Source organism: Staurois parvus, unplaced genomic scaffold, assembly GCF_062004578.1.
Source record: "Staurois parvus isolate SC_StPar_1 unplaced genomic scaffold, SC_StPar_1.0 ptg000014l, whole genome shotgun sequence".
NCBI lineage: Eukaryota > Metazoa > Chordata > Amphibia > Anura > Ranidae > Staurois > Staurois parvus.
In genome coordinates, this window is record NW_028317810.1 from 390,555 (window position 1) to 678,912 (window position 288,358).

The following is a 288,358-nucleotide window of genomic DNA, read 5'->3' on the forward strand; positions in this document are numbered from 1 at the left end:
TATAAATACTGTATAATAATAATGTATAATAATAAAGCTTCTGACAGCCTTCCTCTCTATCTGAGCCAAGACATACAGTCAAGGCTGGATTGTATATATTTTAATTGAAGAAAGTGAGGAGGGGGGAGTTCACAATAAGGAAGTGACTGCTCTGGGCTTCAACAAAATAGAGGCCTCTAGGAAGAAGAAACGGGAGCAATGCTGGAGCCAATTTACAGCACACACTAATTTTTGTTTTCTTATTGAGGAATGTATTTTTTTTTTTTTTTTGCTGAAGAATATTAGTTGTTATCAAACAGTTATAATTAATGTTCTGCTTTAAAGATTTCTCTACTAAATACAATAAGCACAAGCACCAATTTCATTGTTGATTGGCTTTTAAAACGTAACCAATATTTGCATCATTGTACAGCTTTTCCTCCCATGCTTTTACAAAGTTGTATGCTTCTTTTTAGAAGCACAACCTCCCAGCACTAAAAAGGAAACCTTTAAAGTGGTTATGGTAGCTGAAGAACATGTGTTGTGGAAGCTATAGGAAGCTGAACCTATAGTATAATGTACAGTTTCTCAATCTGGGTTCTGCCACTTAAGGGGGCTGATCAGGGTAAGGAGAGAAATCAGGAGAAGGGTAGTGAATGGCTTGACCAAAACAACTGCAGGTGACTGGCTCTGCTTGGGCACAGTGAGAACAGGTGCTGGCCCTAACTCCACCAAAGGAGGTGAACCTAGCAGAGAGAGTTTCCGGCCTGGAGGCAGGAAACCAGTGTGTGAAGTGTACAGCAAGGATGCAGCTGCCCTCACCACACACTAGAATACTCAGCCTGAAAGAGTGGAGCTGTTTTAGCTGTGGGATGGGTCAGTACTCGTTTGAAGTGAGTAACTGGGGTTTGTGCTTACTATATAATGAAAATGAGGACTTTTCATCTGTTTATACAGTGAAGGAAATAAGTATTTGATCCCCTGCTGAGTTTGAAAGTTTGCCCACTCACAAAGAAATGATCAGTCTAAAAATTGAATGGTAGGTGTACTGTAACACAGAGACAGATTAGCAACAAAAAATTCAAAAGAAATGCATGTCTAACAAATGATGCACTGATTTGCATGTTCATGAGGGAAATAAGTATTTGATCCCCTTCACAAAACATGACTTAGTACTTGGTGGCAAATCCCTTGTTGGCAATCACAGAGGTCAGACGTTTCCTGTAGTTGGCCACCAGGTTTGCACACATCTCAGGAGAGATTTTGGCCCACTCCTCTTGGCAGATCCTCTCCAAGTCATTAAGGTTTGGTGGCTGATGTTTGGCAACTCGAACTTTCAGATCTCTCCACAGATTTTCAATTGGATTAAGGTCTGGAGACTGGCTAGGCCACTCCAGAACCTTAATGTGCTTCTTCTTGAATATAAAACATAAAAATGCTGCGCTACATTCAAAACAATTATGTGAATGTGGGATCCAACATCTCAAATCAAAAATGGGTTTATACATTTATTTTGGTTTAATAATTTTAAACACATACTTGGAGCGCAGGAGGGTTACACCACTATTGCTTCTTCTTGAGCCACTCCTTTGTTTCCTTGGCCATGTGTTTTGGGTCATTGTCATGCTGGAACACCCATCCACGACCCATTTTCAATGCCCTGGCTGAGGGAATAAGGTTCTCACCCAAGATTTGATGGTACATTTCCCCGTCCATCATCCCTTTGATGTGGTGCAGTTGTCCTGTCCCCGTAGCAGAAAAACCCCCCCAAAGCAGAATGTTTCCACCACCATGTTTGACAGTTGGGATGGTGTTCTCGGGGTCATAGGCAGCATTCCTCCTCCTCCAAACATGGTGAGTTGAGTTGATGCCAAAGAGCTCGATTTTGGTCACATCTGACCACAACACTTTCAACCAGTCCTCCTCTGCATCATTCAGATGTTCAGTGGCAGACTTCAGATGGACCTGGACATGTGCTTTCTTGAGCAGAGGGACCTTGCGGGCACTGCAGGATTTTAGTCCTTGCCGGCGTACTGTGTTGCCAATTGTTTTCTTGGTGACTGTGGTCCCAGCTGCCTGGAGATCATTGACAAGATCCTCACGTGTAGTTCTGGGATGATTCCTCACTGTTCTCATGATCATTGACATGCCACGAGATGAGATCTTGCATGGTGCACCAGACCTAGGAAGACTGACAGTTGTTTTGTGTTTCTTCCATTTGCGAATGATTGCACCAACTGTTGTCACCTTCTCACCAAGCTGCTTGGCGATAGTTTGGTAGCCCAGTCCAGCCTTGTGTAGGTCTACAATCTTGTCCCAGACATCCTTGGACAGCTCTTTGGTCTTTGCCATGGTGGAGAGTTTGGAATATGACTGTTTGATTGTTCCTGTGGACCGGTAACAAAGACACCTGGTAGTGTCAACAATACATTGCCGCCTGCAGTGGATCAAAAAGTGCTGTGTTTTGAGCGCAATATGGGAAACAGGCACAGAATGCGCCTTTCCTGCACTACATTCTGTTGTGAACTGGCCCTTAATGTTTCTGCAGCAAAAAAAGTCCAAATTTCTCATTAAAAATATGTATATATTTATTCTTTAATGTATTAAAAACCTCACTCATTGTGCTAATGTACCATGACTTGTATATGTGAAAATTATTTCAAATGTTCCCTGCGACCTGAAATATTTATTTCTAGGGTTTCTTTGGTGGTAAAAAGGTTGAAAAAAAAAAAAGATGGTATCTAACAACCTTGAACAAAAATGTAATATATTGCAGTCTACCAGTCCTTAGCTATGGTGGCTGCATTTGTTTTCTTTTTTGCAGGCTCAAAACATTTTAGGATGTATAGAAAATACATGTTGATCTTGCCATAAATGGGTCCTCATCACTTCCTGTAAGATGAACTGGCAAAAACAAATCCCCCGTTAACTTGCCTCTTCATGTAGTGGACATGCAGAATGGAAGACATGTCCAACCAGTGTGTCAACACCATGGTTTCCCCCATAGATACTGTGGGGAAGTGAGTGCAGCCCCCCAGGGACAGAATGTGTGTTCTTCACCTTACTACTAGGTGATATTCAAGGAAAACATCCTGGGAAAAAAGAAAAATAAAACCCGAACTAATGAAGCTACCAAATCTCGAGACTGGTAATTTTTTTGGGGGGGGTCTGTACAGCTTTTATTTAAAATCTGATGTAATGTATTTGGAAAATGTGCGCTCCATTTCTTCATACAAATGCAGTTTGCATTAACAGTACAAACTCTGATGTCATCTGAAGCCATTTTGTTTTTGTTTTAAATGTAATGCTGAAAACCTGGAAAGAACTGCAGAATATGTAATGCAATAAATAAAGTTTAAATGGATTTTCAAAAAGCATATTAGAATACTTTAGCTATGACAAATGTGAATCAACACTTTATATTTTGTATTCTAAATTATTTGATATTTTTTTAATTTATGCTTCGCGTTAAGTCATTTACATAAATTGGACCTGATGTTTTCTGGTGATCAAGTAATTCCAGACTGGCACAAATGGCATTACAATTAATCAACTAAACACAACATCTGGCAATCCTGGGGATTAGCACAGAGTAATGTGATTTATCATTTAATAACACTGAATGCTTGGTTCTCTTCTCAGATTGGGTTGTGCTTGTTTGATGCTTTACAGTTTTTTAAGGTTTTATGTTTTTGGGGGCAGGGCGCTTCATAATAAAGCCAGTAAAGCCGAGCGCTAACCCTTCACAGCTTAGTAAGAAAAAAAATACCTATGCAAACTCACTAAATATGGAATATTGTAATGTAACACATTTCTTTTTAAAATACTGATCTAAAAAATTAGACATTGCATAACATTAATTTTGATTTAATGGGTTATACTTAATAATTTAAGCCCAACTCCAGTAAAACAAAAACTCCTTCCTCGTACTGTGGGCTGTGTTCACACCGAGTGTTGATTCATGATATCAGCTCTTCTGTAGAGTTTTTAGTGATCCTTGAGCTCCATTCAACGTCAAAAGTGAACATGAAAAAGGCCAGTTGGTGTCTTTTTATGCAACCATTGCTTTGATAATACCACTGATCAAACTAAAAACCTCAATCCTATAAGGTTATCATATGTCCCTGTTGTAAAGTGGGGTCTGTCCCTGGAAGCTGGGCACAGTAGACTTTGCAGTACAGAGGCTCCAACTCTTCCCAATGCACAAACTGTGGCCATTCATGCTGATGCACATGCAGACCACTTCAGCTGTGCTGTTTTGGACTGCCGCTTGCACAATGTGATGAGTAATATGCTGTTAACCCAACCCCTGAAATTGTATTCCTTTTTTAATGGATTTCTTTTCATTTGTGTAAAGTAGATATTACGTAAATAAAAACAACAATGCGCCAGTTGGAACAGAGTCAATTTTCCGTCAACACACAGTCCCACTACCAACACAAACATTTTAGTTTGTACTTTTGTGATAGTTCAGTGGTCTCCAAACTGCAGCCCCCTACCTTCCTCTATCTGGCCCTCGGGGTACTATTCTTCCCATTGACGCCAACAAAGAGGCACCATTTCTTTCACTGGCACCAACTATGGGGTATTTTTCCTTCCACTGACACCAATGATGGGACACAATTCCTCCCAGTGATATAAACAATTAGATACTATTCCTCCAAAAAATACTGAGAATGGGGCACTATTCCTTCCTCTGGTATCAATGATGGGGCACTATTCATCCCCCTGACACCATTGATGGGGCACTATTCCTTCCTCTGGTATCAATGATGGGGCACTATTCTTCCCCCTGACACCATTGATGGGGCACTATTCCTCCCCCTGACACCATTGATGGGGTACCATTCCTCCCACTAATACCAATGATGGGGCAGTATTCAGCCCACTAATACCAATGCTGGGGCACTGTTCCTCCAACTAATACCAATGACTGGACACTATTCCTCCTATTCCCCACCTTCCACTGACTACAAGCACTATGTAATTTTTTTTTTACTCCTACTGACGCTGGGACATTTTCTACTCCCACTGGACACTCCGGCCCTCCTAAAGTCTGAAGGACAGTAAACTGGCCCTTTGTTTAGAATGTGCTAGTTTACAACAACAGGATGTATAAGTAGTCTATCTCTTTACCTAAACCTTAATACTTCCTTATTAATGTCTCATTTTACCATGTTTGAAGCTGGGAGGGCAAAGGGTACTTAAATATGTAGGCATATAAAATGTGTGTATCATAGATATAACTATATATATAAAATATGAATAAATGTACTGTATATAGATTCATGTATGTGAAGTGGTGAAGTTGACATTCATGTGGACCTCATAATTGATAAGACAACAATATACCACCCTTTGCGCTAAGGTGGGGATAGTACCTTGTCATCGTAGTTTCTGTATGCAGTAAATTGTACATAAGGTAAAGGGTAAGAGGTTGATGAAGACAGAAGCGGTGGATGTAGTAATGTGGATGATGATGTGGGTGATGATGGAGTTTTGATAGGAGATTATTGTAGTTATGGGCCTATTGGAGGAAAATGTGTACAGTTTGGATAGGTATAATAGGAGGGATAGGATTAGTTATGACAGAAGAAAATAGGGCATAGTGAAGGTAAAGAAAAAAGAGAGAGGAATACCTGAATCTTCAACATCCCACAAGATGAAATGTCCTCACACTCAAAGGGTCAGCTAAAATTAAAGAGGTTGGACTGACTTATTTGAGGTCTCCAGATAATTTGAAGTGAATATATACAGTTGTGTTAAAAAAATTTGCAGTGTGTTGAAAAAAGTGAATAAAGCTCAAAATCCTTCTAAGAGCTTTTATTTCCATACCCACAAATGCATTGGGAACACTACACATTCTATTCCAAATCAAAACATGAAGAAAAATATATCAAATTTGTCTTGTTCCTCTAAACAAAATTGAAGAAAAGTGAATATTAGACTGTTCAAAAAAATAGCAGTGTTTGTATTCTTTACAAAAAAAGACATTCACTATATAAACTGAAAAATGTTTGAAGATTTTGCTTTCCTTAGAATCACTTAATATTTAGTTGTATAAGCACTGTTTCTGAGAACTGCTGTACATCTGTGTTGCATGGAGTCAACCAACTTCTGGCACCTGTGAACAGGTATTCCAGCCCAGGATGATTGGACTACATTCCACAGTTCTTCTCTATTTCTTGGTTTTGCCTCAGAAACTGCATTTTTGATGTCACCCCACAAGTTTTCTATTGGATTAAGATCCGGGGATTGGGCTGGCCACTCCATAACGTCAATCTTGTTGGTCTGGAACCAAGATGTTGCACGTTTACTGGTGTGTTTGGGGTAGTTGTCTTGTTGGAACACCCATTTCAAGAGCATTTCCTCTTCAGCATAAGGCAGCATGACCTCTTCAAGTATTCTGATGTATTCAAACTGATCCATGATCCCTGGTATGCGATAAATAGGCCCAACACCGTAGTATGAGAAACATCCCCATATCATGATGCTTGCGCAACCATGCTTCACTGTCTTCACAGTGTACTGTGGCTTGAATTCAGTGTTTGGGGGTCGTCTGACAAACTGTCTCCGGCCACTAGACCCAAAAAGAACAATCTTACTTTCATCAGTCCACAAAATGTTGCGCCATTTCTCTTTAGGCCAGTCAATGTGCTCTTTGGCAAATTGTAACCTCTTCAGCACGTCTTTTTTTCAACAGTGGGAGTTTGCGGGGGCTTCTTGCAGATAGCTTGGCTTCACATAGGCGTCTTCTAATTGTAACAGTACTCACAGGTAACTTTACACCTTCTTTGATCTTCCTGGAGCTGATTGTTGGCTGAGTCCTTGACATTTTGGCTATTCATCTATCCATTCGAATGGTAGTTTTTCGCTTTCTTCCACGTCTTTCAGGTTTTGGTTGCCATTTTAAAGCATTTGCGATCATTTTAGTTGAGCAGCCTATCATTTTCTGCACTTTGTTTTCCCTTCTCCAATCAACTTTTTAATCAAGGTACGCTGTTCTTCTGAACAATGTCTGGAACAACCCATTTTCCTCAGAATTTCAGAGAGAAATGCACTGTAACCAGCATGTACAACATTTGCTGCCTTCCTTCCTTAAGCGCAATAATTGCCACCTGTTTTTCAAAGAATGAATGACCTCACTAATAGAACTCCACATTGCTATTATTTTGAACATGCCCCTTTCAATTAGTGATTCAATTACACAGAATCAGCAGCGTGCATGTCATGACTGTTGGGTCTGTTGGATTTCTATTACTCTACTACACCTGCTAGTAAATTATTTGCCATGTAGGAATATCATTTCTACCAAAAACAGTGATTGATCAGGTTACTGATGTCTGACTGCTATTATTTTGAACACAACTGTATGTATTCCAGTAGACCCACTTCTTTCTATAAGCTTCTTCTTTTCCCTTAATAGTGGAGGATATTGTAACGAAGTATTATCAGGCGAGCCAGATTACCTCGCTGTCTGTTACACGCTTCTTCAGACGTTCCTCTCTGGGTCCTGCTGCAACTACCTAATTGTGCCTCTATTGCAATATCGACGCTTCTATGGCTTCCCCCTGCCCTACGCCCCATGGCACTGAGTCAGATTTTACTCCATGGCTTACAAGTGTGGGACTCGGTGCGTTACTCCAGTGGCCTCATGTCACCTTTCCTACCTTTGCTCCCAATTATTAACAACCCTCTCTTCCCACCAGGTTTAGATCAACCAAGGGCGTTTTCTTGGTGGGTGACCAATGGTTTTTCACAGGTGCAACACATTTTGACTTCTCGGTCCTTCCCCACTTGGAATGCTTTTTCGGGAGTCAGGGGATGTCCCTCTGGCGAAATTTTTTCGTTACCTTCAATTGCGGCATTGGCTGACCTCACTGTGGGGCACTTCTGCTTTCCTGTACCAGAAATTTGCCTTTGAACTGCTTTGCCAACAGCATCCAGGCGCCCCGGGCCTTATTTTCCTTCTTTATGCAGCTTTGAACAGACGCTCAACGTATACTTGTCTTTCATATGTTGCTCAGTGGGAGTGCGACATGGGGGCAGTTGTGGATCTAGAGGACTGGAATAGGGCCTGGTCGCTTATAGCTAATTGTTCATTTAATACGATCACGCTGGAGGCAGCATACAAGGTATTGTTTTGTTGGTATTGGGTTCCGGCTCATTTGGCCCAGGCGAACCCTGCCTGCAGGGATCGATGCTTTCGGGGTTGTGGCCATCGTGGTGATGTATTGCATATCTGGTGGTCATGCCCAAGACTGTTTTTGTTTTTGGTCTTGTGTGTTTGGCCTCCTTTTCACCTTGTTCCATCTCTCCATACGTCAGGATGCTCGGTATGATATGCTTCATTGTCCCATACCAGGCCTCTTGGCTCACCAGTAGAAGTTGGCTTCCTATTTGTTTTTGTCGGCCACTAGAACAATTGCTCAGGCCTGGAAGAGCCCGTTTGTCCCTCTTCAGGAGGTGCGGGACCGTATGACAACTATGATGCTCAATGAACAGATGTCAAGTATCTGTAACAACTCCCACCAGAAATTCTTGAAAATATGGGAGTCGTGGTTGCAATATGCCTTTCCCACGCTCCCCCCGGCTAGTCTGGGGTTGTGATGTTGCTCAGTATTGGCATTCTCAGGCCCCTGCTCTTGGTCTTGTTATCTTTTTCCTTTTGTACTCTTTCCTTTTTCTTTTTCTTTTTCTGCTTGTTTTTGGTGTGGCAGTGGATAGCTGCCTTTAGTTCGAGTTACTGTCGGTGTTATACTAATGTTTTTGTAATTTATGTGCCATTGATAGCCCCTGCGTGGGTGCAACTTTTGCTCTGTTGGTGTTAGAGCACTGTTTTTTTTATTATTCTTTTTTATGTGCAATTGATAGCCCCTGCGTGGGTGTGTTTTGTTGCTCCTGTCTTCTTAAACTGTTTATAAATTAATAAAAACATTGAAATACAATAGTAGAGGATATGTATTCCATATACTGTTTTAGTATCTGTTATTTGTGTAAACCTTTTTTGCAATGATTTTGGGGCTCTTGCTAACACCAAAATGCAGGATTGTAAGCTCTGAAGTATTTTGAATAATTACATTTTATCCTTCTTTTTGTATGGCATTGTGAAGCAGAAAGAAGCCAAGGTTGTGTGGTACATGATAATCTGTAAAAATCTGTGCTATTTTCGACACCGTATGCCAGAATCCTGCTCATTTGGGAAAAGCCCAAAAAATAGTGCCCTCCTCTTCCCCATAATGTCAACAGGTGGAGGGGTTGGGATGGGGAGTAAGTGTGCAGGATACTTGGGACCCTATACTTTCTTGGTTGCTGTTTTATGGGCAAAATATAATATCCTCTCTTCTTGTTCTCATGTAAAGGAAAGTTTTATATCCTGCACCTGTTTCTGTATAAATTGTAGAGGCTGTGAATCAACTCTTTTAGTAAGTCGAGTGTAAAGGTAGAGAGTGTATGCGTGAATGAGCTTTGGCCATCACACAAGGCTTTAAAAGGTGTTTGTGTAGTTGTGTGGGAGATTGGGAAATGGTTGAGTTGAAGAGTCCTCCAAAAACCAAGGAAGAAATAAAGAGGGTCTTTAGACATTGCTGACAATGATGGACAAGATGGTGCATTGCCAAAATGTCAAACTCTAGTATGGACAATTTGCATTAGGTATTGCCTACCAAGTCCGCCATTCCAGGTCACCTATAATTGGGTACAGTGGTGATGGGGCCTGAGAAATAGTTAGCAAAACTAAATGTTTCCAGATAGTTGGGACTAGGGTAGGGTAGGGTGAGTGTTTGATTTTTGTTTTTTTATGTCTGCCGGTGTAACTTGGTAACACCAGGATAGATTATGTAGTTAAGTAGGTTAGCTGTTTATTCACTTTCTATCAATTGTTTCATATTTTTGTGTCTGCACAAATTATTCTTCTCAAATGGGTGGCTATGGAATACAATTCCACATGAACTCTTAGTCCTGACCTCTGAACTCTCTGTTACTTATTCCTGACCCCATGGTTCAGGATTAAGATGCTTGCAGTGTATGAGTAGTTCAGACTTTCTTAACATAGATGAACCCTTGAAATACCTTTCTAGTCTCGGGGAAAACCCTGCTAACAATTACTATATCTACAGCTAATTGTACATTAGTATAATAGATGATGGGAGGAACTCTGCTTACAATGGTGGTCAATAAAATGAATGTTCATTACATTTGTGGCCAATAAAAATGCTTCTTTGGTGGTCAATAAGAAGAATGTTTCTTACATTTGTGGTCAGTGGGAAGAAACCCCCTCTTACAGAAAGCTGAAAAGATCATTGGTGTTGGTGAAAACTTGCTTGTTAGGCAGACATTGCTCCTTACTCAAGGAACCCCAAGCAAACGTTTGTAGAACCCTAGATGAGAAGAGCTAGCCTAGTTGGTAAGCTCATTCTGAGATTTTAGAAGTTGAGACTTTTTCTTTCTGGTAAGTTTTTTTTTTTTTTTTTTTTCTGGTTTGTGTTACAGTATCACCTAATGCCTAAAGATACATAATTGGTTACTGTTTCCTTCACAAAGACATTATTTATTGTAATGATCACTAAGAAAATCTGCTCAGGCTCATGGACAAATTCCAGAGATGTTTCAAAAGAATACCGCAAATAAAGCATGTCAAAGTTTAATCGCTTTCTTTATTGTCCATGGAAAATTTGCTCGAGGGTCAAGCTATGGAAAGCTGATTAATCTGGCAATGGAGATAGAAGTACTGCAATTCCTATTAGAGTGCTTATAACATCTGCATATCTTTCTAGAGATTTTTATTGCAAATTACTAAAGTGTTACTAAACCCAGGACCGTACATGCACTATATCTGGTCTTCCACAGTACACTGAACATGGAAATGCAATAATTTTAATAAATATAAACTGATAAATACCTTTTCTCATCAGCAGTTAGAGCAGTCTTTGGACTTCTATCAGTGTCCAGCTGAGCACTGGTTAAAGCTTGTAAGAGGAGTTTTCATTCTCCTCTCACTTCGCTATGATATTGCATAACCCCTTACCCTCTGCCTGGACATGTCATCTGCCTGGATTGGCCCTGTGCTGATCACATGCTCCCAAGAAAAAGAAAAAACTCTCTTGCAATACACAATGAACTGAGCATGTGCAGAGTGTCCCTAAGGCTGTGTTCTATCAGGAGATGAAATGGGGAATGTGGAAGAAGGGGAGGATCAGAAAAGAGAGGATCAACATCCTTTTTACACAATGCAGAGGATTAGCCCCTTAAGTTCCACAGTGAGTTTAGCAAGCACTTTACTGCATATACAGACTGACCTTACTGTTGTGGGTTTAGTAACACTTTAAGTTGAGATATTTTTGAATGGCAAGAATGCAGAAAATATGGAAACGCTAAGTTGTTAACAGCTCCAGAAATTTTCATTATAGCAAATGTGTTCTGTAAGTGGGAGACGATCACGCCATGAAATGCAGTGTTCTGATTAACATCTGCATATAATTTTGTGCTACAAGTGGGCTTGCTATAATTTACTCTGTAACTATGTGGTCACGTCATGTTTTCTGTTTAAAGCTGGCGATTTGCAGTTACTTTTTATTCCTTCACCCAGAGGGCTGGAAATAAAAAATGATCCACACAAGCGAGTATTTTGAAGGCATATGGTCCAGTATATCATTTAAACAATATTACTAAACATGACTGTTGGCACCACCGGTCTTGACAAATTTGGAATAAAAACTCTAACTAGGTGGAAAATGTTCAACCAAACAGTGACTAAATCCAGTCAGATGCAGCCACTATTCAGGCAGCTGTGGGAGCTGGCTATCTGAATGCAATAGCTGTCAGGGAAGACTCCTCCATCCACGCTGTGTATCTTGAATGGAGGAATCTATTCCATTTTTCGTTCAGCCCATGTGTATGGCTAGCTTGCCCTTTATAGAGACAGCGAGGACAGTACAGTATACTTCTTTGCACGTCAACTCTTGACAAAAACCTAATCATACAATGTCATATAAGCGTCATACAATGTTCAGACTGAGTAACATCTTACGAAGTATATAATACGTTGCTAAAGGGTAGCTTCTGAGCATCAACTAGACCAGTAGAGTCATATCTGTCATTTTTGACAGAGAGTTGTTTATTTTTGATTATTAAAGTGAAACTAAATGTACATTTTTTTTCCCCCTGCTTCAACTGTCCAACACCCTCAAGGTCCCTCACTGGCATCTTTTTGAAACAAAATGAACCTCGTGATTCTGTAAACAAGGAAATAATGTAACAAAAGCATTACAAATATGATACAATTTGTCAAGCATAAGAAAATAGTATTCTCCTCTGCTCATGACTTTACCAATACACAGTAGCTCCCAGCACGAGTGTAAATCTCAGGCTTCCAACCAGAGAGTCACATTTCACAAGCTGAAGGTACATCTGTTTATAAAAGTAAATTGATCGTAACAGTAGAGTTTAAAGTGATGCACCCCAGGATCCTGCATTCACTAGATCTGGTCTCCCACAGAACATGGAAATGCAATCATTTTGGTACATATGAATTGCCAAATACCTTTTCTCATCAGCAGTATATCCTAGATTGTAAGCTCGTAAGAGTAGGGCCCTCTTACCCCTCGTACATTGTTTGTTGTTGTTGTACTGTGCCATGTTTTGTCCCCCCTATTGTACAGCGCTGAGCAAACCCTTTGGCGCTATATAAACTCGTAGTAATAATAATAATGTGACTTCTATCAGTGTCCAGCAGAGCACTGGTTAAAGCTTGTATGAGGAGTTTTTATTCTATCCTGCTTGTCCTATGAGGCTGCATAACCTCTGACCCTCTGCCTGGACAGTGCTGATTGGCCCTGTGCTGATCACATGCACACTCCCAAGAAATAAAAAAAAGCTCTCCAGCAATACACATAGAATTGAGCATGTGCAGCTTGCCCCCAAGGTTCTGTTCTATCAGCAGATGGATGGGGGACAGTAGAAGAGAAGGATCAGAGAAGACAGGATCAAACATCCTTTTTACACAATGTGGAGGATTAATCCCTTAGGTTCCACAGTGAGTATAACAAGCATGCTTTACTGCAGATACAGACTGATTTGACTGTTGTGGGTTTAGTAACACTTTAAGGAAATAATAATGTGTATGTAACGGATCTACAAAGTATTTTACTTGCAATAAAAAGGAATTGTTTGGAAAATATACACATATAAAATCATATATAATCATCTAATACACAAACAGACAAAAACAATTGCGTACTGTCTATAAATCTCTTTCTATTCGTACTACCATTCAAATTTTCTGGCCACGTTTCAGGGTGCATCCCATAGTACTGCTTGCACCTTAGAAGAAGGGGCTACACCCCAGAAGCATGTTCTGAAAATTTGAATGTTAGAGCAAATTCATAAAAAAATCAGGAACACCACTCAATTGTTTTTTTGTTGAAAGTGCAGTACTATCACCTTATATACAATCTAAACATGAAAAGTGACAAGCTGTTCCCAGAAAAAGAATGAGACCAGTTGTGTGACTTGGGAATGCAGGAAAGAGCTGGACACAAGCATTGTCGTGCAGAAAGTTACATTTGCAGGAAAATGAACATTGTCCAATAGAAAAACAAAACAAAAAAACTCATAGCGGACTGAAACGAAACTGTGTGTATATGCTTTACCTCTTCTCTGTACAATATATGAACCCACTAAATGTGCATTTTCTCAGCGTCTTTACAGCTCCAAATAATTATTTTGTTCCACTAGGTGGTGCTTACTAATAAAATTTAAAGTACAAGTCCCCGGTCACACTGGATGTGAATTGGCATGCGATTTGCATGCCATGCGGCTTGCAAATTGCATGCCAAGTCGCACCCTATTGTCCGCAATTAGAGCGGTCATATCTGTGCGTTTCTAACTTGGTCGGAGCCGCACCGATTTTTAAAGTAGTACACGTACTACTTTAGGTGCGATTTGCATAGGCATCTGTGCCAGATTTCTTCCAAATCGCACCTGAAATCGGCAGGTCACCTGACTTTGTAATTGTGCGACTTCACTGTAAGTTGTAAAGTTGAGTTTGAAGTGCCCAGGGTGTAACTAAAGGCAACACGTTTTAGTTATGGATAGAGTGGAGCGGGATTAAAACCCCTGACAGCTTCTATTGCAGTCTGTGCCCCCATTAAGGAGATTCCCTCTCTTATCTCATTATTCAAGAAAATCTAAAGTTTTGGGTTGTCCTCAGAAAAGTAATAGAGGGGAAATCTTCCAAGGGGGACACTAGTTCTGGTGACCTGAGGGACCCAATGGACTCCCCTGTTTTGCAGGGATTTCCTCTCACTTCCTGTTTTGACTATGGGACAGGAAGTGAAGGGGAATCTCCCCAATGGGATACAGATGGCGAAAAAAAAAAAGCCTCAGGGGGGTTAAATTCCTCCCTTAAAGTAGAGTTCCACCCAAAAGGGGAATTTCCGCTTTAAAGATTGGTCCCCTGCTCCCCATTAAGGATTGGCACCTTTGGGGAGCGGGGGGGGCGAGCACCTGGATTTGATAGGTTCCTGCTCCCACTTCCGCTGCGATCACCTAGGCGATCGGAAACAGAAGTTGTCCTCCTACCCTCCCTCCCCGAAGTCTTGTGGGACACGTGACAGGTCCCAGAAGATGACGATGCCATTCATGAAGTGCAGCGCTTCTCGCGCATGTGCATTAGGCACCCGGCTGTGAAGCCGCAAGCTGTCACAGCCGAGTGCGCGCACTGAAGATGCTGGCACCTGGAATACAGGACGGCTGGTGAAATGGGCTGCGGCGGGGCAACGCGGGATTGTGGGACAGGTGTCTGTTTTTTTAAAAGTCAGCAGCTACAGTTTTTGTAGCTGCTGACTTTTATTTTTTAACAGAGTGAGTGGAACTCCACTTTAAGGGCCAGTTCACACCACAAAAATGCACATAAGTTTTTTGCTTACAGTTCACACCACACTATGTTCCGCTGCAGTTTTGATGCAGAAAACACCTTGCATGCATTTGTGATGCAGAAAAAACACACACTGCACTGCATCTAATGTGAACTAGCCCTAAGGCCCGTTCACACTACATGCAGTGCATCAAAAAAAAGCTTGGAAAGTATGTTACATGGGTTCATGTGGCATAGTTCACACCAGTGCATTTCAGTTCCAGAAAAAAAAGTACACCATGCACATAACTGTACTGGAACACATACAAAATGCACAGGACCCTAGTACAGTATCAGGAAAAGGAAAAAAAAATGTATTTGAACTCCTCTCATGATCCTTTTCTGGTCACATGCACATCTGGACAAGATGGAGTATAGAAGGCTGTATCTGGACATTGATAGGCTCCATCAACAGTGGATGTACGCAGTAACACCTTCTCTTGCAGGCATGGCGTCTCAGCAGTGCAGTGGTCATAACCAGGGGCAGACTGACCATTCGGAAAGTCGGCACTGCCCGAGGGCCCGGGGTCAGTAAGGGGCCCCATGAGATTCCCCTGGTACCTTTCATAGGCTTTTTTGGGTGTGGTTTGAGTGTGGGCGAGGACACAGGGGCCCCATGATCCCCTATTGCCCGGGGGCCCCATGAGTTGTCAGTCCGCCCCTGGTCATACCCATGAGTAAGCCTGCCGATGCAGACATCTTCTCTACAAAGCAGGCAAAGGACAATTCCAAGGGATAAACAGGAAGTGATCTGACAGGAAAAGTGACACAGAAGCATTGACTTGAAGAAAATAAAGATTTTGCTATTGAAATGACCCAAAAATGAGGAAAAAAAGCATCTGGAATACAGCAAAAACATTAAAAAAAAAATGCATGCGGAAACGCATCCGGAATGAATCTGGATGGTTTTGTGGTATAAACATGTCCTAAGTGTAAATTTGCACATGTGCGTTGCAAATTGAAGCTCCGTTTTCACAGCTAATTCACACATGAGTTGTTCAGTGGTTCAGGACAGGTTTACATCAGGATCAGGTCAGGTTTACATCACGCTCAGGACAGGTCTACATCAGGATCAGGTCAGGTTTACATCACGTTCAGGACAGGTTTACATCAGGATCAGGTCAGATTTACATCACGTTCAGGACAGGTTTACATCAGGATCAGGACAGCTTTACATCACGCTCAGGACAGGTTTACATCAGGATCAGGTCAGGTTTACATCACATACAGGACAGATTTACATCACGTACAGGACAGATTTACCTCAGGATCATGATATGAACCAGCACTCACTCTACCAAAAATGAAAAACATAAAAAATTGACCTATTACCAAAAAAAAAAACATTGACATTCAGGACGGGTTTACATCTTATTCAGGACAGGTTTATATCATCTTTAGGACAGGTTTACATCAGGATCAGGACCAGGACAGATTTACATCAGGATCAGGACAGGTTTACATCACGTTCAGGACAGGTTTACATCAGGATCAGGACAGGTTTACATCAGGATCAGGTCAGGTTTACAACATGTTCAGGACAGGTTTACATCAGGATCAGGTCAGGTTTACATCAGGATCAGGTCAGGTTTACATCACCTTCAGGACAGGTTTACACCAGGATCAAGTCAGGTTTACATCAGGATCAGGTCAGGTTTACATCACGTACAGGACAGGTTTACATCAGGATCAGGTCAGTTTTACATTACGTTCAGGACAGGTTTACATCAGGATCAGGTCAGGTTTACATCAGGATCAGGTCAGGATTTTATCCTGTTCACAACTGATAACGTGCAGACTGACAAGTCATGGGGCCCCCAGGCAATAAGGGATCATAGGGCTCCTGTGTCCTTGCCCAAATTCAAAAAAGCCTATGAAAAAGGTACCAGGGGCATCTCATGGGGCCCCCTACTGACCCCGGGCCCTCGGGCAGTGCCCGAGTTTCCAAATGGTCAGTCCGCCCCTGTTTACATCACGTTTAGGACAGGTTTACATCAGAATCAGGACAGGTTTACATCACATTCAGGACAGGTTTACATCAGGATCAGGTCAGGATTTTATCCTGTTCACAACTGATAACGTGCGATTCAGATTCCCATAGCAGTCAATGAACCTGAATTCACACCTGAGCCAGACCGCACTGCTCAGAAAACGGACAGGACTCTTTTTCAATTTGCACTTAAACCGCACTCCAGTTGCGCCGCATATTTGTTAACAGACACAATAGGAATCAATGTTATTTCACGTCATGCGAATTGGATGCGGTTCAGAACGCAATATTCGCATATATATGAACCGGCTCTCACTACCAAAAATGAAAAACATAACAAATTGGCCTACTACCAAAAAAAATAAAAGATTTTCCCCTGCAAGACAAAGGCATAATGTGTTAGTATGCATCGCATGCGACTTGCAAGTTGTATGCCAAGTCGCACCCTATTGTCTGCTATTACAGCGGTCATATCGGTGCAGTTCTGACTTGGTTGGATCCGCACCGATTTCTAAAGTAGTGCATGCACTACTTTTGTTGCGATTTGCATAGACATCTGTGTCAGAAGTCTTGCAAATTGCAAGGAAATCAGCCGATTTTGAAAACGTGCGACTTACAGTAAATATCGGCTTGATTGTGACCGGGGGGGGGGGGTTAAAATACTTCTGGAAACACTCCTGAAAACGCTCAGGTGTGAATGGGGGCTAAGATTTCATATGTGAACAGCTTTGCCGGCTTTGAAGGTTTCCATTCTCGTTTTGTAACTTAACTTGGGGTTTTCTGCTGAAAACAGAAATATTTTTTCCAGCGAGCACTGCCACACCTATGACGGCTTTATCTTTGTTGTTATTTTCAGATAACTGATATTCAAGTCATTCTCCATGTTTTTCCATGGAAGGCAGCAGCCATGTTTTTACAAGATAAAACTTTTTCCAGGCGCCAACATGGCAGCATCCAGTACATGAGGTAAGGGTTTACATGAGGTAAGGGTTTCCCTGTTCTCTCTTCAGTATGTTGTCATGGATTGGTGTCAGGAAAGGCACATTATGAGGGAAGTACTGTATAATACAATCCTGTTTTCGACACCAACATGGCAGCATACTGAGGGGAAAAGAGGGAACCCCTACCTCATGTATGCTGCCATGTTGGCGTCAATTATGAGGCATTTTCTGGTCTATAACATATTGAGGGCAGACTTGCTATAATCTTCTCATATTTGCTGACTGTTATATGAATATATGTGTGTGCAACTGTCTGCTTTAATAAAGTGTGTACTTTGCAGACATAGGCCGTGTATTGGGGTGACTGGTTGAACCTCTTTCTTTGTACTTGTTCCTTGTAAGGGTTTATTCTCTGTCATGTCTCTGAGTACCGTGCCATGCCCCCAGCACATGAGGACCGCTAATGTTCCAGGACATCATCGCATCACTCAGCAAGTGGAGAGTTAACCCGCCCACCTCGCCTCAAAACAGAGTGATTGGGCCAATCAGAGAGGTTCTTATATGCGCGCACATCTGGGCCATTCACAGGCACGCTATGAGCGGGGAGAGGATGGCTGGACGGCACAATGGGGGGAGTGTGGGCCGGCCAATCCCGCGGCGACTTTCATGAACTGCTGGAACCGCTGTCCTGGCGCTGTCTGCTCTTCTCTCCGACCCGCTGCCAGTCATCCGGGAGGCAGGTAAGAACCCGGACTAGTCCATCACACGGCATGGGCTGGGGACCCTGCCCATCATCACCTCCTCCTAGGCTGCTAGATGACATGTATACATGGGCACATGTCTCCCTGAAGACATACATGAGCTGCTCCAACATCTGGCTGCCTCCACTCTTGTCTTTCCTTTGATTTCTGAGGGATTTCCTGCCACTTCTTCATTGGTCACATAGGAAATCTCCTTCTGCCATGGTGACAGGTGCTTACAACGACTGTCATGATGTGTATTGGCACCTATACCATGTTCCTGAGACGTTCTTGTCGTGTGTTTTTATTGGTGGCCATTCTCATCCAGGGCTCTGTAGAGTTCCAGGGCTCCTCCACAGGTAGTAGGCTTCCATGAGCTCTCATCATGTGTCTTCATAGTTCCAGGGCCAGCACCACTTGGCCCGGGCAGCGGTAGGATACCAGTGAACTTTGAGGGCCAGTTCACACCACAAAAACACCCTCCGGACCTGTTCTAGGGGTGTTTTTACTTACAGTTCACACCATACTCTGTTCTGGTGTGTTTTTGATACGTTTTGCTATGTTCCAGTACAGTTCTGTGTAGAAATGTTTTACTTTTTTTTTGCACCAGAAATGCACTGGAACTGACTGCACTGGTGTGAACGAGGGCCATTGGAATACACGGAAAACACGGTGCATGCATTTTTGATGCAGAAAAAAACACACTGGACTGCATCTGGTGTGAACTAGCCCTAAGGGTGTATTCTGACCACCAATGTAAGGGGCATTCTGACCACCAACATAACAAACATTCTTCCCACTGAGATGACCAATGTAAGAGGATGTTCTTCACACTGACCACCAATGTAAGAGGGCCATTCTTCCTTACACCTTCCTTACATTCTTCCTTGTACCAGTGTAAGGGACATTCTTCCTACTGACCACTAATGTTAGGGGGGCATTCTTCACACTGACCACCAATGTTAGGAGGCATTCTTCCCACTGACCACCAATGTTAGAGGGGCATTCTTCCCACTGACCACCAATGTTGGGGGGCATTCTTCACACTGACCACCAATGTTAGAGGGGCATTCTTCCCACTGACCACCAATGTTAGGGGGATATTCTTCCCACTGACCACCAATGTTAGAGGGGCATTCTTCCCACTGACCACCAATGTTAGGAGGCATTCTTCACACTGGCCACCAATGTTAGAGGGGCATTCTTCCCACTGACCACCAATGTTAGGGGGGCATTCTTTACACTGACCACCAATGTTAGGGGGGCATTCTTTACACTGACCACCAATGTTAGGGGGGCATTCTTCACACTGGCCACCAATGTTAGGGGGGCATTCTTCACACTGACCACCAATGTTAGGGGGCATTCTTCACACTGACCACCAATGTTAGGAGGCATTCTTCCCACTGACCACCAATGTTAGGGGGCATTGTTTACACTGATCATCAATGTTAGGGGGCATTCTTCACACTGATCACTAATGTTAGGGGGGGGTATTCTTCCTACTGACCACTAATGTTAGAGGGGCATTCTTCACACTGACCACTAATGTTAGAGGGACATTCTTCATACTGACCACTAATGTTAGAGGGACATTCTTCACACTGACCACTAATGTTAGAGGGGCATTCTTCACACTGACCACCAATGTTAGGGGGCATTCTTCACACTGACCACCAATGTTAGGGGGGCATTCTTCACACTGACCACTAATGTTAGGGGGCATTCTTCCCAATGACCACCAATGTTAGGGGGCATTCTTCCCAATGACCACCAATGTTAGGGGGCATTCTTCCCACTTATCACCATTGTAAGGGGGACATTGTTCACACTGACCATCTTCCTTACACCTTCCTTACATTCTTCTTTCCACCAGTGTAAGGAGGCATTCTTCCCACTGACCACCAGTGTAAGGGGGCATTCTTCCCACTGACCACCAGTGTAAGGGGGCATTCTTCCCACTGACCACCAGTGTAAGGGGGCATTCTTCCCTCTGACCACCAGTGTAAGGAGGCATTCTTCACACTGACCATCAATGTAAGGAGGCATTCTTCCCACTAACCTCCAATGTAAGGATGCATTCTTTCTAGTGACCACCAGTGTAAGGGGGCATTCTTTCTAGTGACCACCAATGTAAGAGGTTCATTCTTCACTCTGACCATCAATGTAAGGGGGGCATTCTTTCTAGTGACCACCAGTGTAAGGAGGCTTTTCTTCCCACTGACCACCAATGTAACAGGTGCATTTTTCCTAATGACCACCAACATTAGGGGGACACTCTTCCCACTCATCACCAATGTAAAGAGCATTCTTTCCACTCACCATCAATGTAAATGGGCGTTCTCCCCCCGGTCACTGATGTAAGGAGGCATTCTTCCAACTTATTGCCAGTGTGAGGGGGCAGTCTTCCTACTGACCACCAGTGTAAACATAGGAGAATGTGTCTGAGAGGTATAACCCCTGGTTATGTCTGTGCATTGGGGGAATGCATGTAAAATCACTCAAAAGCACATGTCCTTTTTGCAGATGCTCTGCGATGCTATTCATTCATAATGACACCCCGATGCACCTTGCTAATGTGTGTGCTGTAATTAAAAAAAAAGTCAGCAGCCACAAATACTGTAGCCAGTGACTTAAAAATGAGTTTCTTACAAGTCCATGGAGTCCAGCGCTGTCTTCCCACAGTAGATTCTTCTCTCCGCTAAGTTTCCCCTGCGCTGCCATCTTGGATTTGGGAGCTGACTGTGACTTCCTGGTGAATCACAACCAGCTCCCCTCTGTGCATGCTCAAAAACATGGCTCAATGAGACTGCTGCATCCTCCTGGGATGTGTAATGTGTCCCAGGAGGTTGGGGTAGGACAAGCGACGTCTTTCTCACCTAGGTGAGAATCGAGGAAGTGGGAACAAGTACCTTTCAAAAAAGGTAGGGGCTCACTGTAAATAAATAAAAATTCAAATACGTTAAGGTTGGGGGACCAGGGAGAAGGATGAGTGACACTTTCACTTTTTCAGTGAAGGTTCTCTTTATAGTTGAGTTATATTTACCTTCTCTCTAGTGCGATGTCCTGGACCTCTCTGCTGACCGCTGACATCTTCAGCACCGCAGCTTCCGGGTATCGATCCCCACCCGCACTGTACACTGAGGTGCATGCACATCAGTGTACAGTGTGGACAGGCAGGTAAGCAACTTTAAGGTGTTACTAAAGGCACATTTTTTTAAATGTAAAATAAACATGTAATACTAAATTGCACAGAGCGTTCCAGAACTTCCTCTTCTCTCCTCTGCTGGCGATCTTGGCTCCTCCTCTTCTCTGTGTGCCCCCATAGCAAGCTGCGTGCGATGGGGGCACACAGTGCATGTTCACTCCTGAGCTGTTTGTGTCTATGGAGCCGTACTCCATAGACACACAGAGTGCAGCTTAGCCCCGCCTACCACGTTATCCTCATAGCATTTGATTGACAGGGGGGGCTCCTGCTGCTGCCCGAGTCCCTGTGTGAAGAGAAAGAGAGGAGAGAAGAGATCCAGCCAGGCACAGCATTGGATCGATGGAGGACTCAGGTAAGTATTATGTGAGGTGGGGAGGACAGCAAGATGTAAAATGTTGTTGACCTTAGTGCAGGAAATGCATTAAAAATTAAAAAATGTTTTGGCTTTAGAACCACTTTAATGCAGAAGAAACATGGTATGTCTCTTCTGCATTAAAGTGATTCTAAAGCTAAAATATTTGCTTACCTTAGTGCATTTCCTATATTAAAGTGGTAGTAAAGTCACTTTGTATACATTTTTTATAATAAAGCTTACCTGTAGGTAAAATGAATATCTCCTAAACGTCCACCACTTTGGAGATATTCTACGGAGCAGCAGCCTGTGACAATACTGGCACATGCACTCTGAAGGAACGGCATTCCTGTGCCGTTCCTTCAGAGCTGTGTGCCGTGGCTAAAACTCCCGTGTGCATGCGCTGGAGTTTCGTCATCAGCCTTTCAAGCAGACACAGCCTGTGAACCCGGAAGAAAGACCGGGTGAAGATGGAAGCCTCTGCAGCAGTGACAACGCGCCGGTGGAGGGCTTCGTTTTAACCACTTTCCTGCCGCCCTATAGTAGAACTGCTACAGGGCGGCATGGCTGTGCAAAATCACGTATAGATGTGATTTGCATTTCCGGTAGGGGGCACGTGCACGCCACCCTACTCGCGCCACCCTTGGTGGCTAGGGATATCAATCACTGGGTCCCCGATGGAGATTCCCCACCGGCACCCGGCGATCATTGGGGAAAGGTAAGTAAACAACACAGGTCTTTGTCCTGCCAGCAAGAACATGCTGTTTTGTATTTCTCTGCACAGCAGAGAAATACAAAGTAGTATAGCTCCCTAATAAAACACAAACAGCACATAATGTAAAACAGCACACAGTTAACTCCTTGATCACCCCTTATGTTAACCTCTTCCTGCCCAGTGTCATTAGTACAGTGTCAGTGCTTTTTATTAGTACTGATCACTGTATTAGTATCATTGGGATGTCAGTGGCAGTTAGTCAGTCCCCCCCCCCCCGCAGTGTCAGAATGCCTGCCGCAGTCCCGGTATAAGTCACTGATCGCCTCCATTACTAGTATAAAAAGAATTTTAAATTCCAGTATATATACCGCTATTTGTAGACGCTAGAACTTTCACGTAAACCAATTAATTTACACGTATTGGGATTTTTGTTTATAGCAAAGACAGCAGAATACATTTTGGCCTAAATTTATAAAGAAATTTTATTTTTAAAATTTTTTTAATGGACATGTTTTATAGCAAAAAGTCAAAAATATTGTTTTATTTTTTTTCAAAATTGTTTGAAATTTTTTGTTTATAGCGCAAAAAAAATAAAAACCGCAGAGTTGATCAAATACCACCGAATGGAAGCTCTGTTTGTGGAAAAAGGACACAAATTTAATTTATGTATAGCGTTGCATGACCGCACAATTGTCAGTTAAAGTAATGAAGTGCTGTATCGCAAAAAACGGCCTGGTCAGGAAGGGGGTTAAATCCTCTGGAGGGCAAGTGGTTAAGGTAAGCCTTTCATAATGTGCTAGTATGCGATGCATACTAGCACATTATGATATTACCTTGCAGGGAGAACTTTTTTCATGTTTTTATTTTTTTTTTAAGTCAAGTTTGCTACCACTTTAAGTTAAAAAAAAAAAAATGTTTTGCCACTTGCTGAGTCTCCACCCTCCCACAAGCACTTACCTGAGTCCAGTATTGATCCAGCGCTGTGCCCACTTGCTGTTCTTCTCCCCTATCTTTCTCTTTTCACAAAAGGATTGGACAGCAGCGGGAGCCATTGGCTTCAGCTGCTGTCAGTCAAATCTTGTGCGCAGAGAGCAAGGGATGGGGCCGAGCCAGGGGTGGACTGACCAATTAGGCACTCGTGCACTGCCCGAGGGCCCGGGGTCAGTAGGGAGCCCCATGAGATGCCCCTGGTACCTTTCATAGGCTTTTTTGGGTGTACTTTGAGTGTGGGCGAGGACACAGGGGACCCATGATTTCCTATTGCCAGGGGGCCCCATGAGTTGTCAGTCCGCCCATGGGCCGAGCTGTGCTGTGTGTGCCTATGGACACACACAGCCCGGCTTCGGAGCAAGCCCGCACGTCTAACCCCGTAGCAAGGAGCTTGCTTTGAGGGCAGACACAGAAGAGGAGACAAGATCGCAGGCGGGGAATCCCAGAAGAGGAGGTTCGGGGTTGTTCTGTGCAAAACCAATGGTGAGTATGACATGTTTATTATTTTAATAAAAAAATTGGCTTTTTGAAAAGTTCCACTTTAAGCTTGTGAAAATGAAAGATACAGAATTGATAACTTCCCTCCATGTATTTTGGTGTGGCGTGTTATAAAAAAAAAAAGCGTGCACACACTTTGGTGCATTTGTTGCACAATGGGGAGCCCATTGAAATAAATGGGCTTCCCAAAGGCACTGCACTTCAACAGACGTAGGTGTCAACCCAGGCTTAACAAACTTTATGCTTCTCAGACCACATTCCCTGTGTTTAAATGTACTGACGTTTACATGCATTTACATATGTTCACACGCGATCACAGTACCTAATCTGCCCCTGAACACACAGAATTCTGTTTTCTTTAAACACAGCTTTACTGAATGCACAGTGAGAATCCTACCATTTATAATCATTACATGAATCTATACGTCCAGTAAACCCAAGCATGTCATTGCCTGTGTGAATGAGGCCTTATGGAAAAGCTCATGTTTTTAAAACCCAGAAAGATGCACGGTACGCAAGAAACATACACTAGGATTGTGGAATACGTGGAGATCTCTCGCACTTCCGAGCCTGCTCCTCGCAGTATTATTGCCGTGAACTTCGTTGGCCAGGTTATCGGTTGCTAGGAGCCGGCAGCGTGCTAGAGGTGGGTGATACTGATGGGGTTGGGTGTCCTGTGTGAGGGCTAATAAGGAAGATCTAGGCAGATGCTGCAACATTGGTGAAATCAGTGCCGTCTGGGTGGGGGGAGAGAGCTCACAGGAAGAGCTATAATAGGAATGTGAACTGCAGAAATAGATCCAGAACAAACAGGAGAGGAAAAATGAGCTAGAAAGCGCTGGGAACCTCCTTCTGACAAGGTCTGTACATTTTCCATTAGTGATAAGGTTGGCACGGGAGTGAACACAAGGCTGGGAACTGATGGCTTCTAAAGATATTTCTAGCTAACCTGTTGAACTGTCAGGGTGCTCATGGATGTGATCTCAGAGGATAGAACCGTAGAGGGATATTTAGCTCTTCAATGGGGAATTTTTTGAAAACTGCAATAGGAAGTGTCTGTACTGCCAGCAGTAATCTGATTCTTTGTTTTCAATTTGCAGTAGGAAATCTGTAGCTAAAACCGGATTTATTATAAGCAACAGAGACAGGAATTCATTTTTTTTTAAGCCACAAATTGTAAACATTCTTTAATTTATGTCTACATGGGGAAACATTGTCTATTCTGTATAGCTGATTTTTTTTAACGTGATTTTGAAGGATATTAGATTATTATAAGTGTGAAAATCTGCTGTCAGATGGCGGTCACCAAATGTTTCTTTGTACATAACATCTAGACACGGAGAGATCTTATCCAGCAGTGTTCTAATTAGTGCGTAAGCTTCAACAAGCTAAATATGAGGTGGAGCAATTAGGAAAATTCTAGGGTGGCTTTGACATGTAGCTAGATACTTTTTACAAATGATTGTCATAAAAATATAGAACAATTCTTCCTGAATTAAACTGGAATTTGGTAGTTTTTTATTAGACTGACTGTGGATTTATTGTGCGTGTGAATGTGTGGCTTCGGAGCATATGAAGCTGTGAGTTTCGGTCCAGCAGTGGGTACAGTCCCTGTGAAATCTCTTCTAATCTGTAATTATTAGTGGTTATCCCACATATCTTCTTATAAGAAATGAATGGACTTGTTGATCTTTGTATTGTACCACACTGAATTTCAACCATGATAGGAGACTGGTGGACTACTTCTAATACTATATAGTGATTCTAAGGCTTGTTACCATATCCGTTAGCCCTCTGAAGAGTGATCTGTGGTGTAGCCCCATTCAGGTGAATGTAAAAGGGGAGATTATTTTTTCTGCAAAGCATTGCAGCCACAGCATCTGTACACCTCCGTCCGCTGCATTTTCAACTTAAGGGGGAGTAGTTGGGGGGGGCATAAAACTACTGCTCAACCACATTTTTTTTTCTGCTCCCCGACCCCAAGTATAAATAAGGACTTACGGAGTATAGCACAAGAAGGATAAACTGATCATCAAGAAAAAAGCATAGTGATGAGTATAATTCTTTTTTTTTTTCATGCTAGTCATATCGAAAATTAATAGGTTACTTAAGTTCTGAAAATATTCATAAGACAGAATACAACGTCGGAAGTGATGTGATGTATTGTTTTGTATTGTATTTTAATGTATGCTTTCATTTCTGAGCATGTGCAGTCTTGGGCATTCAGTTTGTTTACAGACAAATACTGAACTGATTAAACAAAAATCGTTTGTTCTGTTATCGTACGAGAAAACTTTTCATGCTTGTCCCTTTGGATATTTTTGCATGAACTGTGGTGTACTTACTGTCTTGTAGTCATTGAAAAAATCACAAGGTGATCTATGAATGGCAGCAATGCTGGGCGAGCAACCCCCTGTTGTCAGTGTAAAGAGGGGGAAGCACACAGGCTCTCAAATAATGGGGCTATCACTGTAGTAGCAACAACTGGACCAATGAAAGTATAAAATAAAGACCATACCTGGAGTTCAGCTTTAAAAAAAGTTTACTTATCGTTTTTCTTGCTTAAAAATCCTGCCTAGCTTTCCTCTTTTATTTAAAGTGATTGTAGGATTCAAGGAGCAGGGCCCTCCTAACCCTCTTGTATTGAACTCTATCATTGCGGTATTGTCTCTCTTTATATTACAAAATGCTGAGCAAACTGTTGGCGCTGTTGTATAATAATAATAATTGGAAAGGGAAAAATATTTTGTTTTAAATAACAAACATGGCATACTTACCTTCTCTGTGTAATGGTTTTGCAGGGCAGCCCCAATCCTCCTCTTCTCTGGTCCCCTGCCAGTGCTCCTGGCTCCCCTCCCTGCTAAGTGCCCCCAAAGCAAGCAACTTGCTATGGGGGAACTCATGTGGGCTTGATCATAAGCTGAGACACAGACAGAGCGATTTGGCCCGCCCCCATTCCCTCTTTGCTGGCTGTGATTGAGAGCAGCAGCAGCCAATGGTTCTCGCTGCTGCCTGTGAGACAGTGAGAAGAGAGAGTACAGATGCTTCTGTTGTGCACAGCGCTGTATTGACATCGGGCTCAGGTAAGTATAAGGGAAGCTGAGGGAATGCTGCACACAGAAGGTTTTGTACCTAAATACATAGAATGCATTAAGGTACAAAACCTTCTGCCTTTAGGACCAATTTAATGTTAAGGAGGGGGCTATGGAATTGTGTTTAGCATAATTACCCTGCCTGTAGTGTGCTGGCAGATCTTCATTATCAATTGTAAATTAGATGTGTACACTGTCTGCCCTGACAAAGGGTTAAGGATCTCAAGGCTTGGGTGTTACATTGTATGTTATATTTAAAAACAAAACCCTAATTAATAGTAATTGTGGGTAGATTGTGGAAATAATGCCTGGGGTGTTAGGTTTTGCGGGATGTGGCACAGCAGCCCATTTATTTGATTGGGCTGTCGTGCCCCACAAAATGCATGAAAAAGGTCCCTGAACCTTTCCAGAAATCGCAGCCCTCACCAGGAACCAAAGTAACCCTGCGGTTCCCAGTGTGGGTGTGATTTCCAGTGTGGACAGAGTGCCATTAAGATTAATAGCACCCACTTATGAATAAAATATGGGTTTATGAGATTTTTAAATCATTGCATTCTGTTTTATGTAGATTTTAGACAGTGTCCCAATGTTTTTGGAATTGGGGTTGTACTTATGAAGCATGTTGGCAAAACTGCAAAAGCAAGAGAATCTCAGCCTGGAACAAACAGGCAGGTCCTTGGAATGGTAGAAAGGGGTAAGTGCAGGGATATCAATTTGCTAGAATATTTTACACTGTCCCACACTTCAGAGCTAGGTGGATGTTTTTTATGTGGATGGGGTCCATAAAATAGCATGGGTAGAGATAGGGGAGACTGTATATGGCTGAAGACTTACTCATAGGGCAGAGGGTTTATATAAGTGGGTCAGCTGAAAGATTTGTACCCATTTTATGATTAGAAAAACAAATAAACTCTTAGAACATTCTTTTTCTAAGAATTTTAGTTTTAAACTATCCATCATTGGCCAGCTTAATTATCCTAACCACGATACAGGGTTTTTTCCCTCTTCTCATTGGAGGTCTTGAAGTAATGTGTACCGGTAATTTCTAGGGTAATTGGCTTGGAACAATGGGGTTGATTTGGAAAGTGCAAAATCTGGCGCAGCTCTGCATAGAAACCAATCAGCTTCCAGGTTTTATTGTTAAAGCTTAATTGAGCAAGCTAAAGTTAGAAGCTGATTGGCTACCACACAGCTGCACTAATTTCTGCACACTCCAGGTTTAGCAAATCAACTACAATGTGTCGTAGGCATTGGTCAAATTAATGCCAAGATAAGAAAGTTTGTTAGAGGTTCAGTAGAAGTCGAAATTGCTCTGACAATTCTGCGGGGCATTCGGGGAAGAGGTTAATATCCAGTACCTTGGTTTTTTGACTGTTTACATAAATCCCTGACATTAAGACAAAGTGTTGCAAGAGATGGAGTAAGTTAGGTAAGGCAATAGTTGGTTACTAGCTGGATATCATCTACAAATACATACAGTTTGAGTTATAACCTGAAACGTCTAATCCTGTGAGGTCTGGAACTTGTCCTATTCATTTCTCCAAAGATTCGATAAATGTATTGGAAGGAAGCCCTGACTGGTCCCTCTTAAAATTATAAAGCCAAGTATTTAAAGAAGAATTTCAGGTATGGATGTTTTACACATAGGTACATTGGTCTAGCTTGGACCAGTGCAACTTTGTATATACCATACCTAGCTGATGTCCCTGGAAGTTAAAAATCACTGAAGTAGACACCGCTACTCCAGTGATCGCCAACTGTTTCCTGGTCATGTGCCAAACTGCTGCCCTGCTGCATTGTGAACACAGTTTGGCCGCTCAGCATGGGCATCATTGAGAGAATGCTTTGCATTTTCTGAATGCATGCAAAGTGTTCTTTGGTTGGATAAGGTGGCGAAGCCGGGTGGTGATGTAACACTGTGTATGTGTTTTTATTGTTTGAAGTATATCAATGCAAATACCGGATAATGGCTGCTAGATTCAGGGATGCCCAGGACATATAGTTCTGGGCTCCATGCAGGTAGTTTTTTTCCTACATTTAGCCCTGCTGTGGGCAAGAAGCATGGCTTACTTTTCAGGTGGAGGAAATCAGGTGGCCCCCTGGGCCTGCCTGATTGCTTCCACAGGTGCCCCCCACATTATGTATCCAGGGCTCCACTTGCCCACTTGTGGGCCCAGGACAGCGGGTGCTGGTGGGTGGAGAAGAGGAAGGAAAGCGGACACGCATCTCCTCCCCAACAGGTTCCTGACTCAGAAGCAACGCGTATGATGTCATTTTCTGGTCCCCGTTGTCAGTGCGCCCAGCCATTGAAGCAGGGACAGAATGTAATGCAGTGCAATCTGCATCTTCAGTGGAGCACAGAGGAGACATCTGGATATCTCATTAAAGAGAACCTGCTATCAGAAAATCATCAGATAGGGGACTTTTTGTCTGCTATGTACTGGAAAAAAAAGTTGCGTAAAAAAAATAAAAATGTTAAATTGTAAAAAGTTAGTTATACTCAAGCACATAAACGAACCCCTCAGAACTTTTGAGGCCCCCTACCCCCACATATATGCACATACAAACTTAAACCCACGCTTTGGGGTGCCTACGCATGAAAACATCAATTGCGATACATGTTACATATTGCCTTACACATCGAAATAAGAGCAATTATTCTAGCACCAGACCTCCTCTGTATCACTAATCTGATGACCTATAAGGGGCTTTTAAGTAGAAAATATAGGGTACTGAAGTTTTCCACCATTTCATGGGTGCACGGAAATGTAAGGTTTTACATGTTGAATATCTATTTACTCGGTGCAGCTTCATCTTTTATGTTTTACCAACAAATTGGGTAATCTAGTGCCCTAAAATTAACTTTAGTGTGTTTTTTACTTAAATCTTGCATATCCTAGAACTTTGCGGCAACATCGTGTGCCATAAAAAATTGGAACTATCACTTTTTTATTTTCTAGGGTGTCTATTTTCAGAAAATATATAATGTTTTGGGGGTTTTATGTCATCTTCAGGTCTAAAATAATTTTTTAATCATGTGTGCAAAAACGGCTCTGGCAGCGAAATAATTAAAGGATAAGCTCACCTTTGGGAACATGTTACATGTTCCACCCCTTTTTAGGATGGAACATGTGGCATGTTTCCGCTCCTGCAACAGCTTGGTGATTCGAGCCCCCTCTGTGTGACAACTGTACGGGGAGAAGTTCACATGGCTGTGTCATTCATGAATCAACTGTATCCTTTGTGGATGTCGGCTTGTAGTTCTCAATGAACTACCACAGCGCTGTTGAGTGTTCTGATAGTTCACTGATTCTTTCTGTCAGTGTTAAACTGCCTGCCTGTATGATGTACAGGCAGACAGACTGCACTCATAGTCTGCAGGAGCCCCTCATGGCACCTGTGGTCTCCTGATCGCTGGTGCAATGCAAAAAAAAAAAAGAAAACCGTAAATTTAGATTTTTTTACCTGTAAAAAGTGTTAATTTATTTATTTTAAAACACAATCTTATCCTTTTTAACAGAGCTGACACCAGAGCTTGATTTGGCTGCTCAGCATGCGCTTGTACTGAGCACCCAAGTGCTTCCGCATACAAAGGTAACCTGAAGTAATAAAGTTTTTTTTCTTTTTTTTTTCTCCTTGGGACCGGCACCTCATTTACTCGCTCAACAGATGCGTTTCTGCTGAGCGTTAAGAGAGCCAGACACTCCCTTTCCTGAGGAGCACCCATTCGGTGCTCGTCACACTGCAAGGTCTCTCCTGCCTGCTAATCCCTGGTTGCGGTGTTGAAGACAGGCTGGGAGGGGAGGAGGTAAACAGTGCAGTGTTAAAAGTATAAGTCACCATAAAGTCCCTTTTGTTTTTAAAAGCCCCAGACATTTCTAAAAGCACCTCAGATTTAAATATGGTTTTGGTTAAAATATTTGGACCCTGATTTATTCCCTTGGACAAGTAATTTTTCAAAATATTTCCACACCCCTGAGATTGCACTTGCGATCATAGGAGATAAATATATTACACAGAATGCAGCAGGCTTCATTGAGGCTGTGCGGATGTGAAATGATTACACACAGGCCCCTTAACCATTTGCCGCCCGCCCTATGGCTGAATGGCGGGCGGCAAATGTCATCAGCGTTCCGGGTGGACGCCATATGGCGTCCTCCCGTACATGCGCAGATTGCACTCCTGCAGATTGGCGCAGCGGCGCGATCTGTCACCGGCCGTGTACCTCGGACATGGCCGATGACAGATCTGAGTATCGGCCCCGTTGCCGGTACCATGTGACCTGCTGTGACCAATCACAGCAGGTCACATGACAGTTGTATACAATGGATGGCTTCATTCATGCCATCCATTGTATACTAGTGTCTAGCTCTGAATGGTCACAGCTAATCACATGCACATGTCATGTGATTAGCTGTGGCCAAAAAAAAAAACCCTGAATTTATCGATGTCATTCAGGTAAATGCTTGCTTATAGCAAAGTAATTCTTTGCTATAAGCAAATTGTGTAAAAAAAAAAAAAACAAAAAACACTGATCACTTCCCCAAAGTAGTACAATGTTACTATGGTAACATTGTACTACTTTGGTCATAGTGAAATATGAAAAGAAAATCTTAAAAAAAAGAAAAAAATTTAAGAAAAATAATAAAAAAAAGAAAAAAAATATATATTTTTTTTTTCCATACTGTCACCAGTCAGTGTCCCTGATCACTGCCATGCCAGTTATATGATGACGCTGTACTGCACTGGTGACAATATGTAAAAAAAAAATACTGAAACTCATTTTTTTAATTTTCCGGAAAATTATGACAAAAAAAAATACAACTTCAAAAAACTCGCCATGCCTCTTATGAAGTACGTCGGACGGTCTACTTTGCAAAAAGGGGTCATTTGGGGGATATCTGTACTGTTCTGACATTCTTGGACCTCAAGAAATTAGATTGGCTGTCAGTACTTCAGGATTGATCAATATTCAGATCTATACCATAGTTTGTGAACTCTATAACTTTCCTACAAACTAAAAAATACATCCCAATTTGGGTTATTTTCACCAAAGATATGTAGCAGAATACATCTCGGCCTAAATTTATGAAGAACAATTATTTATTTGCAAACTTTTATAACAGAAACAAAGAAAAACTTTTTTTTTTCAAAATTGTTGGTCTTTTTTTGTTAATTTAGCAAAAAATAAAAAAACCCAGCGGTGATTAAATACCACCAAAAGAAAGCTCTACTTGTGTGAAGAAAATTATAAAATGTTAGTTTGGGTACAATGTTGTATGACCGCGCAATTTTCATTCAAAGTGTGAGAGCGCTGAAACCTGAAAACTGGCCTGGGCAGGAAGGTGTAAAATTGCCCGGTATTGAAATGGTTAAAGTAGAGCCAGTCCCTCTTGTATTTTGCCATTATGTACTAAATATTGCACAAATCTGGTAAACTTGACTTTGTTTCAGCAATGTCTGGTCTTCACTTTTAAATGGTTATAACCAACATATAACACTAATAATGACAATAATTGATCCAGAGGTGAAGGTGCGCGCAGATAGCAAATTAAAATAGTTTTTGCTAAATTTTTTAACAAACCCCCAAAATATACACAAATAACATTTGATATTGATAAAATAGATTTTATCCCACTGTAGAATCTCTTACTTTATATGGAACGCCCCTATGTTACAGATATTGTATCACACTGTGTCCATTTCTATATGACAGCACCAATGTACACGTGGTCCCCATCAGCCTAGACGTGTTTCACAGAGCAAGCCTGCTTCCAGAGGAGGGTTTCAGGGGATGTACAGTCTAATAATCATAAAAAAGATAAATAATTTTCCAATATATATGATATACAGCATTTATATATCATGATTAAACAATGGGTACTATAGAATATATAATGATTTTACTCACTGAATTCAAGCCTTTCCTCACTAAGAAATCACTTTTGGGTAAAGTGGAAAGCACAGGGAAACCCAACAGAAGCAGCGAAAAAGTAATAGGAAACAAACATCCTCGAAAATGACCAGCTAAGGTCATGCATAAATAAATAGATATTAGGGAAACTTATATGGCAAATGAGTTGTTGGTAAGTAGAAGCAAAGACCACAATTAATATGGTGTCAAAAGAGAGGGATATTTCCTCTAAGCTAACATTACAAGAAAGAGGAAGGATGCACAATGCTATCTCAAGTAGATTGGCAGAAGTAACATATTACCAAATTATGTTACCAAGTTATGTTATTAGTATGAATAAATCGAAGAAAAAAACAATATGGTTCACTAAACAGATAAGTATGATAGTAAAGGGAAAAAATCAGCATATAGGAGATTCTAGGAAACAGGAGGTATAGCTGACAGAGAAGAGTATAAGATGAGACAAAAGGAGACCAAATGCATTATCAGTGCTGCCCAAGCATAGAAAGAGGAGGAAATTGCTAAATCTATTAAGAAAGCAGATAAAACCTTTTTAGGTACATTAGTGATAGAAAGAAAAAATACGATGGGATCAGTAAATGAAAACTGGGCACAACACTTTGAGGGAGACCTGGATGTAGCAAACCACTTAATTACTTTTGTTCAGTAATCTCAGAAATAAATTATACTAACAATAATAAGTTGGGAAATCATATTGGTTCTAGTGATGATGGATCATTTTTAGGATTTGCGGAGACAGAGGTAGCAGAGGAACTGGCTCGGTTAAAGATTAATAAAGCAGTGGGCCCTGATGGTATTCATCCTAGAGTTCTAAAAGAACTTTTAGGTATAGCTGTTGGGTCATTAACTGATCTTTTTAATCAATCTTTTCTAACTGGAGAAGTTCCCCATGACTGGCGGACAGCTAATATTGTACAAGAAGGGCGGGATGGCTACATTAAGGGGGGTGTTTGGCCCCACCCCCCATAATGTAGCCATCCCGCCTATAGGGGTAGGCCCACTGATTGAGCTGCACTATATTTAGGGGTGGTTTATCTCTTTCTGATCAGCTCTGAGGAAGAAGGGACCCCCCCTTCGAAACGCGTCAGCTTGACCAAGAGATTATTTCCCTTCTGGATGGAATTTGCATGTGTCTCCTAACCCAGTGGTTAGTTTTGGATGTTATATGCCTTTTTTACTGCTACTCTTGTGAGTATAATTTATCAATAACTTTACTAATTGCCTACTGAGGTAATGTGCAAGGTTGGTGCGCTTTGTTTTTTGTTCTCTACTACAGACTTGATTTTATACACATGTGGCCATGGAGGTGATTGGAACACCTGAATCCAAGGATCTGGAGGGGTGTCCCAATACTTTGGGCAATATAGTGCATATGTAAGTGATATAACTAAAGGTTTGTTGGGTAAGGTATGTCTTTTTGCTGATGACACAAAGGTATGCAATATAGTTGATATCCATGGAGGTGTTTGTAACATGGAATGTGATTTGGCATTGCTGGAATATTGGTCAAAACAGTGGAAACTGCAATTCAATGTTTGTAAATGTAAAATAATGCATCTAGGGAAAAAGAATCCCTTGACAGAGTACAATATTGGGGATACAGTGTTGGCCAGCACTACAGAGGAAAAGGACTTGAGAGTACTTATTTCAGATGATTGCAAAATGAGCAGTGTGGCCAGGCAGTGGGGAAAGCAAAGAGAATTCTAGGATGCATCACTAGAGGGGTCACCAGCAGGAGGAAGGGAGGTCCTAATTCCCCTTTATAGATCTTTATTTAGACCTTCTGGAGACCTAATTTCCAAAAAGAAATTGATAAGATAAAACGAGTCCAGAGACGGGTAACAAAAGTGGTGAAAAGTCTGAGGGATAAAACATATCAAGAGTGACTTCAGGAACTTAACATGTGTAGTCCGGAGGAAAGAAGGGAAAGGGGAGACAGGATTGAAATCTTTAAATACATCAAGGGGGTGAAAAAGGTTCAGGAGGGCAGTATTTTCAGCATGAAACCAAACTCAAGAACACGGGGACATGACCTTCAACTAACTGGAGGAAAGTTCAAGACTAATCTCAGAAAGTGCTATTTTACTGAAAGAGTAGTTGATGCTTGGAATAAACTTTCAGCAGAGGTAGTGAGTCAGTCAACAGCAAATAGCTTCAGATATGCTTGGGACAAGCATAGACCTATACTTAGACAAAAGACAAAAAAAGTTAATGAAAAAAACAAAATACCCCCCCCACAAAAAAAAAAAAAACGGGCAGACTCGATGGACCACTCAGTCTTTTTCCGTCATCAGTTTTCTGTTTCTACCTTAGAACAAGAAGAGGAGGGGAGGAAAAAAGAGGAGATTGGAAAATTATAATAAAAATGCAAGTTCCCCTAAGAGAGAAGTGTGGTATTTCAAGATAACAAACATACTCACCTAGGTGGATGCAGCATCAGTCTGATGCGTCTATCTTGGGTTTGCTCTAAGCACAAATCGGTGACTGTCAATCACCGGCTTTGTGCTCTACCTCTCCAGTGCTAACTAGAGTGTTGGACTTGGGTGGGGGCCAAAGTTGCTGGCTTAGGCTATCAGTAACGCACTGACTCAGTAGCCGGTCATGCATCTGAGTCGATCTGGACATTAAAGTTGTGATCCTTCCAGAGTCTGGATCGATTGTGTGATGTCAGCTGACAGTGGACTTTAGCCCGCTTTCGGCTAAATGTGGGTCACAGAACTATAAGCATTCCTGTGACCCACAGGAGAAGTAGGACCAAAAGAACTTCTAGTTTAAGATTAAGTTTTCATTTTCTACCTTTTATAGGGGATTCAAATCTTATGACACTTGGGAATCTCCCACAATGGAATTCTATTAGTGTAAGAGTGGTAGTAATCTATCCAACCATATAACCATGTAAAGTATCTAAAAAAAACCCCAACTGGGTCAAGCTATAAACCACACGAATCCTATGTGGATTTGAACAGAGCAGACATTCCAACTCAACCTATGTTCTAACGATCCACTATAAAATAAACTCGATGACACCACACTCAAAACCAACCAAATACCACTACAGCTATATATACAGTATGTGGTTACGTCTTTCCCTCCTAATAATAATCACGAACCTCACCCCCTGAACACTGATCACTATGAACACACCAAAATTGCCAAACACTCAATTGCCACACATACGCACAAAAAAATACACAACCTCACACACCCTCGTCCCCAAATAAAACCACATACAGTGCAGCTCATGATGCCACCCGAAGCTACCATCCTGAGTGCCAACATCAAAACAATCACTCCAGACCATATCTTTGTATCTGCATACACTTCCAGAACTACCCCCACTGTCACTCAGAGGACACAAAGCACATGCTCATCCCCACCTCCACACCCATATACCATCAACCCCAATCCTTACATATACAACCACCCCTGAAAATACCCCCACTGCCCCACAGCAACGCGCTTGACTGCCCTTCCACACTCACACATCTTCATCTAACACCCAGAGATGTTTATTTCCTACTACATTTTCTCCCTAGCTGCTTCTGTGGGTGTCCCTGCACTTGCACCCCATAGGGGCCTTGTTGGTAAGTGTCCTCCTGTAAGTGGATTCTTAGTGCAGAAAGGCTTGAATTCAGTAAAATGATATACAGTACTTTCTGATACCCTTTGTTTAATTATGACATACAAGGCCGGCCATAGATGGAGCGATTTTCCTGGAACGCATGCCGGCTCGGGGACTGCATGTAGTGACGTTGACAGTATTATATGCCTATACGCTGTAACATCTAGTGCCGGTATACAGGCACATTATCATGTGAGCATTTTATCTTTGTTTTAACTTGTTCATTTTAATAAAGATACTACACTATATATGATCTTTATCCTTCGGTTCTGATGTGGTTTTGTGGAGTATGTGAGAAGACTGGAGAAATCATCACAGACTAAGCCTTTCACTTTATTTCAACAAGATACCAACAAGTGCAGCAGACCTTCTTTTTAATTAAAGAGGTCATATCTGTTTGGTGAGTTGTTATATATTACTGTAATCACTGAGTGAAACATGGACATGGTGAAGGAGATACAGCACCAAGCACTTTTGTGATATAGAGACTTTTGTATCTAAAGTCAATTCACAGTGACCTATGGACCTTATTATTCTTAATTCTGTTTATTCACATGCACTTTGAAATTTGACACATTGATTTATGGCATTTTTTATTTATGATTGATCATAATATGCACACAGCACTTTAGCACTTTGCACTTAGAGCACTGAGTGTATGTATGCATTGTGATTGGTCCAGTTATGCACCTAGCACTTTAGCACTATTTACTTTCATATTTTTAGGTTGTGTTCTATAGTGCCCCCTATAGAATTTATAGATCTATTGGAAATGTATTTATCTTTTTGTGATTATTAGATTGCACATCCCCTGAAAACCTTCTGAGGAAGCAGGCTGGCCCTGCAAAACACATTGAGGCTGATGAAGGCACATTGAGGCTGATACATTGAAGCTGTGATGTATAATTGGACACAGTCTGATATGATACATGTACTATAGGAGTGTCCCATATAAAGAAGTCAGGTATTCTATAGAGGGATACATTTATATTTTAATCAAATGTTATTTATGTATAATTGTAATTGGTTTGGTAATACATTTTGCAAAAACAATTTTATTTTGTTTTCTGTGAGCACCTAAGAAAGTCCACAGTTTCTCTGGATTAATTTTTTGTCTGTATATACAGTATGCGGTGCTTTAACATTGGCCCTGTTATTACTGTATAATTGTCTTCTCTTTAGTTACTTCCAAATCTTAAGATAATTGTGTTCTATAACGTTAGTACAATCAGAGCCACCTTCTACTACTTCACCAAAATGAAATAGAAACATGTTGAGGCAACATTTATCATAATTCCATTGCTTGCCATGTCCTTTCCAATTACACATATTACTTTTATTTCATCTCTGGTGACAAGAGGATATCTGGCACAAAAATCTGTTGGAGGTTTAAGCCCTCTCCTATTCTGTGAAAAACAAAAAAAAATATTTAAAAAAATTGGGTTGGAATTGGACCTATGAACACACAGTTTGGTCATTAGTTCTTCATAGCTTCTTTGAAAGCTAAACTAGAGCCTGGAAGTAGTGAGGGATTGTGTAGAGCCATGTTTCTTAAGTAATGGGTCGCAACCCAAAAGTCACTACCAGGGGCGGACTGGGCCGTGGAGCAAATACCCCCGGGCCTCTCTAGTGCCCCAAATAAAATGTCCAGTGCCCTGACAACATAGCTTAATAAGAACTGCCAGCCGCACTAATATAAATGTTAAGACGGCTGGGACTGGGACTTTCATTTTCACTAACGCTGTGATTACTGCACTATCCAATTTGGAAGGAAGCTGTTTGTTAACTGTTTAAAAAATGCATATACATTGTAGAATACAGCACAAGTTGTATTGTGGAATAAATTATAATGTTTCGGAAATTAAATTATTTCTGGTTTGTTACTTAATGACCAAGGACAAATGTGGGTCCTGAGGTTCCACAGGTTGAGGACCACTGGTGAAGAGCTCAGGTTCATTTTTAGTGATCAGATTATCTAAACATTAATCTGAAATATATAGAGGTTCTTTTAAAACTTGAAGTAAAAGCATTAGTGGTGTCTTACTGCAGCAAATCAAAATCCATATATCATCCATCCAGTGCAGGTTTGAAATTACAAGCAGGGATTTGTTTAGCTTTTAAGGGTAGCTGTCATTTTTACCTTTTTCTTAGTCAACTTCTTATTACCTTCTTTTATTATTGTGGGAAGCTATCTGCATCCAAGTTGGATATGATCCAGGGATGTCTTGCTTACCTGGAACCAGGAGGATTGAACGCAATGGTGTGGGAAGCTGTTTGCACTGCGTGGGCTGATAACTGCATTTGTTCCTCTGCCAACTAATGTAGCATATGTCAGATTAATCCTGTTTGTTAAAACTGCAAATGTGTTTATCAGTCTATCAACAAAAGAGCTGAGTGTTTTGGTTTTTTATAAAGCATCTTTTGCCACAAATAATTTCAGATGAGCTTTGCACAGACAGCTTTTTCCAGTTCATTTGGATCGCGATTAAAATTTTTTTGAATAGGATATTCAGGTTATTGACAGTCTGGGATCTCATTGTATGGCCAGTATTGCTCACCATCAGAAAAAAAAACTATGCAGATCTTCCTTTCACTGTCAATATGATCTTCTGTTAGGTCAACAAACAGCCAGCCTCATTATTTTGCTTTTTGCTGAGGAAGTTGCTTATGCCAGATATTCAGCATGTTGACTCTTTGGAGACGTCAGTGCTTCAGAAGTATGACAGTTGTCAGATCATGAGCTTAGTGTACAATGAAAATGCTTTGTGGTTCTGAAAAGGCAGGTTGATGTCTGGGAGAAGATTCTAGCCCTGTTTGGGCAGTGACTGAAGCTCAAAGCAGTACTGGGCTTGGGGGCATCATATTCTTTTGCAGAGAAAACTGATATTTCTGTTTTATGTAACTACCCAAAGGTTAGATCCCCTACTTGATTGCACAGTGGCTAAATGGTTAGCACTTCCACCTAGCAGTACTAGGGTTGTTGGTTCAAATCCCAGCCATGGCACCACCTGCCTGGAGTTTGTATGTTCTCCCTGTGCCTGCATGGGTTTCCCCCAATACTCCAAAGACATGCTGGTAGGCTAATTGGCTCCTGTCTAAATTGGCCCTAGTATGTGTATGTATGAATGTGAATTAGGGACCTTAGATTGTACACCCCTTGAGGGTTAGGGACTGATGTGAATGTACAATATATATATGTAAAGTGCTGTGTAAATTGACAGTGCTATATAAGTACCTGAAATTAGTAAATAATAATATCTCTTAGGGAATTTGCCAGAAAGTTGTCGACAGCTGAGTTTCCAGCGCTGTTTACCTGCTTTTGGCCATTATGAAGGGTTCTCGCTCTCTACTGTGTTTGCCTTTATTTTGCATTTCAGAGATTTCAGTAGGAGGAGAGAAACTTGACTTCATAAAAGCTGTGGATGGGAGAGGGACATAGCTAAGATGTACCAATGCTTGGGCCCCAGAAATATAGTCAATGGATGATAGCAGTGAGATCACTGAAAAAAAATCTATTTACTGTGCAGTTTAGTTGTGCAAATGAAACCAGATGAGGAATTCATCAATCTTGAAGATAAAGCGACAAAAGCTTTGTGATTTAACATTACCACATACAGTGGATATAAAAAGTCTACACACCCCTGTTAAAATGTCAGGCTTCTGTGATGTCAAAAAATTAGACAAAGATAAATCATTTCAGAACTTTTTCCACCTTTAGTGTGACCTATAAACTGTACAACTCAATTGAAAAACAAACTGAAATCTTTTTTTTGGGGGGGGAGTAAACATAAAAAACTAAAATAATGCGGTTGCATAGGTGTGCACACCCTCTTATAACTGGGGATGTAGCTGTGTTCAGAAGTAAGTATACACATTCAAAATCACGTTAAATAGGAGTCCGTACACACCTGCCATCATTTAAAGTGCCTCTGATCAACCCCAAATGAAGTTCAGCTGTTCTAGTAGGTCTTTGACATTTTCTTAGTCGCATCCTACAGCAAAAATCATGTTCCGCAGAGAGCTTTCAAAACATCAGAGGGATCACATTGTTACAAGGTATTAGTCAGGAGAAGGGTACAAAAGAATTTCCAAGGCATTAGATATACCGTGGAACACAGTGAAGGCATCATCAAGTGGAGAAAATGTGACACAACTTTGACATTGCCAAGAACTGGACGTCCCTCCAAAATTGATGAAAAGACGAGAAGAAAACTGGTCTGGGAGGCTGCCAAGAGGCATACAGCAACATTATAGGAGCTGCAGGAATATCTGGCAACTACTGGCTGTGTGGTATATGTGACAACAATCTCCCGTATTCTTCATATGTCTGGGCTATGGGGTAGAGTGGCAAGACGGAAGCCTTTTCTTACGAAGAAAAACATCCAAGCCCGACTAAATTTTGCAAAAACACATCTGAAGTCTCCCAAAAGCATGTGGGAAAATGTGCTATGGTCTGACAAGACTAAGGTTGAACTTTTTGGCTATAATTCCAAAAGATTTTTTGGTGTAAAAACAACACTGCACATCACCAAAGAACACCATACCCACAGTGAAGCATGGTGGTGGCAGCATCATGCTTTGGGGCTGTTTTTCTTCAGGTGTAACTGGGGCCTTAGTCAAGGTAGAGGGAATTATGAACAGTTCCAAATACCAGTTAATATTGGCACAAAACCTTCAGGCTTCTGCTAGAAAGCTGAACATGAAGAGGAACTTCATTTTTCAGCATGACGACCCAAAGCATACATCCAAATCAACAAAGGAATGGCTTCACCAGAAGAAGATTAAAGTTTTGGAATGGCCCAGCCAGAGCCCAGACTGAATCCGATGGAAAATCTGTGGGGTGATCTGAAGAGGGCTGTGCACAGGAGATGCTCTGGCAATCTGACAGATTTGGAGTGTTTTTGCAAGGAAGAGTGGGCAAATATTGCCATGTCAAGATGTGCCATGCTGATAGACTCATACCCAAAAAGACTGAGTGCTGGAATAAAATTAAAAGGTGATTCAACAAAGTATTAGTTTAAGGGTGTGCTCACTTGTGCAACCATATTATTTTAGTTTTTTACTTCCCTCCACCTAAAAGATTTCAGTTTGGAGTTCAACTGAGTTGTACAGTTTATAGGTTAAAATAATGGTGGAAAAAGTTCTGGAATGCTTTATCTTTGTCTCATTTTTTTACATCACAGAAACCTGACATTTTAACAGGGGTGTGTAGACTTTTTATATACACTGTATGTGTTGAGGTGTTTGTATTGTTCCTGGTAATTTAAACCTGCATGTTTTAGGTATATCCATAGATTGTTTATGGTCAGGGGTTCATGGTGCAAAATACAAAGCAAAAGTCAACGCTTGGATATAACCTCGAACTAGGCTGCTAGCACAACAAGGTCAATATACAAACGGTAATATAAAATATACGGCACCCCAAAATCTGATGTCAATAGTGTCATTAACCTCCCTGGCGGTATTCCCGAGTGTAGCTCGGGGTAAAATTTCAGTACCACAAGCGGTATCCCCGAGCTACACTCGGGCTTACCATGCGGTGTTACTCAGGGAGTCCCTGCAGCGCTTATCTTGTACTTTGCTCCCGCGATGTGGCCCCTGCAGCTTCCCCGGCCATCTCCTCCGGCCGATGCCGGCATCCGGCTTCCGTGTTCCGGTCCCTGCAAGCGTCGGGACGTACGGGGGCCGGAACCGGTGACAAATTTTAAAATTTTAGAAACTGTCATTTTCTAATAAACGAATATTACATAGTAAAACATTACTGTATCAAACCATTTCACATACATTTTGTCCCGAGTGCTTTGTCCTGCGCCCTGCCTGCATTTTGACTGTTCTTTCTGCCTGGAAACTTAGAAAAGTCCATGGCGTCCAAAAAGCGTCCCTTTAGGTCAAAAGCGGTTTCAGACCAGCTAGAGAACAGCGATAGTAAATTAGAACTACTTGCAGAATTGAGTGATAATGATTCGTGGGGAAATTCATCATCAGACACTGAAAACGATTCTGCGACTTTGCTCAGTGATGTGCGAACTTGGCGCTATATTTCAAATTTCAGTGTTTTTGGTTTGATTATATTATTGAATTAAATTTATTATTATATTATTTTTTATGAATATTTATTAAATTATAATTTATGATTTCATGTTTCAAGTTTTATCCTTCCTGGGATGTTTACTAGACTCTTGTTCGGACAGATTTCAGTGAGTTATTCCTAAAAATTACAGGCTACAATATAAAACGTCAAATTTCCATGCAAAATAATGGTACCGCTTTCAGCACCAAAAATCTGAAATAATAATACCGCCAGGGAGGTTAATACAGTGATCGGTTGCTAATACTGTACACTGTCTCTGTACTAATGATGGTGGATGGGAAGGGGTTACCATTAAGGGGCAATCAAAGGGCTAACTGTGTGCCTGACAAGTGTAATGTGTGTGATATGTGCTGCTTTTACTAGGAGATTTGGCTGTTTTTTTCTCTCTGCTTTGCAGTGAGAAGAAACAGCCAGGTTGCTGCACTGTGTACAGAGCCCTGTGTTGTTTGTAAACACAGGGCTCTGTGCTGTGATTGGAAACAGCTGATCAGCAGGTCTTACCATAAATCATTGGCCAGGACTTGCTGACAAAATCCTGTTGTGTCCAACTGCAGTGCGGGTCAGCAGTGGGCGCGTGCGTGTGCGCCCCAGACCGGGAAGCAGGCTTGCAACGTTTATTTATGTTACTGAGCCTGCAGCTGCCACCCTGTCACATTAAATCTACTGTGAAGGGGCTACAAGTGGTTCAGTAAATCTTAGTTATTAGTACCTGGCATGTCTCATTTACAAAGTGTCCGTGGTTTTAAAGCTGAACTCCAGGATAAGCAAATATTGTCTAAATACAAGAAGCAAGTGTATTCTTATGTGAATCTTAGCATGCTTTGTATATTTCTTCCAGATCTGTGCAGTAATCCAGTGCAAAATTCTGCCTCTGCAGGAGCTTCCTGAAATAAAGACCAGTCACTGCTGCTCTCCCACCTCGTACAGGGTGATTGGTCTTGTCTCCACCCCCACCACACCCCCATTCTGTAGTTCTCTGCAGGCAGCCTGTAGTGGGAGGAGCTTCTTGGCTCCCCCCCCCCCCACAGCTCTGATGTTTGCATAGGCTATGTGCAGCAAAATTATTATGTCACTATTACTTTTACAAGGTAATAACTGGTTTGGTGAATGCATTTGGTACACACAAAGTGGATTTAAATCTTTTGTGGCTGTTGAGAAATATATTTTAATTAATTGTATCTGGAGTTCAGATTAAATATGAAAAATGTGGTGGTATATACTAATGTTAAATATATCAACTCTGGAATACTACTGGGTATCGGAGAATAATGGTTTCTAACAAAAATACCAATGTGGAGAAATAGGCGTTAGCAATATAATGTGGACAGCGAAATCTGTCAAAATAAGAGTACAGTCTACTTCAGGAATTGTCTCATTATAGGGCCTGTTTTTCTCACCAAAGTTAACATAAATATCTTGTAAATACTGTGTGTGTGTGTGTGTGTGTGGTGTGTGTGTGTGTATGGTGTGTGTGTGGTGTGGTGTGTGTGTGTGTGTGTATGGTGTGTGTGTGTGTATGGTGTGTGTGTGTGTGTATGGTGTGTGTGTGTGTGTGTGGTGTGTGTGTGTGTGTGTGTATGGTGTGTGTGTGTGTGTGTGGTGTGTGTATGGTGTGTGTGTGTGTATGGTGTGTGTGTGTGTGTATGGTGTGTGTGTGTGTGTGGTGTGTGTATGGTGTGTGTGTGTGTGTGTGTGTGTGGTGTTTGTGTGATGTGTGTATGGTGTGTGTGTGTGGTGTTTGTGTGATGTGTGTGTGGTGTGTGTGTGGTGTGTGTGTGTGTGTGTGTGTGTGTGTGTGTGTGTGTATGGTGTGTGTGTGTGTATGGTGTGTGTGTGTGTGTGGTGTGTGTATGGTGTGTGTGTGTGTGTGTATGGTGTGTGTGTGTGTGTGGTGTGTGTATGGTGTGTGTGTGTGTGTGTGTGTGTATGGTGTGTGTGTGTGTATGGTGTGTGTGTGTGTGTATGGTGTGTGTGTGTGTGTGGTGTGTGTATGTATGGTGTGTGTGTGTGTGTGTGTGTGGTGTTTGTGTGATGTGTGTATGGTGTGTGTGTGTGGTGTTTGTGTGATGTGTGTGTGGTGTGTGTGTGGTGTGGTTTTTGTGCGGTGTTTGTGTGTGTGTGTGTGTGTGTGTGGTGTTTGTGTGTGGTGTGTGGTGTCTGTGTGTGTTGTGATGTGTGTGTGGTGTCTGTGTGTGTGTTGTGGTGTGTGTGTGTGGTGTTTGTGTGATGTGTGTGTGTGGTGTTTGTATGTGTGTGGTGTTTGTTTGTGTGCGTGTGGTGTGTGTGTGTGTGTGTGGTGTGTGTGTGGTGTGTGTGTGTGGTGTGTGTGTGTGGTGTGTGTGTGGTGTGTGTGTGTGGTGTGTGTGTGTGGTGTGTGTGTGTGTGTGTGGTGTGTGTGATGTGGTGTTTGTGTGCGTGTGGTGTGTGTGTGTGTGGTGTGTGATGTGGTGTGTGTGTGTGGTGTGTGTGTGTGGTGTGTGTGTGGTGTGTGTGTGTGTGTGTGTGGTGTGTGTGGTGTGTGTGTGTGGTGTGTGTGTGATGTGGTGTGAGTGTGGTGTGTGTGTGTGTGGTGTGTGTGTGGTGTGTGTGTGTGGTGTGTGTGTGTGGTGTGTGTGGTGTGTGTGTGTGGTGTGTGTGTGGTGTGGTGTGTGTGTGGTGTGTGTGTGGTGTGTGTGTGTGGTGAGTGTGGTGTGTGTGTGGTGAGTGTGGTGTGTGTGTGTGGTGTGTGTGTGTGGTGTGTGTGTGTGGTGTGTGTGTGTGGTGTGTGTGTGTGTGTGTGTGTGTGTGGTGTGTGTGTGTGTGGTGTGTGTGTGTGGTGTGTGTGTGATGTGGTGTGTGTGTGGTGTGGTGTGTGTGTGGTGTGTGTGTGGTGTGTGTGTGTGGTGTGTGTGTGTGGTGTGTGTGTGTGTGGTGAGTGTGGTGTGTGTGTGTGGTGTGTGTGTGTGTGTGTGTGGTGTGTCTGTGATGTGGTGTGTGTGTGTGGGGGGGGGGCATAAAGCTGCTACATCATGTTTCTGGTGTTAATTCCGCTTGGTAATGTATTGTGCCAAATTCATGAAGCACTTGCAACACTTTTGCTTCTGCCAGACTTGTGCCCCAAATTCAGGTAGATGCGCAACTTTTACACTGCGGCACAATGAATGCACCACATTCAAAATAAAATGCAGACAGTTTGTATCTTACAAAGGATAGCGCAGACAGATTTTGCAAGTGTCTCATGAGTGGCGCAGCATGTGCCCAATTCAGGCACAAGTTCTAAACAGGTACATGGATTTGGCTCATTCTGCAGCACTCTTAGAATGCATGAGACACTTTGGCAAAACCTGTCTGTATCAGTCTTTCTGAATCCCAGGGTGTATAGGTAAATTATCTTATGTCAGCATTGAAAAGAAAGCAGACCTTTTTTTAATATGAGGAATACAGAAGTTGCCCAGCACACTTTCATGCTATGAAAATAAAGAAATGCAGTGAGTGCCCAGGGAGGGAAGAAACAACAGCCACTAGCACAAAAGAACAACCCATTATATCCTCATAAACAAATGGTAAAAAGAAAGTGCAGCACTAAAATGAATGACAGGTCAGCCTTATCCACCGCCAGGTATAAGCAAAGGAAATGCACAGCTCTCATGCACCAGAGACAGGAGATTCTTCCAACAGATCGCTCAATCCTTAGCAATAAAACTTGTCCCACCTTGAAGGGAACAGCTCACAATCAGAGCCCAGGCAAATTATTTTTACTAAGTATATGAAAGCATCCACATGGAGCAATGAAACAGGGTAATCCACTTACAAAGATTGCCGCCGGACCATCGTATGGACGCAGCGGTGTGATGTAAGCACGTAGGCTCCCTCTGACGTGTTTCGTGCACACGGATGTTATCAAAGGGAGTAGGAGGCGGAGGAGCCTACGTGCTGACGTCATGGTGCTGTATCCATACAATGGTCCGGCGGCCATCTTTGAAGGTGGATTACCCTGTTTTATTGCTCCACGTGGATGCTTTCATATACTTAATAAAAATACTGCACTATAAGTGCTTTCATTCTCTGGGCTCTGTGAGCTGTTCCCTTCAAGATGGGGCAAGTATTATTGCTGAGGATTGAGCGATCTGTTGGGAGAATTTCCGGTTTCTGGTGCATGAGACCTGTGCATTTCCTTTGCTTATACCTGGCAGTGGATAAGGCTGACCTGCTGGAGGAGTTTTTATTGCAGTTCTTAATGTGCATTAAATATGTGCTTCTGGTGAGTGCATTAGAAGGGAGAATTTGTCACGGATTCACCTATCACCTGATGTCACGATCAATTTTTGGACACTATAGAAGAATTTGATTATTGGTTATTCAATCATTTCATTTATCTGTATTATTTATCCATTTTCTCACTTAAGGCACTATTCATATGTTGTCACCATAACGCTGCACTTTATTCATTTATAATACCTATCTATATATTGTCACCATACAGCTGCAATATAGCTCTGCACTTCATTCATATATAATATATATTATTTGCTCACCTAAGTCACCATTTATATGTTTATATTTTAGCGCTGCACCATAGCGCTGCAATTTCTTGTATATGTCATTCATTATAGCGCTGCACTTTTATGTGTCATTCATTATAGCGCTGCACTTTCTTTTATGTGTCATTCATTATAGCGCTGCACTCTTTTATATGTCATTCATTATAGAGCTGCACTTTTATATGTCATTCATTATAGCGCTGCACTTTCTTTTATGTGTCATTCATTATAGCGCTGCACTTTTTTTTATGTGTCATTCATTATAGCGCTGCACTTTCTTTTATGTGTCATTCATTATAGCGTTGCACTTTCTTTTATGTGTCATTCATTATAGCGCTGCACTTTCTTTTATGTGTTATTCATTATAGCGCTGCACTTTTATATGTCATTCATTATAGCGCTGCACTTTTATATGTCATTCATTATAGCGCTGCACTTTCTTTTATGTGTCATTCATTATAGCGCTGCACTTTCTTTTATGTGTCATTCATTACAGTGCTGCACTTTCTTTTATGTGTCATTCATTATAGCGTTGCACTTTCTTTTATGTGTCATTCATTATAGTGCTGCACTTTCTTTTATGTGTCATTCATTATAGTGCTGCACTTTCTTTTATATGTCATTCATTATAGCGCTGCACTTTCTTTTATGTGTCATTCATTATAGCGCTGCACTTTTATGTGTCATTCATTATAGCTCTGCACTTTCTTTTATGTGTCATTCATTATAGTGCTGCACTTTCTTTTATGTGTCATTCATTATAGCGCTGCACTTTCTTTTATGTGTCATTTATTATAGTGCTGCACTTTCTTTTATGTGTCATTCATTATAGTGCTGCACTTTCTTTTATATGTCATTCATTATAGCGCTGCACTTTCTTTTATGTGTCATTCATTATAGCGCTGCACTTTTATGTGTCATTCATTATAGCGCTGCACTTTCTTTTATGTGTCATTCATTATAGTGCTGCACTTTCTTTTATGTGTCATTCATTATAGCGCTGCACTTTTATGTGTCATTCATTATAGCTCTGCACTTTCTTTTATGTGTCATTCATTATAGTGCTGCACTTTCTTTTATGTGTCATTCATTATAGCGCTGCACTTTTATGTGTCATTCATTATAGCGCTGCACTTTCTTTTTACCACTTTCATGCTAGTCGGCAAAAAAGCTAACTAGGTTGTTTCAGCTACTCCAGTTAAAACCAGAGGGTTTTGTTGCAGATGTTTGCAGGTACATGTGAAGTCTTTAATTGAGGGTGATAATAAACAACAATTTCTGCATTTGTATGCTTTGTATTCGATCACACACTGTAATTATTGTTATTTGATTTCAATATCCTAATTGTATTGGAGTTAAATAAAGCATTCTTCATCTATTCCCATTTTCCTCCAGTTCTCTCAGGCAGTGAACAGGTTAAGATGTGGGCTCTAACAGTGCACATTTCTCTTTTTGATGTGAACCTTTTTCCTTCACGCCAGAGACGAGTTTCTTGTAAGTGCGAGAAGCTGTGAATTCTTATGTGTTCATCTCTGAAATCTGAATTCATGTCACGCTGTAAGTTTTGCGTTTAATGAGCCAGAGGATAAAAGAGGACAATGGATACAGTAACGAGAGAAGCCAAGGGTCAGCTGTACCATGGATGTCACAATTTCTTCACTTTCCCTTACCTCAAAGAAAGTACACAGTTTCAGTGTTTAATGAGGGATAGGCTATGTCATTTGTTAAGAGTTCAGTCATTTTTAGGCTATGAGAATGATATATGTGCCATGCAGCTTTTAAATAGGACCAAATACATTTTTGCTGCATTTCACAGAGAACTATTTACATCATTGACTCCCAAAATGATTATCTTCTAAAATCTGTACAACTTTTATTCAAACTCACAGGATTAATTAGGTCAGAAGCCAATTAAGCAGTTGTAAGTAGGGGCAAGGTCAGCTACAGAGAATCAGGAAAGTGGGATTCTCCTAGTACTTGGAAGTAAGGGAATAGCACAGCATATTCAGTCACTGGTAGCAATGTCAAGGGGAAGTGGGAGAGTTTACAGGCATAGGTGGTTGCTTGCAAGAACATAAATCAAAGCCAGGGAATTAGTCAGGAGCACAGCAAAAATAAACGGGCAGAGACAAAGGTAGATAACACTTGAAAATCTTTCACCATCAGGTGGTGAAAAGCTTTCATTATGGTACAGGACCTTCGGTCTTCTTCATCAGAGCCTGCAAGCTTCTTCCATAAAGGGTGGACTCTGCTAGTTGTCCACTTGCTCAGCTGGGGGATCTGTCCGCTGAGCGAATGGCTGGTCAATGTCCGTTCTGCTTATGCAGACACAGCCCTCTCTCCTCTATGGGCAGTGGGATGTGAACAGACCACCTCTCCGTTTATACCCAACTGCCATCCGATCCGCTAGACGAAAGGGGTACAGCTCCCCATTGGTCTGTTTTTAGTGGATTGGATGTGGGCGGTTGTAAACGGAGTGACAATAACTAAAAATTTGAGCCGCTGACAAAACAATGAGATACATTGTGTGCAAAATATACCTAAATAAATTGCCACGCTAAAACAGCACTAAATACAAATGTGCACATATAAACAAAAGTGAAAACAATAAATGTTTAGAAAATACCATCAAAGCAGAATCCCAAATTAAATCCTAATTAGAAAGAATATATAAATACAATCCCAGAGTCCTTGTGTGTTTGAAATTGTAGGCACTGTGTATCTCCAATAAAGCAGGTGTACCACCACCATATATTAATAGGACTCTTCCCACATGGAAGAAAAATATTTTTTGAAATATATTTTAAAAATAGTCTTCCCAAATATATTGCCATATAATTGAAATACTACAATTTTGGCTATATTTAATATATTTAAATATCATATATATATATATATATATATATATATATATATATATATATATATATATATATATACATACACACATACATATTTACATACACACACACTGCATGTTGAAATTCGTTTATTTTAACAAAATATATGAAAAATATTTTTAAAAATACATTTCAAATATACTGTATGTCTTTAAAAATACAAATCTACATTTCTGGAATGCATTTACAAATATATGTAAAAAATAAAAAAGTAATTTTAACATATATTTTTACATATATTTGTAAATGCATTCCAGAAATGTAGATTTGTATTTTTAAAGACATACAGTATATTTGAAATGTATTTTTAAAAATATTTTTCATATATTTTTTAATAATAACGCATATCAACATGCAGTGTGTGTATGTGTATATCTCCTAGATTGTAAGCTCGAAAGAGCAGGGCCCTTGACCCCCTCGTGTTTTGTTTTGTTACTGTATTGTCTCATGTTCTGTCCCCCACTATAATGTACAGCGCTGAGCAAACCTTTTATATAAATACTGTATAATAATATATATATAAATATATTTTGAAATATATTGAAAATGGCCAAAGTTGTAGTATTTCAAATACATTGGGGCAAAAAAGTATTTAGTCAGTCTCCAATTGTGCAAGTTCTCCCACTTAAAAAGATGAGAGAGGCCTGTAATTGGCATCATAGGTAGACCTCAACTATGAGAGACAAAATGAGAAAACAAATCCAGACAATCACATTGGCTGATTTGGAAAAAATTTATTTGCAAATTATGGTGGAAAATAAGTATTTGGTCACCTACAAACAAGCAAGATTTCTGGCTCTCACAGACCTGTACCTTCTACTTTAAGAGGCTCCTCTGTCCTGCACTCATTACCTGTATCAACGGCACCTGTTTGAACTTGTTATCAGTAGAAAAGACACCTGTCCTCAACCTCAAACAGTCACACTCCAAACTCCCCTATGGTGAAGACCAAAGAGCTGTCGAAGGACACCAGAAACAAAATTGTAGACCTGCACCAGGCTGGGAAGACAGAATCTGCAATAGGCAAGCAGCTTGGTGTGAACAAATCAACTGTGGGAGCAATAATTAGAAAATGGAAGACATACAAGACCACTGATAATCTCCCTCGATCTGGGGCTCCACGCAAGATCTCACCCCGTGGGGTCAAAATGATCACAAGAACGGTGAGCAAAAATCCCAGGACCACACGGGGGGACCTAGTGAATGACCTGCAGAGAGCTGGGACCAACGTAACAAAGGCTACCATCAGTAACACACTACGCCGCCAGGGACTCAGATCCTGCAGTGCCAGACGTGTCCCCCTGCTTAAGCCAGGACATGTCCGGGCCCGTCTGATGTTTGCTAGAGAGCATTTGGATGATCCAGAAGAGGATTGGGAGAATGTCATATGGTCAGATGAAACCAAAATAGAACTGTTTGGTAGAAACACAACTCGTCTTGTTTGGAGGAGAGAGAATGGTGAGTTGCATCCAAAGAACACCATACCTACTGTGAAGCATGGGGGTGGCAACATCATGCTTTGGGGCTGTTTCTCCACAAAGGGACCAGGACGACTGATCCATGTACAGGACAGAATGAATGGGGCCATGTTTCGTGAGATTTTGAGTGCAAACCTCCTTCCATCTGCAAAGGCATTGAAGATGAAACGTGGCTGGGTCTTCCAACATGACAATGATCCCAAACATACCGCCCGGGCAACTCTGCACATGCTCAGTTCATTGTGTATTGCAAGAGAGTTTTTTCTTTTTCTTGGGAGCATGTGATCAGCACAGGGCCAATCCAGGCAGATGACATGTCCAGGCAGAGGGTCAGGGGTTATGCAATATCATAGCGAAGTGAGAGGAGAATGAAAACTCCTCTTACAAGCTTTAACCAGTGCTCAGCTGGACACTGATAGAAGTCCAAAGACTGCTTTAACTGCTGATGTGAAAAAGGTATTTAGCAATTTATATTTACTAAAATAATTGCATTTCCATGTTCTGTGTGCTGTGGGAGACCAGATATAATGAATGCAGGGTCCGGGGTTTAGTAACACTTAAAGCAGGGAAAAGTGCTGGACAACCAGTATTTTCAGGAAGACCACTTGAGACTTTCACCCTCCTATGTGTCTCTCCGGTATGTATAAATATTCGGTAAACTGTGCCCTTACACCTTTGTGACTTCAAACACCACTGTATACTCCTCTGTGCCATAGCTGCTTCTCCTCACTGCAAAGATTTGCACATATTAAAGTGATACCCCCGCAGGAGCCCCTTGGTGATTTGGATTCTCTGCTCTGCGCCTCGACTCCAAGAACAGCCTCAGCCCCGCTGACACACCTGGAAGTCCCTGTACAGTGCTGATACTTGAGAAACACCCGCACAGTGAAATTGTTTAGTCCAGGCACTAATATGAGCACAATGGGAGGGTATTAACTGTGTGCTTCCCACTACCTGCTGCCAGAGGTGACATAATGACTTCATTAGGGAGAGGCAGGAACCATATGACATGAATTCAAATGCAGCTCTGTGAACAAAATTCATATAATAAAGTGCAATACAATAACAAATAACACAAACACCCAGTATCTAGTCTATGCAAAAATATATATGTATGTCAAGTCCAATCCTGCTGTAAAGCTGCATAAACGACAAATAATCTCCAATCCACAATGCTCGTATGGATACTTTCTTCAATAGTACCACGTTAGTGTCCATGTGCTTTACCACTGCCCAGCAGAAAGACACTCACCAGAGCTCCATGCCTCTCTTGTGACAGATCGGCATACAGCGTTTTTGGTTTTTTTTTTCTTTTTTTTAAGAATAAGAATGTATTCATTTTTAAACATACAAGTACATACATTACAGATGAAAGAGCCTCAATTAGGTTTTTCCAAGAAGGGTTTGAGCACAATAATTAATATACAACTCCAGACAATCGTGGCCTGAGGACTTACATAAAAAAGAGAAGCAGGAGAGAAACAACAAAAGGCTAGGGGTGCATTTGACAATATAAATGAAGAAAAATAATACAGTAAAAGGAGCATATTATATCCATCCATTACAATCCAAAAAAGGAGGACTTGAACAGGATAGGTTAGCAGATTTTGTTGGTGTGTCGCAGAGGTCACAGCGAAGGTCTTGAATTGTGGACATCAGCCAACGTGGATCATATATGAAAAAGACAGTTCTCACAGAAAAAGAAAATAACTAGCATTTACATTCAACTGGTCCACTCCATTTTCCTCCTCCAATCTCTTCCAGACATGTGTTCCAAGATGATAAATAGAAAAAAAATATTCCCATTGCCCACCCTGGAAACAGGGCTCATCAGTAGTGGGTGCTGCAACAACTATCAGCTAGATACTGGAAACATCAATGCACATATTCGCCAGCACACCAAGGATCTTCAAATGCTATCTAAAGCTTTTATTTCACAAAGATCACATTACAACAAATGCAACGTTTTGGAGCTGCGCTGGACCCCATGTGATCATCACATGCCTGATGAAGGGGTCCTGCGTGGCACCAAAATGTAGCACTTGTTCTTTTGTGATGTGATCTTTCTGAAATAAAAGCTTTAGACAGCATTTGAAGATCCTTGGTGTGCTGACGATTATGTGCATTGATATAGAAAACAAAAAGGAGCTCCAATAGCACGATATCATAATAAGAAGCAATTTTATTAAATAAAAAGAAATACTGACAAAGGTTGATAAATAGCAATGCTGTATAATACTCTGCATTCAGGCATTAGGCACTTGGAGAAAGCCATATCTCACAAATACAGTCTCCATATCTTACCACACCAGCCCTATCCCGAAGGTCACTTCTGCTTGCCACTAAGCAGGGGAAGACTGACAACTCATTAGGCCCCTGTGTCCTTGCCCACTCTCAAAACACACCCAAAAAAGCCTATAAAAAAGGTACCAGGGGCATTTTATGGGGCCCCCTACTGACCCCGTGCCCTCGGGCAGTGCCCGAGTGCTCAAACAGTCAGTCCACCCCGGCCACTAAGATACACCCCGACTGGTGTACACCTGTCTGGTGAGTGTCTGTTGGGGAGTGGTGAAGCACAGGAACACTAGTGTGGCACTAGTGAATATTATTGTATCCATACGACCACTGTGTCTCGGAAATGTATCCTTTGTCATCTATGCAGCTTTACACCAGGTTTGGACTTTATTACATATGTTTTGCACAGACTGGATACTGGCTGTCTGTGTTATTGTATTGCACTTAGATGAATTTTGTTCAAACTTGCACTTGAATTTACATTTATACTATAGGAATATAGAATGAATTTATGAATAAATATTAGAGTACAAACAAAACATAGATGTGAGCAGGTATCTGACTGGTGTGTAGAGGGTTTTTTCGAAGTCGCCATTCACATTAGGGCGTTTCAAATCGTGAGCGGAATCCAGGGTGGATAAAAATCAATGATTTTTAAAAACAAAGTTTAGTTTATTCAGCATGAAATGGATCTTAGTTATGTAGCATGAGGCTGTATATTCTGCAATATTTACATTTTTGGTAAACTCACTGCATTGATGCATTCACACAATTTCACAGTAACCATGAGAAAAAAAAACATGAAATAAAAGAATTTGAGTATTTCTCCAACTACGTGTTATTAACCTAAAATCTGTTCTGATATCGCTGTTTTACTAACCTGACTGCTTATTATTCTAAAAAGGAAACTTTCATTTGGTTTGCAAATATTAAAGATTCTAACTGCCAGCAAGAATGAGTCAGATTCCTTACATTTAAAGAGCACCTGTCATTTTAGATCCATCATGGCAGCGCCTGTTGGCGGGCATCCACTCACTTGCTGCCACCACGTCCCTCGCCTTTTTGTGTCACTGCCACATCACCAACCGTCCCATTAAAGTGAATGGGACAGTCGCTGAGTCAATAGCAGGTCAGAGGAGCTGCTGCGGGACAGAAAAGACAGTTGTTCTTTAAAAATTATGAATTAAATTGAGCCTTTTCACTAGTGATTTAAATCGTGATTTAAATCAAATCCACCCTGGTGGAATCGTTGCGATTCTACCTGCGATTTGAAAACATGCTGTGAAAGTGGGAAAACGCATGATCGCATGTTCAAGTGCCATTCATTTCAATGGCACCTGAAAACGCAGAGTGTCATTGCCACAATCACGGCACGTTTTTTCCACAGCAAATGTGCCGCGATCACACAAACAAAATCGTTCAACTCCCAAAAAAGGTTCCTTTTCACACTTACAAATCGCAGGCAGAATTCCACCCACGATTTGAAATGTCCTAGTGTAAATGGATCCTAAGTGTGCCACCTTAGAAAAAGGGCCGTTTAAACTATTGTGTATTATGTCTGCAAATCTCCCTAAATTACTAGCCTATGTAAAGTGGATTGCTATATGCTCAGTTTCTTGTTGACCCAATCAAAACCAAGATAAGCATTAGTCTGATTTGTTGTCTCTGGAATAGGAAGTATTACTGAATAACCATTTGCAATGAGATGATCATGTGTATGACAATGATTTTCCTGACTACTATGAAGGCAATGCTGCACTCTGAACTTGGCACCTAGGCTTGGAGTAAGGCACATCAGTTTGTATTAACTAAGCTCTCCTGAAATCAGAATATCAGTATCTTGAATCAGTAGCTTAAATAGTTTTAATGTATTTCATTTTTTTGACCTGTAGTTTAATTGATGGTGAGCATATCTTGTAACCTTTGGAATGGAAAGGTCGGAGTTCATAATGGCACTTTCAGCAGATCTGACCAAATTTCTAGATTTTTCGTTATGTGACTTCCTAAAAGGTATTTCAGCCTTTCTATCAATGTTTACTCCCTACTCCCTACCCCATTCTATCAGACTATCACCTACTCTACTTACCTTTAGGCGATCATTGAAAACATATCTCTTCAGGGAAGCCTATCCCGCTCTCTGCTAATACTGGTATCGTCTACTCTTCCAACCACTCCATCGCCCACAGTTTTACCTATTGTACCACTCACCCCTCCCTCCTAGATTGTAAGCTCCAAGGAGCAGGGCCCTCAACTCCCTCTTGTATTGAACTGTATTGTTACTGTATTGTCTCCCACTATAATGTAAAGCGCTGAGCAAACCGTTGGCGCTATATAAATCCTGTATAATAATAATAATGTTTGTTTATCAATCACAGTAGGATTTTTAATTTCTAATGTAAAGCTTTTGGCCATTTATTAATAATAAGGACTTCCCTTCCTTAAAGTGGTTCTAAAGGCTGAAGGATTCTTAATTTAATGCATTCTCTGCAGCCCCCCATTATAATCACCTGAGCCTGATCTCGATCTAGTGCTGTGCAAGAGCAGAGTCTTTCTCGGCTCTCTCCCTCCTCATAGGTTCAGAGACAGCAACTGGAGCCCCAGCCAGTGAGGAGGGAGCAGGGGCGGGCTGAGTTCTGACGTTCTGTGTGAAAGCCCCCTTAGCAAAAAGCTTGCTTTGGTAAGCACTCTGCAGGGGGAAGGGGGCCAGTGCCAAAACCATTGCATAGAGCAGGTAAGTATGAAATGTTTGTATTTTAAAAATAATAAAATATGGGTTTACAATCACTGTAGCTTTTGGCATGAGTCCAGGCCAGCTTAGTCCAGTCTTCTGGACAAGGAGCTTTGTTATTTTTTGTGATGTTGTTTAGCGATTCTAATTGTTGAAGGTTTAACTTTTGTGGATTATGTAATTAGAATTTCTAGGTTATATAGTGTTTATCAGCTTATAGTGCATAAAGGGTCACCCATACTTTATTAACAAAGATTTCTGGCAACGTTTGTTCAGTTTTGGTTGCCCTATAAATAGAACGTTTGTATGGTCCAAGAAATGGCATTTTCAGTTTCTGAAAAGTAGGTTTAATCCAAAAGCTGTCAAGTTTCTGCTGTCCCAGCAGTGTGTGCAGAAGGAACTTGTGAGTTGAGTCAGATATAGTCTGTTTCTTACATTTATCTTTATCAGAAAAGATGTTCATAATTTTCTACCTAAGGCTAGGTTCACACCTGAGCGGCCGTGCGGGCTGCGACTTGCGCATGCACGAGAGCCAATTCATTTGAAAGGGCTGCTGTGCCCCGAGACACGCAGGAAAGAAGTCCCTGCATTATATTTTAAACCGCAGCCCGTATGGGAACCGAGGTTCCTAGTAAGGTTGTGATTTACAGTGCGGGTGGCTTGCCATTAGGATTAATGGCACCCGCCCACGGGTCCCGCATTTCTCTGTGTGGTTGCAGCTGCCGGTATTTGTACAGGTCTCGCAGCGGCACCACCAGCACAGATGTGAACTGAGCCTTCTAGTAGGTTTAGGTTGGATTCTATTGCATTGAAATCATGAGTGGCAACACATTATGCACTGCAGTACCATTCACTCAGATGTGTTGCTTGACCAGTAGTATGATCTATGATTAAAGGTATAATTCTCTGCCCTTTTATTATTCACCATTTAAAAGGCATATCAACTAATTGTAACTAGAATAAAGAATGAAATGAGCAAGACTAATATTCAGAAGAAATTAAAGTGTTTCTAATCCCAAAAGCAATAATTTAATATATGGCCGCTTACCAATCCTTAAAGCGGAAATAAACCCATTGATTTAATGGTTTCCCATGACATGCTGTGAATGATAACTGTCGCAGTGGCTTATTTTCTCAAGTGAACTGTCAAGCCATCAAATAGCTGCTGTCATTGTAACTGATCACACATGTAGCGCCATTGCAACTGCAGATCAAACAAAGGCTAGTATGATAGCTTCATTGGGTTTAAAGGAAAGTAGGGTTCAGTTCCAATTTAAATGTTGTAGTTGCATTAGTTTTCTTTTTTAGACTTTTTTTCTCCCCAGTAGTTTTACCTAGTGATCTGTGCAATAAGTTCAACTTACTTTAACAGACCAAGCTGTCTAGCTAAAGAGCCTGGTACAAATGATAAGAAAATTGGATAAAAAAAACCACCTCTTTTTGAGCAATAATCTGATCGTTAGTACACCGCTTTTGAGAGCCAATCACGACAGTTCATGTGAAATTATCTGAAGGGACAAGCATGAAAATCTTTCTGGTAAGATAACAGAACAAACTATTTTCATGTTATCAGTATAGAATATGTATGAAAAAATAAGCAAAACCAAGAGTGACCAAGACCACGCATGCAAAGAAACAAAAAAATATATTATAATACAATATATTACCTCAGTTCTGAAATTGTATTTTGTCTATCGAGAATTTTCGTAATCTATTAATTTTTTATATGAGACTAGGATACAAAAAAAAGGACGATCATTCGTCTGATATTCTCATCATGTGTGCTGAGCCTAAGGGGGCTGAGACAAACTAAACTGTAACTGCCTAAAAAGTGTATGTTGAGGTTCAGCTTTAATTTGTTAATCAAAAATCAAATTTCTTCATAAATTTATGCCAAAATGTATTCTGCTACATGTCTGGTTTAAAAAAAAAGTGTATATTGGTTTGCGTGGAAGTTATAGCATCTGCAAACTATCGTATATATACTGGAATCTACGCAGCTACTGTATTATGCTATATAAGTAATGGCGGTGATCAGCGACTTATAGTGGGACTGTGATAGTGTGGCATGCAGTCTGGCGCTCGCAGACACTGGCTGGGAGGTACACTAACTCACTGATATCAGTAGTGACGCTAATACAGTGATCAGTGCTAATATTGTACACTGTCACTGTGCTAATGACACTGGCTGGGAAGGGGTTAACATCTAAGGGCAATCAGAGGGTTAACTAAGGTATGTCAAACACATAATAGCAATGCTTATCCATTGTATGCTGTATAGATAAAATTGTGGGAAAAAATGTATAAATACCTATATTTTTGAGCAATTATGTTACTGCTCTGTCTGCTGCTCTTCCCCTAGTCCTGAGCTCTTCAGTCTTAAAATGATGCCAGGACACAGAAGTCGCATGTCTCTGGAGCTCTTTAGCTCCATCAAGGCAGAAAGAAACATCTACAGGCTTTAGGCAGAATTAAGTGAATGACTGACATCCCTTGACACTCCCTCCCGACTGTAGTGCGCAGACTCTCCCTACAGGAGCTGATCTGGTGATCTGACCAGTGAGTCTGCTGTTTTTCAAAAGATCAAACTTTCTTCCAGATGTATACGTTTATAGGGAGGAGACAAACCATTTAATATGGGCAGCTTATATTTATTTATGTAAAGCCTTTAATCTAAAAGGAAAAAAGCTGTTTGCTATCACTGATTATAAAGTGTGAGCTGGCGTTTGACTTCAGTTTGTTAGTGTGTCTAAATCTGCTAGTATATTTAACACTAGCCCCCAAGACTGAAAATGCTGCTGTCTGCTGTGTCCCTGTGCTCCTACATCCAGAGTGGAGGCACTCTTAGACAAGAGATGTTTTACTCGCCAGATCAGCCAGTGAAAACAGAGGGTAAAAAGCCTAAGAAAGAAAAGTAATTCAGCCACCACATCTAATGATTGGTAAGCTGTAATATATTACAGTTGATTTTTGGGTTTATTACTGCATTGACAGGCTGACTGATCAAACATGGGATATTATGTGGTTAAAGATGCCATACACAAGTCAGTTTTTTTTTTTTTTTGTTCAATCAGCGGATTTAACAAAAAATAAATAAAAAAGACTATTCCCTCTTCCGCACACTCAATGTGGATGGGGATTCCTCCCAGCTGAGCCATTGTATTCTGACAATTAGGATTACAAAGTAAAACGTACATTGTGTTTTTGAGATAAACTAGGCTAGCCTTTTTTAACCAGGATGCTTTCAGGTTTCTTCAGGGGTACATTAGCAAAATGCCTAAAAATTGCCCAAAAATTGTATATAAGTCAGCGGGTGGATCAAGCCTGCCTTTTAAGTACACAAAGCTCCAGGTTTTCATTGTGTACTGATACAACCATCTAGCCGCCCGTGTCCTCACAACCAAAGATGTAATCGATTGATAAGGAGGATGGCAGTTGCCTGCAAAGCATTCTTGTTTGCCCTTCCCCTACCCCACTTCATCAGCACTGGGATCACAATAACTGGGAGGAGAGAAACTGAGGGAAAAGAGAAACAATGGTATACTAGTCAGTACCACTGTGCAAAGGTGTGTTCCCTTTGGAAGAATAAATCACCTCTAATGTTGAATGTCCTACGTGTGTGAATGGTCTTGTGATGTAAAAAACTAAACTAATAGTTTGCCTAAAGATTGTACAGGGTGCCTTAACTTAAAAAAGGTTGAGAAGCACCAAACTAGGCTTTTTTTGCCAATATTGTCCTGTAAAATGGTTTTACTTTCTATTTAATCTATACACAAAAATATATGCCAACAAAATGGCATAGGAGCAAAATAGAAAAATTTTCTCAAATGAACAAATTCCTAACAGTGAATTAGGTTTTCATTTGAGAAAATCCGTTTACTGTAGTATCGAATATTAAAGCAAACGGTTTGTGAAGAACTTTTGATAGACATTTGTGATGTCATCCAATGTACTGATGAAAATGTTTATGTGAATGTCCGTATGAACATTTGTTTGAAAATGTACTAGTTTTTATTGTGGCGTTAGAAGATTAATTACACTGTAGTTGGTAATTTCTTTGCATGAGATCTGAATTTCTGACGTAAGTTGCACTGGTTGTTGAAGACTACTTTATATCAGGGCTCAACAAATCCCAGGTACCAGGAACTAGAAATTGTTTCCTGGCACCTGGGTTCACACTCTGCCTCCCATTGACTTCAATGCAAAATTGCATCCTTTTGACTTCAATGCAAAATCATGTCCTATTGACCTTAGTACAAAATTGTGTCCCATTGGCTTCAATGCAGATGTCACATACCTTACTTGTGAGCCTGATGGCAGGAGGAAGGCCTCTCGTACAGCTCCGGTTCAAGGGCCACTGAAGGTGGAACAGCAACCACAAGAGCACGGCGGGGTATGAGTGCCTGTTCAGTCCTGTAGTCTGTGCAGGGATTGCTGGCACTTTGCTTGGAGATGGGATGGTTGGACCGGCTGGCGGCAGAGCAGGCAGGCAATGAAGCAGGCTAGTAGCAGACTGTATGCAGGGTCAGACAAGCCGGGTCGGTAGCAGATAAGCAGATCAGACATGAATGGTAAACAGGAGAATAGTCACGTCACAAGCCAGGGTCAGTGTTGGTGGGAGCAGATCAGGCAGAATCAGAATGCAGAGGCAGAGTCCAAGAAGCAAGCTGGGGTCAATCACAGGTAATCACTCACAGGAACAGGAACAGGCACAGGAATACAGGAGGGGGAGCTGCAGATCAGACAGCACAGGCTAATAGTGCTGCTGGGTTTAAATAGTCTGATTGGCGCCAACATTAGCTACGGGCTGTCGCGTGTGTCACGACTATGTGCAGCAGAACGGGCCCTCGCACATCTGCGCCTGCGCCGCTGTGCACTATGTCTTCCTGACAGCAGAATCGTGTCCTATTGACTTCAATGCAGAATCACGTCCCATTGACTTTAATGCAAAATTGTGTCCCATAGTGCTGGTCAGTGTCAGGCTTTCTCCGTGGGGAAGGGGGGGGATGTAGGTGGAAGGCGGACGATTTTTGTGTTGCCTAGGGCAGCACAGAACCTAAATACACCACTGCACCAGCCACATGGGAGCGAATAGGATTTCTACTTGAAAAAGTGAGGATGCCTATAAAGTTAACCTTTTCCAGAAAATAGCCTATGCTAACAAGGGGCTCCAGTAGGTATTACATTGTTACTAAACCCACAACAGTAAAATCAGTCTGTATATCAGTAAAGCATGCTTGTTATACTCACCTAAGGGGTTAACCTACTGCTTTGTGTAAAAAGGCTGTTTGATCCTGTCTTTTCTGTTCCTCCCCTTCTTTTTGCTGTCCCCAATCCATCTGCCATAATTAGAGCAATAGTGGAAATAGTGGAAATTCTGCACATGCTCTGTTTGGTGTGTATTGCTAGAGAGTTGTTTTTTTTTCCGGGGGGGGGGGAGATGTGATCAGCACAGGACAAATCAGCCCTGTGCTGATCAGTCTGTACAGATGGTCACGGATTATGCAGCCTCATAGGACAGTCAGAAGAGAATGAAAACGCCTGCTACAAGATTAACCAGTGCTCTGGTGGACACTGATCAAAGTCAGAAGACTGCTGATGTGAAAAGGTATTTAGAGGGTTTATATTTACTAAAATAACTGCATTTCTATGTTTTGTGTACTGTGGGAGACCAGATATGAATGTAAGGTTATGGGTTTAGTAACACTGTAAATCTGTGCTGCTTTGTAAAATGTTCATTAACTATATTGTCATACCTGTACACCATTTGGATCCCCCCAGACGCCTGGCCAAAAAACTCCCAGCAGCCATCTGCACATCCTGCCTTGTTGCTAGGAAGCAAAAACTGTAGTTTTCCACCCCATTATGCTGGGAATAAGCATCTCACAGTTTTCATGTCCTAGCAACAAGGCAGGATGTGAACATTTCTGCCTTTCAGTTTTCCAGCCATGATTTTTGGGGGCCCAAATGGCCTACAGGTATGTCAGTGAAGTAAATTACCCTTTACAAAGCTGCAAATGTTTTATTATCTACAGAGGTCCCTTGACTACATACGGTAGGTTCTTTTCTTGAAAAGGTGAACTTTGCCTTTTTAGCCTAGTAGCCTAGCTCTCTGCCATACTGGATTTGATTACAGACATAAGGTCACTAACCTTTTATTATGTTTATGAAATTTAGCTCCATAGGTATCACGGCAGGTCCTAACATCTTAGATACAGGCTTAAAGTGGCAATAAATCCAAAAGCAAACATCCTTTAGATTGTAAGCTCCACGCGCAGGGCCCTCACATTCCTTCTGTACTGAACTGTATTGTTGCTTTATTGTCTCCCTTATATTGTAAAGCGCTGCGCAAACTGTTGGCGCTATATAAATCCTGTATAATAATAATAATTATATTGCAGCTTACCAATTCTTAGATGCAATACCTGCATTCATTTCTTTCTTTTATCTTCACCTGGTGATCCAGTCAGTAAGTCTATTGTTTTCACCTACGCCGTCCCTTCTCTCCTCCTGTCCTCCATGGTGCCGGCATCTCTACTGTGGGAACCAGGCTGTGACAGCTTCACAGCCTGGTGCCCACTGCGCATGCGCGAGTCACGCCGCACCTCCTGATTGGTCCGGCAGTTTCCTGGGACCTGTGAAAGTTACCAGGAGACTGCGTGAGCAAGGAGGGGGTCAAACTTCTGGGTCACTTCTCCGTAGTGAACTGAGCCGTAAGTGGGAGTAGGTACCTGTCAAAACCAGGTACCATCTCTAGGTGCCAACTATGGCAGTGGAGGGGGGAGCAGGCAAAAAAGCAGAGCTTCTGCTTTTGAGTGGAGCTCCACTTTAATAAAAAAAACTGGACAACAGTCATCTTTCTATATTGTTTTTGTTTTAGCAATCAATATTTTATTGTTTTTCTGACCGCATCTGGTCTTCACAAGTGTATTTTAATTTAATAGTGCCTTACTTATATTAATCTCTTCCTGCCGAGTGTATGCAAATATGCGGCCTTTCAGTGGTTGAACCTTGACGTCTAGAGCAGGGCTTAAAATTTCAAATCCTGAGCTACTAGCCAGGCCTTAAGAGTTACTCGCCACTAACAAAAACACATAAACAGAGACACCTGTACACACACACACAGACATGCACATACACACACAGACACAGACACACACAGAAACATGTACACACACAGACACGTATACACACACAGGCACGTACAGACACACACAGATACATGTACATACACAGAAATACACACGCACAGACACATGTACATACACAGACACATGTACATACATGCACAGACACATGTACATACATGCACACACACATGTACAAACAGACACATGTACGTACATACACACACAGACACATGTACACACACATACATGTACATACACACGGACACATGTACAGTTACACACAGACACATGTACATGCATACACACACACACGCTGTTAAGTGCTCTCTCCTCTCCCCTGAAGCCACCACTGGCTGACATAGAGGATCATGTGACCAGAGTGAGCTGAAATTAGGTAGACACACACAGCCCTATAAAAAGTTGCAGTACTGCGTTGTTCACTCACAGAGCTGGGTACTGCACTCTAGGGGGAGGCAGAGAGCACATCACACACTCCTTCCTTTGCTTTCACTGCGCTCAGCTATTGAGCAGTCTGACAGCTCCCAGTGCCAATGACAGATCCGGTCTGAGCTCCGTGCCTGCTCAGCAAGACGGCCCTGGGGACACACTCGCCCCCACCATAATTTCCACTCGCCATTGGCGAGCAGACGAGTGGAAATTTCAAGGCCTGGTCTAGAGGATGCATATTTGCATACTAAAATGTAATCAAAGCTGTCCTGAGAGTGTGCGCACCTGACCGAAAGCTCCTGATCGCTTCTTGCAATCAGGAGCTTTCCAATCTTGTGACTGCTATGACAGCCAATCATGGCGGTCACACGATCATAAACTCCGCCCTACCTCCCGCCATCAGAAACCCCTTAAAGGGGGGTGCCGGCATTAAGCGGTTAAACCATTATACTGTACCTAAAATAAGTAATTACCTGATTCCCCTTTGTCCAACATTGCATTTTTATTATCCAAATTGATAAAAGTCAGTGGTTAGTAAAAAATGTAGAACTGAAAATGGAAAGATACAAATGATACTTGGCTAGTGAGTCTATTTGGCAAATACAACAGAAAACATAATGTAGTGAGAATGGTTGGATGTTATTTGGGGTCTGTTCACCAGTATACGTGATTTTAAGAATGACAGGAGATTAGGTAGAGAGAGCTGTTTGCACTTGCATTACAGAACGCATTCAAAAAAGAATTTAGCGTTTCACCTTTGACAGCTATCTGACAAGCTATCGGTTACAGTTGAGTCTGAAGTAAGTGAAGGTGAAACTAATGGGATTAAATTAAACTGTTACTTATGTGGTAATGGCTTTGTGTATTTGTGCCTGATAAAGAGCTCTGTGCCATGGGAAATGTTACATTATACTGTTCGCCATCCCATTCATCAATTCATGGGATAAGAACCTTCAAATGTTTCTTATCAGATAAAGCAGGTTCTATGTTCTTTTAATGAGTATTGAACCCAGTAGTGTCAACAGTGTGATAGAAGACTATAGGGAATACGCCATTTGGAGTGGTTTATTTGTGCCATTTCAGTAAAGCTGGCCGTACCCTAACAGATTTTTGTAATACAGCCTGCAGGCTGAATGAAAAAAAAATGTAACAGGTTCCTTCAGGCACGCTACACAGCATGGATAGAAGAATTTCCCACGACAGCTGTTGTATTTTGAAAGCTGGTTGTCAAAATGGCCAAACAGTGTCTACATCTGATTGCATGCAGCCACTGTTTGGCCAACAGTTATCAGACCAACTCCATTGGCTTCATCCAGAATTCATGTATGGCCATGTTTAGGCAGGAATCCGTGTGTAGAAACAAATGAAAGCTGTGGTCAATGAAAATGCATTTCAAAGTATTTGTAATTATTTTTAAGCCAGTGCTGTAAATCACACCTCTTTATTAGATTGCTTAACCACTTGCCCCCTCCAGAGGATTTACCCTCCCTTCTTGACCAGGCCATTTTTCGAGATATGGTGCTGCGTTACTTTAACTGACAATTGCACGGTCATGCAACGCTGCACCCAAATTAAATTTATGTCCTTTTTTTACCACAAATGGAGCTTTTGTTCTATGGTATTTGATCACCTGTGCGTTTTTTAAACAAAAAAAGACTAACAATTTTGAGAAAAAAACATTATTTTTGACTTTTTGCTATTAAACATGTCCAGTTAAAAAAAAATTTAAAAAATCAAATTTTATCATAAATTTAGATCAAAGTGTATTCTGCTACATGTCTTTGCTAAAAAAAAAACCCAATACGTGTAAATGAATTGGTTTTCGTGAAATTTATAGCATCTACAAATGGCAGTATATATAGTGGATTTTGTTTTTCTTCTTATACTAGTAATGGCGGCGATCAGCGGGACTGCAGCGGACATTCTGACACTGGGGGGGGGGGGGGGGGGACTTACTAATTGTAACTGACATTCCCGGTGACACTAATACTGTGATCAGTGCTAATAAAAAGCACTGACACTGTACTAATGGCACTGGGCAGGAAGGAGAAGTTAACATCTGGGGCGATCAAAGGGTAAACTGTATGCTGTGTGCTGGGTGTGTCTTTCATTGTGTCAGCACACTGCTTTGTATTACAGGGGAGAGATATCTGTATATCCGGGTATTTCCTACCCGGAAATGCGAAATCATGTATATATACGTGATTTTGCACAGCCCTGCCACCCTGTAGCAGTATTTCTGATATAGGGTGGCGGGAAAGCGTTTAAAGAACTTCAGTTGAAATAAAAAAAAAGTGCAGCATCCAAATACACTGCTCAAAAAAATTAAAGCAATACTTTGAAAACATGTCAGATCTCAATGGGGAAAAATATCATCATGCTGGATATACTGATATGGACTGGGTAATGTGTTAGGAATGTAAGGAAGCCCCATAGTTTGATGGAAATGAAAATTATCAACCTACAGAGGACTGAATTCAAAGACACCCCGAAAATCAAAGTGAAAAAATGATGCAGCAGGCTAGTCCATTTTGCTGAAATTTCATTGCAGCAACTCAAAATGGTACTCAGTAGTTTGTATTTATATGCATGCCTGACAATGTCGGAGCATGCTCCTAATGAGACGATGGATGGTGTCCTGGGGTATTTCCTCCCAGATCTGGACCAGGGCATCACTGAGCTCCTGGACAGTCTGAGGTACAATCTGGCAGTGTCAGATGGACCGAAACATGTTATTCCAGAGGTGTTCTATTGGATTTAGGTCAGGCGAGCATTAGGGCCATTCAATGGTATCAATTCTTCATCCTCCAGGAACTGCCTGCATACTCTCGCAACATGACGCCGGGCATTGTGGTGCACCAGGAGGAACCCAGGACCCACTGCACCAGCGTAGGGTCTGACAGTGGGTCCAAGGATTTCATCCCGATACCTAATGGCAGTCAGGGTGCCATTGTCTAGGCTGTAGAGGTCTGTGTGCCCATCCATGGATATGCCTTCCGAGATCATCACTGATCCACCACCAATACGGTCATGCTGAACGATGGTACAGGCAGCATACTGTTCTCCACGGCTTTCCCAGACCCTTTCACATCTGTCACATGTGCTCAGGGTGAACCTGCTCTCATCTGTGAAAAGCACAGGGTGCCAGTGGTGAACCTGCAAATTCTGGTGTTCAATGGCAAATGCCAATCCAGCTCTATGGTGCCGGGCAGTGAGCTTAGGGCCAACTAGAGGACATCGGGCCCTCAGGCCACCCTCATGAAGTCTGTTTGTGATTGTTTGGTCAGATACATTCACACCAGTGGCCTGCTGGAGGTAACTTTGTAGGGTTCTGGCAGTGCTCATCCTGTTCCTTCTTGCACAAAGGAGAAGATACCAGTCCTGCTGATGGATTAAGGACCTTCTACGGCCCTGTCCAGCTCTCCTAGAGTAACTGCCTGTCTCCTGGAATCTCCTCCATGCTCTTGAGAATGTGCTGGGAAAAACCGCAAACCTCCTGGAAATGGCACATATTGATGTGCCGTCCCGGAGGAGTTGGACTGCCTGTGCAACCTCTGTAGGGTCCAGGTATCGCCTCATGCTACCAGTAGTGACACTGACCCTAGCCAAATGCTAAACTAGTGAAAAACAGTCAGAAAAGATGAGTAGGGGAAAAAATGTAAGTGGCCTCCACCTGTAAAACCATTCCTGTTTCGGGGGTTGTCTCATTGTTGCCCATTTAGTGCACCTGTTGTTAATTTAATTAACATTAAAGCAGCTGAAAATGATTACCAACCCCCTCTGCGACTTAACTGACCCGATCAATATCCCAGGAGTTTAAGTGACTTGATGCTATACTATGATTAAAAAGTGTTCCTTTAATTTGTTTTGAGCAGTGTATATCATTACATTTGGGACTTTTCACAATAATCTGTACTTAAAGTGTTACGAACCCACAACAGTAAAATCAGTCTGTATATGCAGTAAAGCATGCTTGTTATACTCACTGTAGAACTTAAGGGGTTAATCTTCTGCATTGTGAAAAAAGGATGTTTGAGCCTGACTTCTCTATTCCTCCCCTTCCACTGTCAACTCCTAATAGAACAGAGCCATGGGGGCAAGGTGCACATGCTCATTTTGGTGTGTATTGCTAGAAAGGTTTTTTTTTTTCTTGGGAGAGTACATGTGATCAGCACAGGGACAATCAGCACTGTCCAGACAGAGGGTCAGGGGTTCTGCAGTCTCATAGGACAGGAGGAGAATGAAAACTGCTCCTACAAGCTTTAATCAGTGCTCTGCTGGACTCTGATAAAAGTCACAAGACCGCTCTAACTGCTGATGAGAAAAGGTATTTAGCAGGTTATATTAACTAAAATAATTGCATTTCCATGTTCTTTGTACAGTGGGAGACCAGAATGCAGGGTCCTGGGTTTAGTAACACTTTAACCAATGAATCTGTTATTTTTACAGTGCCTACCTGTTTTGTTGGCAGCCATTTGCAGTAAGGACAGCTAAAGCCAGCATCTGTTCACTTTCTGGATCTCCCTCAGCTCAGAACCCATCATGCCCTGCAAATTTGCACATTTGTGCATGAAGCACATATCATACAGCTATTACAGCTATAGTGGACATGCATGCGCAGAGCACAGAATGGGTGGGGGAGAAGCTGTCTGTTACTCAAGTCATGTGAAAAGGCTACCGCAGGAATGCTCGTATCAGAACGGGGAGTGGGGGCCAGGAGGAGCGCCTCTGATGCTTGTGCCCGAAGACTCATGAGATTTATGACAATGATATCCCAGTTAACAGGACTTGAGATTATGTCATTCGCCTAGGCAAAAAAGCAGGAAGTAGAGGGGGGCAAGCAAGATTTAAGGTATTTATTATTATTATTATACAATATTTATATAGCGCCAAAGGGTTTGCTCAGCACTGTACAGTAGCAAGGGGGACAGAACATGAGACAAGACAGTAACAATACAATACACGAGGGTTCAAGGGCCCTGCTCTTTTGAGCTTACAATCTAGGAGGGAGGGCAAGGTGGTACAGGAGGAAATGGCTGTGGGGGATGGAGTGGTGGGAGGAGTGGAGGAGGTTAGTTGTTACGTGGGGTCAGGTGTTAGGTGAGGTTGGGGTAGGCTTCCCTGAAGAGGAGGATTTTCAGGGTGCGCCTAAAGGTGAGGAGGGTAGGTGACAGTCTGATGGATTGGGGTAGGGAGTTCCAGAGGATGGGGGAAGTCCTAGAGAAGTCCTGCAATCGGGCGTGGGAGGAGGAGACCAGGGAGCTCCTGTGAGGAGCGGAGGGCACGGGTAGGGTAGTATTTGTGTATCAGGTCAGTTATGTAGTTTGGGGCGGCGTTGTGAATGACTTTGTAGGTCAGAGTTAGCAGTTTGAATTTGATGCGTTGGGCAATCGGGAGCCAATAAAGGGATTGGCAGAGGGGGGAGGCAGATGTGGAGCGGTTGGTGAGGTGGATGAGTCCAGCTGCTGAGTTTAGGATCGACTGGAGTGGGGATAGCGTTCGTTTGGGTAGGCCGCTGAGGAGGGAATTGCAATAGTCCAGGCGTGAGATGATGAGGGAGTGTACGAGTTGTTTGGTGGTGTCTGGGGTGAAGAATGTGCGTATCTTGGAGATGTTGCGGAGGTGGAGCCTGCAAGATCTAGATCTAGCAGTATTTAGAGCTCACACAAAATGTATTTTATCCAATTATGTTATAGAAAGTAGAGCTACAGTTGTGTTCAAAATAATAACAGTGTGTTGAAAAAAGTGAATAAAGCTCAAAATCCTTATAATAGCTTTTATTTCCATACACACAAATGCATTGGAAACACTACACATTCTATTCCAAATCAAAACATGAAGAAAAATATATCAAATTTGTGTTGTTCCTCTAAAAAAATTGAAGAAAAGTGAATATTAGACTGTTCAAAAAAATAGCAGTGTTTGTATTCTTCTTTACAAACTCAAACATTCACTATATAAACTGAAAAATGTTTGAAGATTTTGCTTTCCTTTGAATCACTTAATGAATATTTCGTTGTATAAGCACTGTTTCTGAGAACTGCTGTACATCTGTGTTGCATGGAGTCAACCAACTTCTGGCACCTGTGAACAGGTATTCCAGCCCAGGATGATTGGACTACATTCCACAGTTCTTCTCTATTTCTTGGTTTTGCCTCAGAAACTGCATTTTTGATGTCACCCCACAAGTTTTCTATTGGATTAAGTTTCGGGGATTGGGCTGGCCACTCCATAACGTCAATCTTGTTGGTCTGGAACCAAGATGTTGCACGTTTACTGGTGTGTTTGGGGTCGTTGTCTTGTTGGAACACCCATTTCAAGGGCATTTCCTCTTCAGTATAAGGCAGCATGACCTCTTCAAGTATTCTGATGTATTCAAACTGATCCATGATCCCTGGTATGCGATAAATAGGCCCAACACCGTAGTATGAGAAACATCCCCATATCATGATGCTTGCGCAACCATGCTTCACTGTCTTCACAGTGTACTGTGGCTTGAATTCAGTGTTTGGGGGTCGTCTGACAAACTGTCTCCGGCCACTAGACCCAAAAAATGTCCACAAAATGTTGCGCCATTTCTCTTTAGGCCAGTCAATGTGCTCTTTGGCAAATTGTAACCTCTTCAGCGCGTAATTTTTTCAACAGTGGGACTTTGCGGGGGCTTCTTGCAGATAGCTTGGCTTCACATAGGCATCTTCCAATTGTAATAGTACTCACAGGTAACTTTACACCTTCTTTGATCTTCCTGGAGCTGATTGTTGGCTGAGTCCTTGCCATTTTGGCTATTCTTCTATCCGTTCGAATGGTAGTTTTTCGCTTTCTTCCACGCCTTTCAGGTTTTGGTTGCCATTTCAAAGCATTTGCGATCATTTTAGCTGAGCAGCCGATCATTTTCTGCACTTCTTTATATGTTTTCCCCTCTCCAATCAACTTTTTAATCAAGGCACGCTGTTCTTCTGAACAATGTCTGGAACGACCCATTTTCCTCAGAATTTCAGAGAGAAATGCACTGTAACCAGCATGTACAACATTTGCTGCCTTCCTTCCTTAAATAAGGGCAATAATTGCCACCTGTTTTTCAAAGAATGAATGACCTCACTAACAGAACTCCACACTGCTATTATTTTGAACATGCCCCTTTCAATTAGTGATTCAATTACACAGAATCAGCAGCATGCATGTCCTGACTGTTGGATCTGTTGGATTTCTATTACTCTACTACACCTGCTAGTAAATTATTTGCCATGTAGAAATATCATTTCTACCAAAAACAGTGATTGATCAGGTTAGTGATGTCTGACTGCTATTATTTTGAACACAACTGTAATTACTATTAGTGGAACTTAAGCTCTTGGTGAAGGTCCATTTTAACTTTATAGATGAAGCCTGTTTCAGTTTTGCTGCGTCCTTAGTCACTTGTCTGCTCATTGGCAGTATGCTGAGAGCAGACAGATCAGACAGGCTGCTATATGAAATATGGCATAGGCGTTTGGTTCACAAGAGACTGGATTGGACAGAATTTCAAATCATTTGCCAGATATAAAAAGCTTACATATTCGTGTTTCATCTGTGTATTTAGCAGTTTGCCTTGGGCTTCGCTTTAATCTCGTATTGATCTGATTCCAGGAAAATCTGGTTGCTCTGGTTTACTGAGCTGTCATTGCTCCGTGCACCTTTTCATTGGATAAGATCAATGTTGTATCTGTGTACTGCATTGTATTTTGCTCACATTAAGTGCATGAAATTTCATTAACCATACTAGCAATTTATACACAATTTTTTTTAGCATGGGGCTATTTCTGAAATAACATTTAAAATCACTTTTGTACTTTGTTAGAAAAAATAGGCAAATCTGCTCTAAAATTCCTCTCATTTGCCCTGTTTAGTTTACAGCTCTTGCACTTTTTTTATAAGCAGTCTTAGCCAGAAGTGCTTTTGGGTCCTTGATGGATTCAAGGGAACAAACACTGCAGTTAATGGAAACATGTTTATTTTTCTGTTTGGCAGCAATCCTAAAACAGCCAGCGAAGGAGCTATGAAGTGATGCACTTTTCAGGGGAAACAAAATGTACATTGCCATGGAATAATAGATTAGCAGTGACAAGAAACTGCAACAACTGTGCCGGCACTAATTTCATCTGTCCCATTTCAGTAAGAAGCTGTTGTTCACTGTTTTTTTTCCTCCTACTTCTTCTTTTAACAATTATGTGAGATATTTCTATGTAGCTGCAGCCGCTCCATATCAGATAGTCCTGCGTTGGCTATAGAATTGGTTGTGTAGCTATGAGGAGTGAAATAGGGCGGAAGTTCTATCTGTAAGCCAGTCTTGTAGATCTTGTGACCCCCATCTTTTTGTGTTTTGTTGCTTGTTCTTTTTCATTTCTACATCTTTTCACATTTGAGGATGCTACACAGGGCTGCCCAGGGAACAACGAAAATGTGCTAAAGTCATAAAATCCTCTCCTCTTTACCTCTAGCCTCTAATTTATATAGTCAATTGCTACAATATTACACAGGCTTCTTATACTGCTTCTGAGTAGGAATGAGGCTGCTTAACATGTGCCTCTTCTGCCTGTGCATCAAGGAATGTGTATGCACTGTTGTAGAGGGCTTCAGAGAGAATGTAGTGCTGGAACCAGGGAACACATTGACCCGCACTCTTGCAGGCCCAGATGCAGGGACATTGCAGTGATACTGAAAAAATAGCAATACAGGTGGCAGGGCAACTAGGTGCAGAAGATGGACACCAGGATGAATAGTACAGCCATTCATGTCAGCAGAGGGCCTAAATGCGAACATTTAAAGTCTGAGTGGGGTATACTTGTACATTGCTATTGCACTACAGCTTAATTGCCTTGGTACCAGTGACGAGTAACTGGTAGTCTACCAAATGTACCAATTAGCGTGTGGCCATCTCTGCTCATTAGAAGAACCAATGACCTATATCCTCACCTCATTTTTGTGGATGGAGGAATCATTTCTTTTTTTTTTGGTCTGAATGAAAAAACTAGCAGTGTATGGTCAGCTTAAGCAACTGGAATTTCTGCGGCTATGTTATACAGTCAGGTCCATAAATATTGGGACATCGACACAATTGTAACATTTTTGGCTCTATACACCACAACAATGGATTTGAAATGAAACGAACAAGATGTGCTTTAACTGTAGACTGTTAACTGTAATTTGAGGGTATTTACATCCAAATCAGGTGAACGGTGTAGGAATTAGAACAGTTTGCATATGTGCCTCCCACTTGTTAAGGGACCAAAAGTAATGGGACAATTGGCTTCTCAGCTGTTCAGTGGCCAGGTGTGTGTTATTCCCTCATTATCCCAATTACAATGAGCAGATAAAAGGTCCAGAGTTAATTTCAAGTGTGCTATTTGCATTTGGAATCTGTTGCTGTCAACTCTCAAGATGAGATCCAAAGAGCTGTCACTATCAGTGAAGCAAGCCATCATTAGGCTGAAAAAACAAAACAAACCCATCAGAGAGATAGCAAAAACATTAGGCGTGGCTAAAACAACTGGAACATTCTTAAAAAGAAGGAACGCACCGGTGAGCTCAGCAACGCCAAAAGACCCGGAAGACCACGGAAAACAACTGTGGTGGATGACCAAAGAATTCTTTCCCTGGTGAAGAAAACACCCTTCACAACAGTTGGCCAGATCAAGAACACTCTCCAGGAGGTAGGTGTATGCGTGTCAAAGTCAACAATCAAGAGAAGACTTCACCAGAGTGAATACAGAGGGTTCACCACAAGATGTAAACCATTGGTGAGCCTCAAAAACGGGAAGGCCAGATTAGAGTTTGCCAAACGACATCTAAAAAAGCCTTCACAGTTCTGGAACAACATCCTATGGACAGATGAGACCAAGATCTACTTGTACCAGAGTGATGGGAAGAGAAGAGTATGGAGAAGGAAAGGAACTGCTCATGATCCTAAGCATACCACCTCATCAGTGAAGCATGGTGGTGGTAGTGTCATGGCGTGGGCATGTATGGCTGCCAATGGAACTGGTTCTCTTGTATTTATTGATGATGTGACTGCTGACAAAAGCAGCAGGATGAATTCTGAAGTGTTTCGGGCAATATTATCTGCTCATATTCAGCCAAATGCTTCACAACTCATTGGACGCCGCTTCACAGTGCAGATGGACAATGAACCAAAGCATACTGCAAAAGCAACCAAAGAGTTTTTTAAGGGGAAGAAGTGGAATGTTATGCAATGGCCAAGTCAATCACCTGACCTAAATCCGATTGAGCATGCATTTCACTTGCTGAAGACAAAACTGAAGGGAAAATGCCCCAAGAACAAGCAGCAACTGAAGACAGTTGCAGTAGAGGCCTGGCAGAGCATCACCAGGGATGAAACCCAGTGTCTGCTGATGTCTATGCGATCCAGACTTCAGGCTGTAATTGACTGCAAAGGATTTGCAACCAAGTATTAAAAAGTGAAAGTTTGATTTATGATTATTATTATGTCCCATTACTTTTGGTCCCTTAACAAGTGGGAGACACATATGCAAACTGTTGTAATTCCTACACCGTTCATCTGATTTGGATGTAAATACCCTCAAATTAAAGCTGACAGTCTGCAATTAAAGTACATCTTGTTCGTTTCATTTCAAATCCATTGTGGTGGTGTATAGAGCCAAAAATGTTAGAATTGTGTCGATGTCCCAATATTTATGGACCTGACTGTATATGACCTGTATTTTCCCATATACAGTTAGGTCCATATATATTTGGACACAGGCACAATTTTAGTTTTTTCAGGTATTTACCAAAACATATTCAAGCTATAGTTATATAATGGATATGGGCTGAAAGTGCACACTCTCAGGTTTAATTTGAGGGTATATACATCCAAATTGGAGGAAGGGTTTAGAAATTACAGCTCTTAACCACTTCCTGACCGGCCGTTGCATATAAACGGCTGGACGGTGGCACTGCAGGGTCGGGTGGCCGTTTCTAAACGGCCTCCCCGCACCCTGCTTGTGCGCGCTCCCTGGGAGCAAGCAGCACCACAATCCGGTGTCCGCTGTGTCCTCCGGACACAGTGAAACACCGATCGTCGGACAGGACCTCTGTACGAGGTCCCGATCATGTGATCACTGATTGGCCAATCAGTGGTCACATGCAAAGTAGTAAGCAAGATGTCACTTGTGACATCATTGCTAACTACGTGTGAAATCTGTGAATGATCACAGAGGTCACATGGTACAAGGCTATTCACAACAGCCTTGTACCATGTGACAAGCTGTGACCAATCACAGCTCACTCAGTATTTCTCAATGGCTGCAAGAATGCAGACAGAGAGAAGGAGAAATGATTGCTTTTACATCCTATATGGGTGTAAAAGCAATCAGTGTAAAAAAAAAAAAAATCTTCATCACCCCCCACAAGTAATACAGTGTCACCATGGGGACACTGTACTGCTAGTGTGACAGTACGTAAAAAAAAAAATAAAATAAAAAATAATAATATTAAAAAAAAAAAATGTAAAAAAAAAGTTTAAAAATTATAATTTTTGGTTATAAACTAATTTGGATTTTTTTTTTACTAAAAAGATAATGGAATAAATTTTGGCCAATATTTATGATGAAATATTATTTATTTGCAAAATGTTATAAAAAAACACTTTTTTTCAAAATTTTTGGATTTTTTCATTTACATAGGAGTGAATTTACCAGTGGTGAATAAATACCACCAAAATAAAGCTTTATCTGTCTCAAAAAAATGGTAAAAAATTCATTTGGGTACAGTGTTCCATGACCACGCAATTGTCATTCAGAGTGTGATAGCACTGAAAGCTGAAAATTGCCCTGGACAGGAAGGGGGTAAAAGTGTCTGATCTGGAAGTGGTTAAGAGTAGCCACCCCCCCTTTTTCAAGGGACCAAATGTAATTGGACAATTGAATCAAAAGCTGTTTCATGGCCAGGTGTGGGCTACTCATTCATTATTTCTTCATCAATTAAGCAGGTAAAGGGTCTGGAGTTGATTCTAAGTGTGGTATCTGCATTTGGAATCTATTTCTGTGGACTTACATCATGCGTTCAAAGGAGCTGTCCATGCAAGTGAAGCAGGCTATTGTAAGGATTCAAAAATGAAACAAATCCATCAGAGAGATAGCAGCAACATTAGGAGTGGCCAAATCAGCAGTTTGATACATTCTGAGGAAATAAGAACGCACTGGTAAGCTCAGCAACATAAAAAGTTTCAACATGAAAAAAATGGAGAATAAACTGATCATGTAATCGCCCCTATTGTGGAAAGTTTAACTGTGGCCAAGAGTTCAGGATAAACCAGGAACTGCAGACAAATATCATCTCAGGATCTCAACTACTGGCCCTACATATATGTACTGCCTTATCCTTGTATCTTTACAGTTCAGCACAGTTTCCACCATCTGATTGGTGTGGCAAGGAGAAAATGACTGATTCTGTCCTGGTTCCTTGGTCACCCTTCCTCTACTAGCACTCTGCTGGCTGGTCAAGGAACTGCAGCACATTGATGAGGCCATACCTCTGCTCCTCCCAACTTTAAGCATGTTGGTATTATGGTCTGTGTACACGGGCTTTTGTTTCCCCATATAATGCAGTGGGCTTTCCAAACTTGGTTTGGCTAACTGTCTTATTTCTAGGAGTAAAGTCCAAGGAACAGACCCAACAGTATATTATTGTTCTTTTACCAAACAAAAATGATGTGTATAAAGGCCCTTACAGTTACAGGAAAACAATACATACATAAGGAAACAAATAAGCATACATGCACAACTGCACACAGTATCTATCTTTCCTAGTGAATGAACATTTGCAGAAGTCTGAATGTAATAGGGAGTCACTTAGGGGTTTATTTACTAAAGCTGGAGAGTGCAAAATCAGGCTTACTTCTGCGTAGAAACCAATCAGCTTCCAGGTTTTATTGCCAAACCTTAATTGAACAAGCTGAGGTTAGAAGCTGGTTGGATTCTATGCAGAAGTGAGCCTGATTTTGCACTCTCCAGCTTTAGTAAATAAACCCCTTAGCGTCTGTTTTAGCTGGTCTGCGATTTCCTTAGCAAACCTAACTCTTGCTAAGAAAATGTTACTAAACCCACAACAGTAAAATCAGTCTGTATCTGCAGTAAAGCATGCTTGTTATACTCACTGTAGAACCTAAGGGGTAATTCTCCACTGTGTAAAAAGACTGTTTGATTCTGTCTCCCCTTCTACTGTCCCCAATCCATCTGCTGATAGTACAGAGCTCTAGGAGTCACTCTGAACATGTTCAGTTTAGTGTGTATTGCTGTAGAGGTTTTATTTTCTTTGGAAGGGTGCCTGTGACTGGCACAGGGCCAATCAGCACTGTCCAGACAGAGGATCAGGCGTTATGCAGCTTATAGTACAGTCGGAGCAGAATTAAAACTCCTCCTACAAACGTTAACCAGTGCTCAGCTGGACACTGACAGAAGTCACAAGACTTTTATATACTTCTGATGAGAAAAGGTATGTAGCAGTTTATATTTACTAAAATAATTGCATTTCCATGTTCTGTGTACTGTGGGAGACCAGATATAGTGAGTGCAGGGTCCTGGGTTTAGTAACAATTTGATCACATTAAAACAGGTTCTTGATCTTTGCAGTCTAAGGGCTTGTTCACACTTGACTAAATTTCTAACTCTTCAAAAATGCCCTTGTAGCGTTCGTATGGGCGTTAGACAGGCGTTAATGAGCTTTAGTATGGGCGTTAGAAAGGCGTTTGTGAGCTTTAGTATGGGCCTTTTGCAAGCATTAAAAACACTCCCAAAACACCTCATGTGCAGTTTTGAGGCGTTTTATAAGCGTTTTACAAGCGTTAAAACTGCACCACAAACGCCTGTAATAAACTCTATGGTATTAGCACAACTGCACTGCAAACACCCTGCAAAAGCCTGCCAGGGCATTTGAGGAGCATCACCATAGAATTGAATGGGAGGCGTTGAAAGGCTTCAAACTCCTCCTGACTCAACATAAGGCTTCAATTTTGAAGGAACACGACGCTAACACTTCATGTTTTGATAATGTGAACAGCACTGTGTGCTGCCCATAGTATCATTTCCATAGGTGTAAAAATGCTGCTCAAAAGCCTGCTTTCAAAGCCAGTGTGAACTAGGCCTAATTCTCTTTTGTATTATAGTTGGTCTAACAAACAGTCATTTGATCAGTGCTTTCAGCCAAAGGCTTCAGCACTGATTTGTGTATTCTGATGGGGAAGGGGGAGTCCTCACTGTCACATACAATTGCTCAATGGGAGAGATCCCCACAGCATACATCTTGTGTCGATGTGGGATCTGTCAGTGGGTTGAACAAAAAAAAATTAACTTCTATACCCTGTTTTTTTATCTTTTAGTACTTGAGATGAAAGAGGTGAAAAGCACTTAATCATAAGCATTAATAGTGACCACTTCATCCAGCTGTAAATGCACAGCTGTTCTTAGCTATTTTATATTTACTAAACAATGCTGGCTGTGTTTTATTAGTCTGTATTGGTGCCTAGTGGCTGCAAAATATAGTAAAATACAGGGGCTGACTGACCATTTGGAAACTCGGGCACTGCCCGAGGGCCCGGGGTCAGCAGGGGGCCCCATGAGATGCCCCTGGTACCTTTTTCATAGGCTTTTTTGAGTTTGGGCAAGGACACAGGGGCCCCATGATCCCCTTTTGCTCGGGGGCCCCATGAGTTGTCAGTCCGCCCCTGGTAAAATAACACCCCCTTTGTCTCAATGAACCTTTAATACCGATCTTTGACTTTTCACTTTCTTCCTTTTGTATGTGTATTTGTGTTTAAATGTTTTATAAATCTTATTACTAAAAATGACATTATGTTTTATATTAATATTTTTACAAAGTTTCCCCTTAATGTCTATAGAATAGGGCATAAAGAAAGACAGTGAAGTTGTTTATGAAGAGCTAGTAAATGACTACTTGCACAGCTTTGATGTAGACCACTTTTATCATATGTAAGCTCAGATACACAGTTACAATAGCAGAAGGTGAATGCTTTGCCGAAGGAGAGTGAGGTAAATGTGCCACTTTTCATCTTCCACCGAATCCTGTTTCTGCGGTGCTAATTAACACTTTGAAGCTGCTAGGTGAACTGTAGTTGTGTTTGTGCTTTGGAATGATTTTTCCATTCATTGTTATTCAGGCATAATTAATTTGAATTAAGTATTATCATAAAGGGAGGGGTAAGAAAAGAATAGGACATGTACAAATTTGCTTCTCTGTCAATGCTTATCTGGTTCACCATTAAAGTGGACCTGTCACCTGAAAACAGAGAATAACTGTTTTCACCCTGGGCCAGCATACAGTGCTTTTAAAATCCCTATCTGCTTGGGATATCACTACTAAATAGCAGAGAAGAGCTTTGTTGTCCTGCTCCAGAATGCTATTGTTATATCCATAAAATAAAATGGTGCTCTTATAAAACATTGTACCTCTTGCATATCTGGTGGTCATGCCCGAGACTGTTTTGCTTTTGGTCTCGTGTGTTTGGCCTCCTTTTCACCTTGTTCCATCTCTCCATATGCCGGGATGCTCGGTATGCCTTGCTTCATTGCCCCATACCGGGCCTCTTGGCTCACCAGCAGAAGTTGGCTTCTTATTTGTTTCTATCGGCCACTAGAACAATTGCTCAGGTCTGGAAGAGTCCGTTTGTTCCTCTTCAGGGGGTGCGGGATCGTATGACTACTATGATGCTCAATGAACAGATGTCGAGTACTCGCAACGACTCCCAACGTAAATTTTTGAAAATATGGGAGCCGTGGCTGCAATATGCCTTTCCCACACTCCCCCCGGCTAGCCTGGGGATGTAATGGCGTTCGATACTGGTGCTCTTGGACCCCTGCTTTTTGCCCCCCCCCCCCTTTTTTTTCCCCTTTCTCTCTCTCTCTGTTTTTGGTGTGACTGGACAGCTGCCTTTAGTTGTTAGAGTCAGTTGCATTAATGTTTCGTACCTTATGTGCCATTGATAGCCCCTGCGTGGGCGTACCTTTTGCCTTGTTGGCATTAGAGCACTGTTTTTCTTTTCTTATTCTGCATTTTTTTTTTCTGTGCAATTGATAGCCCCTGTGTGGGCGTGTTTTATTGCCTCTGTTTTATAATGTTTAAAAATTTATAAAAACCATTGTAATAAAACATTGTACCATTACACAGAGCAGGTGAATATAACATGTTTATTATTTTAATTAAAAATATTGCCTTTACAAACGCTTTAATATCAGAAGTATACCAAATACCAAGTAAGCTGGAAATCACCTTTAACTTGTTACTTACTCCTACTCTGATATCGTTACTTCCTCAAGATAAATTGTATTTTTTAAGATACTGAACAGGCCAACGAAATGACTTTCTAAGCTTTTAAATTCAGTAAGTTAAAACTATGCTAAATGGGTGATGCTCGTCTTACTGTCACTCAAAGTAAATCTGATCTGACTGTAAAATCCAGAAGTCACTATGAAGCGTCTTCCTTTTGATAACCAATGTTATGATATCCTGATCATAGATACAAAAACAGAAATTTATGTAAAGCATGCTACTAAGAGATTATACTTACAAATGTTAAAAAAAAGCCATAAAAAAGGTTGTTATATAGCAGGGGTGGCGAACACTCGGTTCTCGAGCTGCGTGCGGCTCCCGGCCAAAATGAATGCGGCTCTTTGCCTCTTATCATATTTTGTATACTGTGGCTCTTTGCCAAGTTTTGCAAGAAGCGGTGCTTTTTGTGAATGGTAAGGCGGTACCTGGGACACATGACAGATCCCAGAAGCCGCTGGACCAATCACAAAGCGCAAGTGCTTCTCGCTCATGCGCACTGGGCACCCGGCTGTCATACCGAGCGCCATTACAGAAGCCGGGAAGACAGCGCGCGGCTGGATCGAGGAACAGGTAAGATCAAACAAAAACTCTGCGGAAGTAAGAGCGGGTACCTGTCAAATTCAGGTACCCGCTCCCCACCTCCCCAAAGGTCAGCAGTCATCTGTACTGTCCGCAGTCTCTGGTCATCCCTGTGCTGTCCGCAGTCTCTGGTCATCCCTGTGCTGTCCGCAGTCTCTGGTCATCCCTGTGCTGTCCGCAGTCTCTGGTCATCCCTGTGCTGTCCGCAGTCTCTGGTCATCCCTGTGCTGTCCGCAGTCTCTGGTCATCTCTGTGCTGTCCGCAGTCTCATTTGATGTGTGTGTTGAGGGTGGACACTTACCTTGAAATGAACACATTGTTGTTTTGTAAGGGGAAGAAAGTGTTATGGTGAATAATATGGTTTTAATTATGTGTTTTTGTGTGAGTGTTTGTCTGTTTTGGCAGGTCACTGCGTGGTGTGGCTCTCTGACTTTCACAGTTTAAAATTTTGGCTCTTTGTGTCTAACTTGTTCGCCACCCCTGTTATATAGCTTTAGCATTATTAGCAACATTACATAGTGTTTTTTCAATGTTTTTAAAACTGAGCTTCAAGCAGTAATTAAATGTAAATAGTACCTTGTGCATCAATTACCTTAGGCTGGCCATACATGGTGCAATTTTCTTTCCTTCAACCACTGACTGTGTTGATGGAGGAATCCCTCCTGCTGTGCTATTGTATTCTGTCATTTAGGAGGTTTCCCTGCCATCAGAATACAGTGATCACTGCTGCCGACTATAGCTGGCGGCAGTGATCGTACAAAAAAACCCCGAAAAACTACAGGCTGGTTGTACTGAAAGCGATCAATGGATCAACTTCAGTACAAGCAGACTGCCTATAGATGGATTGAAATTTGTCTGGCTAAATTTTGAAGTCTATGGTAGGCTTTACTCCTCATTCTTGATTCCATACACCTCTTCGTATACCATCCTCAGTGTAATGGATCAAAGTCACAGTTTCTGGTATGAGCAAAGCTAATATTCTGCCCTTCGGACATTTTTGAATAGCTGTGTGTAGCAGCCATTTTGTTCATGTCACAAGTCTCCCATGCAATTTTGTCATAAGAAAGCATAGCCACAGTGATCTTTCCTCCCTCCTTCCTTCAGTTTATACAATACACAACTGTTACTAAACCCCGGAATCTGCATTCACCATATCTGGTCTCCCACAGTACACAGAACATGGAAGTGCAATTATTTTAGTAAATATAAACTGCCTTTTCTCATCAGAAGTTAGAGCAGTCTTGTGATGTCTATCAGTGTTCAGCAGAGCACTGGTAAGGCTTGAAGGAGGAGTTTTCTTTCTGCTCTAGGAGGATGCAAAACCCCTGACCTCTGTCTGGACAGTGCTGGTTGGTTCTGTGCTGATTACATGAACTCTCCCAAAAAACAAAAGCCCAGGTTGGGCGAAACATGTTGGGAAGCATCATCTGTGCACCGCTGGAAACAGTCAAGCGTGGTGTGATTGTCAAGTCCGTTGTAACTATTTGTATACCTTTTTTCTGTAATAATTTTATTTGCCCTATTTTGACCTTTTCATTATTAAATCCTATTTTGAAAAATGTTGAAGTTGTCTCTAAGGCTGGAACGGAACCGACCCAGACTGTGCTTGAGTACTTCCGTTAGAATACCGCTTCCCCATCCGAACACTGACAACAGACACCACAGCCGACCATACAAGACTAGACAACACCAGTCTTGAAGTAAACCAGGAGGTAGACTAGTTTATTTTAACACAGATACAAGATATATACACTTAGGGGACAATCCCCCCTCCCTGCATAATGACACAGGGTGGGGCAATCTACATTTAGTAACAGGAGACACACAGGTATTCAGACTTCACACCAGCAGACAGTCCCATCAGGAGAAAGGGCTGCTGGAGCCCCCCCCCCCTTACTAAGCTAATACACATAAACACATACATGCCATAATAGTTTGCTCCCAAACAATAGAACAATGGGATGCAGCCACATAACTTCAAACAATCAACAACCCCCATCCCATTATTAGAACAGATCACCCCTTACCCCTAACAGGCACAGGGTGATTTACACATAAGAGGGATATGGGGAGCTGAGACAGGGGTCTCCCCACCTCTCCAAAGTGAGCTGGATTCCATGGGCCCCCCACCCACAGTGACTCCCGTCACAAAGGCTTTTAATGCAAACTAAAAGAATCCCTGTCTCTTGATGATTGCTACAGTTGTAGTATAAATCCCTGAACATACTTGTTTGTGGTGACAGTGCGAGTTACAGATGTTTATTCTAAAATCATAGTTGTTATTGCTAAGATTGTGCGTTTCCTCCTTCTCAGTAAAATGGTGTTCGCAGTTATAAGTTTAATTGCTTAATTAACTGCTTCCCATCCGCCTATAGCAGAAATACTGCTACAGGGCGGCACGGGTGCGCGAAATCACGTATATATACATGATTTTGCAGTTCCGGGTAGGGGGTGTGTGCCTCTGCTGTCAATCACTGGGTCCTGGCCAGTGATTCCCCGCCGACACCTGGCGATCGCCGAGTATCACTGACAGGGGAGAAAACTTTGTATAAACAACACAGTTCTCTCCCTTGTCAGCTCCAGCATACTGCTTTGTATGGCTCTGCATAGCAGAGCCATACAAAGCAGTGTGCTTACAGTTGAAAGCACACACAGCACATAATGTGAAATAGTACACAGTTAACCCTTTGATCGCCCCACATGTTAACACCTTCCTGCCCAGTGCCATTAGTACAGTGTCAGTGCTTTTTATTAGCATTGATGACTGTTTTGTTGTCGCTGGGGATGTCAGTGACACCAAGTCAGCTCCCCCCAGTGTCAGAATGCCTGCTGTAGTCCTGCAGTCCTGCTATAAGTCACTGATTGCTGCCATTACTAGTAAATGGTCCCTGCGGGCGTCGGGATGTACAGGGGCCGGAACAGGCGGCAAATGAAAAATTTTAAAAATTGTAATTTTCTAATAAATGAATATTACATATTAAAACATTCCTGTATCAAACCATTTCACATACATTTTGTCCCTACTGCTTTGTCCTGTGCCCTGCCTGCATTTTTACTGTTCTTTCTGCCTGGAAACTTAGAAAAGTCCACGGCGTCCAAAAACCGTCCCTTTAGGTCAAAAGCAGTTTTAGACCAGCTAGAGAACAGCGATAGTAAATTAGAACCACTTGCAGAATTGAGTGATAATGATTTGTGGAGAAATTCGTCATCAGACACTGAAAACGATTCTGCAACTGAGCTCAGCGATGTGCAAACTTGGCGCTATATTTCAAATTTCAGTGTTTTTGGTTTGATTATATTATTGAATTAAATTTATTATTATTATATTATTATTTTTTACGATTACTTATTATATTATAATTTATGATTTCGTGTTTCAAGTTTTATCCTACCCGGAATGTTCACTAGACCCTTGTTCGGACAGATTTCAGTGAGTTATTCCTAAAAATTACAGGCCTACAATAAAAAAACGACATATTTCCATGCAAAAAAATGTACCGCTTTCAGCACAGAAATATGGACATAATCATACCGCTAGGGAGGTTAACCTCCCTGGCGGTATTCCCGAGTGTAGCTCGGGGTAGAGTTTTAGTACCAAAAGCGGTAACCCCGAGCTACACTCGGGCTTACCATGCGGCGCTGCATAGGGAGTCCCTGCAGCACTTACCTTGTCCTTCGCTCCCACGATGTGTCCCCTGAAGCGTCCCCGGCCATGTCCTCCGGCTGATGCCGGCATCCGGCTTCTGTGTTCCGGTCCCCGTGACGTCGGGACGTACGGGCGGCGGCGGGAAATTTGAAAATTTTAAAAAATGTCATTTTTTTCAAAACACATTTTTCACAGTAAAACATTGCTGTTTCAACCCATTTCACATACATATTGTCCCTAGTGCTTTGTCCTGTGCCCTGCCTGCATTTTGATTGTTCTTTCTGCCTGGAAACTTAGAAAAATCCATGGCGTCCAAAAAATGTCCCTTTAGGTCAAAAGCGGTTTTAGACCAGCTAGAGAACAGCGATAGTAAATCAGAACCACTTGCAGAATTGAGTGATGATTCGTGGGGGAAATTCGTCATCAGACACTGAAAACGATTTTGGGACTTTGCTCAGCAATGTACGAACTTGGCGCTCTATTTCAAATTTCAGTGTTTTCGGTTTGATTATATTATTGAATTAAATGTATTATTATTATATTATTATTTTTTATGATTATTTATTAAATTATAATTTATGATTTCGTGGTTCAAATTTTATCATACCCGGAATGTTTAATAGACTCTTGTTCGGACAGATTTCAGTGAGTTATTCCTAAAAATTACAGCCTACAATAAAAAAACTACATATTTCCATGCAAAATAATGGTACCGCTTTCAGCACCAAAAATCTGAAATAATCATACCGCTAGGGAGGTTAATAGCAAAAAGTCAAAAATATTGGGGTTTTTTTCTCAAAATTGTCGGCCTTTTTTTGTTTATAGCTCAAAAAATAAAAACCGCAGAGGCGATCAAATACCACCGAAAGAAAGCTCTATTTGTGGGGAAAAAAGGATGGAAATTTAATTTGGGTGCAGTGTTGCATGACTGCGCAATTGTCAGTTAAAGTAACGCAGCACTGTAATGCAAAAAATGGCCTGGTCAGGAAGGGGGGTAATTCCTCTGGAGGGCAAGTAGCTAAAACCACTTTAAGGAGTCTGTAATGCTAGGTTTAACCTAGAAGATGACTGCACTTTTCTGTTCAACCCTCTCCGTATCTGAGCTGCCTCTGCATTTCCTATGTTGTGCATTAGAGGTCAACACTTCAAGCTAAGGATCTGCAACAATTTAAAGTATTATCTGGAGGGCAATGGTTAACTAACAATTACTCTCAGTTTGTTGGCATCTAAATTGTGGTCCCGCAAACTGGAAAATCTTTGTGCAGTGTGGGGTTAACAGTGCCACTGTTGCGTGAGTGACAACGCGGTTTGAGATTGACCAGTCTTTTGTCACTAGCCGGTGAAGAGGGCGGTTGTCGGACACCCACGTTCGTCACACCAGCCACTGGAAGTGTTGCCTCCATACCTTAAGAAGGACGGTAGAAAGTTAATGGAAAAGGAGAGCAGGATCACATTGTGACTGTGGCATCGGGTAGGTAAAATATAAGTTTTAAATGGGATAGTTTTTTTTTTCATACCAGCAGTTAGTTCTACAGATCCTTTTAGAGCTAATTACTCCGTTAGCCAGGGATGAGCGATTCATAGCTAACTCTGAACAAACACGTCCCAAACACCTACCTAAAATTCTTGCTGAGCATTCAGCACTCTCTTTGACTTGCTGACACAGCCAGGAGCCCGAAGAATATTACAGCAGGTGTTTTCATCAATGCAAGGGGTTGTGGGTGCTCTTGTAACACATGGATACTTGCACCATAAGTATTGATACAAGTCATTGATGAGGGTATGGGAGGGGGGAAACACTGTAAAATGACAGCTGCAAAAGCTCTACATGTAGTAGACCTGTTACAGGAAAGGTGAATCTAGCATAGTTTATGACTGCCTGTATTAAAATATAGAAATATTCTCACACTTGTGTTCTTCCTCCTTTCTAGAAATACTAAATTCTTGAACCTGTTATTTGATAGGAAGACCTCCAAAGTGGTTGGACCTGGAACAGTTCATTAGCAGGAATTAGGCCTGGTTCACACCTATGCAGTTTGTGTTTGATCCGTTTCTGCAGTGCTCTTTTGCATTTGTTTTTTTCTTTTTTCAACTTGTTGCTGGGCAGAATAAAATGTAAAATGCATAAAAAACGCTCTACATGCTTTTCTGAAGCAGTCCATTTAACATGATTTCCTATGGGACAGAGGCACATCTTTTCAGGGACTTTTTTAAATGCAAAATGTTGAGTTTTTGGTTCTTGGCTGGGCAATGAATATAGAGGTAAAATAGCAGGAGTAGTGAAAAATAATATTGAAGACCAGTGTTAGCCATGGTGAAGGATTAAAACCTTAGCAGGGGTGTGAAAATTAAAAAAAAAAAAAATACTTGTCCAAGGAACTAAATCGGAGTCCCAATCTACTTGTCCTGATAAAAAATAATTTTGAACAAAACTGTATTCAAATAAGGTCTTTACTAATGGCAAGGAGTGGTGATGTTTTTTATTTGGCAGAGTTGCTTTTAGGAATGTATGAGGCTTTAAAAACTAAATGGGCTTTATGGTGGCTTTTAACGTTTTTAACATTGTGCTGTTTATCTCCTCCTCACCTCCCTGCTGGTCTCCAGCACCACACCCCGTGGCTAGCAGGGAGGGGAGAGACTTTGCAGTGTGACAAGCACCAATTCAGTGCTAATCAGGAAAGTAGAGTATCCTAATCTCTTAACACTCAGCAGAAGCACATCTGCTGAGAGAGTAAATGATGTGCTGGCCCTAATGAGGAGAAAAAAAATTCCCTTCAGGTTACCCTCGCACATGGAAGCACTTGGACAATAGCTGATACACCACAGTGTTAGGTGGAGAAGGATGGCTGGGCACTAAGCCTGCACAATGGTAGGTGGAGGAGGACGGCTGGACACACATCATACCCCACATATTTACCCCCCCCCACCTACAGCAATAGCTGGCTCTCTGGTTACTTGACAGCCAAGCTTGCTGCCACTTCCTTGGCTGCTGCCTGGGCAATTATAGAGGAGAGGACACAGGAGAGAAGGAGGAGTGCGCTATGCAGAGCAGTCCTTGCGGCTACCCTGTACACACTTATCATAAACGCTGCTCTGTCAGTGAACTACATCCACATAGACCAGCACACTACAGCCCAGCCTACCGCCGTCGGCACACACTGCTCCTAAAGCATCCAGCCACTTTTGGGAACCCTGGCACAGCTAGGCAAGACCCTTGCCTCATGATGTGAGACTGTTAAAGCCACTTTCCTCTGTTCTGCCACCAATCACAGCTGTTGGATTCCAGAGTCCGCTAGTGGTGGAGGATTGGGACAAATGGATCCCGAATGGACAGTCCACCTCTGGACAGCCTGATAAAGATGTGGATGGTGGTGGAAGGGGGGGACGTCCACTCCCTCTGCTTGGAAAAGCAATCCAGTGGCTGGTTAGCCGCTCGGATTGCTTTTACAAGAGCCAACTGCTGGCTCTAAACTCTGCTGCTTGCCCGCAGCAGGGCTAAATAAAAAAAAACCTCTTGCCCGGAACCCGGAACTGCATGTCCTGGGTGTTGGGCAATAGGTATCGAACATCCCTGCTTAGGATAGTGCCCACCGTAGAGATTCCTCTTGCTTGCTGCCCAGTCATTGGGGCAGTTAAAAAGAGACAGCATATCCAGTAGGGATAGGGAGCAAGAAAAACCTTTCAATGTTCAGTCCTCTCCCACCAACTGAGTATTGTTTGCATAGATTCAAGAACTAGAAAGCCGGATCTTTATAATGTAATTTTTTGTACGATTTACAATGTGGCTTTTTAACAGGTAGATATCTAGTATTCTTTTAATTATCAAATTAAACTTTTGGGATCCTTTCTGTAGTCTCTTTGGATCAGATCCCAGCATCTAGATTCTGCTGATTTGGTAGGGAACTAGAATCAGAACATCAGTGCTCTTAATCTGATAAATTGACAGGCTTTCCTGTCCAATCTTTATTTCCCTGAGAGAGGTTAAAATGGGCCTGTCTGAAAGACACAAGATTATTGGTCAGATAACATAGTCTATACACAATTTATGAGCAGTTGGTTTGAAAAGAGCTTGTGCATGTCATGTGAAGACAGGATGTTTCAGAATCTGATTGTCCAGGAATCCTTGTGCATAGTTGTTTACCAGTGACAGCAAATGGTTATCATAATGGATCATTGGCTATGTGCAGAGGTTATTGAATGTTTTTTTTTTTGGTCTTAGATTTTTTTGGGGGGGCATTCCAAAATACATGCTGATTTAGTCAAGCCAGATTTAGTCAAGCCAGCCATATATGAATAAGCTTGATAAATGAAAGTAATCACAGTGGCCTTGTAGTGGTTGTGAATTTTCATTCCAATCTCTTCTTGACCGGTTTTCATCCTCTTGAATTATCCAATTTTGCTACCAACATATTCTGTACTTTTTGATTGCAGACTTTATTTTTGTATTTACTTCTTTTGCAGGTTCCAATGGGAGCACATTAAGCAAGTGCATGCAGCTGGGTCATACACCATGTCATCATGCGTGTCCAAGAGGACTTCTTCTGAGAGGTCCATACTGCAAGATGACCATGAAGCAACAAATCAGCCTCACATTGTTTGTAGCTTTTCAGCACTGAGTTTAGAGCTAGGAATGGAATCTGTTATCGTGGTTACAGAATATGATTCCAGCATATCTGAGAGGGAGCATGGTCAGAATGGACAAACAGACCACCAGGATGGTGAAAACAAAGAGAGCTGTAAAGAAGAACCAGATATTCATAGACTTACTGAAAGTGGATGTATGAAAGGTGACATTGAAGGGCTTCCAAAGGACAGTAAAGATCAGAAAGCAAAACTCAACATGACCAATAGAAAACTTTCACTTCAAGAACGTTCCCCATCTGCTCAGTCTCCAACCGATAACTTAGGCATGAATGGACGATATATTTACCCATCTCTTCCATATTCTCCTGTGACGTCACCGCAATCATCTCCACGTTTGCCACGGAGACCAACAATAGAGTCTCACCGTGTTAACATTACGGGTTTTCAGGTAGGGAATATTTAAGCCCTTTTTTTTTTAAATTCTTCCAAATAAAGCATCAAACGAATCTAAAACTACCCATGTTAGAACTGATGTATACAGATAGATATACACACACACACACGTACCACAATTGTTTAAGTGGGCTACGTTCCTATTATATCTGTGTAGCACCAAAGCTGAAGAATACAAAAGACAATGTGCTCAAGGTGGCTATTTATAATAAGCAAAACATTGGAATAACAGATGAGTTATTGTCCACTGTGACTAGTCATATTTCTTAATTAGACATGTCCCCACTCCACACCAATAATATAACTAAATCCTTACCCCTGCAGCTGTAGTATAACCCCCAAACCTATATACACAAAATCAATACAAATCCATAAAAAGTAATAAAAAAACGAATGTCAATCCCCACTGTGTAGCTGTGTAAAAATCTATAACGTGCAATAAAAACTTGGTGTTATGAAAATCAATTCTTTTAAAACCATTGTAAATCAATTCCATACACCTATATGAAACAAACATGCTCAAATAAGGAAATATATATGTATATAAATATCAAATTCAATTAGTAAAGTGTTCATATAATGAAGTTCAGCTTTCAAAAAAGTGCTCCAAGGGGTGTTTCTTCATTCCACAAAATTGAATCAATGTTCACTCTCTGCTGTGTGACCCACTCCCATCAAAGAGCAACTCATATCTCCTTGCCTCTCTAATAACAGATCGGCATTACACGCTTATAAGATTTCTCCTTCAATACACCACAGCTCTCATCCAGACAAAGCTATAAATTCAAAAGAGAAAGAGCAGCCCAATATTGTAATTCCATATAAAATAGATTAATTCATTTCATTTTAAAAATACTCATAAAACAAGTGATATAGGAGCACATCTCATTGAGCTGCCGAGTCTCTGCTGTTAACACTACAATCAGAAGCCAGCCAGGCCGCCGCTCTGTATAACTCTCCAGCCGCAGCTCCCTTTTGTCTCTGACAGCATGCACATCTCCACCATTGGCCATGTCTGACGTGTTTCGTCCACCCAGAACTTTTTCAAGAGGATCCATTGCCCATAAGAGGCATAGTCATGTAAAAATACTGACTGACAATGTAGATTTATGTTTTGGTTTTTTTTTTACTGATCTATACGCAATGCATGTTAACATGCCTGTGTATATAGGCACATTGAAAACAATGGTCTTCATTTACATAAATGTAAACTCCTGTATGCCTAAAAATGCTGTGTTTTTAGGCAGCATTGTGCAAGCCTTAGTGTTTGAGAAATACTTTTGCTTTAATAAATGCATGATAGTTGTATTTGTGAGTGGTTTGAATCAGGAATTGTTCTTTTAATATACAGAAGAATAATATCCAACAACTAAAGAATGCATTCTTGCATCCCTGTGGTTACTTGGTATTTGTCTTCCTTTCTTTCAAGGACTGTGTGCAGCTCAACCAGTACAAGCTAAAAGATGAAATTGGAAAGGTGAGTGCATTTGCTTCTAACTAGTGATTTGTACATTTATGATAATCCAAGTCACACTCTGTGTATGTAGTCTTTTATATAGAAAGATGATGCCAACAAGGATTTTTGTGACCCTATGAAAACATGAGACCGGCTGAGATCTTGAAACTTTAAACTCTCCATTGACTTCTTTGTGTTTCATTTGCAAAGATCATGTGGTTGCTCTGTGTTCCTGAGCAATCCTTACCTTATCATTTTACTAAAAACAAACAAAGGAGAGGAGCCATAAAAAAGTCTTCAATTTCCTCTGTAGATTATATTTCAAATTCGCTAAAGCTGGGTATACAATAGTATAATTTTGTTCAACATTTGTCATGATAAGAACATTGCAAGTCCTCATGCACACCAGATGTTTTTATAGCTTTTTTTTTTTGGCTTTTGGTGTTTTTTTCTATATCCAGTAAACTCCCCAGCATGTTATCCTATGTCTCCATGCACACATGGACTGTAATTAATGTTTTTTGGCAGGGTAGTTTTTTGGCTGAAAAAAAAAAAAACAGAACTAGCGGGTTTCTAGAGGAGTTTTTTAGCTGTAAAAACGTGCTAACGCTGAAAAACGCGGTAAATCACAGCAAACCAGCGTTTTTGGATTTTTTTTTACACCCCCCAATTTTTTTTTTTGGTAAAAAAACCTCTAAAACACGCAAACGCTAAAAAAAGCGGCAAAACGTTAATACAAAAACACTGAAAAACTCAAGTTTTTAACGTGACTAACATGACAGCTAACGTTACGTAAACGCCCCGTGTGCATGGAGCCTTAGAACGTTTGTTCATTTTTCCAATCAGTAGGGTCAAATCAACGTTCATTTTCAACTGCAGTGATTTTTTTTTTTTGATGTGCAAATTTCTAAGGTAGACCTTAGATGCAATTTTCTTTCCTTCAACCACGGGTTGGAAAATGGAATTTAGAATATGGAATTTGGAATACGGAACTCTGAATAATGAACAAGGAATTGAGCATATGGAACTCAGAATATGAAATATGGAACTCAAACTATGGAAAATTAAATATGAAACTAGAGACATGGAAGTTGGAATATGGAATCTAAAATGAAACTTGGAATATTTTAATAAATCCATGATCCCAAAATCCTCCAGTAATCTAATCCCCTTTTTCCTTCATGCCTCAAAGGTGGCAATAATGGGAGATGGAAATCACTAACTATTGCTGTTGAGTAGGTTATGCATAAAATATTAGGATCATGTTCAGGGTAAAGGTCAGTGCCATAACTAATGAAAAAATTCAAAGCTTTCAAGGAGATTTGGTCCTCCTGAATGACTTACAACTTAATAGCAGAGCAGAATGCACAGAGGTTGAGCCTTGCATGACAGTGAGCATCCCTTCCTTTTTTTTGTACACTAAGCCTGCCTATGCTTTCCTACTTTACTCTCATTTTCTGCTTTAGAAGATTCCTCTCTCTCTCTCTCTCTCTCTCTCTCTCTCTCTCTCTCTCTCTCTCTCTCTCTCTCTCTCTCTCGCTTAAAATGTATCTGCATCCAAAACCGAAAATTTAATATATTGCATGTTACTAGTCCTTGGTGTGGTGACTGCATTAATTTACAGTTTTCAAGCTTCTTTTGCTTTTTTCAGCTTGTAATCCTGCAAATAACACACTTCCTGTCACTGGGTGTTATGTCGCTCCTGCACTGTATCTCTGGAGAGAGTCATGGTTGTCATCCTACTGTACTTCTGTCAAGATTAACCACTTGACCTCCAGAGGATTTACCCCCCTTAATGACCAGGCCTCTTTTTGCTACTCGGCGCTGCACTAATTCAACTGATAATTGCGCGGTCATGCAATGCTGCACCCAAACAAAATTTACGTCCTTTTTTTCACACAAATAGAGCTTTCTTTTGGTGGTATTTGATCACCTGTGCACTTTTTATTTTTCACGCTATAAACAAAAATAGGCCAAAAATTTTGAAGAAAAACAATATTTTTTACTTTCAGCTATAAAAAATATATAGTAAACTCAAAGTTGGTTATAAATTTAGGCCAAAATGTATTCTGCTACATGTTTTTGGTAAAAAAAATCCCAATAAGTGTATATTGATTGCTTTGTGTGAAAGTTATAGCGTCTACAAACTATGATATAGATACTGCAATTTACGCCATTTTTTTGCTATACAGCGCTGCGCTAGTTTAACAGACAATTGCGCGGTCATGCAATATGGTACATAAATGAAATTTACATCCTTTTTTTCCCACAAATTGAGCTTTCTTTCGGTGGTATTTGATCGCCTGTGCAGTTTTTATTTTTTGCGCTATAAAAAAAAAAGCTGACAATTTTGAGGAAAAAAAACAATATTTTGGACTTTTTGCTATAAAACATGTCCAGTAAAAAAAATTTAAAAATCAAATTTAGTCATAAATTTCTGCCAAAATGCATTCTGCGACATGTCTTTGCTAAAAAAAAAAACCAATACGTGTAAATTAATTGGTTTACGTGAAAGTTATAGCGTTTACAAATGGCGGGAAAGATACTGGGATTTTTAGTTTTTTTAATACTAATAATGGTGGCGATCAGCGACTTATGGCGGCGATCAGCGACTTATGGCGGGACTGCGGTGGACATTCTGACATTGGGGGGTACTGACTTGGGGTCACTGACATCCCCAGTGACACCAATACAGTGATCAGTCCCAAAAAGCAAAACACTGACACTGTACTAATGGCACTGGGGAGGAAGGGGTTAAGTTTATTATTCAGGGAAAGGGTTAACTGTGTGAGGGGAGTGTTTTACTAGGGGGCGGGGGTGTGTACTGCAGGGAACACCGCTGATCGGGAGAGAGAAACTCTTTTGTCCCGATCAGCGTGTCCTGGAGCTGTCAGGGAAGTGACAGAAAGCACAGCTACTGCAGCTGTGCTCTCTGTCAGCGGTAATGACCGGCTGTGACCCGGCGACTGACATCCACGGCTGTGATCGGCGGGACAGGTAGGTTGGCGGCGCGCCTCGTGCACGCCCCCTACCTGTTTTCAAAACACACGTTTTAAAACGTGCTTTTGCCCAGCCATGCCGCCCTGCCGCTGTATTTCTACAGTGGCTGGGCGGCATGTGGTTAACAAATATTCTCTGTCTTCACTGACAATTTTTTTGTTTGGAAAAAAAAAGAAAACTAATGCAGCCACCACATCTTAGGATGCTAAGCTTCAGTGTAGTGTATTTTGTTCCTGGGTCTAGTTGTCATTTAGCTACTTGCTGCTCAGTCACAGTAGATTTACTGTGACCGAGCGGCAGCTGTAGGCTCAGCAACATAAATAAATATTGCTAGCTTGCTTTCAGGTCGTGCTGTGGTGGAACACAAAGTAATTTTGTCAGCAAGTTTTGACCAATGATTTGTGATTGAGACCTGCTGACCAGCTGTGTCCAATCACAGTACAGAATACAAACACATGGCTCTGTACACAGAGCAGTGGAGAAAAAACAGCACATATTACACTTGTTAGGCACAAAAGTTAACTCTTTGATTGCCACTAGATGTTAACCTCTTCCCAGCCAGTGTCATTAGTACAGTGAGAGTTTACAGTATTAGCACTGATCACTGTATTAATGTCACTGTTGATGTCAGTGTCATTTAGTGTATCTCCCAGCCAGCATCAGCTAACGCCAGATTGCCCGCTACACTATTACAGTCCCACTTTAAGTTGCTGATAACCGCCCTTACCAGTATAGAGTGATAGCTGCCTAAATTCCACTATCTATGCCATAGTTTTAGATGCTATAACTTTCACACAAACCAATTAATATGCACTTATTGGGTTTCCTGCCAAGCCATTGTGTTCTTGCAGTGGGGGAAGCTGTTCCCGCTGGTAGAAGACCGTGATTATTGCTAGCAGCTATAACAGCCGCTAGTGATAATCGCATGTAAAATCCAGCAGGCTGGTTGTACCCAAGTTGATGCATCGATCCACTTGGGTACTTTCAGCATGCCCGTATATGATTCAAACTGTTTATGGCCGGCTTAAGTTTATTCACTGATTTGGTATAAAAGCTATGTCAACTGTGGGTGTAGGATTATAACTTTTGCTTCTTTCTATGGTTGAACTGGATGGACTTTTGTCTTTTTTCAGCCAGATTAACTATGTAACTATGCTGTTTCTCGCAGTTTATCTACAGAGCCCAGAGACTACTCAGTAAAATACACCACTGCGCTAACACTCCTCAGGATATGATCACAGATCACTTCCATAATAGCTCCTGACTTTCTGAAATGAGAATGTGGGACCTTTTAGCGCAAAGCATTTAGGCAAATGATAGACCCATAAAACTTTCCCAGTTACATGGATCATTAAAAGTTCATATGGAAATTATAGTTGGATAAAATACATATATATCCCAACTGAATGACATTTCATTTGCATTGGGTATCCTAAACAATTACCTTTCTTTTTAAGTAACTCTTTGCAGCCACTTTTTGTCTTCATGTAATGCAGCATCGGTTGCATGGCATTTCTTATGGGTTGTTTCCTAACAGTGGACCATGTCTCCTTTTAATTTGTGTTGAAATGTCTTCTTGTAGTCTGTAGCAGAATCCCATGTAAAATGGTAACAACTCAAGAGCACAGTTGGAAGACAGTAGGTTGTCACACTGTAGCAGAAAGAGCCTGAATAAGTGCCTTCATGGAAGGATCAATATGTGCTATTTTAAAGCACCAGGGTTGCTTCAATGAAAGCTGCAGATTAAAAATATTAAAAATTACTTGAATATATTAACATATTAATTGAATATATTAGCATGTTAAAGCTTATATGAGAGTTTCATGATTGGCTTCCCCTGGAGCTTTTTAATTCAGTGCCACAAAAAGCCTACAAACACAATTTTTAAATGTTTACATACAAATTAAAAAATGTATATTAGGGTTAAGAAGAAGGTGTTGATAAAAAACGAATTACTTTTAATGATTTTTATTTTCATATGTTATTTCACAGTTTTTCCATTTTATGTTTTGAGTTATGTTTCTTGTACAAAGCATTATTGTTAATTTGACACCAAAAATGAATTAAGCAAATGTATAAATGTACATACAAATGATAGAAAAAAAGTCTGGGGGATGAAGACATTAATGTGCATGCTTATACTGTATTTACATTTTTTTTTCTTATTTTTTTGTGGCAAAGAAAGAGTAGAGAAGGGTTAAAACCCCTGTCATTTAGTTTCTGCTGTCTGTGTACCATTGTGGATATTTCCAATCTTTTCCTGTCCCGGAGATGCTACAGGAAGTTAGGGCAAATATCCCAAAGTGAGGGGATTGCCTTTTAGGCTGGCCATATATTATGTAATTTTCTTTCCTTCAACCACAGGTTTAAGGTAAGAAAATTGCTTGAATCCCTCACACTGCGCTATTGTATTCTGACAGAGGGAGGTTTCTCCACTGTCAGACTTTATAATAATCATTGCTGCCGGCTATAGCCAGTGACAGTAACGGTATGAAAAAAATGCAACAGGCTGGTTGCGCTGAAGTCAGTCGACAAATCGACTTCAGTACAATCAGCCTGCCCATAGATGAATTGAAATTTGTCTGGTTCCTGTTGAACTGAATTTCAATCTGTCTGCGGCTGGCTTTAGATAGAACACCTGCCCCAGGGACAACTATTGGGAAGATTTCCCCTTACTTTTTGTGCTGGGGACAACTCTAAAAAATTATGTTTCTTCCCATTATGTACACAGTTTGCCTTTTGCTTCTATTTGAAACTGAATTGGTTGTTTTACAAGATGAGGGTTTACAATCACTTTAAGATATTATTTTAGAAATTTTTTTCAAGCTCTGATTCTGCCGGAATAATGCCATGCCTTTTTATGTCCCTTCACCGACAAATGTTAATGTCTCTGCTTCTTCATTCTCTTTGGCACCATTTCAACACTACTCTGTTGCCACAGCATATATTAATTTATGATCTAGGTGGATCAATAACTACATTTCATTTTAATCAACTAATCTTGTTGTCAAGGGTGTGTATTTGTGTAATCACACCCTCAAAGTAAATACAAACCACAAGCAGCAATAAAATCCAGTTAAAAAAACAGCCATAGTAGAAACAAATTAGTCTGCAAATCATATCAAGCTCACTATACAGTGTAGGTAAGATGAAAGAAAAAGTCTTTTTATTGTAATTAAGCACATGCACATCAATTGTTTTTATTTTCCAGTAAGATTGCCAAAACTGCAGCAACCAATAAGTCTTTTATATTTGTGACAGTATAAGACCCTGGTGACACTGGGAGCAACTTGGCTTGCAAATCACATGGCAAGTCGCACCCTATTGTCCGTAATGTCTGTGTCAGATGTCTTGCAAATCGCACCTGAAATCAGCCTGTTATCCGACTTTTAAAGTATGCGACTTCACTGTAGGTCGCACGATTTTGGTTTGACCGGGGTGTAAGGAAAAATATCAAAATTGTTTACAGTGCTGAGACAAATATGAAGGCTGTTGACCTCTAGTTTTCTGAGTCTGAGACTTGGAACATATATGCAGTAAGTGAAGGCAAAATGTTGCATCTTTTTACTTTGTTTGTGTCATTGACAGTTGCATTTATGGAAGGAGGTCCACAACCAACCTTCTCTCTGGAAATAAGCCTGAGGGCGTTGCATTAATGTGTGGTGTTTTGCAGTGTCATTCTTTCTAAATGGCACCTTAATGCGCTTTTGCAGAAATCAACAATGCATCCACGCTGCAGCACACCCCATTGCACATGCCATGCATTTAAAAGAAAAAGGTGCTGGTCCATTTTTTCTTGCAGTAAAGTGCACTACCAGCCATTTTGCCATTTTGAAATGTATAATGAATGACCTGCCAGTGCTCCTTACCGCACAATAATATATTAAAAGCTTTAATTGAAAAGGTGTTTGTTCATTATGTTCGGTTAGGTAAGACTTTCTGTTTTATGTTCTTTCAGGGCTCCTACGGTGTGGTGAAGCTGGCATATAATGAAGATGACAACACATACTATGTAAGCAATTACATACACATACACACACACACACACACTGCATAATATACAAGGGTAGACAAAAAAATGGAAACACTACATTTTTGCAGGTGTGAAGTGACATGTTTCATGTTGAAAATGTAAGTAATGTAACATTCTTTTGCTTCTGCTGTGTGATGAGACACCTAGTTAACAGGTGGGAAGCCTCACTTTCATCATTCACTGAATGCGCTGCTAGTCATGTCAGCTTACTGAGCTTCAAAGAGTACAAATTGTTGGTGCCTCTGTGGCTGACGTTGCCAACTTATTTGCTGTGTCGCAAAGTACAGTAGCAAAGGTTATGACGGCATAAACCGTTTTCGGGAAACCGTCGCCTGCTAAGCATAAGCGTGGTCAACATTGTCAACTGACCGAAAACAGACAAAAGGAAATTACGCAGGATTGTGACCCAGAATGATAAAACATCTGCTGCAAAAATGGCTGTAGAGCTCAATTTTAGTCCTGTGAAAACTGAGATTGAGCTCTGCAGTCACTCTTGCACTTTTGACGTGATCATTCTTCAGTAAAATTTTCGGACAACACTAGATGATCCGTGGTGTGCTGGCAAATATGTGCATTGAACTTTGGTGTCTCCCGTCATGGCAGCTGCTGCAGCACCCGCTAATTTTGAGCCCATTTCAAGAACATGTGTGGTGGACATATTGACAATATCTAAGAGTAGGACACTCCATAAAGATTGTTTTTAATGTATTTATTTTACTTACATTCTGATAAACACTGCATTATGGAACAATTTGATTTGAAATATCCTAAACGTTTATAACTCGCCTATTTTTTTTCACTTTTTTTTTTGTATTATAGGCAATGAAGGTTCTTTCCAAGAAGAAATTAATGAGGCAAGCTGGATTTCCACGTGAGTTTCAGGTGTTTGGAGCCCAGTGAAAATGCTGGCTGCCTGACTGTAATGTTAATCCATTGGCTTCAGTACAATTCTGGGTCACAGTATGCACATCAGTATGACTCCACTGGCTGCTTGCTTGTTCTGTAATAAATCAAGTGACATGTGTTTATCTTTAGAACACAAAATATTTAACATCATTATACAAAGACCCACACTGCAACCCTTAACATTGCTAGGGTGCCTGCAAGGCATCATGTTCAGCTTTTTCTAAAAAAGCGCATAATTGCAAAATTGCCATGTATTTCCTTATTTAGACCTTTATGAGAAAAAGCACTAATAAGCTAAAATAGATGTTTTAGCAGCTCTCTGCATGTTGCACATTGAGGATTCTATCTTCAGCGTATGTGCATAAACATGCATATCAACAGAAAAGAGTTAAGTGCATAAGGGGGTTAGTGCCAAGTAGTTTTGGAAACAAAGTTGCTCTTACATGAGTGTGAAGATTCTTTACAGCTTTTGGGTTGTTGCACATGGATTTTCCAACACATTTGTAAATTTGTGTGATGATGAGTGTTCTTATGGCCTGATAAATTGCTTTAAGAGGGGCCTAGGATGTACATAGTGGATATATTTCTTGCTCTACAGGCCTCTTTAGGGATATACAGTTTCCTGGGTAAGTGTGCTTAAAGTGGAGTTCCACTCACTTTGTAAAAAAATAACAGTCAGCAGCTGCAAAAACTATAGCTGCTGACTTTTAAAAAACAGCCACTCACCTGTCCCACAATCCCGCGTTGCCCCCGCCGCAGCCCGTTTCACTGGCCGTCCTGTATTCCAGGAGGCCGGCATCTTCAATGTGGGCACTCAGCTGTGACAGCTTCACATCTGGGTGCTCACTGCACATGCGCGAGTAGCGCTGCGCTTCCTGAATGGCCCCGTCTTCTTCTGGGACCTGTCAGGTGTCCCACAAGACTTCGGGGAGGGAGGGTAGGAGGACAACTTCCATTTCCGTTTGCCTAGGTGATCACAAGCGGGTACCTGTCAAATTCGGGTACCCGTTCCCCCCCCCCCAGCTCCCCAAAGGTGCCAAAGCTTTAAAGATGCCCACATGGAAGAAAAATATATTTGAAATATATTTTAAAAATATTCTTCCCAAATATATTGACATATATTTGAAATGCTACAATTTGGGCCATATTTAATATATTTCAATCGATAAATATTATATATATATATATATATATATATATATATATATACAGTGGGGATCGAAAGTTTGGGCACCCCAGCTAAAAATTTGTAATAATGTGCATAAAGAAGCCAAGGAAAGATGGAAAAATCTCCAAAAGGCATCAAATTACAGATTAGACATTCTTATAATATGTCAACAAAAGTTAGATTTTATTTCCATCATTTACACTTTCACAATAACAGAAAACAAAAAAATGGCGTCTGCAAAAGTTTGGGCACCCTGCAGAGTTAATATCTTGTACTGCCCCCTTTGGCAAGTATCACAGCTTGTAAACACTTTTTGTAGCCAGCCAAGAGTCTTCCAATTCTTGTTTGAGGTATCTTTGCCCATTCTTCCTTACAAAAGTCTTCCAGTTCTTTGAGATTTCTGGGCTGTCTGTCACGCACTGCTCTTTTAAGGTCTATCCATAGATTTTCAATTATGTTGAGGTCAGGAGATTGTGAAGGCCATGGCAAAACCTTCAGTTTAACGCCTCTTGATGTAATCCCCCGTGGATTTCGAGGTGTGTTTAGGATCATTATCCATTTGTAGAAGCCATCCTCTCTTTAACTTCAGCTTTTTCACAGATGGCATCAAGTTACCATCCAAAATTTGCTGAAATTTTATTGAATCCATTTTTCCTTCTACTCGTGAGATGTTCCCTGTGCCACTGGCTGCAACACAACCCCAAAGCATGATTGATCCAACCCCATGCTTAACAGTTGGACAGAGGTTCTTTTCATTAAATTCTGTGCCCCTTCTTCTCCAAGCGTACCTTTGCTCATTCCGGCCAAAAAGTTAAATTTTAACCTCATCGGTCCACAGAACTTGTTTCCAAAATGCATCAGGCTTGTCTATATGTTCATTTGCAAAGTTCAAACGATGATTTTTGTGGTGAGGACGTAGAAGAGGTTTTCTTCTGATGACTCTTCCATGAAGACCATATTTGTACAAGTATCTCTTTATAGTGGAATAGTGTACCACAACTCCAGTGTCTGCCAGATCTTTCTGGAGGGATCGTGCAGTCAAACGTGGGTTTTGAATTGTTTTTCTCACAATCCTGCGAGCTGTTCTGTCTGATATTTTTCTTGGTCTTCCAGATCTTGCTTTAACTTCCACTGTTCCTGATGACTGCCATTTCTTAATTACATTCCGAACAGAGGATATTGACATCTGAAAACGCTTTGCTATCTTCTTATAGCCTTCTCCAGCTTTGTGAGCGTCAACTATTTTGAGTTTCAGTTTTCTAGACAACTGCTTAGAAGAACCCATGGTGCTGATTGTTGGGGCAAGGTCAGATGAGTCTGGGCATTTAAAACCTTTGAGAATGACATCACCTGGTCTTCCCAGATGATGATTGAGAACAATTCATGACACTGGCAGGTCTCAGCTTGGCAAAGGGGGCAGTGCATGATATAAATTCTGCAGGGGGCCCAAACTTTTGCAGACACCATTTTTTTGTTTTCTGTTATTTTGAAAGTGTAAATGATAGAAATAAAATCTAACTTTTGTTGACATATTATAAGAATTATAAGAATAATCTGTAATTTGATGCCTTTTGGAGATTTTTCCATCTTTCCTTGGCTTCTTTATGCACATTATGCACATTATGCACCCGCGTTTGACTGCACGATCCCTCCAGAAAGATCTGGCAGACACTGGAGTTGTGGTACACTATTCCACTATAAAGAGATACTTGTACAAATATGGTCTTCATGGAAGAGTCATCAGAAGAAAACCTCTTCTACGTCCTCACCACAAAAATCATCATTTGAACTTTGCAAATGAACATATAGACAAGCCTGATGCATTTTGGAAACAAGTTCTGTGGACCGATGAGGTTAAAATTTAACTTTTTGGCCGGAATGAGCAAAGGTACGTTTAGAGAAGAAGGGGCACAGAATTTAATGAAAAGAACCTCTGTCCAACTGTTAAGCATGGGGTTGGATCAATCATGCTTTGGGGTTGTGTTGCAGCCAGTGGCACAGGGAACATCTCACGAGTAGAAGGAAAAATGGATTCAATAAAATTTCAGCAAATTTTGGATGGTAACTTGATGCCATCTGTGAAAAAGCTGAAGTTAAAGAGAGGATGGCTTCTACAAATGGATAATGATCCTAAACACACCTCGAAATCCACGGGGGATTACATCAAGAGGCGTAAACTGAAGGTTTTGCCATGGCCTTCACAATCTCCTGACCTCAACATAATTGAAAATCTATGGATAGACCTTAAAAGAGCAGTGCGTGACAGACAGCCCAGAAATCTCAAAGAACTGGAAGACTTTTGTAAGGAAGAATGGGCAAAGATACCTCAAACAAGAATTGAAAGACTCTTGGCTGGCTACAAAAAGCGTTTACAAGCTGTGATACTTGCCAAAGGGGGCAGTACAAGATATTAACTCTGCAGGGTGCCCAAACTTTTGCAGCCGCCATTTTTTTGTTTTCTGTTATTTTGAAAGTGTAAATGATGGAAATAAAATCTAACTTTTGTTGACATATTATAAGAATGTCTAATCTGTAATTTGATGCCTTTTGGAGATTTTTCCATCTTTCCTTGGCTTCTTTATGCACATTAATACAAATTTTTAGCTGGGGTGCCCAAACTTTCGATCCCCACTGTATATACTGCATGTTGAAATGCATTTTTATTACAAAATATATGAAAAATATTTTTAAAGATACATTTCAAATATACTGTATGTCTTTAAAAATCTGAAGAATGCATTTAAAAAAAATATGTTTAAAACTATAACTTTAAAATATATTCTTCAGATTTTTTTTAACATATAAAAAAGTAATTATAACATATATTTTACATATATTTGTAAATGCATTCCAAAAATGTAGATTTGTATTTTTAAAGACATACAGTATATTTGAAATGTATTTTTAAAAATATTTTTCATATATTTTGTAATAAAACCGCTTTTCAACATGAGATATATATATATATATATATATATATATATATATATATTTTTTTTTTAATATGGCCAAAATTGTAGCATTTCAAATATATCATCAATATGTCAATATATTTGGGAAGGATATTTTTAAAAAATATTTCAAATATATTTTTCTTCCATGTGGGTGTGCAGATATTATTTTCATATTGATATTAATTGAGTGGAATTGACTAAGACTGGAGGAGCCAGAATCGGGTGCAGCGGTGCATGGTATCCAATCAGCTTCTTTCTTTCAAATTCAAAGCTTAATTGTATGAGCTAAGAATAGTAGCTGATTGGTTACTATGAACAAAAAAAATCCCCCCTGTTATATCAAGTTCTAACTTTTAAATGATTAAACCGGTGGCCTGATAATATATAAACAATAACTCAAGGCAGTAATTGAAGCCAATCAGTGAACTGCTAATGCAATCCAAGAAACTGTGGTAAAGCCAGACATTTCACTAAATTTTTTTTGTAAAATCCACTACAGCTAGAATTTACACAGCTCTTCCTGTGGGGGATGGGTGTGTTTTCTGAAGCCTGCGCAGTGCAGCCTCCTCTCTGACTGCTTGCTGTGTCACCAGCCACATTCACACTTCCAGGGCTTATCTGATTGTGAATGGCGACTGAGACTCTGCGATATATGAAGCAGTTGGAGAGTTTGAGAATATTTCTTGTGCATTACAACCAGGTAAGTGAAAGGTATTTCCAGATCACCATGACTGATAACTCAGTAGGGTGGGCTTGCATACTTTACTATGCATGAAAAAAATAATTCATCCCTGAGCCGGTAGGCTGTGTTTCCCATATGCGTATCTAGATTTAATTTTCAGTTTTGATTAGAGTGTATCTATCAGACAATTAGGAAATGCATTTTACATCTTTCTTTTCTTAAACCTCACCTTTGCAGGTCGCCCACCTCCCCGAGGAGCAAAAACAGCCAATGATGGCTCTCAGATCAAAGGTCCCATCGAGAGAGTTTACCAGGAAATAGCTATTCTGAAGAAGCTGGACCATCCAAATGTTGTCAAGTTGGTTGAGGTAATTCTGTGCACAGTGGTTTAAAGCAATACTAAAGGCGTACATTTGTTTAAAATAACAAACATGTCATACTTACCTGCTGTGGTAATGGTTTTACACAGAGCAGCCCCAATCCTCTTTTTCTTGGCTCCCCGCCGGTGCTCCTGGCCCTGCACCTTTGCTGAGTGCCTCCAGAGCAAGATGATTGCTCTGGGGGCACTTGTGCGTGCTCGCTCCATAGCCACCTTTGTTTGTTTCAAAGACACACATTGTGCAGTTCAGCCCTTTCCCTCCTCACTGGGTATTATTGACGGCAGTAGAAGCCTATGCTCCTGTACACAGTGCTGAATGCAGATTGGACTCAAGTAGGTATGGGGGGAGGGGGGACTGATGGGGGGGGGGAGCTGCACACTGAAGGTTTTTTTTACCTGCATTCATAGAATGCATGAAGGTAAAAAACCTTCAGCCTTTAGATCCACTTTAAGTCCTATCTGATTTTGCATAAGCAGCCATGGTCCAGCAATTGTTAGCTGGCATTGTAAATGTATGGACTAAATAAATACAAATATGCATTACATCTCTGCAATACATGCATATTTTCTCCCTTTAAAATTCTGTAGTTACAGAAAAAGAGAACTCCTAAGACTGCTACTGCTGCACTGAAATCCCAAGCAGTGTTTTAAGCATTAGAAGCGCTTCCTGATAGGCTTCAGTATTCCATCTGTCCCTGCTCCTCTTTGTCCTTCGCCATATGCATTGATTTCTTTCCCAGCAAAACAATTCTGTTGTCTTGACTCCCAAGAGCCTTCTTGTGTAGAGAGAGAGCTCTTGGGAGATGTAGTTCAGGGGGCTTACCCTTCTCAATAGGGACAGAGCTAGAGCACCCTGCTGATCCCTTTTTCTCTGAAAAAAGTTTACAAGCCTGGTGATGACATAACAGGGAGTCATAAAAAACTTATTTTTGTTACACGAACAAGTTAAACAAAATAATCATTGCTGAGACATGCTTTGATAAGAGAGTGAAGTTTTGGAGTAAATTTAGGTCTTTGCCATTACAAATGCTTTAAAAGAACAGACTGCCATATTTAGGGTATAATATACAACATGGTCACAGGCTGCAGGCTCTCATCCTCAAATTGACCCCCTGTCGTATTTTTAGGCACTGTGCTGAATTTGTAGAGGCCAGTCTACTGAAACCCTAAAGATTTAATGCTGCTCAGGGGCTCTGGGCTTTAGCAAAATGGCACAATGCTGGAGACAATTTACAGCACACACTGATTTTGGTAGCATAATTATTTTTGTGGAATGTATGTTTCCTGCTAAAGAACATTATTTTTTTATCAAGTTGTTATGGGTAAAGTTCCACTTTAATGTATAGCCTAGCTAATCCCCGTAAAGTTTAGGACTGTCAGTTTCAAGATTTCTGTGGAATTTAATCTAGTGAACTGTAAAGCAGCTACTTATGCCTAATATGCGGATCTTTTATAGATTTGCTAATCATGTAGATAAGTGTTCTTGCATGGCAAGTCCACTTACTGTTATCTCACATATACAGTATATTCTTATTATTATAGCCAAATTTACCACCCTAACTCCTCCCACAGTTTTTACACTACATAGACAGTAATATAACGAAACGTGCGGATTGTTCCCAATTGGTGTGCTATTACTTTGTGGAACGTTTCGACCAATGGTTCATGAAATATCAGCGTTTTTGTGGTGAAAATGGTCCCATAGGAATGAATGGCGGAATGTTCAAAACTAGAGTGGGAGCTGAAAAATCAGGACATGATTTCTAAACTGCCATCACTCTCTCATTTTCAAGCCCACCTACACAAATCTTATATCAAAACTTTCAGCTATCCCTGCTGCCACTAAAAATGTCCACGGCTAAGCCATAGTCCTGATAGTTTTCACAATATGACCATTTGTTTGCAACTCACGCCGCCCATTGACATTCATTGAAATTGCACTCTAGCCACCTCAAATTTGAAAGGCAATTTCTAAACTGCGACTGTGCCTTCATTTTCAATATTTCAGAGACATACTATGCATCAAAATGTAGGTCTGGGTCTTGTGATTCTCACAATATAAAGCTCTTCACTGTAGGATTTATAGTTTTTAAAACTACGACCATTTGAAGACGCCAGTGAAGTGAGCAATTTGGAGCAGTTTGTTTTTAACCACTCTTCTCTGCCCTATTTGAAATCTAATTTTGAATTGGTGACAGTTTGGCCGGCTTCTGGTTAAAGGTTTGGAAATAAGTTTTCTACAGTAGAGAGTATTTGAGGTGATAATGCTGCTAATGTTTTTATAAATGTATGTTTTAATGTAACTGTTAAGCACTTTGGGCAACAACATTGCAATTAAATGTGCTATATAAATAATTAAAAGTTGAAATGCATTTCTCACTCTATCAAGCTTGCCATGTGCGCTTTTTAAATTTGATCAATCAATTGGTTAGTGTAATGTTTACTATCTTTACTCACTCCAAACACTCCACAGTTACTCTGCCCACTCCATAAAGTTACTCTGCTCAGTCCAACCTTTTCACAGTTACTGCAGCCACTCCAACCACACAACAGTTACTTAAGCCACTCCACCCAGTTACTCCGCCCACTCCAGTTGTAGACTACTGGTGGGGGCAAGAACACTTCACACAATTTCCCCAGATATTGTAGCTTTTCTAGTTATATTGTCTTTTTTTTAAACAGAGAGTATAGGACAGAAGTTTTGCCTAGTATTTGTAATCACTATTTGGAGCTTTAGCTGCTGTAATTAAAAGCCATAGCTTGTTGCAGCATTGGAGGCTTTTGGGGTTAATTATGAATGCTTTGCTGCAGGCTAGACCTGAGAAAACCATTTAATTTCAGTTAGAACCACCATGTTAACCTAAAGCAGAGAAAGGCAGCAAGTGAGGAAGTTAGTGTTCTGGGGATTGGAGCCCTGTTAAATATTGTAAATTATGGATGTCCTATGGATGTGCATTGATGGTACAGGTCCCTTAGGAACGTTTTTTTTACCTAGAAATAAGAAAATACAGCAATAAACTATAGCAACAATCGGAAATTATGTTTAATTTCTGAAGATGGCCAAAACTGAAAGGAGAACTCTGGTTACTAAATGTAGCATTTTAGCTATGGTTCAGATCCAGGTGCTCTGGTAGAGATATCTTATCAAAAGCGTGACTAACTCTGGCCATACATTATACTATTTTCTCTGAAAAAATTTCCTTTAGATTTACCAAAAACCACATAATACGAGGTCAAACCTAGTTTAAATTTGTATGCAATCAGACAGGCCTGTGGACTACATAGTTGAAGGTAAATCTAAAGGAAATTGAATAAGAAAATTGTATAATGTATGGCCAGATGTAGGGACGCCATGTGTGATTCAGATCAGCATTAATCTTAAGGTTGTAACTCTGCTTGTGTTCATATTTGGTGCAACAGCAAGGACAATGGTAATGATGACAATACAACTGTAATGGAATATCAGAGTTAAAAAATGTTGGTATGCATACATTACAGTTGCCCATATTTCTATGAATTGTAGTGTCGACGTTGCCCCTGTAATGCTACATGGCTTTTGGGGTTAATTATGAATACTTTTGAGACTTAATATCGCAGATTCTGCATCGGTTCCCTTGGAAACATGCAAACTGGATGAGCTCTATGCAAAGTCTGAATAAGTGAAGCCTGATTATCTTGGTTTGAAAAGAGAGCTGTGTATTCCCAAGTGCCCACGAACGTTATGAATTAGACTATGGCCATAAAATACTCCTCCTCACTTAGTTCTTCTTACAGACACAAGTGATGCGTTTATTTTAACCTTTTAGTTAACATTGTGGCCTACCAGAAATTTTAGAGCAATATTGGACAGAATGCATTTTGTAAGTTCTTAAAAAACAGTATGGCCTTGCAAAAAAATATATCATATAGGGTTCATGTATGATCACAGCTGTTAGTGTTTGTGCTAATGCAACAGATGTATGTTATCTTGTCTCGCATATTAAACGGAACATATTAAATGACAATGAGCTTGCAAGGCTGGCCATACATTAATCATCATTTTTTTGATCAGTCAGTGAGCTGATAACACAAAAAAAAAGCAAAACTGATTCTACCATTGACACAAGCAAAGTGGATAGGGGAATCCTTACCACTGTGCTATTGTATTCTGACAGTGGGGACTCCTCCACCTGTCAGAATACACTGATCAGCACTGTAGTTGATTAGCTGCATGTGCTGATCTAATGGTAATTTTCCTACATTCCTGTTAAAGAGAAGCCGACCCTTAAAACTACTTTTCTTGAGTGGGCTTCTTGAATCAAAATCTGTTCAATCCTGAACCGGCCGTTTTTTGATCCATCTGTGCCCAGCGTAAGACTTTTTTACCAGTTCATAGTGCTGTGGTTTTTATTGCATTCTCACTAGCCTACAATTAAAGCTGCAACCCTCTTCTGTTTCCAAATACTGATCACCAGTCACTCTTCTACTTCCCTCTGGCCCAGGGGCCCGCTAGCTTCCTCTGTGTCTGTGTTTGACTTCTAAAAGTCTGACAAAAGTGGTATAAACTATATCAATTGGTTAAATTCCAGCTGTTATTCCTACGTAGGGCATTAGAAGATGAAATATAACACCTGGTTGGTGGCTGTGGGTAGCCTTTCATTTTTGGCTTTGTTAGTTGCATTTTTACCTAATATTAAAACAGTGTTGAGCAGACTAAAAGAAAATGGCAACCACTCCAATTTGTAGCGGTGGAAGAGCTTTGCGCAGAACATATAAATCAAAAAGAATTTCCTAGCACACTTACTAGCTAGACAAACAAAAAAAAAATATGCTGTCTAAAAACAGAGAAACAGAGATTGTAGTTGTTCAACAATTCAAAATAATTTGCAAAAACTCAGGAAGGACAGTCTGCTGTTTGCCTCAGCAAACTGTCAAGTCTTGGGATTGGAGTGTTTTTACAGTACACCCACAGATAGTTGTGATACCCATAGTTTGGAATTCTGCTGTCCTCTGATGGAAGAATAATCTATACCTCCTTGTCATAGTCCTTCTGGCTATTGCAGGATTTATATCCCAGATTACTCAGGTGATCTCTGACTCTGTTTGAAGAAGCTGCAAATGTGCTACTATGCACCCCAATGAAGACCAAGTAAATGATCCGCCTACGGCTGCATCCAAAACTTGTGTCATGAAGACTCCATTTCTTAGTTGCTCAAGTCTCTGACTATTGAGATTTCTCATGAAGAGTCATATTCTGCTGCTCTGACTTGTTTTTTTCAGGAGACCATTTCAGTCCTCTTTGATGCAGCGTGTACCACGCTGTAGCTGGAGGATCAGCCTGTCAGGCTAAGGTTTCAAAAACATTCCTTTCACACCTACTTTTTTAGTTGCTTCTATATGAGGACTGGAAGCTGCCTAATCAGATTTTTGCTTCTCCCAAATGTTTGTTTTCTTTCTACCTGTTTAGTGAGGGGTGTGTCACAAAGTGTCAGGGCTCCCAGGTATGACCAGAGGTGTGTGACTGAAGCAGGGAAACGCAGACTTCAGATATGTGATTAACAATGTAATTTATTAACACTAACAATACAAACATAAACGCAGTGCAATACTAAACATAATACAGTGCAAACAAACCCAACCAACCACCCACAGATAACAGTACATACAAGCAAGCGTCGTCAGGCAGGCCGAGTCAATATCAATTGGGCAGGTAGGTACAGGGGGAGCAAGCGGAGAATGGTCGGGGTCACAGGCCAGGTTCAGCAGGTAGCAAGCAGCGTAGTACAGAGGGTCAGGCAGAGGGATGGTCAGGGTCACAAGCCAGGGATCAGAACAGGTAGCAAGCAGCGTAGTACAGAGGGTCAGGCAGAGGGATGGTCAGGGTCACAAGCCAGGGATCAGAACAGGTACCAGGCGGGGCGACAGGCATCGGGCCCCCAGGCGGAACTACAGGTCTCGGGCCCTCAGGCGGAGCGGCGGGTGCCGGACCCCCAGATGGAGCGACAGGCCTCGGGCCCCCAGGCGGGGCGACAGGCATCGGACCCCCAGGCGGGGTGACAGGCATCGGGCCCCCAGGCGGGGCGACAGGCATCGGGCCCCCAGGCGGGGCGGCGGGCGCCGGACCCCCAGGCGGAACTACAGGCCTCGGGCCCTCAGGCGGAGCAACAGGTCTCGGGCCCTCAGGCGGAGCGGCGGGCGCCGGACCCCCAGGCGGAGCGACAGGTCTCGGGCCCTCAGGCGGAGCGGCGGGCGCCGGACCCCCAGGCGGAGCAACAGGTCTCGGGCCCTCAGGCGGAGCGGCGGGCGCCGGACCCCCAGGTGGAGCGACAGGTCTCGGGCCCTCAGGCGGAGCGGTGGGCGCCGGACCCCCAGGTGGAGCGACAGGTCTCGGGCCCTCAGGCGGAGCGGCGGGCGCCGGACCCCCAGGCGGTGCGACAGGTCTCGGGCCCTCAGGCGGAGTGACAGGTCTCGGGCCCCCAGGCGGGGCGGCGGGCGCCGGACCCCCAGGTGGAGCGGCGGGCGCTGGACCCCCAGGCGGAGCGACAGGTCTCGGGCCCCCAGGCGGAGCAGCGGGCACCGAGTCACCAGGCACGACAGTGGGCTCCGAGTCAACTGGCAAGGCAGTGGGCTCCGAGTCAACTGGTATGACCGCGGGCACTGGGTCAGACATTGGATCGTCTGGCTGGACAGCGGGCATCGGGTCACCAGGCATCAGGTCATTTGGCTCGACCGCGGGCACCGCGTCATCTGGCAAGGCAGTGGGCTCCGAGTCAACTGGTATGACCGCGGGCACTGGGTCAGACATTGGATCGTCTGACTGGACAGCGGGCATCGGGTCACCAGGCATCAAGTCATTTGGCTTGACAGCGAGCACCGCGTCATCTGGCAAGGCAGTGGGTTCCGAGTCAACTGGCATGACAGTGGGCACCGGGTCATCAGGTACCGGATTGTCTGGCTCGACAGCAGGCATCGGGTCACCAGGTATGACAGCGGGCACTGGGTCACCATGCATCAGGTCATTTGGCTTGCCAGCGGGCACCGCGTCATCTGGCAAGGCAGTGGGCACCGGGTCACCAGGCATTGGATCGTCTGGCTCGACAGCGGGCATCGGGTCACCAGGTATGACAGCGGGCACTGGGTCACCAGGCATCAGGTCATTTGGCTCGCCAGCGGGCACCGCGTCATCTGGCAAGGCAGTGGGCACCGAGTCACCAGGTACGACAGCGGGCTCTGAGTCAATTGGCACGACAGCGGGCACCGGATCAGGTACCGGATCATCTGGATCAACAGCGGGCATCGAGTCAACTGGCCTAATAGGATCGTCAGGCTGGATCAGTTCATCATGCTGGGTAGAGGCATCAGGCTGAATGCCGGCGTCCGGCTGAGTAGAGGCTTCAGGCCGAGTAGAGGCTTCAGGCCGAGTAGAGGCATCAGGCCGAGTAGAGGCTTCAGGCCGAGTAGAGGCATCAGGCCGAGTAGAGGCTTCAGGCCGAGTAGAGGCATCAGGCCGAGTAGAGGCTTCAGGCCGAGTAGAGGCATCAGGCCGAGTAGAGGCATCAGGCCGAGTAGAGGCATCAGGCCGAGTAGAGGCATCAGGCCGAGTAGAGGCTTCAGGCCGAGTAGAGGCATCAGGCCGAGTAGAGGCTTCAGGCCGAGTAGAGGCATCAGGCCGAAGAGAGGCATCAGGCTGCATACAGGCATCAGGCTGAAGAGAGGCATCAGGCTGCGTACCGGCATCAGGCTGAAGAGAGGCATCAGGCTGCGTACAGGCATCAGGCTGCGTACAGGCATCAGGCCGAGTACAGGCATCAGGCCGAGTAGAGGCTTCAGGCTGAGTAGAGGCTTCAGGCTGAGTAGAGGCTTCAGGCTGAACCACGGAAGGCAGGCTCACCGGTTTGGATACTGGCAGGATGGTATTGGTTGGAAAGAATTTTCGCTTTTTTCTGGTTTTAACTACTGGAGCACTGCAAGTAAACGCAGGTCTGCAAACGAATGGAGCAGCTGGAGACAGAGAAGAACTGGAGGATGGAACAGGAGAGGGAGCAGTTGCTACAGAGGGCTTTTTTACAGGGTTAAAGGCAGGATAGGTGCAGCGAGTGGGAACAGGGTACTGACATGCGGTAGATAGCCAAGTATACTGGGCTGTAACTGGAGGAGCTGTTGGGAATACAGGAGTAGAGTTAGAAGCAGGACTGGGTTTTTGTAAGCTGACTGAGGCTGGGTGCAACAAGTCTGTCCATGTCTGCAGTATGGATTGAACAAAGCTGAGCTTACACAAAGCCTGTCTGGTCAATGACTGCACTGCGTTTATACAATCTCTTAGTGTCTGTGGTGAACATGTGGAATAACGCTCCAGAAAGTAACCCACATCATCCTCTAATAACCACACCAGGGACTCTACCTGGTCTGCACTAAATGGTGGCAAAAATTCATCCCTGCATTCGGGGGTACCAGATGAAACCAACTCTGCACAAACCTCAATCAAAGGCTGCACCTCAGAGAACTCTGTGCCCTGATCTACTAGAACATGAGCGAGCCGTATACATTCTAGCAGTTCATCCCGGGGATACTCCTTCAGAGTTTGATAAGCATACTCCCTGTCATCAAACACTAGCAGATATAAATACGCAACCTCATCCAGATCCATCCTTCCCATCAACAAGCCAAGATGGCTTCCCTGTGCAGCCACTTCTGGTCAGGATTGGCCTTGGTGTAATGTCAGGGCTCCCAGGTATGACCAGAGGTGTGTGACTGAAGCAGGGAAACGCAGACTTCAGATATGTGATTAACAATGTAATTTATTAACACTAACAATACAAACATAAACGCAGTGCAATACTAAACATAATACAGTGCAAACAAACCCAACCAACCACCCACAGATAACAGTACATACAAGCAAGCGTCGTCAGGCAGGCCGAGTCAATATCAATTGGGCAGGTAGGTACAGGGGGAGCAAGCGGAGAATGGTCGGGGTCACAGGCCAGGTTCAGCAGGTAGCAAGCAGCGTAGTACAGAGGGTCAGGCAGAGGGATGGTCAGGGTCACAAGCCAGGGATCAGAACAGGTAGCAAGCAGCGTAGTACAGAGGGTCAGGCAGAGGGATGGTCAGGGTCACAAGCCAGGGATCAGAACAGGTAGCAAAGGAACAGAAACAGGATGCAGGACAGATACAGGGCCCAGGACAAACACAACACCAAGGCAGAGTCTGCAAGTCTGGCCATCCCTTAAATACACCAGTATCATCAGTTCCAGGTGTTAGCTGGCTGAAAGGTTGAGTCTCTGATTGCTGGGAGCACCCGCTGGCCAGCCCTGGTACTGCAGATCAAAAGGCAGGTGAGTCCCACCATTGCTGGCCAGTCCATTCCTGACACAAAGGAAGCCTTCTCTACTGTGGTTCTGACAATTCCTCACCTTAACAAGGCAACTGTTGTACGGGTAGAGGATGTCTTTTCTTGTACATACCCCACCGTTTTACTATGTCTTTGATGTCTCAACTCGGAGACCCTCTAAGCTTGGTTCTCTGACCAACTGCTAGACATGGTATTCAAAGAGTCCATCCAGAAGCCCTACTCAGCATGAAGATACACCCCTACTTGAGGGTAACTCAATCAATTTTGTCTCTAAACAAACGGATTCATTTAACATCAAGGACCAAGCTGTCTCTGTCTTGGTGGCTTTCAGAAGTAATGTGATGTAACTTTTTTGTTCCCATATTCTGGGAGATCCTGATGATGGACACCAGCCTGCCAGGCTTGGGGGGAGTCTTAGACTCTCTGTCAATGCAGAGGAATACGTTTCCCCATCTTGGGGCTTTGAGTGATTTGGCTGTCCCTGTTGGATCAGCCTGTTAAACGAAAATCCAATCTAGTTCCAGTCAGACAATGGTAGTGGTACAGTGGGGATCGAAAGTTTGGGCACCCCAGCTAAAAAGTTGTATTAATGTGCATAAAGAAGCCAAGGAAAGATGGAGAAATCTCTAAAAGGCATCAAATTACAGATTAGACATTCTTATAATATGTCAACAAAAGTTAGATTTTATTTCCATCATTTACACTTTCAAAATAACAGAAAACAAAAAATGGCGTCTGCAAAAGTTTGGGCACCCTGCAGAATTTATAGCATGCACTGCCCCCTTTGCAAAGCTGAGACCTGCCAGTGTCATGGATTGTTCTCAATCATCGTCTGGGAAGACCTGGTGATGTCAATCTCAAAGGTTTTAAATGCCCAGACTCATCTGACCTTGCCCCAACAATCAGCACCATGGGTTCTTCTAAGCAGTTGTCTAGAAAACTGAAACTGAAAATAGTTGATGCTCACAAAGCTGGAGAAGGCTATAAGAAGATAGCAAAGCGTTTTCAGATGTCAATATCCTCTGTTCGGAATGTAATTAAGAAATGGCAGTCATCAGGAACAGTGGACGTTAAAGCAAGATCTGGAAGACCAAGAAAAATATCAGACAGAACAGCTCGCAGGATTGTGAGAAAAACAATTCAAAACCCACGTTTGACTGCACGATCCCTCCAGAAAGATCTGGCAGACACTGGAGTTGTGGTACACTATTCCACTATAAAGAGATACTTGTACAAATATGGTCTTCATGGAAGAGTCATCAGAAGAAAACCTCTTCTATGTCCTCACCACAAAAATCATTGTTTGAACGTTGCAAATGAACATATAGACAAGCCTGATGCATTTTGGAAACAAGTTCTGTGGACCGATGAGGTTAAAATTGAACTTTTTGGCCGGAATGAGCAAAGGTACGTTTGGAAAAGAAGGGGCACAGAATTTAATGAAAAGAACCTCTGTCCAACTGTTAAGCATGGGGTTGGATCAATCATGCTTTGGGGTTGTGTTGCAGCCAGTGGCACAGGGAACATCTCACGAGTAGAAGAAAAAATGGATTCAATAAAATTTCAGCAAATTTTGGATGGTAACTTGATGCCATCTGTGAAAAAGCTGAAGTTAAAGAGAGGATGGCTTCTACAAATGGATAATGATCCTAAACACACCTCGAAATCCACGGGGGATTACATCAAGAGGTGTAAACTGAAGGTTTTGCCATGGCCTTCACAATCTCCTGACCTCAACATAATTGAAAATCTATGGATAGACCTTAAAAGAGCAGTGCGTGACAGACAGCCCAGAAATCTCAAAGAACTGGAAGACTTTTGTAAGGAAGAATGGGCAAAGATACCTCAAACAAGAATTGAAAGACTCTTGGCTGGCTACAAAAAGCATTTACAAGCTGTGATACTTGCCAAAGGGGGCAGTACAAGATATTAACTTTGCAGGGTGCCCAAACTTTTGCAGACGCCATTTTTTTGTTTTCTGTTATTTTGAAAGTGTAAATGATGGAAATAAAATCTAACATTTGTTGACATATTATAAGAATGTCTAATCTGTAATTTGATGCCTTTTGGAGATTTTTCCATCTTTCCTTGGCCTCTTTATGCACATTAATACAAATTTTTAGCTGGGGTGCCCAAACTTTCGATCCCCACTGTATACATCAGTCATCAGGGAGGAATAAGAAATCTCACTGCAGTAGAGGTAGAGCAAAACCTGTCTCAGCCAGCAGTGTTTTAAACTCAGGAGAGGGGTATCTACACCCAGAGGTGTTCTAAAGCTTGTGTTATAGGTCTGGGCACTGCATGTGAATCTCCTTGCCTTCAGATTCAACAACAAACTGGATAGATTTATGTCCAGATGCCGTGTTCGGCTAATGTAAGCTGCAGCTAGTGGATATACAAGCAGCTCAGTGGAATCAGTATAATCTGATCTACGCCTTTCTTTCTTTCTTTGAAGCCTCTTTCTCATCTGCTTTGCAAGATCGAGATAGAGGGCATTTTGGTGGTTCTCATTGGCCCAGGAGTGTGTGGTACGCTGACCTGACAGCTGCCAGATCATCTGGATCTGCTGTCCCAAAGACTGATTTACCACCATGTTTTTTGGTCTCTGACTTTAATATAATGGCATGGCTGTTGAAGTCCAGGATTGAAAGACAGGTGCAACTATGAGTCTGTCATTCTTATGAAGCTGAAAGCTAGAAAGTCTACTTCCCACAAAGTCAGTCATTGGATATGATGGACAATGGAGTACTTCGCTTAATGTGAGTTGAAGCAGTTTCACAGTAGGATGGATACTTTCTTTCCTGCAGTTTGGCCTAGACCGACATTTTGACTCTAGGTAACAACAAAGGCCAGATTTCTGCATTTGACATTCTGTGCCAGAGACCTTTTGGGTTCCCACTTTCTGATCAAGAGTTTTGTGCAGGGGGTTACCTGGAAAAATCCCTTCTGCCTCCATGGGTTTTGAATCTTTTCCCCTAGGTTCTTCAGAAGATTCCCTTTGAGCCTATCATACTCCTCTCCTCTCTTTTCTGACCCACAGGATAGTTTTCCTTGTAGCGATTACTTTAGCTAGGTGTGTGCCTGAACTGGCAACCTTAATTTTGCAAGAATTTTGTCAAGATTTACAGCATTTACTTTGCAAGCAACCATTTTTGTCCTGCATAAGGAGAAGGTGGTGTTGAGGCCTAGGCCTTCCTTCCTTCTTTCCTAATCTGAACTCTGCATTTCACCTTAACAAGGAAATTGTCCTTCCATCCTTGTGTTTGGCTCCTGTTCCACAGATTCCTTTTTGTAATTTAGGATGGACCTAGAAAGGGAGTCCTGGCTTCTTGTTCCACAAATTTTAGGTGGCTCAGACACACCATCCTTAAGACAGGGCTTGCTATGGGGACACACGCAGCAGAGGAGGAGCAGACAGTATTGATGGGGGACTCCAGAAGATGGGATAAAGGACTGTCCTGTGCAATAGCATTGCACAGAGCAGGTAAGTATAAACCTCTTTTTTATTTATTTTTTATTATAATTAAAAAAAGGCACTTTAAGTTTTTAGTTAAGTTTGAAATCTGCACAATGTATGGTACTTACATTGAATGGGAAAAGTTCCTTTGTATTGGTGGCTGCTGTCTTCCCTTTCAGCTTTCAGTCCTCTGCCTCTCTTATCCCTCCAGGGGGTTCATGCAAGCTGTACATATCATAGTCACTTGTCAAGATTATGCCTACCTTTTCCCCTCCTCCACTTATAGAAACTGGACCATAGCTTTCAGTCATTAAAAGCGATCTATAAATGGAGGACCGTTGAATAAATAAAAGCGTTAAGGTTCACTCCACCAAGGCTATGAATGCTTCTTTGGTATATTGACATCAGGCCTCTTTTTATAGGGCCGCCATATGGTCTTCTATTCTCACGTTTCTAATTTTTACCAGTTGGACATTTCTACTTCTTTTGATGGCTGCCTCAGATGTAAGGTTATTCAGGTGGCTCTTTGAACTGTAAGCAATCACTTGTTCTTGTGAACAAGTTGAAAATATAGGATTTCTGTTCTTGGAGTTCATTGAGGGACATGGTCTCATGTTCATGCACAAGTACTTCTATGTTACTAACCTGAGGCATTTTGGTAGTAGGAAGGGTCACACCCAGGTCTGGTCTATAGTTTTGTTTGCCAGTATTCAGTCCTCCTGTAAGCAGCATTACAGCCTTTAAGTTTTAGAATTCGATTTTATAGTTAGTACAAACATATTTTAGACATGTGTAATTTAGACATTTTTTGGACTGTCACTATAACTATTGCTTTTTAAAAATAATACTCTCAATCCTGGAATGTTAGCTTTGTGTGTTGAGTCATATGTATACATGCAATTGGCATACAGTACCACCCTCAGCACAGTGCATGTTTGTAGCATTTTCCCATCACTGACCGCTACTAATTGCTCTGTATTTATCTGGAATTCACTTTGGTTGGGTATCACAGGAAGGTTGGCTGATGAAGCCAAGTGATAGGGTGCTTTATTAATGGTACCAGAAAGACTGACCAAGTAGAAAACCTGTATCTGAAGCGTACAGTACAGAACAAAAGACTGGTATTCATAGACCATGAGTTTTATGCTTCTACCATCAGGTGATTGGACGATGGCAAAGATTTTTGCAAAAGCCTGTTCAAATAACCCAGCCCACAAAATGAGACTTCAGTTTTTGCTAGTGGCCTTAGGTGATGGACCTGTTCTCCTCCAGAGAAGTTTTTTTTTGTTAGTTTTTAAACCATTTAAATGTTTTCAGCTGGATCTTCTCTCTACATCTGACCGCTTGTTATATTGCTCTACCCCAAAGTTTCTGGATAGGTTACTATTGGTGTGTACCTCTCTATGTGGGGCTGGCCTGTAAATTTTGCTTGGGGCACTGAATTTGGTGTGATGTTCAACATGTGAGGTTAGCTGCAGGGTGCTTTACAGGTCCAGGGCTGTGCTCGATTTGCAAGGCTCCCAGACCCTGAAGACCCCTTGGAGGTATGCCCACCATGACGGGTAAAGTCTGTATGCAGTTTTGTGGGCAGAGGTTTGGGGTGTTATTTTCAGTTATACAGAAACTAAATACAATGCAATTTATTTTTCATTATGAAGATTTGAAGTTTAATAATAATGTTTAAAGGAGACCTCCTATCCAATAGATAACAAACTCTTTCACTTATCTTATCCCTCCCCCCCCACCCCAGCACTTAACGCTGCCCTGTTCTCTCCAGGTTGTGGGCAGGCCCTCAACATCCTTATTTACAGTGCAGGACTGCTGGTCCTGCATTACATGTGAAAATGTTAGCGTATGAGCAGCTGTCAGGGCAGGGGCCGAGGAACGGACAGGCAGGCCTAACAATGTAACGCACTGGCTGACGACAACCACCACCCACAGACCGAAGTCCCTCAGGGCGCGGAGTCTAAGTCCCAGGTTGCCCTTCATCAGGGCCCCTGATGGTGGGGATGTACTTGACGCAGCCAGGAACCAGGTCGCGGCCCCCGAGACACCTCAGCTGCGGTAATGGCCGCCGCCAATGGCGTGTAGCTGGTGGAAGAGACAAAAGAGTAGTCAGACAAGCCGGGTCAACAACAACAGGACAAAACAGTACAGGACAGCAGACGAGAATCACAGGTCACGAGCCGGGTTCAGCAACAGAGGGTCAGATCAAAGGAGAATACAAAGAATAGTCGAGTCACAAGCCGAATCAGATACCAGGAGAGTCACGAGAGTCAGAACAGAGTAATAGCAACACAAAGACACAAGACACAAGTGCAAAGAGCATGTGCGGGCCACAGGCTTATATGTCATCAGCCACACCCCTCTGGGGGATGGACCACAGAGACCTGAAGGCATAAAAGGATTCCCACCATGCACAGCAGAATCCAAGATGGACGCCAGCACATGGAGTAACATAATCTCAGGGAAAAGGTAGGACCTTGACAGCAGCAGACAGAATGCTAAAGAGAAACAGCTTCAAGGGACTGGTCGCATGGAGAGGAGGAGCCTGCAGGAGTGAGGGATAAGGCAAGTAATAGTGCTCTTTAATGGTACCCTAGGCAAGAACAAGCATTTAACCCTTCTATCAGAGTATCCTCACTGCAAAAGGGTAATCCTTTTATTTCTCTGGAATTCAGCTAAAAAAAAAACCCCACCAGAAGTTACTAAATATAATCTGTGAACAGTATTTGTCTGGTTGTGCACTATAGCATTGATAAGATTACAGTTGAAAACCCGAGTAGGAAACGTGTTTCTGTATACATTTCCAGATTTCATGTTTTTATGATATGCAGCACAATCTAAAGCCTCAATATATATTTGATAAGGTCTGTTTCTGCTCAGTATTTTTCACATCCATGAGAATGTTTTCCTCGCTGCGGCTAATTTGCCCTCGTATAATCATTTCTGATCACTGATAAAAGATACATCCAGTACACAGCTGAGGATGTGTCAGCCGCTTCTCACATGACTAAAAGAAGCCAGATATATTACATTCTCAGACACAGATAGGCTACATACCCGGCTGCAGAGTTGGAATACAATACAAATGAGCGATTGAAAGGAACTGCAAGAACAGACTGTCCTGGTATAATATATTGTTGCTGAATGACTGAGCCTTCCTTCTAATGATTAAAATGACATTTTCTTGTCATTGTTACTGGATTTGACAAGTGCGTGGAATGACTTAACATTCTATTTTGATTCATCAGAAAGACATTGTTTAAACCCTTAGCAGAATCATTATAGATTTTGAAAGTGTTTAGCAGAGATAAAGCATGTTTTTCACAAATGTTTACAGCACATAACGTGCATTTGTATTCATCTATGATATACTGTACCTATATGTATATAGGAGTTATAATTGACATATTTCTACGTTATGACAGTCTTATTTTTCTTAAACAAGCTGGGCTAAAGCTGAACTCTAACATAGCAGAAAGGCACAGTATAATGCAGCTCTGTATTGCCCTCCAGAGGATTTACCCCCCTTCCTGAACAGGCCCTTTTTTTGTGATACGGCCCTGCGTTACTTTAACAGACAATTGCACGGTCATGCAACACTGCACTCAAATTAAATTTACGTTATTTTTTCCCACAAATACAGCTTTCTTTCGGTGGTATTTGATCGTCTGTACGGTTTTTATTTCTTGCACTATAAAAAAAAAAGACTGACAATTTTGAGAAAAAGACTGTATTTTGTACTTTTTGCTATTAAAAATTAAACATATTCAGTAAAAAAATTAAAAAATCAAATTTCGTCATAAATTTAGGCCAAAATGTATTCTGCTACATGTCTTTGCTGAAAAAAATACCAATAAGTGTAAATTAATTTTTTTATACTAGTAATGGTGGCGATCAGCGACTTATAGCGGGACTGCGGCGGGCATTCTGACACTGTGTGGGAACTGACTAACTGCCACTGACATCCCAATGACACTAATACAATGATCAGTGCTAATAAAAAGCACTGACACTGTACTAATGGCACTGGGCAGATAGGGGTTAACATCTGGGGCGATCAAAGGATTAACTATGTGCTGTTTTATTGTGTGTGTTTTAGTAGGGAAACATGGTGCTGTGTAATTCTCTGCTGTGCAGAATGTTATTGCTGGCAGGAGAGATCTGTGTTGTTTACACACACCCCTGTCACTGTTTCTCAGCAATCGCCAGGTGCCGGCAAGGAATCTCCAGCCGGGACTCGGTGGTTAACATCTGTAGCCGCAAATGGCACAACGGGTAGGGTAGTGTGTGCGCCCCCTACCCAGAAATGCAAATCACATATATATATACACGTGAGTTTGTGCAGCCATGGCGACCTGCGGCAGTATTTCTGATATACTGTGGAGGGTAAGCGGTTAAAACGCTCCCCAAACGCCAATGTTTTGAAGAGTTTAAGCATTTTACAAACGTTAAAGCCACACCACAAACGCCTATAATATACTGTAATGTTATTAACGTGCTGCAACCACAACACAAATGCCCTGCAAACCCCTGCCAGAGCGTTCCTGAAGCATAACCATCACATTTTGCTAAAAAAAATCCCAAAATGTGTAAATGAATTGGTTTACATGAAAGTTATAGTGTTTACAAATGGTGGTATATATACTAGGCTTTTTTTTTTTATTTTAATTTTTTACTAATAATGGCGGCAACCAGCGACTTATAGCAGGACTGCGGCGGACATTCTGACACTGGGGGGAACTGATTTGGTGTAGCTGACATCCCCAATGACACCAATACAGTGATCAGTGCTAATAAAAAGCACTGACACTGTACTAATGGCACTGGGCAGGAAGGGGTTAACATCTGGGGCAATCAAAGGGTTAACTGTGTGCTGTGTGCCGTTTTACTAAGTGTGCTGTGTTAGTGTTATGCACAGCCATGCAAAGCATTGTGCATGAGCTGAGGGGAGAAAACTGTTTTATAATATACAGCGGTTAAAATAAGTATTGAACACGTCACCATTTTTCTCAGTAAATATATTTCTAAAGGTGCTATTGACATGAAATTTTCACCACATGTCTGTAACAACCCATGCAATCCATACATACAAAGAAACCAAAACAAATAAGTTCAGAAATTAAGTTATGTGTAATAAAATGGAATGACATAGGGAAAAAGTAGTGAACACGCTAACTGAAATTTATTTAAAACTTCGTACAAAATCCTTTAATGGTAATGACAGCTTCAAGACTCCTCCTGTATGGAGAAACTAGTCGCATGCATTGCTCAGGTGTGATTTTGGCCCATTCTTCCACACAGAGAGCCTACAAATCTTGAAGGTTCCGTGAGATTCTTCTGTGAACGCTGATCTTTAGTTCTTTCCATAGATTTTCTATTGAATTCAAGTCAGGTGATTGGCTGGGCCATTCTAGCCGCTGTATTTTTTTTTTCTTTGAAACCAATTGAGAGTTTCCTTGGCTTTGTGTTTGGGATCATTGTCTTGCTGAAATGTCCACCCTTGTATCATCTTCATCATTCTAGTAGATGGCAGCCAATTTTTATCAAGAATGTCTTGGTACATTTTTCCCATTCATCCATCCTTCAATGATATGAAGTTTGCTAATACCCTATGCTGAAAAACAGCCCCATACCATGATATTCCCATCTCCAAACTTCAATGTTGGTATGGTGTTTTAGGGGTGATGTGCATTGCCATTTGGCCTCCAAACATGCTTTGTATTATGGCATCCAAAGAGTTCAATTTTGGTCTCATCTGACCAGACTATATTCTCTCACAGGCTTGTCTAAATGTTGTGCAGCAAACTTTAAACAAGCTTCAACATGCTTTTCCTTCAGCAGTGGAGTCTTGCGTGGTGAGCGTGCATATAGGCCATGGCGGCTGAGTACATTACTTATTGTTTTCTTTGAAACAACTGTACCTGCTAATTCCAGGTCTTTCTGAAGCTCTCCACAAGTGGTCCTTGGTTCTTGGACAACTCTGCTGATAATTCTTTTCACTCCTCTGTCATAAATCTTGCAAGGAGCAGCTGGTTGTGGCTGGTTTACGGTGAAATAATGTTCTTTCCACCTCCATATAATGGCTTCAACAGTGCTCATCGGAACATTTAGAAGTTTAGAAATTCTAATGTAACCTGTGCCATTAGTATGTTTTGCAACAATAAGGTTGCGAAAGTCTTCAGAGAGTTATTTGCTTTTACCCATCATGAGATGTTTCATGTGTGACACCTTGGTAATGAGACACCTTTTTTTAGGCTATCAGTTGAGACTTAATCAGCTGATATTAAAGTTTTGCTAAGCCCAGGACCCTGCATTCACTATATCTGGTCTCTCACAGTACACACAACATGGAAATGCAATTATTTTAGTAAATATAAACTGCTAAATACCTGTTCTCATCAGAAGTTAGAGCAGTCTTGTGGCTTCTATCTGTGTCCAGCAAAGCACTAGCTAAAGCTTGTAGGAGGAGTTTTCTTTCTGCTCTAGGAGGATGTAAAACCCCTGACCTCTGTCTGGACAGTGCTTTCCCAAGAAAAAAAAACTTCTCTAGCAATACACACTAAATTGAGCATGTGCAAATGCCTACGGTTAAGTCTGTCTTATCAGGATAAAGAGGTGGTCGCTTGAAAAAGGGAGGAACAGAGAAGTAAGGATCAAATGGCCTTTTTGCACAATGCAGAGGATTAACCCCTTAGGTTCCACAGTGAGTATAACAAGCATGCTTTAATGCGTATACAGACTGATTACCGCACACTGCATCAAATTGGTCTGCATGGCTGTCATCCCAGAAGGAAGCTTCTGCTAAAGATGATGCACAAGAGAGCCTGCAAACAGTTTGCTGAAGACAAGCAGACTAAGGAAATGGATTACTGGAACCATGTCCTGTGGTCTGATGAAACCAAGATAAACTGATTTGGTTCAGATGGTGTCAAGCGTGTGTGGCGACAACCAGATGAGGAATACGAAGACAAGTGTGTCTTGCCTACAGTCAAGCATGGTGGTGGGAGTGTCATGGTCTGGGGCTGCATGAGTGCTACCGACACTGGGGAGCTACAGTTCATTGAGGGAACCATGAATGCCAACATGTACTGTGACATACTGAAGCAGAACATGATCCCCTCCCTTTGGAGACTAGGCTGCAGGGCAGTATTCCAACATGATAACGACCCCAAACACACCTCCAAGACAACCACTGCCTTGCTAAAGAATTTGAGGGTAAAGGTGATGGACTGGCCAAGCAGGTCTCCAGACCTAAACCCTATTGAGCATCTGTGGGGCATCCTCAAACGGAAGGTGGAGGAGCACAAGGTCTCTAACATCCCCCAGCTCCGTGATGTCGTCATGGAGGAGTGGAAGAGGACTCCAGTGGCAACCTGTGAAGCTCTGGTGAACTCCGTGCCCAAGAGGGTTACAGCAGTGCTGGAAAATAATGGTGGCCACACAAAATATTGACTCTTTGGGCCCAATTTGGACATTTTCACTTAGGGGTGTACTCACTTTTGTTGCCAGTGGTTTAGACATTAATGACTGTGTGTTGAGGTATTTTGAGGGGACAGCAAATTTACACTGTTATACAAGCTGTACACTCACTACGTCACATTGTAGCAAAGTGTCATTTCTTCAGTGTTGTCACATGAAAAGATAAAATATTTACAAACATGTGAGGGGTGTACTCACTTCTGTGAGATACTGTAATATAGAATTTATTTTCTTCATGCAAGCAGTGTAAATAGTTGGATCTGACTTGCCATCACAGGGAAAAGGAGCACAGGAAGCCAATCTGTTCTGATGTAGTGCTACTGTGCTAACAAAGAACATGATAGAAGAAGACAGAAAGATGAGCTCATCATTGTGCTGCTTCTTGTGTACTGACTAATCACAGGCTGAGTTAAGGGCAAGTCCTATATGTGGTTTTTGAACGCAGTAGAGAACTCGCAGGTCTCTTAAACTAACAGACCAGGCTGTACTGTGTAGCAAATCTCAGAACTGGATGGACAGAAATACAAATCCTTCAGCAGATAATACTGCTACCATACAGCATATTTATTTCATGTATATTTAGCTGTTTGTCTGGAATTTAGCTTAAACAGTTAAGGTCACTTGTGCAAAATGTATTTGAACATCTAATATAAAGGCATCCTAAAAATTCTAGTTAGCGTTTTCAGTCCAATTCCAACTTGGGTGCTCCTAGAGTATTTAGGAGAACATTCAGATGCATTGCAACCAGTTTCAAACAGTTGGATGGATGGGACATTGCTTGTTAATGGCATACTGTGGCTTTCAAAATCTTGTCCGGATGTAATGCTATCCATAAACTAGTAAATTTTTGGTTCAAGTTTTTTCATTTAAAAACATTTTTCTAAAGGTTAGTGGAGTCAAATCAAAGTTCATTTTCAACCATAGTGAAGTTGAGGGTTTATTACTACTTTAATTGTTAATCCATATATATATATATCATTCTCTGTAGCAATCTCATCTCTCTTTCTCTTGTTTTGTTAGGTACTGGATGACCCCAGCGAGGACCATCTATACATGGGTATAGAACCTTATCCTTTTCTTCAAACACTTAATTTATAAAATTCTGTGCTCTGTGTAATGTCTTAACCTCACATCTCTGACCCACTTCTGGTGGATTCATCACTTTATAGAAGCACTTAGGTTTAGCTCTATAAAATCTTTTATGGTGAATGTGATATATTTCATAGCTACTTCTATTACTACTTTCTATTATTCTACTGTGACCTGAACTGATCAAAAGATTCTTAATCAATGACTAGAGAAAACCATGAATGTAATAATTATATGTGCTCTGTTCTGTAGATATGTATTTGTGACACTTTTGTAGGTAGTTTCGAGGCCAGCACAGTGTATAGCTGTGGTCCTGTTATATGCAGTGTAATATTCACAGCCACACTGATTCTAGTTGTGCTGCATAGCCTTCTGATAGAACCTATAAGTGGAAGACGTTTTCTCCAACATTACATAATGCTACCAGCACTCTGTTGCATTGTAAACCAGTGACAGAACAACAGATGTGACAATAATTGGAACATATAATAGTTCAGTAACTAGAACTTTATGAGAAGCACTGGAACCTAATTGCAAGAACGAAGTGCTAGTCTAAAGAAATGTGAAATATGAGATCTGAAAGCCACTTCACTGAAAGACACTATTTTCAGTATTAAGTAGACTCGGTATACTCACAGTTCAGTGTTTTGGTGCATTATGGGTACTGTGTATTCAGATAAAAGTCTTCTTTTTGCACTTTTGGTATGCTCAAAACATATTGGCAATGTGTGGAAAGTCATAGGAAACAGCAACAGAAAGGTAAACCCAGAAAGTGTCAAATTTTTGTATGATGTGCATTATGTTTATGTAAACATTAACTAACACATTAGGCACACAAAAGCAGCTTTATATACTCAGCATAGTGCCTGTTCCTTAGCTAGTGGATATATTCCTAACAAATGCCAGTAATAAAACAAGTAATGATCGAGTGCCTGGATTTATTATGACTTTGTTATGGTTTTAAGCAAAAATCATGGCTGTGGATATAAAAGCTGGTAAAACTCCCCTGAAACCCACTGTGTTTAAAATGCAGAGCATGGATGACAGGGGCAAATGTAGCCTTATTAGGGCCATGTCACAACAACATCTTTGTTAAGCCTGTTTCACATGGGCTTCAGCTTGTATAAGAGCAGTGTGAATAGCAATCTTTTATAAATTTTTTCAAAGCTTTTGGCAAGCTTCAAGTAGCTTTCTTTAGGCCTTTAAAGCTCCCTTCAGTTCCTCTTTGGAAATACTATACTCAGATCTGATTGGGAGTGCTGATTGTCATTTTTAAAAAGCTGCTAGCAGGCTTTCAAGTAGTCCTGAAGCCTGCTGGCAGCTTGTTTAAAGTGACAGTCAGCACTCCCTATTATGATCTGTGCTGTGTTATGATCTGAGCTCTGCAAATGCTAAAAGCTTGCTGTTCACACTCCTATGCAAGCTGAAGCCTATGTGAAACATGCCTAACAGAGATCTGTAGTGGCTACAAATCTCTCTCATAATTTACTCCGGTGGCTACAGCTGCTTCAATGGCTGACACTGGTACTTCTCTATGTGGTGTGCCATCGTCATCTGCAATGCTTTGGATTACATGAGTAAGGCCTAGTTCACACTGGCATTGAAAGCAGGCGTTTGAGGGGTGTTTTTAACGCTCCTCAAATGCCTATGCAAATGATACTATGGGCAGCACACAGTGCTGTTCACATTATCAAAACATGAAGCGTTAGCTTCGCGTCAAAATTGAAGCCTCATGTCCAGTCAGGAGGAGTTTGAAGCCTCTCAAGGCCTCCCACTCACGTTGATGTTTATGCTTCAGAAACACGCTGGCAGGAGTTTGCAAGGCATTTGTGTTGTGGTTGCTGCACGTTAATAACATTACATTATATTATAGGCATTTGTGGTGTGGTTTTAACGTTTGTAAAATGCTTGAACTCTTCAAAAATGCACATTGGGCGTTTGGGGAGTGTTTTAACCACTTACCCTCCGCACTATAGCAGAAATACTGCCACAGGGCACCATGGCTGCGCAAAATCATGTGTATATATACAGTGAGATCCATAAATATTGGGACATCGACACAATTCTAAAATTTTTGGCTCTATACACCACCACAATGGATTTAAAATGAAACAAACAAGATGTGCTTTAACTGCAGACTGTCAGCTTTAATTTGAGGGTATTTACATGCAAATCAGGTGAACGGTGTAGGAATTACAACAGCTTGCATATGTGCTCACCACTTGTTAAGGGACCAAAAGTAATGGGACAGAATAATAATCATAAATCAAACTTTCACTTTTTAATACTTGGTTGCAAATCCTTTGCAGTCAATTACAGCCTGAAGTCTGGAACGCATAGACATCACCAGATGCTGGGTTTCATCCCTGGTGATGCTCTGCCAGGCCTCTACAGCAACTGTCTTCAGTTCCTACTTGTTCTTGGGGCATTTTCCCTTCAGTTTTGTCTTCAGCAAGTGAAATGCATGCTCAAATCGGATTCAGGTCAGGTGATTGACTTGGCCATTGCATAACATTCCACTTCTTTCCCTTAAAAAAACTCTTTGGTTGCTTTTGCAGTATGCTTTGGGTCATTGTCCATCTGCACTGTGAAGCGGCGTCCAATGAGTTCTGAAGCATTTGGCTGAATATGAGTAGATAATATTGCCCGAAACACTTCAGAATTCATCCTGCTGCTTTTGTCAGCAGTCACATCATCAATAAATACAAGAGAACCAGTTCCATTGGCAGCCATACATGCCCATGCCATGACACTACCACCACCATGCTTCACTGATGAGGTGGTATGCTTAGGATCATGAGCAGTTCCTTTCCTTCTCCATACTCTTCTCTTCCCATCACTCTGGTACAAGTTGATCTTGGTCTCATCTGTCCATAGGATGTTGTTCCTGAACTGTAAAGGCTTTTTTAGATGGCGTTTGGCAAACTTTAATCTGGCCTTCCTGTTTGAGGCCCACCAATGGTTTACATCTTGTGGTGAACCCTCTGTATTCACTCTGGTGAAGTCTTCTCTTGATTGTTGACTTTGACACACATACACCTACCTCCTGGAGAGTGTTCTTGATCTGGCCAACTGTTGTGAAGGGTGTTTTCTTCACCAGGGAAAGAATTCTTCGGTCATCCACCACAGTTGTTTTCCGTGGTCTTCCGGGTCTTTTGGTGTTGCTGAACTCACCGGTGCGTTCCTTCTTTTTAAGAATGTTCCAAACAGTTGTTTTGGCCAAGCCTAATGTTTTTGCTATCTCTCTGATGGGTTTGTTTTGTTTTTTCAGCCTAATGATGGCTTTCTTCACTGATCGTGACAGCTCTTTGGATCTCATCTTGAGAGTTGACAGTAACAGATTCCAAATGCAAATAGCACACTTGAAATGAACTCTGGACCTTTTATCTGCTCATTGTAATTGGGATAATGAGGGAATAACAAACACCTGGCCATGGAACAGCTGGGAAGCCAATTGTCCCATTACTTTTGGTCTCTTAACAAGTGGGAGACACATATGCAAACTGTTGTAATTCCTACACCGTTCACCTGATTTGGATGGATATACCCTCAAATTAAAGCCGACAGTCTGCAGTTAAAGCACATCTTGTTAGTTTCATTTCAAATCCATTGTGGTGGTGTATAGAGCCAAAAATGTTAGAATTGTGTCGATGTCCCAATATTTATGGACCTGACTGTACGTAATTTGCATTTCCGGGTAGGGGGTGCGCTCACTGCCCTACCTGCGCCGCCATTGGCGTTTACAGATGTCAGTCACCAGGTCCTGGCCGGACCTGACAGTCACTGAGAAACAGTGACAGGGGTGTGTGTAAACAACACAGGTCTCTCCTGCCAGCAATACCATTCTGCACAGCAGAGAAATACACAGCACCATGTTTCCCTAGTAAAACACACACAGTTAAACCATTGGTCGTCCCAGATGTTAACCCCTATCTGCCCAGTGCCATTAGTACAGTGTCAGTGTTTTTTATTAGCACTGATCACTGTATTAGTGTCATTGGGATGTCAATGGCAGTTAGTCAGTTCCCACCCAATGTCAGAATGCCCGACGCAGTCCCGCTATAAGTCGCTCATCGCCACCATTACTAGTATAAAAAAATTAATTTACACGTATTGGTATTTTTTTTAGCAAAGACATGTCCCAGAATACATTTTGGCCTAAATTTATGACGAAATTTGATTTTTGAATTTTTTTTACTGGATGTTTTATAGCAAAAAGTAAAAAATATTGTTTTTATTTTCAAGATTTTCGTTCTTTTTTTGTTTAGAAATAAAAAACGCACAGGTGATCAAATATCACCAAAAGAAAGCTCTATTTGTGGGGGAAAAAGGACATAAATCTCATTTATGTACAGTGTTGCATGACTGCGCAATTGGCAGTTAAAGTAATGCATCGCTGTATCACAAAAACTGGCCTGGTCAGGAAGGGGGGTAAATCCTTGCTTTACTGATCCCCTCTCCCACTGCAAGTACAGTTGCAAGAAAAAGTATGTGAACCCCTTGGGATTACGTGGAGTTTTGCATGAATTGGGGATAAAATGTGCTCTGAACGTCATCTAAGTCACAACAATAGAAGAACACAGTCTGCTGAACATAATACTACACAAACATTAGATATTGCCATGGTTTAATTGCACATAACATGTAAACATTCACAGTGCAGGGAGGAAAAAGTATGTGAGGCCCTAGCTTAATGACTTCTCCCAGAGCTAATTGGAGCCAGGAGTGAGCCAACCTTGACTCCAATCAGTGTGATGATATTGGATGTGGTGCTGACAGCTGTCCTGCCCTTAAAAAACACACACCTGTTTTGGGTTTACTGGTTTCAAGAAGCACTGTCTAATGTGAACCATGCCTCGCAGAAAAGAGCTCTCAGAAGACCTACGATCAAGAATTGTTGACTTGCATGAAGCTGGAAAGGGTTACAAAAGTATCTCCAAAAGCCTTGATGTTCATGTGTCCATGGTAAGACAGACTGTCTACAAATGGAGAAAGTTTAGTACTGTTGCTACTCTCCCTAGGCGTGGTCGTCCTGTAAAAATGACTGCAAGAGCACAGCGCAGAATGCTGCATGAGGTAAAGAAGAATCCCAGAGTGTCAGCTAAAGACCTACAGAAATCTCTGGCACATGCTAACATTTTTGTTGACACATCTACAATAAGGAAAACATTAAACAAGAATGGAGTACATGGGAGGACACTATGGAGGAAGCCATTGCTGTCCAGAAAGAATATTGCAGCACGTTTGAAGTTTGCAAAAGAGCACCTGGATGTTCCACAGCACTACTGGCAAAATATAATGTTCTATGTGACTTACACATTTTTGCATTCTTCTTTTCTAAACTTTTATCGTTATACTTGATATAGAGATCTGACGAGTCTCCCTCCATATGTTATGTCTATATGTAAGAATATGGACAATATTCTTGCTGAATGACTGTTGACATAAGATCAATTAATTATAGAGAAGGTATATTACTTTCAATTGGTTTGACCAGCCATATACAGTTGCAAGAAAAAGTATGTGAACCCCTTGGGATCACGTGGAGTTTTGCATGAATTGGGTATAAAATGTGCTCTGAACGTCATCTAGTTACCAGAAAGGAAAAATATTATCAGGACTCGATTTTGCAAGCCAGTCACAAACCGGTTCTGTTTATATTGAGCATTTTTCAGCCCCCCATCCCCATCATTCTCCTACCACCCCCTCCACCACATGAAGGAGGTACCAATGAGGGGTCACTGATACCTCCTCATGCTGTATCCGTAATGTGATGGGACGTAGCATGAAGGATGTCAAACACCATTGAAAATTGAATTGTGCTGAACAGCTGGTAGGAGAGACAAACTAAAACTTCCAATGGCTGGGTTCCCCCCCATAAACAAAATCCCAGATCACAGCCCCCAGATACCCCTAGCCAGATTACACCACCAGACACCCCCCCCCCCGGTTCACCTCCCCATATACCACCAACTTATGGTACCCCCTAGATATGACCCCCCCAGATACTCCCACCCAGATTACACTTCTAGATACCCCCACCCTGATAACACCTCCCCAGATAGCCCCCCCTACCCCTACACACACACACACCCTGATAACATCTCCCCATATATCCCCACCCTGATTATACCCCCAGATGCCCCCACCCTGATCAAACCTCCCATCCTGATAACACCTCCACAAATACCCCCACCCTGAAAACACACCCAGATATTCTATTATATAGGTTGCTCAGTCCAGTAACCTCAGGACAGTAGGAAGGGCGTGTGGATGGCAGCCAGTGGGATCACTATGATGGCGTGTCTACCTGAAGTGACATGTCCCAGATACGGATAGTATGTCATACACATGGTGAGAGATGAGCAAGGGGCAAGTCCCTGAAACACATTTAGCTGCTCTAAATTACAGAGCTAAATCCTGCTATGTGCATGGACAAATTGGGGTTGATTTACTAGAGGCAAATAGGCTGTGCACTTTGCAAGTGCAGTTGCTCCATAGTTTAGTGAATGTGATGAAGCTTCACTTCGCAAAAAATACCCAACCACGTACAAGAAAAAAAAAAAAAACAGCACTTTTGCTTGCTCATGATTGGATGATGGTAGTCAGCACAGCTTCCCCTCATTCACGAAACATGCACAGTCTATTTGTCTTTAGTACATCAACCACAATGACTATAAATGCAGATCTGTAAAAAAAGAAAGAACCATGCAGATCTGAAAAATTACTTATTTTGCTCCAGTGTACATGAGCCAATAGAGAAACAAAACATAGAAAGGCAAGTTAAACTGGCTATTGAACAAACAGATGCAACAAATATTTGAATTTTAGCAACTGACCACACAGGAAGGCTAATTTCACAATATGGCCAAATGACACCGAAACTTAAAGTTCCCTCTTAAGCAATGCACATTTTTTAGCCTAATCAACAAACATTGCAGATTTTAGTCATTCAGACATGCATGTTTGTAATAATGGTTACCAGAAAGGAAAAATATTAGCAGGACTCGATTTTGCAAGCCAGTCACAAACTGGTTCTGTTTATATTGAGTATATAATGAAAGATACGTAACCAGAGCATTCTGTCAATGAAAACTACAAGTCTGGAGGATTACTAGATCCAGAGATGTAGGTTATGGGCATTATATGATTTCTTTAGCATTTCTTATAAAACCTAGGCCTAGCCCCACCTCCATCTGAACCTCCCCTTTAATTTTTTAATGTGATGGACAACTGCACTGATGAATAAGGAGGCTTGGGAGATTGAAGTTGCAGGCCAAAGCTCTACATATACACTATATTGCCAAAAAGTATTGGGTTGCCTGCCTTTACACGCACATGAACTTTAATGGCATCCCAACCTTAGTCTGTAGGGTTCAATATTGAGTTAGCTCTCCCTTTGCAGCTATAACAGCTTCAACTCTTCTGAGAAGGCTGTCCACAATGTTTAGGAGTGTGTCTATGGGAATGTTTGACCATTCTTCCAGAAGCACATTTGTGAGGTCAGGCACTGATGTCGGACGAGAAGGCCTGGCTCACAGTCTCCGCTCTAATTCATCCCAAAGGTGTTCTATGGAGTTGAGGTCAGGACTCTGTGCAGGCCAGTCAAGTTCCTCCACCCCCAACTTTCTCATCCATGTCTTTATGGACCTTGCTTTGTACACTGGTGCTCAGTCATGTTGGAACAGGAAGGGGCCATCCCCAATTGCTTCCCACAAAGTTGGGATCATGAAATTGTCCAAAATGTCTTGGTATTCTGGTGCCTTAAGAGTTCCCTTCACTGGAACTAAGGGGCCAAGCCCAACTCCTGAAAAATAACCCCATACCATAATCCTTGCTCCACCAAACTTTACACTTTGCACAATGCAGTCAGGCAAGTACCGTTCTCAAGGCAACCGCCAAACCCAGACATGTCCATGGGATTGCCAGACAGAGAAGCGTGATTGGTCACTCCAGAGAACACGTTTCCAGTGTTCTAGAGTCCAGTGGTGGCGTGCTTTACACCACTGCATCCAACGCTTTGCATTGCACTTGGTGATGTAAGACTTGGATGCAGCTTCTTGGCCATGGAAACCCATTCCATGAAGCTCTCTATGCACTGTTGTTGTGCTAATCTGAAGGCCACACAAAGTTTGGAGGTCTTTAGCTATTGACTCTGCAGACAGTTGGCAACTTCTGCGCACTTCAGCATGTACTGACCCCGCTCTGTCATTTTACGTGGCCTACCACTTCGTGGCTGAGTTGCTGTTTTTCCCAGTTGCTTCCACTTTGTTATAATACCACTAACAGTTGATTGTGGAATATTTAGTATCAAGGAAATGTCACAGATGGACTTATTGCACAAGTGGCAACCTATCAAAGTACCACGCTTGAATTCACTGAGTTCTGGAGAGCAACCCATTCTTTCATAAATGTTTGTAGAAGCAGTCTGCATGCCTAGGGGCTTGATTTTATGCACCAGTAGCCATGGAGGTGATTGGAACACCTGAATCCAATGATTTGGAGGACTGTCCCAATACGTTTGGCAATATCGTGTATTTGAAAAGTCAAGATTCATATATAACTATAGTAGCCTATATCTTTGGATCTGCTAAATGTTTTTAATATGCAGTTTTCACTGTAAGAAACCTTTTATTTTTTTTATTGCATTTATAGCATTTGGGTTGCCCAAGTTTGTTATTGGCATATCTAGCCAGGTGATTGGATACAAGTTTCAGTAAGGCTGCTAGGATGGTGGGTAAAAGTTCCCAGATATATATATTCTATATATAGCTCTCTTTATAAAACAAGGCTTCTCACCTAAGGTTCTGCAAGAGATTGTGATTGAAAATAATTCATTTCTTTTTTTAAACTGCAATTCATTTATTAGTTTTGTCAGGAGATTTGAGAGGCCATCGATAATGGTTGCTTCATTGCATGGAAGAGAAGGATAGTGGATGATATTGACTCTCCCATCTGAATTACCTCTCCTGAATTTCCCTGGCAATCCACTAACTGGACTTGTGGTAGCGAACATGTTCTACTAGTGGTGCACCGAAATGAAAATTCTGAACTGAAATTGGCTGAAAACTGAAACCAAAATGGACAGTTTTTTAAAAATATTTTTATTTTTATATATAATCGTATTGTATTCAAATTTTTTAATTAATATCATGAATTTAAATGGATATCAATTTAATAAATACAATCCAGTAACATAAAATAGCCTTTGTTGAAAGTAACACACAAAAAGTGGACAGAAAATAAAATTAAATATATATATAAAATGAAAAAAAACCTTAAATAGAGGTGTTTTTGCATTGAAGTTAATAGGGGGAGTTTTTGCATTGAAGTCAATGGGACGTGATTTTGCACTGAAATCAATGAAACACAATTTTGCATTGAAGTCAGTGGGACACAACTTTTCATTGAAGTCAATGGAACATGATTTTGCATTGACGTCAATGAGACGCGATTTTGCATTGAAGTTCGTTACCATTATCTGCACCTTTTTTTATCTAGCTGCAAAACACAGATAACCCTATTTTCAGCTGTTATATATGTGCATCACTAAATTCTACATGTGTATTTGAAATACAGGGAAGCTAGACCTATTTGGATAATCTAAAAATAAAAAAAAAATATTAGTAGTAGGAAAATAACAGTAGAATCAACTGTAGTTCACTCTACCTTCTTACTTGAACCCCTTGTGTATTGTTTTGTTACTGTATTGTCTCATGTACTGTCCCCCACTATAATGTACAGCGCTGAGCAAACCTTTTGGCGCTATATAAATACTGTATAATAATAATACTACAGACTTTAGCATACAAATATGAATAAGAAGTTGGCCAACATAACCACATAAATATATTCTCTACTGACAAGAGCATTGACAACTCGATTAATATATCTACATTTTACTGACCATGCTAATGAACTGTGAGCTGTAATTCTGATTAGGTTTATGCATGTGTTCCCTGAGAGCTGAAAATTGTTTCAAGGGTTTCTCCCAGGCAAAATGGTTAAGAGTGCCTGTTCTAGAGGATAAGGTTGCATTTCCATGTAGCATTCCTCCAGATTTCAATTAGCTGTTAGATTTTTGCACCATAAGCTTTGGATATTTCAGTTATCTTTCTTCTCTGCTTGCAATAATATTAATAAAACTTGTTTCTGTTTTTGTTTTTCAGTGTTTGAACTAGTGAAGCAAGGGTAAGTTGGAAAGTACAAATAAAACAATTGCAAATTTAAATTTTAATGTTTGATTTTTTTAAAAACTGTTTCATATCCCTTTTTTAATTGTGTATATACATTCAAATGATGCACAGTGAACTGTGCATTAAGGTTGTTTTGTCTGACTGAAACATGAGACAGGGCACTGTCATTGGAATGAGCCATTCCTTAGTGTGTGTAAATTTCAGTTTGAGCTATTGAGGTCTGTAAATGTTTCTCTAAATAGGCTGTACTGAGATATAGCAAATCATGTGAAAAAAAGAGAGCTCTGCTTTCCAGATGAAAGAAATATACAATATGAATATACAATATTTCATGCTTACCTTAATAAAGAATCATTTTCCAACTGGTAGAGCTGATCGTTGAGATTTGGAAACACATGTAAGTTTTGGTCAGTACACTGGGTATATTTATTGACATAGCGCAGGTGTACACATACATATATATTCTGCTCTTATTCACTGCATTGGCAGGATTGCACATACACAGCTATCGAGATTTTTAATTTTGTTAATAACAGAAATATTAAGACTGAAGACGTATTTGCTGTTACACATAACACAGTTAATACTTATATGGAACAAGGAATTAAACAACTAAAGAATTCCCCAGATAAACAAATTGGGACATAGTGGAATGTAATAACACTGGAGCAATACATAAAAGGTAGGATCACTCCCATGAGATTGAGGTGGGAGGAGGCTCCAAATGATGGATTGGAAGATAAAAATCTGGAAGATGAGTGGTTTAGGTTTTTTAATCACAGTGAGAAAAAAAACCCACTGGAGTTGATAATATCGAGAATGAAAAAAAAAAATTGCAATTGGTGGAAAATAAAATACAAACAGAGAAATTGACACCGTTGGCATATACAACAGAGTATAAAGATAAAATACAACAGCTCTAGGAGTTTGTTACCAACGTGGATAAATATACTCAAAAGAAATAAGATTAAAAAATATCACAGGACAATGAGGACTATAAACAAAAGAAGATTTATAAATAGCAGGAGGAAGGGGTTGAGACTGGAAGGGATTCTAGAACATCTATGGAAGAGAGAGATGTACCAACAAAGGAGGCACCACAAACCCCCAGGGCCCCTCAACCATTAGAGCAAAGAAGGAGGGAAATGCACAGTGGTGGGTAATGAAGAAAAGGCCCCTGGGAAAATAGACCTAATCCCTAGAGTAATTATAGGGGAGAGAGTAGAAGCAGGGCTGCTGTTAGAAACCATGGAACCCTATACAGCCAACATGATAGGGACTTCCCCTGCCCCCACATCCAAAAAAAACCAAAAAAACACAGGTTACTATGCTTCCGTTATGAATTAACACAGTGAGTGATCGGTACCAATTATTCATTATGTTCATTCAGGAAAGGAAGGGGCTGGTATATGAGAGTTATTTACTGGACCCTTTCCACACTCTCCATCATGACGGATGCTATTGTGTCCTTGGGAAGAGAAAAAGGAAAGTCGGCAGCACTGTGGGGATGGGGCACACAGAGGGACCTAGGTAGCAGGGGAAATGTATGGTGCACAGGGAGGGTGATGGGTGCAGCCGGGAGGGGGCAATTACTAGAACCAATCTTCTGTATGGCTCTCTGCAGTAGTGGAATCCCAGCAGAAGAAAGAGGAGAATAAGCCAGCTTTCAGCTACTGCAGAGAGAACAATACAGGGAATCGGTTCCAGTAATTGACCCCTGCTATGCCAATCATCCTCCCTGCCCACATCCCTGAGGCCCCATACAGGAGGACTGGTGGTACCATCTTATCCATGGCCCTGAGTAGAAGGCAGAATGATAGACCAGAATATTGGGTACCAGTGCACAATAGGTATGAGCCTCTATCTTATGATAGAACTCCGAATAGAGGCCAGCACCAACAGAGAGGGGATTTTCTAGGGAAAGGTCCCAGGGGACGCTCCTGGAGGGGAAGAGTGAGACCTAATATCAGGGGAAAGGAAGGTTTATCCCACAAGAAAGGAGGCTATGAGAGGGACAAAGGACACAGAGTTGGAACCCATATATCAACCAGTGGATGAGAGAAGAGGAAGAGAGAAAAGACGTAGAGAATATAGAGGGGGATGAAGGAAAAAGAAAAAGAGAAGCATAATGGAAGGGATTTTCAATTTAAGTGATGTCAGTTTTACTGATGATGAGTTAAGAATGTGGAATTGGGAATAAAATATGCCCAGGTAAAAATATTAATAAGTTCAATGTATATATAGATTTACAAAAATTCATGAGAAAATTGAACATAAAAAAATATTATGCAGACAAAAATGATTTAGTTCAGTCAGAAGAGACAGAGTTTTAACATAGTGGACGAAGAAACCACTCTACTTTTATCCCCAAGTTGAATAACAATCATTGTTTGGAGGTATTCAAGTTGCTAGTAGAACAGGACATTCAGGGTATCAAAATTGACCTAATTAGATATAAAAAGGATATAAAAAGGAGTTTGTAAGAGCTGGAGAATAGGAAAAATATGGTCTTTAGACCAGCTGATAAAGGGGGTGGATTGTTTTCCTTACTGTAAAAAGGAAGATTATGAGAGAGAGCATAATAAGCTACTATCAGATCAGGGTATTTATGAATTGCTTAGAGGAGACTCAGGTAATAATTATAAAGGGAAGCTAAAAAAAAAACTGAATAAAAAAAGCATAAGCAGAAAGATAAGTTGCCCATAACCCCTTGAAGAGACCCATAATCAGTAGGGTATATTCAGTGTTTACAAGATTAGGGGAGTATTTGGATCACTTTTTACAACCATTGGCACAGAGATTTCCGGCACACCTGAAGGATAACAAGGACCTTATTAATATAAATAAGGCAGTAAGAGTAAATGACAGTTGTTTTTTTAGCCAGTATTGATGTAAACTAAATTTATACTAATATAAAACAAGATGATGCTTTAAAAGCTGTGGAGTGGGTGTGAAATAAAGACATTAGTTTTAAGACAAAGCAAGGAGAATTTATATTAAAGATATTAGAACTAGCTATGGGTAGCAACTACTTCTGGTACAATAGAAAATGGTATAGACAAAAGAAGGGCGTAGTAATGGGGGCTGAATATGCCCCCATCATTGCCAATGTGTTCATGAGTAACTGGGAGGAAGAGGAAACTTATAGTAAGAACAGACCGGAGTTGAACTAAATAGGAGATATATCAATGATGTTATCATCATGTGGCAGGGGCCAAAGGACATGCTAAAAAGGTTTCTGCAAGAAACAAATGTAAATAAAAATGAGATATCTTTCTCAGGCAATTATGAAATAGAAGTGGTTAACTACTTGGACCTGGTAATTTTCAAAAAAGGACAGAGGTTGGGTACGCATACTTATTTTAAAAACACTGATCGTAATGGGTACTTCCCTACGGGAAACTGCCATCACCCGCAATGGCAAAGAGCAGTCCCATAAGGTCAGCTGTAATGTATTAAAGGAAACTGTAATGGGAAAAATGATTTTGAAATGCAGGCTGACATAATACCTAATAGGCTTAAGAACAACGGCTACAATCTCAGTCTTCAAAGGACTGAGATTGAGTTCTGCAGTCACTTTTGCAGCAGTTGTTTTATTATTCTGGGTCGCAATCCTGCACAGCGTCATTTTGTCTCTCTCGGCCAGTTGACCATGTCAACCACACTTATGCTTAGCAGAAATTGTATGTGCCGTCATAGCCTTTGATACTGTACCTCGCAACAAGGCGAATAAATTGACAACTTCAGTCACAGAAGCACCAGCTAAGTGGGCACCAACAATTTTCCCACTTTGAAACTCAGTAAAGGATAAGTTCAGCTTTTAGACAAAAATAATACATGTTTTTGCAGGTAAAAAAATGTGCATTTATTATTTTGTCTACAGGAGCCTGGAAAGCATTGCACCAGCGATCAGTAGATTGCTGATGCCATGCAGGTCTCCTGCAGACCTGTCAGAATATCTGCTTGTCGTACAGGATGTATGAGCAAGCAGATATTCTGACAGGAAGCTTCAATTAACTACCACGGCACTCCACAGCGCCATGGTAGTTCAGTGAAAACTGCAGCTGACAGGTGCTAAGGCTGTTAGGATTTGCAGTTCATTCATTCACGGAAGTCCGTGAATGAATGATGCAGACATGTGGCGGAGCCCCGCACAGCCAAGCTGTTTTCAAATTTGACAGAATAGTACCGGGAGGCTTATCCCCGTACTATCTGTCAGAGGGAGGGCAGGCGGCGGCTGCGGCAATGGGAACATGTTACATGTAACATGTTCCCAAAGGTAAACTTATCCTTCAAACTCTGACATGGCTCTATATTACTAGCCTAGCAGCGAATGATGAAATTGAGGCTTCCCACCTGTTAGCTAGGTGTCTCATCACACAGTGGAAGCAAAAGAATGTTACATCACTTCCCCTTTCAACACAAACATGTCACTTTCACACCTGCAAATAATGTAGTGTTTCCATTCTTTATCTATCCCCGTATGTGTATGTATATATATATATATATATATATATATATATATATATATATACAGTTGCAAGAAAAAGTATGTGAACCCCTTGGGATTACGTGGCGTTTTGCATGAATTGGGCATAAAATATGATCTGAAGGTCATCTAAGTCACAACAATAGAAGAACACAGTCTGCTGAACATAATACTACACAAACATTAGATGTTGCCATGGTTTAATTGCACATAACATGTAAACATTCACAGTGCAGGGAGGAAAAAGTATGTGAACCTTTGGACTTAATAACTGGTTGACCCTCCTTTGGCAGCAATAACCTCAACCAAACGTTTCCTGTAGTTGCAGATCAGACCTGCACAACAATCTGGAGTCATTTTGGACCACTCCTCTTCACAAAACTGTTTCAGTGTAGCAATATTCTTGGGATGTCTGGTGTGAATCGCTTCCTTAAGGTCATGCCACAGCATTTCAATCGGGTTGAGGTCAGGACTCTGACTGGGCCACTCCAGAAGGCGTATTCTGTGCTGTTGCAACCATTGTTTTGTTGAATTACTTGTATGCTTTGGGTCATTGTCCTGTTGCATCACCCATCCTCTGCGGAGCTTCAGTTGGCGGACAGATGGTCGTACGTTTTCCTGCAAATGTCTTGATAAACTCTGGAATTCATTTTCCCATCAATGACAACAATCCGTCCAGGCCCTGAGGCAGCAAAGCAGCCCCAAGCCATGATGCTCCCTCCGCCATGTTTTACAGTGGGGATGAGGTTTTGATGTTGGTGTGCTGGGCCTTTTTTTCTCCACACATAGTGTTGTGTGTTCTTCCCAAACAACTCAATCTTGGTTTCATCTGTCCACAGTATATTTTGCCAGTAGTGCTGTGGAACATCCAGGTGCTCTTTTGCAAACTTCAAACGTGCTGCAATATTCTTTTTGGACAGCAATGGCTTCCTCCGTGGTGTCCTCCCATGTACTCCATTCTTGTTTAATGTTTTCCTTATTGTAGATGTGTCAACAAAAATGTTAGCATGTGCCAGAGATTTCTGTAGGACTTTAGCTGACACTCTGGGATTCTTCTTTACCTCATGCAGCATTCTGCGCTGTGCTCTTGCAGTCATTTTTACAGGACGACCACGCCTAGGGAGAGTAGCAACAGTGCTAAACTTTCTCCATTTGTAGACAGTCTGTCTTACCGTGGACACGTGAACATCAAGGCTTTTGGAGATACTTTTGTAACCCTTTCCAGCTTCATGCAAGTCAACAATTCTTGATCGTAGGTCTTCTGAGAGCTCTTTTCTGTGAGGCATGGTTCACATCAGACAGTGTGTGTGTTTAAGGGCAGGACAGCTGTCAGCAACACATCCAATATCATCACACTGATTGGAGTCAAGGTTGGCTCACTCCTGGCTCCAATTAGCTCTGGGAGAAGTCATTAAGCTAGGGCCTCACATACTTTTTCCTCCCTGCACTGTGAATGTTTACATGTTATGTGCAATTAAACCATGGCAACATCTAATGTTTGTGTAGTATTATGTTCAGCAGACTGTGTTCTTCTATTGTTGTGACTTAGATGATGTTCAGAGCACATTTTATGCCCAATTCATGCAAAACTCCACGTAATCTCAAGGGGTTCACATACTTTTTCTTGCAACTGTATATATATATATATATATATATATATATATATATATATATGGCTGGTTTTGCCTACATTACTCTATTGTAGTCCGTTTCGGATTTAAGACTGTTGCTTAATAGTTTGTCATTCTTTCCTGGAAGGGATATACAGTATAGCATATGGAGAAAGCGTGATGGGGACATGTAATACACTAATACACACTTCCTTTCTTTGGAAATGTCTTTTGCATACTACATTTTTTGTAAACTGATGATATTGTGCATATTGTAGTGTACGTATATGTAAAACACTCCAAAGAAAGACTGTCAAATATTTATTTCATGTGTTACTGTATATAATACTGAGTTATTGTTCAGTATTGCAGTGTTCATCCCCATCAGTCCTGAAGGAAGGTATACCCTAAATCAGTGTTTTTCAACCTTTTTTGTGCAAAGGCACACTTTTTTCATGAAAAAAATCACGAGGCACACCACCATTAGAAAATGTTAAAAAAATTTACCTCTGTGCCTATATTGACTATATATAAAGTAATTCTCTTGAATAGGAATCAAACACAAAGAAATTATTTTATAATTACTTTATTATGAAATAATAAAGTATTTTATAATTGGACCCGGGGGCCGGACCAAGAGTAGATGAATGATGTGTATGTGTCATCCATAGTAAGTATAGTAATATTCCCCCATAGTAAGCATAGTAATTAATCCCCCATATAGTAATTCATCCCCCATAGTAATTAATCCCCCATATAGTAATTCATCCCCCATAGTAATTCATCCCCCATAGTAATTAATCCCCCATATAGTAATTCATCCCCCATAGTAATTAATCCCCCATATAGTAATTCATCCCCCATATAGTAATTCATCCCCCATAGTAATTCATCCCCCATATAGTAATTCATCCCCCATAGTGTAATTCATCCCCCATAGTGTAATTCATCCCCCATAGTAATTCATCCCCCATAGTAATTCATCCCCCATATAGTAATTCATCCCCCATATAGTAATTCATCCTCCATATAGTAATTCATCCCCCATAGTAATTCATCCCCCATATAGTAATTCATCCCCCATAGCAATTCATCCCCCGTATAGTATTTCATCCCCCGTATAGTATTTCATCCCCCGTATAGTATTTCATCCCCCGTATAGTATTTCATCCCCCATATAGTATTTCATCCCCCATATAGTATTTCATCCCTCATATAGTATTTCATCCCCCATATAGTAATTCATCCCTCATATAGTATTTCATCCCTCATATAGTATTTCATCCCCCCATATAGTATTTCATCCCTCATATAGTAATTCATCCCTGATATAGTAATTCATCCCCCATATAGTATTTCATCCCCCCATATAGTATTTCATCCCTCATAAAGTAATTCATCCCTCATATAGTATTTCATCCCCCACAGTACTATTCCCCCCCCCCCCTTCTAGTAAGCCAAGTCCCCCGTGTCAATTCACTTACCTTTTGCGTTCCTCTCGCTGTCTTCCCGCGCCGTTCGGGTCTTCAGGGCGGACTGTGAGAGGAGCCTAGCTCCCCTCCCCTCACGTTCGGCACGCTGCCCCGCCTACACACATCCTGACAGCCACATCCGCAAGCCGGATTAAAAGGTCCGCGCGGACTTTTGGGGCTGCCAACCGAGAGGAGGCAGGGGAGCGGCCGACCGAGAGGAGGGAGGGGAGCAGGCGCCCGGCACACAGAAGAGCCGCATTAGACTGGGTAAAGAGCCGCATGTGGCTCGCGAGCCGCGGCTTGCCGACCACTGAATCATTAGATTCTAATGATTGGTCTATTTGTGAGCCGAAGCCACATGTTACAGATGAAATTGGAATTTTTCCCACGGCACACCAGACAATATCTCACGGCACACTAGTGTGCCGCGGCACAGTGGTTGAAAAACGCTGCTCTAGGGCAGTGTTTTTCAACCTTTTTTGTGCAAAGGCACACTTTTTTCATGAAAAAAATCACGAGGCACACCACCATTAGAAAATGTTAAAAAAATTTACCTCTGTGCCTATATTGACTATATATAAAGTAATTCTCTTGAATAGGAATCAAACACAAAGAAATTATTTTATAATTACTTTATTATGAAATAATAAAGTATTTTATAATTGGACCCGGGGGCCGGACCAAGAGTAGATGAATGATGTGTATGTGTCATCCATAGTAAGTATAGTAATATTCCCCCATAGTAAGCATAGTAATTAATCCCCCATATAGTAATTCATCCCCCATAGTAATTAATCCCCCATATAGTAATTCATCCCCCATAGTAATTCATCCCCCATAGTAATTAATCCCCCATATAGTAATTCATCCCCCATAGTAATTAATCCCCCATATAGTAATTCATCCCCCATATAGTAATTCATCCCCCATAGTAATTCATCCCCCATATAGTAATTCATCCCCCATAGTGTAATTCATCCCCCATAGTGTAATTCATCCCCCATAGTAATTCATCCCCCATAGTAATTCATCCCCCATATAGTAATTCATCCCCCATATAGTAATTCATCCTCCATATAGTAATTCATCCCCCATAGTAATTCATCCCCCATATAGTAATTCATCCCCCATAGCAATTCATCCCCCGTATAGTATTTCATCCCTCGTATAGTATTTCATCCCCCGTATAGTATTTCATCCCCCGTATAGTATTTCATCCCCCATATAGTATTTCATCCCCCATATAGTATTTCATCCCTCATATAGTATTTCATCCCCCATATAGTAATTCATCCCTCATATAGTATTTCATCCCTCATATAGTATTTCATCCCCCCATATAGTATTTCATCCCTCATATAGTAATTCATCCCTGATATAGTAATTCATCCCCCATATAGTATTTCATCCCCCCATATAGTATTTCATCCCTCATAAAGTAATTCATCCCTCATATAGTATTTCATCCCCCACAGTACTATTCCCCCCCCCCCTTCTAGTAAGCCAAGTCCCCCGTGTCAATTCACTTACCTTTTGCGTTCCTCTCGCTGTCTTCCCGCGCCGTTCGGGTCTTCAGGGCGGACTGTGAGAGGAGCCTAGCTCCCCTCCCCTCACGTTCGGCACGCTGCCCCGCCTACACACATCCTGACAGCCACATCCGCAAGCCGGATTAAAAGGTCCGCGCGGACTTTTGGGGCTGCCAACCGAGAGGAGGCAGGGGAGCGGCCGACCGAGAGGAGGGAGGGGAGCAGGCGCCCGGCACACAGAAGAGCCGCATTAGACTGGGTAAAGAGCCGCATGTGGCTCGCGAGCCGCGGCTTGCCGACCACTGAATCATTAGATTCTAATGATTGGTCTATTTGTGAGCCGAAGCCACATGTTACAGATGAAATTGGAATTTTTCCCACGGCACACCAGACAATATCTCACGGCACACTAGTGTGCCGCGGCACAGTGGTTGAAAAACGCTGCCCTAAATATCCCTACAATGAATGTTCATTCACACTGGCACTCCTGTGTGTAGCGTTTATAAACACGAGAAGTAATTTGTGTAGCATGAAAAACTTTGTTCTCTCCAAGATCACTTTCTGAGTGATCCTGCTTGTTTGTGCCACAATCCCCAGATTTCGTGTGCAGTTTTTCATGCACGTTTACATGCAGTTGTAATGTGTTTGGGGTGTGTTTTATACAGTAAAATCTTTTTTAGTTGCGCTTACATGCATTTACAGTACATTTATTCGATTTCTGAGCACATTTAGATACAAAAAAATGCTGTACTTTTTTTTTTTTTTGTTAAACGCACATGAAAGCACCACAGTGGTGTAAACTAGGCCCATTGAAATACATTTATTTTGTTTGCATATGTGTTCATAATATGTTTAAAACCAGGATTGGTCTCTCTCCAGACTTGGACACCTCCGCTGGTAAATCTTCCTTCTCCCCATCGGTCTTATCTCAAATTAGGTTGCGTTTGCATGACTCACATTTAGTGGACATTTGGCGTATCCAGCACCCTTCAGAACGAGACTAGTTTTTACTCTGCAGCTCATGCGCCATACAGTCGTATAGACTATTTCTTTTTCGCAGTCTTTTCTTGATTGTCCGACTTCAACCTCTCGCGGTAATTTTTAATGGTCGGAACACGCCCCAATCCATCTTACGATTCAGGACCGATCATTGTCCTTGCCTCATTTTTCGTGGTGCTTGAATGATACCCTGCTCAAAGATTCATTGTGTGTCGCGGAAATAGTGCAGGCTATTCAAAATTTTGTTCTTGATCATGCATCGGACACTACCGACCCTCTTACTCAATGGGAGACTCTCAAATGTGTCCTTGGAGGGGTTCTCATTAAACATGGATCTCGTTTAAAAAAGGCACGCACGAAGGAGATGCGTCGCTTATTTTCACTCATTGCGCACCTGGAATCTTCTCACAAAAGCACGTTGGACCCGGCGCTCGCAGTGGACTTATCTAATGCGCGTGGAGACTTACTCCAACTTTTGGATTCTTCCTCCCTTGTTGCACAGGACAGAGCACACAACACCTATTATTCCCTGGCTAATAAATGTGGCCAGCACCTGGCACGTGTACTCTACCCCCGTCCGTTTCGTCGTCTGATCCAGCATATTAAGGCGCCTAACAATACTAAACTCTACCATAATAAAGGAATTTCTTCTGCGTTTGAGCGTTATTATTCTCAACTTTACAATCTGTCCTCGGTGACTCCTGACGCTCTTTCTGTTTTTCCTCTTCTGGCTGTGTCTCAATACATTGTAGAAACGGTGTTGCCTGTTCTGGATGCTCAGGATGTGTTGACCCTAGAGGAGCCTTTCTCGACTTTGGAAGTTCTCGGGGCAATTAAGGCCCGGGTCCGGATGGGTTTACCCCGCGATTTTACAAAACATTTGCTGCCGAACTGGCCCCGCTTCTAGCCCAAGCTTTTAATATTATCGACGATTTGAACGTGCCTTCAAACGCTTTCCTGTCCGCCAATATTTCGGTTATCCCTAAACCGGGCAAAGACCCTTCTCTTTGTGGTTGCTATCGCCCAATTTTTTACTCAATTTGGACGTTAAACTTTTTGCTAGAGTTTTGGCTAACCGCCTTTCCCCTTTTCTGCCAACCCTGATCCACCATGATCAGGTTGGTTTTATCCCCGATCGCGAAGCTAGGGAGAATACTTCTAAAACAATCCATCTTATCTCTTATATTAAGTAACATGCTTTAAAGGCTTGACTCCTTTCATTTGATGCTGAGAAGGTGTTCGACCGCTTTGATTGGCGCTTTTTATGACTCACCCTGGAACAGATCGGTTTGGGTTCGTGGTTCCTCGCTTGGATTATGTCCCTCTATTCTCGTCCTTCGGCGTCTGTCCAAGTGAATGGTATGGTCTCTTCACCCTTCACCATATCGAATGGGACTAGACAGGGTTGCCCCCTCTCGCCTTCTCTCTTTGTCTTAGTAATGGAACATCTTGCGAGAGCCATACGAGCTAATGACTCAATTTTGGGGATCCGCATGCCCTCCACACATCAAAAATTATCGTTATAATTAGATTTATTTGGCACCGGGGGTTCTCTAGGTTAAAATATAGGTTACTTACCCGAAACTCAGAGGCGGAGTGGGTTTACCAGACTTTGAGCTTTATTATAGAGCTACGTTACTAGCCCGGATGCTTGATTGGTTTCCCAGACCCTTTCGTAGAGTCTCTTGTATGATAGAACAAGAGTTGGCACGAGTTGATCTTTGGGCTTTACCTTGGGGTTATAGCCGGGACCTTAAGCATTTTCCCGGCCTATCCCCATTGACTGTGGCTGTACTGTGCTTGTGGTGTCAACGGGGCATCATTGTTTTATTATCTTCTGATCCCTCTCCCTTATCATCCCTATTTGATAACCCCGCTCTTCCTCGGGGGCTAGGCTCTGCTATTCTTGGTCCCTTTATGCGTGCCTCCTGGCCTGTAGCCCGAAATTTTATTTGCTCCCAATCGGGTCTCCCGCTCCTTCAAGGTGGGCTTAAGGACCATGAACTCTCCCATGGATGCCATTTTTGCCCAGTCTCTTTCTTGTTGAATGATGAACACTGACCTTAACTGAGACAAGTGGGGCCTGCAATTCTTTACATGTTGTTCGAGGTACTTTTATGACCTCCTGGATGAGTTGTTGGCCGGCCGAAAAATGTGCTTAATCACAGTTTAATCATGATTTAGCAAGGGATGGGGTAATTCTGAATAATTTCTTTATCTTTGAAAATCTGCATTTTCATTTTGAAATGTACTGGATGGATACCATGGATTGTGTATACTTGACTTTGTAACCTGTGTAACTATTGAAGTACTGACATGGAACTTGCTATACAGTTTGAGCTCGTGATTTTGTATGTACTCCTACTGTTATTCACATGTACATTATTGCATTGTTTCAGTAAAGATTCCTTGCGTTAAAAAAAAAAAAAAAGTTTGATCTCAATCAATTAAGTGTGACAAATATGCAAAAAAAAAAAAAACACAGAAAGGGGGCAAATACTTTTTCACAACACTGCATGGTAACACTCTACTGCACGTGTCACAGTGTGTAATAGAAAAAAACCATAACAAATTGTAATAAATAAGAAATTGGTAAAAAAAAAAATAAAACATTTTTTTTACATGCTGTCAACCAGCCAGTGTCCCTGATCACCACCATACCAGATATATGATGATGCTGTACTGCTCTGGTGACAGTATGCAACAAAAAAAAGAACACTTTTTTTAATTTCTTAATTTTGCAAAAATTTGTGACAAAAAAATTACAACTTCAAAAAACTCACCATGCCTCTTGCCAAATACCTTTGTCTGTCTGCTTTCCAAAAGGTCATTTGGGGGTATTTGTACTCTCCTGGCATTTTAAGACTTCAAGAATTGGATAGTCAGTCAGTACATCAAGAGTGATCGATTTTCAAATGAATTTTCAATTTTCATGAAAAATGCATGCAAAGCTTTTCAATGTACTCAGATGGACAAAACACTGAACACAGGATGTTCCTACCAAGCATGTCCCACATTGTAATGACCATTTCTCACCTCAGACTTCTCCCACCCTTGGAAACAAAAGATATGTTAATGCACATTCACACCTCAGACCTCTCCCACCCTTGGAAACAAAAGATATGTTAATGACCATTCACACCACAAATTCCTCATGAAGACCCTCTGCCAGGTGGCTTTAATGACTCACTCCAGCAGACACCTCTCTCACCCTTGGAAACAAAAGAAATGTTAATGACCAACTCACACCTAGGATAATCTCAACACATACTGGCTGTCTCTGCTTCTACTCTCTGTATTTCTCTGAAACAGTCTGAAATAGATTATAATTTACCACTTTTCAGTGCATTCTGGGCATATGGGTGGTTCTCCTGTGCTTATCTTTAAAAAACGCTTCTAAATGCAAACGCACATAAACACGGTATGTAACCGCGTCTAAACAGACGTTTTTTAACCTATGTTTTCCAGAAGTCAGTTTCCATCGTTCAGAAGTGTCCCATGTACATGGGGCCTTACTCCGATGTTGTCTATTCTAATAAAATCCATTGTAAAAGGTTTCCCAAATGTTGAAATTGACCTAATTCACCGTGATGGATCCAGAAAGGCATCTGTCTGCTGACACACTCTCTCAGCCATAGCAGCCCTTCTGGTCAATACAAGAATTGCAAGATTGCCACTCTGGGCCTGAAATGCATCACAGGGCTCCTGTTTGGGGCCAGTCAGGAATAGGAAATGTGGAGATTTATAAACTTAGTGCTTCCACTGTTCATGTGTCATTTCAGTACGAATAGGAAGATGTGAATATGTGCAGATCACCAGAGATTTCTCCAATATAAAACTATGATGTAATTTATATCCATAAATCAGAAGAGATGCATGAAGTGTTGTGAGTTGTGTAGTGAATGCGCTGCATCTTTCACTTGCACACACTGCAGCTGTCACTAGATCTGTCTGTTTAGTTAGTGGTGACTGTTACTATGACAGCAGCACAGATATCATAGAAAAACTTCCTTTAACCTCTGGAGTGCCAGGTTATGTTTGAACGAAGTTTGTGTATGTCATTCTAAGAAGAGAAGCCGTAAGGGAATTGTTTCCAGTAAATCTAAAATACAGACAGACATATGCAGGCCCTCCCACTGGATACGTTTCTTTAACCTCCCTAACGGTATTCCCGAGTGTAGCTCGGGGTAGAGTTTTAGTACCAAAAGTAGTAACCCCGAGCTACACTCGGGCTTACCATGCGGCGCTGCATAGGGAGTTACCTTGTCCTTCGCTCCCACGATGTGTCCCCTGAAGCGTCCCCGGCCATCTCCTCCGGCTGATGCCGGCATCCGGCTTCTGTGTTCCGGTCCCCGTGACGTCGGGACGTACGGGCGCCGCCGGCGGCGGGAAATTTGAAAATTTAAAAAAAATGTCATTTTTTTTCAAAACGATTTTACATAGTAAAACATTACTGTTTCAACCCATTTCACATACATTTTGTCCCTAGTGCTCTGTCCTGTCCCCTGTCTGCATTTTGAATGTTCTTTCTGCCTGGAAACTTAGAAAAGTCCATGGCTTCCAAAATGCGTCCCTTTAGGTCAAAAGCGGGTTTAGATCAGCTAGAGCAGTGGTTCTCAACCTTTCTAATGCCGCGACCCCTTAATACAGTTCCTCATGTTGTGGTGACCCCCAACCATAAAATTATTTTCGTTGTTACTTCATAACTGTAATTTTGCAGTGGGAGGACTAGCGCCCCATCATTGATGTCAGTGGGATGAATAGTGTCCCATCGTTGGTATCAGTGGGATGAATAGTGCCCCATCGTTGGTGTCAGTGGGAGGAATAGTGTCCCATCATTGGTATCAGTGGGAGGAATAGTGCCCCATCATTGGTATCAGTGGGAGGAATAGTGCCCCATCATTGGTATCAGTGGGAGGAATAGTGTCCCATCATTGGTGTCAGTGGGAGGAATAGTGCCTCATCATTGGTGTCAGTGGGAGGAATAGTGCCCCATCATTGGTGTCAGTGGGAGGAATAGTGCCCCATCATTGGTGTCAGTGGGAGGAATAGTGCCCCATCATTGGTGTCAGTGGGAGGAATAGTGCCCCATCATTGGTGTCAGTGGAGTGAATAGTGCCCCATCATTGGCATCAGTGGGAGGAATAGTGTACAATCATTGGCATCAGTGGGAGGAATAGTGCCCAATCATTGGCGTCAGTGGGAGGAATAGTGCCCCATCATTGGTGTCAGTGGGAGGAATAGTGCCCCATCATTGGTGTCAGTAGGAGGAATAGTGCCCCATCATTGGTATCAGTGGGGGGAATAGTGCCCCATCATTGGTGTCAGTGGGAGGAATAGTGCCCCATCATTGGCGTCAGTGGGAGGAATAGTGTCCCATCATTGGTATCAGTGGGAGGAATAGTGTCCCATCATTGGTGTCAGTGGGAGGAATAGTGCCCCATCATTGGTATCAGTGGGAGGAATAGTGCCCCATCATTGGCATCAGTGGGAGGAATAGTGCCCAATCATTGGCGTCAGTGAGAGGAATAGTGCCCAATCATTGGCGTCAGTGGGAGGAATAGTGCCCAATCATTGGTGTCAGTGGGAGGAATAGTGCCCCATCATTGGTATCAGTGGGAGGAATAGTGCCCCATCATTGGCATCAGTGGGAGGAATAGTGCCCAATCATTGGCGTCAGTGAGAGGAATAGTGCCCAATCATTGGCGTCAGTGGAAGGAATAGTGCCCAATCATTGGTGTCAGTGGGAGGAATAGTGCCCCATCGTGGGTGTCAGTGGGAGGAATAGTGCCCCATTGTGGGTGTCAGTGGGAGGAATAGTGCCCCATTGTGGGTGTCAGTGGGAGGAATAGTGCCCCATTGTGGGTGTCAGTGGGAGGAATAGTGCCCCATTGTGGGTGTCAGTGGGAGGAATAGTGCCCCATTGTGGGTGTCAGTGGGAGGAATAGTGCCCCATTGTGGGTGTCATTGGAAGGAATAGTGCCTCATCATTGGTGTCAGTGGGAGGAATAGTGCCCCATCATTGGTGTCAGTGGGCGGAATAGTGCCCCATCATTGGTATCAGTGGGAGTAATAGTGCCCCATCATTGGTATCAGTGGGAGGAATAGTGCCCCATCATTGGTGTCAGTGGGAGGAGTAGTGCCCCATTGTGAGTGTCAGTGGGAGGAATAGTGCCCCATTGTGGGTGCCAGTGGGAGGAATAGTGCCCCATTGTGGGTGTCATTGGGAGGAATAGTGCCCCATCATTGGTGTCAGTGGGAGGAATAGTGCCCCATCATTGGTGTCAGTGGGAGGAATAGTGCCCCATCATTGGTGTCAGTGGGAGGAATAGTGCCCCATCATTGGTATCAGTGGGAGGAATAGTGCCCCCATCATTGGTATCAGTGTGGTGGAGGGGGGAATAGTGCCCCATCATTGGGGTCGGGGGGGGAATAGTGACCCATCATTGGTGTCAGTGGGGGGGGGGAATAGTGACTCATCATTGGTGTCAGTGGGGGGGGGGAAATAGTGTCCCATCGTTGGTGTCGGTGGGGGGAGGAATAGTGCCCCATTCTTGGTGTCAGTGGGGGGAGGAATAGTGCCCCATCGTTGGTGTCAGTGGGGGGAGGAATAGTGCCCCATCGTTGGTGTCAGTGGGGGGGAGGAATAGTGCCCCATCGTTGGTGTCAGTGGGGGGAGGAATAGTGCCCCATCGTTGGTATTAGTGACACAAATGATGGGGCACTATCCCTTCCACTGACACCAATGATGCTTACCTTGCTGACCCCTGCTCCAGCCTGGGCTCGCTCTCTCCCTCTCCCATCTACAGCCTGCATACCTGGCTGCACTTACCTGTCAGCTGTCTTCCTTCTCTGGCCTCTCTCTTCACTCGCTCCTGCAGCTCCCTCGATCTTCTTTGATCTCCGCGCGCTGCCGTTTGGCTCCTCCTCTCCAAGCTCCACCTCCTCGCCGGTGATTGGCCGCCTGTGTGCCTCTCCAGAGCTACAGTTCCGGTGGCCAATCAGCGGCGAGGAGGCGGAGCTGTTGAGTGATCCCGGAGGTGTGGCCAGGTTACAGGGGCAGCATATCATCCCGCCCACAGATCGCCTGAGACAGGAGCGGTGTCTCGGTTCCTAAGACCATCGGAAATATGTGTTTTCCGATGGTCTTAGGCGACCCCTGTGAAATGGTCGTTCGACCCCCAAAGGGGTCACGACCCCCAGGTTGAGAACCGCTGAGCTAAAGAACAGCGATAGTAAATCAGAACCACTTGCAGAATTGAGTGATAATGATTCGTGGAGAAATTCGTCATCAGACACTGAAAACGATTCTGCAACTGAGCTCAGCGATGTGCAAACTTGGCGCTATATTTCAAATTTCAGTGTTTTTGGTTTGATTATATTATTGAATTAAATTTATTATTATTATATTATTATTTTTTATGATTATTTATTAAATTATAATTTATGATTTTGTGTTTCAAATGTTATCATACCCGGGATGTTTAATAGACTCTTGTTCGGACAGATTTCAGTGAGTTATTCCTAAATATTACAGCCTACAATAAAAAAACTACATATTTCCATGCAAAATAATGGTACTGCTTTCAGCACCAAAAATCTGAAATAATCATACCGCTAGGGAGGTTAACAGGAATATTTCTTCAAAAAACTTTGATAGTAAACAAACCACCGAACATTGGAGGAGTTCACATTAGCATTTGTTTTCAAATTTGGAATAGATCAGAATTGATAAAATAGGATTATGTATTTTTTTACTATGGGATGGGTTTCTGTATGTATTTGTAAAGAAAGAACACTTGGCAAAGGACAATAAATTTTATGTTTGGGTTCTTTTTGTTTTCCTTTTTTGCTTACATTTCTTAACCTGATCTTAAAAGTGGTAACATTTAGGCTCGGTTCATGCTGCTGCGTCTTGGGATCTGACTTGTGAGACTCCAAGTCGTATGACATCTGAAATCCCATGTTAGTCAATGAGAGCCATCTTAATTAGTGCTACTGAAGTCGCTCCAACTTTAGAAAAGGTTCCTGTACTACTTCAAGGTGACTTGTGCCCATATATGTTAATAGAAGTCGCCTCCAAGTCGGATCCTCATCTATATTGCTTGGATTTGGATCCGACATTACAGGGAGATTACCCAGGCATTCCTTGAAAGTTGCTTCAGAGTAGTACTAAAGTCGTCTGGCAAAGTCGCACTGCAAGTTGCTTGACTTTCAGGTAGCAGTATTGTGAACCAAGACTTAAAGCAGCTCTCCAGTTAACCCCCCTGGCGGTATTCCCGAGTGTAGCTCGGGGTTAACTTTCAGTAGCAGAAGCGGTAACCCCGAGCTACACTCAGGATTACCCTGCAGCGTTGCTCAGGGATTCCCTCCAGCACTTACCTTGTCCTTCGCTCCCGCCATGTTCCCCCTGCAGCGTCCCCGGCCATCTCCTCCGGCCGATGCCGGCATCCGTTTTCCGGGTTCAGTTCCCTGCGAGCGTCGCGATGTATGGGGGATGGAACGGTGGGAAATTAAAAAATTTTAAAAGTGACATTCACTAAATACACTAAAATCTCATAGTAAAACATTACTGTATCAAACCATTTCACATACATTTTGTCCCGAGTGCTTTGTCCTGTGCCCTGCCTGCATTTTTACTGTTCTTTCTGCCTGGAAACTGAGAAATGTCCATGGCGTCCAAAAAGTGTCCCTTTAGGTCAAAAGCGGTTTTAGACCAGCTAGAGAACAGAGATAGTAAATTAGAACCACTTGCAGAATTGAGTGATAATGATTCGTGGGGAAATTCGTCATCAGACACTGAAAACGATTTTGCAACTAAGCTCAGTGATGTGCGAACTTGGCGCTCTATTTCAAATTTCAGTGTTTTTGGTTTGATTACATTATTGAATTAAATGTATTATTATATTATTTTTTATGATTATTTATTATATTATAATTTATGATTTTGTGTTTCAAAATTTATCATACCCGGGATGTTTACTAGACTTGTTCGGACAGATTTCAGTGAGTTATTCCTAAGAATTACAGGCCTTCAATAAGAAAACAACATATTTCATTGCAAAAAAATGTACCGCTTTGAGCACAGAAATACTGACATAATCAGACCGCTAGGGAGGTTAAAAAAAATTTTTTTACCATACAGTGGAGCTGGATCAAGTGCTTGTTTTTTCTAGGGGTGAGGACTAAGCCCATACTCACCTGAGCCGCCAATCCTACGGAAAACCGTGCTCCCCCGCAGTCCAGCAGTGGACTGTTCCTGTCTATGGAGCACACCTTGAGTGTGCTGACGTCAGGAATAGTCCATTTACAAGACTTCTGAACCGTGGGGGGGCAGGAGCCAAAAGGACTGTTCCTGTGCAGGAAGGATGGGCAGGTCAGGTGAGTATATCTTTGGTGTCCTCTCCCATAGAACAAAGCAAGCATTTGATCCGTGCAGTGCTGGCACAGCCCCACTACCCGGGCCAAAAATAATGTTCCCAGATTTATGCTTTAATATATTGCAGTTTACTAATCCTTAAGCCGGGTTTCAAACTGGATCCGACTTTGACATTGTGCTAGTTCAGTTGAAGTTGCATGATTTCAAAGTAGCATGTCAGTGTGATTTCATGTGCGACTTCATGCACAGATGTCTATGCAAGTCGCACCTGAAATTGCAAAAAGTAGTGCAGGGAACTAGTTTCAAAATCGGTGGCAAAGTTGTAGTCGCACGTATTTGTAACGGTTCCATTGCAAACAATAGGGTACGACTTGTCATGCGATTTGAAACTGTTAAATAAGTCACATCGGTGGTTGCATTATTTTTTTTTTTTAGGCTTTTCTTCCTCTTCCTTTCACCTGGTGATCCAGCCAGTAACAAATTTCCTGTCTTAGTCCTGACTCACACCTATGCGTGCAGTCCATTTAACATTGTTTTTCTATGGGACACGTTCACATCTATGCATTTTTCAGCTGCTACATTATGGGGGTCAGGGACAACACGGTGCATTTTTGGTTCAATAGATCTCAATGGACACGTAGCAGAAAAGCATGTAGTGAGTTTTCTGGGTTTTTTTTGTTTTTTTTTGCCATTAGAAAAGTATTGACTTTGACGTGACATTGGATAGGTGCAACTTTGAAACTAGGAACGTATGACAGTTATGTTCATGTAGTGAACAACGTCACATACAAGTTGCAGCCACCCAAAGTTGCATCAAAGTCGCATCCATCCAAAGTAACATCCAAGTTGCATCAAAGTCAATACTTTGCTATTGGCAAAAAAGTCAAGATAAAAAAAATGGAAAAAACGCATCTTCAAAATAGTAAAATTTACAGAAAACTGCGTCAATCGCAACACACCAAGGTATGAACCTAGCCTCAAACTTACTTTACTGCACTGGAGGAGCAATGGAGACACCTTTGGACAGCAGTATTGTCAAACTATAGAGAGGGTAGTGTTAGATTAACTTGATCAGGACGTGAAGGGAAATCTTCCCTATGGGACACGGACAGCAAAAAAAATCCCTCCCTTACTCTATCCGAAATGAAAAAAAATTTAAATTTCCCCTATCAAATACTTACATGGACATGGCAGCATACGTTTGAGTGCCTTTCACTCCTACCCTATAGGACCCCACTCCTATAAATTTGGAGGCTGAGCCAAAGGTTGCGTTCCATCACTAGCCTACTCATGACACTGGGAGGGGACTCATGCTGCCATGGAGTCCATCAGGAAAGGAAAATTATAGTAAGTGTTTGACAGGAAATGTACTAATTGGCTGGATCACCAGGTGAAAAATATGGGAAAAACAGCCTAAAAAAGAAAACTAAAGCAGCCACCACATTTAAGAATTGTTAAGCTGCATTATATAAAATTTTTTGTTTTTTGTGTTTAATACCACTTGAAATACTGTCTGTTTTATAAGTCACATACAGCATGATTATATACCAGTGTTTCTCAACCTTTTTCAGTCAAGGCACCCTTTAAAATTATGGACAGTCTTGAGGCACCACATTCTAAAATGTGAAAAACTATTCTAATAGTTTTATATAACGCAGCAACATCCACACATGTAGGACACCCAAAATTAGAGGTGATTTATTCTTCAAAATGTATCCTCCCTTAGTTATCATCCATCACTGAGCTAATGTGACCCCAGCACTGATGGAGAAGGGCAGGGGAGGGTCAAATTAGGATGCTGTGCAGGCAGCTGACATCCTCCTTATCAAATGACAATGTCATTTTTTGTCAGGATGCCAGTGGCCAGAAGGTTGTAATGGTGCACAATGAAAACCTGTGGCCTTGTGTAACTAAAAGGCAGGCTTGTTCCACCCGCTGGCTTGTATACAAGTTTTGGGCAATTTTTAGATTTTCTTTTGCCAAGGCACCCTTAACCACTTCCAGTCCGGAATTCTTTACCCCCTTCCTGTCCAGGCCAATTTTCAGCTTTCAGTGCTATCATACTTTGAATGACAATTGCACGGTCATGCAACACTGTACCCATATACATTTTTTAGCATTTTTTTGAGACAGATAAAGCTTTATTTAGGTGGTATTTATTTACAACTGGGATTTTTATTTTTTTGCTATGTAAATTACAATGTCCAAAAAGTTTGAAAAAAAGTGTTTTTCGTATAAAATTTTGCAAATAAATAGTATTTCATCACAAATCTTGGCCAAAATTTATTCCATTACATTTTTAGTAAAAAAAAAAAATAACCCAAATTAGTTTATAACCAAAAATTATAATTTTTAAACTTTTTTTAATTTTTTTTAAATTTTTTTAATATTTTTTATTTATTATTTTTTTTACATACTGTCACCCTAGCAGTTCACCATGGTGACACTGTACTACTTGTGGAGGGTGATGAAGATTTTTTTTTTTTTTTTTACACTGATTGCTTTTACACCCATAAAGGATGTAAAAGCAATCATTTCTCCTTCTCTCTAGCTGCATTCTTGCAGCCATTGAGAACTACTGAGTGAGCTGTGATTGGTCACAGCTTGTCACATGGTACAAGGCTGTTGTGATTAGTCTTGTACCATGTGACCTCTGTGATCATTCACAGATTTCCAATTGGCCAATCAGTGATCACATGATCGGGACCTCGTACAGAGGTTCTGTCCCACGATCGGTGTTCCACTGTGTCCGGAGGACACAGCGGGCACCAGATCGGGGTGATGCACACTCCTAGGGAACACGCACAAGCAGGGTGCGGGGAGGGCGTTTATAAATGGCTACCCGACCCTGCACTGCCAGAATTCATCCTGCTGCTTTTGTCAGCAGTCACATCATCAATAAATACAAGAGAACCAGTTCTATTGGCAGCCATACATGCCCACGCCATGACACTACCACCACCATGCTTCACTGATGAGGTGGTATGCTTAGGATCATGAGCAGTTCCTTTCCTTCTCCATACTCTTCTCTTCCCAACACTCTGGTACAAGTTGATCTTGGTCTCATCTGTCCATAGGATGTTGTTCCAGAACTGTGAAGGCTTTTTTAGATGTCGTTTGGCAAACTTTAATCTGGCCTTCCTGTTTTTGAGGCTCACCAATGGTTTACATCTTGTGGTGAACCCTCTGTATTCACTCTGATGAAGTCTTCTCTTGATTGTTGACTTTGACACGCATACACCTACCTCCTGGAGAGTGTTCTTGATCTGGCCAACTGTTGTGAAGGGTGTTTTCTTCACCAGGGAAAGAATTATTCGGTCATCCACCACAGTTGTTTTTTGTGGTCTTCCGGGTCTTTTGGTGTTGCTGAGCTCACCGGTGCAATCCTTCTTTTTAAGAATGTTCCAAACAGTTGTTTTGGCCACGCCTAATGTTTTTGCTATCTCTCTGATGGGTTTGTTTTGTTTTTTTCAGCCTAATGATGGCTTGCTTCACTGATAGTGACAGCTCTTTGGATCTCATCTTGAGAGTTGACAGCAACAGATTCCAAATGCAAATAGCACACTTGAAATGAACTCTGGACCTTTTATCTGCTCATTTTAATTGGGATAATGAGGGAATAATACACACATGGCCATGGAACAGCTGAGAAGCCAATTGTCCCATTACTTTTGGTCCCTTAACAAGTGGGAGGCACATATGCAAACTGTTGTAATTCCTACACCGTTCACCTGATTTGGATGTAAATACCCTCAAATTAAAGCTGACAGTCTGCAGTTAAAGCACATCTTGTTCGTTTCATTTCAAATCCATTGTGGTGGTGTATAGAGCCAAAAATGTTAGAATTGTGTCAATGTCACAATATTTATGGACCTGACTGTATATTTTAAGGTTCCCCTCCACCCACTGATCTACCATTGATACTTATTATTGCTGTTATTTCCTATTTACTCTAAACGTGGTGTTGTACTCAAATTAATTTTTTTGTGGATATTCATGCTTTGTACTCCAAATTCTGCTTCAAAATCTCGACTGTTTATGTACATTTTTATGGTCAACCTAATACAAAAATTGAACAATCAGAACAAAAGACCCAACACTTGAATTGATAAGCACCAAGAGTGTCAGTAGCACATAGTCTAGATTGCCAGAGGAACTTCACAGATCCTTACAGTATGGCTTTGAAAGGGAAGTAGAGTTTAAAATATCAGGTACTGTAATCATTATCGAGAACTGATAACTGGATTTTTCTTTTCAATGTTACTCAACTAACTCAGTGCAACTAACTTTTGAGGCATCACATAAAATATTTTCATCAATAGTGAATAAAATTATGTTAAAGACCAACCATAGCTAAAAATGGTTTGAACCTATGTTAGTTTTTTACAACTGTCTGTGTCCATGCAGGGTCCTCCCACCAAAAGTGAACCCAGTTGGCTATTGAAAAGATGCTGCTGCCGGCAATGACGAATCCCTGGCCTGCAGCTGAATGTAAAAACACCAGGCTGACGTCATTGACCAGTCAGGTCAATGTTCTACGAATCGTTACCTGGTAAAAAAGACTGCATGCCCAGGGTGAAGCAGGTGGTTTGGGAGTGGTTCCTAGCCACACATGTGAGCAAAGCCTGAAGGGGTTTGGGTGAATTCTAAATCAGTGCTGTCCAAGGTTTTCTTTCCACAGGGCAAACTCCAAACTCTGCACTCCCTCTATCCTTTGCAGATGCTGTAATGACATTGTGGGAATATTTCAACCTGATCTACACCCTCCTCCTCTGAACCCCTTTACTTATCTGCTCTGCAAAACCAAGATGAAGGACATTCTGGTGGTTCTTAATGCACCAAACTAGCCCAGGTGGGCACGGTACTATGAACTTATCAAACCTCTGGCAGACTGTCCTTGGGTGCTCCCAGATCATCAAAATCTCATGTCCCAGGGACCAGTTTACCACTCTGTTTCTCAGTCTCTGGCTTAAATGGCCTGACTGAGGGATAGAGGCCTGTGTGAGTTAGTTATTCCTGCACTTTTGAAAGCTATGAATTTGTCTCCTTGAAAAGTCTGTCATTGCAACTGGAAAGCATATTTCTCATGTTGCGAGGCAAGAAAATTCCACCCCAGACAGTACTCCATGGTACAAATCTATCTTTTCTCCTGTCTGGTCTAGACCAACACTTGGCCTTGAGAGACATCAAGAGTCAAATTTTTCAAAGGCCACTTGCATCTCTTTAGTGAAAGCCTTTGTACAGGATGTCATGTCACTCATTGTTTCCCCTCTATGTTCTCCACTGACTCTGTTATCTCAACCTGGTTCTGTCAGTTCTCCAAAAACTGCATTTGAACCTACCTGGAAAATTTCCCCATCTACTCTCACAAGGTTGCCTTCCTCTGGGCTATCACCTCTGTGAGGTGAGTGTTTGAGCTGGTGGTCCTGTCCTATAAGGAGTCCTTTCTTGTACTACACAAAGATAGGGTGGCTGGAGGCTTAGAGCACCTTTTCCCCTAGGTGGTTTTCTTCCTTTCCCCCTTAGCAAGCCATTGTTCTTTCATCTCTTTGCTCTGCTCCACATCATCCTACAAGGTTTTTCTTTCATGGTCTGGGCATTGTACACAGTGTTCAATTCTTCCTCTCTACTACAGCTTTCTGTTGACAGACACTCTTTTTTGTCACTCCTGAGAGTCCCTAATGTGGACAATCTGCTTCTCGTTTCACTATCTCCAGGTGGATTCAGAAGCTCGTCATTCTAGCCTATGGGTTTAGGGACAAGATCCCAGCTTTCCTTGTCAAAGCGCACTCCACTAAATGCTTCCTGGGCTTTTCAGCATCAGGCATGTTTTTTTTAGATTTGCAAGCATGCCAGCTGGTACTCTATTCAAACATTCATCAAGTAATACCAGGAAGATGTTCAGGCCTCATCTGGTGCCAGCTTCAGTAATAAGGTTATTTTCATATTACCTGTCAAATCCTTTTCTTGGTGTACATTAAAGGACTTATCTCCTAATAAGACATTGTGTAGAGTCAATCTGCACTTGCTCAGTTTGGTGTGTATTGCTAGAGAGGTTTTTTCTTTTTTCTTGGGAGAGTGCATGTGATTAGCTCAGGGCCAATCAGCACTGTCCAGACAGAGGTGAGGGGTCCTGCATCCTCCTAGAACAGAATGAAAACTCCTCCTACAAGCTTAACCAGTGCTGTGCTGGACACTGTTAGAAGTCACAAGACTGCTATATACTGCTGATGAGAAAAGGTATTTAGCAGTTTATATTTATTAGAATAATTGCATTTCCATGTTCTGTGTACTGTGGGAGGCCAGATATAGTGAATGCAGGGTCTTGGGTTTAGTAACACTTTAAAGTAGACTTGGCCATTTGTTTATGTTAGGAACATACACGCAAAGTCATGTGTATGTACAGTGGATATAAAAAGTCTACACACCCCTGTTAAAATGTCAGGTTTCTGTGATGTAAACAAATGTGACAAAGATAAATCATTTCAGAACTTTTTCCACCTTTAATGTAACCTATAAACTGTACAATTCAGTTGAACAACAAACTGAAATCTTTTAGGCAGAGGGAAGTAAAAATATAAAAAAAACTTAAATAATGTGTTTGCATAAGTGTGCACACCCTTAAACATACTTTGTTGAAGTACCTTTTGATTTTATTACAGCACTCAGTCTTTTTGGGTATGAGTCTATCAGCGTGGCATATCTTGACTTTTCAATATTTGCCCACTCTTCCTTGCAAAAACACTCTTGCACAGTCCTCTTCAGATCACCCCAGGTCTGGGATCTGGCTGGGCCATCCCAAAACTTGAATCTTCTTCTGGTGAAGCCATTCCTTTGTTGATTTGGATGTATGCTTTGGTTCGTTGTCATGTTGAAAGATGTAGTTTCTCATGTTCAGCTTTCTAGCAGAAGCCTGAAGGTTTTGTGCCAATATTGACTGGTATTTGTAACTGTTCATAATTCCCTCTAACTTTACTAAGCTCCAGCTGAAGAAAAACAGCCCCAAAGCATGATGCTGCCACCACCATGCTTCACTGTGGGTATGGTGTTCTTTGGTGATGTGCAGTGTTGTTTTTGCGCCAAACATATCTTTTGGAATTATGGCCAAGAAGTTCAGCCTTGGTTTCATCAGACCATAACATATTTTCCCACATTTTTTTGGGAGACTTCAGATGTGTTTTTGCAAAATTTAGCCAGGCTTGGATGTTTTTCTTCATAAGAAAAGGCTTCCGTAGCCACCCCATAGCCCAGACATGATGAATACGGGAGATTTTTGTCAAATGTACCACACAGCCAGTATTTTGCAGATATCGTTGCAGCTCCTTTAATGTTGCTGTAGGCCTTTTGGCAGCCTCCCATACCAGTATTCTTCTCATCTTTTCATCAATTTTGGAGGGATGTCCAGTAATGTCACTGTTGTGCCATATTTTCTCCACATTTATTTATTTATTTCAAGTACTTATATAGCGCTGTCAATTTACGCAGCGCTTTACACATATATATTGTACATTCACATCAGTCCCTAACCCTCAAGGGGTGTACAATCTAAGGTCCCTAACTTACATTCATACATACACATACTAGGGCCAAGTTAGACAAGATCCAATTAACCTACCAGCATGACTTTGGAGTGTAGGAGGAAACCCACGCAGGCACAGGTAGAACATGCAAACTCCAGGCAGGTGGTGCCGTGGCTGGGATTCGAACCAACGACCCTAGTACTGCCAGGCGGAAGTGCTAACCATTTAGCCACTGTGCTGCCCCACTTGATGATGACTGTCTTCACTGTGTTCCATAGTATATCTAATGCCTTGGAAATTCTTTTGTACCCTTCTCCTGACTTGTTCCTTTTAACAATGAGATCCCTCTGATGCTTTGGAACCTCTTTGCGGACCATGGCTTTTGCTGTAGGATGCGACTAAGAAAATGTCAGGAAAGACCTGCTAGAACAGCTGAAATTTATTTGGGATTAATCAGAGGCACTTTAAATGATGGCAGGTGTGTACCGACTCCTATTTAACATTATTTTGAATGTGATTGCCTAATTCTGAACACAGCTACATCCCCAGTTATAAGAGGGTGTGCATACTAATGCAACCACATTATTTTAGTTTTTTTATGTTTACTCCCCCCCTAAAAGATTTCAGTTCATTTTTCAATTGAGTTGTGCAGTTTATAGGTCACATTAAAGGTGGAAAAAGTTTTGAAATTATTTATCTTTGTCTCATTTTTTTTACATCACAGAAACCTAACATTTTAACAGGGGTGTGTAGACTGTTTATATCCACTGTATGTGTTACCTTTCATAGAGATTACATAACCATACCTGCCATTGCCTTCATCTTCCTTTCTTCATCACCATCTTCTAACAGGCATCATTCAACGTCGTCATCCACTGCGCAGGATAACATGAGTTTGTCAGTCACAGTGCCATCCTAGGAGACTTTATGTTCCCTGCTGTTTTTACGCATGTTGTCTCCCAGAGATAAACACCTTGTTGTTGCCTCCCACTTTGTAAGCTGCTGGTTGAAATGTTAAAGTAAACCCTTACCTTGACAAACAGCCCATTCAATTTAAAACAGAAATGCAGGGCAAAACATTTGTGTATAGACCTAAGAAAAAAATAAAATTGTTTTCCTTTTACTATAAATGATCATATGACTTCTGTTCTCAGCTGTATAAGGGGCTTAGAGAGCTGGGGGGTGGAGACTGCAGGGAGGCTTGTCAGCCGGAGTCAAGGAGAAAGCTGCAAAGGGATCTTTCTAGTGAAGAGTTGTGCAGGGCGGTATGTCAGCACATGTCTTGTCCATTGGAAGACAGGCAGTGCTCCCAGCAAAGCCAAAAAACAGACCATGCTGAGATGGGTGTGTTCCCACGCCTAGCATGGAAAGTATGAATTAGGAAAGCAGGGGAACTGGCAGGACCAGTTGGTATTTCACTCAAAAGAAGCAATTCAAAGAAAACAGGATACTTTTTTACACAAGTACATGGTGCAACAGACAAATATCAGGAATGTGAAATGGGTAACATATTCTTTAAAACGAGTCCCACTGAGTGGTGATTGGGGAGGGGAGACTAAGGAAATACTTCCTTCTGTCTGCAAAAGAGTGATAGGGGGAGATTTACTAAAACTAGAGCATGCAAAATCTGGTGCAGTTTTTCATAGAAATCAATCAGCTTCCAGGTTTTATTGTCAAAGCTTAATTAAACAAGCTGAAGTTAGAAGCTGATTTGGCTGTAATGCACAGCTGCACCAGATTCTAAGTACTCCAGTTTTTGTAAATCTTCCCCATAGTATCTATTCCCCAAGATACCCCTCTCAAGGAGACATATGCAGGCCATAGATGGGTCGAAAATCGGCCAATTTTTCTTTTAAAAAAACGAAAAATCGGTCGTTCAAGCGACCAACGTTACCAGCAACGGTAAAAAAAATCGGCCGATTTTCATCCCGTCTACAGCCGGCAAAAAGTGTCCCTGCAGGGAGCTCCGCTATTTCTTTGACAGTTCTTTGACATTTATAGCGGTTGCAACAATGTATCTATTTGTATCCATTTAGGATACAGATGTTTTTATTTGGAAACAAATTGATACATTGTTGCAACCGCTATAAATGTCAAGGAACTGTCAAAGAAATAGCGGAGCTCTCTGCAGGGACACTTTTTGCCGGACTGGAATTCCTCTTCTTCTTCTTCTTCTTCTTCCTCTTCTTCTTCTTCTTTATCCTCTTCTTCATCTTCTTCATCCTCTTCTTCTTCTTCTGCTTCTTCTATTTCATCTTCTGCTTCTTCATCTACTTCATCCTCTTCTTCTTCTTCTTCATCCTCTTCATCTTCTTCTTTTTCATCCTCTTCATCCTCTTCTTCTTCTTCATCCTCTTCCACTTCTTCCTCTTCTTCTTCATCCTCTTCTTCATCTTCTTCATCCTCTTCTTCAGCTTCTTCATCCTCTTCTTCATCTTCCTCATCCTCTTCTTCTTCATCCTCTTCTTCTGCTTCCTCTTCTTCTTCTTCCTCTTCTTCTTCTTCTTCTTCCTCTTCTTCTTCTTCTTCCTCTTCTTCTTCTTCCTCTTCTTCTTCGTCCTCTTATTCTTCTTCTTCATCCTCTTCTTCTTCTTCCTCCTCTTCTTCCTCTTCCTCCTCTTCTTCCTCTTCTTCCTCTTCTTCATCCTCTTCTTCATCCTCTTCTTCTTCCTCTTCCTCTTCTTCTTCCTCTTCATCCTCTTCTTCTTCTTCATCCTCTTCTTCATCCTCTTCCTCTTCTTATTCTTCTTTTTCTTCATCCTCTTCTTTTTTCTTCTTCTTTTTGTCTTCCTCTTGCAGGTCACTGCTCATGCGCAGATTTTTTTTATCGGTGAAAAGATTGGCCGATTTGCCCATCATTGCCGCGAAAATCATCCGATCGGCAAAATAGGCCGATTTTTTCCAACTTTACTGATAAAAAAAATCTGCCAAAATACCTAAAAACGGCCGAACAATTAGCCCACTAACGATCCGAAAATCGTCCGATTTTATTTTCGGACAAAAAATCGGCCGATTTTCGACCCATCTATGGCCTGCAATACATTGCTTTTTTGAAATCTAAGGATTTTTTGCCCTTTCTAATAAAGCTCTCATGAAGAAAATATAGGGGCTACTACTGATTAACAATAAAAGTTGCAGTTTCTTTTCAAAAATTATACTGGGGGAAATTTACTAAAGCTGGTACATTCAAAATCTGGTGCACTTGTGTACAGTAACCAATCAGCTTCCAGTTTTATTGTCAAAACTTAATTGAACAAGCTGAAGTAACCCTCTGTTCACATCAATCCCGACTTTGAAATCATGCGACTTACAGTGAAGTTGCATGATTTCAAAGTAGGGTGACCCGCCGATTTCAGGTGCTATTTGCAAGACATCTGATACAGATGTCTATGCAATTTGCACCAAAAGTAGTGCATGTACTACTTTTGAAATTGGTGCAGCTCTGACCAAGTCGGAGCCGCACTGATATGACCACTTTAATTGTGGACAATAGGGTGCGACTTGGCATGCAATTCGCAAGTTGCACGGCATGCAAATCGCATGCCAAGTTGCGTCCAGTGTAAACCAGGGCTTAGAAGCTAATTGGTTACTATGCACAGCTGCACCAGATTCTGTGTGCATCAGTTTTCGTAAATTTACCCCACTATGCCTGTTTGTTGTGACAGGAACTTATTCATTCAAACTTGTGAAGTTACTGGTAGGTAGGTAGACCAGACCACAGTTGGTCATTTAGTTCACTTATCCCTAGTCAGTACAGCTGTAATAGATATTTATATTTAAGTCTTGTGTAGAATTTTGGAGACAGTCCATTAAAGAGCCTAGCAAATAGTTACAAATAGCATGGATACTTCTCTTTAAGTGGAACTGCACTGCATCTGGGTACCACAAAACAAAAATGCTATATAATTCATTTTTATTATTCAAAACAAACTCCTCTATTCATCCATTTCTCTATGCTTTATTTTGCTGAGAATTCATTTTGAAAAACACCTCCTGGCAATTCTGGCAGTGGTCATCTTGAGTAAGGGCAGATTATTCCTGTAGTAGTTGTTTCCTGGAATCTATCTGTCCTTAGCTCAGGCATTGGCCAAGCTGAGAACCCTCCCTTCCCAAAAACTCCTGGGATGTATTGCATAATTTGCCTAGGCATGGAAACCAGAACGTAAATGAAAGAATGCAAAAGGTTAAAACAAGTAAATGTTATATACTTTCTATCTATTTACTAATGCTAGCAGCATAAGGATTAAAAGTAGTCCATGTTGATTGAGAAAGACAGAAGTTCCGCTTTAAGCTGACCGTAGATGGATTAGAAAATGGATCCAAATATCGAGACGGTAGACCAATCGTTTCATATTGCTATGGTTAGTGTGCCTAATGTGACAGTAATTCTAGTCAATTCTTCAAGTCAATGTTTCAAATATATATACAGCGCTTCAGCAAAAAATTCATATGTGCTCAATTGACTTCTCCAATTCATGCAAACATATACATACATTTGATATCATATAAAAATAAATATCCTATAAAATGTCAAATGTATCCATATAAAAATTCATTAGTGTCCAAATACCAATATATATATATATATATATATATATATATATATATATATATATAGTGCAAAATTTTCTTCAAAAAGTGCACCACGCTACTCATAGATCATAAAAGTGCAAATGTTCTGATTAAAAAATAAAGTGCTCATGTCCTCTCTTCCACTGTCCATCGCCCACGTAGCTATCCTCCACCTTCACTTCTCACTCAGCAGATAGTTTGACTCAATCAGCCCTGGGTCATTTTGCGCTCATAGAAAGCAACAGGGTTTTCCACCATTCCTCCACTTTTTATCCACTTTGGTCATCCACCACTCCTTCAATAGCTCTAGGAAGGTCCTTTTAATATCTGCTTCTCCTTCCTTTCATACACTCATGCAGGCCACGGGAAAAGCAAAAAGGAACGCCATACTATAAAATCCTCTTTTATTTTAGAAAACACATTGATCTGATAACACTTACATTTCCCAGTGTTTTCTCCCAGCACTCGGATACAATGCTTTCTTATTGCCGGTCCCAGCCCACCATTTAGCCTGTGTGCAGGATAGTGCGGGTGAAAATAAGTTATGTATTGATATCAGTTTCAAGATTGAAAATGAATGAATGAACATGTTGAAAACGTTTTTTCGAATGAATAATTTCTAATCGTTTGTGGGTCAGTCATTTGGAAAAAATAATGTAATTGAAATGTGCATAAGCACAGAGTGGTAATAGAAAAATTCTAATACAATGATTGGACCATCAAATGTTAGATTGAAGGCATGTTTCAATTTTTATTCGAATGTTCGTTAATTTTTCTACACCTCTATAGTCAGCTTTAATAACAACAGCAGAAAAGCATTGAAAAAATGTCGGTGCCTTGCCCGTCTTGTACCTGAAATTAGTGAAACAGTGGTCTTTGCTGCTCCCTGAGTATGTAATTTGCACAAAAAAAGGAAAAATTTAGCCCAGTTACAGATTTGCTTACTGTGTGTCCATTTCTTTTGTGTACTATACATCCTGTAAAGTTTGAGTTTTTGTTCTAGGCCAGTGATGGACATACCAACTGCAAAACCACTAACAGAAGACCAGACAAGGTTCTACTTCCAGGATCTGATTAAAGGAATTGAGTACTGTGAGTTTTTTTGCCTCTTTGTTACTCTAATAATCTGATTTGTCTTTCTTACAGAACTTAAAACTCTTATGTATGTTTTTTCCAGACTTAAAAATATGAAAGTGTATCAAAATCAAAGAACAAGTAATCTATTGCAGTTTATCAGTTCCCTAGATTTAGCCTTATTTCACCTTTATTTTCACCTGGCAATTGTGCCAGTAAGACATACAGTTGTGTTCAAAATAATAGCAGTGTGTTGAAAAAAGTGAATAAAGCTAAAAATCCTTCTAATAACTTTTATTTCCATACACACAAATGCATTGGGAACACTACACATTCTATTCCAAATCAAAACATGAAGAAAAATATATCAAATTTGTGTTGTTCTTCTAAAAAAATTGAAGAAAAGTGAATATTAGACTGTTCAAAAAATAGCAGTGTTTGTATTCTTCTTTACAAACTCAAACATTCACTATATAAACTGAAAAATGTTTGAAGATTTTGCTTTCCTTTGAATCACTTAATTAATATTTAGTTGTTTAACCACTGTTTCTGAGAACTGCTGTACATCTGTATTGCATGGAGTCAACCAACTTCTGGCACCTGTGAACAGGTATTCCAGCCCAGGATGATTGGACTACATTCCACAGTTCTTCTCTATTTCTTGGTTTTGCCTCAGAAACTGCATTTTTGATGTCACCCCACAAGTTTTCTATTGGATTAAGATCCGGGGATTGGGCTGGCCACTCTATAACGTCAATCTTGTTGGTCTGGAACCAAGATGTTGCACGTTTACTGGTGTGTTTGGGGTCGTTGTCTTGTTGGAACACCCATTTCAAGGGCATTTCCTCTTCAGCATAAGGCAGCATGACCTCTTCAAGTATTCTGATGTATTCAAACTGATTCATGATCCCTGGTATGCGATAAATAGGCCCAACACCGTAGTATGAGAAACAAAGATGTGTCTTCACAGTGTACTGTGGCTTGAATTCAGTGTTTGGGGGTCGTCTGACAAACTGTCTCTGGCCACTAGACCCAAAAAGAACAATCTTGCTTTCATCAGTCCACAAAATGTTGCGCCATTTCCCTTTAGGCCAGTCAATGTGCTCTTTGGCAAATTGTAACCTCTTCAGCACATCTTTTTTTCAACAGTGGGACTTTTCGGGGGCTTCTTGCAGATAGCTTGGCTTCACATAGGCGTCTTCTCATTGTAATAGTACTCACAGGTAACTTTAGACCTTCTTTGATCTTCCTGGAGCTGATTGTTGGCTGAGTCCTTGCCATTTTGGCCATTTTTTGTAAATTATTTGCCATGTAGAAATATCATTTCTACCAAAAACAGTGATTGATCAGGTTAGTGATGTCTGACTGCTATTATTTTGAACAAAACTGTATGTCCTACATTGACCACGCTAACTCTCTACTGTACTCATAGAAGAGCAGCATTGTACTTCTAGCACACTTCTTGATGACATTGTTTTAGAAAACACTACAGAGTGCATATGACACAGAAAAGCACTGGGTTTCTGGCAGGGCCAACAGATATTTTTCGGTAAATTATTGAACATATAAAACAAAATAATTACAATGGTATATTCAGCAGACCAAAAGGAAGCAATAAGAAAAGATCACTGTTAAAGGTAAAAAATACTTTAAATTGTTGCAGATCCTTAGCTTGAAGTGTTGACCTCTAATGCACAACATAGGAAATGCAGAGGCAGCTCAGATACGGAGAGGGTTGAACAGAAAAGTGCAGTCATCTTCTAGGTTAAACCTAGCATTACAGACTCCTTAAAGTGATTTTAGCTACTTGCCCTCCAGAGGATTTACCCCCCTTCCTGACCATGCCATTTTTTGCGTTACGGCGCTGTGTTACTTTAACTGAAAATTGCGCAGTCATGTAATGCTGCACCCAAATGCAATTTACGTCCTTTTTTTACCACAAATAGAGCTTTCTTTAAGTGGTATTGGATCACCTGTGTGTTTTTTTATTTTTTGCGCTATAATCAAAAAAAGACAATTTTGAGAAAAAAAAATGTTTTTTGACTTTTTGCTATTAAACATGCCCAATAAAAAATGTTAAAAATCAAATTTCGTCATACATTTAGGCCAAAATGTTTTCTCCTACATGTCTTTGCTAAAAAAAAAAAATCCCAAATACATGTAACTGAATTGGTTTACGTGAAAGTGATAACGTTTACAAATGGCGGGATAGATACTGGATTTTTTTAATTATTATTATTATTTTTTTACTAGTAATGGCAGTGATCAGCGACTTATAGAAGGACTGCGGGACTGCGGCAGGCATTCTGACACTGGGAGGAACTGACTTGGTGTCACTGACATCCCCAATGACACCAATACAGTGATCAGTGCTAATAAACAGCACTGACACTGTACTAATGGCACTGGGCAGGAAGGGGTTAACATCTGGGATGATAAAAAGGTTTAACTGTGTGCTGTTTCCCATTATGTGTTGTGTGTGTGCTTCACTGTAAGCACACCGCTTTGTATGGCTCTGCTATGCAGAGCCATACAAAGCAGTGTGCATCAGCTGACAGGGGAGAGATCTGTATTGTTTACATACAGGCCTCTCCCCCGTCGGAGATACTCAGAAATCACTGTTTACCGGCGAGTAAGCACCGGCCGGGACCTGGTGATTGACAGCCGAGACCGCGAATGGTGACGCAGGTAGGACCCCCTACCCGGAAATGCGAAAACACGTATATATATGTGATTTTGCGCACTCCTGACGCCCTGTAGCAGTATTTCTGCTATAGGACAGAGGGGAAGCGGTTAAAGGTGTGTGGTTTATTACCTTAATGCATTCTATGTATTAAGGTAAAAAATAACCTTACAGTATCAGCCCCCTTAAATACTTACCTGGCTCCTCTTTTGATCCAACGCTGTGCTCGCGAGCAGCATTTTGCTGCTCTCTCCCTACTCACGGGCACCAAGGCAACAGCAGGAGCTATTGGCTCCTGCTGCTGTCAATCACATCCTGTGGGGAATTACTAAGGAGTGGGGCCAAACCATGCCCTGTGTGTCTATGGACACATAGTTTACATAGTTAGTCTGGCTGAAAAAAAAGAAGTCCATCTAGTTCAACCATAAAGACAATAACAGGACAGGCTCAGGAGTGAGTCTACGCTCTGCCCCAATAGCAAGCGCTTGCCATGGGGGCGGACACAGAAGAGGGGGATCTCCGGCAGGGGACCACAAAATAGGAGGCTTTGGGCTGCTCTGTGCAATCATGTTGCAAAAATGTTAATTAAAAACATTTTAATTTTGCTTTTAATAATAATGTAAAAAATGTTAATACTTTACAGTGCCAGGATGGCTTGCTGACACAATAATAGATCAGCTTCTTTCTAGACCTTTAAGAATCTAGGCTGCAGTTTTAACCTATTCTACAGCTACTGCCCATGTACTGTTTGTAGCTGTTTGTGCTGAGTACTATTATTCCATGGTGGTGTTGACATGATCCAGTCCATAACATTGTACTGTCTTTGCAGTGCATTATCAGAAGATTATACACCGGGATATCAAACCCTCCAATCTTTTAGTGGGGGAAGATGGTCACATCAAGATTGCTGACTTTGGGGTCAGCAATCAGTTTGAAGGAACAGACGCTTTTCTCTCCAACACAGTGGGAACACCAGCCTTCATGGCTCCCGAGACCCTGTCAGAAACACGCAGAATATTTTCTGGAAAGGTAAAACCCCTGGTTGATTGGAATATGTAAAGTATAATCATAATTATCAAAAAAGGTAAAAATACTTCTTGGGATAGTTGTGCAATGTTGATGTAAATAAAAATACAACTTAGAATTGTTTTAGTGATGTCATCAGTCATACAAGACTATATTCATTTAAAAATGGGTCTCTGCTTTCACCTATGCAGAGCAAAAGAACAGCTTAATTACTGCTCTGCGTATACTCATCATCCGTTTTTTTTTTTTTTTTTTGCATTTAGCCACACAAACAAATGTTGTAGTCTGTCAGCAGCACCCATCACTGTCAGAATCCACTGATTGGCTGCAGATGCTGATCAATATGTCACTTGATTTCAGTCGAGCGGGGGAGCCCACCCACTGATCGAAAATTTGATTAGTGTATGGCTAGCTTAAAACTCCTTGCTTCCATATATGGAGAGTTTTTTCACTTCCTTCACATGTGACAACTCTTGAACTGGGTGAATGGCTGCTCATGCAAGGGTATGAGGGGAGGGGGGAGTGAAAATCAAGCATCTCATGGTGCAATAGGAAGTGAAGGGAAAGTAAGGCTGGCCATAGATTATCCAATTTTCTTGAGATTTTTGGTTTAGATTTACCAAAAACCATATAATAGGAGGTCAAACCTAACAACACTTTCAATTGTATCAAATTAGGCAGGCTCTTGCACTACATAGCTGAAGGTAAATCTAAAGGAAATTGGGCAGAAATTGAACAGAAAATTGTATAGTGTATGGACAGCTTTAGTATATGTTTATGGAAATGGAGGTAGTTAATTGAACAGGTACCTGTGGGCAAAGCCCAGGTGTACTTCTAAGCATACCTCCTAACCCTCTTGTATTGAACTGTATCGTTGCTGTATGGCCTCCCTTTACATTGTAAAGCACTGAGCAAACTCATGGCGCTATATAAATCCTGTATAATAATAATATTTAAACCAAGGAACAAAAATGTTATACAGTATATTGGAGCTTCCCAGTTCTTTCATGTTGTGATTGCATTTGTGTTCTTTTTTTCAGACTTTTTTTACTTTAGCATTACCTGGTGATCCTGCCAGTATCACACTGCCTGTCCTAGGGTGACAACACACGCTCCCTGTACAGTATCTTTGTCACCCTAGGACAGGATGTATGCTAGTATTGTAGAACATCTCCCCTTCTTCTCATCTCCATAACATAGGGGGGAGGTATTCCAAAGAACAACAGAAATAGCCTGGAACAGTACAGCAAAAGGCAGAGAACACAGGAAGTTATCAGCTCACTAGATTTCTGGCAGGGTCAAGTTTTTTTTATACTTAAATATGACAAAATGCTTTTAACAGTACATATAAAAGACCAAAGGAGAGCAAATAAGAGAAGTTCATTGCTAGGATTTAATTGCCTATGCTGTAAAATATAAAGTTTTTTATTAATTGTCTAATAAGCAGCTCTTTAAAATGAACAGCTGAATTTTATGTCTAATATATATACACACTAATAATTAAATAAATCTAAAACAACTAATGTGCAATAGATCAATGTCTCAAAGTGCAATAAATGTATATAACATGAAAGTATCCATCAATTATTGTGCAAAAGTCTGCAAAAAATAAAGTGCATATGCAAAGTCTCTGTGCTTCTTCAATAAATATTCTCCACGTGCCACTCTGTGCTTAACACATGTAATAAAGGTGCTCTCAGTGCTTTCCCCAGTGCTGCAACACACTCATCAGAGGTAATGGATCTTTTTAATCAAAAAAGGTCTAACAACTCTTGGTTTAGGTATCGCATGCCGGTAGGGATTCCTCCACATTGCTCTCCACGGCTCTTTTTCTCCATACTCATGTTCACTTGGAAGCACATAAATCACACAGGGGGATCCGATAGCATAAAAATGTATTAAACTTCATTAAAAACAGCATTAAAAAAAAACTTATGCAGGGGTTGCTCTCTCTAGGCACTATTGTTTGTATGTCTAAGGCTCCATTCACACCTATGCAGTTTGTTTTTTGTCTGTTTTGCAGTGCTTTTCACAGTTTGTTTTGCGTTTTTTTTACATGCTTTTTTACTGTGTTTTGTTCAGCTTTTTCTTTTCTTTTAAAGTGGAATTTTTTTTTGCTACGCACTACCATGCATTTCAGCAGATTCTCCATTGAACTCTGTTGTAGCAAAAACTCTGCTTTTTACTTTTAAAAAAGTCCCTGACCCTTTCCAAAAACGCAGCAGCTCAAAAAAGCATAGATGTGAACACGTTCCATAAAAAACCATGTTAAATGGACTGTAGTGCGTTTCTGCAAAAAGCACTAAAAAACGCATTGGTGTGAACGGAACCTAAGAGCGCCACCGCCACTCCACTCAGATTGTCCCCAGAGCCGGCGTGCGTTCCGCTGCCCAGAAAGCTGAAAATCAGAATTGATGTTCCGTAACCATACTTCTACATGTTTCGTCTGATACTAGACATCCTCAGACGCCTCCTCCGTTTTTTGCTAGTGTCCCACTGCGCCATACTCTTCTTTTTACAGAAACCTCCTAGAAACTCACAATTAACACAAGCAGAAGCTAGTGATAGTTTAAGGAGTCATAATTTGTACAATGATTTGGGTGAACTGGTTGTATACAATATGGAAATATCTACAAGTATAGCTGACCCTTCAGCAAAATTGGTAGTGAATGGAAAACCATTAAATATGTTTATATCAGGGGCGGACTGACCATTTGGAAACTCGGGCACTGCCCGAGGGCCCGGGGTCAGTAGGGGGCCCCATGAGATGCCCCTGGTACCTTTTTCATAGGCTTTTTTGAGTTTGGGCAAGGACACAGGGGCCCCATGATCCCCTATTGCCCAGGGGCCCCATGAGTTGTCAGTCCGCCCCTGGTTTATAATAAATATAATGAAGAGATGCTTTAAGATGTCCCATGCTTTCTATCTCATAGTGACCTTGCACTGCTCCTTCTTTGTTTAGTATCTGCAGATAATTCACATGTATGCTGTGAGTAGGAGGTGTGGGGAAGTTGCCATGGATACAGAATCTTGTGATCCAGTGTGCTGTGCATGACAGGTGTATATTGCTAGCACATTAACACTTTAATTTTGTTACCTTTTTTTTTTTCTTCATTTTTTGCAGGCTCTGGATGTTTGGGCAATGGGAGTCACCCTGTACTGTTTTGTATATGGCCAGGTATATATTTTTATAAATCACTATGTATGTCTTATTCAGATGCTATATGATCAAGTTTTCTCTCATGTATTTTTAGAACAGTATCTTGTAAGTTAATGACTGGTTTCACATGAGTGTAACGTCAAACATGCCATAGGTATTCATTTTGCTATTTTTCAGCTTGTATCAACTTGCATAATTAAATATACTCAAAGTTGACTTTAACATGGCACACACACCCCAAAAAACGTATTTCATGTACACAGGTTACATGTATTACACCCTATCCTTATCCCCCTCTGCAGCTCCCCCTGCATGCATTTGCCAGCAAATCCTGGCTGTTGCTGTCAAAGAACGTTGTTTATAATCAAATGGAAGCTAGAGAGAAGCACTGCTACTTTTGTATCTACTATGTTTCTTGTGTCTACAGATCAAAGGGCTGAATGTTGGCAGCTAGGGGGTTTTACATACACATGCCTGTAAAACTGGTGACCTGTCAGCTGTCAGATAGATGGGATTGCAGACCGCACCCCCCAACCAGAACATTCCCCAAATACAACCAATTAAAAGAAAAACCATTAAGCAGATTGTGCGAGTAATGGCCATGGCAACTTTATTGGTGTTACACAAAAGAAAATCCATGTACATACAACAACAACCGTTGATGATATTCAACATGCAAATTATAATAAATCACCCCCTTCTGGCTCAGTTATTGGAACTCGAGCCATCACATATGACATCTGACACTGAAAACGTCACTCCAGGGTGACAGCACCACACAAAGTGCTTGCGACAAGGAGGGGGGTGGGGAGCTCTTCTGCTTGCAGGCTGACCACTGATCTCAAACGATCCTGGTGCCTCTTATATCCTGTCCGCCAATGCTCCAGAAACTTCTGTGACTCCCGATTGGATCCCTGGAATTCTGCCTAACATAATTTAAAGGGGCCAACACCAAATTTCCCCACACATGACAAACCCACCCTTATAAAAATCCAAACAAACCCTTATGAGAGGGGAGGGGTGGGAGCGGCCACAATCCCATGAAAGTGGTCCCAAAGGTTTGTGCCCACTTTTGGCCAAGGGATCAGGTGGCTGTACAGCTGTCCACTGATCTCTTATAGCTAGTAAAAACCCGGAACTGATGTCACAAGTTTCTTCTGTCACTTTCCCAAGTGGCTATGACTGGGAAAGACGCTAATGGAGCACATCAGTTTAGCCAGAAATGCTTGTTTTTGTACAGGACAGGCACTCCTGTCATCAACAGTAGAGATCCTCTGGTTACATTTATTTTAAATGACTGTTTTTCCCCCCCTGGCCTTTGTCAGTGGGTTGCCTGCAGAGATTTTGCAAACCTATGGAAATATCCTGTGTAAGAAAGTTCTTTTAGCAGTATGTTCTTTTGACTGGTATCTCTCATTTATGGTAAATCTAACTAGATACACAGCCAAATTAAACAGAATATAAACAACGTCAATTTCAATTCAGACAGGTTTATTTTAACCAATGTATAATGGGAATGTGATGTGTATTTTCCAGAGATCATCTTGCTGTAAACACTCTATTAATATGTGCTAATGTTTTAAAAGCTTTGTTTCTAATTTGTTAATACACAGACAGTTATATGTGTTCATTACAGCTTTGCCTATGTTTTATAATACTGCATAATGTTTGTGTTTTACTTCTCCTGTCATTGCAAGTCTATGACTCACTAGAAACAATGCACTCCCTGCGTGGCTGATATTTCTCCAGCCATCAAGAGCAGATCGCGCCACGAATCTCTGTATTTACCACAATAACAAACATATGGAAGAGCAAGCGTGTAGAAAAAAAATGAAATTTACATAACATTTTCTATATTGTAAAAAATGTATTACTAATTCTAATTGCAGTAACAGAAAATAATTCTGTATTTTCCCTTCAAGTAAAGTAACTTGTATATTAACTGGAGATTAAAAACACACATTCCAAGCTTTAAATATGTATAAATGTCTTTGCATCTATTTGTAAATCACACTTGTGCTGCGTAACAGACTGCTTTGTATTGACTAACATCTTAATGTTTTCAGTGTCCATTTATGGATGAGAGAATTTTATCCCTACACGGCAAGATAAAAAATCAGCCACTGGAATTACCAGACCAGTAAGTCACACTGTCCCCTGTTTGTAGTATGGTTGTCACCCAACAGTAAGGATACTAGTTATACAAGTACTAGTATATAATACTAGTTATACAAGTAAAAACTGATCTGATTGGTTGTTGTGGGTCACAGACATAATCGGGAGAATTCATAAAGGGTATCGTAGACACCCTTTAGAATTCAGTTGGGGTGCAGCACCAAAATTCTTGGTGCTTGTGCCCAGTTCATGTACCTGGTACATGAATTTGTCTGTGTCTGCACTGAGGAAGAAGTATTCACATTGGGCACGCCTTCCCCAGTGCATTCACTCCTTCCCTCCCTGTCCATTGTGCCCTCTACACTGATAGCTGCTTGGCCAAAGAATTTTATACTAGGGTGGGCAGAGTCAGATGGGGAACTGAGAGACTAGTTCTCTATCAGGTAGTGCTCCACGTTTGATTGACAGTGCATGGGAGTGGGCAGATCCATAGCCACTAATCAGTCCAATAGTGGCTGTCAGACCTACCCACTGCTGTGTACTGTCACTTAGAGGTGAAGTAGACCTAATGGAAAACTAGTCTCTCAGTTACCCATCAGGCTCCACCCACCCAGTGATATTTGTTTCCCAAATACGGGCATTGCCCATATATGGGTAATGACATCAGCTGTATCCCTTGCCCTTTTCCGTACATTTAGCTTTTGGCCAGGGAATCTCTTCTTCAGTCACCAGCTAAATGGGGCAGGGGATACAGTACGGTTATGGAAGCTGCCACAGACTTGACAGCTTCCCAGCACAGGCACAGTCTAATGCTTGGTTCACATATGTGCGGGTGGTGCCACTGTGGATCCACACGAAAATCCGTGCAGCCGCACCACCCACGCAGAGGAAGGCGGACCTGCGGGCAGGTGCCATTAGTTCTAATGGCACGCCGCCCGCTCTGGAAAACGCAACCGTACTGGGAATGGAGGTTCCCGTGCGGGCTGCGTTTTCAGAAGAAGTGCAGGGACTTCTTCCCTGCGTATTGTAGGACAGGGGAGTCCATTCAAATGAATGGGCTCTCATGCCCACGCAAAATGCGACACACACGGCCGCATATATGTGAACCAGGGGTAAGAACTGATCAAAGATGGTCTTAATTACTGCCTAAATGGAAAACTGGTGGTAATTGTTAAAGAATTTTTCCCTGCCACTATGACAGATTCTTAAAGTGGCGGTTGTAAGAACTACCTGAATTTGCTGCACGTATCAGTAATGTTACCAACACAGGCACATTGCCTACCTGAATTAGCCACAGGTAGTTCAGACAGAACTGAAAACTGTCGTTGGGGCCATTTTAGATTCCACTGAATGTTCTTTACTAGCATTTACAAATCATCCCCATAGCCCATGTTACATACCAGGATTATTAAAATGACAGTAACAGTAATTAAAAACTCAACAGCTTTTAATATCTTTTTTTTTTTAACAGGCCAGAAATAGCAGAGGACCTAAGGGATCTAATTATTAAAATGCTGGATAAAAACCCAGAATCTAGGCTTACTGTACCTGATATAAAGGTGAGCTCAATGTTCTTCTGCATGATGTATTCATGAGGAGGTGCACAAACTTGCCTCTAATCCATGTATAGCAAGGAGGGTATTACCCATGCAGTTGAAGTGTGCATATTACCATGTATTTCAGCTGAGCTGTAGCCAATGAGACAATTCATAAATTATACTTCAGATATCCCAGTATATTATAACTGTATGCCTTAAAACAAACCACTTGAGTGTAGTACACCCTAGAAAAATCTTCTCTTACCGCAGCCACATTGCTCCATAAAATCACCAGGACTAGCAGTCAGTTTGGCCACCCGATCCCATTCTGTACAGCAGGGGTGTCAAACTGGCAGCCCTCCAGCTGTTGCCAAACTACAAGTCCCATCATGCCTCTGCCTTTGGAAGTAATGCTTGTAACTGCCAGCCTTGCAATGCCTCATGGGACTTGTAGTTTGGCAACAGCTGGAGGGCCACCAGTTTGACACCCTTGCTCTACAGCACAACTGCAGACAACTGCTGTGTACATGCAGCTGGCTAACGGTGTTTGCAGGCTCTTTGTTAAATACTTCGCAACATTGTTAGGCCTCATACTCACTTGAGCTCAAAAACACTGTTTTTACAGGCATTTGAGCTTTTTTTTCCTGCCTCCAAATGCCCATCCATGTTAACCTTTCATATGTAAATAACTTTGTATCAGAATTTGAATTTGTGTGTCATTTAAAATACTCAATGAGTACAGTCAGTACAACTCAGGGGAAAAAAAACATTTTATCCACAGTAGCATTAGCTGTTTTCAAGTATGAACCACATTTTAGGTCTTTAGATTGTACAGAAGGGAAAATAATTTTTACAGGACCTTAGGAAAAAAAAAAGATATGTATTATTTAGGTGTCAAAATGATTGCAGAAATATTTGGCTTTTAGAGGAAATGAAAAGTTGTTCTAGTTATGATATGATAGGCATATTTTTTGTTAGCAAATACATCCCTTCCTTCTTTTTTTTCAAAAATATTGATAAAACTAGCTGCTTGCATACAGGAAAACAAACCTCAGAACAAAAATGTAATATATTGTCACTTACCTTAGATGTGCTGGCTGCATTAGTTTTCTTTGTTCAGGCTTTTTCCTTTTTTTTCTGCATGTTGATTCTTCCAGTAATGTACTTCCTGTCCTGGTAAGTCTATGCTCACTGTATCAGGACAACACACAGGAAAGAACTACTGGAATCTCCCAAAGTACTCTTGTGCATAACATAGATCAGTGGGATACTGTGGTTCTCATACCAATATAACTGATAACAATGCAGCACAGGCAGAGAGCACAGGAAATTATCAAATATCAAGATTTCTGGCAAGATCAACAGGTATTTTTTGCACTTTTCAGACAAATCTAACAAAACACATTCAATGGTATAGTACAAAGAGCAAAAAAGAGGAAATAAAGCTGGCCATATTCCCCCATCCACACATTTGAGGTGGATTTGGGAACCCTCCCGGGTGTGTCATTGTATTCTGATAGCTGTGGAGTCAGCTGGACTCCCTCACTGTCAGAATACACTGATCAGCGCTACACTCTGTTGGCTGCAGCATTGATTGAACTTAAAGTGTTACTAAACCCACAACAGTAAAATCAGTCTGTATATGCAGTAAAGCATGCTTGTTATACTCACTGTGGAACCTAAGGGGTTAATCCTCCACATTGTGTAAAAAGGCTGTTTGATCCTTCATTCTCTGCCCCTCCTCTTGCTGAAATGTCCACCTGATACAGACTGAGTTTGGTGTGTATTGCTAGAGTTTTTTTTTTCCTTGGGAGGGTGCATGTGATCAGCACAGGGCCAATCAGCACTGTCCAGACAGAGGGTCAGGGGTTTCGCATCCTCCTAGAGCAGAAAGAAAACTCTTCCTACAAGCTTTAACCAGTGCTCTGCTGAAGTCACAAGACTGCTCTAACTGCTGATGAGAAAAGGTATTTAGCAGTTTATATTTACTAAAATAATTGCATTTTCATGTGTTGTGTACTGTGGGAGACCAGACATAGTGAATGCAGGGTCCTGGGTTTAGTAACACTTTAATTTTTCCAGCAATCCTGTTCATGTGAAGTCCATCAGTAGATCAACTGCTCTTGAACATAGATGGATCGAAATGTGGCTGGTCCCTTTCGATCCATCTGTGACCAGCTTAAAGGATAAGTTCACCTTAGAGAACTTGTTAAATGTTCCACCCATTTTTGAGGGCTCCACCCGCTCGCCATGTCTTTCATTCACAGAATTCTGTGAGTGGAAAACTACAAGCACTGACAGCCTTTGTGCCTGTCAGCTTGTAGTTCTCAATTAACTGCCACAGCGCTGTTGATCACTGTGGTAGTTCAGCGATTCTTCCTGTCAGTGTGTATCTGCTTGACTGTCTGAGGTGCGATCAGACAAATACACTGACAAGTCTGCAGGAGTCCGGCATGGCACCCTCAATCTGCTGATCGTGGGTACAATGCTTTCTAGACTCCAAGTAATAAAAATAATAAATGCACATTTTTTTACTTGCAAAAAGATGTGCAATTATTCATTTTTTAAAGGTGAACTTATACTTTAAGAGAAGTTCATTGTTTGGGTTTTCAGTCCTTTTAAATTGAAGAGCTGTTAACATTAAGCACCATGTGATCATTAGAATCCAATCATTCTTTTTGGCATTTTGGAAATATTCCTCTTTGACAGTGAGCACACTATATGCCAGTTCTCATTTTATTAATACTGCCTAGTGGATGTTTTTTTCTTTGAGGTGTGTAACAAAACGAATACATGTTAAATGTATGTACATGTACCTATTTTAATTTTTGTGTGTGTATGGCAAGTATATGTTAAAACTCTAATGTACAATGTGTTATTTTTGCAATGCCTAACTGCTACATCCTTTGCTATTTTAAGCTGCACCCATGGGTCACCAAGCATGGGGCAGAACCTCTTCCAAGTGAGGATGAGAACTGCACTCTGATAGAGGTCACTGAAGAAGAAGTGGAGAATTCGGTGAAGCACATCCCCAGCTTGGCTACAGTGGTATGTCTACAGACTGCTTTGTGCCATTATTGTTTGTATTGTCTCCTGCCTATATTAATCAGGCCACACTGCACAGTTTATTTGATATGCCTCAGATTGATATATCAATCTGCAGAGATTAAGGAATCAATAGTGAGAAACAAATGTGGAGTTGTTGCTCATAGTGACTAATGTACTTTCTGGTCTCATTTTCAGAGATTAAAATTTGAAACATTATTGATTTCTACCAGCAACTATCCAGCTTTTGTGCACTATTTTCTTTTCCTCAGTTTTGTATAACAGATAAAAAGAACACTTCCTCTCTCATGGAGCATGTCCCCAGGAAATCTCCACAATGGCACCTATAGCAAAACAAATGTGAAAGGGGTTTTAACCCTTCTTTACTCAATCCCAAATTATAAAGAAATGTATTAAATTGTTTTACTTTAAACATGAGCTTGCTAACAGCAGAACTACAAATCCTCACATTAACTATGGCCTTTTTGGCAAATGTCAGGTTTTTGCTAATGTTGATTACTCATGTTGTCCTTACTTGATTACCAGTTCTGACAAAGAGGTCATGATCTTATAGAGACAGATGCTAGTGCAGTTATTACTGAGCCCGATGAAATTCCCAGGTCTCCTGCAACATATGTTGAGCATACCACCACATCTCTTATATTTTGTATTACTGTTCTCTCATATTATCACTTTTATAGTCTCCCTTGGAAAACTAATTGCTCTTTACCAGCAACAACAACTTTTATTCCATATATTTATATGCCTATATAGTGGAAAAAGAAGTGAACATTCTGTTTCCTATAAGCTTTTCTATAGGGTTCTTATACAAATTTAGCTTTACACCCCCAGTGAATATGCTCCATCTCCCTTCATGCCCTCTTCCTAAATGTGGCAATCCCTCTCAGACCCCTCCCACTCTCCATTTCAATGTTTCATCCTCATCCCATGTGCCTGCTTCTTATGTAGGTAGTGGCACAGACACAGAGCATGCATAGACAGAGTTCATGCAGACAAAGCATACACATAACACACAGAAGATGCATAAAAGAGCCTCAACAGACACAGAAAAAGCACAGTCAGAGTACACCTAAGTAGAGCACTCCATCACTTTCAGCACAAAACCAATAAAAAAGGGCGCTTATTTTTTATTTCAGGTTAATGCCTATGTAGATCATTCCTTCATGTCCCCGTATACAGCTTAAACAAAATTCTCAGGCCTGTAGCCATTATTCCATAAGGCCTACCCCATAGAATTCATGGTTCACGTGCCTTATATTGATAATGGCCAACAAGCCTTAAAGTGGTTCTAAAGCCAGAAGGTTTTTACCTTAATGGAGACCGGAGAGGTAAGTGTATTGTTACTGTGCAGGGAACTGCTTTGGTGAAATTTTTGTGGCAAAGACAGAGTAATTTTAAAGTGTTCACCTTTACAGAAAAAAATGTAAAGATGAACTATCACTGAACTCCTCCAGTGCTTGCTGTACTTCGTTCCAGGATTGCTGATCTGTCAGCACCCCGCAGCCACTCCAGCTGTCCAGGGAGTTGAAATCCCCACTCTTCTCCCTCTTCTCCATCAGCATTTCACGCACGGACCAGATGGATTCTGATTGGTCGGTGCCATAACATCGCAAATGCTGACCAGTCGCAATCTATCTGGTTTATCCTGGAAGCACTGACTTAAAAGAGGGAGAAGATCAGGCATTTAAAATCCCCAGACCACTGGAGCAGCTGCAGGGTTGTTGAGAACTCAGCAACCATGGAGGTAAGTAAAGTGGGGACCCAGGGGGTGCGGAGGCTGTCCGTAGTTCACTTTTACATTTTTCTTTAAATCTTGAACTAACCATTTAAGATCTTTTAAAGTATATGTAAATTCTATCACTAAAATAAGTTATAATCTTTAACGTATTAATCAGTTTGAACCTTTGTAAATCTGCCAATTACATAAAATATTACCTGGATATCCTGTTATAGGGTGGCAATGGCCTGCCCCTTGCCTTCTAATTGCCTTCCTGCTTTGTCACTCTCTGTTCAGTGCACTTCTGGTGGACACTGCAAGCAGCCAGGTTGATCCACAATGTTCAGACATGTTTTGTCACCATCAGGAAATGCTAAGAAATGCCATGCCACCACTATTGGAGTGTTGTGAATGTAGATAATGAGTGGCTGCAAGAGATCAGCAGCACTTATTTGAAAAAATATAATTTTAAAAAAGTTAAGTCATATTTTATGTAAAACAAAACTTGACAACTGATTATGATACACATTGGTTAAGAAAACTAAATGTAATTCAGTCATGGCCAATTCTGATTGCCATGGTGCATTATCAAACATTATTTTTGCATGTTAACGTGTAATAATGCTGCCCATTTAGCCCAATAGGCCATCAATGCACCAAAAATCAGACCTGCACCATTTTTTCCTACACATGCTAGTGTGTCAATGTGCGTTGCAGTGTTGGTGCATTCCTTTAATGTGTTAGAATGCCATTGAAAATGAATAGCCATGCAATGCCTTATTTTTCATAATGTGCATTGAGGTAATGTTTTTTACTGTAGTGCATAGATGTTACTGAGCCCTTATAGTTTAGATCTACTTTAAAATTGTATTCATTGATAACCATTTATTGAAATGTGTATGATGTTAAGTAAGATGGTATACTCAGCCATAGCCTGACCGATATAATAGCATTGTGTTCGAACTATATGAAAGCAACTGGCATGTGTATACATGTAGTATGTGGCATAATACTTGGCAAATTTTTTAGCTAGTTAATTAGAAAATGATCAGGCAAGATCTGCTTATTAAAACCTTTTGAAATGTTCATTTTGTGCTCACAGATATTGGTGAAAACGATGCTTCGGAAGCGATCATTTGGGAATCCATTCGAGGGAAGCAGAAAAGAAGAGAGATCCTTGTCCTCCCCTGGAAATCTACAAGCGTAAGTGCACTATTATTGTGATCCATTCTTAGTAAACTTTGTTCCCCAGTAGCAGGCTGAACTCTACTTCTGTAGAATCTCAGCAGTGGTATGGTGTCACTGCCTTTCCCTCACTTCAGTACAGAGGTGAATATTTTCCAGCCGTGACAATTTTTTTTCATTTATAATTATAAATGGCTGTAGATGAATGTGTTCCAACTAGTTCAGTAGTGACTGCTGTTGTATTTTGTGCTTGGCAAGCATTGGCCTTTACATTGGTGGTACTGTATATTCAGTAAACATAACTTTCTTTCCCAATAGGACATTGGGACTTGGTAGTCAAGCAGCATGAAAATGTACATCCACTGTTTCTTAAATTGATTCTAAAGGCTGCAGAAAACATTCTGTCAAAAGACAACAAACAAAAATTCCCAGCTCACCAGGCAGCCTGCAATAAACTGAATTAACTCTGTCTAACAGTTCATGTTAAAGCCAAGAGGTTTAGTTTGCACAAATTTGCAAATATATGCATAAGCTGCAAACGCCATGTCATGGCACCCCAATGTACTGCAGTCCTAACTCTATACATTTTGAGAGTCTTCAAAGTTGGAACACTTATATAATAATGGATTAAGGGCAGGTATGCCTTGAGGGATCCCATCCCTCCTTAAAGGTATAGAGACGCACTGGACACCCAGCAATAGCACAATGGCAGCAAAGGTATCCAGTATGTCCTCTCACCAATTCACCAACAGTACAAAAAATAGATACAAGTAGTTCTGTATAGCATCTACATAATCCAATATGCACAAAAAAGAAGTCCGTTGTTAGAATTCCGCTACTCTTGACCAAGCCAGCTGGACTTTATATAATGATTGTCCTAATTCTAAGAGGTTATTCACTCCATCTGGCATTTTTGCTGCATTGTACCCTATGGAAGAAGAATTGAAAAAGAAATGGACTGTTCCCACTGTGGACCCAGCCATTTTTGCACTAAATAATAAATCTACTGTTTCATTTGAGGGCATTCCCTTCTTTGAGGAGACTACTAAGAAGACATCCTTTGGTCTGGCTGGTCCAGCCGTGCAGCTGGCTGTTGCCACCCTGTCAGTTGCCTAGACCAGGGGTCTCCAAACTCCTATTATTCCTCCAAAAGTCCCATCATGCCTCTGCCTCTGGGAGTCTTGCCTGTGGCTGTCAAGAGTCTTGCAAGGCCTCATGGGACTTGCAGTTCCTCAACACCTGGAGGGCCATAGTTTGGAGACCCCTGGCCTACACTATGTCAAAAATGGATTGGAGAACTCAATAGTGTGCTTTCTCCTTATATACTGTAGATAATACTATTCTTTCTGCAAGATTATAGCTCTCGCCCTCAACCCTACTGTTTTGCATAGAAGCCATTCTCCAGAACCCTACTTTCTGTGCATATGCGCAGAGTTTTAAGCCTTAAAGCTTGGTCTACTCACCCTGCTCTGGAAAGTGCCTATTCTGCGTGGTCTTCGAAGGTGAGATCAATCCTCTTTGGAAAATCCCTTGTGGAATACATTAAGATGGTTATGAAGTGAAGGTTGGTTCCTACCCCACTATCCACAGTCACTCTTCCCTATTGAATTGTCCTTCTATACCATACATGTACAGCCTGTTAGCCCCTTCCAGATGTCATCATCCAATGCATGTCTATCTTTTCGTGGCAGCCTGTTTACCTCTAAGCCCACCAGACCTGCTCAAAAGCCTTTTTCACACTGAAGGTTTGCCTCCACCTCTGGAGGTGGGGGGATGTCTTCTGACATTTGCTTCAGTAACTAGGCTCCTGAAAAGTCTCCTGTAGACCTGCCACAATGTCTATTGCAATAGCTGGGCTTCTGCGTGGTCTCCTGTAGACCTGACACTATATTTCTCACATGGAAAATTTTTCTCCTTTACTAGCACATGTGATGTGATGGGTTATACTCCCTCTCTATTTAAACATCAGTGAAATCCCCTGACCCTGTACTCTCCAGGGTACCTGGGATTAATTCTGACAGCATTCTTCTTCAGCACAATATTATTGTGTATACCTGACCCAAAGTTCATGGAGACATGATACAGCCCTTTGTGGAAAGAAATGCAGTAGATCGGGAGGTGGACAGGTGAGCGTATATGTTGTGAATCCTTTACTGTTATATTAAAGCTGGTTTTACATCAGTGACGGCATCAGTGTGCTTCCCATTTATTTCTACTTGACAAACCTGGCTGTCATATTTTGGCTTTAATATTGCCTCTGGCTTCAATAATTTGAGTCACAACAGTTTTGCAAATAAGGATTTCTGACTTGCAGCCAGTAAGCTAGCCTTTGTAGAACCAATCAGCATTGGCTGCTTACATTTCACTCATGACAAGTATATTTTAAAATATTTGTACTCTAACCTGCATGCACAAAGCCATCCACAAGACTGCCCCCAGCTGCATCACCAACCTCATTTGGACATATCGTCCAAATCACCCATTCTGCTCCTCCCAAGACATCATGCTCTCTAGTTCCCTTGTAACCTACCATGCTCGCCTCCAGGACTTCTACAGAGTCTCTCCAATCCTCTGGAACTCCCTACCCCAGTATGTTCGGTCAGCCCCCACACTGTCTGCCTTCAGGCGATCTGTGAAAACTCGCTTATTTAGGGAAGCCTACCCCACCTCCTCCTAAGAACTGTACTTGAGTCACCTCCATCAGATCATCCCCTGCAGCTATAACCTTTTGTACCACCTCCCCCTTCCTTTTAGATTGTAAGCTCCACGAGCAGAGCCTTCCTATTCCTTCTGTACTGAAATGTATTGTAATTGTAATGTCTCCCTTTATATTGTAAAGCACTGCGCAAACTGTTGGCGCTATATAAATCCTGTATAATAGTATTAATTTAGTGGAGGCAGTGAATACAGCATTGACAATAAATTGGCCTGTTGATTTAATGAGAAACAATGGCATTACTAATGCACATTCAGCAGGTAAAATGGCTACCACCATGTCCGCATAACAAACCTTTTTACATTGAATATGAACCATTGTTAGTGTGAATAAAGCGCTCAGATTAATTTCTTTTTTCATTGTAGAAAAAACAAGTCAGGGAAAATATCAGGAAAAGGTAACAAGTAAAGCTTCAGAAGCAGTGTCTCTGTCCACCTGATAGCCTGTGCTCCTATTCTAACACAGCTTTGCATGATGTTCTCACACACAGCCATACACAAAGCAGGTATTACCTGTCTACAGCTAGTCTTGTACTGTGGCGTGCCAGGTCATAAACAACACATACACCTAAAGGGATTCATCAGTGATGCCAAGCAGAGGACTGCTAATAACTCTAACAGGAGTAAGGAAAGTAGAAGAGTTTTTATAATTGGTGTTGCAAACCTTGAAGATCTTCTTCACCATACCAAAGATAAATATGCCTTTTTATCTCAATGGTAGCTCAGGAACTAGCTTAATGTGAGGTATACGATCCTTATTTAGATTGTGGTACATTTTATGACAGCTGTGATGGTAAAGGAAATGTTTCTTCATTGAAAATGGGCTCTGGGGTCAATCCAGAACACTTGTTTTTGGTCCATGAATAATTTATAAATGTACAAGAATAGGCCTTTAGTTAACCTCATATGTTTTACCAGCAGGGAATTTGATATCACTGTTTGTATTCATACAAGAAAAGATCTGTGTAAAAATAGAATCACAGGTTCTGACAACAGTCATAGATTGATCACATACTACTAGCGTTGTACAGACCAAAAATAGGCAACAGTTTATATGTCCTCCCAGCTTTCAAATCGCATGACAAGTCGCACCCTATTGTCCACAATGGAACTGTTCAAATCGGTGCAACTCTGACTTTGCGGTGCTGCCTCAATTTGATAAAAGGGTTCCTGCTGTAATTTGAGGTGCAACTTGCATAGACATTTTTTGCATGAAGTTGCACGAATGTCAGCCAAGTCGCACTGACATGCGGCTTTGAAATCAAGCGACTTCAGGTGAAGCCGCACAATTTCAAAGTCAGATCTAGTGTGAACTGAGTAAGGGCTCATTTACACTTGCTTCAAAATGTGGAATTCGACATGCTTTTTAAAGCACCCTGAATGCCAATCAAACCTCCTTTACTAAATAAAATGGTAAGCTTACAGTCCTGTTTACTCATTGTGTTGTGCTTTGCTTCACTTTGCTTCAAAAATTATACCCCATCTCCCGTTCATGGTGCTTTAAAGCATCTTCAAAGCCTCCATAGAACTCTATGAAAGCACCTACAGCTTTTGAGAGACTTTTTTTCAGCTTTAGCTGTGTTTTTTGTGGAAGTATTGCAGGCATGAGATATCCCAGGATGCACTGGGAGACCAACAAGCGAAACGGAAAGATGTCATAAGCAGTCAATTCCGGTTTGTGTTTATATATTCTGGGAGTGTCTGGTGCAGAGATCTGGTGTGCAGTGAGGAACAGCAGGAAGGTGAGCGGGATCCTAACTGGAGAGGAGCAATTAGCAGACGGGACACATGGTGTGCAACATGAGAACGCTATAGAAGAAGGTGACCGGAGAGAGAGGACTAAGTAGCAGAGGATCAGCAGAGCTGGGGGACCGTAGCAGGAGAAACCAGTAATGTCACACGTGGTGCTCAGCATGGGAAAAAAATAGCGGTAGGTGACAAGGAACCAGAAAGAAAGAGGAGGAACAGCAAAAGCAGATGATTAGCACAGCTGGGGGTTACTACTGAGTGGGGAATCAGCAGAGCTGGGGGTTATTACTGAGCATGGGATCAGCAGAGCTCAGAGTTACTACTGAGCGGAGTATCAGCAAATCTGGAAGTACTACTGAGTGGAGCATTAGCAGGTACTAATAAGCTGGGGATCTGCTGAACGAGGGTATCAGTAAGCTGTGAATCTGCTAAATAGGGGTACTAATGAAAAGTCAACATACACACAGGACATTTGCCATGCTGCATTGACCCTTTCACTGTTAGAGCCTTTTTTGCATTTTCTGCACACATTTAAAAAATCATTTTAGGCCTGAAGATTGCACAAAACCCCCAAACATTATATATTTTCTGAAAGCAGACACCCTAGAAAATAAATTAGTAGTAGTTCCAATTTTTTATGTCACATGATATTACTGCAAAGGTCTAAGAAATGCAAAATTTCAGTAAAAAACACACTAAAGTGAATTTTAGGGCAAACAAATGCAATAAATTACCCACATTTTTGGTAAAATATAAAAGACAAGGTTGCACCGAGTAAATAGATACCCACCTTAAATTTGTGTGTGCCCATGAAATGGAGACAAAACTTCGGTACCCTATATTTTCTAAAGATGACTCTTCAAAAGCCCCTACAGGTCATCAGTTTAGTGTTACAAAGGAGGTCTTGTGATAGAATTAATGCTCTCACTCTGGTATGTGCTGCAATATGTAACATGTATTGCAGTTTAAATTTTCACGTATAGGCACCTCTGACGCGTGCATGTATGTTTATATGTGCGTATATATGGGGGTGGGGAGGCCTCAAAATTTTTGTTTTTGGGGGGGAATCTTTTGTGCTTGGGTGTAACTTTATTTTTTGGCAATAAAAAAAAAAATTTCTTGCTTAACTTTTTTTTAAGCCTGTATGATGATTTTTGGGCAACAGGTATTCTGTAATGAGACATGCAGGGTCTAAAAGACCCTGCATGTCTCCTCCAGGCTTCATGTATTGCAGTGCAGATCGTATTCCTCCCCAGCTATTCTAGGGGAAAATGAGAGGGTGACCCAGAAGTGATGCCATACACGTCGCTTTCTGGGTCACAGTAAGAAGGAGAGGAGACCGGATTTGTGTCCGCTCTTCTCTCTCCCCTCCACCTATGAGAGGGTTAAAACTTTAAAAAAAAACATCACTCACTGAAGCATTGTCGAAGCATCAAGGAAGCATTAAAAACACATCAAAAATCATGTTGAAGTGGTAGGTGCCAAAGCCAATGTAAAAGAGCCCTTAATGTGGGGCTTCCTCCTCAGCAAGAGTTAACTACTCATGTAGTTAAGGCCTGGGGATTAAGGTGTAAATACTTACCCTACTTCTTGCTCCAGCAGGGTCTTTTCAGTGCTGCATTCCTTCCCCCACAGCGGCTATCTAAGCTTTGACTAGTTCCGGTCATACTCCAGCCTCCTTAGCATACCATACAGAGTTAATGTCCCTGCATTGTATGTGATGATGCTGAGGCTTCTCCCACAGATCAGAGCCCCACGCTGCTCTACAATGCCATGAATTGAGTATACATTTTGTACATTTGAAATAAAGTTTGTACAAAAAAAGAGGGGCGGTGCATGATATGCTGAATCACACACCACACTTCCCCTACCGCAGCTGGCAATGGACAGCTGCCTGTGCGGTAAAGTGTTCCGGCAGCTGTCCATTATAGTGTGAACTTAGCCTAAAGGCTAATATGATATTCTAATATTTCATTGAGGCCTTTATCTTCAGACCCAAACAGGCAGATCAGTGTACACTCTGGAGTAGGGATAAAATCAGGCATGTTCAGATCCTTGTCCAAACCTTCCTGAGCTTTCCCACCAGGAAGCTGTCACTACACACTTCCAATTAAAGCAGACAAGGCATTGCCCACCCCACAGGCTCACATATACAAGGGACTGGGATCCAAACACTCTTGAGCTCATCCCTCCTCTGGAGTTTGCCAGAAGGGCTGGTGTGCCTAGATGTATTTGATAGCTAGTGCGAGATATCCTGGATGGCTCAGAGCTGTTTGAATAAAGCAATATGTGGACCTTCTTCACCAATACTTTACAACTGAATCATTAGATAAGTCATATTGCTGCTCTAGGCACAACATTTTACCATATGAACAGATTTGGGCTGTTGCTGTTTTTATTGACGAACTTGAATCTGGTCTGATTATCTTGTCTCCTTTTCCTCCCTGTATCTCCAAGTAGCACACACTACTAAAACGGTGTTCAAAAGTCAGCACTTACCTGTCCAGGCATCCAGTGGTGTCCTCACCCCGAGCCAATTTCTTAATCAGCTGTTTGGTGCTGGCGCTGCCATCTTGACTAAGGGAAAAAGCAAGTGAAGCCTTGCGGCTTCACAACCGATTTCCCACTGTGCATGTGCTTTGTGAATGGCCCCCAGTCCTCTGGGACCTGTTGAGTTTCCCAGAAGGCTGCAGGGGGGGGGGGGCAACTTCCAGCTCAGTTCTCAGTGGCAAACTAAGCCAGCAGAGGGAATGGGTACCTGTCAATACCAGGAGCCTGCTCCCCTTTCCCCCCAAGAGGTGCCAAATGTGGCAGCAGGAGGGGGGGAGGAAGAAGATAAGCAGAACTTCCACTTTTGGGTGCAACTCCGCTTTAAATGTGAATGACTGACTTGTTGGCTGATAATCTATTGAAGTCAGGGGATTGGCAGATTGGCATTTTGGTCAGGCAACTCACATTTTCAGCTGAAGTTCACAACTGCAGCCTTCATGCAACTCCCAGCACATTTATCAATGGGAGTATAATGCATTTGACTTGTTTCTGAATTCGTTGCATGGCTCATAACGCAGACAGCGCGCGTCCAGGGCTGTAAAACTGTCCCTGCACGACTGTCAAACTCAGATGTGTGGCAAAGTCCATACATCCGCTGCAGCTCTATTGATCTATCTATCTATCTATCTATCTATCTATCTATCTATCTATCACAGGATGCTCCACAAACTTAAGCAAACAGCTCTTCACACTGCAGGTGCCTTTATTACCATATGAAAGGACCCTTAACGTCTTTGCTACTGCCTATGTACAATTTTCATAATAATATACATTACTGTATGTATACAGTATATATATATATATATATATATATATATATATATATATATATATATATATATTGCAATTATTAAATTTGCTTCCTCTCTATCTGCAACTAACTTGCCTGACCTGGCTTTCAGTATCTGGCGTTCACTTGTACCATGTCTTGCTGTTTTCCTGCAAAATAAGACTGTTATGGAATGTTTTTTTTACATTATAATCTGGTTGTGTAGAATCTGCATTACTTTTTGAAATCTTTTAACTTTGTCTTTACTTTGTCTTTACTTCACAGGATCCAAGGCAGTGATGAAAGCTTGAGAGAGAGCTACTTACAAGAGGTAGGGGAGGATGAAGTCCTTTCCTGAGGATCCTTAACCAGAGGTGCTGTGGTTTGGGAATACCATCCATGACGGACGTGTGTTTAACACACCATGTATAAAATGAATGTGCATGCTGTGTGCTCAAGAACACATTATGTTGCTGCATGCGCTCATGACCTTAATGTCCTGCCTTGGATGATAACTAAAACATTTCTTTGCTATGGGCTCACTCTTCAGGTGGCTGCTGGAGAGTGGAGACTGAGCCAGAGACGGTGCTTGTATTATACATATTGCAAAAAAAAAAAAAGCAACTCAAAGTGGCTTGTAGCATGTCTTAATGATGCCAAATATGACATACAGTGTACATATCTAAGGCTTTCAGGACATTCAAATTTATACAGACAGTGGTCTGACATTACTTTAATGTACTTTAGGCCCCATCATAAGGGGTTCTTGAATGATACAGGCTTATTGAATTGCCCTTTGAGGGATTGCTTTAAGGATTTTAAATATTTTAACACTAACCAAAGTGTTTTGTGCCATTAAAAGTCAATCTGTGGTGGCTCTTGAATATTGTGGATGGCACATGTCAAAGGGCATCTGTCCATCCTCCTGGCTTTTTGCCAATGGTTTTTATATAGATCTAGCAGCAGTATGGTTGTACAACCACTAGGGGAATTCTTGAATCTGAAACATGCCTTGATGTATTTCATGTAATTTGCGAATACATATTCTGCTGCCAGTATTATTTACCTATCAGCTCAATATTCTTTTATTCTGTATATAAACTCATAATGAATATAAAGATCCATGGAGCAAGTACAAAAGGAACTTTAATCATGAGTTCCAAGACCACAATACAGCCAACATTATCTGCGTGGTACATGGATTTCTATGACAAATCCAAATGATCCTCATAAGATATTGAACTGCCAATTTTATCAGTGCTAGAGAATGACTTCTGGTTGTTTCATTTGTATATTAGCTGGTGGATCAGTGCCAATCATTTTTTTTTGAATCAGTACTGGTTAGTAGATATCTCTCACAAGCTGAGACAAAGCGAAAGTACTACAAGGAACAGGTGCTAGCCCTTATTAACGGAACTTACACAAGAAAACTGTCATCTGGAGTTTCGTTCTTTGCCAGAAGCAGCACCTTTCATTCTCTCCAGTTTTTGAAAATAATTATGTAAATGTAGACGCGCTGTCTAAAAATGTATACTTGGTGTACAGATCAGTATTTGAAGGATTGTAAATATATCTTGTATTTTCTGTTTAAGATTTAGATTAGTTTTTAGACATTTCTCGGAATGATCCAGAAAATGAATACAACTTTTAGATACTGTTTAGGTCTGATCCAGAAAATAGATATATGGACACTAAACTTACATGTGTACTTACATCAGCCTGCATAACGAGCAGCAATGGGCTATAACCACTTATTTTAGTGATATGTGCTGCAGATGTGCTGGCAGGCTGAAATACAGATGAAAATTGGCTTCTGCTATACAGTCTTCTGAATATAGGTTCTAATGAGGAATATCTCTATCCTCAGGCTTCCCTGGTTCAAGCCATGTCATTGTGCTTCTATAGCAACAAAATGTACAGTGATAGTCTTCCCTTTATAGAGGGGTTTTCCTTGCATTGTGCCTCCTGTACAGGAGGGGAGGTAAATGCACTAGATTTAAAGATTGTCTTAGGCTATGGTTTCCTGAATTGTGGGACTTGTGTACTGGTGTTGTGAGTCATCCTTACATCTCAATAAGAGGATATACTGTACTTGCTGTGCTCTATAGCTTTCAGGTCAGCTTGAACTAATGCTCTTGGAAGGCATTGTTGGTACAGATATGAACAGTATAGGCATCAGGAACAGGTACAGGTGATACCGAAATAACACAGAGTCTACTATGGTGGTACAGGCCTAACTAGAGTTCTTAGATAATGCTAACCACAATTACTCCTCCTCAGGACACAACGTCTAGCCATGTAAGCAGAGGATATAAAAATGACCAAAGGAAAATTGCTGACATAGCACATTTTGTAATGTACACAGTAAAAGGCCAGATGTCACCTGGTTGGTTGCTGTAAGCAATACCTCCATGTTTCATTTCTGCAGTTTTTTATATTGTGACTTTACAAAGTGAAGTTCTAGTATTCATAGCATGGTTTTATTGCATGGTCCTCCGCAGAGTGGACAAATCTGCATGTTTGTATTTAGGTAAATTGCAATGTACAAAGTGCAAAATGGTCAAAAACAAAAATATGATTTGGCAGACTTGCCTGTTTTATTGAACGATTGGCTCAACTCCAATCTGCTATAGCACTTTCTAAATATATGGATACTATGGTTACATTTTCTAAATATATGGGTAGTGAGGTTAAGTGTTAGATTTCTTTCTAACAGAGATTCTGGGGTAGATCCAGGACATACAGGAGGGTATACACCAATCAGCCATAGCATTATGACCTCTGACAAGTAATGTAAATAACATTGATTATCAAATTACAGTGGCATCTGAAAGTAGGTGGGATATATTAAGCAGGAAGTGAACATGTCCCTAAAGTTGATGTGGTGAAAGCAGAAAAGATGGGCAACTGTAAGGATTTGAGTGACTTTAACAAGGGCCATATTGTAATGAACTAGACCTATGCTGACCCATGTCCCCAGCTAAAAGCTCCTACAATGGGCACATGATCATCAGAACGGGACCACAAAGCAATGGAAGAAGGTGGCCTGGTCAAATGAGTCACGTTTTCTCTTGCGTCCTGTGACTGGCTGGGTGCGTGTGTGTCACTTACCTGGGAAAGAGATGGCACCAGATTGGACTATGGGAAGAAGGCAAGCTGGCAGGGGCAGTGTGATGTTTTGGGCAATATTCTGCTAGAAAACTTTGGGTCCTGGACCAAGTACACCCTTTTGATGGAAACCGTAATCCCTGATGACAGTTGGCTCTTTTAGCAGGATAATGTGCCCTGCTACACTGCAAAAATGGTTCAAGAATGGTTTGAGGAACATGAGTTTGAGGTTTTGACTTGGCCTCCAAATTCTCCAGATCTCAATCCAATCGAGCATCTGTGGGATGTGCTGCAAAAACAAGTTCAGTCCATGGAGACCCCACCTCCCAACTTAAAGGACTTCAAAGATCTATTACTGATGACTGCGTTCCAGATACCACAGCAGACTTTCAGAGGTCTAGTGGAGTCCATGCCTTGACAGGTCAGGGCTGTTTTGGAAACAAAAGGGGGACCTACTTAATATTAGTGGTCATATGGGTGGTCATAAAGCTCTGGCTGATCTGTGTCAATGTCTGTGCTGCTGAACAAAGTAGTGTAACCTGCTGGCCTGGAAGGCTGAAACCATGATCTAGTAAATGGCATGCTGTACTTGCGTGTCAAGGCGACCTTCAGCTGGGTGCCCTTATCTCACAGGGGATTGCTTAGTGCTCAGTTGATTATACAGTACAAGAAAAGTAATACAATTATATGTGACCAGCCGGTATAATACCTATTTTGTCAAACTAATTTGTCCTGAAAATTTACTTTTTTGTTTATATTCATATGTATATTGTACATGTTTTCCTTTACTCCCCTTCTATAACTCACTGTCATGGAATTTGCATATAATGAACATAGAATTTCATACTCTCAGATCAGTATATTTCTGCGGCCTTATTTAAAGAAGTAACACAGGCCGCAACTTAAAGTATATTCAGTAAGTGTAAAGTTCGGTCACGTGTAGCAGACCGCAGATTTTAGGAAATGCTGGTGACATTTTTTTTCCCTAAACATTATGGAGCAAACACCACACACCAGGTTCAGTGAGAACATCTTTATTGCAATTGGTAAAGTCCAGTGATTACCATACCTGGAATTCTCACTAGTGCGTTTTTCCAAACCTCTACAATTGGGCACTTGTTGGGTAAACCGTATCTTCTGATAGGATGTGTACCCACACATCCTATCAGAAGATACGGTTTACCCAACAAGTTCACACTGCCATATATGTTTTCTAAGCATTTGCATTAAGCAGTTTAGACCTGATACTTCCAAATGTGCTTGTATGGTTTCAGGACACCATTAAAATCAAGCCAATCTCAGTAATGATGCAGTAAGTTGCTGACCACTTATTTTGTATAAAAGACAGTAGTTTGCTGTATAACACATCTACCTCCAAGACATTGAGAACTTAATGCTAGTAGTGAATGAAACACATTCATAACAAATGTGTTGATATACAGTATATCTGATAGTATTGTATGAGTGTACAGGCAAGATTATGTGTTCATGTATTTATAGGTCAGTAGTTCAAAAGGGAACACATTGGCCAAAATATGAGTGCTAACAGGCACTAAACACAGTTTGTAAAATGTTGACTTCCACATGTGGGTGAAGTATGAACTAATTAAAGTGGTTGTAAACCCTTACATATGCCCAGTGATGTGGCTGGCCTCAGGTGATACACAGATATTAAACAAATCCTCCTACATACATTGTACCTGTTTTTCTGTAGTCTTCTCTTCACTACATCCATTCAAACTGCTGAATTTATAAAGCTTGTCTGAGAGTTAAAAAAACGGGGGGAGAGCTGAAATTACAAACTGCAGACCTCAGGGAGGAGAGTTCTGAGAGCTGATTGGAGGGAAGGGACACACCCCCCCTTCACACAGCTCACAGGAACAGAGCTGAGGTTGTCAAGCTACTGGAGGTCCCTCCCTTGTCACCATTTTTCTCAAGGTGGCAGGAAAACCAGCAGTGATTCATGCTGATAGAACAAAGCAGCAGACAGAAATTACACTTAGTGCTCCTAATAGAGACAAGCGCACACTATAGAGGGATATGCTTTGTTCATATTTCATGTCTGAGGTTTACAACCACTTTAAGCAAAATAAGTGTGAAGCTGTAAATGTGAGCGAAGGTAAAGTAGAGTTGAATGGACACATTTTCCTTGTAGCCAGTCAGAGATTAATATTTTTCTAATGAATATTCGAAAATGGTAGAAAGTCTTTTTAGGTGTTGCTATAGCAACACTTCTACCTTTTCTCTGTGGTAGTATATGCTTCATTTGGCCATTTCTGTACATAAAGGACAAGATCCTGCATTTGTCTGTTTGAAAGTCTTGTAGAAGAGTAGTTGTAGTCATTTTCCATTCTGACCTGAGAAGATGGAACTGACATTGGAACGATCAGTTGAATAAATATGATTCATATTTAAGAAATTGTATTTCAGTGGTTAATACTGCTCCCTGCGCTGTTATTTTTAGGAGCTGAAGACATTTGCTATGCCATAACAGAAGAATCTGTGTTTCCCTGTTGGCAGTGGCCATAGCTTTTGCAATATACGTTTTCTTTTATATTTTGAAATAAATATCTGGTTTAAAATGAGGAAGCTGCCAAAAAGTAATGGTTTTAAAGCAGAACATAGGGAATGGTGGTAAATGATATATTGTGTAAACGATATAAACTGCTTATTTCATTGTCTCTCCTTTTTAAATGGTATAATTTCGAAATATGAAAAATGTGAGATTGTGGCCTGGGGCAGAATTATTCTTCCTGCCCTCCTTCACCTATTGTTTTGAGCCACCTCCCTCCTACTCAAGTCAGCTTATTAGCGTGGTATCACACTATTAAGATCAGAAGTCCTAGTCTCACATGGAGACTAGAGGTGGAGAGCATGGAAGAGGCAGTTTTCTCACACACTAGAAATATACAGGTGAAACTTGAAAAATTAGAATATCGTGCAAAAGTTCATTTATTTCAGTAATGCAACTTAAAAGGTGAAACTAATATATGATATAGACTCATTACATGCAAAGCAAGATAGTTCAAGCCGTGATTTGTCATAATTGTGATGATTATGCCTTACAGCTCATGAAAACCACAAATCCACAATCTCAGAAAATTAGAATATTGTGAAAAGGTACAATATTCTCGGCTCAAAGTGTCCCACTCTAATCAGCTAATTAAGCCACAACACCTGCAAAGGGTTCCTGAGCCTTTAAATGGTCTCTCAGTCTGGTTTAGTAGGAATCACAATCATGGGAAAGACTGCTGACCTGACAGTTGTGCAGAAAACCATCACTGACACCCTCCATAAGGAGGGAAAGCCTCAAAAGGTAATTGCAAAAGAAGTTGGATGTTCCCAAAGTGCTCTATCAAAGCACATTAATAGAAAGTTATGTGGAAGGGAAAAGTGTTGGAGAAAAAGGTGCACAAGCAGCAGAGATGACCGCAGCCTGGAGAGGATTGTCAGGAAAAGGCCATTCAAAAGTGTTGGGGACTTTCACAAGGAGTGGACTGAGGCTGGAGTCAGTGCATCAAGAGGCACCACACACAGATGGATCCTGGACATGGGCTTCAAATGTCATATTCCTCTTGTCAAGCCGCTTCTGAACAACAAACAACGTCAGAAGCGTCTTACCTGGGCTAAAGAAAAACAGACCTGGTCTGTTGCTCAGTGGTCCAAAGTCCTCTTTTCTGATGAGAGAAATTTTTGCATCTCATTTGGAAACCAAGGACCCAGAGTATGGAGGAAGAATGGAGAGGCACACATTGCAAGATGCTTGAACTCCAGTGTGAAGTTTCCACAGTCTGTGTTGATTTGGGGAGCCATGTCATCTGCTGGTGTTGGTCCACTGTGCTTCATTAAGTCCAGGGTCAACGCAGCCGTCTACCAGGAGATTTTGGAGCACTTCATGCTTCCTTCCACAGATGAACTTTATGTGGATGCTGACTTCATTTTCCAGCAGGACTGCCAAAAGCACCAAAACCTGGTTCAATGACCATGGGATTACTGTGCTTGATTGGCCAGCAAACTCGCCTGACCTGAACCCCATAGAGAGTCTATGGGGCATTGCCAAGAGAAAGATGAGAGACATGAGACCGAACATTGCAGAAGAGCTAAAGGCCGCTATTGAAGCATACTGGTCTTCCATAACACCTCAGCAGTGCCACAGGCTGATAGCTTCCATGCCACGCCGCATTGAGGCAGTAATTGCTGCAAAAGGGGCCCAAACCAAGTACTGAGTACATATGCATGCTTATACTTTTCAGAGGTCCGATATTCTATGTACAATCCTTGTTTTATTGATTGCATGTAATATTTTAATTTTCTGAGATTGTGGATTTGGGGTTTTCATGAGCTGTAAGCCATAATCATCACAATGATGACAAATCACGGCCTGAACTTGCTTTGCATGTAATGAGTCTATCTCATATATTAGTTTCACCTTTTAAGTTGCATTACTGAAATAAATGAACTTTTGCACGATATTCTAATTTTTCGAGTTTCACCTGTAGCTAAAAGAGCAGGGTAAGCCAGCTCCTAATCTACTAGAAGTTCAAGTGGTATTAAAGGTTCAGCATTTTTTTTTTTAATAACAAACATGTCATACTTACCTGCTCTGTGCAGTGGGTTTGCAAGCCCCTTGCTATGGGGGCGCCACTGCGTGCTCGCTCTCGAGCCTAGCTCTATGCATCCAAAAGACACATAGGCTGTGGCTCAGCTCTGCCAAATGCATGCATAGAATGCATGAAGGGAAAAAAAAAAAACCTTCTGCCTTTACAACCACCTGCTTTTACAGGCCCAGAATGTGCAGGAACAGCAACACCAAGGACGTGCACTGGTGGTGAGTATGTCAGTCTGAAACTGTTGATATACAGAAATGTACTTTTGACAGTCAGCACTATGATGTTTGGTGGTCATGTTCATCCCCAGAAACAATGCCACCTATCCAGCCCTGCATTGTCGTTATGGGAAACACATGCATTATAGGTAATGCTATAACTAACATTACATTATCCTCCATCCTGCTGTTAGTTGAGGAATCAGTTTGTAGAGTGAAGTAATGTTCAGAAACAGACTGAAAATGCACCAGGGACTAATGCCATTTTTTAGTAGAGGCAACCATGATAAAAGTTAAACAGGATGTGTCAGGAAAAACAAATGGCAACTGTCATGTTTAATCTTCCTTCCCTGCTTAGTGAGCCCATGACCCAGAACAGGTATGTGCATGTTAAGTGTCTCAAAGCCTGACATGTATATGCTGGATCAGTGACTCATTGAATAACTCAGAAAGGTAAGGATGACCGTCCGGAAGGTTGTACATTTCAAACAAATCCACAGGGAAAGCTCCTATATTAATATCATGACAGGTTGCTTTTACATATTCCCGAAGCTTGGAGGTAAAACTTCCAGAGATGGTATCACCCTGTCCTGCCTTGACAGGGAAAAGATAGCTCATTGCAAGGGGGTTTAACTAGGCTGGAAGTGTCTTAGCAACATCCTAGCAACAAGGCAGGACAGGATGAATCCATCTCTGAGAGTTTATCCACCAGGCTTTGAGAGGTATGTAAATAGCCTACACCTATAATAAGAGCATTATTTAACTTTGGACAGAGCTGCATGGTTTGTTTTTATCAAAAGGTGCCTCTTACTTGCATAAGCAGTTTTTTGGTAAAGGTGAACTAACCCTTAAATGTTATCAGAAGTGTTGAAAATACTTTTCCGTGATTCTGATTTTGGGGTTCTGTTACCAATAAAGTGGTCTGTACAGGTATGTGTAGGCATCCTTTGATTCCTGCATTGTACTGATCAAGCCGGTATTAGTGTACTGTGAAACTGGAGTAGTTACACAGGATTTACAAAAGATGTGAAGCTGATGGCAAGTTAGGTGCACATTTTTCCTTCTTCTGCTCCCCACACCTGTCCCTGGCAGGATAGATTCCATTTTTCATGTCTAGTGTAAATTACATTAAGCAAAACTTGCTGTGGGCAGCCCTAGTTTTCCTTTGCTTCAGTATAGTTTCCAGATGCCAATCCACTATCTTGGCAGCTGTCCCAGGTGAACTGATATTACCTATAGTGTAACTAAAGGTACATTTTTATTTTTTTAGTTTTGGATAGAGTGAAGAGGATTAGAACACCTGTCAGGTTTTTATTGTTGTCTATGCCCCTGTTAGAGAGATTGACCCTAGTTATTTATTTATTTATTTTTTTAATTTTTTATTTATTGTTCAAGGACTTCGTCAGTACAATGCAGAGCAGGATATGTTCACATCAGCACTGCAAATATTTTCCAGAGTAGTAGTTAAGCAACACAGGAAGATATACATATTACAACCATCTGTACAAAATACAGACATAAGGAGAGCACGAGTCATAACACAAAGCATAAACAACATAATATGTCAGCAAATTAGTGGATCACATGCTTCTGCTGCTCCAAGGTGAGTCGACACAAGTCGAATTGGAATTGTGTGGGATGCTAGCCCAGTCATAGCTGCAACACTGAGAACAAAAAGAAAGTGCAGATGGCTGCACACTCAAACATACATCCAAAAAGTCGATTTATTGCAAAACACATATTAAAAGCAACACAGATGCAGACGGGAGGCAGAGAGGCTAACACATGTAACAATACGGAAGTGCTTTCTCAAAACCGGTGGTCTTGGTAAAGCACTTCCATAGTGTGAAACGCGTTAGCCTCTCTGCCTTCCCAGTCTTCATCTGTGTTGCTTTTAATATGTGTTTTGCAATAAATCGACTTTTTGAATGTACATTTGGGTGTGCAGCCATCCGGACTTTTTTGTTTATCTTGTTATCATTGGATGTCGAATTCCAAGGTATTTTATATAATATTTAATAAGTAAACGAATCTCTACAGTAGGTAGGCAGTAGTGCATAACGTATAAAAAGTAATAGTAAAGCAGCACAGTGGCTAAATGGTTAGCACTTCCACCTGGCAATACTAGGGTTGTTGGTTCAAATCCTAGCCACGGCAGTACCTGCCTGGAGTTTACATGTTCTCCCTGTGCCTGTGTGGGTTTCCTCCTGGTACTCCAGTTTCCTCCTACACCCCAAAGACAGGTTAATTGGTAGGTAGTTTAATTGGTTCCTGTCTAAATTGGCCCTAGTCTGTATGAATGTGAGTTAGAAACCTTAGATTATGCACTCCTTGAGGGTTAGGGACTGATGTGAATGTACAATATATATGTAAAGTGCTGCATAAATTGCTATATAAGTACTTGTAAGAATTAAATAAATAAATAAATAAAACTAGAAGGGAGGGGGAGGAAGCATAAGGTGGGAGGGGTAGAAGGGATGAGAAGAGGAAGAGATAAGGGGGGGGGGGGGACTCACTGGTTAAACAATTTACCTCCCTTCTGGGTAATTCCAATTATAAGACATGGTGAGCATGTGCTTAGAGCATAGGTCAGGACTGCATTTTGTCTTTATTCAATTAAAGACGTTTTTCAGAAGTCTAGCGTCTTTGTTTTTTCCAAATTTAACCCTTTAGTGAACGGGTACCCCCTTACTCATTTACAAGGTGGGGGGCAGCATCAGGGTGCCCCCTTATTTAAAGGGGTACCCTGATGCTAATGAGCACCCCTGCCCGCAGACCCCCTACAACCACCAGGCCAGGGTTGTGGGGAAGAGGCCCTTGTCCCTATCGGCATGGGGACCGCGTCCGAATACCGAGGGCACGTGGCCTGGTACGCCACAGGGAGGGTGGAGGAGCTGCTTGATCGCCCATCCCCCTTTTCCTACCCTGCCAGGCCTGTGCTCAGATCAAGGGTCTGGTAGAAATTTAGGGGGAGACCACACTTTTTCCCCCCAATTTTTGTGGGGATGGGGTTGCCCTTAAAAGTCCTACCAACCCCACACACTTTAACCTTCCTACCAGACCTAAAGGGCCTGGTAACGATTAGGGGGGGGGACCCATGCTGTTTCTTTTTATTTATTTATTTTTCTATAATAGGGGGCATGGGCTTAGCTGTGAGCCATATTTGGCCAAAGTCACCGTGACTTTGGCCAATGATAGCTCTCACAGTACATTGTGCTGTGATTGGCCAAAGCATTGCACCTTACCTGTGGTGAGGTGCATTGCTTTGGCCAATCATGGCTCTCACACCAACGGCCGATGTTTGAGTTGAACTTACGTTTGATTCGAACATCGAGCCTGACACTATCTACCACCATGTGAGGAGCTTGTAGCCTTCTTCCTGATATCTACATACTTAGGGATGCCCTCTACTTGTCTTGTTTACCGTTAGCACTACAAATGAAGGAATATCACAATTTTTAAGTAGTCCCCAAATCAGAATAGGGGGCAAATCTTCCAATTAGGACACTAAATCTGGTGACAACTAGGGATTCCCTCACTTCCTGTTTTGGCTATGGGACACAGATGGCAAGAAAAAAAGACGACAGTGGTTATAACCCTCCCTTATGCATTCCAAAATGGAAAAAAAGTTTTGGCTTCAGTTCTGCTTCGATGTCACATTAGGCTTTGTTTTCATGACATTCTACTACAGTGCAGAAGAGTTGGGGGGGTCTTCCTGCTCAGAAACCCAGCTCATCAGTTCTTTCTCCTGTGGAGAAAAGAGCTGGAGCAGGATTAAAAAATTATATAACATACGTATCCACTGAGTGCAATAGGTACTGCATGTATTTTTTCTAATTTTAAATACATTGCAGGTGAAATTGCTTGAAAATCCCTGAAAACCAAGGTTTTATTATTCTTACGATCCTCAGAATGCTATCAAATATTAACCTTTCACATATGCCGTTTTTTAACTAGAAAGTCATTTTCTACTGGCTGGCAATGACCTGTGATGTGCTTTATGAGTGAGTGGAGAGTCTCTGAACTGGCTGCAGGGCTGCTCTGTGTATTTTTAGTATACATCAGCCCTTACTCTCAAGGAAAAAGTACCATTAACCCTTCCAGTGCCAGGGTCCTGCAAAACATTGTACATTTGCAGGGACAAAATTTATGAATGCCACATCCTTTCAAGCCATTTACAGATTTTGTGCTTTTTTTAGAAAAATTATTATGAAACATTTTGTACCTGCAAATTGCTCTTTTGATGTTGAGCGCATATTACTCTCCTATTTACAGATAAAACTTTTGATGTATTGTGCATTTTTTTTGTTTTTGTTTTTTATTTGGCCAAAAGCCAAAGAATTATTATTGCGACATCCAGAAATCCTTGCTTTTCTGGTTGGTATATTTTAAATTAAAAAATTGGAAAAAAAAAACATAAAAAGGGATAAATATATAAAATCACATTTCATATTATTATAAACAAAATAGCTGTTGTATTGAAGTATGGTTATGACATTTGGAGATTCCAGAATATGTACTTTGATAAACATCTGTTGTTGCATGGAAAAATAAACTCTGCGGATACGTATTTAGGGTATAAACCCCACAAATAGCTGCTAAAATATCTATTTACTTACATGTTTTCTATATGCTTTTTGTATGGGTCGCACCACTGTTTTCAAACTATAAACTACAGTATACGATTTTGCACCATGTGTTTAATGCTGATGTGATTCTAGGTGTCTACAATTTGGTTGAAGTTGTATATATTTTAAAATACAATTTACTGTAGCTTTTTTAATGGTTTACTTTTTTTGCTTGCATTAAGCTTATCTTTTACTATGCATTTCAGTTTACCAAGTTGTATGTTTAAATACTGTGTATTTATCACTATTAAAATAAATAACCTAACTTTTGTGTTTTGACTTTTTTTTTCTAACTATTTATTACAAGTACTTATATAGCGCCAACAATTTACGCAGCGCTTTATATATATATTGTACATTCACAACAGTCCCTAACCCTCAAGAGGCATACAATGTAAGGTCCCTAACTCCCATTCATACATAAACATACTAAGGCCATTTTAGACAGGAGCCAATTAACCTACCAGCATGTCTTTGGAATGTGGGAGGAAACCGGAGTACCCGGAGGAAACCCACGCAGGCACAGGGAGAACATGCAAACTCCAGGCAGGTGGTGCCGTGGTTGGAATTAGAACCAATGACCCTAGTATTGCCAGATGTAAGTACTAACCATTTAGTAACTGTGCTGTCCAAGCTACTGTATGTTACTGCTGTATGTTAATAGGCTTCACTGGAACCGTGGTAACACAATTATTTTCAATCAAAGCCAGTGAGCCAATAAGAAGAGAGAGGGGTGGAACCAAGCCAAGGCTCCGTGTATGAATGGACACAGAGCAGCGGGTGCCCCCATAGCAAGCTGCTTGCTGTGGGGGCACCCGACAGGAGGGAGGGGCCAGGAAAGCCTGCAGGGGACCCGAGAAGTGGAGGATGTTGGCTGCTCTATGCAAAACTAGGAATGATGCTCTGCTGGACCTGGTAATCTCAAACCATGCAGAGCTCATTACGAATGTCCATAAAAGAACATCTGGGTAGCAGTGACCTTAACATGATTTCATTTATTTTTAGCTGTAAACAGCAAGCACATACGGGAAAAATAAAAACGCTCAATTTCAAGAGAGGTAATTTTCCAAGGCTGAGAGCTGCTCTCCAAGACTTAGACTGGGAGGGAATATTGGCATTGATGAACACAACACAGAAATGGGAGTTCTTCAAAAAGACTGTATGTGAACACACTGCAAAATATATTCCCATGGGCAACAAGTTTAAAAGGCTAAAAATCAAACCTATGTGGCTTACGGCCAAAGTTAAAAAAGGCTATAGATAATAAGAAAAGAGCTTTTATTCAATATAAAAATGAAGGAACACTATCATCGTTTAAACATTACAAAGAATATAACAGAATATGCAAAAAGGTAATAAAGGCCGCAAAAATTGAAAATGAACGACAGATTGCAAAAGATAGCAGGACCAACCACAAAAAATTCTTCAAATATATTAATAGTAAAAAGGTCTGGTCCGAGCATGTAGGTCCTTTACAATATAATCTAGAGTGGGTGACTGGGGACAAAGAGAAGGCAAATGTATTAAATACCTTCTTCAGCTCTGTAAATACAAAGGAGCATGGGGGCGCTTTCGTCCTTAATGGGCATGGTATTGACACAGCTCCAGATGATCCACATTGGCTCACAATTGATATGATCCAAAAATATTTAGACAGAATAATGGTGAATAAAGCACATGGCCTGGATAGCATACACCCACAGGTCCTTAAAGAATTAAGCTCTGTCATTTCAAAGTCATTGTTTCTAATTTTTAGGGACTCTTTAATGACTGGCATAATACCACTGGATTGGTGTAAGGCCAATGTGGTGCCAATATTTAAAAAAAGGTCAAAATCTTTACCAAGTAATTACAGACCTGTTAGTTTAACTCCTATAGTTGGGAAGATACTGGAGAGTTTAATAAAAGACCACATAGATGAGTTCTTGCTGGAAAAAAATATTTTAAGCAACAGACAGCATGGATTCATGAAAGACAGAAGTTGTCAAACAAATCTGATTTCTTTTTATGAGGGGGTGAGCAAAACTTTGGACAGAGGGGTGAGGGTGGATGTGGTATACTTGGATTTTGCAAAAGCGTTTGACACAGTTCCCCACACATGGGTAATTTGTAAGGTAAAGTCTACAGGCTTGTAAAAATCCGTATGTTAGTGGATAGAAAACTGGCTAAAAGATCGTATTCAGAGAGTAGTGGTTAATGATTCATACTCTGAATGGTCTAGGGTTGTCAGTGGTGTACCCTAAGGCTCAGTGTTGGGACCCTTACTTTTTAATATATTTATAAACGATATAGGGTCTGGGATTAAAAATCCCATTTCAGTCTTGGCAGATGACACCAAGCTGTGCAGTGGAATAATGTCCTTACAGGATGTCTTCAATTTACAAGCCGACCTCAATGCACTGTTTAATTGGGCAACTATGTGGCAAATGAGGTTTGATGTTGATAAATGTAAGGTTATGCACTTGGGGGCTAAGAATATGCATGCATCATACATACTGGGGGGGGTACAACTGGGGGAATCAATGGTGGAAAAGGATCTGGGAGTTCTGGTAGATCACAAGCTTAATAATGGCATGCAACACCAAGCTGCGGTTTCTAAAGCGAGCAAACTCCTCTCTTGTATTAAAAGAGGTATAGACTCCAGAGAGAGAGATATCATATTACCCCGGTACAAATCATTAGTAAGACCTCATCTGGAATATGCAGTTCAGTTTTGAGCACCAAGTCACAAAAAGAACATTGGGGAACTGGAGAAAGTACAGAGAAGGGGAACCAAACTGATAAGAGGCATGGAGGAGCTCAGCTATGAGGAAAGATTAGAGGAACTAAATTTATTCTCTCTTGAGAAGAGGAGATTAAGGGGGGATATGATCAACATGTATAAATACATCAGTGGTTCATATAGTGAACTCGGTGTAGAGTTATTCACCCTGAGGTCATCACAGAGGACAAGGGGGCACTCTTTACGTCTGGAGGAAAAGAAATGTAATCTCCAAACACGGAAAGGTTTCTTCATAATGAGAGTCGTGAAAATGTGGAATAGACTCCTTCAAGAGTTGGTTCTGGCCAGCTCAGTGGAGTGCTTCAAAAAAGGCCTGGATTCTTTCTTAGATACACAGAATATAACTGGATACTAACATTTATAGGTAAAGTTGATCCAGGGAATATCCGATTGCCTCTCGGGGGATCAGGAAGGAATTTTTTTCCCAGCAGGTGCAAATTGGATCATGCTTTGCTGGGTTTTTTTGTCTTCCTCTGGATCAACTGTGGGTAGAGGATTATAACTTTTTTTTTTTTCTGTGGTTGAACTGGATGGACTTTTGTCTTTTTTCAGCCAGACTAACTATGTAAAACCACTGCACACAGTAGGTAAGTATAGACATGTTTGTTATTTTTAAGATTTCATTACTGCCATTATAACTGAAACAGACATCCAAAAGGTGCTGTATGTGCTAGAATATACCTTTCACAGTTCTACAGAAGCCCCAAAACTCAAGTTGCTGTAGTATATAAAAATCATCATCAGTTTCTGAAGTCAAATCCTGGTCTGCTCCTTCCTGCTGGTCCCCATTAACTGTATGGAGGCATAGAACAGCAAGTCTGACCTTGACATCAGGAACTAGAGTTAGTATTTGTATACCAAAGGACCCCAGGATTAGAGGCTGTCCATGTACTGTGCAAGGTATACAGGATTGCACACAGGTACTTTAAGACCACCAAGTACTTGAATCTTCCACTGATATAACCCGATGTAAGTTTCAGTGGCTAGTGGATGTTCCCGGCCTTGATCATAAAGATGGGAATGACCTGTGCGAATCTCTTTTTTCACATCAATCTCAGCTGAGACCACCTAGGAAGAATCCCAGAGGAGTCATGGGGTTAGCTGGGTCAGTATCAGTAATCAGGACCAAACCTTGGAACCCCTTAAAACAGAAGTACAGCTGAAGACATCTCAGCACTGACCCCTGGCATGGCTCAGCTTTAAGTAGCCTGCTTGTTTTCTGGCGCAGCCGCAGATGGCTGTGAGCAAGAAGCATTACAGTGTATAAAGCAGCAATTTGTATTTCCACCTTACTTTTATTTTTTCATATTTGCTGGTAAGCGAATAAGAACAGAATGTACAAGGTGTGACAATTTAATACCTGGAATGGGAAGAAGAGGAACAGAGATGAAGAGAAGGCGAAGAAGAAGGCAAAGGGGAGGGAGGACAGCTGGGCTGGGGACAGGATCATCATAGAGCATGGGTGAGGCCTGTGAGCTGACTTAAGGTGCCAGGGGTTCCTTGAGTTGTGTCTGATTGACCTCTTGCTTGACAGTGTCTGCATAGTTCCAGGACTAACCCCACTTGGCAAGGCCAGCAGCATGACACCAATGAACTTTGTAGCTATCTATAAGTGGCAGTGTGAACACCATTGAAAAGGAGGTATTCTTTCTACTGACCACAAATGTAAGGGCATTTTCCTCTTTGATTCCTCACTAAGCAGCTTTATTAAGGGTTCCCAAGACCTGACATTATAGAGTTTCCCCTGGGGTAAAAAGGGTTGAGAAAGGCTGGGTTAGAGCTGCTGTCAGGCTTTTATTGCTGTTCATGTCTCCATTGACAAGATTTCCCCTGACTTTATTCCACAATGGATTTGAGGGAAAATCTCTTCAGAAGAGAAGTAGGGTTAGGACTTCTGAGAATGGTTTTATTGTTTTCACTGATTCCTATTCAGGTGAAAACTACCCCCACCCTCACCCCTCCATTTCATGTAAGGGTGTCACTGGGGAAGAATGTGAAATAAAATACTGCCACAAAGACCAAATTAAAAACCTGACAGAAATGGTAACTTTTCTTCACTCTAGCCAAAACGTGCCTGACATTAGGCTTTAAAATAAAAAGGTGTTATGGCTATTTCACATATGAAAAAAATAAGGGTGTGTGAGTATGTGTTGGAAACAGATCCATTTGCATCTCTTTCACATAGAAACATCCATATATTTGCTTCAGTTGCAATACAGCAACTAAAATAAGTGTCACTTTATAGGGGGTGATAAAAAGTTAAACCCAACATATATTTGGTCCTGCTGGCATTCTCTCTGCTATCAAGATACAGCTACCATTAGCACCATTGTGCCATATCATCTAGTGCAATGTGAATTAATGTCTACGTCTGTACTCTGCTGGCTATATCTGTAAACATTTGACTTTCCCTTCTTTCAGAAAATGATGCAAATTGGATTTCTGGCTAAGCCAATATTCAAGTAATGCATTAGACACTCATAGCCTAATGACAGGATGGATGAATTGCTAGGGTGACCAGAGGCCCAGCACACAAAAAGCCTGTCATGGTTTATGATGGTGATGCAATTAAATGGCCACCACTAATTCCAGACATTATAAATCCGTTTAACATGACAGGTGCATAACTATTCAACACGTTCATATTTCATTGTTTTAGCAAATGAGTACATTAGCGTGGGACAGATGAGAGATAATCTGTGTAAAGTATTTAGTCTGCATTAAAGGCACCTGACAAGAACACTCTGGAACATTCATCAATCATATTAGCAACTCGGATATATGCAAATCTGACTGCCTCTCATTTGGCAAAATCTGGGTGATAGTGCATTTGTGACACTGGCATCTACAGTCCTGAGCAGCCAATTGGCAGATTTGCAAAGTTATCAGATAGATTTAGCACTCAAGTGGAGACAGATTTTGACTCCAAACAAACCCACAAATAAGAAGTGGTTATGGACAGGTTTTATCTTTGAGAGTACTACTTTAGAGCAGCACAGGGAGGTATTTATGAATCATACAAAACTAAAGCTGGCCATACACAGATCAAATTTCGGTTGAATACTGTTGAATTGGCCAACATTTCTTCCTTGGTTAGCACTGTCAGCACCAACTGGTTTGACAAATGTCATTTGCAAAAGTTGCCATGTAGAAAATTCCCAACCGAGCAGGGCCTGCCTCCAATCAGATGTAGGCCATGCTCAGGTATTCTGACAGCTGCTAATGCTGGCTGTCAGGATACAATAGCATACACTGCAGATTCAGTCATCCACGCTGTTTAGTATGGATGAAGAAATCATGTGATTTCTCTATATCAGCACACAGGGCTGAAGAAAAATCCTAACCTGTATGGTCAGTAATATTGTCTTACTGCTCCTCAGCAAAAGGTATACTAGGTCATGCTATTATTTATATTAGTGGTATTGACAGTACTCATAAAAGTATAACTGGACTTAGAAACAACCTAAGCATAACACCTAACTTTTTTCTCCTCCTTTGAGCTGGTAGAGTTACAAGATACTACGCATGTAGGACCTATTCTCCAAAGGTCCAAATGGAAAAGCCATCTTTCTGCAGGACAGCAATTGGATCACTTTTCCTTAAGGCTCTATGGAGAAAAGCTGCATAAGCATTGTACCATGCTCTCTAGCGCAAAAGAAGACTGGAGTGACGCCCATTGTAGGCTGTGGCTCCTGTCTAATTGATCAGACATATGTACACAGGAGTATACATGCTATGGGGAGGGAAAGGGTGAAGTTATGTGAAGGTTGTTTCAAAGCGTAATTAAGGTTCATCTGTCTGATGAAACGAAACCCTCGTGTGAGTACATGGGTTTAATATCAGGACAAAAGTTCCTTCAAAGTCTTTCTGTCAGTGCCCCCTTGTCCTCTGTGATGACCTCAATGCACTGTTTAATTGGGCAACTATGTAGCAAATGAGGTTTAATGTTGATAAATGTAAGGTGATGCACTTGGGGGCTAAGAATATGCATTGAGTACAACTGGGGGAATCAATGGTGGAGTAGGAACTGGGGGTTCTGGTAGATCACAAGCTTAATAATGGCATACAATGCCAAGCTGCGGTTTCAAAAGCAAGCAAAATCCTATCTTGTATTAAAAGAGGTATAGACTCCAGAGAGAGAGATATCATATTACCCCGGTACAAATCATTAGTAAGACCTCATCTGGAATATGCAGTTCAGTTTTGGGCACCAATTCACAAAAAGAATATTGGGGAACTGGAGAAAGTACAGAGAAGGGCAACCAAACTGATAAGAGGCATGGAGGAGCTCAGCTATGAGGAAAGATTAGAGGAACTGAATTTATTCTCTCTTGAGAAGAGGAGATTAAGGGGGGATATGATCAACATGTATAAATACATCAGTGGTTCATATAGTGAACTCGGTGTAGAGCTATTCACCCTGAGGTCATCACAGAGGACAAGGGAGCATTCTTTACGTCTGGAGGAAAAGAAATTTAATCTCCAAACACGGAAAGGTTTGTTCTGGCCAGCTCTGTGGATTGCTTTAAAAAAGGCCTGGATTTCTTAGATACACAGAATATAACTGGTTACTAACATTTATAGGTAAAGTTGATCCAGGGAATATCAGATTGCCTTTTGGGGGATCAGGAAGGAATTTTTTTCCCTGCAGGAGCAAATTGGATCATGCTTTGCTGGTTTTTTTCCTTCCTCTGGATCAACTGTGGGTATAGGATTATAACTTTTTTTTTTTTAATGGTTGAACTGGATGGACTTTTGTCTTTTTTCAGCCAGACTAACTATGTAACTATGTCTTCTACCAAAGGTGTTTTCTATTGAGACAAAGTGCCTTTAGCTAAGTGCTTATTTCTCCAAAAACAGATTCACCTTTTAGCTCAGAAAATTGCTTACAATAACAGTAGACCTTAAATCTAGCCCTTTGTGAGAACACATTAGAAAAAGTGTATACAACAGTGATAAATACTGTAATATAATTAAGTACACTTTGGCCTTTGTAGAAAATTGCAGAATTACAATAATTAGACACACAGGCGGATGGTAAAATCACTGCCACCTAAACATGAGATCAAAGGTGACATCTAACTGGAATGTTTTGTTCAGGAGCTTCTAAGCCAGAGATCAAGTTTATGAAAGAAAGAAATGTCAAAATCCCTCCTGTGTTCCAAACTGTGACCTATTCTTTAACTTTGTTTCAATGGTCTGATCCCTGCGATCCTTTCCATCCTTGAATAAAAATACAAAATTGAATTTGCTAGTTACTACACACTTAAGGCTGAACTTTAACAGCTATAAAAGACACAAATAATGAAGCTCATGAATACATAAAAAATGTATAATTTAATGCAAGCAGTGTAGGTACCTGAATTTCACCTGGTATCAATCTCTAGCAGTCCCTGCTCAGCAGTGCTCAGACTGGGGAAAGTAGAAGCAGCACAAGGAGCCAATCAGTCCTTGTGCTGACAAGAAGCATGCTGATTGAGAAAGCAGAGTGGCAGAAGATCACCACTGTACTGCTTCTCATTTCCAGGTCCTGTTAAAAGACTGAAGTAGGTCAGTCGAGTTATCTGGGCTCAAAGGAGGTGGGTTAAATGATGCTAGTCAACAGACTGGAGACATCTATTGGTGTAAAAGTAGTGTGGAAAAACCCCTGGATTGAAGCTAAACTTTGCAGCAAACGTTGTTTTATTATACCTTTAGGCCATATGATTCTATATAGGATCTTACTGGCAGAAATGCACATAACAGTTGTGCTAATGTTTACATGCATACAAAGTAAATTTACCCTATTGGTTGCTGGGACCCAGGTGGCTCCTGCCACATTGCAAAAAATTCTGTATGGATTAAAAAGACTGCATTTTTTTGGTCGTGTATATGAATCCTAAATGGCTATTATTTTTTTTATTTAACTTGTTTACTACGTTTGGCTGGTTTGCTTTGAGGTTCTTTGAAGCTGAACTTCAGACAGGGAATTAGCCTAAGTCACAGCTATCCATACACATAAGCGGCTTTACCTGACAAAATATTCACTAAACTGTGTTTAGTTGGTCTTGTGTTCCAGACACCCCTACCAAAGAGCACAGTCATTTTTCTCTACTGGTCATCAACCTGCACCAGCCTGTCCCTGGACAATGAAGTAGACGTCCACTGATGGGTACATCTCTCTGCCCTCTCCTTCTGTAAGCATGTTCATGGTGTTAACTGGTAGTACTAAGCAAAGCAGCAGAGCCATAACTGGCACCTTGTACTTGCTTCTCGTAGACCATTTCTAAGTGCATAGCTTGATTATGATTAAATAGCATCTGCCTGAAATTCAACCTTAAATAGCAACTCCAAGAGGTGTGTAATAACAATCAGTGATCTCATAATGCCACCCAAGAATGACTGCACTTCTTGTTTAAAGTGGTTGTAAAGGCTCAAGGTTTGCACTCAGTGTGCAAACCTTGAGCACTGGAGTCTCGGCTGCGATGTGCACTGGAGTCTCGGCTATCCCAAGACTCCCTCTCCTCATTGGCTGAGACAGAAGCAGGAGCCATTGGCTTCAACTGCAGTCAATCACAGCCAGTGAGCCAATGAGAAGAGAGAGGGGGCGGGTGCAGCAGGTGCCCCCATGGCAAGACAGAAGGACACTTCTGTGGGTTGGGCCGCTATATTGAATTGATTTGAATTGATTTGATTTCAAGATGGTGTTCCCAGAACACCACAATACTCACTACAAGAGCTTTTCTCCACAATGGGAAACAAGGGTGCACTACAGTGATGCTTGAATAAAAATATGACAAATACGCTTTTATCTTCAAATGTCAAAATGTAGTTTTTCAATTTTGATTGTGTTGAGAATATATGTTTGGAAATAGAGTATCTACTAAACATTGTCATACAACTATATCATCCAAGAAGACTTCTCCATGTTGCATGGGATTGGGCATAGACTGATCCTCTGCTTGGTTGCTACTGCTGTCCAGGACCTCAACACAAAATGCGCATCCAACTCTTTAAAGTCCACTGTAAGCTTTTTGGTCAATATATTAGGAAACTACGCAGACCAATGACCACAGTGTCTCAGTTATCAGCCAAGTCCTTGGCCAGTGAGGGAGGTGTGGGGTCTCAGGTAGTAAAGACTAGGGAGTAGATTATTATTATTTTTTTTCCGTTCATATTCCCAAACCTCTCATTTAAAGATTTTCAGGAGGTTGGGAGCAAGAGAATGTATTTTTTGAGTTAAAAATACATACTTAAATAGGATTTTTATTTTTTAAACAGGCATATGTGCTGGGAGCTCGCAGGGCACGCGCTCTCAGCACATATGTATTTTCTAATTGCACACAAATATGCGGCCGCTCAGCTTCAAGGTCCAGACCCCGAGAGACCGCATATTTGCGTGCGATCGGCGTCAAGGGGTTAAATAGCGCTTTACTATGAAAGCAAAGTCATCCTTACCCACTTTCAAAGTGCCATACAGATAACATTTGCTTTGAAACAACAGGTATTTAATGATATATCTGGGATAAAAACTGCAGGATGGACATTACATTTTTGTTTACTACCATCAGAAGAACAGAAGTATTAGAAAAAAATCACCACTCCAAGCAATGCAAAGCCAGATCCAATGTTAATCATATTTGGAATTATATCAAATTTTCCATCCTGACAAAACAAATTCATCATTGTTAGTAATGAGATCCGTGTTAAATATCTCAAAGGAAAATGTTAGACTTGTTTGTAGAGAGTCAATATAAACCACAAAAAATATCTGCAGTTTAAAAAACATCATCACAAATGTCTTCTGAGGATAATGGGAATGGATTAGGCACGTGTGCGACTATGTATTTAAACATTTACAAAGCGTTAAATATAGATTTTGTTTTTTAATATGTGCTCCCCCTCTAGTTCAGTGGTGGTCAACGTCTTTGATATAGGGGCCTCAAGCGTGGCCCCTGAAATCACCACACAGTGAATATAATGCTCTCCTCTTAATAATAACTTGTGCCACATTTGATATTTCTCATGCATCATGCGGCCCCCTTACTGAAGAGTGGGCACCTGGGGGGCTACCGAGATCAGTAATTAGACTGATACCTCCCACATTATCATCAACTTATGAAAGTAACGTCTAAGCCCTGTTTATTGCAGGGTCTTCCAAAGGACGCACAGTATGTGCCAAAGGACCACATGTAGCCCACAAGCAGCACGTTGGGCAATAGGGCTCTAGAAAGTGTCTGTATATAAAATGAGGGAGGCATTTCATGATGAACAATATGGAAATATAATCAAATTATATTGTTCTCAGCAGACCATTTGAGCACTCGTGCACTGCCCGAGGGCCCGGGGTCAGTAGGGGGCCCCATGAGATGCCCCTGGTGCCTTTCATATGCTTTTTTGGGTGTGGTTTGAGTGTGGGCGAGGACACAGGGGCCACATGAGTTGTCACTCCGCCCCTAGTTCTCAGTAAACAGTCATAAATGTGGGAAGAAAAAAACATTGAAGCTGTATGCAGCTACTCCTCCTCTATAGCATGTTACAGATCAGCCTAAAGCAGAACAGGAGGAGATTTTCTTCCTTTACTTAAAGAGCAACGTGAGTTTCACTAGCACTGCCAGTTTACCTGTTCCACCCCCTCTGTCTTTTCAAGCAGGCTTGGCATCACTGGTTTCTAGGGCGCTGGCAGCCAGACTGCACAGTATCACTGGTTATCATGGTGCAGACTGCTGGTCCAACCACACCATGGAAACGCACGGCACTGCCCTTCCACCTGCATGCTAGCAACCAATGAAGTAGGAACACCAAGTGAAGGAACCAGCTGAGCTTGAAGAGACAGATGGGGTGGAACAGAGGAACAAACACATCCACTTCCTTTAAACACTTAGTGATGGCACTATGAGCCTACTTTGTGGTTTTTGATTTAGGGCTCTTGTACACTGCAGCTGATAAACTCACGTTCAGGAGCTTTTCTGCGTTTTTTTTCAGCAGCCCCTGAACTCTCCCTAATGTTTTCCTATGTGTCCATGTACATATAGTCGTTTACAGTCGTTTACAGGCAGTTGAGTTTAAAGTGTTTTTTCTTTTTAACACAGCAGTATATTTAATTCAGGAGTAGATTTTACCAGCATTTCAAACGGTAAACGCGTGTAAACGCTGTTAACCATGTTTATAAGCGTTTGCTTTTAGAAGCGTTTTTTGACTGGTCCAGATCCATGGCACAACTCACTAAGCGGTATCATACTGCACCCGAGTATGCGGTAGAGTACCACATAGCATTTAAAAAAAAAAACAATTTGAATCCACTAAAAAAGGCTACTAAAATACCGCATGATTTTATCAAATCATGCGGAATTTTAGTAGTGAAAAGCATGCATCATGTTTCAGCTGTCAGCGGGGTTCCCACTGACAGCTGAATGTAAAAGAAAGAATTGCCGGCAATTACAAAATAATTGAAAAAAAAACGCGTGGGGTCCCCCCTCCCATCCATACCAAGCTCTTTGGGCGAGCGCCCCATTAAAACAATACCAGGACACATGCCCTCAACATGGGGGGGTGCTTTGGAGTAGGGGGAGCTGTTGATGGGGACAAGGGCCTCTTCCCCACAACCCTGGGCTGTGGTTGTGGGGGTCTGCGGGTGGGGGGCTTATCGGAATCTGGAAGCCCCCTTTAGCAAGGGGGTCCCCAGATCCTGCCCCCCCTTCCCCATGTGAATGAGTATGGGGTACATAGTACCGCTACCCATTCACAAAAAAAAAATCTGTAGTGTGAAAAGAGACAAGAGTCATTCTCTGACAAGTCCTTTAATAAAAGAATGTCCCCCGAAGTAGATCCAATGTCAATCACAATAAACCCCCCCACCCCCCGCCCGCAGACCCCCACAACCACATAATTCAGTTTTTCACCATGTGTATAACCTCCCTAACGGTATTCCCGAGTGTAGCTCGGGGTAAAATGTCAGTACCAAAAGCGGTAACCCCGAGCTACACTCGGGCTTACCATGCGGTGCTGCATAGGGAGTCCCTGCAGCACTTACCTTGTTCTTCGCTCCAGCGATGTGTCCCCTGCAGCATCCCCGGCCATCTCCTCCGGCAGATGCCGGCATCCGGCTCCTGTGTTCCAGTCCCTGTGACGTCGGGACGTACGGGCGCCGCCGCCGCCGGTGGCGGGAAATTTGAAAATTTAAAAAAAAATTCATTTTTTTTCAAAACGATTTTACATAGTAAAACATTGCTGTTTCAACCCATTTCACATACATTTTGTCCCTAGTGCTCTGTCCTGTCTCCTGTCTGCATTTTGAATGTTCTTTCTGCCTGGAAACTTAGAAAAGTCCACGGCGTCCAAAAAGTGTCCCTTTAGGTCAAAAGCGGGTTTAGATCAGCTAGAGAACAGCGATAGTAAATCAGAACCACTTGCAGAATTGAGTGATGATTCGTGGGAGAAATTCGTCATCAGATACTGAAAACAATTTTGTGACTTTGCTCAGCAATGTGCGAACTTGGCGCTATATTTCAAATTTCAGTGTTTTTGGTTTGATTATATTATTGAATTAAATGTAATATTATTATATTATTATTTTTTATGATTATTTATTAAATTATAATTTATGATTTTGTGTTTCAAATTTTATCATACCCGGGATGTTTAATAGACTCTTGTTCAGACAGATTTCAGTGAGTTATTCCTAAATATTACAGCCTACAATAAAAAAACTACATATTTCCATGCAGAATAATGGTACCGCTTTCAGCACCAAAAATCTGAAATAATCATACCGCGTAGGGAGGGTAAAGGAGAAGTATGTTTTTTTTTTTTTTAAATTATACTTACTAAGTGGATACAGCATCGATCCGATGCGGATCGATCTTGTCCCCGCTGTCTCTAAGGGTGAGAACTGAGCGATCAGACATCACTGATCGCTCAGTTCTCCCTGCCACTCTGAGCAAAGAGTGGTGATTGTCAGTCACAGATGTCTGCTCTGCACACTCCCAGCACTCACTGGAGCTCTGGGCTGTGGAGGTGGCGGGAGTGGGTAGATTAGTCTCTCAGGGGCTTGCTGAGAGGCTAAGCCAGGGGCCTGTCCAGACATCTGGGTATATCCCAATTTTAAAGTCGGGAGCTTTACCCAGCATGGACCAGCTGAGTGACTTTAGCCCACTGTCAGCTGAAAATGGGTCACAGAAATGCAAAACGAACTGTACTCCTGTGATCCACATGAGAAGTACAGCCAAGCAAAGTTGTACATATTTTAAAATATAATTGACTGTAACATTATTTATTTTATTGGTTTACTTTTTTGCTCACATTATGCTTATTTTTTGCTATGTATCTCATTTTACCAAGTTGTGTGTTTAAATACTCTGTTTTTATTACTATTATTTAACTTTTGTGTTTTTACAAATGTTTTCTAACTAGCTACTGTATGTTACTGCTGTATGATCTGATCCATCCTGCAGGGATTGTCGGCTTTATTACAACTTACCTTTTCTTGGAGAGGGTCCGGTGTCACCACGTATAGGTTGCATGCATGCAACCTATACAGGGTGACACCGGACCCGCTCCAAGAAAAGGTAAGTTGTAAAGAGAGCCAACGATCCCCACAGGATGGATCAGATTTGCGGATTGAGCATAATGGATCGGCGTCCAATCCATTATGCTCAATCCGCAGATCCAATCCATTCTGCAGGGATCTTCGGAGGGGGTGTCTCCAAGTGTTACCACACCGGATGACACCAACCCTAGGGATGCCTCTGCCAGGTTGCACAAATAAGTAACACTGTTGATGCAGAAGAATGCAAAATCAAACCTTTTAGACTAGCTGCTAGTTTATCCTAAGGTCTGTTTCACACCTATGCATTTTATAGTGCTTTTTGTGTTTTGCAGAAACATACTACAGTCCATTTAATATGGTTTCCTATGGGACACGTTCACATCTATGCATTTTCAGCTGCTGCATTTTTGGTAAGGGTCAGGGACTTTTTTTCCTGCAGCAGATTGCAACACGCATAGGTGTAAACCAGGCCTAAAGCTTTCCTAACTGCCGTTATCACTGAAATAGACATCCAAAGGGTGCTGCATGTGCTAGAATATACCTTTCACGGTTCTATGGAAGCCCCAAAACTCAAGATGCTGTATTATATAAAAATCCTTCCTGCGCCTCACTGCTGGTCCATAGCTAAAAGGTGGGAATCCCCAATGACTGTAGGGAGGCATAGAAGAGCAAGAGCAAGGCTGACCTTGACATAGGGTTGCCACCTCATCCCTTTAAAACCAAACACATTATAAGTCCTCATGCACACTGGACATTTTGATAAGGCTGGTAACATTAGCTGTGTAAAGTCATAAAAATGCGTTTTTCAGCTTTTTTTTAGAATTCTTGCATTAGCGTTTAGCGGCGTTTTTCCATATTATTCTGTGTTTGTATTTTTTAGCATTTTTTTGGTAAAAAAAAGTTAAAAAACGCTGGTTTGCAGCGTTTTACCACGTTTTTCAGCGTTAGAGTTTTTACAGTTAAAAAAACTCCTCTAGAAACACAGTAGTTCGGGGGTTTTTTTCTAGCCAAAAAACATTCATTACAGTCTATGTGTACATGATAATGAGCTGGTTGCTCGAAACATGTCAGGGGATCCACCCAAGCGACGCCATTCTTTATTCATGAGAAGCCACTAACCACCAGTTTACCTATGCATTAGACCTGGAAGCTGTTATGTGCTTATGTGAGTTGTTTACAGTTTATTTTGGATCTTAATCAAATAAAGGCATATTTCACTATTAGCAACATTTTGCCCCCCGGCTCGTTTATTTCGAGCTTTGCAAGGTGGAGCGTTTTTTGGAAGCATGCTATCGGGAGTTTGAGCTTCGTTGGACCCACCAGGGAGACTGAGACGATCCCAGAGTGAGATTTACCATCCCCGATGACCGGATGCTGTCTTTACCGCTGATGGGGCCCTGATGTCCACCAATGATCTACTTGATGTCATACATACAACGCTCAGTTTGTACGTCCCTGTGGTAAGCGCATAATCCCACTAGATTTTCTGAATACACGAATCTGGATTTGGAACGCACCAATTGCTTCTGATGTCACTGGGTGTATCTCATACCTTTATATCAGCTAGCATTGATTTATGAACTTATTAATATAAGTTTTGTTTTTCTTGATTATCTGAATTTATGAGTCTCAATACAAGGACTGCTATATGTTGTTGATATATGGTTGATCTCTATATCTATAAATCAAAATATCATTCATCTTATCATTCCATAGCACTGCATACCCTATACATATTGTTTCATTTGAGGTGCTGAGGATTGCCCTATATGCTAGCGGCTCTCTCTGTGTTTTGTGTTTTGCGCTCACTTACCTCTATTTTGATTTATGAACACAGGATAACATGCTGCGGAGTTTACTGGCTGTAGAAAAAAACATAAAAAGCCAAAAACAGCCACTGTAAAAATATATACATATATATACAGTCATGGCCGAAATTGTTGGCACCCTTGATATTTCTCCAGGAAATCATGTATTTCTCACGAAACGTATTGCATTAACACATGTTTTGCTATACACATGTTTATTCCCTTTGTGTGTATTGGGACAAAACAAAAAAAGGGAGGAAAGAAAGCAAATTCGACATAATGTCACACAAACCTCCAAAAATGGGCTGGACAAAAGTATTGGCACCCTTTCACAACTGCGGATAAATAAGAATGTTACAAGCATGTGATGCTCCTGTAAACTCACCTGGGGCAAGTAACAGGTGTGGGCAATATAGAAATCACACCTGAAAGCAGATAAAAAGGAGAGACGTTCACTTAACCTTTGCATTGTGTGTCTGTCTGTGCCACACTAAGCATGGACAACAGAAAGAGGAGACGAGAACTGTCTGAGGACCTGAGAACCAAAATTGTGGCAAAATATCAACAATCTCAAGGTTACAAGTCCATCTCCAGAGAACTAGATTTGCCTTTGTCCACAGTGCGCAACATTATCAAGAAGTTTGCAACCCATGGCACTGTAGCTAATCTCCCTGGTCGTGGACGGATGAGGAAAATTGATGAAAGATTGCAACGCAGAATAGTCCGGATGGTGGATAAGCAGCCCCAAACATGTTCCAAAGACATTCAAGCTGTCCTGCAGGCTCAGGGAGCATCAGTGTCAGCGCGAACTATCCGTCGACATTTAAATGAAATGAAACGCTATGGCAGGAGACCCAGGAGGACCCCACTGCTGACACAGAGACATAAAAAAGCAAGACTACAGTTTGCCAAAATGTACTTGAGTAAGCCAAAAGCCTTCTGGGAAAACGTCTTGTGGACAGATGAGACCAAGATAGAGCTTTTCGGTAAAGCACATCATTCTACTGTTTACCGAAAACGGAATGAGGCCTACAAAGAACAAAACACAGTACCTACGGTAAAATATGGTGGAGGTTCAATGATGTTTTGGGGTTGTTTTGCTGCCTCTGGCACTGGGTGCCTTGACTGTGTGCAAGGCATCATGAAATCTGAGGATTACCAAAGGATTTTGGGTCGCACTGTAGGGCCCAGTGTCAGAAAGCTGGGTTTGCGTCCAAGATCCTGGGTCTTCCAGCAGGACAATGACCCCAAACATACGTCAAAAAGCACTCAGAAATGGATGGCAAAGAAGCGCTGGAGAGTTCTGAAGTGGCCAGCAATGAGCCCAGATCTAAATCCCATTGAACACCTGTGGAGAGATCTTAAAATTGCTGTTGGGAAAAGGTGTCCTTCCAATAAGAGAGACCTGGAGCTGTTTGCAAAGGAAGAGTGGTCCAAAATTCCGGGTGAGAGGTGTCAGAAGCTTATTGATGGTTATAGGAAGCGACTGATTTCAGTTATGTTTTCCAAAGGGTGTGCAACCAAATATTAAGTTAAGGGTGCCAATACTTTTGTCCAGCCCATTTTTGGGGTTTTGTGTGACATTATGTCATATTTGCTTTTCTGCCTCTGTTTTATATTTGTTCCAATACATACAAAGGGAATAAACATGTGTATAGCAAAACATGTGTTAATGCAATACCTTTTTTGTGTGAAATACTTGATTTTCAGGAAAAATATCAAGGGTGCCAACAATTTCGGCCATGACTGTATATACAAGAATAATTACACAGGTTCTGTGGCCGATTAAAGTGGTAATTAAACTCACCTAGTGCCTTATCTGCATTAAAATAGCCTCAGAACCTGTATAATAAATGTGTTTGGTTTTAAAGGGATCAGGTGGCAACCCTACCTTGACATCAGGAACTAGAGCTAATATTTGTACACTGAAGCACCCCAGAAGTATTGGATTTCAACGTACTGTGCAAGGTATACCCCATTGCACACAATTTTTAGGTGACCATTAAGTACTTTTGCATCTTCCCATGATATCACCAAATGTAAATTTTAGAGGCTAGTGGATGTTCGTGGCCTTGATCATAAAGACTGAAATGATCTGTGGGAATCTCCCGTTTCATACCTAGTCTCAGCTGAGACCACCTAGGAATGTTCCCAGAGAGGTCAAAGGGCTAGGAATATGGACCAGATCTCAGAATCCCTTGGGACCAGGAGTACTGAAGACATCTCAGCACTGAGCCCTAGTGGGGCTCAACATTGAATAGGCTGCTTGGTGCCGCTTTGAGCAATACGCATGCATGTACACTCACACTGCACACGATGCTCAGCCATGCACATTTCTATTGGCAGAACACATGCACTCATGCAGGAATTCAGTTATGAACGATCACCCGATCACCCTGATGCACACATCCAGAGTTGTAAATCTCAGGGTAAGTGAGCGCTTAAATTAGATTATAAAATTAATAAAATGAAATAGAATGAAAATGAGACAGTAGCAGCTGAACACCAAAAAAGGTACCGTATGAACCTCCAGAATAATCAGAATAAAAAGGGGGGAGGTGCAGGATTCCACCTGACTGGATTCCACCTGACTGGATCACCGGTGATCCAGTCAGGTGGAATCCAGTCAGGTGGAATCCAGTCGGTGTCCTCGGAGACAGCGGACAGACTGTGCTGTAAATGTTCATAAAAACTGCAAGACATTACTTCCTGAGTGTACCAGTAGCAAGTCAAAGAGGGATACATTTTACAAGCCTGCAGTGTCTTCCCATGTATCTTTATCAGCAAGAGCGGCCTTTTTCATCCATGTGTGGCAACACTATCAAGTGGCGAGGGGCTTTTTGACCAGATCTGACCATACCCATATGAGGACCCTAGGATTATCTGGAAATATTTGTTCTGAATGCGCATTTGGATTGCGTATCTGGTGAGTGCGCAATCTTTATACCTTTATCACCCCACCTATGAATCCAGCCATTGGGGTTCTTTGAAGACTCTCTTGGGTTTTGGATCACGTTATGGACTATACTTATCATCTGTAGTCACTTTTTTATGCACTTTATAAGCACCTTAACATTGGTTTATATGTATGTGTATATATTAAGTTAGCGCTGCACCTCCCCCCTTTTTATTCTGACACATCCAGAGTTGGCACCACAGTGTTGAAGATGCCAAAGCTTCAGACTTTTGACAGCCTTTGTTAGTAATCATCATTACCAAATTCTGATGCAAAAAAATTATAAAAAAATCACTATAAGCCTTGCAGTCTGCAAAAGCATATTTTATTATAAAGGATAACAAAATAATAAAAAAAGAAACTTAGAAGATAGATGTTTAGCCCCCTTTTTTCATCCCACATACAACTCCTTTGACTTCAATGTTCCCCTGTGGCAAAAAAACACATCAAGTATCCATTTTACAAGACTTTATGACATTAATTACAGACCCCTATGCATATTTCCCAATCCACATGTCCACAGGAACAGACACATTTCATTGCAAAACACCTTTCCCAATTTCCTTTTTTTTGGGGGGGGGGGGCTTTTTATATTGTTAATACATTATACAGTGTTTTTATTTAATATAGCATGTATTCTGTACAGTGGTTCATATGTTGATAGGTAGTAAAAGAACAGAAACTAAAAACCCTGTGTTGGGATTACACTCCTCCATTCAGAACAATAGAAGGATGCCACCTCCCAGAGGCCACTGGTCTGGTTCTCTAAGGTCAAGTTCCAAAGAAGAGAGCACCTAGTACAACCTCTAGAATGGCAGATCTCTACACACAGGATTTGGTTGTTTTGGTTAAAAAAAAAAAAAAAAAAAGTCGGAGACTTGAACATGCTTCTATTCAGCTAATATTTATATCTGCATGTCAGGGATCTCCAAATTAGGATTCGTGTACAGTTGTGTTCAAAATAATAGCAGTGTGTTGAAAAAAGTGAATAAAGCTCAAAATCCTTCTAATAGTTTTTATTTCCATACACACAAATGCATTGGGAACACTACACATTCTATTCCAAATCAAAACATGAAGAAAAATAGATCAAATTTGTGTTGTTCCTCTAAAAAAATTGAAGAAAAGTGAATATTAGACTGTTCAAAAAAATAGCAGTGTTTGTATTCTTCTTTACAAACTCAAACATTCACTATATAAACTGAAAAATGTTTGAAGATTTTGCTTTCCTTTGAATCACTTAATGAATATTTAGTTGTATAAGCACTGTTTCTGAGAACTGCTGTACATCTGTGTTGCATGGAGTCAACCAACTTCTGGCACCTGTGAACAGGTATTCCAGCCCAGGATGATTGGACTACATTCCACAGTTCTTCTCTATTTCTTGGTTTTGCCTCAGAAACTGCATTTTTGATGTCACCCACAAGTTTTCTATTGGATTAAGATCCGGGGATTGGACTGGCCACTCCATAACGTCAATCTTGTTGGTCTGGAACCAAGATGTTGCACGTTTACTGGTGTGTTTGGGGTCGTTGTCTTGTTGGAACACCCATTTCAAGGGCATTTCCTCTTCAGCATAAGGCAGCATGACCTCTTCAAGTATTCTGATGTATTCAAACTGATCCATGATCCCTGGTATGCGATAAATAGGCCCAACACCGTAGTATGAGAAACATCCCCATATCATGATGCTTGCACAACCATGCTTCACTGTCTTCACAGTGTACTGTGGCTTGAATGCAGTGTTTGGGGGTCGTCTGACAAACTGTCTCCGGCCACTAGACCCAAAAAGAACAATCTTACTTTCATCAATCCACAAAATGTTGCGCCATTTCTCTTTAGGCCAGTCAATGTGCTCTTTGGCAAATTGTAACCTCTTCAGCACGTCTTTTTTTCAACAGTGGGACTTTGCGGGGGCTTCTTGCAGATAGCTTGGCTTCACATAGGCGTCTTCTAATTGTAACAGTACTCACAGGTAACTTTAGACCTTCTTTGATCTTCCTGGGGCTGATTGTTGGCTGAGTCCTCGCCATTTTGGCTATTCTTCTATCCATTCGAATGGTAGTTTTTTGCTTTCTTCCACATCTTTCAGGTTTTGGTTGCCATTTTAAAGCATTTGCGATCATTTTAGCTGAGCAGCCTATCATTTTCTGCACTTCTTTATATGTTTTCCCCTCTCCAATCAACTTTTTAATCAAGGTACGCTGTTCTGAACAATGTCTGGAACAACCCATTTTCCTCAGAATTTCAGAGAGAAATGCACTGTAACCAGCATGTACAACATTTGCTGCCTTCCTTCCTTAAATAAGGGCAATAATTGCCACCTGTTTTTCAAAGAATGAATGACCTCACTAATAGAACTCCACACTGCTATTATTTTGAACATGCCCCTTTCAATTAGTGATTCAATTACACAGAATCAGCAGCATGCATATCATGACTGTTGGGTCTGTTGGATTTCTATTACTCTACAACACCTGCTAGTAAATTATTTGCCATGTAGAAATATAATTTCTACCAAAAACAGTGATTGATCAGGTTAGCGATGTCTGACTGCTATTATTTTGAACACATCTGTACATGAGCCTGTGCAATGTAAATTCCAGTGTATTTCCCCTGCCCAGGAGCTGCATACAGCCACCCATAGACATGAATGGAGAGTGCACAAACTACATACTGTATGTAGACACTTTTGCTATATATTCATGTACAGTCATACACAGCAATTCATGTCCATAGGTGGCTGTACACAGCACCTGGGCTTCCTTAGCAGGCGAAATACTCTGGAATCTAATGTTGTGCGGTCTAGGCAGCTGCCATCTTAGCATCTGTTCGATCTGCAGCTGCTTGAATTAGTAAATAGATAGGGACGTATCCAACATTTACTTGTAAATGTTTTTTTTTATATTCATTTACTTCCTGATTTCCATGCCTAGGCAAATGATGTCATACATCCCAGGAGTCTTCAGGAGGGGTTTTCTCAGCTAAGCACACCCTCCTGTCTGTGTGCCTGAGCTAAGGGAAGATGGATTCCAGAAAGTAAATGCTACATGAATCATCTGCCCTTACTCAAGATAACCATGACCAGAAAGACAAGGGAAGGGAGATTTCTCAACAACATAAAGCATGGAGACATGGATGGATGGGTGAGTTTGCGTTGAATATTTAAAATGAATTAAATAGTGCTTTTGGTTTGTGGTGCTCAGATGCAGCGTAGTTCCGCTTTAAATTAATAGGCTTAGTTCTGCTTTAAAGGAGTTTCTTAGCACCTCAAACATATGGAGATTATTACCCAACAACAATAAACAAACCTTTTTATTTTACTTTACACAATATGGAATGCTGAACATAAAGACGATTTGCAGATTTCCTTATGGTACAGAGTATACCAAACTAAGTGGCATACGTACTATACAGGTGTCTCTCATAGAAGGTTTAAAGCAGGGGTGTCAAATTGGCGGCCCTCCAGCTGTTGTGAAACTACAAGTCCCATCATGCCTCTACCTTTGGGACTCATGCTTGTAACTGTCACTCTTGCAATGCCTCATGGGACTTGTAGTTTGGCAACAGCTGGAGGGCCACCAGTTTGACACCTGTGGTTTAAAGAAGGAGTTCACCTTTGAAAATGTTACATCTGTTTTTATGGTGGAACAGGTAACATGTTTCCTCTCCTACAGCTGTCTCACACCCCTTTCTGTGACAGCAGACCAGGGATCTTCTCCAAGCAACCGCTATCACTCTTTGAAAAGAGCACAGCCATGTGGGGCTCCACTGACACGGCCACATCATTCATCCACAGGGTTCAGTGAATGAACAAACTACAAGTACTGATAGCCTCTGCGGCTGACAGCTTGTAGTTCTCACTGAACTACCAAGGCACTGTTGAGAGCTCTAGGTAGTTCATAGAGTCTTCCTGTCATTGTGTAACTGCTTGCTCAGGTGATGTACAAGCAGACAGATGCACTGACAGTCTGCAGGAGTCCTGACTTGCACCCATTATCTGCTATTCATGGGTGCAAGGCTTTCCAGGCTCCTAAAAAAGAAAATAAAGAAAGAAAGAAAGGAAAAAAAAAAAAAAAAAAAAAGGGGAGAACGTATCCTGTAAGTTTATACCAAAACAGAAATGTTGAAAGCCCAACTCCCATCTCCCATCAATGCATTTTAACCACTTCCCGTCCGGCCGTTGTATATAAACGGCCGGACGGCCGTTGTATATAAACGGCTCTCCCTGGGAGCGCGCAGCACTGCGATCCGGTGCCCGCTGTGTCCTCCGGACACAGTGAAACACCGATCGTCGGACGGGACCTCTGTACGAGGTCCCGATCATGTGATCACTGATTGGCCAATCAGTGATCACATGCAAAGTAGTAAGCAAGATGTCACTTGTGACATCATTGCTTACTATGTGTGAAATCTGTGAATGATCACAGAGGTCACATGATACAAGGCTATTCACAAAAGCCTTGTACCATGTGACAAGCTGTGACCAATCACAGCTCACTCAGTACTTCTCAATGAGTGCAAGAATGCACACAGAGAGAAAGAGAAATGATTGCTTTTACATCCTATATGGGTGTAAAAGCAATCAGTGTAAAAAAGTAAAAAAAAAAAATCTTAATCACCTCCCACAAGTAGTACAGTGTCACCATGGTGACAGTGTACTGCTAGGGTGACCGTATGTAAAAAAAATAAAAAATAATAATATAAAAAAATAAAATAAAAATGTAAAAAAATGTTTAAAAATTATAATTTTTGCTTATAAACGAATTTGGATTTTTTTTTTTTTACTAAAAAGATAACGGAATAAATTTTGGCTAAGATTTATGATGAAATATTATTTATTTGCAAAATTTTATAAAAAAAACAACTTTTTTTCAAAATTTTTGGACATTTCATTTACATAGCAAAAAAAAATACAAATCCCAGTGGTGAATAAATACCACCAAAATAAAGCTTTATCTGTCTGAAAAAAAATGGTAAAAAATTCATTTGGGTACAGTGTTGCATGACCGCGCAATTGTCATTCAAAGTGTGATAGCGCTAAAAGCTGAAAATTGCCCTGGTCAGGAAGGGGGTAAAAGTGTCCGGACAGGAAGTGGTTAAAAAAAGGTTTTGGGTAAGGGTTGGAATCCACTTTTTGTGCCTTCATCTGAATGATTTCCCATCTGTTCCTGTATTAGCAGCAGAGGTCATCTGAACAGTCAGAGAAAATTTCTCCAGAAGGAACACACAGGAATTGAAAATTAATATAAAAAGACTTTTTCCCCTTTTGATTTGAAATAATTGTGTTTTTGTTTATGCAACATTATAGAAAAGTTAGAGTATGTAAACCCAACATTTCATATTCCTAATGTATGCCTGATTTACCATGTACAGTACTTGAAAATGTATCAGGTTCTTTGTATTTTTTTGTTCTTTCTGTGAAATCCCTGGTGTTCCTGCCACTCCCTCTGCTTACCTATTAAAAACTGACCACACTAGGCATGAGAGCACAGCGTGGTCAGTTCTATAGCTATGCTGAGAACTGAACCTGCTCTCCTCCAATGATCAGACTTCTGCTGACATGCTCCCACTACACAGCCATTCACCAGACCAGTGTCCTGCTGTTTCTCCTCCCCCAGTTCTTATGCAGCTGAGAACAGAGAGTATGTGATCACTTATATAAAAAGGAAAATAAAAAAAGTCTTTATAATGTGTACATACACACTTTGCCTTTCATTTCTATTTTAAGCTGAATGGGTTGGGCTTACATATACTTTAAATTGCTGAAAAAGGAAACTATATTTTTATAAGCTTGTCAATGATGTTTTATATCCGATTAGCTAAGTGTATGTAATCTCTATTTTACAAACACACATTTCATACATTACAAAGGATTCCCAGAACATGAAGGATTAGCTAAAAGACACGGCACATCAAAAGTTGTCAGTCTTTTATTAAACAATATTTCCTTAGTGCAAGTAAATAAGTGCAAACCATTATACATTTCCATTCAGCCTCATGAAGACTGCCATTGAGGTTTTTTTGGCATATAAACTGAAATGGCCTCAATTCCTTGATAGTGCTGCAGTCACCTACTGGTGATCCATTTAACATAAGCACCAGCCTGCAGCCTTTGTGTGTAACTTTCCCTTAGTGAGTGGAGAGAAGCAGATGGCGGATACAATGCACACTGTGGGGTTGATTTACCAAAACTGGAGAGTGCAAAATCTGGTGCTGCTGTATATGGTAGACAATTAGCTTCTAACTCCAGCTTGTTCAATAAAGCTATAAAAAAAAAAAAAAAACACTGGAAGCCAATTGGTTACTAAGCACAGCTGCACCAGATTTTGCACTTCCCAGTTTTAGTAAATTAACCCCTATATCTGTCAAACGCAAGGAAAAAGTCCTGTAGGAACCTCCCTCGTCTGATTTTATACACTGAAAAGAACAAATACCAAGATGACACCACATATGATCTTTGGTTATCCACACAAAATAACAATAGTTTTAATCACTCAGTGAACATACAGTATATAGAAAAGGGTTTTTAACCCTAAAGGGAACCCCTTATCTGCACTGCATATGGGATAACTTGTAACCCAGCAAATATGTCCCCTGTGCTGAACAGCAACAACATGAGGAGTCACACCGATGAATATACAACCAGTCCCGGGGACAATTGCTCATGACATGAATACCCCCATGAGCTCTGGGATGTATTATATTATCAGTTTACCCGATTATCATGATCAGTTTTCCTACATATCTGCAATGACTGAGTGCAATATTGAATAGGAGACCATTAATCTTGATAGTGACTGTGCTCCTTTATATAAAGAAAGAGGCAGCACTTACAATTTACAATCTTCTACATTCTATAGAAGCATGCATCCCCTATTACTCACATCACTGAATGTTATGCAATTTCTTTTTTCATGCAGGCCTGTACACCTTTTCATATTACGTAGAACAGTGTTTTTCAACCACTGTGCCGCGGCACACTAGTGTGCCGTGAGATATTGTCTGGTGTGCCGTGGGAAAAATTGCAATTTCATCCGTAACATGTGGCCTCGGCTCACAAATAGACCAATCATTAGAACAGCAATGGGCAAACTACGGCCCGCGGGCCGTATACGGCCCGGCGGACCGTATACGGCCCGGCGGACCGTATACGGCCCGGCGGACCTTTTAATCCGGCCCGCAGAGCGTGATACTGTCAGGATGATCTGTCCCCCTCGACGTATCTACGACGTATCTACGCATGATCGCCGATCGGCTGCTAATGCCTGAAACTGGCACATGCGCAGATACGTCGAGGGGGACAGATCCTCATAGGAGACAGATTTTCATGCTACACCGGAACGGCGAGAGGAACGCGCGGAGCAAAGGTAAGTGAATTGACACAGGGGGGGCTTGGGGACTTAATATGGGGGATGAATTACTATGGGGGATGAATTACTATAGGGGGGATGAATTACTATATGGGGGATGAATTACTATGGGGGATGAATTACTATATGGGGGATGAATTACTATATGGGGGGTGAATTACTATGGGGGGTGAATTACTATGGGGGATGAATTACTATATGGGGGATGAATTACTATGGGGGATGAATTACTATATGGGGGATGAATTACTATATGGGGGATTAATTACTATGGGGGATGAATTACTATGGGGGATGAATTACTATATGGGGGATGAATTACTATGGGGGATGAATTACTATATGGGGGATGAATTACTATGGGGGATGAATTACTATATGGGGGATGAATTACTATGGGGGATGAATTACTATATGGGGGATGAATTACTATATGGGGGATTAATTACTATGCTTACTATGGGGGAATATTACTATACTTACTATGGATGACACATACACATCATTCATCTACTCTTGGTCCGGCCCCCGGGTCCAATATATGAACCCATTGCGGCCCTCAAGTCAAAAAGTTTTTCAATAAATTTTTTTAACATTTTCTAATGGTGGTGTGCCTCGTGATTTTTTTCATGAAAAAAGTGTGCCTTTGCACAAAAAAGGTTGAAAAACACTGACGTAGAACACTCCGGATATCAGAAACGCCAAACACTTTTGTTTTGTATAGAACAGAGAAAGGTTAAAATAGCCACTCTCAAACAGGGGTCTGTGTAGCCCTAGGGTCCCTGCAGAGGTTGTTTGGGGTTCCTGGAGTTGTAGGTAATTGACCTCTACTTGACGGTGCCTGCACAGTTCAAGGGCCAACACCACTTGGCAAGGTGACTACCATGACACCAATGATCTGTGTATCTATCTGTAAGAGTGGCAGTCTGACTACCACCAAAAAAGGCTATAATAATATGGACCACTAATGTAAGGGCCATTTTTCCCCGTTGACCCTTAATGAATTGGTTTTAGTATGTTTTCCCCAACACATGAAATTTTGGAAGTTCGCCCTAGGCTTAAATGTTACGGGCTGGGTTAGAGACTCTATCCAGCTTTTATTGCTGTGCATGTCCCTGTTGGCAAGATTTCCCCTGCCTTTATCAGGACAGGAAGAGAGGGAAAATCTCTTCAGTAGATAGTTAGGGTTAACAGATCTGCTTATGTGTATAAAAACAAAATACAGCAACTAAATAAGTTGGTCACATTTTAAGGGTGATGAAAAAGTGAAAGCTACATCCACCCCAGGGTAAAATGCCACATAATAAATGTTACACAGAGCTGCCTCAGATCACTAGATAAAGCTCTTTCTTTGGTCCTTGCTGGCGGCCTCCCATTTATTAAAATACAGCTACCATTAGCACCACTGTGCCATATCATCTAGTGCAATGTGAATTTAACATTTAGGTCTGTACTTTACTGACTAGATCTGTAAACATCTGACTTTCCCTGCTTTATAAAATTGATTCAAAATTAGATGTTTGGCTTTGCCAATATTCAAGTAATGCATTGGACACTCATGGCTCAGTGACAGAATACATGAATTGATAGTTGAACAGGCATCCAGCACACAGGTCTGTCATGGTGTATGATGGTGGTGCATTTAAAAAGGGTCACCATACACAAAATCCAGACTTTAGAAATAGTTATGCACCTATCTTGGTCAAACCTAAGTCTCCACACATTCATATTTTGTGGATTTAGCAAAGTGTTTGGGCACATTAGCCTGGGACAGTTCAGCGATAATCATGACTATGAAAACAGGTGCAGTACACCATTGTGTTTAGTCTGCATAAGTAGCATCCGAATAGGACAGTCGGGGGACATTTATCTTTCATATTAGCAACACAAATGTACGCAAATCAGACTCTCTCGTTTGGCAAAATATAGGTGATAGTGCAATCAGATATAGGTATTGTTCAGGTATCCGGACAGCTGTCATTGCTGCCTGTCAGGGTACAATGACAGACACATCAGATTTAGGCATTGTTCAGGTATCCCGACTGCCATAGTCTCCTGACAGGCAGCATTGACAGCTGTCAGGATACCTGAACAATGCCTACATCTGCTGTGTCTGTCATTGTCTGACAGGCAGCATTGCCAGCTGTCAGGATACAAATGGCAGACACAACAGATGTAGGCATTGATCAGGTATCCTCACAGCTGTCAATGGTGCCCGTCAGGATATAATGGCAGATACAGCAGATGTAGGCATTGTTCAGGTATCCCGACTGCCATTGTGCCCTGACAGGCAGCATTGACAGCTGTCAGGATACCTGAACAATGCCTATATCTACTGTGTCAGCTGTCAATGCTGCCTGTCAGGAGACAATGGCAGATACCTGAACAATGCCTACATCTGCTGTATCTGCCATAGTCTCCTGACAGGCAGCATTGACAGCTGACACAGCAGATATAGGCATTGTTCAGGTATCCTGACAGCTGTCAATGCTGCCTGTCAGGAGACAATGGCAGTCAGGATACCTGAACAATGCCTACATCTGCGGTGTCTGCCATTATATCCTGACAGGCACCATTGACAGCTGTGAGGATACCTGATCAATGCTTACATCTGTGGTGTCTGCCATTGTATCCTGACAGCTGGCAATTCTGCCTGTCAGGAGACAAGAACAGACACAGCAGATGTAGGCATTGTTCAGGTATCCTGACAGCGGTCAATGCTGCATGTCAGGATATTAGGGCTACCTGAACAATGCCAACATCTACTGTGTTTGCCATTGTCTCTTGACAGGCAGCATTGACAGCTGTCAGGCTACCTGAACAATGCCTACATCTACTGTGTCTGCCAGACAGCTGTCAATGGTGCCTGTAAGGATACAATAGAAAACACAGCAGATTTGTCCATCCATACTGTTTAGTGTGGATAAAAAGGTGCTGAACAAGCAAAATCTTCCATGAATGGCCTTTCATTTTTTCTTACTGCTCCTCAATCAAAATTATACTAGGTTACATTATTATTTCTATTAGTGGTTTATGACAGTAGATGCTCGGAACTCTTAAAAGAACAACTAGACTTTGAAACAACCTAAACCCAACACCTCTAGCTATATCTACTTGTACATACGTCAGACCATCAGACAACTGGTTGCAAGAGCATCATCCATGGGTGCTTCTCTTTTAATCTGGTGGGGTTACAAAGTATAATGCACGGAGGACCTATTCTCCAAACAGTCCAAAATGAAAAGGCATCTCACTGTAGGAATACAATTGGATGACTGGAGTGGTGCCCAGTGTAGGCAGTGGTTCCTGTCCCACTGATCAGAGGTATGTACACAGGAGCATACATAATATGGGGAGAGTAAGGGTGCTGTTATGCAAGGGTTGTTTCAAAGCATAGTGAAAATAGCTAATGAAAAGTAGCATTAATAGAAAATATAGACTCAAGATTCACCTGTCTGCAAATGCCCACATTCAGTGTAGTAAATTTAGGCAATCTGCTCTGAAGCTGAACTCCTGTGTGAATGCTTTGTACTAAGATCAGAACAAATGTTTATGGCTGCTTCTATTACAGTCTTCTCAAAAAGGTGTTTTCTATTGTGACAAAGTGCCTTTAATTAAGTGCTTATTTCTTTAAAATAAAACAAAAAAAACAACAAACAACGGTCTACAAAAACAGTAAAACCTTAAATCTAGCCCTTTGTGAGAACATATTAGAAATGTATACAACAGTGATAAATAATATAACAAAATACAATTATGCCCTTTTAGAAAATTGCAGAATTACAATAATTAGACCATGTGCACACAGGCTGATGGTAAAATCACTGCCACCCAAACATCAGATCAAAAGGTGACAGCTAACTGGAATGTTTTGTTCAGGAGCTCCTAAGCCAGAGATCCAATTCATGAATGAAGGAAATACTCAAAATCCCTCCTGTGTTCCAAACTGTGATCCAATATTTACTTTGTTTCAATGGTGTGATCCATCATTTCCCTGAAATAAAAATAGTGACTGCTTACATACGATAGAAAAGGGAAATTGCTAGCTACTTCAACTTTAAAGGCCAAACTCTAGGCAGCTATACGATACAGATAACGAAGTTCATTACTACCTCATTCAAATAGTTCCAAAGGCTGGACACTTACCTTAATGCATTCCCTGCATTACAGTAAAAAAAAAATGTCCCAGTGTTTTGATCGCCCCCTCACCATCCGGTATACTCACCTGAGCCTGATCTAGATCCAGCGTTATGCCCATATGCAATGGCTTTCTCCTCTCTCTCTGCTCACAGGGGCAGCAGTCAATGAAATCCTGTGAGCAGAGAGTCCTGACATGTGTGTCAATAGATGCACACAGCCCAGCTCAGCTTCCCTCACAGGAAGCGGCTTACCATGGTGGCGCACAGAGAAGAGGAAGAGAACAGAGTGCCAGCAGGGGACCCAAGAAGAAGAGGTTTTGGACTGCTCTGTGAAATATCATTGCACAGAGCAAGTATAACAAGTTCATCATTTTAACATAAAATTAAGCTTTACAAATCACTTTAAATTTATTTTTTACATGCAGTGTAGGTACAATGAACTTGACCTAGTAGCAGCCTCTAGATGTCCCTATTCAGCAGTGCTCATACTGGTAAAGGGAGAAGCAGGACAAACAGCCAATCAGTTCATGCGCTGACAAAAAAAACCCATGCACATATCAAGAGAAAGAGGAGCTCATCACTGAGCTGCTTCTGATTTCAATGTCCAGTTCAAAGGATATGGGTCAAGGAAAGGTCAGAGGAAGTGGTTCAGAAGACAGTGGCCATAAGACTGGGGACATCTAGTGGTGTAAAAAGTAACGTGGAAAAAAAAAAACCAAACAAACAAACCTCTGGATTGAAGCGGAACTTTGCGGCAAAAGCCGTTTTTATTTTATCTTTGGTCTGTAGGAGTATCTGAATGCAGAGCAGGCTTACCGACCTCTGCACAGCTGTGCGCATGGGCCCATAGAAAACAAAAAACACAATATACACAATAATAACGTTCAGATTTAAAAAAAAAAAAAAAAAAAAAAAAGTTTATGGTTCTTACCAGTTCCTCATAATCTTCTACATGTTTGTATTTCTTCTCTCTGTAATAATACCTTTTCTTAAAGAAGTGGAAGACGACGATATCACATAACACAGTGGCCTAAATAAGTACAAAAAAAAAAAAGAAAAGGAAAATAGAAGCTGTAAAGCAGGTGTAAGCAATCTTAACGAGGTGGAGATCCAGCTGACCAACATGGGAGAAGTCACAGATCACCAGGCACAGTGTCACTTCTTCACACCTGATATAAACCTCTAATTGCCATACTATCATGTCACAATCACACGCACTGTACAGCAATCATGGGTTTAAATTAGGTGGTGAGGAGGCAAAAATATTGCCTCCTTACCACCTGTCAAATACACTCAGATCGCTTTTCAGAGGATCATCAGTGTCTGTTGCACTTGTGAATGAGCCCTTAGTTGCATTCAGCAGCAGCACCCTTAGGGCTGGTTCACATGTAAAGGTGCGGGGTGGTAAAAACCTGCGGTTGAGTCACGGTTTTACCTCCACAAATCCCTACTCGCTTTAGCTGCCAAGGCAGTAGCCAAAGTTGTACATGTGCTGTAGTAGGAATTAAACCGCCTCTGGCTTTTGGCGGATGCTACCTCCTGCAAATTGCCACCCATTCAAGTAAATGGGGCACTCTGCAAGTGACCCGCAACTGTGGGGTCCAAGGGATTAAAGCAAGTGGTGAGGAAGCAACACAATGCTGCCTGCTTTAACCTTTTGTTTGCTGGACTGCACAAGGTTGCAGGACACTTGCAGAGCGGCCTCATTCACGTGAATGGGCCATGTTTGGCAGGTGCTACACCCATCAACCATGAGAGGGCATTTAACTCCTGCTGCAGCTTCAGCATGTGTACATCCCTGGCCATTGCAGGTAAAAGGGGTGAGATTGGGGTGGGGTGGTAAAAACCATGTCTTTTCCTGTGGAGTTTTACCACCCCTAAACTCCAAATGTAAATGATCCCTTACTGTTCTGAGTCCCCTATAGAACTGTTTCTCACTGATGTGCTGCGGTCTACATGCACCGTGGGTGCAGCACTCTGCATCTGCAACTTTCCAGGGTTTCCAGGTTTGGTGCACTTTCAGAAAGTGCACCAAACCTGCAGGATATAATAGGAGGTCTATGGAAAAGCGCAGCAAACTCGCAGGAAAACTGCAGGTACACTACAACGAACCTGCGGTGTGGGTAAACCGCAGCACATCAGTGTGAAAGCAGCCCTATACTATTATGCCCAGTGTATTGCTTCATGTGGATTCTTATCCCAACTAGCGGTCTCCAGAGTGGTGCCAGCAGCAGGAAAGAGGTGGAGTGCAGTTGGTATCACTCCGCATGGGACAGGAGCCAGCAATACAGAGGAGGCACCCGCTTATGTGGCTCTTGCTCCCTACTACAGTCCTTTGCATTGCACTCTTTTTGATGCTCTGGGATGGAGGGTCAGCAAGCCCAGACCGCGGTCTACCAGTCACCTGCCCGCAATCTACTGGTAGATCGCTATCGACAGGTTGCGGACCCCGCAGTACAGGCATTGGCATTACTTTAGAAGTATTTATCCCTTGGGGAGAAGCTCATCAAAAGTGAAATTTCTATTGTAGGGTGTGTCTAAAATCTTATTATCTTAGCACAGAAGTCTGGAAAAATCAGTGAGCCAATCACAGGAGCAGGGTATATTTGTGGTTGTTTTTTGTATACCAGTGTACAGAACACCTCCAGGTTGCCATATTGCATTGAACTTTACTGAAAATCACAGCAGCAGCAGATTGAAGGGGAGAGAAGTTTTATTAACATTAAATTACAACATGGCTTGCGTAGCAATTATATATGCTACAATATTTGTTTGCTATTGTTCTTCAGAAAAGTGGAAATACCCTTTAAAGGCTAATGCACAAATACTGTATTCAAAAAGAATGGTTGACAATAAAGTGTTATTAAACCCAGGACTCTATATTTACTAAAATAAATGCATTTCCATGTTCTGTGTACTGTGGGAGACCAGATATAGTGAATTCAAACTGCTAAATACCTTTTCTCATCAGCAGTTAGAGCAGTCTTGTGACTTCTATCAGTGATCAGCAGAGCACTGGTTAAAGCTTGTAGAAGTAGTTTTCTGCCTGCTCTAGGAGGATGCAGAACCCTTGACCTCTGTCTGGACAGTGCTGATTGGCCCTGTGCTGATCACATGAACTCTTCCAAAGGGAAAAAAAAAAAAACACCAAAAACACCTCTCTAGCAATACACACCAAATTGAGCATGTACAGACTGTCTCCACAAGCTGTCTTATCAGGAGATAAGAGAGGGAGATACTGGAAAAAAGGAGAGGATCAGAGAAGACAGGATCAAACAGCCTTAGGTTCCACAGTGAGTATAACCAGCCGTTGAGAACCACTTGCATCTATCCCAGCCATTTGCTCTGTGTGGGGTACCCTCTTCTCGGCCTTGTAGGATCGTCGATTAAATTCGGCTTCACCTGCTTGCTGCTATTGGGTTTGAGGCTTAGCCCCCACACAGAACGAGTTTGTGATCTTCCCCCCCTTGTTCACTCTGCGTTACTACCTCCGGGCAGTAGACGCTCAATAGCCTTTTCAAAGGCTAAGCGAGAGTGAAGCCGCCGAGGAAGAAGAAGGAGAAGGAATCCGATCAAGATCTCTGGGAAGCCCTCCTGAGAACTCCTCTGCGACAAGATGGGGAAGAGACAGACCAAGAAGCCACAGAACACCGCCACCGCCGCCCCCGCCAAGACCCCGGGAGAAGCCCCCTCCGCCTCCACCTCCACCCCAGATCGCTCCGGCCCTGCAGACGGTCTCCCTCCCCTGGAGCCCTGGATGAAGCAGACAGTCGTGCTGCGGCTGAAAGAAGTGGAAGGCAGAATCCCGGACATGACCCCGGAAGTCTTTGGGAAGAAAATGATCCTTGAACAAGGATTCAGCAAGGCAGAGACCCTGTCGGTGCAGTCCTTCGTGAGAGGTATGTTCCTTGTCACTTTTGTCTCCCTACAGGTATGCAGAAGGTACTGGGAGGCAGTAAAGACCTCTGGACCCGACTCCCTCTTCCGAAAGTTCACTGCGAACTCTCCCATTCAAAGGGACGAAAGGCGGATCACGGTATCCATGAGGAACCCTCACGTCCCTGGTAGAGACATCGCCACCTACCTCCAAAGGTTTTGTGTCGTGTTGAAGGACCCAGTCCGGATACTAGACACCAACGGCTTCTGGACAGGTAAGTGGGCCGTGTTTTGCAGGCTACTAAGAGATCGTCCCGCTGGAGATCTCCAACACCTGCAGCAGTGCTTCTCCCTGGGATCGTCAACAGGACTCCTACACTACCCGGACCAACCCCAGTCATGCCGCAGGTGCGGCCAGCCGGGGCACGAGGGTAAGGAATGCAATGTGCTTTCTTGTAGGTTCTGTAGGTCTGCAGGTCACGAGACCAAGGATTGCCCGAGGTCCAGAACCTGCAACCTCTGTGGACGGGCAGAGCACGTCTACAGAGACTGCCCAGAAAGAAGCAGGACGTACGCTGGGGCCCTGAGCAAGGGCCCTGCCACCAAACCAGCGCCACAGAAACCTCCAAAGGACCCGGGTAAGAGGAACCCCCCCCAGGCCCCTGGTCCCCCTACCCCTGGTCCCCCTGGCCCCCCTACCCCTGGGCCCCCTGCCCCTGGTCCCCCTGGCCCCCCTGCCCCTGGTCCCCCTGGTCCCCCTGCCACCCCCCCCCCTGACCTGTCCTCACAGGAGGACTTCCCGCCCCTTCCCCCTGTCACCCGTCAGCAACTCTGCGACGGGGTACAGGAAGCGGAAGAAGGAGACACCTCCTCTGCCACCAAGCGGCCTGCCGTCCTCCAGAATGCCGCAGGTCCCGACCCCGTGGGGGTGGACCTCGACACGCTGGAGGAAGAAGAGGTGGAAGAAGAGATGGCTCCGACCCAGTCGGAACTAGATCTCTCCACCGACTTCGATGAGGTCCTCAACGAGGTCCTCAATCAGATTGGTCTGGGCCAGGACACTTGTCAGGCTGCAGAGGTCACAGAGGTCATCCCCCCTCTCCAGGGGAGGCAAGCACAGCCCCTTCCGACTAACCCCTTCATCTCTTTCCCATGATGGCTGAGATATCTATCTTTTCCATTAATGTGAGGAGCATCAAGGATGTGTCTAGGAGGCAGACTGTGCTGACCTTTCTTTCCACACAGCAGAGTGATGTGTACATGCTTCAGGAGTGCGCACTTCCCCCTCTGAGGAGGTACACTCATTTGTCCTCCCAGTGGACCCACGGTCCCTCCTACTGGTCTGGGGGTGGCGATTGCAAGTCCCCAGGGGTTGCGGTTCTTATCAGGGGAGGACGTTTCACTGTTGACTCCGTCCATGAGCTCGTCTGTGGCCGCCTTCTGGTCATAGACGGTTCGTGGGCGGGGGAGCCCGTTAGGCTCATCAACGTGTACGCCCCCCCGGAGAAGAATGCGCAGCTGAACTTTTACAAACCCTGCGGACGCAACTCGCCACAACGAGAACAGTAGTAATCGGCGGTGATTTTAACTGTCCAATAGAGGACGACGGGCGCAGCTCCAGCATGTACGCAAAACTCGACGCCACCTCGAAGCTGCTCCGGGAGATGATTGCGGAGGCTTCCCTGCGAGACGCAGTGGGATCCGTGGGGCGCGGTTCCGTGAACTACTCATGGAGCCGCCCCGATGGATCTGTGCGCTCCAGGATTGACTTTGTACTCACCTCCAGGGCAGTCAGGCACCGCGGGTTCTCCACGGTTCCCTGCTTTTTCTCTGACCACAGGGCCATTCACTTTCAAGGTGATCTGGGAGAGGGCTTTGCCCCGGGCCCAGGCTCCTGGAAGCTGAATTGCACCCTGCTGGACGATGAGGAACTGCTAGAGGAGCTCAGGGAAACCTACGGTGCCTGGCGAGAGGAGAAGTCTTTCTTTCCTAAGGTAAGCGACTGGTGGGAGTTCGTGAAAGTCAAGCTGCGCAGCTTCTTTCAGGCCAGGGGACGCCAGCAAGTGTGTGCCAGGAGGAAGGAACTCAGGAGGCTGCAGCGTCAGCTGCAGTCCCTGCAGGACCTTCATCACTGTGGCTGGGACGTGAGGCAAGACCTGGAGGACACCAAGAAGTGCTTGAAAAAGCACTTTGAGGAAGAATCCAGGCACATTGTCTTCCGTGCCAAGGTGGAGCATCTCGAGAAAGGTGAGAAGTGTAACTCTTTCTTTTTCAGGAAACTCCACTCAGGACACACACCCCTGTCGGAGCTGCGTGACAAGACCGGAACACTCCAGAAGGGGAAGGAGGCCGTGATGGAAGTGGTCAGCGACTACTACTCCGACCTCTACTCCCCCAAAGAAACAAACTCGGAAGCGGCCGACAGGTTCTTGTCAGGTATCTCTAACGCTATTGATCCTGCAGGTTTGTCGGCCACCAACGCCCCCTTGACGTTGGAGGAACTGCACTCTGCCGCTAAATCCTTTAGGCAAGGCAGGACCCCGGGCTGCGACGGTCTCCCAGCGGAGCTCTATGTAGCGCTGTGGGATCTCGTGGGCCCGGACCTGCTCGAGCTGTACGAGGAGATGGTGGTGGAGGGCAAGATGCCTCCTTCGTTGAGGGAGGGGATGATCACGATCCTGTACAAGCGTAAGGGGGAGAGATGTGATTTGAAAAATTGGCGTCCCATCTCTCTCCTGAACGTGGACTACAAGATCCTCGCCAAAGTCATGGCGAACAGGCTGAAGGCTGTCATCGGACAGATCATCAACCCGGATCAGACTTGTGGCATTCCTGGCCGCAGGATTGCGGACAGCCTAGCGCTTGTCCGGGACACGGTCCAATACATCAAGGACCGCCGTGTGCACGCGGCCCTGGTCAGTCTTGATCAGGAAAAGGCCTTTGACCGTGTCTCCCATGGGTTTATGTGCAGAGCCCTGCGCAGGTTTGGTCTAGGGGAAATGTTTTGTTCATATGTTGACATCATGTATAATGACATTTGTAGTTCCGTGCAGGTGAACGGCTGGAAGACTGACCCCTTCCCGGTCCTCTCCGGGGTCAGACAAGGCTGTCCTCTCTCACCTCTGCTTTTTGTTTGCTGTATAGAGCTCTTCGCCGAATGCATCAGACGGAATCCAGAGATCGGGGGAATCACCGCACCGGGACCAGACAGACGGGAAGTGAAGTGCTCGCTCTACATGGACGACGTGACGGTGTTCTGTGCCAACCAGCGCTCCATCGACCTGCTCGTCCAGACCTGCGAGGACTTCGGCCAAGCTTCGGGGGCAAAGGTCAACTGCGGGAAGTCGGAAGTCATGCTCTTCGGAAAGTGGTTCCTGCCTTCTTCTGCATCCATGCCCTTTGGCATCAAGACAGACTTCATGAAGATTTTGGGAGTTTGGTTTGGTGCCGAGGGCGCAGCCCTGAAGTCTTGGGAGGAGAGACTGGCCAAGATGCGCCAAAAGTTTGGACTCTGGAGCCTCAGAGACCTCACCATCGAAGGGAAGACACTGGTACTCCGCAGCGAGATTCTCCCTGTGTTGCAGTACCTCGCCCAGGCCTGGCCCCCTCGGGTCAACACCTGCAAGGCCATCACCAGGGCGGTGTTTCACTTCATCTGGGGCTCCAAGATGGACAGAGTGAAGCGGGCAGTCATGTTCAAGGAACCCCTCAAGGGCGGTAAGGGCGTGCCCGACATCGCCACCCAGCTGAGGGTGTTCTTTGCTTGCAACTGCATCCGCAGAACTTTGCCAAGACGGATTATGGACTCTGGCGGGAACGCAATGTCTCGCTTCTTCCTGTTGCCTCTCTGGAGGTCCCTGGGGTGGGACACTTGGGATAGTTCCATCCCCTACAACTGGGACACTCCTTGGTACTACTTGGACACCTTCAAGTTCATCAGGGAGCAAGGGCTGCAGGGAGTCAAGCCTGACTTGTGGAAGCCAAAGACTATCTACAAGCTCATCCGAGCCAGCGACATTTTGGAGTCGGTTCCAGGCCTGCCTTCAGACACCTGTAAGGTGGTCTGGAGGAACGTTTCTTCCAACATCCTCACCAACAGGCACAAAGACCTGGCATGGATGGCTATCCAGGGGGGACTGCCTCTCAGGACATTTATGCATGCCAGGAACCTGAGCAGATACAGACACTGCCCCTTCTGCATCATCCACGAGGAAACGTCTTACCACGTTTTCTGGGAGTGCTCATTTGCTCAGGCCCTGTTGGGGGCCCTGGAACCTGAACTCAAAGACTTTGTGCCACAGACAGCCATCACTCACTTTGGGGTGTTGAATGGACTGTTCTGTGGAACCTTTTCTCTGGAGGACATTGACGGCGCCTGGCGGGTGCTGTGCTGTTTTAAGGACGCTTTATGGTGCGCCAGAAAGCGCCTCATCCACCAGCGGGAGAGGATGTCCATTGAGGACTGCCGCAGACTGATCCTCAGTCTGCTCAGAGACTATTCCTTGATGGACTTTAAGGAGGAAGAGGACGTCTGAAGATTTCCCCCTTCCCCCTACTCCCCCTTGCGTGTCTTTGTCTTTTCAATAAAGCTTCGGGCCTGTGTTTCCCCCTCCCTCCCACACACCCGATGCCTATTGTAAACTTTGATTTTCGGTTTTTCGTTTTTTTCGCTTTCGTTTATTGCATGACTTAGTACTGTGTATCAGGATGCTATGGTTTTTGGGGTAAGCGGCGTCATGCATGACGTGGCGGTCTGGGGATTCATCCTCTGCACATCACGTCAGGCATCATACCGCTGAGCGAATGTATTTATTTCTGAATGTATTTATTGTATGCTTGAACTGTATTGCTATGTGGTGCGCTGCGTCGCAGTACAGGGTGAGATGTACCCCGATTACACGTATCATGTTGTTTTTGATGCTTCTGTAATAAAAGTATCTTTTCAATCAAAAAGTGAGTATAACCAGCATACTTTACTGCATATACAGACTGATTTTACTGTTGTGGGTTTAATAACATGTTAAATATACGCTTTACTAAAATAAATCATGTAGTTATGGATTAATGGTAACTAGGGCAACTAAAAACCTACAACTTTAACTTAAGTCTCCTTGCTGTGAACAACCCCTTCCATATGATCTATTCTGCCAGAATAGCCCTTAACTACAAAAGTAAAGTCATCCTTATCCACTTCCAAAGTGCCACACATAACATTTGTTTCCAAATAACAGGTATTTCATGATACTTCTGCAATAAATCCTGGATGGACAGACACTGTGTTAAATACCAAGGAAGAACCCTGTCCCCACAAAACTCACCACTCCAAGCAATGCCACTCCAGATCCAATGTTAATCATAGTTGGAATTATATCAAATTTTCCAGCCTGACAAAACAAATTCATCATTGTTAGTTATGACAGCTGTGTTATCTATCTAAAGGAAAATGTTAGAATTTCAATTAAAAATAAATAAAATATCTGCAGCTTTAAAGCTGATCTCCACCTTTTGATATATATTATAGAACTATGTCCTTCACTAACCTGTGAGGCCGTTGGATGTGCAATATAAACTGTTTGTAGCTGCGGCTACATACAACATACTGCACTGTTTTGGCAGCGAGCCAAAACTTTCATCTATCACTATGACATCATCCGCCCTCCTCTCTGACTATGCCAATCAGAGGAAACCTTGTATTCAATGTCTACTGGTCAGGGGATACAGGGAGACCCATGCTCACATTATCTAAATAATCGTGTGAAATAATGTGCGATTCTGTATGCTTGAATTCTTGTCTCCACTGAAATAATTAAATCTAATGTATTAGTTTGGAATAGGCTTGTTAGCAGTAAATACTTGAATGAGAATATAACATCATCTACAGGAGACAGAGTCCCTGTTTGGTCATACACTATATTGTAGGGATTTGTTGGTGTGCAAAAAATCAAATATGGATATCCTTACACAAAAATATGTTTTCAGCTGTTTAGCCTGGGTTTTAAAAAACAAAAAAAAAAAAAAACAAAAAAACTTAAAAAGATGCTATTGCAACAAAGCCATGGCCTGTGCCTAAAGGGAGCTGATCAACCACAGGTTTCATGTGGGGGGGGGGGGGGGTGGAGCATTCACACTCTTCTCGGGCCCATTCTGGACATTTCTCTCCTACATGTAACGGAAAAAAAAAAAAAAAAAAAGCTAGAAAACTACTTAGAACCCCCAAATATATTATATATTTTTAAGCAGGGGCCCTATAGAATAAAAAATTGTGGTTTTTTACATTACCTAATTTTTTGGAAAATAAAAATATACACTTTAATGAATTTTAATGTACAAAAACACATTACCCAATTTTTTAGGTAAAATATAAAAAAAAGATGATGTTACACTGAGTAAATAGACATGCCCCTGGAAAGGCGCAAAACTACGGTACCTACAAATCTCCATAGGCAACTTTACAGGTTACCAGTTTAGGAGTTGTTACACAGGAGGTCTGGCACTTTGACATTCACGGCAATACCTCGTTTATATATGCGTGCACACAAGCATGGTGAGATGGGGGTGCGTTTAAAAAAAAAATTTTTTTTTTTTTTTTTTTTACACTAACTTTTATTTTTGTATTTTTTTTAAGCACTTTTATTGCCATCATAAGCATGACAGTTTCTCCTTTAAGAAAGATCTGGGATCCAATAGACCCCCTACAGCACTCCTCTGGCCACCAAAGCATCGGATCACAAGATCGGTGTCATCTCACGCAGTAATGGCTTGTTTACAGAGCCATGAAAAGCAGACATGGTGAAATCCTCATCGCTTCTGGTTTCTGACATCCCATAGTCAGAAGAACAACATATGTTCCTCCCATTGTGTCTCAAGAACAGGATGCCAGTGGATAAATCCTTACCGGGCTCCCCAATTGCATGGGGGAGTGCAGTAAAGGCGGCAGAGGGGGGGGACCAGCGGCTCTTTAGCCACTCAAATTTCTTTTATAAGACACAGAATCACCAATAGAGGATGACATCGCAGTCAATTCTGCAAACTCTATATACAGTTGTGTTCAAAATAATAGTGTGTTGAAAAAAGTGAATAAAGCTCAAAATCCTTCTAATAGCTTTTATTTCCATACACACACAAATGCATTGGGAACACTACACATTCTATTCCAAATCAAAACATGAAGAAAAATATATCAAATTTGTGTTGTTCCTCTAAAAAAATTGAAGAAAAGTGAATATTAGACTGTTCAAAAAAATAGCAGTGTTTGTATTCTTCTTTACAAACTCAAACATTCACTATATAAACTGAAAAATGTTTGAAGATTTTGCTTTCCTTTGAATCACTTAATTAATATTTAGTTGTATAAGCACTGTTTCTGAGAACTGCTGTACATCCGTGTTGCATGGAGTCAACCGACTTCTGGCACCTGTGAACAGGTATTCCAGCCCAGGATGATTGGACTACATTCCACAGTTCTTCTCTATTTCTTGGCTTTGCCTCAGAAACTGCATTTTTGATGTCACCCCACAAGTTCTCTATTGGATTAAGATCCGGGGATTGGGCTGGCCACTCCAGAACGTCAATCTTGTTGGTCTGGAACCAAGATGTTGCACGTTTACTAGTGTGTTTGGGGTCGTTGTCTTGTTGGAACACCCATTTCAAGGGCATTTCCTCTTCAGCATAAGGCAGCATGACCTCTTCAAGTATTCTGATGTATTCAAACTGATCCATGATCCCTGGTATGCGATAAATAGGCCCAACACCGTAGTATGAGAAACATCCCCATATCATGATGCTTGCGCAACCATGCTTCACTGTCTTCACAGTGTACTGTGGCTTGAATTCAGTGTTTGGGGGTCGTCTGACAAACTGTCTCCGGCCACTAGACCCAAAAAGAACAATCTTACTTTCATCAGTCCACAAAATGTTGCGCCATTTCTCTTTAGGCCAGTCAATGTGCTCTTTGGCAAATTGTAACCTCTTCAGCACGTCTTTTTTTCAACAGTGGGACTTTGCGGGGGCTTCTTGCAGATAGCTTGGCTTCACATAGGCGTCTTCTAATTGTAACAGTACTCACAGGTAACTTTACTCCTTCTTTGATCTTCTTGGAGCTGATTGTTGGCTGAGTCCTTGCCATTTTGGCTATTCTTCTATCCATTCGAATGGTAGTTTTTCGCTTTCTTCCACGTCTTTCAGGTTTTGGTTGCCATTTTAAAGCATTTGCGATCATTTTAGCTGAGCAGCCTATCATTTCTTTGCACTTCTTTATGTTTTCCCCTCTCCAATTAACTTTTTAATCAAGGTACGCTATTCTTCTGAACAATGTCAGGAACGACCCATTTTCCTCAGAATTTCAGAGAGAAATGCACTGTAACCAGCATGTACAACATTTGCTGCCTTCCTTCCTTAAAAAAGGGCAATAATTGCCACCTGTTTTTCACTAATAGAACTCCACACTGCTATTATTTTGAACATGTCCCTTTCAATTAGTGATTCAATTACACAGAATCAGCAGCATGCATGTCATGACTGTTGGGTCTGTTGGATTTCTATTACTCTACTACACCTGCCAGTAAATTATTTGCCATGTAGAAATATAATTTCTACCAAAAACAGTGATTGATCAGGTTAGTGATGTCTGACTGCTATTATTTTGAACACAACTGTACCTCCTCCTGCTACAATCCAGGTGCTCAGTAGGCCTATACTGATGGTTGCCGATTACCCCACTGATAATATCATTATAGCCGGTGATTAGAATATTGCCCACAACCCTAAAATAGACAATATGAAATCTGATGCTATGAGGTGGGCTGAGGTATATCAGCTTATTGACCTCTGGTGTTGGACATTTCCAACCATAAGGGCTTTTGCATGTCATTCTACTACAAAATCTAATGTCTCAAATAGTTCTTATATATGCAAGTGCCAATACAGCGTCAAAAAGGTATGGAATCTCACTTTCACTGGCATATCTGACTATACATCTGTCCTACTGCAGCTAAGTCTGACCGCCTCTCCAGTAGACAGAATATGGAGGTTATCCCGCTACTGGATATCGGATACTTATTATTGGTCCTCGGCTCATCAGTGCTCTCCAAACCTATTGCTTTCTTAATTCTGCTCTATCTGAAATCATTTGGGATTCTTTTAAAGCATATATTCAAGGCCAATACCAACCTAATATAATGGGGGGGGGGTTAGAAGGACTGAAATTCAGAAACAGCATGAACAGAGGCTCAGGCTCAACAACAGGAATCACAATTTTTTCAGATTGTTTGGTCAACATACATATTCTGAGTTACATGTGACACTTCAAGAAACTATACATACTTCTGCTGCACAGGAAAAGATGCTTTACCAATCTCAATGCATCTTTGAGCAAGCCAAAAAGAATGAGAAAAAATGCTTTCAAACGGATACTGAGGAATTAATACCCTTCTTACTATATTACCAGCTATATAAACAGCTCTCCAAGAAGGAAGATTTCTGGCCTCCATGTGTGAGGCGATAATGGTGGTCATCTCTAAGCCTGGGAAGAGTCCAACTCAAATGTGTCTCATATTGGCCAATTTCCTTTTAAAGTGTTGATGCAAAAATTCTAACAAAAAATTTAACAAAGCAAATAGATTGATGGAAGTTATCACGATGAGCAGAACCCTTTTGGGGGATTATCAGTTGGTACATGGGAGGAAAAGATATCCTTAAAACGCAGATGAAGACTTAATGTATCAAAGATGGGACTTCTCTACAATCCCCTCTAGACATTACCAGTACTCTGTCACTTCCACTCCCCATGTCAAGTCTCTATATGCCCTCCGCCCTATAGCTGAAATACTGCTACAGGGAGGCAGGGCTGTACAAAAAAAAAAAAAATAATGATCACATTTAAATACGGAATTTGCATTTCCGGGCACGCTGCCCTGCCCGCACCGCTATTTATGGCTAGAGATCTCAATCATCGGGTCCCGGACAGAGATTCCCCATTGGCACCCGGCAATCGTCGGGAAAAGACCTGTGTGTAAACACAGGTCTCTCTGCTGTCCGCATGGACATGCTGTTTTGTATCTCTGCATAGCAGAGAGGTACACAAAACAGCATGTCTCCCTAGTAAAACAGTGCACAGTCAACCCTTTGAGCACCCCAGATGTTAACCCTGCCCAGAGTCATTAGTAGTGTCAGTGCTTTTTATTAGCACTGATCACTGTATTAGTGTCACAGGGGATGTCAGTGGCAGTTAGTCAGTCCCCACCCAGTGTCAGAATGCCTGCTGCAGTTCCTCTATAAGTCACTGATCGCCGCCATTACTAGTATAAAAAAATAAAATAAAAAATATCCAAATATATTTGTAGACGCTATAACTTTCACATAGACCAATTAATTTACACGTATTGGAATTTGTTTTAGCAAAGACATGTAGCAGAATCCATTTTGGCCTAAATTTATAAAAGAAAATCTGGAGGGAGGGAAGGAGCTGCAAAATAGTGACTGGTTGCTAGGACCGCACTTCATCCTAGCAACCAATCATCTGCTCTACTGGGTCATCTTAACCATAAATACACTGAAAAGCAGGTCGTCTCTTCCCTTAACCCAGTGTTTCTCAACTCCAGTCCTCATGGACCCCCAACAGGTCATGTTTTCAGGATTTCCATTATTTTGCACAGGTGATTTGATCAGTTTCACTGCCTTAGTAATTACCACAGCTGTTTCATCTGAGGGAAATCCTGAAAACATGACCTGTTGGGGGTCCATGAGGACTGGAGTTGAGAAACACTGCCTTAACCCCAGTAGGAAACAATCATCCTAAATTGAATTTTCTACCAAACCACCACCCCTTCCCCAACAAACCCTTGTCTCCATACCAAGACTTTTGCCAAAATCTTCTCCATTTTTACCTGTGCTAGATTGTAGAGTAGTTTTAGCCAGGCACTTTTTACTGTTGGTGGTCTGGCTCTTCCCAACATTTTAGCTTATTACTGGGCTGCAATCCTGGCCACAGTATGCTGGTGGCTTGCCAACCTAAAGACAATGCAGCACTCTTGAGATCATAGTGCGAGTTAAAGTGGTTGTAAACCTCAGACATGAAATATGATCAAAGCATATCCCTCTATAGTGGGGGGTCAGCGATGTACCAGTAGATTGAGGCCAGGTGACTGGTACATCACTTTCTGGGCTTGCTGATCCACCATCCCAGAGCATCAAGAAGAGTGCAATGCAGTGGGGACTACTTGTAAATTAGGAGCTGTAGTAAGGAGCAAGAGCCACATAAGCTGATGCCCCCTCTGTAGTGCTGGCTCCTGTCCCATGCGGAGTGATATCAACTGCTCTCCACTTCTTTCCTGCTGCTGGCACTACTCTGGAGACCGCTAGTTGGGATAGGAAGAGATCTTAAAATCAGTGTGAAGCAATACACTGGGCATAATAGTATACACTACGGGTGCATTGCAGTGTACCTGCAGCTTTCCTGCGATTATCCATAGACTTCTAATATATCTTGCAGGTTTGATGCACTTTCTGAAATTGCACCAAAGCTCCTAAATGTGGATGTTTTGGTGCACTTTCAGAAAGTGCACCACACATGTAGGATATAACAGAAGTCTATGGAAAATTTAGCTAACCCAGGAAAGTCGTAGATGCAATGTGCTGCACTTAAACCACAGCACATTAGTGTTAAAGCAGCCTTATAGGGGACTCAGAATAATACTGAATCATTTACATTTGAAGTTTAGGGGTGAGAAAAAAAAAAAAAAAAAAACACACAACTCTATAGGTTGAGATGTGTTTTACCACAAGAGAAAAATGGTATGGGGAAGCTCCAGCAGATTGACAGCCTCAGCTGTGTTCCTGTGAGCTGTGTATCTCTTCCCTCCAAAGATTTACAGCACCACAGTATATCAAAGAGAGTGCCTACATGGCCACTTTCAAACAAGGTTATGGAATGTGAGGACATTTGAAAGCCTAGAGGTGTTACATGCCAAAAAAAAAAAAAAAATTAATAATATACACACCATATTTCTTAACACACACATTGAATAAGAAAATATGCTCCAGTTTTTGGAAATGTTGAAAACTAGTGTGTGTAAAGGAGCTCTGTACAGAGTCTGAGCAAAATCAAGGCTTTATTGCTTTGCAGTGTGTTCATAGTCAGCGATCTGATAACACTTACAGGAAGAGCGAGCAGAATGATGATCTTATCAGAGTGCTGCTTTTCCTACATATTTCAGTTACAGGCAAGCTTGTGACCAAGCTGTATTGCTTAGATGAAAGAGTAAAACGAAGGTTTCGAGTCTATGCTGAATGCAAGGGTGACTGATCAAAAGACAACCTTAACACAACTAGAAATCATTTGACATCTGAAATACATATACAAAACGTTTACTTGCCAAAATAGATAGAAAGTGAGGGCCTCCCTAACAAGGACAGACAACAAACTCTGAGGTTCTAACCCTTCCTAATGATGATAAATTTTCTGGCAGTATGAAGAAGACTTCCCCATACTTTGTTTAATCCAACACCTAAGAATTCTTAATGAAGAAGAAATACAGACTGCACCAAAAACTTGACAAGCAAAAGCCAAATATGCTAATTGAGGAGATGCACATTATATTCATTTGAGATCACTTTTATTATCAGTGTGAATTGAGTCACACACTATATTGCCAGAAGTATCAGGACACCTCTCCAAATCATTGGATTCAGGTGTTCCAATCACCTCCATGGCCACAGGTGTATAAAATCAAGCCCCTAGGCATGCAGACTGCTTCTACAAACATTTGTGCAATAATGGGTCGCTCTCAGGAGCTCAGTGAATTCAAGTGTGGTACTGTGATAGGTTGCCACCTGTACAATAAGTCCATCCATGAAATCTCCTTGCTACTAAGTAACATTCCATGGTCAACTGTTAGTGGTATTATAGCCATGTAGAAGCAACTGGGAACAGCAAATCAGCCACGAAAAATGGCAGAGCGGGGTCAGCGCATGCTGAAGTGTGCAGAAGTCGCCAGCTGTCTGCAGAGTCAATAGCTAAAGACTTCCAAACTTTGTGTGGCCTTCAGATTAGCACAACAGTGTGTAGAGAGCTTAATGGAATGGGTTTCCATGGCCGAGCATCACATCCAAGCCTTACATCACCAAGTGCAATGCAAAGTGGCAGATGCAGTGGTGTAAAGCATGCTACCATGCCACCACTAGACTGTGGAACAGTGGGCACGTGTTCTCTGGAGTGACAGATCAATAGATGTGTCTTGGATTGGCGGTTGCAAGGAGAATGGTACTTGCCTGAATGCAAGTGGAAAGATGGTGGTGGGGGGGAAGATTATGGTGTGAGGTTGTTTTTCAGGGGTTGGGCTTGGTCCCCTAGTTCCAGTGAAGGGAACTCTTAAGGCACCAGCATCCCAAGACATTTTGGACAATTTCATGCTCCAAAAACTTTGTGAGAACCGTTTGGGGATGGCCCCTTCCTGTTCCAACACGACTATGCACCAGTGCACAAAGCAAGGTCCATAAGAAGACATGGATGAGCAAGTTTGGGGTGCAGGAACTTGACTGGCCTGCACAGAGTCCTGACCTCAACCCAAAAGAACACCTTAGGTATGAATTAGAGCGGAAATTGCAAACCAGGCCTTCTCTGCATCAGTGCCTGACCTTACAAATGTGCTTCTGGAAGAATGGTCAAATATTCCCATAGAAAAAGACTCCTAAACCTTGTGGACAGCCTTCCCAGAAGAGTTGAAGCTGTTATAGCTGCAAAGGGCGGGCCAACTCAATATTGAACCCTACGAACTAAGACTGGGGTGCCATTAAAGTTCATGTGCGTGCAAGGGCAGGCATCCCTGTACTTTTGGCAATGTAGTGTGTGTGATAGGGAGGAGCACTTGACATTTAATGGTCAAATGTACGGCCACAAAGTATTGTATTCAATAAGATACACTTGTAGGCAGGCAAAGTCTATTCTCTCTACTGTAGGTGGCACTCGTCAGAGTGGTATTGCAGATGGAGGGGGAAGTCAAGAGAAACTTGGCTTCTCTATGGTTCACCTGGTTCCCAGGAGCATCTCGGTTGACTACGCTACAACCAGGTGACCCTGGTGGCCATCGTGGCAGAATCTTTTAAGTCCCTGCTCCCAGGTTTTGGCTTGGATCTGCGAATTGGCTAGTGGAAGGAGAGCATTCCCATCTGTCAAGGACAGCACTAAACAGCAGGGAGAGCTTCCGGAGGAGTAGGGAAAGCTCAGGGTCTATGTTTGTACTTCAGCAAGCTCCCTTTTCGGTTGGACTGGCCAGGCCCCATTCATCCCCCTTGGCTTCAGTTGAAGCCTACTACCGCTGACTCTCTGCTGCATTGAATGCAAGTTCCTGGTTGGGTGAGCTCCCCCCACTGGGTGGTTGTATTGTTTGCAAGTTCCTCAATACATGGTTACTGCAGTCCGGACCTCTGAGTGTTTACTGCTGCCACACCCACACACTGTATAGAACTCCATACCGTAAATTCACTGTACTATGTTCAATAAAATAAAAATTCAGTGCAGTTGTACAAAGGAACTTAATGGACCTGCAGACAGCCCTGACCTAAATATTATGGAACACCTTTGCAGTTTAATAGAACACAGATTGTCAGCCAGGTCTTCTGATCTAATATCAGTACCTGACAATACAAATGCTGTTGTGGCTGAATTAGCACAAGATCCCACATACAAGTTTTAAAAGATTACAGAAAGACTTTCCAGGAGAGTGGATATGGTTGTTGCTAAAGGTGTACTCCATATTAACGCCCATGGCTTTGGAATGGGGCTAACAAGCTCACATTAGGTGTGATTGACCAGTGTCCACTAACCTTTGACTATACAGTGTATAATCAAAAGGTTTCACATCTTTAACCTGAAATAAGACACGCACGCGCACGCACACGCACACACACTCGTATCCAACAGCCTATAGATATTCCAATGTGTATATATAGTAGTGTTTACCAGTCATGAAGGATCCCCAAATAAAAAGGCACAGCATGCTGGAATAACTAACTTGGGGGGTACACTTCATGGATTCCAATAGAGTATTTATTTTAACCTTTAAATTTTGATTTATCCCGACTTGTGCACTGGGTGTTGAGCAAGATTTACTATAACTTTATCTGACAGTGCGCAAAACAGATTATTAAACTGGTGTAACACTATGATTATATAAACCCAAATGCTGGACTTACTGTTCCAAATACCAGGATATCAAATCGGATGCCATAGACTTTCATTAGAGTTCTGGACTCCGTGTTATTAGAATCTTTATAGTATTTTGCATATCTGGAATACACAGGTAAAATACAGTACATTGCAATAAAATATTATACAAATACAACCCTATGTGGCATAGTCCTCTCTTACCTATCCACACCAATTACAAAAGAACCATTTAGTTCCCACTAAGAATTCAATCAGAACTCAAAAGTTCTAGGAAAAAAACCAAAAAAAAAAAAAAAAAAAAAAAAAAAAAAAAAAAAACACCACACCTCTACCTGTATGTTTGAACATATTTTATACTAAATTATTGTAGCTCTTGGACCACTGCACAAAGAAAACATCCAAATAAATAAACAAAAGTAAATAAACAAACAAACAGTCCACTATACTTATCTACTTGGTTTAAATGTTTTGTTTTTTTTATCATGTGGAAGTCTTGAGGCGTTTTGTCCCTAGATGTGTTCACTTAAGTTATTATGAGTAAACACTTCAAGGTATCATGAATCTATTGTATTGATTAATTTTCTTTGCACAGACTATTTGTTCTACACATTTATAATATTTATAGGGAAGGTCTAACCTAAGCATTTTGAATTTAAATTTTCTGAAGGTCCTCCTAGTCTCTTCTGCTTATACATACAGTGCATCAGTCAAAGAATTCCACTTGAAATCAATGGGAAATGGTTTAGGGAAGTGTAGGCTTGTGAAAGAAATACAAATGCTTGGTTTAATATGCTCATTCTGATATGCTCAGTAATGGAAAAAAATATAAAATTCTTGGAGTCGATCTTTTATCAGTGTCCACAGTCCCTCTTTACATCACAGATCACAGTCCCCTTGTCCCCTTTACAGTGCAGTCACTTTTGCATCACAGTGATCCTTTACATTAAATGTAAAGGGGACTGCACTGTAAAAAGGACATGGATCTAAAGGTGACTGCACTGTACATATTATAGTGCCTGTTTGCAGTGCTATTCCTTTTGCATCGCAGTGCCCCTAGTAATCACAGCCCCCACCCCAATCACAGTGCCCCTTGCAGTCATGCCCCCCCTTTCCTCCCTTATATCACAGTGCCCCCTTCCAAACTCTACCTCCCCTGCACAGTCCTACCTTCGGCAAGGTAGAGGCAGTTAGAAGCCTGTGTGTCCTCTCCTGGGTCCCGTCCTGAGAGCTGCCCAACTTATGTTACCATAAGGCTGATTACCCGCTTATGAATATTAAATTACTCCGCTGTCTGTCCTGATCTGAAGCTCCTTCTGCCCCCTGCTCTGTTGACAGGATGGCATTGGTGGCAGGGGACCCAGGAGAGGACGCACAGGCTGCCAAATGGCACGGCCACGGTCTGTGACAGGACTGTCACGGACCATGGTTGCCGCTCACCTCCTGCTGTCTGGCCTGCTTATCAACAGGGGGTTAGGGGAACCCTGCTTTAAGGTACGGGTTCTGCACACACTTAGGCGCTAATACTGTAAACTCTGTGAGAGGACTGAATATGTTTCCACAGCCTGCACCTTACTCTTTGATGTAGCACACTATGTAATGATGAAGTTTTAATAGAAAGTCTATTTCTAACAGTGGTAGGTCGTTAACATTGAGCACATCATGATTAATGGATTTCAATGGAAAAACTGCAGTGCCTACTCCTGTTTCTGTACATCCTTCTACCTCTGTATCTGAGCGATTGGTAAATGGTAGTCAATAAAACCTTATCCCCGCCCCCCCCCCAAAAAACAAAAACCCACACTAAAGTTAGGCTGGTTGCAGATTGAAATAGGCATTCAGTTAGGTGCGTGTAAAATAAATGGCATTTTGTGTCCGTGCACATAATACTGGATGTATAAATGCCAGATCTTCCTTGCAGTAAGTTCCTGCGCAAAAAAACCCAAAAAAACCCCACAAGTATGGTCTATATGGTGCGTACATTTATACACACATACGTCCGTAAAAATGTATCTAGCTCACAGAATGCCAAATATTCAAAGAGTACGGGGGGTGAGGGGGGTTGTGCGATGTACACAAGTACAATACTAGCCAGTAACGGTAATTTTTTTCTTTTACTGATCTAAGCAAAATCACAAATTTACTGATATTGATGTGTCTCTGGGTTTATTTTATTTAAAGCTATGGGCTGCATTCAGATCAAAAAAAAAAAAAAAAAACCTAAAAAACTTGGACCTTTTCAGTGCCTGTGTGCAAGAGCTATTTGCTATAGCGTGGTGTATAATAAACAATTGCATTCAACTCTTCTGGGAAGGCTGTCCATCTACATGCCTGCACTTCAGTGTTGGCTGCTTGGCATTTCTCAAGGCAGTTTCCTGTTAATGAAAAACAGTGGGTCAGGTGTGTGTAATGGGTGTTGAAATGGCCACTGTTTGTCACCTTGTCGCACAGGTTTCCGATGGAGACTAAGCAGGAGCACAATCAGGGGACAGAGATAGGTTGTTACCCTATAACGGAAAGGGCCTGGACAGGTATCTTCATGGTAGGATTACTAGCATGTTCAAGCTTATAGTAGATTTTAGTAATTGGGTTTGCATACACTTTAGCCAGAGTTCTCCTTTAGCAGCAGTGGTACAGAAGGTTAACAGATAAAAAAAACATTGTCCCTGAGCTACATGAGATATTAAGATATGAGCATCTTAAATGTGACAGAACATGCATTTACACCGCGTCTGTCGGGGCAACACATCATTAGTTACAAGAAAAATTGGTGTGGCGCTAAGACAAATATCACTAATCACACATATTATATATATTTATATAATATATAGACTATATAAACAGGTGCTATGAAAATAGTCATGCATATATAAAACTCTTGCATATCCCCCAACAGGGGCACGTGACTATATGCTTGTGATGGTAACACAAAAACACCATGCAAAGGAATATAAAATTCCTACAAGTGACAGAGGTGCATAAATTACAGTCCACTACACACAAAGACTGTGATCCTTTAAACAAGCGTGAAAGTGCCACTGGTGTCACTGATGCCTATATCCATTTACCTGGTCCACAATATGGTTGCTAAAGCATGTTGCTGATATATTTTAAGTACCCAATATTCGGACTCCGAGAAAATGGCCGTGGTGGGTTGGTCAGATGACTGATTGACACCCCGGCGGCCTATAAAGTGTAGTGATCTCAGTATGGGCGGTCACCCTGATGAAGTCACGTGTTATTCGTGACGCAACGCGTTGGTACGCCCTGACGACACTTCCGGTACGCGGTGACGTCATTTCCGACGCACGCGCCATATTGGGACTCCGGGTACACCCATAGCTCGAGGATACAGGAGGATTATTCTAAGGCTGTATTCCTTATATGGACATGTGAGTAGGCATTCTGTTTTATACATTTTTACCAATAAATATTGCGGTATCACGCTATGGCAAGTCTCTTCTTATGTCTCTGAGCATCATCTGGTGGTCTAATACCACCACTATATAGCAGCTGGAGGTGGCATTTGGGATAACTGCGTCTGAGGTAGCATCCAGTGTGGACCTGTACCGGCTGGCATTCGAGGAGTACACCTATAAGGTGCAAAGGCGTATTGGCCCTTGTGGTCAGTGCGGGGAGGTGAGGAGGCACTCTTACCATTTCTGGATTGTGGCATCAGTGACACCAGTGGCACTTTCACGCTTGTTTAAAGGATCACAGTCTTTGTGTGTAGTGGACTGTAATTTATGCACCTCTGTCACTTGTAGGAATTTTATATTCCTTTGCATGGTGTTTTTGTGTTACCATCACAAGCATATAGTCACGTGCCCCTGTTGGGGGATATGCAAGAGTTTTATATATGCATGACTATTTTCATAGCACCTGTTTATATAGTCTATATATTATATAAATATATATAATATGTTTGATTAGTGATATTTGTCTTAGCGCCACACCAATTTTTCTTGTTTCTATATGTACTTTTTGGTGTAAAGGAGGGTGTTGGCAGCTTAGTGTAGGTTTTTTCTTCATCTGAAGCGCAGGAGGTTTTATTATAATTTTTACATCATTAGTTACACGCTGATCCTGATTAATAAAATAATTTGTGATTTATTTTAGATTAGAATAAATCCTGTTGTATGTATGTATGTATGTATGTATGTATGTATGTATGTATGTATGATATCTCTCATATAAAGAAAAGGCATGTCTAACTTAGAAATAATATTTGTTTAGAATCAGCCCTACATTGTGTGATGAATGCTGTGTTTGCTTACCTGAAATTATATCCAGGAGAGACATTGTGGTCTAGTTCTCTGTTGTCCAAGCGTCGAAATGAATACTTTGGAACACAGTATGTATGCTTCTTGTCCAGATCACAATTCCAGCTAATCTGGATTCCCATAACTCCACCCTTAAACAGCATGACAAACATCCAAATTTTACTACACTGTGCTAAGTAAAAAGGTAAATAGCAAGCCGCTGTACAACTGTTAATGGATAACCGTTCCTATAAGATGCAGTGCAAAGGAAAGCTTCTGTCAGCTTCTGAGTCTTTCATGCAAATCAAGGGTAGCCGGCACCCGCTCCCAAACCACATGCAATACTTTATTTCACCAAAATGGAATACAAACAGTCCTCCACACTCTCACATTTCAGTGGGTTTTAATCCTAGCCTATGGAGGGCTGAAACGCGTGAACGTGGGAGGACAGTTTGTTGTATTCCATCTTCGTGAAATAAAATATTGCATGTGCTTTGGGAGTGGGTGCTGCCTCCCCTGATTACATTATGCTAATAAAATTAAATGTTGGGCAGCACAGTGGCTAAATGGTTAGCACTTCCGCCTGGTACTACTCGGGTCGTCGGTTCGAATCCCAACCACGGCACCACCTGCCTGGAGTTTGCATGTTCTCCCTGTGCTTGCGTGGGTTCCCTCCGGGTACTCCGGTTTCCTCCCACACTCCAAAGACATGCTGGTAGGCTAATTGGCTCCTGTCTAAATTGGTCCTAGTATGTGTATGTATGAATGTGAGTTAGGGACTTTAGATTGTACGCCCCTTGAGGGTTAGGGACTGATGTGAATGTATAATATATATGTAAAGCGCTGTGTAAATTGATGGCGCTATAGAAGTACCTGTAATAAATAATAATGTAGGTCTACAGCCCAAAAATGTAGTAAAGGATAGAGCAGGGGGTGGAACTAGAAATCACAAGGCCCCCATAGTACATTTTTATTAGATTTCCAACAGAAAAAGGAAACCATTGTACAACATCCTAATTCGTAATGGCAATATCCTAATTAGCATGGCAGGTGACAAAGGACCGAAGAGGATGCGGCAGTGATATTGTGCAAAAGGAGTTATTTAACATACAGACAAGTATACAGACCCAATGGCAAAGAGTGCAGGGGTTAAAAGTGAGTAATGAAACAACCCAGTACATACAGTGCAGGGGTCAGGATTGACTAATGTACAGCCTAGGGTGCAGGGGTCAGGAGAGTACATCATACAGCCCAGAGGACAGTGTGCAGCACCACCTACAAGAGAGTTAAACTCCACCTAGCCACTTTATTCACAGTCAACAGCTTCCCCATGAATCGCTTCATTACACCCCCGCCCTCCAGAACTAAAACAGCCCAAGCTGCTCATTTAAAACTGAAGCAGGCACAGAGAGCAGTCCTTACAGTTCTCCGCAATGGTGATGCCAACCAGTAGCAAAAAGTTGATCGTAGTATAGCATAACTACATGCTATCTGTCAATCCCTCTCTGCTTCCAGCCTCTCTTTTTCAATGTTGCTGCTCCTATATGTGTTGGTGGGGTGGAGCACAGAGTGAACAGTGGGAAAGCGACCCATGGGAGTATTTTGCTGGCCTGCTGTTGCCCTGAACTCTCCCCCAGCCCATCTTCCTACTACATGTTTATGTCTCTCCAAAAGAACTTGATAGTTGCACCACATTTGACAAAACATGCCCTGAGCAGCCCAATGAGCGTTAGTTCAGAACACCCCAATGTGGCTCTCCCACAGGACACAAACCCCTCCCCCCCCCAAAAAAAAAAAAATAAATAAAAACCATACACCACTTCTAATCACTACCCCAAACATTATAACAGCTTGGATAAAAATTTCAGTGTTAAAAAAATAAGCTTGATGTAATGCACTGCCTCTCATCCTGCATAACAGGCTTCATATCCTTTACGCTTCCCATTTTCACCATGGAGCTTACAGTAAAACGTGTGGGTGAGGCTTAGGCTTTTTTTTTTTGCTACCCAGCGATAGCCCCGATAACTCCAAATCATACATCTATGGGCTTGCATTTCCCCAACCACACACCTGAATAGCCATTTCCTGGAAGGATTCTCCAGATTCTTCCACCATAGCACCCAGCCGGAATATAGGGCAGAATGGATCCTTCACCCGATTGTACTGACAGCTCTTGAGGTAATCAGTGCTGATATTCGGTAAGATGTTTCGTCTGCGAAAAAAAAAAAATACTGGAATTTAGAATACATTTAAATACATGATCAAACATAAAAGTTTAAAAAAATATAAAGCAAAAAAATGGAATATGAAATATAATTAAAAAAAAAAAAAAAAAAAAAACTATCTATATATCTCTTTTAAAGTTGCCACACCTCTTAAAGCCGGACAGAATATTTGCTTTTGTTTGTGAACACTCTATTAGTCATGTTCTGCTTTATTAGTTCCTAGGTTTTCTATTAAAAAGTTTTACCTTATACAAAACATTCGCTTCACACTTACTTGGAGAATTTAAATTTTGGGTACCAGATATTATTTTTTATGAGAACTGTGAAGTTTTCAGCATCCTTTAGAAAAGCAGGTCTGAAACAAGACATTGACATACAAGTCAACACCTCAAATGTATAAACAGTACAGAAAACAATATATTAAAGGATAAGTAGTATTATTGCTGCTAACTACCAGTCAGGGTCACTCACTCTGGCACCTTCATGTCATTTTCCACTGGACACCAGGCGAAAACTTCACATGTGCGGATTGTCTTGTTATATGATACACACCGTCCAGTCTGTAAACCTGTACAGTGAAAAGTAAATGAAATGCCATTGTGTCACAGGAAAGGATAAAAAAAAAAAAAAAAGTATTAAATGCAGTTATGAAATCCGTAAAAGCAAGTACTGTATTTTTAAATGCAGCTAGGCCAAGTGCCTAAATGTTTGCCTTTATATCAGCTTCTTGTGATTCTTTGTATAGCAGCTCTCAGACTGGGAGAAGGGACAGCATTAGACATTAGACTGCTGCAGTACACAAATGCATCCAGTGAAAATGATGAGAAAGACAGCAGAGAGATACTTCATTAGCGTTTTCCTTTTATTGGCCAATCAGCAGGCTGGATGTGTGTTCTTGACCAAGCTGTGCTGGTGCTGCATTACAAGTCCATGATCTAGCTATGTAGCCTGGCAGTCTTCATGGCTGTCTGAATAAAATTGCAATTCCTGTTCAAGTTCTCATATATGCATTTCAATACATATATTTCAATGATTCAAAATAGCGAGGGCAGAGACAGCCAAGCAACTAACACTTTCAGAAGAAAGTCAGTGTGGGCTGAACAGTGGCCAAGTGGTTAGCACTTGTGCCTAGCTGTTAGAAACCACGTAGCCCCATACAGCCAACCTGACATGCTCCCTCCTCCAAAACAAACAGAGTTTACTATGCTTCAGTTATGAACACAGTAAGTGATCATTTATTGTGTTCATTCAGGAAAGGAAGAGGCTGGTAAATGTGACATGTACTGGACCCTTCCCCCACTCTTCATCCTGAAGGATCCTGTTGTGCGCTTGCAGCTGCCAGTGGGAAGCATGCAGCTCTGCGGGTGTGGGGGCACACAAAGGGGCCTGGGCAGCAGGGGGAAACCTATGGTGCATAGGGAGAGTGATCGGTGCACCGGAGGGGAGGGCAATTACTGGAACTGATCCCCTGTATGGCTCCTCTCTGCAGCAGCTGAAAGCCAGTGGGATGGAGAAGAGAAGAAGCCAGCTTTAGGCTGCTGCAGAGAGAGCCATACAGGGGATCTGTTCAAGTAATCCCCCCTCCCCCTTGCACACGCCATGCCAATCACCCTCCCTGCTCACATCAGATTCACCCAGCTGCCTGGGTCTCCTTGCTGGCCTGGGCCCCGTACAGGAGGACTAGTGGTCCCCCCTTATCCACGGCCCTGGTAGCAATACTAGAGTTGACAGTTTGAATCCAAACCATGGCACTGCCTGCAGTTTGCACTTTCTCCCTGTGCGGGTTTCCTCTGGGCACTCAGGTTTCTTCCTGAGCTCCAAACGACATGCTGGTAGATAAATTGGCCCCAGTATGTACAAATGTGAGGTAAGGACCTTAGACTGTGCACTCCTTGAGGGTTAAGGGCTGATGTGAATATATACAATATGTGTAAAGCGCTGCGAACATTGATGGTACCTATAATACTCAGCCTCTGTAATTTTTTTTTTTTTCCCAAGTTTCCTTTAAACAAGACAGAGCTATCCAGCCACAAGAGGCAGATGCTATGAAAATGGTAAAATAAAGTAAAATTAGCAATTACTATAAACCATACATTTGAGTTCATACCATTGCTGTAAGTTCCCACAAGTCCACGTATACATTTATGACTGAAATTGCATATGGTTTTGGTATCTGGGAGCTGAAAAAGAACCACAATCATAAAATATGATAAACAATCACGAGAACCAGGACCAGAATCATAAATCCTCACAAAATAAAATCTTAACATGTACATCAAGCCAATGTTTTTTCCACGTTTGAACATTGGCGGAAGGATCACAACTCCTGCTGGATTTTTACTGCTATCCAGGGCTCCTCACTTCTCGTCTTGCTGACAAGGTTTTCACCAGACAGGAAAGAAGTGAAAAAACTTAACATGATAAAACTTAAGTGATAAAACAGGAACAATGGAAACAAGAAATAAAAGGAACAACAAATACAAATCTGATTGGGGTTCTAGTCTTCCCCTTTTCTACTAAATAAAATCAGGTGTTGTAACCTTCTCTACAGCCCCCTTCTCCATCCGAACTAAGAACAAATTTTGGCAAGGCATACACTTTGTAGGTTTCTATCAAGTGACAGCATAAATACAAAACACTTAAAATCAGCATCATTGGTTGTTTCCAATTAATGATGAAAGGGTGTGCCAGGCACAGCAAGGCTGGGAAGGAAAGGGCTAGATGATACTGGATGTCCCCCAGCCAGGAAATTATGCAGACTCTGACTTACTGCAAATTCTACTGCACACTGTAGGAAGCTCAAACTGTGCAGGGAAATCATAGCAAGTCATTTCAATTCAGGATAGGACTGTGTACAACTGTGCAAGACTGAAGGCAAGGCTGGAGTTCAGTGGTCAATTATTTCCAAACAAATATTCCCAGTTCTGTGATCAGGTATGTACCAGCTGGGCTCACCTCAGGACAGTAGCCTTGGCTTTGATTCTGTGTCAGAATTAGATTGGTCATCACAAAGAAAGCATTTTCTTCCTATATTAGGAGGGGAAAAAAAATATTTTATTTACGGTGACCAGATGGAAAAATAATCCCATACAAGCCTTCAAAGAATTCATACTGCAGAATATTTTGTGCAGGGACATACAAGCCTTTTGAATTTGTAATAAAAAGGAAACCTCTACCAAGAAATATGGAACAGCCAATAGACCTACAACAGGCCTGCATATCCCTACCACACATACAATAAAACAGCCCAATACAAACAGACTAAACACACAAGGATCTATGGCAATGTAATGCAGTCTAGATAACAGCATGACAAAGGTTGAAATACATAGCAGATTATGTGCATGCTGGTGTCAAACACAAGATTTGCTTAAAAGGCAATGATCACCTTTAGGAACATGCTACACCCGTATTAAGGGCAGGAGCCAGGGCTGCTGTTAGAAACCACGGGGCCCCATACAGCCTGACAGCCCCCCCCCAAAAAAATCCAACAGTTTACTATGCTTCAGTTATGACTGAAAAAGTGAGTGACTGGTACCGTATTGTGTGCTTCCAGCTTCCAGTGGGAAGGAGGAGGGGGGAAGCCAGCAGTACTGCAGAGGTGGAAGCACACAGAAGGGGGGGGGGGGGGGGGGACGTTGGCAATTACTAGAACCAATCCCCTTTATGGTTCCCTCTGCAGCAGCTGACAGTCAGCGGGAGGGAGAGGAGAAGAGGCCAGCTTTCAGCTACTTCAGAGAGAACCATACAGGGGATCAGTTCCAGTAATTGCCCCCACCATGCTGATCATCCTCTCTGCCCACATCCGATTCACCCAGCTGTCTGGGCCCCCCTGCTGGCCTGGGCCCCGTACAGGAGGACTGGTTGTACCCCCTTATCTATTGCCCTGACAGCAGCCCACACTAACCCCCAATCCCTCATTGTGACAGTGGGTGTCAGATAGTCTTCCCGCACCCACTGGCACAATTCAAAAACAGCATGGCTGCACGCCCATTAATTCACATACTGAATAAATGAACTACAAGTCCCATCTTCTAACATGGCATATATCTTGTAGTTCTCAATGAACCGCGAGGGTGCTGATGAGCGCCCTTGTAGCGAATTGATTCTTCCTGTTCTTAGATAAGTATCTGCCTGTATAAGAGGTACGGGCAGACGTCTGTACTTAGAATCTGCAGCATCCTGACAATGTATCAGAGATCTGCTGATCGCAGGTACAATGCTCTGTAGGCGCCTAAGAAAAAGAAATTAAAAATTGTTAATACACAATCTGTGGACACATTTCTGAAGCAGCTCTTTAGATTTTGAAATACATTCTGTCCATTGAGTAATAACTTTTGTGATGTATGTTTACCATAGCTGATAGCTTCCCTCACTTCTCACATGATGAAACCCTTGTGATCCTAATACAGGGAGGGGAAATCTCTATAAAAAAAAAAACAAAAAAAAAAACACAGAGCCCTGGATGGCAGTAGAAACATAAAAGAATTTCTAATTCTTCCAAAAAAAAAAAAAAAAAAAAAAAAAAGGCAGGTTATCCCCTATAATGTGTGGTCGCTCCCCTCAGGAGGTGTGTCCTCTGGATTAGCCCAGCCCTGTTTCTTTACTTTTGGAGGGGAGGAGCATACTGGGTCTTCAGCAGCGTCAGGGACATCAGGATGCAGCTGAAAAGGAGAAGCGCTCCTACTAGGGGGGGCTGGAGGATGAAAGTGTTGGGGCATAGGGTCTGGATTGGACAGCATGGAATTCTAGCATGTAAGCAGTACCACAGCGCCCCCTCCTGTCTAGCTAGTGACTAGTCACTATGATTGCCATGATGTGGATGACCTTTACCTTGCAACTTTTTTTACCAATGTGTGGAATTTGTTTATATCCTGTTCAGCGAACGGTGTTGCCAACTTGTTATGCCCGTTTTGTTTGTCAAGTAAAGTTCAAAGCAAACTCACTTAATGCCTAATCCTTGAGTAAGCCAGGGAACATAGGAAATGTGATACAGTAGGTTCAGCCTCATCGGGGGAAGGAGAAGTGAACATGTTCATTTGTGCACACCTGGCCTGCTCAGGAGCGGGTGGTTATCAGAGAAAAGGAGTCACCCCCCCAAGCAGTGACAGCTAACCCCTCATTGAACACGTGCCAGATGACTTGGGCACCCATGTAGCACAGGTCCTGAGTGTTCAGTTGAACTCCTGGTGCTCTAGTCTGGACCATGAAAATAGTAGGCCTACAGAAGAAGTTCTCCAGGTGCAAGGGGCTAATGTGGACAGTGACCACTGAGATGTGACAGTAAGGTTTTGGATCAACATCTATACATATGTAGTCGGTGTGTGCTGAGGCGTTGACTATTGGAGTGACCCTAAAGTTCTGTCTGTGGGGCCAGCTACATGTGCTAGCCACGTCTTGGGAAGCTGGACAGCCTGCTTTATACACAAGACTCTACAGGCAGCCTATATTGATTAGAATAGCTTGCAATATCCAATTAATTGACAGACTGAAGGACAGTTCCTGTAAAATTTCATCAACATACAATATTCCACCCAAGCCTTGAGATATTAACCCTATGTTAACACAGAAAGTGAGCACATGTAGTTGACAACTCCTAAGGATAATATGCCAGCATAGTGCAGACAGGATCAATTATGGTAAACATAACTCCCCAGTAAAACAAAACCCATGAGAACCAATTTAGAATTTTTTTTTTTTATAGTTCTGTTATGTGAAAGGGAACATGTAACAAATATAAAGTTATCCCAACTTGGCAGCAAAAGTGGAAATACTTTTAAATACTTTATGGTGGTAAGAGAGGGGATAGAGAAAGACATGAACCCTACCAATGGATTTGCCAGTTTGTGATTTAGGGATCACCATTAAAAGAAATCTCAGTTCCTGATAGAGTGTCCTTCTAACAATAATGAAAATAGTAATATTAAGTGGGTACAATACATGCTCATCACACGTCAGAAACACAGCTGGTTAGTACAGTACGTCTTATTAGGAGACTACACTGCTCTGAAATGCTGAAGCACTGAGCCAGCAAATAACTGTTACACTGTAAACTGTAGTAAGCCAACAAATACACTATATTGCTAAAACTATTGGGATGTTTCCTTTACACACACATGAACTTTAATGGCATCCCAGTCTTAGTCCGTAGAGTTCAATAATGAGTTGGCCCACCCTTTGCAGCTATAACAGCTTCAACTCCTCTGGGAAGGCTGTCCACAAGGTTTAGGAGTGTATCTATGGGAATGTTTGACCATTCTTCCAGAAGCGCATTTGTGAGATCAGACACTGATGTCGGACGAGAAGGCCTGGCTCACAGTCTCTACTCTATTTCATCCCAAAGATGTTCTATTGGGTTGAGATCAGGATTCTGTGCAGGCCAATCAAATTCCTTCACCCTAAACGCACTCATCCATGTCTTTATGGACCTTGCTTTGTACACTGGTGTGCAGTCATGTTGGAACAGAAAGGGGCCATCCCCAAACTGTTCCCACAAAGTTGGGAGCATGAAATTGTCCAAAATGTCTTGGTATGCTGATGCCTCAAGAGTTCTCTTCACTGGAATTAAGGGGCCAAGCCCAACCTCTGAAAAACAACCCCACATTATAATCCCCTCTCCACCAAACTTTACACAATGCAGTCAGGCAAGTACAGTTCTCATGGCAACCGCCAAACCCAGACATGCCATCGGATTGCCAGACAGAAGCGTAATTCGGCACTCCAGGGAACACTTCTCCACTGGTCTAGAGTCCAGTGGTGGCGTGCTTTACACCACTGCATCAGACGCTTTGCATTGCACTTGGTGATGTAAGGCTTGGATGCAGCTGCTCGTCCATGGAAACCCAATCCATGAAGCTCTCTACGCACTGTTGTGCTAATCTGAAGGCCACAAGAAGTTTGGAGGTCTTTAGTTATTGACTCTGCAGACGGCGATTTCTGCGCACTATGCATTGATACCACTCTGTAATTTTACATGGCCTACCACTTTGTGACGGAGTTGCTATTGTTCCCAGTTGCTTCCACTTGTTCAAATACCACTAACAGTTGACCGTGGAATATTTAGTAGCAAGGAAATTTCAAGCATGGACTTATTGCATAAGTGGCAACCTATGATGGTACCACGCTTGAATTCACTGAGCTCATGAGAGCGACGCATTCTTTCACAAATGTTAGTAGAAGCAGTCTGCATGCCTAGGTGATTGATTTCATACACCTGTGGCCATGGAGGTGATTGGAACACCTGAATCCAATGATTTGGAGGGGTGTCCCAATACTATTGGCAATATAGTGTATATTCAGAACTGGCAGTTAATTTCTTCTTAAACATTTTGGTCAGCCTCTACAACCTAGATTTCATTCCAGTGATTCCACCCAAGCTGTCTTCATGAAAAAGTTCTCTCTAATCTACAGTGCAGAGTCTGAAGGCCAGCTCCATAGTCCTTATTTCTTAAAGTAGATCTTCGCTTATTGCAAGAGCATAACCCCATCCCTTTTACACATTTTCCAACTTGTTTTGGGCAGCAAGTACTTTTCCAGCAGGTACTTGCCGCTGACCTACCCCCCCCACTCCTCACCTAGGTGAGGAGGACATCACTTTAATTCATATGACATTGAGCACTCTTTGATCCATCAACACCTCAGAACTTTCAAAAAGCCTCAGAATTTTGCAAAACAATGACCTGAAAAGGGAGGCACCTAAAAAAGGCAGCATGTAGTTTCAGATACCTTTCAAAGTGACCTTGGAGCGATGAAATGCAAGGGACTCTATTATTTAAGTCTGAGCTCAGGCCTGCCAGCCTGGTGATTCTATGGTCCAGCTACAGTCAGGTCCATAAATATTGGGACATCAACACAATTCTAACATTTTCGGCTCTATACACCACCACATTGGATTTGAAATGAAACGAACAAGATGTGCTTTAACTGCAGACTGTCAGCTTTAATTTGAGGTATATACATCCAAATCAGGTGAACGGTGTAGGAATTACAACAGTTTGCATATGTGCCTCCCACTTGTTAAGGGACCAAAAGTAATGGGACAGAATAATAATCATAAATCAAACTTTCACTTTTTAATACTTGGTTGCAAATCCTTTTCAGTCAATTACAGCCTGAAGTGTGGAACGCATAGACATCACCAGACACTGGGTTTCATCCCTGGTGATGCTCTGCCAGGCCTCTACTGCAACTGTCTTCAGTTCCTGCTTGTTCTTGGGGCATTTTCACTTCAGTTTTGTCTTCAGCAAGTGAAATGCATGCTCAATCGGATTCAGGTCAGGTGATTGACTTGGCCATTGCATAACATTCCACTTCTTTCCCTTAAACTCTTTGGTTGCTTTTTCAGTATGCTTTGGGTCATTGTCCATATGCACTGTGAAGCGGCGTCCAATGAGTTCTGAAGCATTTGGCTGAATATGAGCAGATAATATTGCCCGAAACACTTCAGAATTCATCCTGCTGCTTTTGTCAGCAGTCACATCATCAATAAATACAAGAGAACCAGTTCCATTGGCAGCCATACATGCCCACGCCATGACACTACCACCACCATGCTTCACTGATGAGGTGGTATGCTTAGGATCATGAACAGTTCCTTTCCTTCTCCATACTCTTCTCTTCCCATCACTCTGGTACAAGTTGATCTTGGTCTCATCTGTCCATAGGATGTTGTTCCAGAACTGTGAAGGCTTTTTTAGATGTCGTTTGGCAAACTCTAATCTAGCCTTCCTGTTTTTGAGGCTCACCAATGGTTTACATCTTGTGGTGAACCCTCTGTATTCACTCTGGTGAAGTCTTCTCTTGATTGTTGACTTTGACACACATACACCTACCTCCTGGAGAGTGTTCTTGATCTGGCCAACTGTTGTGAAGGGTGTTTTCTTCACCAGGGAAAGAATTCTTTGGTCATCCACCACAGTTGTTTTCCGTGGTCTTCCGGGTCTTTTGGTGTTGCTGAGCTCACCGGTGCGTTCCTTCTTTTTAAGAATGTTCCAAACAGTTGTTTTGGCCACGCCTAATGTTTTTGCTATCTCTCTGATGGGTTTGTTTTGTTTTTTCAGCCTAATGATGGCTTGCTTCACTGATAGTGACAGCTCTTTGGATCTCATCTTAAGAGATGACAGCAACAGATTCCAAATGCAAATAGCACACTTGAAATGAACTCTGGACCTTTTATCTGCTCATTGTAATTGGGATAATGAGGGAATAACACACACCTGGCCATGGACCAGCTGAGAAGCCAATTGTCCCATTACTTTTGGTCCCTTAACAAGTGGGAGGCACATATGCAACCTGTTGTAATTCCTATACCGTTCACCTGATTTGGATGTAAATACCCCCAAATTAAAGCTGACAGTCTGCAGTTAAAGCACATCTTGTTCGTTTCATTTCAAATCCATTGTGGTGGTGTATAGAGCCCAAAATGTTAGAATTGTGTCGATGTCCCAATATTTATGGACCTGACTGTATCTGAGCACCATGTTGGATATGCTTGACAGCTTTTTCTGCTGAATTTTCTAGAAGAGTTGTTTTTTTAAGCTAATACTTCTATTTCCTCAACCCTTCCCATTGGCATGGGCTTGGGATTAGCATGCAGAATGTGATAGCACATGTGCATAGCCAATTATATACAGTACATACTAGCGCTAATTTGGACAGGAGACAATCCATCAAGAGTGGTATGTTCAGATTAGGATTCGAACCAAAGTGTGCAAACCCCCCAGGAAACTGTCACCTGTACCAATAAAGTTTTGGTTGAGGCATTCCCTACCCTGCAGACACACATTTACATGACTCTTGTACAAGTACAGCTGTGGGTGGGGAATGCCCTTGTTGTGGACAATTGGCCCATACAGCTGACAGCTTTCTGGTGGGCTTGCACATGTGGGTTCATTTCCTAGTCTGTTCATTACTAATCAAGAACACTTTAGGCTTTTGAAATCTGCTAAAGTGACCCAAGATCTGAAAAGGTACCTTCAGAAGTTTGTAAGTACTTTCAGAGTGTCCTTGGAGCCATAAAAAAACAGGTATTCTATTATTCAAGTCTCAATACCTCAGGCTTCAAAGCTCAGGCCTACCCACTGTGTGCCACAGAGGTTTCTAGGCATGTTTTTTTTACTAGGTAAATTGGCAGGTTTTTCCGCAACGCCCTCTATTTGCACAGGCTTGGAACCAGCATGCGATAATACACATGCATAGTCACCAAGCAACTGTATTGCCACTCCCCCTCTAGTGCCCAACTAGTTGTAATTTAAAACCGTCCATCATAGTCATCGGCCAATAGATAGTCACAAGAAATAGGGTTCGGGCCTTTATTCCACATTAAGGGGACAAAGCCACTATTAGCAGAACAGAATGTCCAGCGTTTTGGTACTCCTGGGCCACTGATGTATCTGCATTTTAGTTTCACATTCACTGGAACTGTACACAGGACACCTCTGAAATTCTCATAGGAACAACAGGTATTTTCTTGTGTTCATCAAACATAACGCTCAGTGATATTTTTTGCAGACCCACAGCAAATTCTCCTAACTCTTCTTATTACTACTTAACCCGTCATAAAGTAAATGAGAAATTCACCTTCCCTGCCATTGAAGTAGATACACCCTTACCATAATCCTATCTTGGTTTGGGCAACATTATAAAATGCAGACTGGGTGGAGATAAAATGAAATGTACACTTAGAAGTGTAAGCTTGTAACCAGGACAGAAATAGTATGGGGCAAGTGATTTTATATTCACTCTATAAAAGATGTGAGGTCAGTGCACAGTAAATGTAAAGTTTTACGATCTGTAAGAAGTCTTTCACCTACTAAACAGAAAGCAATTTCATGTAGACCAACCAACCAAGAAGAAAAGACATTAAGAGTCAGTCAATGTAGCACATCAGCACTACCTTATAACATTTTTTAAAAGAAAAAAAATTTACAGCATGCATGCTCTCGCTCGCTCTCTCAACACTTTGAATCTTAGCAGAATACAGATTATCTATAGGTAGCAAAGTCTAAAAGAAACTACAGTCTGGTTATTAAAAATGAACGCAGAAAGGATTAAAATTAAAAAAAAACCAAAAAAAAAAAAAACCCATTATAGGTGTCAAATAAAAACACAAAATGCAAAAATTGTGTAATAAGGTATCTTCAAGGATTTTAGTGAATTTTATTTAAGCGGAACTAAAGCGGCCATAGGCAGTGTGATTTTCTATCCTGGAAAAAAAATAAATAAATAATATCGTCCGATTCCCGCATCCCAACCATGGAGCTGATGTATTCTGCAAGCTGGGAGGGGGGCGGCAGAGCTGTCCCTACTCAGAGAACACAGTGATTATTGCTAGCAGATATAGCCGCTGGCAGTGCTTGCATGACAAATCCAACATGCTGGTGGTACCCAAGCCGTACAACAAACGAAATGGGTAAAATCAGCCTGCCCATAGATGGTTCGAATCTCGGCCAGTCCCTGCTGAACCACCTATGGCTGACTTAAGTCGTCCTATTTTTTTTTTTTTTACAGCCAATTAAAAAAACTTTAGTTCCGCTTTATTAATTGAAGCATACATGCTTATCTTTTCACTATAATTAAGTGCCCAATTATACTTGCACACGCTGATTATCATTTTTCCTTTTTTAAAGTGGTTGTAAACCTCAGCCATGAAATAGGAACAAAGCATATCCCTCTATAGTGTGTACTTGTCTCAAGCCAGAGCATTAAAAAGAGAAGGAAAAAAAACAAAAAAAACAAAAACACATTTATATTCACCTTGGTAGATGCAGCATCCATTTAATGCTACATCTGTCCCAAGCTGGCTCTGCAGTGAGAACGGTCAGTCTCCTGCTCTCTGCTCCTCCAGTGCTCACTGGAGTGCTGAGCTGTGGAGGGAATGGGAGGGGCTGGCTTAGGCTCTTGATGGCTCACTGAAGCTGAGCCAGGTGTCGGTCCAGGCTTCTTGATGAATCCCAACCATATGGTTGGGATCTTTTCAGAGCTTGGACCAGCTGAATGATGGACTTTAGCACACTATTGACTGAAAATGGGTCACAGGAGTGCAGAACAAACTGCACTCTTGTAACCTACAGGAGAAGCATAGCCCAAAAAGATTAGGCTGTACTTCTCCTTTAAGTGTAATTTCTGTCTCCTGCTTCTTTCCTCTGCTATCTCCATGAGCCACTTCTGACAAGTTTTCCTGACATGAGGAAGGAAAAAAAAAAAAAAAAAAAAAAAAGAAAAAAAAAAAAAGGATCTCCAGCACACAGCCTGTGACTGACAGCCTCAGCTCCCGTGAGCCGTGTGAAGGGAGGGTGTGTCTATTCCCTCCAGTCAGCTCTCCTCTCTGAGCTCTGCAGAGTGTAATTTCAGCTCTCCTGTTTTCTGACAGCTCAGACAAGCTTTATAAATTCTGCACTTTGCGAGGCTGTAGAGAAGACCGCAGATAAACAAGTACAATTTGTGAAGGAGGATTTGTTCTCTGTCTATTACCTGAGGCCAGTCACTTCACTGGGTATATGTAAGGGTTTACAACCAAGCTTGTGTTCAGCGTGCCAATTAGCCTTAAATGCCAGGCTATGCATATATGTTCTTTACTACATGCACTGTGGTACTCTGCGGTGTATTTGTCTGCTCCACGTACATGCATTGGGGTGCCATTGTGAATGAACACACACAACACAAAGCCCATACACGCATTGTTGTAGCACATGATAAAAGGCATTAACACATGCAAAAACATAAATGTAGCATTAGGGCCCTTTCAGACTGATCAATTATTGTTGCACTTTTTTGTTTAAAAAGGGGAAAAAAAAAAAAAAACGCATGAAAAGTGTATTGCTTTAAATCCTAGGGAACTCTTCACACCAATGCGCTGCAATGCATTTTTAAAAGTCCTGCATGGTGCATGTTTAAAAAGTTCGCCAAAAATGCACCTACCCATTGAAATGAATAGAAAATGCATCAAAAACATACCCGCAGCGTGTTTGAGTCACATGTCCAAGTTTCACAGATGCATGCTGGGAGATACGAATACAGAAAACACACCAAAAAAAAAACCCATACCACATTTTTATGTGCACAAATGTGAAAGGACCCAAAATTATTAAAAAGGATGATTTTGCAAAAATGTTTGTAGTACACACCTGGGCAGGTATAATGTAATCAGCAACATCCCAAATCCTCAGTCCCAGTTCAGATGTGTTTGTCACTGCAACGCCTTTCACTTTGGAATTCACAGAGCTAACCACTGTCTCAAAGTCCTGGTAGCCTTTCTCCCAGACAAAAACCCACCTATTAAAAAAAAAAAAAAAAGAGAGAACACATATGATGTATGATGTAGTCCATCAGTCTGATTTTTCTTTTGCCCCCCCCCCCCCCCCCATATTTTTTTCTTTTATACAGTGCTGCGAAAAAGTATTTGCCTCCTTCATGATTTTTTTTCTTTTGCACATTTGTCACGCTTAAATGATTCAAATCAAACAAAAATTTGAATATTACACAAACATAACCCAAGTACTGTAAACACAAAATGCAGTATTTATTAAATTGCCTCCTCCCCTACTAAATCATGAATGAACTGTGATTAACCACATTTTTTGGAATGCTAAGTTAGGCTCCTTGCACAATAGCATTTTTTTTTAGCTCCTAGAAGCTATTAGCATATTTTTTTTCTGATCGTGGAAGCTAAAAAAAAAAAAAAAAAAAAAAAGAAGAGGTTTACAGCAGAAATGCTAGATGCGCAAAAACACTGCTAAACACTACTAAAAGCTTTTTTTCCCCCTCTACATGTACACTAATGCTCCTAAATGCTTCTGAATACTACAAAAAAAAAAAATGCTATTACCAGTGGTTTTTGAGCTTAAAAAACCCCTAATGTGCATGGAGCCTTAAGCTGGCCATACATTATACAAAATTTCTTGTACATTTTTCCTTTAGATTTTCCAAAACCATATAATATAAGGTGAAACCTAAATACTTAATTTGTATGCAATCATTCAGGCCCTTGCACTACAAAGTTGAAGGTAAACCTAAAGGAAACTGAAAAAGAATATTGTACAATGTATAGTCAGCTTTAAATTTCACTTGCCACACCCAGGCCAGACCTGTTGAATCAAGAAATCACCTAAACAGACGTTGTCTGACAAAGTGAGAAAAATAAATAAAAAAAAAAAAAAAAAATTAAGTTTGTATTTACTTGGGTTATCTTTGCATAAATATTAAAATTTGTTTGATGATCTGAATCATTTACATGTGGCAAATATGCAAAAATCAAAAAAAAAACAAAAAAATAAAAATAAAATTTACACAGGAAGGGGGCTTTACTTTTTATTGTTCAACTTCCTTCAATCAATGGTGGCCATGCACACTTTGATAAATCAGGAAGGAAGGAAGGAAGGAAGGAGAATGCAGCCACCACATCGAAGGATCGGTAATCAGCAATATATTGTTGTTGTTTTTTTACCTATTGTGCTTTCTATTGCAATCTGTTGTATACCTGCAATTGGCAATCTGATAAAAAAAAATTGCTAATATCCAATCGATTGCCATGTGTTTCACTCTTCACATAATGGTTCTTATATGAAAGAATGTGCAACCGAGGTCTCTCCTAAAGCAGTAGTAAAGTCAATATGGAAAAAGAAAAAAAAAAAAAAAAAAAAAATGCAGTCTCCCTGCAGGTCAACACCATAGTGCACTAGTATACACCACAAATTAACTTCATGGCAGCCTTACCTTTCAAACAAAGCGCTCCAGCGGCGTGCTGTCAATGCTGCCAGCACTTCTATCTTCACCCACTCTTCCTTCCAGGCACGCGCTCCCCGGTCATTTAAATGACCAAGCCAATATGACATCACTGCTGCACATGTGCACAGGAGTCACTGGGATATTGATCTGGTCAGATAAGTAGCAGAGGGGGTTGTTAATCAGTTTCAGCTGCTTTGGTGTTAATGAAATTAACAACAGGTGCACTAGATGGGCAACACTGAGACAACCCCCAAAACAGGAATGGTTTAACAGGTGGAGGTCACGGACATTTTTTCCCCACTCATCTTTTCTGACTGCTTTTCACTAGTTTTGCATTTGGCTAGGGTCAGTGTCACTTCTGGTAGCATGAGGCAATACCTAGACCCTACAGAGGTTGCACAGGCAGTCCAACTCCTCCAGGATGGCACATCAATACGTGCCATTGCCAGAAGGTTTGCTGTGTCCCCCAGCACAGTCTCAAGAGCATGGAGGAGATTCCAGGAGACAGGCAGTTACTCTAGGAGAGCTGGACAGGGCTATAGAAGGTCCTTAACCCATCAGCAGGACCGGTATCTGCTCCTTTGTGTAAGGAGGAACAGGATGAGCACTGCCAGAGCCCTACAAAATGACCTCCAGCAGGCCACTGGTGTGAATGTCTCTGACCAATCAGAAACAGACTTCATGAGGGTCTCCTGAGGGCCCGACAACCTCTAGTGGGCCCTGTGCTCACTGCCTGACACCATAGAGCTAGACTGGCATTTGCCATTGAACACCAGAATTGTCAGGTCCGCCACTGGCGCCCTGTGCTTTTCACAGATGAGAGCAGGTTCACCCTGAGCACATGTGACAGATGTGAAAGGGTCTGGAGAAGCCGTGGAGAATGTTATGCTGCCTGTAACATCGTTCAGCATGACCGTTTTGGTGGTGGGTCAGTGATGGTCTGGGGAGGCATATCCATGGAGGGATGCACAAACCTCTACAGGATAAACAATGGCACCCTGACTGCCATTAGGAATAGGGATGAAATCCTTGGATCCATTGTCAGACCCTACACTAGTGCAGTGGGTCCTGGGTTCCTCCTGGTGCACGACAATGCCCGGCCTCATGTGGTGAGAGTATGCAGGCAGTTCCTGGAGGATGAAGGAATTGACACCACTGAATGGTCCCCACGCTTGCCTGACCTAAATCCAATAGAACACCTCTGGGATATCATGTTTCGGTCCATCCGAAGCTGCCAGGTTGCACCTCAGACTGTCCAGGAGCTCAGTGATGCGCTGGTCCAGATCTGGGAGGAAACACCCCAGGACACCATCCATCGTCTCATTAGGAGCATGCCCCCGATATTGTCAGTCTGCATACAAGCCCGTGGGGGCCATACAACCTACTCAGTACCATTTTGAGTTGCTGCAATTAAATTTCAGCAAAATGGACTAGCCCGCTACATCATTTTTTCACTTTGATTTTTGGTGTGTCTTTGAATTCAGTCCTCTGTAGGTTGATCATTTTCAAACGATGGGGCATCCTTACATTCCAAACACATTACCCAGTCCATATTAGTATAGATATCCAGCATGAGATCTGATTTCAAAGTGTTCTTTGCTTGAGGTGATTGTAGCCGTATTAGTGCATTTGTGACAGAAACAATTGAGTACTGTCCGTGATACTTTTTTTATTTGCACTAACATACAATTTTGAGGACAAGCTTTCGGGGAATGTCCCCTTCTTCAAGGTCCAAGCAGTACTATTACAAATCACAAAGTGATCAAAGTGTTCTTTTAATTTTTTTAAGCAGTGTACACACACTTGGAGCTCTGCACTATTCATTGCTTGATTTTACACACACACAATTTTTATTTCTTGGTGTGTGAATGACATTTATTGCGGCTGGCTCCTGCGATAAAAGGCAGGGTGTGCGATAACTGCACGTACCTGCTCGGTTCCTTTTTCGTTTCTTCTCTTTTTAGCTAGGTTCATTCTCCAGCTTCTTCAAGTATTATGACACATGCATTGTACATGCGTTTTTCAGGCAGTTTCAGCTGAACTGAGCACACCCAATAACAGGTAGATGCACGGTGTGAATTTTATCATTTCGAAATATTACATGCGTTCATGGTATCTGATCTGCCCCTGAATTCTGTTTTTTCTAAAAGGCAGCTTTACTGAATGCACCTAAACACAAGTAAAATGCACATTGTGAATTTTACTATTAAGAGCCCATTCACACTTGTGCGACTTGTCATGCGAGGTCCAAAGTCACATGACAAGTCGCACCCCATGCTCCCCAATGAATACCATTCATATCTGTGCCACTTCAAGTCGCAGCTACTTGAAAACAGTTCCTGCTCTACTTTGGTCCAACTTTCACACAACTTGAGGGCCATAGACTTCAATGTAAAAAGTCGCAGGAAGGTCGCACCTGCATGATATAAATGTGATTTGTGCGAGACTTTGTACAGCACACACAATCATCCTTGGTCAAAGCCAAAGTCACACAAGTGTGAATGAAGCCTTAAAATCATAGCATACATCTGAACACAAAGTACCTAATCTACCACTGGATGCACAGAACTCTTTACTCTAAAGGTGTGTGGGAACAGTGTGCTGAAAAAAAGTACTGCATGCAGTAATTTTTTTTGTGCAGAGTAGGGCAATCCACTGCCTCACACCACGCGGCCAGCATTTGAACTTGTCTGTGCGACATATCAATAAATTGTTAAAAAAAAAAAAAAAAAAAGTGATGCGCCAATCTCAGCACATCACTGAGCTGATCTTGGCCCCCATCGCATACCAGTTGCTGTGTTGAAAAGTAGCAACTAGTGCGAATGAGCCCCGAATGCACCTGAACCCAAGTAAATGCACAGTGTGAAGGATATTATTCATCATCATTCCATCTACAGGATATGTTCAGATGTGTTCCTATGAATACTTGTACGTTATTGCCACTAAGAATGAAGCCCTACCTACAAGGCTGGTATATTGATCTGAAGGCTTCAGTACTTGACTAAGTATGCAGATTAGGCGTAGACATGAGCTTGGAGGGTCCTCCATACTCCAAAAAAGAACACACAGGGGGTACAAACACCTAGTGCATTAGCCAAGATTTATTGAGAGAATCAAACAAAGTCAATTTCATACAAAAAAGGACAAAAGTGAAATGCATGAACAAACAAAAAAAAACAAAAACACTACTGATGGTTAACCAATGTAGTAGCAGGTTCCAAACTGACGGTGGGGCAGGCAAACCGACGGTGGGGCAGGCAAACCGACGGTGGGGCAGGCAAACCGACGGTGGGGCAGGCAAACCGACGGTGGGGCAGGCAAACCGACGGTGGGGCAGGCAAACCGACGGTGGGGCAGGCAAACCGACGGTGGGGCAGGCAAACCGACGGTGGGGCAGGCAAACCGACGCGTTTTGGGGATGTGGCCCCTTCTTCATAGCTTTAAAGAAGGGGACAAGTCCCTGAAACGCGTCAGATTGCCGACACCATCAACAGTCGGGAAGCTGCTACCATGTTGATTGACAATCAGTTGTTTTTTTATGCATATCATTTCTGTCCTTTGTATGAAATTGGCTTTATTTGATTTTCTCCCAGTAAATGTTGGGTATTGCATTAGGTGTTTGCACCCCCTGTGTGTTCTTTTTTCAGTTTGTGGTTGGATTCCCCAGCCTGAGGAGGGCTGCACTGCCAGGCCACTGTCCCTGAGGAAACATTCACCTTGCAACATAATCCAATCTAGTGACTTTCTTTTTGAGCGTTGGAGAAATTGTTTGTGGACTTGTCCTCCATACTCCACTCTGGAAGGACTTGTGCTTTTTTTTTTTTTTTGTTATGCCAATGAGCTGCAGGATAGATCATTCCTACCCCGCAGGACACCTCTTTGTTTATGTGAGATGTGGAATAGGAATGAGCCAGCCCTCAGATCATAGAAGTTAAAGTGTTACTAAACCCAGGACCCTGCATTCACTATATCTGGTCTCCCACAGTACACAGAACATGGAAATGCAATTATTTTAGTAAATATAAACTGATAAATTCCTTTTCTCATCAGCAGTTAGAGCAGTCTTGTGACTTCAGCAGAGCACTGGTTAAAGCTTGTAGGAGGAGTTTTCTTTCTGCTCTAGGAGGATGCGAAACCCCTGACCTCTGTCTGGACAGTGCTGATTAGCTCTGTGCTGATCACATGCACCCTCCCAAGAAAAAAAAAACTAGCAATACACACTAAACTAAGCTTGTGCACCTTGCCCCCAAGGCTCTGTTCTATCAGCAGACTGAGCATGTGCAGAGTGACTCCACACCATATGTCTTATCAGGAGATAAGAGGGGGACACTGGAAGCAGGGGAGGATCAGAGAAGACAGGATCAAAACATCCTTTTTACACAGTGCGGAGGATTAACCCCTTAGATTCCACAGTGAGTATAACAAGCGTGCTTTACTTCATATACAGACTGTTGTGGGTTTAGTAACACTTAAAAAAACAAACAAAAAAAAGGTGCAAGTTTAGCTAGAGAATATGGAGAACGTCCGATCTCGTCTCTAATTAGGAGTTCTGATCTCAGCCCGACTCTGTAATCAGCACTCTTGTCCCAGATCAATGAAGTAATCAAAGTACTGAAAATGGGGACAGCCAGGCAACTAGCATTTTAGGGTGTCAGTATTGACAGTTCCCTTCTTACCTTTTAGTAGTTCACTTTAATATAGTACACATGAGATTTCTAGCAGCCATCAGATCTCAGAAATCTATGTCTACACTTATAGAAAAGTCAGAAAGAAAAGGAAACCCCCAACAGCAATCCGTGCCTAGAGGAGAGCAGGCAATAGGAGGAGTGCTGATCAGAGGGATAGTCATGATTGGGAAATGATACAAATGTCTACTTCCCACAGCCCCATCCTCTGCTCACTAAACACCATCTACATCCGCTCTCAGACCATGATCCATGGAACATATGGCGGAGTAGAGGAACGACACCTGTGCCAGGTAAGGTGTCGGCACCGACTCATCACACACCTACCTACCCGATGACATAAGCCAGGATCAGCAGCTGGATGACTCTGTTCAGCAGTCCGACCTTCCTGCTCTTAATGAGCGCTATACGAGGGGTGTTGTAGTCAAAGATACAGCTGTACACCTCCTGACAGCAGCCCCCCGCAGACATGACTGACCACGGTGCGGGAACACCGAGCGCCTGGACCTGTGAACTCCAAGCAGTCACGTGACTATTCCACAGGTCCGGGATATATCCCACTACAACGGGGAGGAGCTGGAGACAGAGCACACACGACACCTACTGCCCGCTCCTGGAACTACCTCTAGTCGTTCTCTGCTCTCTGTAACATAAGATCCGTCTTTTCTGAACTCATCAATGGGAAGACCTCTCCGCCGCCCGTCTAGTAGAGGAGCAATGTACTGACCGCATTCCTTCACGTTTTATTTTTTTTCCAAAGATTTGAATAGATCAATTAAGACCACTTACCCTCCAGAGGATTTTCCCCCTTCCTGACCAGGCCATTTTTTGTGTTATGGCCCTGCGTTACTTTAAGTGACAATTGCGTAGTCATGCAACGCTGCACCCAAATGAAATCTATGTCCTTTTTTTCCCCACGAATAGAGCTTTCTTTCTGTGGTATTTGATTGCCTGTGCAGTTTTTATTTTTTGCGCTAAAAAAAAGGCGACAATTTTGAGAAAAAAAAACAATATTTTTGACTTTTTGGCTTATTGCTCTAAAAAAGTCCTGGATTGTTTCTACACAGAATATAACTGGATACTAACATTTATAGGTAAAGTTGATCCAGGGAATATCCGATTGCCTCTCAGGGGATCAGGAAGGATTTTTTTCCCCTGCAGGAGCAAATTGGATCGTGCTTTGCTGTTTTTTTTGCCTTCCTTTGGATCAACTGTGGGTATAGAATTATAACTTTTCTTTTTTTTTGTAATAATTGAACTGGATGGACTTTTGTCTTTTTTCAGCCAGACTAACTATGTAACTATTAAACATATCCAGTAAAAAAATAAAAAAAATAAAAAAAGTCTATTAAAAAATAATCCCAATACATGTAAATTAATTGGTTTACGTGAAAGTTATAACGTTTACAAATGGCGGTATATTTACTGGAATTATTTTTTTAATTTTAATATTAATGGCGGTGATCAGCGACTTATAGCAGGCATTCTGACACTGGGGGGAACTGACTTGGTGTCACTGACATCCCCAGTGACACCAATACAGTGATCAGTGCTAATAAAAAGCACTGACACTGTACTAATGGCACTGGGCAAGAAGGGGTTAACATCTGGGGCAATCAAAGGGTTAACTTTGCGCTGTGTCACTACTTGGGCTGTGTGTGTGCTTCACTGTAAGCACACTGCTTTGTAGGGCTCTGCTATACAGAGCCCTACAAAGCAGTGTGTAGGAGCTGACAGGGGAGAGATCTGTGTTGTTTATACACAGGTCTCTCCCGCATTGGAGATACTTGGCGATCACCATGTGCTGGTGAGTAATCACTGGCCAGGACCCGGTAATTAACAGCTGAGGCCCCAAATAGCAGCACAGGTAGGGCACTCGCATGTGCCCCCTACCCGGAAATGCAAAAACACATATATATATATATATATATATATATATATATATATATATATACGTGATTTTGCGCACCCCTGCCATCCTGTAGCAGTATATCTGCTATAGTGCGGCAGGAAAGTGGTAAAGGAAAACGCATACAAAACCTATACAACCTACACAAATCTATCTTTCTACCCCTCACCTCACCCCTTCAGTCTCCTCTTGCATTACTAACCTACTAAGCGACATATCAGCATAGATGTCACTCCACTTCCTCAAACTCAATATTTCTAAAACTGAGCTTTTAGTATTCCCCCCAGCCCGTGCCCCCTCCCCTGACTTCTCCATCAAGATCAATAAAACAATCATCAGTCCCTCCCCTCATGCCAGGGTACTAGGTGTAATCCTAGACTCCCATCTGTCCTTTCAGCCCCAAATCCAATTGCTGTCCAAATCTTGTAGACTTCACCTCCGCAACATCTCCAAGATACGGCCGTTCTTAACCACTAAGCCACTTATTCACTCCCTTGTTATACCTCGCCTCGACTATTGTAACTCCCTCCTCATTGGCCTACCTCATCGCAGGCTATCCCCTCTTCAGTCTATCATGAATGCTGCTGCCAGACTCATCCACCTTACTAACCGTTCTGTATCTGCCATTCCTCTCTGCCAATCCCTCCACTGGCTTCCCATTGCCCAACGGATAAAATTCAAAACATTAATAATAACATATAAAGCCATTTATAACTCTGCCCCAAATTACATCACCGATCTTGTCTCCAAATATCACCCAAACCGTACTCTCCGCTCCTCGCAAGACCTCCTACTCTCTAGCTCCCTTGTCTCCTCCTCCCATGCTCATTTCCAGGACTTCTTCAGAGCTTCTCCCATCCTCTGGAACTCTCTACCCCAATTTATCAGACTATCACCTACTCTGCTCACTTTTAGACGATCTCTGAAAACCTATCTCTTCAGGGAAGTCTATCCTGCCCTCAGCTAATTGTGGAATCTTCTCTTCCTCTTACCAGTCCATCCCCCACAGTTACCTTTTGTACCACTAGCCCCTCCCTCTTAGATTGTAACCTCCTAACCCTCTTGTATTGAACTGTATTGTTGCTGTATTGTCTCTCGTTATATTGGAAAGCACTGAGCAAACTGTTGGCGCTATATAAATCCTGTATAATAATAAATAAATATGTAATAACAATAATAATGTCACCTTGACTGATTACAACTGCAACCTGAACTTTGACCACTGTCTTCCCTCTTTATACAGTAAGGGCTGGTTCAGATGTGTGGCAATGCTTCCAGCTCCTCTGAAAAGCAATCGGTGATGGTGATATGTCGCCTCCTCACCGCCTGCTTTAATCCTCAAAATACCAGTCTATCACACTGAGAATGTGTTATTTTTCACATGGTTGCGGTGCGGCCTCATTCACTTGAATGGGTTGTGTTTGCAGCAGTACCACCTCTTGAATGCACAATGCCATTTAATTTTTGCTGAAGCTACAGCATAGTGACAGCCCAGTGCAACTGTATTGCTGTATTTAGGTGGGTAACTAGGGCCAGCAGTAAAATCGCGGCTCAACCACCTGCCTATACCATCCATCGGCCCCCCATGTGAACAAGCCCTCCTGGTAACACAAAAAAGGTACTATGCAACAGGAGCCTCTGGCTGTATAATACTCCTTCCTTTTTGACAACTATACAGGTGGTGTGAGTACAGTTTTTATTAAATGACAATTGGTAAGCCACGTGGTTGGTGGCGTAACGCGTGGGGCGGAGCCTAGTGACGTCATTGCCGGCTTTTTACGGAGCGGGAGTTTTACATTTTAAATCGATCTGTTACTGCTTCTATCATGTGAGTGACACTCTGGGACAATTTTATGTGAAATTAAACAGTATTACACTATGGGAGATGTCCTCTGTTCTTTCTGTATGTGGAGTAAAGCTGAGGAGTCCCCTATGTCATTCAAGGGGTGCCTGTCATCAGCTCCCTGCTGCCATCTAGAGCATCTTTTTGGAATTACCATGCTTGGTTGACCTGTATTAATGTATAGGTCCACAGCATGAGGTGAGCGGCCATCTATATATTTTTAGGTGGAGGAACACTAAATCAAGGTGGAGCACTGTGTTTTTTTAAAAGACTTCATTTGTCCGGAGCACATTGTATTGATTTTTCACTAATCAAGCACTTTATTGATTTTTCACCATTCAAGCACTTTTTATATATTTTTTTTCTAATTTATATTTCATATTTTGATTGAACTATCACATTTGAACTTTTTATGGACTACTATGTATATATGAGTTAGCGCAACACTATTTATATATGTTTTAATTGGTAACTTACTATTAGCTATAAGAACAAAGCATGTCTCCATGATTTAAAACACTACTCTCCATGGGTCCTCAAGGTGGATGGTCAGGATGCTACTGTGGCCACTAGCAGGATTAGATGCCTCTGTAGGATGAGTCAGGCAATGCCGACAACCAGGCTGGAATACTCAGGGCCACTGGACCACTGGACCGTAGGCAGAACATGAAGCAGAGTAGTGTGCTTATGCTTTTCAAAGCCCTGTGGCTTCTTCCTCAAACCATGTAGCGCCATGGAAAACATGCAAATGTATTCCCACTGTGGGCAGAGGAAGCAAGGGGGCTGGGGTGGTAGGCTGTGAGCAGACAATGAGAGATCAGTCATGTAGGGAGGCCATTAACCCTTAATGAACTGTCCCTGAGTGTTCCAGCCTGGTTGTCAGCATTGCCTGGCTCATCTAACAGCAGGAATCTGATCTTGCTGCTGCCCACGGCAGTATCCTGACCATCCACCTTGAGGACCCATGAAGAACAGTGTTTCAAACCATGGAGACATGCTTTGTTCTTACAGCTAAAAGTGAGCAGCCAATTGTCTTTTAATAAAAAGTGTATTCATACCACTGCACTTAGTCTGACACTCTCTGCTGTTCCATTGTATTTTCTCAGAGATCACTTCACTCTTATGAGGAGCAGCTACTGGTGTTGTGTGGAGCAGGATACAGACTTTATGGACTCATTTACATAAACTTTTTGGGGGTAACAAGGAATCTAAAGATTCATTTATAGCTTGCTAATTTTCTCTTCCTTTCCCCCTTTTCCTTGTTCACTGGTAGTTGAGTGGGAAGCTCCTGCCATTTGCTTGTTTTTACTTCTCTAAAAGACCCAGCTACTGTGGGGATCCCTTACCCAATTGCCCTTACTAAATTGCTGTCAGAGTACTCTAGTTCCAGTGGAGTGGCTCTTTGTCCTTGGATCCTTACACGTTTCTTACCAGAGCTACCCTGGACTTTATTGGGAGGGATGCTGTTCATGAGGATAATCACAAGTAGTAGTTGTGTTGTGAACATTTAGTGACAGGAAAACTCTTGACACGAACTTGAGGAAAACAAGCTTTTCATTTACCAGCTGGTTGACCTAGCCAGACTCGTGTCTACAAGCTAAGTGCCTTGAAAAGCATCTTACATGGTGTATATATCAACAATTACCTCACAATGCGTATATTTCCCCTTTATTTTTTGTACCTTTAAAATACATTCTGAGCAGTTCAGGATATAGCCTTTGCGGTTTCACATTTAGATGAAATATCACCAACTGAAAGTTAGGGTGTCAGCTGCTAGAGTGGAACACATTGTTCCACAGGAAATGAGGGGGGGGGGGGGGAGTGAGCTGATGACCTGGTTCTGCAAACAGATGCTTTTAGAAATGTTAAAGCTTAAAGGGGAACTCTGTAATATTTGGGTGCTGCCACAGTTTTACTGAAGTAGAGATTCTCAGCTAGACTGTCTGCTAGACTGTCTGTAGAGACTATGCTATGCAGCCACATTACCCTGATTGAGGCACAAAGACATTGCTATGAAGAGTCTATGTTTGTGCAGCTTTCATAATCTGTTTTATTCTGCAGTGTATGCATGCTCTTTGCCATGTTGAACCTGTGTTTCATTATTAAGTCCAACTTTGCACTTGTTAAGAAAACAGCAAATTCCATTTAATCCCTGTCTGATCATTCAGCCAATTATCTATTGTACTGAAATTCACCGATAGTAAATAAATCATTGTCGTTTAATCCTTTTGCACTTGTAAAAATGCACATGTGAAAAGCAGAAAGCCTGTAGAATAAAATAGTGGTAGTTGCATTGTTTTAATATCACACTTCCTAATAATCATAATCTGCTTGAAACCACCTATAGGTTATACACTCCTCATGGGCTGAATAAATGCTCACCACCTATTTGGTTTACTAATTAAAAATGCCTTTTGTTCCTTGTGTAGGGATCCTGTCTCTTGGCTCAAGCTGGAGTGGCCCAGTCTATGTAATAGACAGCTAGGCTGTAGTCAGCCTATGCTTTGATCGTTGTTGTTTCTGTCTCAGGTTAAGATTACTGTTTACTTCTGCCTGTTGCTGCCTGAGTGTTCTCCAGTAGCTAGAGCAAGAAAAAGAAATATTGTATATTATAAATATATTTTTCTCTCTACTCAGTCACCAAGAGGTTTAGTCCTCATGCACACTGGGTGTTTTTACAGTGGCTGTTTTTGGCTTTTCCTACAGCCAGTAAACTCCCCAGCATGTTATCCTATGTGTCCATGCACAGATAGACGGTAATCAGCGTTTTTTGGCAGGGGCGTTTTTTTGGCTGGCAAAAAAAAACAAAACTAGTGGGTTTCTAGAGGAGTTTTTTTTAAACAAAAAAACCTCTAAAAAATGCCCAAAAAAAGCGGCAAAACTCGAATACAAAAACGCTGAAAAACTCACATTTTTAACGTGACTTTACACAGCTAACATTATCAGCATTATTAAAACACCCAGTGTGCATGGAGCCTTAATATCAGTGATGTAGGCTGGGGAAGGAGATGAACATTAAAGCGGAGCTTCACCCAAAAGGGGAAGTTCAGCTTTAAGCCTTTGTCCCCCACTTCCCATTAAAGATTGGCACCTTTGGGGAGTGGGTACCCGAATTTGACAGGTACCCGCTCCCACTTCTTCTGCGATCGCCTAGGCAATCGGAAGCAGAAGTTGTCCTCCCCCCCTCCCTCCCGTCGTCTTCTGGGATATGTGACAGGTTCCAGAAGACTATGGGGCCATTCACAAAGCGCAGCGCTTCTCGCACATGCGCAGTGGGCACCCGGCTGTGAAGCCGTAAGCTGTCGGGTGC

The 288,358-nt window shown here is 41.8% G+C and overlaps 2 protein-coding genes across 4 annotated transcripts; one reads left to right on the top strand and one right to left on the bottom strand.

Annotated features, from left to right (window-relative positions):
* The first annotated feature begins 18,411 nt into the window (after positions 1 to 18,411).
* On the top strand, positions 18,412 to 199,274 carry CAMKK2 (calcium/calmodulin dependent protein kinase kinase 2). 2 transcript variants are annotated; one of them, XM_089676527.1, is made up of 16 exons: positions 18,412 to 18,564; positions 89,593 to 90,163; positions 91,598 to 91,645; positions 98,583 to 98,636; positions 99,477 to 99,528; positions 104,605 to 104,735; positions 126,040 to 126,076; positions 136,278 to 136,299; positions 168,875 to 168,963; positions 172,458 to 172,657; positions 175,779 to 175,832; positions 177,881 to 177,954; positions 179,401 to 179,488; positions 182,387 to 182,515; positions 185,353 to 185,453; positions 193,504 to 199,274. In XM_089676527.1, exons 1-16 carry the CDS (start codon positions 18,491 to 18,493, stop codon positions 193,574 to 193,576), a joined length of 1,797 nt encoding a protein of 598 aa, XP_089532653.1. In that variant the 5' UTR covers positions 18,412 to 18,490; the 3' UTR covers positions 193,577 to 199,274. The 2 variants fall into 2 exon arrangements, with proteins under 2 accessions (XP_089532653.1, XP_089532660.1); XM_089676534.1 differs by lacking the exon at positions 18,412 to 18,564 and adding an exon at positions 25,064 to 25,187.
* A 36,096-nt stretch (positions 199,275 to 235,370) lies between these two features.
* P2RX4 (purinergic receptor P2X 4) lies at positions 235,371 to 281,819 on the bottom strand. 2 transcript variants are annotated; one of them, XM_089676546.1, is made up of 12 exons: positions 281,628 to 281,819; positions 275,012 to 275,159; positions 264,843 to 264,914; positions 263,995 to 264,067; positions 262,359 to 262,455; positions 262,162 to 262,242; positions 261,733 to 261,874; positions 259,678 to 259,814; positions 255,430 to 255,523; positions 245,559 to 245,624; positions 237,296 to 237,394; positions 235,371 to 236,219 (listed from the first exon to the last, which is right to left on the bottom strand). In XM_089676546.1, the coding sequence occupies exons 1-12, from the start codon at positions 281,765 to 281,767 to the stop codon at positions 236,196 to 236,198; spliced, it is 1,173 nt and encodes a 390-aa protein (XP_089532672.1). In that variant the 5' UTR covers positions 281,768 to 281,819; the 3' UTR covers positions 235,371 to 236,195. The 2 variants fall into 2 exon arrangements, with proteins under 2 accessions (XP_089532672.1, XP_089532677.1); XM_089676551.1 differs by lacking the exon at positions 245,559 to 245,624.
* Positions 281,820 to 288,358: the final 6,539 nt, after the last annotated feature.

Excerpts from the sequence above, each read along its gene's own strand:
- P2RX4 (XM_089676546.1), bottom strand. The coding sequence starts at position 281,767 with ATGTCTGCGGGGGGCTGCTGTCAGGAGGTGTACAGCTGTATCTTTGAC. Across the intron at positions 264,915-275,011 it reads ATTACATTATACCTGCCCAG|GAAGAAAATGCTTTCTTTGT; the intron begins GTGTGTACTACA and ends CTCCTAATATAG. Across the intron at positions 259,815-261,732 it reads TCCAGGAAATGGCTATTCAG|GGTGGAGTTATGGGAATCCA; the intron begins GTGTGTGGTTGG and ends ATGCTGTTTAAG.
- CAMKK2 (XM_089676527.1), top strand. The coding sequence starts at position 18,491 with ATGAACTGCTGGAACCGCTGTCCTGGCGCTGTCTGCTCTTCTCTCCGA. Across the intron at positions 98,637-99,476 it reads AAGATGACAACACATACTAT|GCAATGAAGGTTCTTTCCAA; the intron begins GTAAGCAATTAC and ends TTTGTATTATAG. Across the intron at positions 172,658-175,778 it reads GCAGAATATTTTCTGGAAAG|GCTCTGGATGTTTGGGCAAT; the intron begins GTAAAACCCCTG and ends CATTTTTTGCAG.